Here is a 266054-nt window from a genome sequence, read left to right as displayed (position 1 = left end):
GACATCTTTAGAAATCATAATCGTAACTCTGGCAGTCCGTGTTCGGGGCGCTATCGCAAACAAACGGACGCTTTACGTCGCCCGGCAACCCTTTAATTACGGCTGTAAATTAACTGAATTCTCGATAGAGGGTGATAGTGTCTCAAATGAGAAAATTTACTGCCAAGAGACACTCACAGACACCGATTATGATCCGCATGAAATCCGACCTTCTCCAGAAAACTTGTGTTCTGGCCTCTCGTCTTTGGGCGCGTCTGCATGAGCAATTGACGCGCAAACGGCGGCGAAGAGAGCTCCGCCACCCTCTCTGGGCGGCATTCGGCAATTAAGGGAGGGAAATTGCATCATGTTCATTTGGCTTCCACGTGAAAAAGCGTGTCATGTTATTTGTTTCCAAACACAATAACCTTAATCCGATCATTTAATGAAAAGTCGAGAGCAGTTCTTCCGGACCATTCGAAATTCCACCCACACCCTCGCAGTATTTCACCCCTGCGATCCCGGAAAAGTTGAAAAAACTAGTTGAAGATTGGACGGGAAATTGGGATTAGTATTCAAAGTAGTTTTCGGTATTACAAATTGAATAAAAAATGTTCAGTTTTCCCTTGAAAATTCCAATAAATATTATGTTAAAAAGCATATTTTTTCTATTTTAAAGTAGAAGCCATTCTTCTAATTTTTTTTAATTTTTTAATTCTGTATTCTTAATTTTCAGTTTCATTATTTTCTAATCAAATTGAAATCTTTCATTTCGACATTTTTTAAATTAATATAATAATCACATAATATATGTAAGAGAAACTTTTTATATATTTATTAAAAAAGTAGTAATTTTTAAAAATTATTTCCTCGAGAATTTATCTGCATATTTTCTTACTTGAAGTCATCTCTGCTTTGAATTTACTTTCAATTTTTCTTTAGTCAAATTATACTCTGCAATTGAAGTGAATTGACGAAAAATCAAGTAAAAATTCAATCATTATCAATTGGAACGCAACTCTGCGGAGTCAAGTGTTCGAAAAAGCACATTTTCAATTTGGAACTTGTACCGATGCCACACACTATCAACCCACCGGAAGTGCCATCGAAACCCCAGCAATTCACCGAAACTTTCCCTTTGATATGCGCCACTGGCAATTAGCATGCACGGCAAGTGGCGCCCCGAAGAAAAACACGTGTAATTAAAATACTCTCCGGTGCATGGTTTTAATATTAAAAATAATTGAAACTATTCCACCAATGGCATCGGGACGCCCCGTTATTGTCTGAATATTGTCTGTTTAGTGGATGTAATTTAATTTTATACCGCACGCCAAAACCATTTTAGGTCCCAAAGGTGGAATGAACATTAAGTTATGGGTGTCATTTCGGTGTGAAATTGCCGGCACAGGAGACGACTGGTGATAAGGTGAAATTAAATTATTTGCTTTTTAATTGCGCGCCGCTGATTTCGCCGTGCCAGACTCTCAATTGGCCGCGCATTGCGAAGGGCGCGCGCGAAAGAATAAATCGCCGGGATCAGGCAATATTGTGATTTTATGCTGTGCCGTGAATCTCGATGGCCAGCTCTGGGTGGCGAAATATGACACAATCGCCACAGTGCATTTTAATCTCTCGGCGCTCGCGACTAGACTCTGCTCATCAAACTTTATTGTTGCGATCGTGTCCAATTGCCGGGCGCTGCAGCGCCAAATTGGCGATTTGATGAGTGTGCAGAAGAGATTATTGCCGGCAATGCGTTGAACCAATCAGCAAGCGATTAGGACAACTGCTCCCCGAAGAAATATAACAGAGATTACGGCTCCACGGCGTGATTGGATGTGCCCTGGGAAGTGATGCTCTCGCTCTCGCCCGAGTCCTGCACACAAGCCCAGCCGCCCGCACTCGATCCTCTGCGGTGGCGTCTGGGATGAGGAACAAGGTGAGAAATGGGCCCATTTGAGGACGCTGTCGTACAAGTTGACTGCCTCCGAAATTGGGCACTCGGCTCAGTGCCCAGCGCTTCCCCAAATGGCCGTCATTGTCGTCTCATTTCGCCGCAAACATGAATGCATAGGATGCTGAGCCTGCGGAAGGGATGAAATTTTGCCAGAAATTCTCAGTAGGAACTGTTCAATATTGAGAGAAACTATTAAAAGAAAAAAAAAACCAAGTGTTTTCCTGTGTTTTCTTATAACATCTTTGTAATAAATTGACTTTTTTCCCACCCTAATCAAGCTTCTTCAAGAAATAGCAAACAAGAATTCAAATATTTGAATCAATTTTTCTAATCAGAGTCACTGAAATTTTTAATTAGGAATAACATGAGCAATAAATTTAGCTCACAACCTTAAACTCAATCAAAGATTGCTTTAAATTGTCACATTGTTTCCGAAATGTATCAAATTTTCCATCGCCATGGCGAAATCCTGATTCGACCCTCTCGAAATTGTGCAATGTTGCAATATGAATTGCACAGCCTCGCCACAGATGATCTCCCTGGGCCGGCATGGAGATTTGTGGGTGCATCTGGAAGAAGGGAAGTCGTAAAATGATGGCAAATCCTGTGCAGCAGGTCGTCGCTAAGTGGTGAATGATGATGTTCATATGGCCGGCTCATTCATGTCGCCCTCCTCAAGCTGCTTTGCATTTTACCGGTCAATTAAGCCCCTGATTCATACGGCATGGAATGTTGGCCCGGCCTCGGGCAAATATTGAGCTCTCCGGCATCCGTGTAATATCTCGCACCTGATGGGATTTGATTGATTTGATGAAGACGCCAGTCTCCGGGCCAAATCTCTCCGCAGGCGATGGGCTTAGCATGGAAATCTCGACTGATATAGAATGTGGATGGGCGGCGCTGGTGGGGAGGAATTGCGGGAGTGGAGCTTCGTATTATGTAGTATTTTGTTCTGAGCATAAATTACGTAGCTATAATCCGTTCGCTGCATAAACTAGCTTCCAATTGCCTTTATTATTCCAACAATCCGTAATCCAGTAAATGAAATATGCTTATATGTGTAGCATTTCCACACACAGAAGTGAGCGTGTGGCATGTTTGTGTCTCGCGCCGCGTGTGCTTTTCATACTGCGCCACGGCGAGCTTTCGCCCACATCGCGGGAGCCAAGCTGTTGGCCATATATGAAAAACATTAAATGAAAATCTATGGCCGTAGGCGCTCTTCGAGGCGATCTCACACGTGGGCGCGGTGAAAAGGCGTGAAAAAGCACTCCTCTCGCGCGGTGATTCCCCAATTATCGTGTCCTCCTTCCTGGCCTGTCATTAAAAATTGCCTCTCGCGCCCATTCAATTGCGCCACGCTGTGCCGCGCTCGCAAATGGATGCAATCGCCAAATATACTAGTTTCAATTTAGCAAAATTCCCCCCATTCGCAACCCCTTTTGCGCTCTTTATTGCTGCTGGTTTGTTCAACACGTCCACTCTTTATCGCGGCGATAAAAATGACGAAGAAATCATGCACATGTATCTAACCTCTTGAATCTCGGCGGATTTCTTCCAATTTTGCCATGAGTTAAATTAAATTTGGTCCTTCTTACAGTGTAATTACCTGTTTACGTTAGAGTCTAAACAACAATCTAAATCAAATCACGCTCTAATTCACAAGACACGGCCAAATCATCACAGACTCATAACTCCTATCCAAATTTGTCAATTTTCCTAGCGAAATTGAAGCTGTCACTCTGAACGAAATCGAATGACATCATTTAGAGGCATTCAAGGAGTCACAAACAATTCCATTTGCTCACATTCTCCGTGAAATGTTCATCTGTCCGTCTTAAGGAAGCTGCACTCCGTGATGCAGTCGAGACAGCTCGAGAGCATCTTCTTGGCAAAAGGTACGCAGCTAAGAGGCTCCTCTATCCCGTGTGTGACTTCCTCGCAAGACAAACAGCGCGACGGCGAGTGCTAACTAAGCAGGATGTGTAATGCCAAATAAACCACCCCACCGCCCGCTCGGGTGGCCGGAAACGCCGTGGCGGCTCCGGGGGTTGGGGCGGAGTGTCTTGGAGGCAAGTGTGCGCGACAGAGTGTCGTGTTCGCAAACTGCCACGGATGGAGTGCTGCAGCGGCGAGAAGAGCAGCTGAGAACCCGATAAGACGGGCATAAATTCACTTTTAATTAGAAAATTACCCAAAAATATGCGACTCACGATAATCATATGAATGGAGTGCATATCCGACGAGGAAATTCATGTGCGCTGCGGCTGAAGGGGGTGAATTTTCTTCATTAATACTGATGAGGCGCTCTCTTATTTTTTTTTCTCCGGCGGTCGGGAACTTTTGCGCCCCCGGCCATGCGATTTCTGATCACCCATCGAGGACTCTGTGACTCCTATTTATGGCGCTCACGCCACCCTCCGAGTCCTGGAGAATGTGGAAAGGAGGAGTGAGAGAGAGAGTAAAAGTTTAGCGCATCGCGGCCAAGAATTTATTGTAATTTCTCGGCGATGGTGTTTATTTGAAGAGAATAAATCTGCCAAGATGGGTCGCAAGGGTTGGGGTTTCGCCAGGCAGCAGAGGAGGTGGGGTACAATTAAAATTTGAATTATATCAGTCAGTTATGAATTTTACGGAGCAATAATCACCCCCAACGGTTGCGAGGCGTGTGCTAAATAATTCCACATACAGGAGGAGACGGTTAAGAATGAAAGTTCATACTTAAACCACCCACATCGGTGTACAATTTCCCTCCCAACCGCTCGTGGTGAAGAATGAGAAAGCGCACAGTGCGAGAGAGAGCATAGATATGCACCCTGCGGAACAATTACACGGTTTGGTAATGAATTTATTTCCTTCATATGTGCTCAAAATTATGAGTCCTAATAGTAATTTGTTTTAGTTTACTTTTGACGCCTCTGCCTCTGCTAAATACCATGTAAATTCCGCCCTCGGACGTCTCATGGAATTTAAATAGACTGGGTGTCCACCAGGATAAGACGGGGCGGATGAATTCATCCTCGGCCAGGACAATATCAATATGTCCTGATTTGGCGCAGAGGACAGTCTCTCCAGGACACGTGGATAAGGATCAAAAGAGGGAAGAGAGGAGGCACACTGTTCAATATCAATAAACTTTCATTTAAGTCACTTGTGTGTGGTGGAAAAATCGAAAAATATCGGATGGGTCATTGGCTGAAATCCCACCCATTTGTTACTGCTCGTCCTCTCGCTCGAGGCTCAAAGGAAATTATTGAGGAGGCTCACGAAGTGGACAATCTTGCAGTCCACTTACCGAGGCTGTCACGCGGTGTTATGAATGTATGTTATGGCCAGAAAGTGTACAAAGAAGGTGTTTGAACCACTTTCAATTCCTGACTTACTGTGACTTGCTCAGAAAAATTTGTTGTATTCAGCTTTGGATCTGCGTCTTGCCTTGATTTATTTTTTCTTTTTGTTTTGAACTTCAACTCTGAATATTGCTCGCTGAAAGGGTTTAGAAATCTCCACATCGTGCTGATGATGAGCACTTTTCACTTAATCACAGAGAATAAATCCTGATGAATTCAGTGACAAGTGCTGTTGGGAAATTGGCTGCTTGGCTGACAGATAAAAAGAGGCAAAGGTCGAGAGAGAGGTTGATATGATGAATAATAAATGAAAGACGTGTTGCATGTTATAAATAATTTAGTCGGGCGTGAGTGGTGGTGAAATTTCACGGAAATTCCACTAGAAATGGAAATCCCTCATGTCTTTTGGCATCTCGGAGGCGCTGAAAGGCGAAAGACCTCAGCATTTTCCGAGATCCGCGGCAACTGAAAAGCCATCACATCATGCCGAATTACATGTCTAATTAAAAATGCATGAAACGACTTAACGAAATATCGTTTTGCCACTCTTGCCGACTTTGGTTATGTGCGAAGAGGGCGGGAGTGCTTTGGACCTTTCTCTGTTCTGCTCAAATGCTCCGCACACTGCAGATTCCTGCATCGCTCTGCAACATACACGCGATCCACATTAAAAAGCACATCAAGCCACCCTTTCTGCCTCCGTGTCGCCCTTCATTCCACCCTCTCGCAAGCATCCTCGCTTCACTGCAGAAAATCCACCTCCTTTTCACGTGGGGCTGAAGAGACAAGAGCACAAGGTAAGTCCCTAAAATGGCTCTTGTGTATACAATTTAAGCTCCCACCCATTTGGCAAGGGGTGTTTTGCGCTTCAGATACCATCAACTTTTCCGCAGACTTTCCACCCCGAAAAATGCACAACAACGTGGCACTTTGAGTGCGTTGTTTAAGCGCGCACGCTGGCAAAAGTCTTTGGCAGCGTTTTGATGATTTTGCCCACATAGTGGCTGTAAAGCATGAAAGAAACGACCCGAAGCCACGTCTTGAGCACAAAATACACAAGCGAGGAACCTCACAGAGTCGGGAAACTTTCCGCCCAGAGAGCTCGCAAAGCTTCAAATTAATCCTAGGCTGAGCTTTGGCGCTGGTGAATACAATGGTAAAAAAAGGCCACAAATTCCCATGTCCAGTCATGTCTTCACATTCAATCAATCGCCAATAAATTCAAATGGAAAATCCTCTATCATTTAAATCCTCTTGAATTTCCTCAATAAATTTCTGCTTGCACAGAGCAAAAATATTAATTTCTACCCCGACAGGCACTGGCCCCACTTTTTACACCCTGCACCACCCACTTTTTCACGCGCACGCCACCCCCAGCGACCCCAATGCAATAGTTGTGTCGTTCGATCCATTAAAATGTTAAAAATTTCATATAAATCACTTTATATTTTCGCTCTGTTACCGAATCATTTTCATATCCCGCTCAAATCGTAAAACTGTCAAAATTATTGTAATGAAATATATTCATTTCACCAGTGCAACTGCAACTGGAGAATGCTGGGGGGAAAGGGGGTGGGCCGTGGATCAATTGTTACGTGGTTGGATTGAAAACAGTGGCTGTTAGATTAGCTTTTAGCTTTTTTGGCCCACGATGTGCATTGTTTGCCATGGCAAAGTCACACCGCGTGGATTTCAATGAAATTCCATTGTGGTCCATCGACTGAATAAATTAATATTGCAGTGTTTTGATGGTGAAAAGTTGAGGTGCACTGTTTTGCATCGATTGTTTGCTTATGAAATTTTCATTGAAAATTATGAAAATTGCCTAATCGCTCAAATGCGCAGCACAAATGTGTGAATTGTGCAGTGACTCTTTTCGCACAACTCTTTTTCATTGATCATGCAAATTCGATGGAATATTTTGTGAGTAATGAGATCATGTTGGGAAATTCATATTAATCGCCCTGCGAGAGAGAGAGACTGAAATCAACTTCATAGCACGCAAATGTTTGTGGCCGACAAAGTGATTACAGAAGCGTCACTTAGTTAATCATAAATAATGGTGACTGAATGGAGAACAATTTACCAAACATTCCGCCCATCCCGCAAGAGGCTCGGATGGGAACATGATGTGGCGAATACAGCAGTGTCAATCTGTATCCTTTTCCGAGCGCCTATATCGTGCGCCACATCGTCAAAGCTCCTCAGCCCACCAGTGCTCGCCCAGAGAGACACTCACATTAGAGTCAACAGCTAGAGAGCTTCAGTGTTCCGGCTATAAGTAAAACAAATGACACTTTCCACTCATACATCACTTTTATTGCTGTGTAGTCTTCATTTTCATATTTCATATTTGCATTTGGCCCATCCACCAATAAATCACCATGCGAGCACGGCCAGGAGAACACCCAACTTACTAATTAGGTTATATTTTCCTCTCCTCGCCGGCGATATTCTTCCGCCCCCGCTCCGTGTCACACACTTTCGAGGATTTATCTCCGGGGCTGCATCTGCTCGTATGGCGAGTGACATAAAAATTTTACGCCGTGTCTCCTCAGGTGACGTTGCGGTTCAGGCCACAATCCACCTCAGGAGGAACACACGAAATTCAATTACAATCAATTTTTGGGGAGACATTGAATACCTTTCGGTTGTCCAAGGTGAAAAGCCGCTCGTTCAGGAGATGAAAAATCAAAAGTAAAGAAGTTGTGAGATGTCCCGCCCCTTTGGAAGCTCCGCCCACGAGTCAGAAGAATACACAGGAGAATGAAAATGCACAGCACTAGAGTTAAAAAAAATTCTCCATTTAAACTACTCCAACAATTTCCAATGCAATTAATTGACTTCAGCGGATGCTTCCGGCCAGTAAACTTAAGAGTGATGTTCTTGTAACTGAGCATCGTATCCAGTAGAGATTTGCCGATATTAGATGGGGAATCTGTCGCAGGCGAGGCGAAAGGGGACGAAAAAATGTTTGCCCCATCCTCTTGGATGAGTGTCAAGCCGCACAGTATCCAAATGGTCGCCAGCAAAGAATAATAACGACGGAGCAGCAACAGTGGTTGATCCAATGTACAATTGAGCCCCAACACACACTGAGGATCTCCGGGACTGAACTACTGGGAATATCATCTGCAAAATGTACATTAGAAGGACATCCATTGGATGTAAGAGTGTGCCTCTGTGTGGATATTCGGAGAGTGTCCAGGGTATTGTATAGTGGTCACATATCGTCATGTTTATTGAGAAGGGGAGCATATGTTTATTGCAAGTAATATACAGTAAAGCACGCGAGGCTTTGAAGACCGTCCACCCTTATTTCGTGTATCACAGCTCTCGCTCTCTCGCTCTGCCGGGCAGCAGGACACATTTAGTTGGATGGTTTATGAAGGGTTTAGGAGCGTATTACAGATGCCAACGGCCATCTGACCCTATACTCAAATATATGCGTTGTAATATGAGATTGGGAAAACTCACCTCTTCTTCTTCCATCGCCGAGGGGCGGGGGATGAGCTCTGTCGCTGTATTGAAGTCTCCCTGTCCCTCGGGACTCGTTCACGGGATTGGAGTGAAGAAGCGATGCGGTTGATGATGATGGAAACGCATCTTGATGTGTTTTTAAATCTAAACAGAGACAATCTCGATTTGCCGCCGCTTCCACCCCCTCAGCATTCACCGTGTATCGAGGTTTATTCGTATTTATTCTTCACTGTTTGGGGTGTTGTGTTTTGAAATACACACCAGTGATAGTATCAAGTTTATGACGGTAGTAAGTTAGTAAAAGTGGGGTATCCTCTCCACATAATACAGGCGAAAAGTTGGGTGTAACGTGGCGAATGCACAAACATTATAATTCGGGGATAAAATTAATAAATTCACCGATGTGGGTGTTTTATTGTGTTAAATGATATAAATAACACCCAATGTACAAGTATTTATGTTTATATGAGAGAAAACCAACGGGCGAGTAAATAAATATCAGGAAATTCTGTCCACTCTCATACTTTCCTTCGCGTGCTTTCAACTGTCCCACCCAAAGCCACCCACAAACAAATCCCCGTGAATGTGTATCTTTAGAAAACCACGGAGAATCTACCCAAGTTTCTGGTTTGGCGAGAGAGAGCCTCTGGAATTGCAAACAGAATAAAGAATAAATTTCATTTTATACACACATTCACGAATATCCTTATTCGCCCATTCCCGCACTGTTTGCCTGCACCCCAGCACGAAATATTTATACAATCGTGGAGGATACAAGTTGAGTCGTAAATAAAATTTCCACGGAGGATTGTAAACACTGGTCAGGGTGTTGTGCTCTCAATGAGGTGTCCTCACTCCGGAAGGACATTCTCCGCACTCTCGCTCAAGTTCTCGCTTACAGAAAGCACCTGAACTCCACTGAAGGACACATTATGCAGTAATTCCGCATCAATTCACTGAATCATCCACAAGCAAGATTTCCGATTTATCTGGAATTTGCTGCATGAATTGTAGAGAGATTTTCTTCGCAATGCAGGAAATTCATCCTCTTGAACTGAATTATTATGGACTTAAAAAATTGTATAAGAAACATACAATTAATTTAGAAATATTGTTATACAAAATTACGTTTAAAACTTGCCACAAGTCAGGCAAATCATTTTTATCAACTCCTTACAACTTTTCCGGCCAGGGAGAAAAAAGAGTGGTCGAGTGAGCAAATTCCACGGCGAGGCTCGATAAATACCCACCCTTCTGGGCATCGGCAATCAATTTGACTTCATCCCTCATGAGTTAATTTATTGCAAATTAACATGGAATGTTGTTGTTTTATGCCATCCCACACAGAGTTTTTTGTCCGCCAGAGACTTGAGATGCCTCCGGGTGATATTTTTCCCTTCAATTCTGGCCACCATATTAGATCGGAGATGAACACCTTTTAAATAATTCACACAAAGCTCGGGTAAGGCGCTGCAGAGGTGAGATGCGGTGGTCCCTTTGCCAAAATTATCTCACCTCAATAAATTACGGCAGAAGTGTCTCTTCCGATAAGAAAGTCATCTCGGAAAAAATATAATTATTGAAGTTTTCGCCTCGCTCCACAATTCAACCTACGCTCTAAATCCCTTCGCTCTGGGCTTCCTGGTCGTTGTGTCGCAGTCACTTGACCGTATATCAGGTCTAATACCCACCATTGTTTGCATTAAATTAATCTTTCGGGTCATCTCGGCTCCTTGCTTTGCTGTTGCTTCGCTGCGATGGACCTGAAAGAACGGCCCCATAATTCGCGCATTTATGTTGCTATGTATGAGATTTTTGGGGTGGTTGCCTTTGAGGTGGGATCTCGCATAAACGACTCCGTTGAACTACTCACACATTTCATTCCTCGCTTAGTTCACGGGCGACATCATCCTTTCGCCTTCACAGCCAGGATTTTCCTAAACAATGTCAGACAAAAATGTTCTCATAGAGTTGCAAATTTCCTTTGCAGCTCAGTTCCTTCAGTGGAAGGCTTTGCAGGTGAAAGCGATATACTTTTACTATGGGATGAAATTGTTATTAAAATAAACACTTTCTGAGCACTTTTCACAAATTTCTTACGCTCTATTTCAAGATGATAATTGAACTAGAAATGCAATCAAATTTTGCAATGTATAAACTATGTGATCATGAAGAAATATTCTGAAAACTATAGGGAAAAAACAGCCAGAACTTTTCCTCCTTTCACTTGTGGAGGGTGAAAAGCGCGATGAGAAAGTTTAATATAGAAGAAAGTCCTCAAGGAAGTCGCGCAAATCAGAGAATGCAAATTTTTTCACTTTATCCCACACAATCCACTCACATGTGCAACAAATTGAAAGAATTTGTATTCATATTTTTCCCACCATTTGCGAAAACCACTGTTTTTTTAGTCCTCCTCGAGTGGGATTCCGCCAGGCGTTCATTTCCTGCGGGCGTCCCTCGAGGGGTGGCGGAGAATTTAGGGAGGACATCAAATCAGATGATTCCGCAGCATTTCTTTTGCTTCTCTTCTCTGCTCGCGAATCACTTTCGAAGCGAAGCCATTTATTCTCTCAGGGTTTCCCTCAATTAATATTTAAACTGTGCGGGCGATTGTCTTCGGGTCCGCGGCACGCAAGCATTCCCGGGCATCTTGGGAAATCGTGGTAGGAAATCGTAAAAATGCGGCTGAAACACCCTCGAGACTCCATCTGAGTCTCACGGTAATGGAAGTTTTATTAACACGAAATTATAAGGAATGCATGGAGTGTGAATTTGCAGTCAGGAATCATCTGCCCAGGATTTCTTCGGGAAATGAGGATCTTCTTGACGAAATTGGACCTCTCGATGGCTCTCTGAGCACAAATAAAATATTGCTACGGATAAAATCGAGGATTTCACCCTCAAGCCTCACTTTCCATTTTCCACTGATTTTTTTCTTCCGCCCAAAACGAGGGTGCAGAAAAACGGATGAGAGAGGCTGAGGAGGAATAATGAAAAAAACTATCTTCATCTCTGCATATTTTCTACTGAGCAAGGCGCCCAACACACGAGGAATCATTCCACTTTGCATCGGAATTGGAGGAAGAGTCCCATCCCGGTGGGGATGGGCGTCTAAAAAGATTCCACATATGCATACATAACATTTTGCTTGTATATTTTAGAGTTTCAATTTCCTGAAATTGTGCTCCGGCTCACTTACAAACCGGATGGCATCTTCACCTCAGGAGCATTTTTCGTAATGTGTAATTTATTCAGGGTCGAACGTGTCTTGTGCGGTCATCAAAATTGTGTGTCTCTCTCCAGGACAAGTCCTTAATTATTAATTCCATCTCTTAGGGAGAGATCTCTTCTGGGTATGGATATTCAAATTCCACTCACAGAGATTCCAGCAACAATTTTTCCACCCCTGAATTATGGATAATTTTTCATTGTGCAGAAAGTGCAGGAATTGGAGGGTTGCTTCGCACTCTTGCACCTCCTCAAGTGGGGGAATTCTCTAATTCTGGGAAGCTCCGCAGCACTGTCGTCTATCACACACGAGGAAGATTAACTCCACTTGAGAGTATGATTTTCAATTTCATGGAGCCACACAAGAAATCCAACGGACGCCACAGCAACAAAGTCTCGGCTCAGAGTTGAGATGATGCAGGGGGAAAATATACTAGATAAAGATTTGAGGTGAGAACAGTGCTCAGTATCAATTGTCATGAAAAATCTGGGCCTCTTGATCATCGCATCAGATTTTTATTTGATCATCTTTTACACTTAAATCATCTCTAAGAGAACACTTCTGTCTAAACTGCCTTCTGTAAACCATCCAAGTCTGCTGCTGCAGCTCCGTGGAGCGAGTGAAGTTAACCCCCTTTGAGAAGAAGGAGATATGATTCCCATTATTGAGACCAAGTCGTCAAATCCAGGTGGATGTCTTCCCCTTTGCCTGGAGCATCCCTTCTGCTCTCGAGCGGGTCTGGCGGGGTGTTTGCCGTGCTTCAGCTTCTGGAGTGGTCTGCCGTGCAAAATTCGACAAGAGCACAATGGCCACATCCACCTCTCGGAAATAATCTCAATTCTTGACCATGTCTTGTTGATGCGGCGAAGCGTGCGATAGAGGTTTCCTCCTCTCAGCATCCCGCACTCCCCTAATTTGTAGCTTTATAAATGCTGATAATAGTGAGAGATTCATTCCCAGTCGCCACCAGTCGTCATGCTCTTGCGGCGCTCCTGCACTGGGGCGACTTCTTATTACGTTTATCTCCCACGAGGGTATTGATTCCATCGCAGCTGAGGTGGGGTGTGATGAGCAATTGAATTAGGGGTGGCTCTCTGCACTGAATTCTCATGCTTGAGCCCCTTCTGGTCAGAGTCACTCTCGGAGTTTGATGCTGCACCGTAAAATTCCACTTTGTATGCACACCAGGGTCAATATTTAATCTCTGACAATTTAAAATAAATTTCTGTCCCTGCGACAAGATGGCCTGAGATGAGTCAGTGACTCACGGGTGATACTGAAAGAATGTGACTTGAACGTGAGCCCTGCAGGGTGAAATTCTTTACTGCTCTGTGATTATATAAATTGCAAGGTAGTCTCTTGGCAGCTCGCACAGCACAAATCAATTCATCGGCCAGCCGGAACGTGGTCAAGAGCATCTGCGAATATATCTCTGTCCTCCCTTGCGCTGCAAAGAGCCCAGCAAAAGAAATGGCAAGCATTAAACAATGCTCACTGCCTTTTGCCCCTCTTCTCAAGTCATCTGTTTCTGCAATGGACTCATTTTCAGTTCAAACTTACTGAACTACTAATAAATCCGCGAAAGTTTCACGGAGATAATCAGCAAATAAGAGGCAATTGTAGCTTCCTCTCTTGCAGCAATCGAAATGAATTGAATAACAATTAAAGCCGAGTCCACGAATCGCGAGCATGGAAAAAATGTGCTCAACATAAGCCTTTTATGATCGCATTTTCGATCTCACGTTTTGCAGAATTTAGCGGCATGCGTCATGATGATCGGGCGAGATTGGCTGGGCTCTCTGGTCCTCCGTGGCGACTGAATTGGATTTGAGGAGGGCAATTTAAATAAATGTTCTATATACGCTTGATTGTCTAATAATGATAAATTACGAGGAATGTGAGTCTTTTTGTCATTTCGGAGGCGCGCACAGTAGGAAGAAGAGTCACGAATGTTTGCCGGAGCATTGAATGCATTAAGCATTCCATTTGGATGCCGATGGAGGTGTTCTCGTGGCGAGGAATTCCCTCTGGCCGCCGAGAGATCTCTTGAGGGCCTTCATAGGAGATCATCGTGCGTGCTCAGTGAGACACTGTGCAGTGGCGTAATTTGGTAAATATCGCGCAGTGCAGAAGAGGGGCTTTGCTGCAAAATTGTACCGCTTCTAATCAATCTTTTGGCATGAATGGGTGATGAAGAAAAGGCGCCGAGAGGGGGTTGATAGGGGCTTATCTGGCATCGTGTGTGCGGAGCATTTTAGCCCATGTGCAGCGATTAAACATCTATATGAGAGTCTCAGGTCCATAAATTCTCACACGTGTGTAAATTTTCGGCTAGAGTATTTACTCACCGGTTTCTCGCTGAAAGTTGTTGCCAATTACTTGTATATCTCATAAAATATTCCTGCTTGAATGGTTAATGTGTAAAGTTTATGTTCTCTCGCCTCATCGTTGTCACACACTTTATCCCATGGAAGCCGGAGTCGCCCGCCCTCTCGGCCCGCTTTTACAATCATAATAATAGGAAAACCTCGTGCATAACTCTCGATAACTATATAATTTACTGTTGTTGATATGGCTTTTGACCGCTCCCCCCGCCGTACACACTCTCCGGCCGAGGAGCCTGACCGTTCTTGGGGCGAGGATGTGCCTTCCGCCGTTGCCCATCGATTAAGCCAACACGTCACAATCGCCAGCCATATCGAGACAGTGCTCTGGAGAATGAGAACTGAAGAGCGAGAAAGAGAGAGTTTTGGGTGAGGAAGCCAGTTCGTCTTAACTAAAATCCTGGATTTCCCCAGAAGCGCACACAAATGGCAAGAGACACAAACACCACCAGATAGGAGGCATCCTTTTCATGAGTTCCAGCCAGAGATAAGTTTTGACTTGACTCGGAGACTTTGAGCGGGGGTGAGCTTGTGTGCAAGGGAAGATCAGCCAACTTTATATGCGTTTTCCTCTATAATCGAAAGGATTAGAAGAACATTTATGGATGACTCTTCTGTGTGTGCCTCACACGAGGAATTTTCATTCATTCGCACGGACAATTTAAGCTTCAAACGATGAAGCTAAGGCCCACCCACTTTACACTGTGGAGGGATAATTTATACACGAAGATCTAACAATCAAATTTCCTCATCTAACACTCTTGAGATATTTGTCTGGGTCGCTGTGACTTATTTCCTTGCACTCTGTCCCCAAGGCATTGAGGGATTTCCATTGAAATGCTACAATCCTTTCAGAGTTTACGAAATGTAGGAGATTTCGAATGTGAACGAATTAGATTGATGGCATTCTGTTAATTGTTTTGCGCTTCAGCTTGATTCCACTGCAAATCTGTGACTTACTTCAGTACTTAATTCAATCTTTTGGGTTGTTCTTATATCGTTGATTCACTTGGAGTATTGCTTAAATTTCAAATTCCCAAGAGTGTATATCGTCATTAGGAAAATGTGTTCATGAATTGGGGTAGTTTAACTCGAACACGGTCTGGAGACTTAATGACGAATGCACCATGCAATATGGATTATATTGAGTGTGTGTGGAAGATGATAATTTGCAGTTATAATTCAACAACACCTGCAGACAATTTGCCTTGGTATCTTCACACCAGAGAACAGGAGCGGATCTGGAAGTGGCTGGAAAATTTTCAGTCACTCTAAAAAGGCGTTTTTCGCCAAGCAGATGAACTCTCATTGGAGAGCTCCTTCGAGCGCCTGGGAGAAGAATGTGCGAAGATTTAGGGTGGGATTTGGGAGGAAAGATGGGAAGAATTCCACCCGTGATGACACCCCCTCGTTTACCAAGGCAATAATACCAATTTCCCATTGAACATGTACCGATGGTGAGTCGAAATGGTGTATCCAATTCATACGGATTGAATACAGTGTGTAGAACATAATTTATAGTATTTTGGGTATAATAATAAATTAATCAGTTCCCACCATTCCACACGGCCGTCCCAGTGCAGTTTGCCGATTGAACACAATTGATTTTGATTCAAAGGTGTTCGTATTTATGGCTTACACTCTCTCATTCTCGTTCAATTCACCGATGAGCGCAATAGCCGACAGTTTGTCGAGAGGCGCTCTTGGGGGTGGAATGGCGCTCTCCTGGACTGTTTTTCGGGGTGGCCCACAGAGAATGGGCGGGTGTGGGGTATTAATTAACAAAAACAAGATCACCAATCAAGTGGCTGATTAATGATGTCGTGCTGGATGTAAATCTGCGGCTGGGATCCTACAGGATAAATTGCCCAGGAGTCCATGCCCAAACACACGCAGAGCCATGTCCAGGAGCATTTGCGAGAGAGCACATGAGATCCAGTGCGAGGGCAACAGTTGTGGCGACTGTAAATTGAAATACTTTGGTTATTTATCGATTGAAAAGTGGTGGAAAAATCATAAATTAAGGAAAAATGGCACAACAGAATAGTTATAATCATTGAACATGCACATCAAGCGACCATATTAAATGATAGAGAGAAGCGGACGATGCTCCTCTCTTAACGGCAGCGCTTCCACGCTGCTTTTAATGACTTCCGGGTGTGTTTAATAGACTACAACTCTCTCCCCCCGAATATCCCCTGTCCAGACGCGCGCGTGCAAAAAATCCCGCCACCCACAAATAACGAATTAGGTGGGATTAACCCACTCACTTTAAATTTGAATTACACCCCACAAAAAATTATTGCATCATCGTCATTCCGCCCAGCATCCACTCGATTATGCTGCTGTGTTTTAATTCTGTGCTGCTCCTCAGATGGGGCTAAGTTGGTGCCTCAGCAATTACAGCTGCTGCTGGAGTGCATGCGAATGCTGCTGTCCATGCGGCATTAAGTATTCATATCGAAAAGGCAACAATACAGAACATGAGATCATTACCCATCTCAATCCAATGAAAAGAGGTGTAGCGAGAGCTTGAAGCTGGACAAGAGAAGTATCCCATAAAAGAAAATGGACCAAATGTACTCTACAATATCATCCACACCCACATTTTCTCAATACATCTCCAGAGGGAGGTTCTCTGGCTTTGGGAAATTTTCAGCGGGAGAGGCGAAAATGCAGAAGAATGTTCTGTGGCTCCAAAGATTTCCATGAAAATTTGGAATTTCACAGGTTTTCCCGAGTCCTGCTGGATATTTTTTTTTACACCTAGAAATATTCAGAATCGAGTATTGTAATATCTTATAACTGCTAATTGCTAACTCATGAAAGAGAAAAGGACTCTATTTTGAGCCCCAAACTCCAACAGTCCCAAAGGACAGTGTCTGTACAATGAGATTTCCCCAGAATGCTTCTGTTGATTGGATTTTTTGTGGCTGTCGTGCCAAATAGGCAGATATTCCGTTGACAATTTAAACAATATCCGAATCATGATTTTTGAGAATATGTTTTGGGTGCCGACAAACAGTGGCCGAGCAGGAGGTTTCAATGAAATGGGGTTATTTATAAATTTTCACACAAATTGCAAAATTATCCCCAAAAGCGAGAGAGGGATGAAAGTTCATTTTTCACGGATATCCTGAATGTATAAGAATCGAAATGTAATCATTTTTGCTCGCATCACAATGAGGAGAATCTCATGGAGAAATTCTAGGATTTTCCAGGGCATTTATTTATATTTTCCCTCTGCTTCTCAGCCACACATCTCTCTGGCCACAATAAAACTTTATAGCAAACCCGAGACAGAAAGTGTACCTCAAATCCTCAGTGGCTCTCCTTATCCGTTTTCTCACTATTCATTGCTATAGTGTGCAAAGCAAAAAGACAATGAACTGATAAAATTTGAAATTTTTGTCTCAACCGAGAGAGAGAGAAGAAAGGTCGATTGTTGGATGAAAACGCCTTGGAGAAGCGCAGCCAATTGGAACGCCATAGACAAGAAATTAAGGACCATTATACATTCTTGTGTATATTTAGCTTTTTGGAAAAGACACGAGCCTGGACGGAGGATTTGGTGGGAAAAATGCCCCCCTCGACCCGCTCTGCTCAGTCGCTGTAGTGGGAAAAACAGCACCATAGCTGGCAATTAGTGGATCTAATTAAAGGCAGTAAATTTGGCGTTTAGACTCCAAATGAAACTCCCAAATAAATCTTAATGTTTTTCCACGGGGACCCCCAACGGTCCTCACACTGCCAGAAAAGCTCCACTATCGGCTTTGGATGCTACAAAGAGCAGCGCCAAAGGGGTGAGAATGGCCAGAAACGATGTACAAAACGTGAAAAGTATCGGGAAATGGAAGTATTTAAATATTTTGCAATATTCACATTGGTATTTTGAATTACTATAATCTTTTTTACTGATAAAATCAATTGTTTTCTAAGTAGAAATCTCCAAATTGCTTTTCTTGGCGATGCTAGTGAATTTTGCATTTCACAGAAATAGTTTAGAGCTAAATAGATACTTACTGAAATCTTTTAAAAGCTTGTAATAAGATGTTGAAGTGGTGTACAGATTTTAACCATTTCATCACCCCTTGAATCAAGCAAGGATTAACGTAAAAGCTCCGTCCGTATTTGAGTCTTACTCACCAGAAAATGCTTTAGATATCGAGCGCATGTCACTAATTTGCAATTACTTACAATTTTATGCATTTTCTGGTGCAGAATGCATTCAAGAGATCTGCAAGAAATTTGAATTGATGCCGAAACATGGCTGAAAGAACCACAGCAATTTGTATATGACCGAAAAAGTGCATTTATTGATTACCCATTAGCAAAAGTGCAATTAGCCAATACACTTCTTTCCACTTCGCGGTGAGGAATCTTCTGTGGTGGCGCATAATTTTCCAGCTAATCCAATTTCCGTGAGGCATCTCTGCGTAAGTGAAAAGACAATTTGCAAATTGTATGCAACAAAGAAATGGTAGTTTCTTCATGTTGCCCTCCATGAATAAATTCATACTTACGAGAGAATTTTTTTTTCGGTAATTTCTCGAATGGATTTAGTGATATTTTCTTGTACGAATGGAAAATATGATGGCTTTTTCTGTGCGCCTCCTCGTCTTCACTCTCTTTCTCTGGGCGCGCTGAAAAAAAATTGCGGGGTGTTTCATTCTCATTTCTTTATTGTTTGCATCCCTTAGCCTCGGTGTTACACATCTTCCACGCTTTTTTTTCTCCTGGGCTGTGTGTAGTGAGTTTGTTAAGAGGTGGCCAGAGAGAACATCGAGAGAATCATGCATAAAGGCAGAATAATAAGAATGTTTATTTGGCGCAGAAGTTTTCATTTTTAAAAGTCTCCTCGTTCGTGAAAGTAGCAAATCCAAATTACTTTTAAATTAGAGACTTTTCCCCTGTATGTATTTCCGCACAATTTTTTCCCGGGGTGGCTTTCCTTCGGCCCACCACGAAAACCCACCCTCGCGCTTGTGGCTGCCCATTTTCCGATGAGATTCTTTTTCATCCCTCTCCACCCTCGGAGTGTCCCTCTGTGCTGTCTTCCGCCCCCTGGCCTGGGGTTGGGGTGAGTCTCTGAGGTTCACAACTCTCTCTCTCGGCTGCTCGTGTATGCAAAATAATCCGTGGACACGGGACAGAGGAGTCGCGGGTGTGAGATGATGGTGCGGAAAAAAACATATCTTCACGTTGCCACACTGGAGATGGTGGAGAATGGAAAATGAAACAGTTTTCATTCGAATTCATTCATTGCTGTAAATTCTCTTCTTCGTGCAAATTGCAGAAAATAACTGAATATACAAAATTAAAAGGATATTTAAATTTATATTATGGACAACGATAAATAAGAAACTTTCTCATCTTCCAAACGCATTGGAGAGTTTTTTTTTATCCTCCACTCTCTCTCTGTCTCTCTCCCCCAGGACTTTTTCATCGCACTTCCACCCTGCGACAGATTTCCTCCTCTGGGTGATAATATGATTTTATTGGATATGTTTAATTTTCATCCCCGAGAGAGTGTCCCTGGACGGGGGTCGAAATAATTTGTTTTGCAAAAATTTTAATAATAAACACAAATTGCACGAAAGAGTGGGTGGGAAAAATTACAATAGTCCTTTGGCTGTTTTAATTGAAAATTCGCAGGTTTATTAATTTTTCCGGGCGCGTCTCGATCATGTGCTGAAGTCCTGGGTGGATCCCATGTGTGTCCTTCGCCGCAGGATTTTCCCTTTGGCCATGTGAATGGCGAGGAGTTTGAGACAGCCACAGATAAAATAGATGTGTCTCTTCATACTGTCACAGAGTGTTCCTCCATGGGCGAATAACATAAATAGAATGCCCCCATCCTGCATGGCCAGTTAAACAATTTAGTAGCACGCCCAGAGATGTGAGGCGTCCAAATGAAAACATTCAACACACATGGTGTCTTTATATATGATGGCAAAGTTGTTAAGTACATTTGTTTTTGACCACGGTGTCCTGAGGAGATACCCCATATTATCGGATATATTGGTGTGAAATTGTTGTCCACACAATCCATTTTATTTTCTCGCATCATATATGAAAAACTCACACGGTATTTCTTTCTCTCCGGGGTCACAATTACGAGTATATTAGCTGGACTTCAATATCTCTGCAGACAATAGCCAGCTCTCGCCTTATGAGGCTCCTAATAAGCATTTCTCCTGATGAACTTTCGCCCTGAAGAGAGCAACTCTAGTTTGGGCGTGATATTTAGAATAATAAAATTAAGGCAAAGTGCATTTTAATGACTCCCCAAAAGTCTGACCATCAGCAGAAAGACGCCTCGGCATCTCAGTCTGGAGGAGCCATCATAAAATTGAATTTATGTCCGACATTTCGCATACAATCAACGTGCTGGAAGTGCTGCATGTCCCTGTGAGGAGTGGCACCGGAATGTGCGGGTGAGAGACAGTTATTCAGATGGATATTAGTTGTTCCTGGTTTTTGGGTTTGCTGAAGCAGCTTCTGGAGAACCCGACAATGGATGCTTCACCCCGGGGTTGCACCTCCCTCGCCCGGGGGTATTTTTCTGGCGGGGCGAAAGGAGTTTTCACAAGCGGCAGCTCAGCACATGTCAGCACATGTGGAAAATTGCTTGCCACTTAACGCGCTATCTGTTTATCCTCCATAATTCATAATACCATATTTTATTAACAACACAAACAGCATAGGAGACTACCACACATCGCTATAATGTCTTGCCATCGTGTACCCGGAGATCGTGTGAGAGTGGATGAGTAGCTGGGAGTGAAAATATGAGGAGAGCTGTTTTAACTATTTACCCGTAAAACACTATGAAACGAGCGGAAACCTCTGCTATACACCTAAGACATGCTATTATGAATGAATTACGTCGAATGTGCGAAATAATCAGTGTGTCGTTTCAACCACTTGCAATTTATGGCACTGTTATGCACACACACACACTCGCAATCTCTTAGCCAAGGGGGTGGATTTGGGATGAGGAAAGTATGGCAAAAGATTAGCAACAAAGGGGATTTCGCTACAAAAATCTGTTGATGGGGAATTAAAATATGGAATGTTGACTAATGTAGGAATAATATGAGAATTTCAGGGCACAGATGTCTTCAAACGGCAAAGAATTCTTATTCTATTAAAGGGGTAAGCATGATTTTTGGACGACTTTTGGAGAAAAAATCGTCCGAAAAAATGTGGGTATCTGAAATTGATCGAAAGCTATCAATCACAGTGAAACAAAGGAACATGATGTGGTCAAAATCTCACTCTTTTCTTCACAATCTCTGTGTGTCCTGGAAAAAAGAAAGGCGTTCCAGACGCAAAAGCACTTCAAAAGTGTGACTTTGTGTCTCCGCCGACGAGATGTCGTTACTTGGGGCACTTGTGCAGACAGAACAGCCCCCCACATCCTGAATGTGTTCGGGGGATTCAGTGGAGAGTGGCTCATGGGAATGTGCAGTGATATAGAAGGGGTCTATATGGTGAGTCTATTGATAACATCTGAAAGAAGCACCATCAATATTTCTCGCAGTAGAAGTCCCTCAGTTGAGGAGTGTGCAAAATATAATCTGCAGAGAGTTCCTCCCTCTCGCAGTCTCTCTCTCCACTCATATTAATTAGAATATCGATCAAATATGGTAGATATGATCTTTTACGCCCGACAATGAATATGCAGCACAGTGACGTCGATATCCGATGAATTATGGGCCGCTTAATGATTTACACGGTGAAGTCAGAGAAGAGGCGAGCCAATCAAACATAAATTATTTCTATCGATACACCGTGGCTCCGTGAGACGTCCATCGTCAAAAAACGGTGGAAGCAAGAGAACCCCACCGTTCGGCGGACATGGCGAAAAAATGACCTCTCTCGCTATAAACCACCTTTTCGGGATTGATTCTCTCACCTCGTGATGCTGAGAACGCCGCAGATTTCCTTGAGATTCGCGCCCAGTCATTCGCCTCGAAAGTTGCTGTGTGTCATCACGATTTCCAGTGCGCACAAATATTCGAAGATCCACTGAGATTGTCTATTCCCTTCGCCTTGTCTTCGCCAATAGGGCAAATCTCAGATTGGCATCGAGCTTAGATGTCTCTCCAGTGACCGAAAGCAGTCGGGAAGGCAGGATTCCGCGGCGGAAGATGAATGTGAGTGCACTTGAATCGCAGATTTGCACACTCGCTGTCCTGATGTCTCCTCGTCACGTCCGGTCGCAATAATTATAGAGTGCAATAGAAATCTCCTGAGGGCTGCGCGAGGAATCTGAGAAACTGGAGGGAATGTGAGTGCTCTGGCATTGAATGTAATGCGCGAATCTACTCTTTATCTGATTGTTTGGAAAATAAGTAACAAATGCAAATGAAGTTACAAGCTACCCAGCATCCACATCGCGAATGAAGAGACAAAACGCACCCAGAGTCCTCACAGCAATTGTACTTGGCGGAAGAATGATTTGCCTCTCGCGAGCATTTTCTCTGTTTTCTTTTTATCACTGTGCATGCTGCACAAGAGGGAAAAACTTCCTTGAGCGAATACATCAACATATCGAGTGTGTGGCTCTCTTTGGCCATCATTCGCATTGTGGTGCTGCCCTATTGAATGCAAGAGCAAAATCGATTTTTATTGCCATCCACACTGGGAGTATTTTCCCTCTGATGCCAGTGCTTTTGAAAACTAGCCACAGCATAATTTATTTTATTTTCAAATCGAAATCGTGAAACATTATTCCATTGTGTATCCCTCCGAGTGATACGAATCAAAAAGTCTCCGCATGGCATGAGGAGAAAAAGGGCGGGAACATTCCAACACTCCGCATAGCGAGGATCTCTGTGCCATGGACAATTCCCAAAGATGCCCATGCAAATTGCCATGGATTTTGCCCTGGTGACAAGGCGAATCTCTCCCTTTTTCTCCGACACCCATCGAATCAATCAGCAATTAAAATTCCCACCCAGACGAGCGCCAATAAATCAGAGCCGCGATTCGCCTCCGCGGCCATTCTGAGGCGCACAGAATGATGAAGGAACGCCTCTCGAAGGCATCAATCACAAATTGCGTGTGTGTTTCAATTTCAAGACACACAGGTGAAACGGCTGCACAAGGTGGTAATTAGAACTGGCGTTTCTCCATCCGACTAAATCAGCCATTGCCCACAATCAGTGATAAATTGTCGACTCGATCGATCTGTGCCGTACAATTTGAGCTGTGCATAGCCTTGGCGTGTCCCATTCGCATAATTAATTGGGCGAGGAGCGCTAAGGAAAAAAGCCAGGACTGCGTCATAAATCTATCAAACTCACCGGTCACGGCGTCACTCGAGACAACCCCATCCCGACGACGTGGGGCGGTTCGCCAAGAGCAGTGACTCCGAATAAATTGCGTGGTTTCTCTGGCGATTACTCAGTCATGTATTCTGTGCTGGCTTTGATTGGAAACCAAAATTCACCTCTGATTTTCTCATTTGCCGCCAATTTGATTTTAGCCAGATTCAATGACTGAATAACATCATAAAGCGTCAACTTTTGTGCATAATGTACAAATTTCAATTGCTGAAATTTTTCACTGCAGAACTCGACAAAATATTACAAACTTTCACCTAAGACCGCCAGCTTTAGTGACAAGAAAGCTCTTGGGGGCAAAAAATTCAATTTCACCAGTAGATTTCATCTCAATTTGGGCAGAATAAAGCGTCGTAAATTGCAAAATGGGTCTGTCTGGGTGTATTTAGTAAATTCCTCTGCTTTTTCTGCCGGTCATCTCGGTCGCGTAAATCAAATTTCAATTAAAGCTCTGGTGTATCAACCAATTGCTTTTCTTGTCCAACTCACCTCACTCCGTTTTCTTTACGCCGGCATTTGCGGGGAGAGTCTAGTGCCCCCCGAAATGCTTTTTTGCCCCCGCCACGAAAGGGGTGAAATCATAAAATTGGTGAGTGTGTCTCTCGGTGGGAAATTCCTCGTAGAGATGGTCAGGAAATGGAAATTTATTCGGTCGCATGCGAAGATAAATGACAGAATTAGTTAATTCTTCGTGTTGTGTTGCTTTTTGCACGCTGTCCTCCTGGCACTCTCTTGTGGGCATCTCCTGAGAGTGGGGCCGAGAGAGTGTCTCCGAATCCTTCGCCGCATCCTGGGCGCGCTCTCTCCTATAAATTCTCGACAAGCTGTCCATCTGTCGTTGTCGCGTTGATGCCGGGGCGGCAGATAACCCACCCACACCACGGCGCGCCCCATGGCGCTGTGCCGCCCCCCTCGGGGTGGGACACGAGGAAACGGAACAGACGCCGAAAAGATGTGAGCGTTTACAGCAGAGAAAAGAATAAATTTGTCATAAATCCTTCACTGTGCCGACACATGTCCTAATTTATTGTGAGTAGCATGGCAGCATGGCTCTGGAATACGTTCCAAGCAAGCTCCGTCACTCTTCCGCCCGGCGCGCGGGGGCGAGTGTAAATTGTGAGGGTGCGACGGCGACGAAGAGGGCCATCATGCAAGCAAACCATCCATCGAGTCCGCACAACTTGCTAAGTGATGGTGAGGGACAGAATAAGATAATATTATGTGTCAGTGGCGAGTAAAATATTTCTGTATTCACTCCAGAGCTCAAGCATCCGCACACATTTCACTCAGGGCTAGCTCAATAGAGTGAGAGAGAGAGAGAGCGCGGCAGGGATGAACTGGCTAAGAAGATTGGAGAGCTTTGCGTATTCCATCAGTGCACCGTTTAATTTAAATATTTTAGCGGTTTCCGCAGTCTCGCAAAAAGCATCCCTCTTTAGAAGAACTTCCCGCGCCAGTGCATAAGACGGTCTGTGACAAAGAATCACTTTGCTGATTAATATTTTATATCGACGGGCTGGGCGGTCACGAGGGGAGGCCAAAAGCTGGGCTGAGTGACGCAAAAACCAGGCGCCTCCACAGCCAGTAATTTATTCTCGGGTCGTTTCGCCGAGCTCCCAATTAAAATGACTCAACTTGTGATTCTTGTCATAAATTCAATGAATTATGATTATTTCACTCTCTACATACACTTGGAAATGTTGCTCCTTAGACATAAATATTCCTTCTTTTTTTTCACCCCCGCGCCACCCTGTTTAAACGAGATACACACGCCCGAGAAGGGGGTTGTGCGGAGTTTAATGAAGGAAGTATGGTGAGAATAGAGATTCCCTTTTATTCATCATATTGTGCGGTGAGAGATGGTCTATACACATTCTGCCCTCCGCAGGGTGGTGCAATTTCCATCCCACCCACAGCCAGAGAGCGCCCATAAATGTCACCATGAAATTATAATCATAATTTGTAGCCGTCTTTTTAATATCAAACCATATCAAGGCAACACTCTGTCGGGCGCGTTTCCACCACGCGCACATCACACAAGTCAAGTCAGGAGAGACACCGAAACCAGCCCATTTTCCACCCCCTGCGTAGGCCAATAAACCACCCACGCCATGTGCCGCCACCTTCCGTGTCGCAACACGTCGTATTATGTATGAATGCTGTGCTGCAGATGTACAGGTTGAAGCAAACCGAGTGAGCGGATGATCTCAGGTTATCAGTCGGGTTAAGCGGGTTAAGCTGAAGATCGGGACAGACTTAATAGGGATTTAGCAGGCTGAAGATCATTTCAACTGAGGAAGAAGAGATTTACGGAAAACTGAGCGATCTAATTATAGCAAAAGTTAATTTTTTCTTGTAATTAATAAACAAATCATCAGATAAACCAAGGCAACATCAAAGGCTTTAGAGGCTCTAGAAAAGCGAAGCCATTTTCTTACAACCTCACTTCAAGTGCCTCACCCTGTCGTACTCTTTAGCGTGGTGGTTCTCCAAAAGGCACATTGTTATAATATAATTTATTTTAGTATAACAAGGTGTGGGCGTGTTTTGAGATAAGAAACGTATTTGTTATAACTTAGAACACGGATGATTTTGATGATATTTACAATGGCAGACACTCTTTGCCACCGCCGGGGCAGAATTTTGGCCAGGAGAGGAGAAGCATCTCACTGTAAATCACTGATGAGCTTTCAACTAACACTTGGATGGGTTCATGTGGAAAATTTTCACAATTTCCATCTCCCTTTCCCCCTGCAAAAGCATCCTCGGCTCAGTTTATCTCTTCAGACACAAAGAGGATACATTTTCGGTGTCTTTCATGAGACCCCAAAGCGTCGCACACACAAATTTACGGTAACGACCCATGAAGGAAGAGTTGCAGAAATGTAAAAAGGACCGTGGCTATATTTAAAATTCTAAACAACAGAAATCCATTGCAACATTTTCCACCGGTGAGTGAAGAAAAGTATGTGTGGCGAGAGGAAGAGCATTCATCCATGTCTTTCCCATATAATATTTGTGATTTTGTGCTCCTGCGAAGGGATGCTTTTGTGCGGCCAGACCCATTATCATCTACGCCACAGCGAAACCCCTGCACTCCTCCTGAAAGTGGACACCGTCCGAATTATTTTATGTTCTTCCACCACCAAAGGCTCTTTTTGCCATTTCGCGCCAGAAACCATCAAAGCCGAGGGGTTGAGCACTGCGCCATCTCCACTGCCAAGGGTGCTCTCTCCTCAGCTCTCCTTGGCCCCTCGAATCAAGGTGTAGAACTCCGTGTCGGTCGTCCTTCGGGGGCAGCAGGGGAGGAGAAGGTGAGCTGGATGGAAACGACACTAGAACTATGACCAGAGCGAGGCGCCGAGAGAGAGAGAAAGAGTGAATATCTTCTCACTCTTCTCAAAACGACGACACAACAGTGCACAGAGCGACCCAAAAGAGTTCTTATTATCATTCATATTTATATGTGAGCTTTCCCCACCCCGCTGGCTTGGCATTAAGCTCTAAGGGTGTTTATAAATCAAACATTCGTGACATTTGAATTCTGCGCTCAAGGTTTTTGCCATATAATTTTCACCGCGCTCTCACATACACTCCTCGAGTTGGGGGTGCACAAGAGGGATTAATTTAGGGGTGTCCACCCGTGTTTCGCCCCTGATGGAAGTGCTCTCTGGAACTCGAGAATGTTTGCTGGATTACCCCCTTTTATTATTTGCGCTATTTTTATTATTCTATTTATTTACCTCTCCGCACAGTGCTTTTTATAAAATATATTATGGCGAAAGTATCCAGTGCAAAATTCAACCCCATTTGCACCCCCGAGCACTCTCCACTATTGTCCCAAATGGTCCTCAACCTCGCCTCTGGAATGTCCACGAGACGCACTGTGGGTGCGGCGAAAGGGTGTTTAAACAAAAATGTCGAAAACAATTTTTGATACATGTCTCCACGGTGGATTTATGAAGCACCCACTGGCCGTCTAAGTAGAGAATTCTGTATAATTGCTCAGCCCCAACCCTTTCGGCAGCTCTGCGCTGTTGATTTTTCACTCAAAACACATTAAATATTTTCTCGTGTGTCAAGAAAAGGATTTACTGCATGCACCATTTGGATTTTATTATGATATTCTCTATGCACAATCATCCACCCTCAGTGCTGAAATTGCACAAATTGCGCTCCTCACCAGATTCACACAACACCCACCCCGAAACTCCACAATCATTCCGGCGGATTGCACGGCAATTTTCCTCACAATTAATGGATTAATAGAGAATTGTTTGCTGTGGGCTTCCAACTTCCAAAATTGCCAGATATATTTCACAGATTTCTGCTGTGACAAGACTTTTTCCAGACACTTTTGAATACAAAATTTAAAAAAAAAACAATTACTTTGTCCACTACTTTCTCTGCAAAGTGTGAGAAAAGTTGACTGCAATGGAATTTTGGGCATCCAAAAATGATTTACTCACCCTTATTTGCATTCCAAAATACCTTCCCCTGCCGATTTTCATGTATTTGCCATGATTTGGTTAGTTTTTCTAAGGGGCGAAAAGGGAGTGTAATGCCTCTTCACTGATGGTCTCCCCATTTAAAAACACACCATCAAGACGATAAATTCATTGCTGTGCAATAATTTACAAGGCATTAGAAGGGCTGTAATTTCATAAAATAAAATATCACTGAATTGGTCATTACATTTGCATAAACCGATTGCTAAATGCCGCTTTGTCGTCAATGAAGAAACATAAGCCTCATCTCGCAATTGAGGGTGTGTGCATTATCACAGCCGCGACGCTCTTTCGCGAGGGTTGAGATGGATTCAGAGAACTCCTCTTATCGCTTCTCGTGAGCAATGTATTTCCCCTCTCTCTGTCTCTCAGGGAAAAAAAATACATCCAGGAAGTTGATGCTGAATAATTTTTTCCACTGCAAATTTCAGGTGTACTCCTTGCGAAGAGTCTCTTCACATCCGGACATCCTGTCTCCACAATTTATCCATGATATTTCAGGAATTTATCTTATTTTTATTCCATGCACATTCTTTTTACAGCATTGTTTGCATCTCTATGATGGCAAATACATAGGAAAAAAAAGGAAGGCGCAGTGTTTCGCGGAAAAAAGGTGCGAGGAGGAAAATTATGGCCAGGGAGTCGGGAAAATTTAATTCCATGGAGAACCCCTCTATTTATTGCCACAATTCTCTTCCCTCCGATGGAGACGCCTCGTTGGGTGGTTTGAAGGGAATCTGACTTGGTGCTTTTGATGGGATGAAATGGCACCTTCATCCCCCGCCTCGCATCTTCGGCAGCATTTATTCTGGGTAGCAGTAGTTGTTTTCCTTCCCTCACAACACCAATAAATCGTTCTTTCTCTAAGCCCGAAAACGGGCCATTAATATTCTAATTGCTACGCGTTTGACAGTTTGGTGATAAAGACGAAATTTACGACTATCGAACCGTGCACTTTCTCCTTCAAACTTGAAGAGAGAGAGCGGCAAGGATGGTGATATACCATTTTCTTTTTGTCATATATACGAGCATTTCTATCTCAGAGATTGACTGTTCTCTCTTCTGCCATATTAGATCTCTGATGGAAGCGCTTTTGCCATCCTCAAGGCAATTTACACCATTTCGCAGAAGCACCCACTCGAATTATTGGGAAATGCTTCAGTCATTTTTCCACCCATTTCCGCGCGCTCTTCTGCGGCAAAAAGGCATGAACTCCAGCGAAAGCACACAGAGAAAGGTGAACACCATACCTTTCCCTCACTCCACTCCACCCAAAAAAGCTCACAATGAATCTATTTTATGACGAACTCCATGCACAGTGTGATGGCCAAAGAAATCCTTCAGTGCAGAGGAAAAAGCTGTGACTTTTTCTGCATACAAAGTATCTCGAAGATGAACTCTTTCGTGTGCGTTGCTAATTAATTTCCGGATGAGAATTCGTTCTCTTTCCCTCCTGAGTGAGTAAATCAAATTTTAATTTCCCATCCCCATCGGGAGTGTCGCATTTTTGCATTCGAGGGGTAAATTGTCACCCAATTCCATATCATAAATGTTAATTAAATACACCCCGGGCAGGAGATGTTAGTTTCGCCCGGAGACATTTAGGAGAGGCCTCCATCCATCCTACACTCCTTCGGGCCAGTAAATCACGGTGTATTTTGATGGCGGCGTGTTGGATCGAAGTTTCTCTTCTGCACTGTGTCGACCAACTTTTCATACAAATCATCATATTTTGCAGCATATTCCATCTCACGGAATTTCACCAAAAGGGGCGGACAAGTTGCCGTAAAAGGTGGCATTGTGATGGGGGAAAAGGCGGTAATTTACACTGACATTTCGTGGCAATAATTGATTGCGGCGTGGCAAAAGTATCCAGCAAAATGCCATATGTAGTTATAGTGACAAAGAGTGCGAAAGACAGTGAGGAAATTTCGCGCGATAATCAAAATCCGCGATCGTAATGGAGAGTAATTGATAATTATTATCCAAAAACTGTCTTGAGATTGGTGTCAGAAGTGGGGCGATGATTTCTGCAAATCGCAGCCGAAGAAGTCCGATTTTTCCGCCCCTTGGCCGATCCTGAAAGAATGTCTCAGAGCCTGTGCCGCAGAGTGTGAGTCTGGGTGCGCACTTCATACACAGACGTAGTGAAACCATCAATTCGTGATGCCGTTTCCCATTTTAAGGAATTGAATTATTGTTTAATTTATGGCCCTCCATCTGGCTGGCAAAAATACTATCGCTGCGCTCCTCGAGACTGCGAGTGTATGAGACAGTGTCACACATATGGGTGGATGATGATGAGGATATTTTCGTCGGTCATGGGTTCTCGAGGGAGAGCACAAGCTCGTAGTGTCATTCAGGCGAGATTCTGTCAAATGCTGACTTTCCAACCCGATGATCTATGGCTGACATGTTTCCACGAGAGTCGCCCTTACAACCAATTCAGCTCACTGCTGATGATATATGCGAGAAGTTAGTAGATCCGAAGGCGTCACCTTCCCAAACGACTCTCCGGCAACTTTGTCGACTGTGTGAGGAATAGCTGATGCGAGGGAGAAGCCCCAGAAAAACAAATAAATCAGCAAATACTCAGGCCATGAAAGAAAGTCAACCAATTCCAAATGGACACTCTTGCGAGGGAAAAATCGCCCGCTCGCCATCATGCACAATGATTGAGGACGATGGATGAAATATTTTAATACATCCTCTGTCGGACTCATTTCACCCCCCGGGAACGCAATCTGCAAGGCATCATCAGGATTCACTGTCAATTGGCGATGGGTGGAGATTTATGTGTTTATTTGCCACAATTTCGCCGTCACTTTCACTTGAATGGACTGACGTGGTCCGCGGCGTGGCGGCTCAAAAGTTAAATCCTCGTGTCGCTTTCAACGTCTTCCGCCGCGACATCTCCATAATCGCGATGTCATCACCATTATTCTGTCGTCAGGAGAGACTGCCTGATGAGTTGTTGTTGATGATTAAATGCCGCTCTCGCGCCACTACATCAATTCGCAGGAGGGCAGAGTTGGCACAAAACACTCCAGATGGGAAAGCGCCGGTAGAAAAAGATCGGATTATTTATAGAAAGTATTTTTCTTTTCATGTTCAGATTATGATTTAAATATAAAGCGAAATTAGGAAGCTTGTGAATTTGATTGATATACAAACATTTGCTAAAAGAAGGAATCTTGTTATTTGTGGCTCGTCTTGAGAATCAAGAAGACAATAATCGAAATGAATTAAAGAATAACACGATTGGAATTTTTGCGTCTAAATTCAACCCCTCGTCTCATCTTCAATCTCCTGTCTAAGCCCTGTTCAACTCTGATGCGGATCAATTGTGAAGCCTCCCTCGAGAATGCTTGCTTCGTGGAAGTTGCCAGGCTGATGAAGACGGAGCTTTAGCCGCATGTCTTGCTCCATTTGGGTGAAATTATCGTGAAGAATTGATTGAGTGTATGCGAGCATACGATGATGTCGAAAGATATTCACCCGCCAAGACGTTGACGAGTGAGAAAATCGACCTGACACTCCGTCAAAGATGGAAATTCTCTGGGAAATTCAAACACACACTCGCTCTGGACCACTGGGAATTTGACGAAAAGGCATGCATGCGGTGACAAGAATTCCTGGCATTTTGGGCGCGAGGGAAGGAGGTTGAGACGAGGTGTACTTGTGCCGAAGACGGTAAACAAGCAAAGGCGGGCATTTAAGTAATTGTCTATTTGAACCAATATTAACCCACATTGTGCGCGTTTCACGTTAATGCTTCTCAAAAGCACCTCTCAGCACATGAGAGACCTGTGTTTGATGATCTTGGCTGTGGAGAAAAAGAAGCGTATAAATACAAACGCGGCGTTGTATCAAAATGCCGTGCAGTCAAACTCAGGTATTATTAAGCAGAATAAACATTTACTTTGAACCTCATACGCTAGATAACTTTGAAATTTTCCGGCGCATCTCCAACACATCGCGTGTGACGAAATAATAATTATCTTTTTCCTTATAAATAAATTTGCGGGTTGAAAAATAAGGAGACAAAAAAACCGCTCTTTCGCAAAATTTGCACAGAGATTGTCAACTTCCGACCGGTGAGATGGGAGAGAAGAAAAATGAGGATTTCCACCCCAAAAAAAAGAGAGACGAGGAAAGTTCTCACTGTGTCATCAAAGGCACAGTGTTGCAACAATGGGATAGAATTAATAGAAAGCCATAAATAACAGAAATGTGTGTGTCTCCGTGAATTTATTACATGTGAATAAAAATCAATAAATTGCACATTTTCACAAAATCCAAATCAAACAGAAATAATATCATGCATGAAGATTTCCCATAAATCACTTATTATGGTGTCACATAAAATATCGCCCGAAAATTTTTCGCTTATAACTTGTGCCATATCAGGGAAGTCTCATCGGCTCAGAGTGCCATTAATCGAGATGCCCTGCTGCAAGCGGAGGGATCAACGCATTGTGGCGGAGAGTCAGTCAAAGTCAGTCATAAGCACCGATCCGAATGAATAATGTGTTTTATTGACAAGTCCGCAGGACCCTCATCTTCATCTCGCATTCGCTCCTTGTCAGTGAAATATTGCTCCGAAGGGTTGCACACATTTCAATTGTTGGGATTGTCGTTGTGCCAAAGGAGATAGGGTCCAATTTTCCGCGAAATTACAACTTTGACGCATGTGAAATGGCACAGAGTTGCAATTACCATAAATCGAGATTAAGACCATTCTGGCTGGGGGATTATATTTCACCATGGGGAATTCAGCTCCTCGACTCCATCGCAGGGTGGAAGCGATAAATTTGACAGTTTTGATGCAAGACACATTCAAATTTCAAACATTCCCTCTTCCCAGTGAACACAAACAGCTGAATTCGCGATTAAAATCAGCGGCAATTTAGCTAAAAACGACGTAGAAGATATTATCTTAGGTCTTCATTAGATCACTTACATACTTTTATGCTATTCCTGAAAACTGTGATGAAGAGAAGCTCGTTTATGACAATCTTTCTGCTTTTCTTACTGCGAATTGACCAGGGAAAAGCAATAAATTCAGCAAAACATTCAGCTATAAACAGGGGAAACAAGCTGAATATTTTGCTCAAAATTGTCAAATGTCTAAAATTTAGATTTTATTTAGCTAAAAAAAAACTGTGATCTGTTTTTTTGGGTGATATTCTGCAACGGCCAATTCAAATCTACAATTCAGTCTCGAACGTTGCACTCTGAATTCGGGCGAGTGGTAATAAAATACCCCAAAATCTCTCGCCACAAATCGAGCAGTTTCCCGCGGGGACGCTCCGGAGGGTTCCGCTCAACCTCGAGACTCACCCTGGAAGTTGCCTCAAATAACTCCTCCCGGTGGCATTCTCAATGGATGAATGTGTGTGGAATTAAGCTGCAATAAATCATTACTTTTCTTTTCAGCGCCAGTCGTCTCTCAGGCGTCTCTGTGGCACTGTCTTCACTCCGGACGCACCCTTGGCTCCTCTTCATCCCCCGGCAGACAGAGCGAGAGAGTGAGTGTTAATTTTTAGGAAAATGTGTGCTCGCAGTCTTCCGACCCCGTCACAAGCGCGCCTGGCCATCTCTCTGCGGATATCTGTGTATGTGCATTATTTTAATGTCACTGATAAATCATTTTTATGTTCGTGGTAAATCAAGGAGTGCTGTACACTCCCCAACCCTCGTCATCCCTTGCGCCGCGCCGTCTAATGGCTCAGTTGCAGAAATGCACGGAGAATCTGGAGGATTGCGCCCTGGTCTCTGCATCTCCCTCACTCCACATGTGCAAATGGATATTGTGGGATACATAATTGCATGGCGTCCGCCTTTTTTGCGCCCACCCACACCCCCAGGCAGCGTCCAAATCCACGTGAATTATTGTAGAAAAACACTGTCATGAGAATTTATAGAGTCTTACGCGAATTACTCGCTGTGTCACTCCGACCGCAGCGCAATGCGCCTCTGCAATTCTCTGTCCTCCAGTTGAATCTCAACGGCCGGAAAACCGTCAGCCTGGAGGCATTCAGCATCTTTGGGAAATTCATCGAGCGTCGCGCTGAATAATGATTGAGAATTGAAACAATAAATAAAAACCAGAGGAGAAAAGTCGAGAAGAAACATCTTGGGGAAATTGATGAACTGTGAGAGTTGCTCTGGGTGAGAAATTTCTCCGTTGGATTTGGAGGCGGGGGAGAAGTGCAGCATTTATCACACCTTGTCCAAAATCCAGATGTTTCCAATTGATTCACACGTCATACATTATTTGGCGCCTATTTTTTCTTCATCATATCTTCGGGATGGAGATGTGGAGTCGCCACGTCTTTAGCACTCAATTCATGGAGTCTCGGTGCTCATCTCGCGATGCACTGGCGTTTCTGTTGGGAGGAAGTCGACTGATAATTGTAATCGTCTGCCTGGCGGGGGCTTCGCGAGGAGAGTCACTTGGCTCCACGTCTGGCAATTTATTGGGGCGATTGTTTACGCGCTGCCGAGGTGCCAAGAGATGCCACAACCCTTCGCAGCCACTCTCCCGTGTTTGTTCAGGCGAGGATCCGCGGCGGAGGACGTCGATTTCGCGGCAGGACACCTGCCGATGGACAATCGCGCGGGCGCCTCCATGAGCAGCGCACAGCCGCGTCCGCGGGGGGCGCGCTCGGGAGGCGGGGGCGCGGCCTAATGAGTTGGCAGCTGAGTGGATGGGTAAATAAACAAGTGCAGGAAGGAATCCCCGCACAAATAAGCAACAGCGTGACGGTGAGATGATGGAGGAAAGATGTGTCTACGTCTGTGAAAATCCAAATGCCATTTACAACAAATATTTATGAATATGGCCACAAGACGTGCCACTCATGAATCCCCTCGAAAATTGCCCAGGCAGGCCAGCACAGGGTGTTCGGACTGTTTGCTAATTCTGTGCGCAAAATGTGAGGCAGATTTATTGCCACAAGGAAGAGGAATTTGAGTGAAAATTCAATGAATGTGGCAAAGATTCGAGACCATTTATGCAGCTGCAATATTCAGGAATAAATATTACACTTAAAATATGTAGAATAATGAATATTTACCCTTGTTTTCTCTTGTCTCTCCTTTAATTGTGCCACCCACGGATCAATTGAGTTCGATTTGCCATATTTATTGAGGTCTGATTGACGCCGATCTTTAAAAAACGACAGATTATTGTTCAATTTAATTCAATAAATGCATTTTGTATGACTTTTTGTAACGCTCTGAAAAATTTTGATCCCTTTCTTCATTTTTTATTCATTTGTCACTTGATTGCAAGACCAAAAATCGCTTTTCACACAATTTGGCAATTACACTGCAGCTATGAAATGCAGATTTTCCAGCTGAAAGTTGTGGAAAAAAATTGTGAATTCGTTTGACCTAAAAACGCCAAGATGTGCTTCAATAATTACATTACATAGCGCTGAAAATGGGTCAAAGTTTACTTTTGTCCGCAAATATAGTTTATCTTTTTTCACCTCCCCGGAAAAGTCTGCAGTGAGTAGTAACGCGATTTACCCTGTGCTGTGCTCGGGGTTGTCCTGGAAGGTTTGAGCGAAAACAAGCAGTTTGGCGGGAAAACGAACCACCCCCTCGTCAGAAGGCATGTCTGAGAGGCGAGAGAGTGTGTGTTATAATAAAAAGGTGTAATTTCACAACAATAGCCACCCCGAGTATAATTAATCGGATGATTTACACCACTCTGAGCTATACATTATCCCTTAACTTGTATCTCATCCGAGACGAGGACTTCAGGAGGGCTTATGTGTAATATTCACAGACATTCAACCCCTTTTTTGCGCCCTGCGCAACCCCTGCCGTCAATGCGACCTCGTGTTGATTGCTCTATGATTTTCCCTTTGAATGCTGGCTCCGCGCTAATCCTCAGTGAATTGGAAGTCGTGGTGTTGCATAAATAAATCCGCCTTTTTCCACTGCATCTCACAACATCTCGACGGGCGATGAATTGGCGCTGGGAAGTCACATTGCCAGCCGCGAATGGGAAATTCTCTAATTAGAGAATTTCCTCTTGGCACAGTTTTGCGCGGATACTCGAGGGATGTATTGCCGAAAATTTTCACCCATCAAAATCTCCCACCCCGAAATACACAAGTTGAATGAGAGAGCAAATCTTCTGGACTCACGAAGTTGGCATTAAATAGTGTTCTGCGGACGGAGACACGGGCGGGTTGAGTGGAACAACAACAAATTCAGCATCTCAGGGAGCCATCCCTCATTATGATTTATAACGGGCGGGTTTTGCCCCCAACAAAATTTATACCGTGACGTTTTAAATTGCATATATTTATGCCATGGGTGTTTGCGAGAGTTCGCCGCTGAAAATCGTACTCACGAAAACTACCCAGTTTGAGACAATTCTATAGGCAATTTCGAGACGAAACCCTTTTCCGCCCCCAAATGAAGGCTTTTTTCCTCTCCACGAGTGGGTGGGAAAATTTCCAGGCGATAGCATTAATTTATGTTCAATTTAGCAAAGTTGGTTGTTCTTCATTTTCGCCCAGCGTCACGAGGGACAATCTCCAGAGGAATTCCCACCCACAGGAAACTGATAACAGCTTTAATTATCTCCTCCTGGGAGAGATTCTTCGCGACGGTTCGGGGTGTATTTTTGAAGAGAAGTGTGTGTTTATTTGAATTTATGCATCTTCAACTTTAAGCCACCGAAATGTGGCGAGATGACCGAGTGGCTGTGAAGACACACACACAGACGCCAATGAAGGGTGGGTGGAAAATCCGTGAGATGCATTGGAGGACCATAAATTTTCTCCCATCGAAAGGCAGACGATGAAGAACATCTCGTGGAAATTTCACACAACATTTCTTCATGTATGAATTTGATTCTGCTGCTCTCAAGTGATAACAAATAATCCGTCAATGCCCTTTTTTCTGGCCGCCACGCGATGATTGGCGATTTTTCTTCTCTCGGAAGAGCTGAAGGGGCCAATTTAACCCTTTCCGGATCATAGATGGTTACATTTCTGAGCACAATTCTAACTTATATTCCTCACAATTGTTCTAGATGTTGTTCTGTGTCTTGATTTTGATGGTTTTCAAGGAGATAAGATGCGAAATCTCATGATATTTGATAGATAGATTGTGTATAAATATTCAGAGCGTATGTTGAACGTGTAATTCGTTGATTTTGCTGAGTTTCCCGCGGGCCGCAAAGGGTTAAGAAGCTGTGAAATGTATGAAAAGTGGATTGTAGTCTTTTTTCCTCACTCACCACCCGAGTCCATTGGGCTGAGGCATCAAAGGCCAGGAAGAGCTGGAGTGTCTGAGCCGGCGTTTCAACTCCTTAGCCGCGCTCTCGTGAGGAGTCAATAAAAGTGTGGAAATATAAAACATGCGGATAACACATAAAATTCATGAATTTATCTCGGCACTTTTCACCAAACGGATCCGCCTTTGGTGTTTCATCTCTGCAAATCAGATCGCGGGAAAAGTGAGCGAAAAATCAACATGAATTTCGACCCCAATTAAAATATTATTTAATATCCTGCAATCTTCATACAATTGCGCGTGTGTCTTGTGTAATCCAACGAGGGAGAGAAGATTATTTATTGTGTATTTTGCGCAATGTTGGCTCTCGTGAGCACACATGTACGTTCTGGCGCGCGAGTTAATGTGCCCGTGATTTGTGATCAAATAGTAGCAAATTTCTTCGTAAAACATTCTTTGATGTTTTCTCAGCGAGCAAATTAACACACGATCATATTTTCTACGCCACCCCCCGCCGCCCCACCCACAATCCATCCCACACCGCGAGAGCACACAATTATTCCGCCAAAAAGATAACGCGAGCTCACCTTTGTTTATCGCTGATTAAGATGGAGCAGAATCGCCTCATTTGCTAATCTCCAAAGACGATGCGCGCTATCAGAATTTACCTTGCCATCAAGCACTTGTGGGCAGAAGAATTATCTCAGCGAAAGTGCACACAATTCGCTGGCATTTGGAGCTTCGCGCCGCGCGGAAGGGAAAAAAGCGCGTCACGGCGCAAATTCTAAAATTAATATTTGCTCACGGCGGGTGCTTTTCTCCATTCAGCAGCTATTTGTAATCATAAATTTATGGCTTTCACATACAGAGTGAGAGAATAAAGAAATATTTTATACACTTTACATTGGAATTTGCTACAGTAATTGATAGTTGAGTGTGAGGTGAGGATTCCAAGGCGGACGCAATGAGCAACAATCTCGCTACTCGTATTGCTTATGGCTCCTCTTCAGATGCCTTCGTGCCGAGTCACAAGAGTTTTTTGGCCTTTGATTTCCGCCTGATAAATTTGCCTCACAGCACAAGAAGTTAATCCTCCGGAATTGCGTGGATTTCTAGAATACTTTGATGGTTAATAGACTTGAATGCGGTCAGAATGTTGCAGAGAATCTCATGAAAACTCTGCGATTTTCCAAAAATTCTTCTGACAAAACACAGAAACAAAAGTGCGCTAATGTTATCAGAAAGGTTGATTCTAAAAGGCATTTATTGTTCTCTTTTGTAAATTCAATTCGCTCCTTAATGCGTTTCCAAAACTTTCTCGCGCATTTCAAGGGATTTTCCGTGACCGACAATTTGGTTACATTGATTAGAGAGAAACACCTTTTTCGACTCTCCTAATGGGTCACTTTCGCCATGGTGTTGCAATTGAGGCACTTCTGGATGTGTCACGGATCTATTTGAGGAAATAAGGCATCATTACCCGAAGGCATTTGTGAAGAGACATGCGGAATATGCTTCAGGAGCCGCCATGGACTCTTGAAATATTATTCATGACGTGCGTGATGATCTTGTTGCGTGAATTATGGGAATCATTTGCTGTGCATCGTTGGACTATTTCAAATCTCACTCTCATCATCCGTTTGTCGTGTCATAAATATCGTCCCTGGCTCTCTTTCCCTCCGGAATCCCATCAACTGACACAATTTACTGCATCCAGAATCGAGAGCGGGGAAACACTTAAGATTCCACAGAGTCTCACACCATCTTTTTGAATTATGAACTTTCACACCGAAGACTGGCGCTGGAGAAAGGGCCAAAATCCGAGTCTCTGGCGTGGAAAGCATCGATTTGTCTGTCAATCGCAAGACTCCGACTTTCGGAGTGACCATAAAATCCCGGGCAGAAATATTATGACTGCTGCAACGTGCAATGTAATCTTCCACCTCCTTGGCGAGGGGCAGGAATGCTCCGGAGCCCGAAAATCATAGTCGTAAATTCGTTATCTCCATCTTAATGGCAATGAATTCAAATAGAGAAATAACGCAGAATTACTCTTACCTCATGCCAAGAGCCTGAGTCGCAAACCCCTCGGGTTTGCACGCTCACAGAGTCCAGGAAGAGGGTGACCAAAAGTGAGGCGGAGAGGGCGATCGGGTGATTTATAAGAGTGGCGCGGCGACTGAAAAGTGTAACGGCTGCTTGCCATCGACGTCCATCAAGGATTCAAAGGAAAACTGCAGAGCCTCGAGATGTGAGAAGTATCGAGAAACAGCTAAATTTTTCAACTTTTCTTTTATTTTCACTTAATTTTTCTTGACAGCTTGGCGTATACATAGTGTTCGTATGTGTTTTTTCCTTCCTTCTTTAAGACTTGATTAGCTTTTCACGTTTTTCAATCAACTTAATGCCACCGCGCGCTCTCAATCTGCTCTTCTTCTCCTCCTTTAATGTTACAGCGTTAATTTTATGTCCATTTGAATTATAATTACTTCTTTTTTTAGACTTTTTATGTAATATTTTTTTTCCTTTAATTGTTTCTCCATGATAAATACAAGTAATTTATTACAAGGTATCATCTTTCGTATTATTCTGCCTTTTTTTTACTACAGAATTTTCTCTTGGTTTCTTTTGTATTGTGAAAAACATCGAAAAAATGGAATTTTGCATTTTCAGCTATATAAATAAGAAATAAAAGAAAACAATAAAGAGACCAAACAATGAAGATGGGTTTCTTTTATCTCTGCTCACTAAATATATATTTTCAAAGTTTTTTTTTTACTCGTACTATCTCTGCTTTATCCTTCATCTCTTTTTCTTCTTTAATTTAATAATTGGATTACAAGAAATTAGGGGTAAATGGGGCAGCTTCAGATTGGGGCAGTTTCAGATTTCTTAATTTTCTCAGAGATTTTTACATGAATCAATTCCTGGTCTTCACACAATGTTTGTAGTCCTTAAGGACTACAATTGACGAACATTTGCACAGGATTGCCTTGACTGTTTAGATAAAATAAGTGAAAATTGAAAATCACTCACAAACTAGAATTTTGCTGCCGAATTGATTGCGTGTTTTCTCCATTAAAAAAGCCACAATTCGCGTGAAACACAATCAAAGGTTATTGAGAATTAAGTAGAGATTCTAAATGTGCCCGAACTTTTCCTCCTGATCACGGCCTTTTCAGTGGGTGGTGGAAAATGCACAAACACTGCACACGGGGCAGTTTCGGATCGCCACGGACTGACAACAGCGCGCTCTGACAGTCTGACGCAACATCACGGTCGAAATTTTCTTGTGGCAAATATTGAAGATTTTTCACAAAGTGCCGTTCTGTGCTGCATTGCTTCATCACGTTAAACGACTTCTTAGTGGAAAAGTGAGAAAATACACGCGAAAATCACTGATTTGCACTGATTTGATTTGTGGTGGCACTGAAGTTGCCACCACTCACGCATGGTGGCGTTGCGATGCAGGAAAAATGACGGGCAACTTGCTTTTCGCTCAGAAATTTTGACAGTGCGTGCAAGGGTCCAGAAAAGTCGCGAAAATATTACTTTAAAGGCGATTTTTAGGGAATCAAACAGTGTCAGTGTGTAGAAGAGATTTCAAAGTGATCATTTGTCCGCGATTTTACAATTCCACAATGGAATTTATGGTAAATATCAGTGAAAATCTGAAGCTGCCCCAGAGCAATCCGAAACATCCCCGTGCGGGGCAGTTTCAGATAAATTACAATATTATTTTCATTCTCCTTTAGAGGAAAAACGATCAGTTTTAATGCCCAATGAAAGGCATTTTCTGAAGCTCAATAGACGAGAGTTTATTTGAGCGTTGTGATATTTCAATATATTCAGCCGATTTTTCAAGAAAAAATCCTAAAGTTGGAACAGCATTTTGAATCTGAAGCTGCCCCACTTACCCCTATACGAATTTTTTTTTGTCAATATTACTTAATATTATTAAGTCTCAATATAATAATATATAATTTTATGTAATAAATATTATTGATTTACTCTCTATATTTACTTTTCTCTATTACTATTAATACACTTGCAGTTTTCTTGCTCTCCAGAGACAAGAATATTAATAGCAATTTATGTTTTTTCTGGATTTTCTCACACCGTTTTCTATCTCTTTCCAATTTTTTTTTTATCAATGCTGCATCAGTTAATTGTATTTATATTCAAAAAGACTTCTATTTACACAGTAATTTTATTAAAATGCACGGCCCTTTTTATTTAATATAGAATAATTAAGATTTTCCATGTTCTCTTCACTAAACTTCTTTTCTCGCTTTTTTTCCTTCAACACTATTGCAACTCTTTTTTTTTACTATTTCTTTTGAAAGTTGTTCCGTGATGATTTATCTATATAATTACTAAAAGACTTTTTTTTAAATGCTGTGGGTTTTATCTTGCCTTTAAAGTTGTTTTTTTTTCATTTCATTAAAATTTCTACTCTAGTCAAAAAATTTATATTTAGTACAATCCTTTTTTTCTTAATACCTTTTGGGAAGGTGCGTTTTTTCTCCACACTTCAAGATTCTCGCAAATATATAGACTCTTCTTCTTTAAGTATTACAGATCGTATATCTTACAGAAACGTGTCTGCTTTGTTTTCAACTATTTTATCTTTCTCTCTTTTTTTTTTAGTAATGCTACTATTTCTTAATTGATTGAAACTTTCGGTATACAAATTGCGTAGTATTTCTCCTTCGCCACTATACAATAAAATCACAAAAAATAGTCGGCATGAAAGAAATTTTGAAGAAGTTTTCGGCTTTCTTTCCATTCTAGAAAAGGGCTTTGTTCTCAAATAGGGAGGATTTTCCTGTCAACTTCTCTCTCAGATCCTTTTTTTCTTTTTCATCTCAAAAATTACGTATACAGTGTTACAATTTATCCATAAAATTTCTCTTCTATGTTTCATCATCGTAAATTTTGGCAAATGGTTAAATGTTCGTCAAGGGGAAATTTTGGGGCTGAACTTTCTCCATTTCCTTCCAAAAGGTTATATTCGTATAGCGTCAGTTTGTATGAAGATTCCTCTCTATAGTGACTTGCTTTTCATCGAAAGTGAGTGCCTAATCTCTATATGCAGATTTCTCGACCTACGCGGCTTCTCTTAGTGGTTTAGCCTACATTTAATAGAAAAAGTATGAGGTTTCATCTCTCTAGATGCTACAATTTACACCAGAAGGGCTCATCTTTCGCCTTTTCACTCTCTCACTTTCTTAAACCTGGTGCGATGTGACATCAACACCCACGATCTTGGCTTCCTAACGACAGTTTCGCAAGAGATATGTTGCATCACATGATATTTCTGAGAATATCAGAGGGCTTTTTACACAGGAGGCTTTTTACAACGAGATTCAGATGCTGGGCTTACCTTTCCGGACTCCGGCTGCTCCTTAGGAATGTCATACGTACTTGGACGACAGCTGCTTGGCGAGTTCGGTGTACTTGAGGAATTTGGAATGTGGGCTCTCCTCGAACGCCACGCCGCTCGGCGGCGGGCTCTTCGCCGGCGCCGCGGCGTTGGCGGCCGCCGGGGCGCTTGAGGTGCCCTCGCGCGAGCTGCTCGGCGTCACACCGTTGCCACTGTTGACGGGCGAGCCCTTGGGCGACTGCGACGCCGGCGGAATCTGCTTCTGACTCTTCACGGCGATCGGATCGGGGATGACGTCGTCCTTGACGAAGTGCATCTTGGACAGGTGGTGGCGATAGGCGCCCTTGGAGATGAAGGGTGTATCACAAAAGGCGCACTTCATGATCGAGTCCGATGTCATCACGGCGTCGTTGCAGGCCCAGCTGAAGGCCAAGATGGCGCCCGGAGCTGTGGAACTTGTTGACACGCCAGGATTGTTGGAGGCCAGCGAGGAGTTGCTGGAGGCGGAATTCGTGCGGGAATTTTGATTCGTCTCGGTTTTATCACAAAGCTTCTGCAGTGCTGCCAACGGGTGAGAGCTACCCTTCTTCCCAGACCCCGAACCCTCGCTGGCGGCGGCATTTGACGCGCCGCCGCCGGTCAGGTTGTCGAACATCGAGGACAGAGCACCCAAACTGCCGCCAGTTGTTGCCTTCTTCGACTCACTGGCATTCACTTGCGATCTTGGCGTGGATCTATCACTTCCGGGACTCGCGGCCGGAGTCACCGGCGTGTGCCTGGGACTCGGCATTGGACTAGACAGGGAGCTGGAGCGTAACTTTCCACCCTCGGCATCTTCCGGACTCTTCGCACGAGCGTCCTCGACTTCCTCAGTTTCCTTCTTGATCGCCAATGCTGCGCTAGGCGTGTCTTCTCGCTTCTCCTCATCCTCGGGCTCCCTCTTGATCTTCACTGCGCTCTCGCTGAGATCTTCGGCCTCCTGCTTCTCAGGAGTGTGCCTTGGCGTTGACGACTGCAGTGGCTGATCCACCTTTCTCTCCGGCGTCAGCGAATCCACTCGACTGCTTCCGCGGTCTGAGAACGAGCTTGACTCGCTGCCACTCCTCTCTCTGCGTCCATACACTTGCTGCTGCTGGTAACTCCTGAGCAAGTTCATTGTCTGATGATCTATCAGGGGCTTCGTGTAGTCCACACTCTCGTCGATCCCCAGACGCTTCAGAATGCTAGATCCCAGAGGAGCCGCATTCTGATTAGGGCCTTGGATTCCGCCGCTGTGTCTTGATCGCGTGTCGAAGCTCTTCTCGATCAGCTGCTCAATAGCATTGAGAACGGATGGGGAAGAGGAGGTCTTGTCCTGCGAGCCCTCCTTGGGCGAGGAGAGATCCGCAGCATTGGGAGAGATATGCCTGGAAGCCGGGGACGGGATCTCGTCCCCTATGCTCTTCCTCCCGTCACGACTGCCGGGCGTCAGAGGACTCACGCTCTCTGACGGCGGGAGAATACTGTTGGCACCCGAGAGAGACGGCGGCTTGACCCTGTGAGAGTTCAAAGTCACCCCGCCGACACACTGTCTGATGTGCTCCACAAACAACACCGTGTCGATCTTGTCGCCGCACTTCTCGCACGTTATCCGCCCCGAAGCAGCCTCGCGCATTGTCTTGGACATAATGTTGGTCTCGCCGTTCTTGAAATCGTGCTGTGCCCGCTCCAGCTCTAGCAACTTCCGCACGGGCAGCGACTTTTTCCTCTTCTCGCGCGTCTGTCGTCGCCTGCCGCCGCTCTCCGTGATGGATCGCATGATGTGCTCCTTGTAGTGCGCATTCTTCACCATGTGATTGCTGAGATCCTTGAGCGAGGAGAAGGCCTGATCGCACACCTTGCACGTGAGCACGGCGCTCACGGTGCTGTTGGGTCCGGCGTTCTGATTGGCACTTGAGCTGTTGGCATTCCCTGGTCCCGTCGGCCCCTTGCCGTCCTCGGCGGACTTCCAGGAGATGATCTGCTCCTGCGAGATTATGTTGGTGTAGTGCTGCGTCTGCTGCATGTGACTAGTCATCTCGGCGAGCGAGCGGAAGCTCTGGCCGCACCACATACACTTCAGTATCTGGCGCGTCTGCTCGGCGCCCTTGCCCAGCCACACGTCCTGGCCGCGCACGAGCTTGCGCGGCAGCGGCATTGTCTCCTTGATCAGGAGATTGAGATCCGACGAGGAGGGCTTGCTGGACGAGCTGGAGCCCGACGAGGAGGACGACGTGGGAATCGGAGGATGCGGCTGCGGCTGGGACATGCCACCGGACGGCGGCACATTCACGCCGCAGTGCTTCGTCTCCTTCATGTGAGTGGTCATTGCGGCCAAGGAGGGGAAACTCTGCTTGCACCACACGCACTTCAGCACATCCTTGGCCGAGTCGGCACCCTTGTTGAGCCAGTGCGACTGCCAGGCACTGTGCCTGCCCCCACCCGAACTCCCACCGCTACTCACCGTATTCTCGCGGCTGAGCGCCCCGCCGTGCTGCTTGTAGATGTCCTCACCGCCCAGCCGGCTCAGCTCCGACATCTTCTCCAGCGCCTTCGTGGCGTCTGTCGGCCCGGAGCCCAGCTTTCCCTTCGCGTTGGCCCACTCGGCCGCGGCGGTGTGATTCTTCGGCGAGATGCTGGCGGCCGCCACGGCGGCGGCGAAGTATGGCGTCACGGGCGATGTCCAGGGCGACACCGCGGTCTTGTAGTCAATCGGCCGGGCTTGCTTCCTGCTCGGCATCTGCGGCGAGTGGCTCTCCGCATTCCGCTTCCGGTTGACCGACAAATCCAGCGGCCCGTTGTCAGACTTGTTGCTCAGATTCACAGCATCGCTATCACCGTCGCGCGAGTCGCTCTTCGTGGGGCGCTTCGTGCTGAAGTCCAGCACTGGCGAGTCGCTGTCCAGAGGCAGCGACAGCAGTGGCGGCGAGCCCGCTCTGCCCAGCCCCGCCGTCAGGGAGGAATTGAACAGCAGGCGGTTCTGCTGGGCCGCCGCGGCCGCCACGCCCAGGTAGGCCGCCATGGCGGCGGACTGCGGCGGGAGCAGCGCGGCCGCGGCCGCTGGCGGAAGAGTGGCGGGAAGAGTGATAGCAACGGGACTCGTGGCGTTACTGCCTGCCAAGCCGCGGCCCGAGTAGATGGACTCATCCGAGGGACAGCGACCGCCCACCGAGGAATCCCTGGACAGGCATCGCGGACTGGACAATTCACTGCAAGAGAAGAGCGCAATTAGGACAAAGAGAATCAGCAAAGTTTCCCAAGAAATCCCAACTATAGTGGCGCATTAGAGCGCGGAAATATAGATGGAAATATCTGGTAAGAGTGATGCAATTGCCATTATTAAATCAGCATATTTGGAACTCTCCACAAAGCCACCCCTCTGCAGCCCCGCGAAACTCCCGAAAGCGCTGTTTGTGTGATAATTATTTTAAGTACTGTACCAGATAATTTTAATATGATTTATTTGTCATAATTTGCAGCAATGACTATTTTACGGGTAAAGTCCGAGCCACTGTGCAGAATATAATTTCGCCACTGTGACCCCTCGCTTTTTCCCAGCTGCAGCTGTGTGTGTGTGTGTAATGTAATATAATAAACGCGAGCGAGTAATAAAACAATAACACTAAATCAAGTTGAATTGACAATGACAGAATTATCCAATAACATCTAACTGTGAGCATCGTAAATCAATTCCCATTCAAATATGACTCTGTTATAAAATATTATAAATTTTAATCATAAATTGCACAACACTGAGGACATCATTTCGTGGATTAAACGCCACCCACTGGAGGGGGGTTGGATGGGGGAAGCTGGCGCTTTACCTTGCCGTGAGCGCCTGTCGATAGATTTCCAACATAACAGCCTCGTGAAGCATCATCAGGGGTGAGTTTTCTGCATTTTCTTCCAGATACAGTGATAAATGACTCTTTGCGCCAATTTGGCTCTCACTCACGACACCCCAACAGAGATGGCGCCAAGAGTATCACACACTTCTTGGCGGGCTGATTTTCCGCACCACACTTTCGGATATATCCTTCCTATTTTTCCGCCCAAAGAGCGCACACTAACCCTTCCCAACACGGAAGTCACTCGGAATTCCAATGAGGTCCCTTCGCGAAATCCCCTAATCTGTGCGGGAGAATGTCACTTTTTCGCGCTGCCAGAATCCCGACGGCACTTTTAACCCACGAGCACTGCGGCACAGTCTCAAACACATCCGCGAAAAATTGTGTGAGAGTGGGTGGGAGAAGAAGGTGTCCAACACGAAGACGTTCGCCGTCTGGCTGGTGCTCTCTCTCCGCTCTTTCCCAAACGCCTGTCCACAGATGACTGACTGATGCCGCTGATGCTTCACATTTTCCACAAGACTTGATCGTCAACAGTCTCTCTCTCGTGTGCATCTGTCAGCGGATTGGTCCTGTTGTGCGTGCGCCGAAAAGAGATGCCATCGACAACTACACACATGCAGTCCCTCCGTCTCTCTCGGCCGCCTCGGCAGCGCCTCTCCTCACCTCGTTCGCACACACCAGCGCGCCTCTCGCGAGAGCGCGCCCGAGAGAGCGCGAGAGCCCGAGAGAGGGGATAACGAGAGTTTAACAGTCACCGGAACACGACAGTCAAGTGTATTAACGGGGCTGCGAGAGCCGCTCACCCCTGTGCAACCCTCGGAGGTGATAAAATAAATAACACAGCGAATGATGCGTAAGTACTGTTGCGTACAAGATAACGACACTCGCTGTCAATTTCCACCCTCACGGCGGGAGCTTAAAGCTCGCGAGGGTCGCTCATTTTCCACCGAATTTCATCCCGAGACAATTAAGCCTGACACCGCTTGGCCTCATTCCGTGCCGCTGCCTTTCTGGGCCTTCCGAATAGTGGCAACATCTGGATTTTGCAAAGCTATAGTTTCGGATTTGGGTCCGTGTCTGAAGATTTTCTAACGATGCTCTTCTATGAATATTGTTATAATCGTTATTATAGGGTTTCTAATGCTGAGCTTCCAGTGAGCTTAGCTTAGAATATGATATTGTGTAGATCATAAGTTTAGACGTTTTGAAAGAATAAATAATATGAAACATTTTGGCGGGTTTAATTCACATTTCAGAAGTGCTTTCTATACATATGTTATTCTGAGTTAACCCTCAGAGCTCATGTCAGTTAAACCACCGCAAATTCCTTCGCCGGAAAATCCCTTTCTATCGCCTAACAAATCAGAGCGCGGGGAAAAGTTTTCGATTGCGAGCAGCGCGCGTGATTATCGACAGCAACTGGCGATAGAATTCACGGGAGAAGCGCGAAAGCGCCGTTCTGGAGGAATGCTCTGGGGGCCACTGGTGCCGAGGGGGCGCGCGGGAGGGCGGCTGGGGAGCGGAGTGCTTTTGAAAATGGGCCTTGTCACCATAAATCCACCCGACAATACAATATTCTAATGAGTTATGCCGTCCAAATGGATGATTAACAGATGTGAGATCCGTGCGCAATTTGTAATCCATCCCAGCCATTGAAGAGCACCCCCTCACAGCGCCCACCAAGTGCACAATCGCACAAGGGCGCTTCCCCGCCCCCGGAAGCGCCCGGCGACGAAACACGGTCGGGCGTTTGAGGGACGAGTGACACGAGACGCCTCGGCGGAGATCCTTGGACCACACGTGAATCCGGGGATGAAATGCGAGCGCTGGGTTTGCCGGGGGGTGGCGAGGGTGAGGGGGCGAAGGAGTCGTGTTGCGTGTATTCTGTGGAGCAACTCTCACAAAAGTCTTGTGGATGCCATCAAATTGGGACGTGGCTTCCGAGATACGGCCAAGTGAATATTGCACAGGGGGTCGTTATTTACGTGACATATTTATAAATTACTCGTTATGCAGTTTCCACCCCTGGAAATGGGGCAACATTTTGTGCCCGGGAATGGGTTCAAAGGCGGGCATGTTTGGAAAATTTGGCACATGCGAGCGAGAGAATATGATGAGAAATATCGGATGGAGAATGGTTGCCCATCAAAAATTATGTGAGGGTGATATTTTGAGTGAGAGAGGGAGAGCCTGAGAAGAAGTAAGGGCGGATTCCATGGGAATGGGTTGTGTAAATATAGCACGAGAAAGAGATTTAAGAATCAAATTTGCTTCTTATATTCACCAACTCACCTCGCACTCATACATTTCTCCACTCTTTTCTCTTGTCTCGCCCCTTCCGAGGGCTGCGGCGCCGGGGGTTGTCGAGGGTTGGGCGCTGCCAGAAGGACATTAGGTGGATCATTTACACGTAGCACAGTGTAAAATTATGAAATTATGAATTTTCTCCCCGGGAAAAGACGATTTCCAGGCGGCACTCAATTGAAGGTCTTCATTCTAGGCTTGGTTTAGGGTTGCAACCGGAAGCATTATGGGTGAATAAGGAGCTTTCGTCTATAACATGCCCCGATTCTATAGTGAACTCTGTGCTTTTATTAAAAAAAAAAAGAAGAAGAAAGTTCATCTCTGCGGAGAGCAAGAAAATTTTAATCTCTCTCTGTGCAGGTAAGTTTATTCTCACATGCTTCACAATGCTAATTTTCAGCATAATGTGCTCAATGGAGAAATTTTCCATGCAATTATCGCCCTTCGCAGCTCTCATCGTGTCTCTCGGACTCCCGAAAAGTTCATGGATAAAAATTTCATGTCTCCAAAAGCGCTCGGAATTTAATAAGAAGAATTATCTCAATACTTCGAGGGCGATGAGCTTAGATAAAAAAAAATTTTTAGTTAATAATGCAAGAAGTGTGAAGGGCAAATGAGACGTCTTTGTTCAGTTTGGGGGGATGATGAAACTTTATCACCCCCTCCGAAACGCTCCATTCGTTTTAATGACTGATTGTGTGTGTGTGTTTTGGGTGGGATTGGGTATAATAGCGCTTTATTGACGGCATGAAGGATATAAATCAAGTAATATACCATGTCTCATTATTATTGTTTGCCATATATATGGCCGGGAGAGACATTGAATGGCGTGGCGTGTGCAGAAGGGAGACAGAAATGTGAAGAATATATTGGATGGAATAATATGGCCACTGAAAATGCGTCCGGAGTGAAAGCTTGGGCTGTCCCGCAAAAAGCTCTCCCGCCATGTGAGGGGGTGAGCGAGAGAATTATGTTTTATGACTCTGACCGCGCAAATAATACGAAAATATGGATTATGGAATTTATAGTTTGATGTCCGCGCGTTCCTCAACACCCCTCGTGGCGCGCTTTGGTGGTGGAAAATTTGAGTGCCACCCGAGTGAATTTATGCGATTAAATGTTTAGAAAACTATTCGCGTGTGATTGTTGTTTATGATTCTTTCGCACATCGCCAAACAGCGTGAGCGGCGTTGAGAAAAAAAGCCCGCGAATTCAACTCGTGGAATGTTCCCTCATGATGCACTTTTTGCTGGAGCTCCAGCGCGGATTTTCTCCCGCAAAAACCACCCCGAAAAGTGTCCATCATTTGGTGTATGTTCTCCCTCATTTCACCCTCGTCATCCACCCCACATAATGCATGGTAATGGATTTAGAGAGGGTCCTTTTTCCCTGTCGCGTGATTTTTTTCACTCCTGCACATCCTTCTTCATCATCCTGGCCACACACTCAAAACACCCCCATTCTTCCACCCCCAGCGGCTCGCGGCTGACACTCGGCGGAGAGCAAATGTGCTTGCTCTGAGTTTGCGGTTGATGGAAGCGCACCGCGACGATAAGAGCGGGTGAGTGCAGCAAAAAAGCGCCACCCCGAAACTCTTTGACAGAGTGAGTGAAGAGGCCCCACCGCTTTCACACTGCACCGCGCTGTCGCTAGGGGTGGACAATTGGGGAGCTTTGCGACTAATTCGCGAGCTTCGACTTGCAGCAAAAGCCGACGGCAAAGACTGCGAAGCACTGATTTCCCGGCAAAATAATTGTACTCTACGTTCGAGAAAGAGCTTTTGAATTTCATTTAAAAGTTGTGGCAACAAAAATTTTAGTTGAAACTTATTTAAAACAGGTTTTTCTGGTTGTTTTACAATTTTTTTTAAAATTAGTTTGAATTGTCAGAACAAAGCTACACCTTTTTCAATGTTATTCTCAAATATCGCACTTGAAGTGCGTCCTCACATCCAATACTGCCCTCTATCAACAAGTAGGCCCTTGACGTCCGCAACTCACCTGACGCCAAACCCAAAATCCGGTCCTTTGTCAGCCTCTCGGAAGTGAGCTTCTGTGATTCACACGCGCTGGTATTGTGCAATAAAGTCGCGCGGGGCGCATGAAGTGTGGTGAATTGAATGCAATTGGTTTGGGGTGTGATGCTTGAGAGTGTCATCTGGTTTGCCCACACTTTATGGCGCGCGCGAAAAATATCATGAAAAATTTATATGCCGCCCTCATGACGTTCGCGGTGACGGTCAGGAGTGAATGTTGAACGTGTGAAAGACACGCGGAGTGTTGTCCAATTTAGCGTGAATTGTTGACTTGACATGATATACATAACCGTGGAGAGATGGGGGAAAAGGACTCTCTACTTTGGCTAAATTTTCCGCGCTCTCGCGCTTTTTTTGACACCTGCAATTTGGGTGATTTGCGGGGGATTTGCTGGGGCGATTGAGCGCTTGCGGGGACTTTGGGGTCGGCGAGGGTTGCCGGGAAGGTGCGTCGGAGGGGTGGACAGATGACGTGTCTCATCTCAGCTGTAAATCCTCATCATAGTGATTTAGTGGTGAATATTGTGTCGTCTCACATCATGCTCTGAAGTGGCCCACAGCATGTGGATTCCCGTGCGGGGAATGTTGGATGAGACAGTGACTTGATCGATTGCCTGGCAGTTCTTGAAGAGTGGGCGGGCGGGCGCTGTGTCCCAGGGATGCGTAATTTAATGTATTCACACCAAATGACGGCTATAAATAACTAACTAACCGTGTCTGCTCCTCTGCGGTTTGGTCATCACACACATTGAGGCCGGCCAGTCAACAAATCCTCACCGAAATATCTGCGGCGGGGTGGGATTTTCCACCCACACGCCCTCGTGTGCGATGCATCGCACTTGATTGATGGCTCAATTGATGGATGGACGGATAAATAGCAATGAAATGATCGAACCAACATGATGGAGGAAAAATTGTATTGTCGATTGTCTATTGACAAGAGGAGTTTTATGAAATTAAATTCACTCCCGTTCTTCGTCAATCACTTTTTTGGGCCATTGCGGAAATTTTCATTTCACAATCCTTCCTCTCGTGTTCGCAGATCTGTAGGGTTTTTGGCCTTGAAATTGTAACCCTTAAATTCTCACTGTTCTGCCCGAAAAGTCGTAGGGTTTTAGCCATTATGCGAATGTCTTTAATGCATTTTCCCCTCGGATATGACTAACAGTGCGCTGAGTTATCTTTCTGCCCAATTCATTTTATTATTGCTAATTAACTACACACGGAACGATCGGTATTTTAATGCGCCCCAACCGAAGGTGGGTAAAAAATTGAAGCTCAACAGACAAGCGGTGGCAAAAAGTCGCCGAAACTCATTAACAGTTGATGAGTGGAGCGGAGAATTTGCAGACGTCCCGGGCCATCCCTCAGACATAAATCCCAGCGTTGGGGGTCCATAAATTATTTGCCACAATATATGCTCTGTATAATATAGAGATATCGAAATGTACAATTAATTTCACTTACCGCTCGACACTCGGGTCTTGTATGAGGGTAGCAGGTATGTTGTGCTCGACGTCATCGTGTGAATCAATCAAGTGCGGCGGAGGCTGCGGACTTGTGGGGGTGGTGGAATGATGCGATTCCGGATCTCGGAGCATTGTTGATGATGTTGTTGCTGGAGCACCCTCAAGAGATTGTGTTGATGATGGACTAGCTGACCCAGACGTTAATACATCTTTCTGTTCGGGACTTTCGAGAGCATCATCTCCTTCTTCTGTCGCCGCCACCGAGAAAGAGAGACAGGCAAAGTCACACTTTAGTGGAGGAGTATTATGTAAAATTCCTCTTTTTCTCCCCTTCATTCTTTGTGTTTCCGCAATTTTCCAGCGCGTGGAGAAATGGCGAAACAATTTCCAATTTGAGCCGCAAAAGTGGCGCATAAATTCTGATTAAAATATTGTGTGTCTGCATCAAGAATTTCCACCCTCTTCTGCTGAAGCTTCTCGCGCGCATCAACTATTACGCGTCTCTGGCGATGGTGCAGAAATCCTCCCTGAAGAGTGTGGGAAATCGTCAATCGATCGGACAGTTTCAGCTTTGTTGCCAAAAGCCATCTCAACGTCTCGCAAATACCGCGAATTTTCGCTATAGTTTCTTATCACTGTGACGATTCCTGGAATGCGAAGAGGCGGGGAGAGAGAGAGAGAGAGTGAGAGAGGACCAGGAAAAGAGCCGTCGAGGACGAGACAAAAGGACGCATTTGTCTGTCCATGACGCAGGAAATCGCACTGCGTCAAGTTGTGAAAAGAGGCTTCCTTCTCGCGATCAGATACCGCGCCGTGGCGTCTCTAATTAAAATTATCCCCTCCAGCTAATTATTCCCAACTACATGCCGTCATCCACCTTCTCAGCCATTATCGCGCGCCCTCCCGCCCGCCCTGGAACACGGGGTATGTGTGTGTGAAGTTGAGAGGCACAAAGTCGAGGAAGATTCTTTTCCTCCCGCGCTGCCATTCACTGTCCGATGGGGATGACGGCGAAAAACAAGCCCCGCCAGCACAAAGCGAGTATGATAAAAATTAATTAATAAATTATGTGTCGAGTTCCGTGAAAACATCGGATGATGTCACGGGCAAAAGCTGAAATTGAAGCTCAAAGCCTCAAAAGCTGCGATACAGATCTCTCTCTCTCGTCAGTCGCATCCCTTGAGATTGAACTGCAGAGACACACTTCCTTCTCATTTGTGCCTGCCTTCTCAATTTAAATTTCTAATTAAAATCCATCACCTTCGTGCTTTCTAAGTCACTTTTTAGTCAAGCTGATGACGCCTGTGGCAGGAATATTCGTTTGAGCACAAGACAGCCCACAAAGGCGAACATTCTACCACGTGAGATAAACAATTTTGTGAATGAGATGATTTCCTCACTGCCTTTTGTCTCTACGCTCCTCACGGGGGTGGCGAGGAGCCGCGGAGGAAGCGCAAATTGAATTTAATTTATTGATGTGAGCACGTGGGAGCACTTTTAAGGATGTTTGGGAATTGAAACTGAGAAGAACACTCAGAGAAAGTACTGCAGATTGAGCGTCTAAAGACGAATTTGGTGTGATTAAGCATCCAAATCAATGCGTAATTGCATTAGGTTTTAAGAAGACAGTAACATGAATGTATTTTTGTATTTGTTGTTGTTTCACGTGAATTTCTCTGAGTGAAACAAACCTCTTCAACTTCTTATTGTCTCCTTTTGCACGGAGAGTCAGAGGAAATTCCTCCGTGTCTTTTTGTCCTCTCTCACGGAGGACGAAATCATTGGCAGACATTTGGGTGCAATTTCGCGATTGTCGCATTTTGGGCGATGCCGAAGAAACAAGAGCCAATTTCCAATATTTGATCGTCTTATCAATAAACAGCAAGCTCCCTTCCTCCGCACCAAATGAGTTCGGTGTGTGTTTTCAGATGTCTGTCGCTGACGCTTTCCTTCATCAGCCCTTTTATCTCGCCCTCAGATCCAACCCCGCGTCTCGGCGTCAATGCACAGAACTTTGTGATTTCTGTCCTTCTTTTCTCCTTCTTTTCCTCGCGCAAAATTGCCATGAAATTGTGCAGCGTGTGTAATGAAAGCGGAGGACCCTAATGATGGAAAACACAGAGGACTAATCAAGATCCACCCCGCAAGTCGATCAATTGTCCACCCCTTTCAGCATCCCACCACGATCCCCACTGTCAACGCAAGTCACAACATTATCGGTCGAGTGGGGGTGGAAGTGATTTCGGCGCTGCCTTGGAAGAGCTTCGGAGACACGTTTCTGGGAAATTAGTATTTAAAGTTAATTGAGTTGAAAATTTTAATATATGGAAAAACATCAAATCAGAAACTCAATGGGCGCTCCATTGGTGCCAGTGCGCAATTTCGCCGAGATTGAATATGGCTGAGTGCCATTATATAAATTATCGCGATAAATAGATAAATGCGGAGCGGTGGAGATAAATTCCACTTTCTTCCCAGAGTGAATTGTGTGTGTCCGAGGCGAGAAAACCGTGCATTTATCTCCACCTTGATTCAACCGTGGCCATGAAGGATTTCCTCCCGCGGGAAAACCACCCACTCATCCATCGCCGGGCCATTTGTTTCCGCAAAACACCTAATCTCAATCCTCCGTCTTCCCTGTGCTGCGCTTGCCAAAAATCAGGACACACTGCAGCCGCATGTTGCGGCAGAAAAAGTCCATCAATTGCAACACTGCCATATCGCCGAAGTGAATCGCGGAGGAATGTGTCTTGGAGACAATATTCACGAGAGATATGTTTAATTAAAATTCTTATTTTATTTTTCTCATCTCCTCTTCGCTGCATTCGCCATACATTTGACTTTGCCAGGCTGGAGGGAATTTCATATGGTTGATGCGGTTATTGTCTTGAGTTGAATTGTTTTAAAAAGACTTGAATTATTCTGCATGCAGAAGGGAGAGACGCTCCCCTTCATGTACAAGACGCGAAACAATGGACCACATCCTTGTCACAGCATCTCAAGAGAGCGACAAGAGTCCACGAGCGTCCATATATCTCTGCGTGTCCCGAGGACATCTCACTCGCTGGACTCCCACCCCCTTTCGGGGACACACAGTCATACAATTTGGCTGGGAAAGACATTAGGGGCGAAATTAGAATTGATACGTGCGCTGCTGGATTCTTTTGCACGAGAAGCAATACATCTTTCTCCTGTCCGGGACCACCTTCTCATATGCCCGTAAATAGACACGCGGAGACGAGTGGAATTTCCCCAAGAGCGGGAGGCATTTTGAAGAGTGGTGTGTGTCCCCGTAAATGGTAATTCTGTACTTCACAGCAACTACATGCCATCGGTACAAGCGAATTCTCAATGTTCTCCAGCATGTTTTCCTCACTGAATTTCTCTATGTGTGCGCACACATTTCGACACTTGCACTCAGAGTGCCTCCAAGGAGTGCTCGCCAGGATGCAAAGATGACGATGACCATGATGCTGACGCCAAGGGGCGGGCAATGAGTCGCTCTCTCTCTCTCGCTCCGTCCCGTGGGGACATGCCACGGACGAGAGCGGAGACAATGAACAATAGGTACATAAATCAGTGTAATTAGTTTTCTTTTCGGGATGCAACTGAAATGCAACCAACCAGATCCAGATCATCCGTTGAGATTTGCAACCAATGGAGCCCCACAAAGATCAACTCACGTGGTCAGCGAACGTGCATGAGAAGAGAGAGGAGATGAGGAAGAGCCAAGATCGGCACACAAGTGCTGAACTTGAGGGAATTAGTCTCAGTGCTGGCTGTACTTGTTGATTTCACAGGTCAACCTTTCGTTTTCGAAAGAATCCTCCACTTTCTTCCAAGAATCGCTTGCGAAGAACCCCAAATGTCCCTCGAATTAGGGTCGAAAAAGGGGTTAAACTCCACTAATAATACTATCATCGTAATAATATTCACGATTTCCTCCTCGCACTTTAGCTTCTTTTCGCTCCGTTTTCGTCACACTGATCACGGAAGCTCCTTGAGATGCAGAAACTCCGTGCAGAGAGACGCAAAATGAGGCGAGAAGACTTTCGCTTTGCGATCTTACACACACCCGCATGGCACATCATCTTGGACATAAATAAAGTGCGACGAGGGCATTTAAGCGGAGCTGAAGAAGCCCAAAGTGAAAAAGTGTACGAACGTGGAAAGAAGGAGCAATAATAATACACAACATATTCCATTTTATTCATGCAATCAGGAAAGGAGTGACTACTATTGATGTGCTACGATTTTCATTGGCGTTCAAAACTGGCGATTGACTCTTGTGGAACATAACATTGAAGAGCACTGAATAACGAAGACCGCCTACCGTTCTTCTTCTTCATGATGATTCCCTTATAGCCTTTTTTCTTGCCTCTCTTCTTGCCTTTCTCATCGCCACAAAAGGCCACTCTTGTGTGTATGTATATGGATTGAATGCCCATAAGAGAGATCACACAGCACACGGCAGCAATGCCAATAAGTTGTACATTGCAAAAAATGTGCGCAACATACACACAATTATTTATTTTTAATAGCCCATCCACAGGTTGAGCCGAAGCGAGATGGCGAGAGCGACACGGGCAACAAGACAGGAATTCTTCTTGTGTCGTCTTTGGGAAGAGACGACACAACATGGAATTTTTCAGCAGCACGTTTGTTATAATCGAGTCCTTTTCGCCCAAGTGGCAATTTTCTATGCATCCCACTTCAGATCTATGCAGAATCCGTGCAATTCCAATCACTCGCAGATAATTCCATATTGTGTGTTACACATATTGCTGTCCACCAAAAAGCAAACAATACCCAACAAGATGCCACACAACAATGCAACCGGCTTCTTGCCCACCAGCCAATTACCAATCCACACGATCGCACAATAAAAGTGAGAATTTGCATTTCACGTGGACTCTTTTGTTGCCTCGGGCGCAGCTCACCATCTTCGGCCACTCTCAGCCTCCTCACACCTGAGGCTCAGCTCTGACTGAGGTGTGAAAGCTCAAAAGGAGGTCCAGGAAAAGCCGCTTTCTCACTTCTTTGCCATGAAAATGTGTAGCAGAGAAATGCTCAGCATGCATTCTGCGCCACTCCAAGTCGATTAGCGATTTATTCGGGTGACAAGGGGGAAATAATAGAGCCAAAATCTGTAAACTACTTTCTCTGGCAATTCCAAGACTTCTTGCACTATCTTAGCGTTAACTTCCAAGGAGATTACAAGATTCTGCGAAAGGATTCTGTGAAGGAATTCTGCTACAAATACACTAATAACTTTATTTATTAGGAAATCTCAGAAGTAAAACACTCTTTTAGCTAATAAGAAGATATTAATCAAACTTAAGACGCTGCAATTATTGTTTTATGTAGAAAATAATTATCAAAGCTCTGACAAGTAAATTATAATTAATCTTTCTCGATGGTTCAAAGAATTCCAAGATTGCAGATGGAAACACTTCCACTCCTAATACTGTATTGTACACCGCCTCGGACCATAATATCTGCCCCTTGTGAAGAAGTTGGGAAGGATGCAATAATCGGCAATCTTGTCGGCAATAGATGCAAAAGATACATATTTGCTGCCTTTCGCCGCGAGTGTCGGAGGGAAATTCTCACTCGAATTTCAATTGCTAATTTGATAGTTTTTGATGCAAGAAATGCCCATGTAGACGCCCTAAGACGCTGACTCGCGGCGCGGCCGTCGAATTATTGAATGGTTACATGACTTCAAACCTCGCATTGGTGATTGCCAGCGCGGGCAATATATAAAAAATATTTTCCATAAATACACCATCTGAAGAGTGGTGCGTGCAATTTATGTGTTTATCGAAACAATGCTATCAGAAAGCGAATACTTGGCGCGCGCGATTACCGAGAGAGCGCACAAGGAGGGAATTGCCAGGATGGAAAAGGCTCTCCGCCAAGAATTTCAAGTGTGTGTGAAGAGTGACATGTCACGACTTCACATTGGGACTCGCCTTCGTTCCTTCTTTTTTTTGCCATCTTCGCTCTCTCGCGAGCATTCTGCAGAACGCTGCGAGGAGACCTGCGATGTTGGGACAAAAATGCACATTATGTGCACAATAACATTGCATATATTGCATCTTGATCGAGTGACTTTCATCCTCGAGCCGTGAGTTCGACTCGCAGTGCACAATGGACTGCTTTCTGGGCGCAATCTGCTAATCTCACCCTCAGGAGCTCCTGAAAAATAAGTCACACAGATTATCCCCAGAGTCATTCAACCCCCGCGCGAGCGGACAGATAAATTCTGCAGTCGGTGTAATTAAATGCACAGCAAAAGCTCTGGTCCGATATCTTTTTTCTGGCGACAGAAGCCATCATTCTCGAATGGAGAGTGGCAAAAGATTACAGTTTGCAGACTCTGTCTCCGAGCCACAATAATCATAATAATAATGCTAACAATAACAATAACAGTAAAATATAGTGAAGAAACGATATTTTTGCGATTTTAGTTTGCTCCACTCGTTTTTTCTGCGCCAATGTTTGGCGGTCGCTTAAAATTCCGGCTCTTCTCTGCCATTGAGAAATTGGTATCTCTTGCATGTCTTCATTTTGGCCCCAAAAGCACTTCTTCGCAAGTTATTGCCTCGATAATTTGAATTTTAACTGCCGAATAAGGATGTGAATCTGAGAATTTGGCAAACGCTGACCAGAGTTGCAGCGCAGAGTGTCTGCAAATTATGGCTGAGCCGAAGCGCTGATGATCGCAAATGGCTAAATGACAAGACCTGCACTTGCAGCGAAATCCACCCACAGTGAGTCAGTAGCTGAGTTGCATCATTTATTTTGAACAACCATGTTTATTCCTTCACTAAATTTAACGGCCTTTCAGACGTCAATATTTATTCCATTTAAGCGCCAGAGAAGGCAAGCAATTCATCTCTCACGACTTGTACATTTAACAAACTCTCCACTGCTGATCCAAATAAATCTTCGTCACTTGACACACGCATTTCACACTGGGAAAATCATTTTCATTCCCTCTCCGCAGACTTGTATATAATTTTCCATTCTCCAAATTATAAATACTCCACTGATGCTTCCGATGATTGATAAATTGTCCCTCGTCCGACATTCTGGCCGTCGATCGCAATTTTCCAGAAGGAATTCGCGAGCACGCGCGCGCGAATTTCGCCGCGAGATTGATTCTGGAGCTGTGGCATAAACATTCGCGAGGTGTTTTGACAGGGCGATCCGCGCCACAATTTCAATGATCTCTCATTTACTGAATGTCTCACAGATATTCTCACTCTTGATATTGTTGAACACTCTGGCATTTTTGTTTATACAATAATTCAGTGGAAATAAATCGTTCAAGACGTGGCATTTTTTGCTCCCCATCTTCTTTTCCCGCCAAGAATCAGGCTCGAGCAGTGCTGAGAGTCGAAGAGGTTTAGGAACTTCCAGTGAGTCTTAATGTTCAACTTCCTTAACTCTGCAATTCAAAGAGATCTGATCCCTGTCTCCGCGGAAAAGGGTTACTTGTGAGTCATTGAGAAAAGAAGGGATTAAAATGCCTCCTCGTTGACTCTCACCTCGAGTCTCTGGAGTGATTTTGAGAAAATCTGTGCGCCTCACATTCTCAAGATCACACTTTGAGGCAGACAATATTTTGTTGTGTGCGAGAGGGTGAGGAAAAGGCGCCCAAACCATGTGAGATAACTAATGCTGAATGTTTATTCGAAAATTAATTGTTTATCCCATAAATTGTTATTAGAGAGTGATATATGAAAGACATGACGGCGTTAAGGAAAAAGTAAATAAACCATTTCGCTCAATATAAAATAATTTATTAAATTTACATACTGTGTGACTTTGTAGTTTCAAAATAATGTGACGCTCCTCAGAAACATGTTTTTGCCTCTTGACAAAAGCACAATTAAGGGGTGGAATGTCGAGGGTTTTTTCTCTCTCTCTCTCTCTCTCTGTCTCTGGAACGGAAGTGCCCTGGAGGAAATTTGTGACAATGACATGTCTGGGTTTGATCGATAAATTTGGCGAGCGAGAGAAGTGCAATTTTCGGGGGTACTCGAGTCAGACTAATTTCTAGGGCAATTATGCGCCAAAAAATTGCAACACTTCCGCAGAGAGGCGCAATCTCGAGACAATTTCCTGTATGCTCGCCACGCTCAGAGAAAGGAAAACCGTTTCGCCTGACGATGAGTTTGGCCAACAGCTTCCTCAACAGGTCATGATTAATGATTTGTGCTGAATAATTATATAGATGCATTTGAGTGGAGTGTCAGTTATTAATACACACGTTTATGGTAATTCATTGGAGGACACGACACGATTAAATATCGCGCAAAGACGTAGGAGGAAGTTGAATGATCAGATGCAGTGCTAAGATGAATCCCGCGAGCGCGCGCGCGCGCGAGAGGGAGAAATAATAATAAAGATCGTGAATATACGGCAATTTGCTATCATTAAATTGCAGCCATATTTTTTCCTCGCAGCCACAGCACTTGAATGTGATCATTCACCTGGCCGATCATTGAAATTATGATCTCCACTCATATTTACGATTGAATTACCCGTTCTGCAACTCGCGAGAGCTTCGCAAAAGCACGCGGAGAAATGTGTTAATACCAGTGCATGAAAATGCTATTTTATTTTAAATAGCGCACTCGGGCGGCCGAAGGGGAGAGCTCCCGATGAGGCCAACACCTTGTGCGCCTCTGAGTTTGTTTTGTGGCTACATTGCTTGCCAATTACAGTGATTTATTGCCACAAGAGCGCTGTGAAAAGCTCCGCGAGACGAGACGGAGGGACACTTCAACCCGAAGATCTCCCACATGATCATCCCGGAGTCAAAGTTGGTCGCTTGTCGCCGTCTTGCTCTCTTTCCAAGGGGGAGAGAATATGAGCAGAATCTTAAATCACTCTTTTGAGTCTGTTTTACTTCGAATCCTTCAAACACAAGTGAGCCATGTGAGTAGATTTAGGCCAAAACAGCATTTTCCTCATCTCAAACACCATTCTGGCCACAATAACTCCCCCTTGTCCGCACTCGTGATGGAGTTTTGATTGATATTTCGCTGAATACAAAGCTCTGAGTTTCGAAATCTCAACGGTCGACTTCATGCTGGCAACCTGAGCGTAAAATGGATGATGTGCCACTCTTTTTAGCGTTTCTTGTTCCACCAACATTTTATTGAACACTAGATCGGCTGCATTTGCACAAACTGCCACATTGTTGCTGCGCGGAGTTGTTGTATATGGTATCAAGAACATGATTCAAACTCACTCATTAGTTGTTTTCAATATATCGTATAAATAAAATCGCATTTAGCGCTTCTAATGCGAAGAGCCATCGTGCTTTGGCCGTTTTTCCGCGCGAGGAGGCAAAATTCAAAACATGCTCCGAGATGATCGGATTGTCGTTCTCTCGGCTGTCTTATTGCCTCGGCAGCGCGATGCTCGCTTATGTGTTTATCATTATGAGTGGTGCGGATGGAGAATTTATTGGCGACTGGCGGAGATTGAGGGACTGCTTCGTGGCGCGCGCTGGATCATGGGATGTGATCAATTTTTGCAATAATTAAAAGGAATGGGGGGGATAAAAAGATGGGTGATGCTGCGCGTCCAATGGGCACAGATTATTGGGTGAATGCTTTGAAAAATAATGAGTTTAGCGCAATAATTAATACCAACTGTCCATGAGACGATGGAAAATATTGCCCCGCACTAACCCCATAAATTGCCTTACACCTCTAGGGAAGAAGATTGAAGGCAGAACCAGAGACATAAATCGTCAAAGTATGTGTCTGTTGTCTTTCTCCATCTTGGCCGGCTCTCTCGTGCTCTTTTTTTCGGCATCAAACCATTTTTCGTATTTATTTTACATTTATCACTGCTGCGATGATTCTCTCTCCTCTTTCCCACCGGCTTTTCCCGCCATCATCGATTGGCCCCTGCGAGAACACCTGAGAATCAAGACTGGACAATCTTGATGGCTGAAGGTATTTTTGTTGTGCCTGTTGCTTGATAAATTCCCACCTCTTTCGCCTCGCGATCATCTGCCTTCACAATTTACCTCCGCTTCAGCGTCAAATGATTTATTTGTTAGTGTTCTCAGCGGCGCATTTTTCTCCTCCTCAATATTATTATTATTATTGTTTCTCCCTCTATCTCACCAATATATTAATTTTATTTGTCCGTTTCTTTTCTAATTCTCTCAATCACCTTATATATCGACTCTGTCAGTCTATAATTCTTTCGCTTCCAACCACTCTTCTCGCATTGATTCTGCGGCCAAGATTCGCTTTTCACGAAAAGGAGATACACGCAGAGGAAGCAGCACTTCGTCCAACTTCCACCGTGGATTCGCGAGTCCGCGCATTTCTCCGAGTGCACATTTATACGAAATATTTGCGATTCCATTCCTCTGCGATTTCGCCCCATATCGTCTCAATCATATATCACTGATGAGGAGATTCTTAACTCCAGCGCGCCTTTTTGCAGCCCTCGAGAGTCCGTGGCATAGAAAATGCATTTAATCGCCAATACATATTCATGTTTGGCTCGGGAATCTCGGTGAGCGGGCAAAATATCTGCATCTCGCGGTCCATAGTGCCACCCTTTTGCCTCCACGTCACTCGTGGGGCTGATTTATGGCCCATTGTCTTTCATTTCGGCATATATCTCTCTCTCACTTCGAAAAACTCTTGTAGTACACACATATTTTCGGGGAGACTCGCCTTTTGTAAATAATCCCCAAAAAGCAACGGGTGAGCAACTTTTGTGCAGTTGCGCTGCGATGATGGTGAGTTTGGTGGCTTTTTGCTGAAGGTATTTATGCGCTTCTTTTCTCTTGCACACTATGGCCAACCCTTCACTATTATTCTCATTTGCCCATAAGTTTCCATCTCCCCGATTCGACCGTGAAATTCTCCCGCTTCACTCACACGGACTCTCAATGTGGGATGCAAAGGAGAAGAGACAAACTGCCATCGACACAGTCAGGAAAATAGATTTTTTCTCAGGGAGAAAAATTTGGCAGTAGTTTTAGAAAGAAGAAACAATCTTGAAGTAAAAAACAGCCTTCTTGGAATACTTAAAATAATTTGTATCCAAATTATCTTCAATTGAGATCCTTTAGACGAGAATCATGACTGACTGATTTTGATGATAATTTGGCGCGACAATCAGAAACCCTTGATTTTACGCAAAAATTGACACCAGATGTCACTACTAGGCGCATTTAATCTTGTTAAAATCGCAGTTTTTCATCGAAAATCAATGTAAATTGTTTTTAACCGGCTAGAAAAGTCTTTTTTGTAAGACATTCGCCATTTTCCGAAGCGTGTGCTTTACGAAAATGTGCTCAAAGTTGCTCTTCCTTCCCTCTTTGATAAGAACTCCGAGCTTCTGGTTTATCCGAGTGCACAAATGCCTCTTGCTCGGGTATAAATTCTGTGCGAAGCAAAGTGGATGGCCATTGAAATACCCAACTTCACCCTGTCTTTGGTGCTATTTTGTAAATGTACATAGTCTGTTTTCTGGTCAATTCCAACGAACAAGTGGACGGCCAGATCCACAGGAGATACGATATTGTTTTATATAAATAAAGCTCTTTCTCTCTCTCTCGCCTTCCCTTCAAACGTGAATTATGTCAATACTTAGTAAATATCTGGTGAAGATTTATTCCCCAGATCGATTTTTAACGTATTGATGGCAGAAGAAGGACTCCGTCTGAGGGTATAAATCAGGAGGTGGCTCCAAATTTATTTTCTCCACATCAGTTGGGGAGCAAGTTGGGTGGGAAAAAAGCCAAATGTGGGGCAGATGGACAAAAAAGTGTGGCCACAATCTCAATTGATCTGCTTTCTGACACATTTTCCAAATGCAAATTAATATCCACATCTCTCTTCGGTGGATTTCCACCGAAGATTTCACTCTGCGGACAAGGAGAGTGTATTGGAACACAAAAACCCTTTATAGAATGTTTTATTTCCATTGAAATTCACTCGATAGCATCTTAACATGACTACATGGACATGTCCACTCCTCTGGAGACAGATTTAATTCCACTCTTCTCTGCCCCGTTCGCTCTGCCACACGAGGAATCTGCATGAGATGCTCGATATAAGACATGCTGCAGGAGTTGATCAATATCAATTGAGGCCTTTGGGTGATTATATGGAAATATCGAGGCGGTAAAGTGGGAGATTTTTGAAAGCTCACACAACACTTCAATTGATGAGAATCCACACATACACACACACTCGAGATTGCATCAATATTTCCCCAGCAATAACATGAAAAATGCCCCCGAAGACCATCTTGAATATGTGCGGTGAATTTAGCGGAAATGACGGAGGGTCTGGCGAGGCCGAAGATTTATTTGAGTGCTTCATCCTCCCAGAGTCGATATATTTGTCTCACAGACACAATCCACGATTATCCTTCAAATGAGCCGGCGAGGCGTTTGGGGGCGGGCGGCCAGAAGAATAAATCCTGCCAATATCCTCCTCCAGCTCAGGCGAGAGAGTGGCAATGATGGCCGAGTCTTAGTGCATAAATCCAAACTTGTTGGAGAGTTGAGTGTTCTTAAAAGAAAATTTATTAATCCCAAACTACTAAATGCTCAAACTTGTTCACAAATCTCCCGTGAACGAGGCATGAAATGTTTATTTGCGTCACTGTCGTCCAGGGTCGCCTCTCGAGGCGTAGAAAAGGCACCAAGGAGGAGATGGCATGGCAAATAAGTCTGTTAACCTCTTCCGACACTTCTGCCAATTGTAATTTGTCTAATCCAAGTGCTCTTAGCTTTAAATAACACATGATATTGAAGAGTGACAAAAAATTATGTTAATCAGTCAAAAACAACATTGCGGAAATTAGTTTAGGAAATTTCCAGTTGAAGAATTCACTTAAACGATGAAAGAAATTGAGATTTGTTGGAAAATATCTCCCCCTTGGCGCAGAGGGGACAATTGGCACAAGATCTGCACCACTCACGGTGTGGCAGAGTCACGATATTGCTCTCGATCGAGGGATCTCGGTGGAATGTGCCGAGGAGGAGACAAGTTCCTAATTTATAGCAAGAAGTTGCAAGAGAGCCACACTTGAGATTGGAAACTGCTCAGATTATGCGCTGATGATGTTTCACATGTTTGCACTTTGGGGCGAAATGAGCACCCCTGATCGGACGCGAAAATTAACTTGCAATCCTTGAGGCGCACCCTTGGCAGGACGAAAAATTGTGATGACTTCATCTCAGCCAGTGTGTGGCGAGAATGTGTGGACGGGGAATGAGATGGGAAAAGTTTTTCCTTTTCGCATTTGATATTTTTATCGAAAAGTTTCTACATTCATCCCACACCTTGGTGGCCACCAGTGTCATCATCTTGCTGGGGACGAGACCCCACAAAACGTACAAGATGTTGACTTTAATCACGTTCATCGCAAGATGCTTTTCTTTGGTCAGCATTTAATTAGGAGTCAGTTCAGGGTAGATTGCTTTCGTAAATATACCCAACGTGTGCTTTTCATTGCTGCTGCTGCTATTTCATCTCCGCTCTCCCTGGAGGGGGTGGTGATCTGGACAGTGGGTGGGAGAGTGCTTCAGATGATGTGGAAATGCGCCAAGATAAATTCCTCTCCATGTGGGGGGTTGTCTTTCATCCCTTCAATCGTCTCAATTGGCACTGCCGACAGGGGAAACTTTCTCCCATCTTGTCGCGATGAGAGGAATTTTTGCGCTCCACCGTCAGGGCACAAATGAGAGGTCATTAGTGTGCGCCAGGGTGTGAGGTCAGGGGTCCATCACGCTCGTGCTTTGACGATGTGATCGGCTTCTTTGATGAGCTCCGCCAGACCCAAAGATTTAGTCAGATTCCCCTCGAAGTCAGGCCAGGGGTGGGAATTTAAATCCACCCCGGCGATGCGGAGCTCGAGCATCTGCCTGCGGGGCTAATTCGTATTTATCAAGAGTGGCATCCCTAATTTGTTTCGTCACCACAGCGAATGGAACGGACCCCGACCACCCAGGTTATCCCCATTGTGTCATATCTGCTCGGCACTCTGATGAAACTATTTATTTTGATGACGTTCATTTGTCCTCCCGCCCCCATTCATATTCCAATACATGGCGTCTTCATTGCCGCATGTGCTCTCTCGTCGCCTTTGTCCTCCTTCTTTCCAGCGAAGGAGTCGCAAAACTTCTCTCATCATCAGCACAGTGTCTCAAGACGGACCCAATTTTCGATGGATGGCTGCAAAATTGTTGTCAGTGTTTTATGTCTTCATCCTCTTGTCTCCTTTCGTCATTTGGCGTCCGAGCGAACCTTTCCTGTTTCATCAAACTACTGCCGCTCAACTTCCAACTATTATTGCGCAACACACCCCCTCGGGAGACTTTCCTCCGTCTATCCATCTACTTGCGTATTAGTTTGATGCTCCTGATGAAACATTTCAAACTTTCCTCAGCTCTATTAGAACGTCACAAATGTCACATAAGCTTAATATTGTGGGATTGAATGCTTCATGGCCTCGAGGGATGAGGCGCAGTCCATCTTCGATGGCCAACTTGATGGCTCTTGGGAGGAATGTGGCAGCGAAGAAATGAGTTTTTTCGCTGTTGATCACGCAGTGCTAGAAATGACCCACTTTCCTCCAACTCACACAATTTACACTGGTTGCGAGGGGCGAAATCGGGCTGAGGCCCGATCTCGGGAGTCCCTAATCATCCCACCTTGTGAAGTGGGACAAGGACTTATGAGTGTACTGCAATCCCCTTTGAAACTGGCTAAAATCATTCATGAGCGACTGCGGCTGGTGAGGGAAACTTGAGAACAATTAATTGACAAGCTGTCAGGATGAACCTTCAGACTTATCACTGCAAGATCTGCATTCTGATGCCTCATCATTTGTCACCGGGTGGAATCGAGGGGATGGCTGATGAAGGGTGTGAATCCCATTCGCCCCTTTCACTCAACTTTTGAATAGAGATCATCAGGATTCATGAGCATTTTCCTCCGTAATCTTGACATGCATCAATCATTGTGGGGAGTCTTAATAATAAAATGATGATTTCGTTATCAATTAATTCTCCTGTTCTTGACATACCCCTGCCATTTCGTCATCATTCGCTGTGTGTGTGTGTGTGTGTGTGTGCGTCTGACACCCCAAAAACCACAGAGCGCGGCGGATGGGGTGCACCCTTTTCTGTGGCATTGTTAGACAACAGCATTATATTCTTGTCTCGCCATTTAGCACGTTGCGGAGAATGCAAGGAAGGAAGCAAAATGCCACGGCGGAAAAATTGTGTACGACTGTCTGGTCGTGACGAAAAGCGACTGATTGAAACAACTGATTCAGATGTCACTCACACAGCTTCTCTCTCAATCTCGTCTCTCGGAGCCCTTTTTGTGGCCTCACACTTCTTCGAGAAGCCTTGGGGAAGGATTGCCGTACAAACATATTACATTTTAGCAGACAATAAACTTGTCAATGTCAGGAATTCTGTCACTCATCCTGAGTGTCTCCTCGCCTCTTCACTCATCGTCAAATCGAGCGCTCGCGCCCCAGGTCTGTGGAGTCAGAGGAAATGCGCGGGAAATTGATTGGGACTCACTTAAAACAGCCCTGAGAGGATTGATGGCGGTGGTGAAAGCCAGATGGAATTTCCAGACTGCGAGGCGGAAAAAATTACACACTCTCACATCCACTTACATCCCAAGGAGCTTCCATCGTCTTGTATTCCATCGTCAATTCCCCACATCTTTACATTTTCTCAGGGGTTTGGGTCTCGCCGAGAGAGAGCGAGACTCCCAAGCAAAACGCCAACGAGCTCTTTACAAATGATACCAACTTGTTGAGCGCTTGCCTTCTTCATTCTCTATTCTTTTGCCCCCGCTCCTTCGCCGTTTTTGCGTCTATTTCGTAAACGGATTTTTCTACGGATTTTTTTTTCCACCCACCCTCGCATCACCCTTCAACCTTTGGCCTCCTCTTGGCCCCGAGTGGGGAAAGGGATGAAAAACCTGGCAGAGAAAACACTCCTCGACTTCTCTTGGGGAGACGTTGGCATGTGAGGGTGTTTGCGGAAGTGTGACCTCTGCGCCTGAGGAAGAGGCGAGGGAAAAGGGGTTGAAGAATATACACTCACAGAAGCATCTAAAAACCAACTGCCGCTCACCCCAATGAATATCAAAAGACGCAGCGACTTCTGATTAAGACGGTCAGCTGAGGAAACAGAGTTGAACGCGCTATAGATGAACATAATAGTAATTTTCACTAAATTCGTCCATTCGGATTTTTTTTTGTATTTCCCGATGCAGGGAAAAAATAGAGGACGAGAGATAAATTATTACTTCACAGATAAAACCACACACATGCCATGCTTAACTGCATTTTCACCACCCCCAAATTATCCCTTCATTTGCTTGCGGTTCCCAATAGTTGAGCGCAAAAAAGGTGATTGACAGTGAGAAATTGTTTGCCTTTTTACTGCATTCTGCATTTCAAACCATGAGTGCAACACTACAAAAAATTCCGCGGCACTCGGCGCAAAAAAACACAGTGATAGTAATTGGGTGCATACGAAAAAAGCCACCCCCACAAAGCGTGGTAATATTTAATAATAAATTAGTCATTTTCACCCTGGAGGAGAAAAAACACACCACAATTGTGATGAAATGCATGAATTTTGTATTAATCTTCACTCGATTTTTTTTTCACAGCATCATACTTTCAAGGAGGAATTTCCGCCCTCGCCCTTTTTGCCAAGCTTTTCAGCCAAATGCGAAAGAGTTGTCGCGCATTTGATGCCTTATCGCAATTGCTCATCGGCGTCCAAGTGAGACGTGGTCTCGTGAGAGCACAACAAAAAGAGCCTCTCTGCCAATCCATCTGCTTTTGTGCTGTGATTTCAATCATATCAGATTGACAGTTTGTCAGAAAACTTTTGTGTTTTATAGCGATGGACTCTTTGTCATTTTCTCCCGCGCAAAGATGGCCCATTTGTGTTTTGCCGACAGCCCGTCACGAGTCGGGAAATGTGTATGTATGTTTTAGTCCAAAGGGAAGAAAATTGCGCATCTTTTTCGCAGTAAATTTGTCAATCAGAATCATCAGAATCCCTTGGAATTCAGCACATATAATAGGCTCTATTTTACAATATGATTAGTCAAAATGTTGTAATTCAAGCATTCTTTCCACTGAAATGTCTGGCGAAACGTCTGTTCCACATTGAATCCCATCGAATGCTAACTGAAGTTAGCAAACCTCATCTAAATTGGTGGGAAATCAGATGTAGAATTGAGCGGCGATCGTGTCCCCTTGACGTGAACGTGACACATCTCCACAGCACTCCCATATCGTCCCATTCCGTGTGGCATTTCACAAAAAGGCGCGATGGATGAATTTACACGTGGAAATCACTCATGTCCACTTCAAGTCCATTTTCGACACTAATCATCCATCTATCTTGTATTCCCCGCGCGCGCTCTCTTCGGTCAGACGGGCGAGAGAATAATTGTTTGGTGAGTGAATTGATGGATAAATTGTAAATTGAAGATTAATTGTTTCACCATTGATTTTACCTGGAAAGTTGGTGCTGAGTGAGCAGCACAAGAGGTGAATTAATCAAAAGTGGCTGAACACACCGGACTTTTCATGCTGACAAGACAATACCAACATTAGAGTTATTTTTATTGCCATGACTTGTGGACTTTGAATAAAAATAACAATAAATTGTTGAATTGACGGAATTTCTCTTCTCACTCTGATTGATTGATGGGCGCTCAATGGAAAAACTCGCAACAGCTTCGCTGTGCTTTGTGTGCGGATCAATTAAATATTGGGAAATTAATTTTGCCCAGGGGAAAAAATAGCTTCTGCAAGCAGTTTCTATTTGATGAGCACACACAAGGGATCGAGTTTGTGCGTTGACAATGGACGAGACAAACACTTGATCTGCCCGAGCTGCCTTCAATCGCTTGATGGATTCTGGGTGTCTCGGCGTGGATGGATTTCCAGGTATTGACGCGGCGATTTGACGGTTGATGACCATGTGAGGAGAGGAAAAAACAAGTCCGGCGCGAGGGGAGAGTGAATCGGAAGGCACACAGACAGAAGCCGCACCGAAAACCCATCAACTCGGACAGATATCGAATTACCACCCAGAAATTCATCAAATTCACGCCACAAGACGAAATCCATCCAGACTGACACAAATTCATCATGAAAAGTGCAGCCGGAAGGACTGAGGCCACGGACCTGCCAGGAATGTGTCCTTGGTGTCACATTTCTGGACATTACAATAATTAAAACTGAGAAATTCACTGCCTTTTTCACTGTTTTACACACCATTGTTCGTGTCATATTGAACAGAATACGTTAAATATTCCCTTCATTCTTTTGCTGTGTGATTTTTCCTAAGTGTGGAAAGCGTGGGGGTTGAAGTGACCACAGATCATACATTTCTGCAAATTACAATTGCAAAGCGAGAATAGAGCAGAGCCCAATTGGACGATGTTCTCTTGCATAGATGCAATCGAGGTGTGCGAATGTGATTTGTGTCGTCTGCCCGTCATCATCATCATTATCGCAAAATGATTATGATAATTCCATGTTCGCGCGAGGTCAATTCGGGGCCACCGGCATTAGTCACTCAATATGTAGTGTCCGGAATATTCCCGTGCGGTGTTGCACTCTCCCCAAGCTGGGCGATAGCACAGCGGCCACGAAACCCCCGAAATGTGCGCGCGAGTGTGTGTGTGTGTGTGTAGGGGAGGTGTGGGCAGGGTGGCTGGGGCTTTTGTGAAATCACACCGTGAATCAAAATGCATCGGCTCTGACATCCCTCATGTTTAAATGGATGTAGATTAAACATGATTTGTGGAGTTTTGTGAAATTACCGTACACCATGATGCGGTTTGATAAACATGATTCGTAACAACCAGAGGGCTGTCATCGCGTGACGTCATGAAAATTGTCATCCCTCCAGCGCGCTCCGTGCATTTGCATTCACATGTGGGCAGTCGGAGAGATGTGGCCTGAGCGAGAGCATCATTCATCCATTCAAATGCTTTTCAAAATTATCACCACAGGGAATGGGGTGGCTTTTCAGGGTTGGACGGCGAGAGGGTTTTGGTGGAGGGTGGGCCGGAGAGCGAGAGCAGAGAGGAATGTGCAATTGTGGACGGCAAAAGTTGCGCCCAACCCCATCCCTGTCGGCCAGAGTAATCCGGGGGATGATATATGTGACAATCAACAATTAGGTTTCAACTCTGTCACATGCAGTGAAATGATGCAATTTAAAAAGTCATATTTATTTCCAAATTACTGCAAAATTTTGCAAAATTAGCGCTTTGATTGACTTATTAAATTAAATAATTCAATGTTGACATGGACACAAGGGGATGAGACCAGGCAGATATGCCAATGCCTATGCCATTGTTCCCGAAAATGGGTTGAAAAACTTCTCCATACCCTTGACAACAGAGTTTATAGAGCTGTTTTTGCGCTATATTATGTTTAATTTGGCAATTCCTATTTATTCAGCATTGATGGTAATTGACAAACAGAATATTTTGTCTACATCACTCCCTCGTCCAATCAGGCCGCCCCCGCTCTCCCCTAACCATCTCTCTCGCTCTCTGTGGCTGTTAAAAACTTTTTGATAAACATTCATGTGTGGCAGAATAATTCTTTCCCGTGCTGCACAAATTAATTTCTCTGAATAGACCTAATTAATTTGCCAAATTAATTCGCCGATGTGTGTGGAAAATGATATAATTATTTTTTTACGCCATTCAATACCGATGATGGACATGAGGGCATTTTTTGCACTGCCAACACTTTTGGCAAGAGGATCATTTGAAACACAGTATTTACATAAACTCACTCGCTTGCATTTAAATGTCAGGCTGTTGTTGAAAAAAAAAAGACAGTGACGTGATGGGAAAGCCCTCAACTTTGAGAGGAACATAAATTTTGGTCGTTTCTCTTTTACCTGGAGTGATCTTGCAATTGTGGTGCGCGCGCGCAAATGGCCATCAATAAAAGAGACACTCACCTGGAAAGACAGAAAAAATGGCTATTAAAATGAGGTCAATTGTCGCCGAGGCGATGCTTTATCGGATGAATTATTGACATGGCGGAGTGATAAAATGAGTGATCGGTATAAAATGTGATCCGCGAGGCATCCCTGACATTTGGGATCGCGAAGGGTGTGATTGATTTATCGTCAAAATTTCTGCATTGTATTATTCATTGATTGGTGGATCATCATAAATCAGTGAAATTTATATCATCATTCCATAAATTTTAACACCGAAAACGATCACCGTCAGAGGGACTATATAATCAACCCACACGAAAATCCCAACTGAAGAGCATCATCATCGTCAGTTTTACGATCACTTCCAATTCTTCTGGTGCCTTTTTTGCGCTCTGTGGGCTTTTCACCTCTTTCACCGCCGCGATCGCGCTGCATTAATCCACCCACAAGTCACGGTATGATCGCACTTGATCACCGCGAGCGGACTTCTTAGGAAGCGTCGGGATGCGGAGATTCCTCGGCGCAAGATTGTGGCACAGCGAGAGATTTCTCCGCGCAAATTTTCATTTCTCAATAAATATCCGTCACTTATTAACTTGTTTCCATCTCGCACTGACTTTTATTGGTCATCGCAGCACGAAAGTGATTGCACCAGAGTGAGATCATGGGCCTTTGGCGGGCGCTGCACTCTCTGTGTGTGCCCACTTTGCACTGCAAAAGGACCCTCTCAGTCACATCCGCTTAAAGCATTTCGTCAGGCAACAATCACATCTTGATCTCTATTCATCAGCACGGCGATTTCTATTCATCTAATTTCGCTGTGCGGCTAATTTTAGCGGAGAGCGCGGCTCTTGGAATTTCCATAATTCAGAGACGCGCGCTCTATCTGGTCGCGTTAGAAAAAAAAGGTGCCTTGAATTTTTCTCTCAATATATGATTGCCTTTCCGATTTTATTCCCATCACACACGAAATTGCCATAAATTATCTGTGGTGCTCTTTTTTCCTCACCCCGAGACTATTTTATGAATAAAAATGTCAGAAATCTACCTCCAGAAATCTCTCAGCATCAAACGGATCTGTTGGAAAGTGTGTGCAATTCGCTCTTTTGAATTCGAAACGGAATGAGTGAATGATCTATAGTGACAAGATGTTTTATGAGGCGACTGACTTTGCCGTGTTGCCGGGGCATCTCAGATGCCACTCCATCCACTGAAAATATGGGCATTTTGTGCTCGACTGTGTGTGTGTATAAAAGGATTTATGAAAATGATAATCCCACCGAAACTCCCCCTCGTGAAGGCAGTGTCAGACAGTGTGGTGGAAATTAAACGAATCTCCCAATTCAGCATCTCAATATACAAATAAATAATTTATTTATTAGACTGGAGCGCGATTGAGGCCTGGAGTGGAAAACATATCTCTCTTCTCCAGCTTTTTTGAGAATGTCCATGCGGATTGATTTATTCTAATGACTTTGATTTTGGATTGTTAATTAAAATTGAGCGCCTCTCTTTTGCCGTCTCAAAGTCGAAAATTTATAATACACGTATTGAGAATTATTCATCTCTCGCTGAGGGGAATTCAATAGGCGATGGAAGTAGAGCTCAGCATTCTCTATAACTAATATTTCAAGAAGTAATGTCTGTCTTCATGGGAAGAATGATTTGGGCAAAAAAGGCAGACGCGAGAGCGGAGAAGAAATGTCAAGACGCGAAGAAGCTGATGAGGTTGAATTGAGAGTGTCGCTCTTTTGGGTAATTTATGGTTTTGTTTGTTGGCAACGGAGGTTTTTCATCAAAACGACCAAACAGACGATGGCCAACAGTCAAAAAATTGAATCACCTCTAGACGCGGATTTGCATATCCACAAGTGGCTGATTGATTCTCCTCGCCGCAATATTGCATCCGCAGAATGGACCGATCTCGCCACGTTCGCGCGGACAGGCGACAAAAAGCCGCCCGAGATGAAGTGGATGCATATTTTTGCATTTGAGCATTCCTCGTATATTTAGCACTCCTTTTCGCCCCGGACAGCTCAACAGCGCCAAAGTGGGTGGTTGAGGAGAGTGATGATGTGACAAAAATGACAAATGATACGCTCAACCTTTTGCCACTCTTTTCGCCCGATCTTCCGCGCGTGTCACTCACGGGACGCGGCAGAGGGTGGCCCATAAATTCACCAACAATCACCGCCGGTATTTGGGCCAAGAGTGACACACAAGTGCTGGCAAATTTCATTAGCCCGCGAAAGAGTGCCAAAACACTTCATGATTTGCGGAAATCGTGATTGCTAGTGCGTATCAAAAGGCATCTTTAAGGGCTTTAAATGATGATTCTGAGATTTTTGGAGCGATTCTCAGTCACACAAAAAATGTTAAAGATGTGTTATATTGGTTTAACACGCGCCTTTGCTATTCTGAGTCACACACGTAAGACTCAAAATGGCGATTGTGTAAAAATATTCACGACTTGTGTTATTTGCTATTCTTTTAACACGACTTCCAGAGGTTTTTCTTAAAGAATGTGGAATGTGTTAAGAGCAAATGATTGACAGATCGGAATCTGCAAATATCTTGCTAAAACGGATTAATCTGCAATTGTGGCTCTAATTTTCAAGCATGAACATGAATTATGTTTACAGTAAATTCTTTTTATCACGGATTTACTAGTTCTGAAGTAGAATATTATAAATTTTGATAAATTTCATAATTTTTTTCTCTCCTCCACATCGTGAAATCACTTAAAACTCTAAAACATTGTTTTAGCGAGAATAGCAAGGGCTGTTTTCCTTATTTATTTCGAATGTTAAACTTTTACATGTTTCAAGTATAACATATTTGTGTGTGAACCAGAATTGCTCCATTTATCTCCTTTATCCATTTTTTGTATTCAACAAAAGCACGCTAAACTTGTTGTGTTGAGTTCATCTCATTCCCAGAAGCATTTCCCATCATTTTCATTGCAATTTGCAGAATCCCAACAGTCTCGCGAGGGCCAAATTCCAGGGCACAATCATTAGTTGCGGACCATTTTTCCGGCACCACCGGGGGAAATTCGCAGTTGTCAGAAAAATGGCCCACAAATCTCCCGTGTTGGGCGGATTTAAGACAGAGGCTCCTCTGCAGAGGCGCCAAAAGTACAGGGGTGGACGATTTACTTGATTATTGCTCGGGTCGGCGCACAAGATTTATCGATTGCGCAATAATTACTCTCGTGGAGGAGTGTGCTTCAGTGAAAAACTTCCACATAACACCGCAAATGTATGTAAATCTTCGCAGCTCTCCAGGCTGCCGCACTTGCAGGGCGATCATAAATTTGTCTGGGCGGTGAGGGTTTATCCCAGAGACACTTTCGGGGCGCGCAGTGCAGAATCAGGTGGAAATAAAAGTGCAATCTTCATTCAATGGTGGGTGATTAAATCACATGTCTATTCCTCGTGACTTGTGCCTCTTGGTCTTCGCCTGGGTCCAACACACACTGGGGGTTATTTATAGAGCTCGCCTTGGACACTTTATCACTCTATTGGAAGATGGTCTCGAAAATGTCAAGCCGGGAGAGATTTATTCATGTGGCATTTTTGGGTGTTTTTCTGCAGAATTGTGTCACACCAGAGATTATTCCAATAGCAAAAACGAAAAGACAGTCATGAATCTTGGGGTTTTCGGGAGAAAATCACTCAAAATTTATATTCAGACAATTCCCCAAATGCGATGTCCCATGCGGAATGCCCAATGCCTTGGCCCCATCGCCAGGATTAATGCTTCGGATCGGGGCTTTTTCTCTGCCTAAGCCAGACACGTGTAGGTAAATTACAGTGGATCTCTAGGTGTAATTCTGTTAAAACACCCAACTGAGAATTATTCGAATTTGTCGCTCCAAACGTCAGACTGTAAAATTGACAGTCTGTGGAGTGCATTTAAAAAGAACGACACGACATTTGATGTAATTTACCAACACACGAGCGACGCATGAGTTGGAAGCAGAACGGAATAAAAACATTAACATTTGTCAATTCAATAAATTCACATTGGTAAATGCTTTAAAAACGATAAAATTTTATTATTATGACAGTCGCTGGAAACGAATCAAGTTGAAGTGAGTGGCACAGCTCGAATCCCCACTAAAATTGCACATATCATGAGGTTATGGACCCCTCAAGGGGAGGGGATGGGCGTCAAAGGGTGACATGCAGTGGGAAATCATCAATACGACAGACTCTGGATATTGGCCATTGCGTTGGCAGAATTATATTGGCCGTATCCGTTTTATGAAATGCACCAAAAAAAACTGCTCTCAATGTGACAAATTTCCCATTTTCTCTCCTCGCACAGCATCTGCAGGGACCGTCGAGAGAGAGAGAGAGAGAGAGAGATTCTTGGAAATGTCCCACAATAAGAGCGAGCATAGTTTATAAAATTAATATTATTCAGACTCATGATATCTCCTGGATCATAATTCATGAGATTTGCTCCGTGATGAGCGCGCGCAGCTCTCGCGAGGCCAGACTCTTGAATAGCCATTGCGGATTCCTAATGATTTAACTAATAATTCGTCGACCAGATGACGATGACATTTTTATTTTTATTTATCGAGATGATAAAGTAAACAAATGAGGCGGTCTCCCAATGTCTCTCTCGCAGCCATCGCAAATGCATTCAATTTCCCTCCCATCGACAATAAAGGCGAGTGGAGATGACTTTAATGCCGATGAAGAGGTGGAATTTTCTTGCAATTTTTGCTCTCGGCAAGTCAAATTCGAAATTCGAAAAGAAGGCCAGGAAATAACGGCGGTGAATTAAGTGGTTTCGCGCATCTGCACTTGTGACAAATCATCTGGAAAGGCGTGTGATATTTTTCTTCGTCATGAAAATCGTGGCTCATTAATTATTTATTTATAATATTCCCATGGAATGTCGCGATAATTAATCGTCCCACGAGAGCTCTTCGCAGTCACGATAAATTTCGTGTTTATCCAAAAAAGATACCTCATTGAGAGGGCAAATAAATTTTGTCACTTCTTTTAACTGCGCGGCGTGTCAGTCCAAGTGGGCAAGAGCGGGGAAAATCTGGGCGAAAAAGGTGCGCGACTTTTCCCCGAAAGGGGCGAAAGGGGGTGGGCATGGAGCGTGAAAAACATTAATATGACATACACAAGTTGATTTACACAAATCGTCTCCCTATTTTCTCCGCTGCGACACTTTTTGATGCTCAGCAAGAGGGAAATAGATAAGTTGGGTGCAAAATGATGAAAATAGATGAAAATTAATCTCCACATGATGAACGTGGCTATTTCTAAACTGACACTCAGTCCAAGTGAATTACATCTCGGCGGAGAGACAACACATCACCGTCCGCATGCCGGGATTTATGTAGCCTCACGGCGCATAGGATGTCGACAGTGGATCATCGTGACGCGGTGGGTGGACGAGGGGACAAATTGAAAACAAAAAGACTGAATAAATAAATACATGAAATATGCGCGAGAGCGGAGCTTTGACCGGAGCTATTAATCGACTTCCTACGCGGCACATCTCCTGAGATCACAGTCTCTGAGCGGTGATGAGGAACTGCTGACAGGTGTGGATGTGTCTTCTCCACGCTCTTTGTCTCCGCCTCGTGCGATCATCAGCGCCTCGCCAGAGATGATTTGTACAACAAAAGTGCACTGCGCTCAGGACATCCCGAGATGTGGCAACAAAGGGATGCGAGGCATCACTCACGCCCTGGATGATTGCACATGTCACAAAATGTGACAAACATACGTGACAAATGTGCTGCTCAGCAACTTTTGCTCGTACATCGTAGGCAAATTGGCCATCGGGCTTGGAATTTTGAGATTTGCCCAGCTTGAAGTGGCACAATTTATTTCTGATTTGCCAAATCGTTCATCAAAGTGTCCAGTAAGTCGAATTTCAATGAGGAACTGATAGTAGAAAATGAGGAGAATGGGTTTAACTGGCCCAAAATCGTATTTTTTCGACGGGGGAAAGTGAAACCCAGCAATTCTATGTTCCCACAATTAGACACAATCGCAGCTTAATGGACGATTGAGAATCTACAAGAAGTCGTATCGTCTCGGAGACTCATAGAAACCACATAGTCTCATATAATTCCACATGGCTCGCGAAGCAAGTGCACAATGGTTCGTATGGTTTCTCAGGAGCTCCTCTTAAATTTGTGTTATCGGTGGAAGTGCGTGTGGTCACGTCAGTGTTCTGCTCGGTGCTCTATCTCGCATGGCAGGCGAGCCGGCATGCGATGAGAGGACAGAGAGAGAGAGCTGAAACAAGTCCACTGAACAAGTTGCAAGTCAATCGCAAAATGGCCAAGTTCACGAATTCGCGTTAATTAAATTTATAATACAATCGCGCTTCGGCGTCTTGCAGCTCTGCGTTGATCCTCCGCGTCACAAACTCGATCCACATCTACTTAATTAAAATAATACAATGAGCCGAGGATGCACCTCGGGATAAGTGTGTTTCGCTGGCGAGGGAATCAGTTCGCATGGACGTATCAAAAAAAGCTCTCTCGCCCAGTAAATGAATTTGGAATGCATCTTGCTGGGGCGAGTGCAGTGTTTTAAATTTAATCCCCTTGCGCGAGTGCAGGGAAAGTTTTTCAATAACATTACATCATCTTTAATGTCGCCGTGACGACGACAATGAGCACAGACGGACGCTAAACTCCAACTGGCGCCCTTTTTCACACAAACACAAACACACAGGAAGAGCCAATTAACCCTGCTTTCCAATGCAAATCGCAGATTTATTGGCCAGTTTTGTGGACTTTACAAGTTTTTGAAATTGATAATAAATCGCAAGGATAAGTGGACTTTTTTTTTCCCCCTCTGCATATGGTTGGGAAAATACACGCGAGATAAGCAATCAAAAGCTGAGAGGTTGATATTCTTAACGGGAGCAAGAGAGAATATTGGCACACACCACGAGATTGCTAGGCTGCGATTAGCGCAGCATAGATGGAAATTAATTATTTGACTGGTGTATTTTAATGTTGCGATTTGATTAATCTTATAGGCAGGGAAATTAATTGCAATTATCCACATTATGTGAGATCTCTGATATTGACAACACTCTGTCTTTGTCCAAAAGCCAAACAATACTTCAGCATAAATTGGCCCTTCTCAGCTTCGCTGTCCAATAAACTCTGTGACCCGCGCGGAGGGACAGTGAATTCATCACAGTCATTTTAGTGTCACTTTCCGTGGCAATAAAATCCGTGGAAATCAGCATGTGAATTTCCAGGAATTTCAGCAAAAATGCCAAAAATGCCAGCAAACGTCCTAAATTGCGGAGAAGACATCGCAGGGAGACAATTTAGTGCGATGGAGTCAATAACAAAATAAATTCTGCATTGGAGATGTGCAGAGATGCCCCCACTTCTGGCCACGGCGGGCAAAACAAAAAAAAAAAACCGACACGAAGCGCGGAGTGTGAGAGAAGGGAATTTCAATCCAAGTTCTTGGTGGGTTTCTTTCCTCCTGTCTTTCCGTTTTCGGCGAAGAAGAGATGCAAATTTGCCCAGCGAGTCACCCAAAGCTCGCCTTTTTTGCCCGAGCGCGCGCGCGGAGGGTGAGAAAAGTGCACGACAAATTCCCACAGATTTCCTCTCCTCAGCCATCCACAAATCAATGAAGCAATCGATGCTGATGGACCCTGATTTATGGTGCGCGGCTGCAGCGCGTCCGAAGATTGTCTGACGACCGTCTGACACCATTTCACATTCATTATGTCTTCGAATTGGTGTTCGCACACGGGCGCATCGGATGGAAAGAGCCCCGCTTCTCTGGCTCACAATCATCACTTGTCCTTCACTAATTGATTTTTCTTGTTTTACGGAATTCGGAATTCGGTGAGACGCGACCAAAAAGGCAGCGCGACACAACAAGCCAAGACAAAATGCACATAACGAAAATCGATTTTTTGCCCAGCGCGCGGAATGTCAGAGGCCACAGTATCACCTGAACAGAGCGAGATGAGAGCTCATTACTTGCCAAAGGAAAACCGCGCGCGCGAGAATCTGGGATAAGGAAATTTTATCCGTGAAATTTTCATCATTCACTCTCTCTCTCTCTCCCTGTGGCGGAGGTGGAGAAAATCAGTCAGACTCAGGAGATATCTGTCTGTCTATCCGTTCGTCTGTCACAGCTCGAGGGTGGTTTTGGGTGAAGTCTCCCCAAGAAGCAGCCCTGACAATCGATTGATGGGTGTCGCAATGAGAGGCATCGTCTCCGGCCACCCAAACCCACTCTTCTGCCAAATGGAAAAGCAGAGAGAAACTTTTGTGTACCCTGCGTCTCCACGGCACTCTCAATTTTCTTGACGATCGATTGGGGTGTCACGATAGTCTCTCGGGTGGGCGGAATTCCCAGGAATTCATATTCATCCAGTGTAGGTGCATTGCAGAAGAAAGTGTGGCACAGCAATTAGCACACAAGCATATGGATTGACAATAGAAATTAACCCATTGAAGCTTGAAGGCAATAAAGTGCATACAGAATCAGGTGGAAATTTATTGATCTGATGAGTGATCGACAAATGTGCCAACTGTACATCGAGAAAATCATCTATAGTGACTTATGCACCCTTTACAGCACACAAAAACACCCTTTTTGTCATTACAACTGACATTTGGCTGAAAAAATAGTTCTATAGGTCATGCCAATGTGTTATCCCATGAGGAGTGCAGGGATATTAAAAATTCCTCGTCTCGCCTGTGCTACATGGAAACTCCCCGCCGGTACAATTGGCGATTGTGCAGCTCCCTCGGGGTGGTTTTATCACTTTAAAAGCACCCCGCGATAAAAAGCACCCCTCTTGGGACGCTGATCGAAGCGCGAAAAGCCACTCACAAACTATTGGTGGAGTTTAATGTGTGTATTTGCAGGGAATGAAATCAAATTATAATGTTGAGTGACAGTCTTTAGCGTGCAATAAATTTTCCACTTCATTACCATATAATGCGATTACATGTTTTGTCATAATCATAACTTTGCATTTGTTAATTTTGCAGTGTGTGCAGCCCCCCTAAAATGCGCGCGGGGGCCCCGAAAAGTCTCACACACACACGCGCGGGGGGGGAGGGGGGAAATTATTCGGGCCGGCCGGAAAATTATGAGTGTACCGGAGAGTCTCTCACTTTCCAAACGGGGCGCGCCAGTATAGAAAAACATCATAAATTTATACACAATCACGTTTGTACATTTTCAGTTTGATTATGCCATTTTACCAATTTTCCAACATCCACACTCGCCCTGGTGGCCGGGAAATTATTAGATGACGCACGGTGGGTAGTTTTTCCACCCACCCTCCCGCGCGCGCCCGGGAAATGCAACCCTGCGGAGTATTCAAAGAGAATTGCTCAAAATCGCACAGAGTGTGGTTCATTGTGTTTGTTTGTGCCGATTTACCATTACATTTATTTGTATAAATCATGACGCATCAGCTCTCGCGATTTATGCCCACCTGCCACCCCCAACGCGGGAATTCGGGGCGTTTTTCGATTCTTCGGGATCATAACGGTCGTACGTGTAACGACTAAACCGTCAAATTGCATTGGAATTGCCAACAATGCTGTGTGATTGAAGCCCTCTGAAAATTCTTTAATATCCACCCCTCCAGCAGCGCCAAACATATCAAATGCCCTCGTATCTTTTTATTGCAACAAATTACCGTAAATCAGGAGAATTCTGCCAATTTTCTCTCCGCACTTCAACCGAAGAAAAGTGCCAAGACATGATCTTTCTGAAGGAAGTTGTTGAATTTTATAGGGCTTCTTCTGCGAGAGTGGATGTCGAGGGGATGCGATGTTGTGACATTCTTCCATTGCTTTCCAAATGGCACTCTTTGCGTGTGGCTGCCGAACTCCGAGAGAGAGCGATTGATTGGATAGATTTAGTTATTGAAATTTCTGGCCCCACCAAAAATGAAGCGAAAGTCACCACAGGAAAGGCCAAATGACGGTCTAATTGGGAGTGAAACGTAGTAATTTTCCTGTCAGGACATTTCTCATGGCAGAAGATGTGCGGAAAAACGCCCCAAATCCCGGCTCGTCCGTAGTCGAAAATTTAATAAAGCATTACATAATTGAATTAAACATTTCTCACTCGCTCTCTCCTGGCTTCACAACTTACATCAAAGTCCGCTTCGGGTCTCGGTGGATTTCCCTGGGCGGGAAAATTGTGTCTCCCCGCGAAAAGATGAGAGGGGTTTTGCAAAGGGCCAAGGAAAAATCAATGCAATTCCAATTAATCCTCTGTCTCTTTGATGTCCACTGAGATAATTGAATTGAGGGGTGGGTCGCGAAAGGGGGCGAGCTCTGCGCCCCACGATTTAGTGTGACATTCTAAGGAAGAGATCTGCATGTGACAGACAAAACCTGCACGTCAGCGCCAGAGAATGTCAACTCGTCAGTTGGACGAGAGTTGGTAATCAAAGTGAGGGGGTTGTGCGCCATAATTGCACCCCGAGGCGGAAAAAAATGCGCCCCTCCCCAGTGTCGCCGCTCATAAACTACGTGGAATGTGCGAATAAATTTCTGTCATTACTAATTCCTTACTGCCGCTGTGCCTCTTTTTTTCGGCTGTGCCGCCTTTGCGGGCTCTCGAGAGGTAGAAATTATGATTTCGTCTTGAGGATGCGCCAGAAATAAGCCAGAGAGGAATTATGTATCTACCGGGAGATTTTCAGTTAGTCGCATCACCCCAAGTCATGCTGGAGAAATATGAAATTGTGGTGTGGATGAAATAAAAGGAAGAGAGCGACAATGAAAAAGGAAAATATTGCCTTTCATACAAATGTGCTACTTTTCGCTGGAGCTTCTCCTCGCGTTGGAACTCTTGTCGAATTCACATAATTTTTCCTCACACCTTTTTCTCGTGTGGCACCTATTTTTTCGCCGAATCTCCTCCCGAGAGGTTGAAGGCAGGCGGAGAGGAGAGATAGAGGGTGCACACGGGGATATTTATGAATATTTTCTAAATACGACATGTGAGAGGTTGGGAAGAAAGCACTCTTCATAAATCTCAAAGTAATTACACACATTTCTCTCATGCAGGGGTAAGTATTTCTGATGTGATAAAAAGGGAAAAAATTGCACATATAAATTCCCAAGTGAGAATCAACACATTTTCCACTGAGAGCTCTCCATTCGCACCCCCAAGACTGTACTATCTATTAAATTTCAATTTAATCTTCATGCGCCACAGCGCGGTAAATCACTCTCGCGAATTTTTGCTCCATACGCCTTGCGGAAGCGATGAGACAGAGTGCATCGGAGTCCTTTTCTAATTGCACTAATCATTTAATTTAATTACTCTTGATTCTTAATCAAATTTAAATTGCACCGAGAAAAATATCACCTTCAACATCTCTTTGCATATCATAATCTACTCTGTGTTTAGCGTTGCTTCTTTTGCTTGCTCACATGTGAGACATTTCCTGAAATTTCTGAGTATGTTTAGAAATTCATTCATTCTCACTTCCTCATTTCCAAAACGCGCTTCTCATCTTCAAAGTCTCTCTCTCGCTCTCTCTCTCTCTCTCTCTCTCTCTCTGGACCACACACGCGAAGCCCATCAACTCCGCCACTGGAGCTTTCCTCGAGAGCTTTTTGTGGTATGGGCAAAAGTACTCCAAATGACCACTCTTGGCGTCTTTTCACCCCAGACAAATGGTGATGGGGAGTGAAAAGCAAATCCACCAGCGCGCGATTCTGTCTCAACTGATCGCAGTGTTGTGACATTTTTTCTCCCTGGGAGAAGCTCTCTCGCCCCCCTCCCCAACCATCCCTGAGCTTTAGAAAAAGTTTTTAGTATTCTGAAACAGTTTTCGTCTCGTGATGTGAAAACGCAGATCGATCGGTGTGACAGGAACTTTGTGCTTGTCGAGAAAGTTGTGTGTGACGTGGAAGTCTGTCCCATCAATGCAGTATTGGACGATGGATTTTGTAGTATTGTGTAAAATTTCTGTGGTGTGAAATGCGAAGGGATGACGAGAAGTGGGGGGGGGGGTGGATTGTGAAAGTCGGGATGCGACTCTCTTTGCTCCCCCTCCGTTTTTCCAAGCTATGTAGATGGAAAAATTATAATTTTATCTCTGCACTTCGCTGGAATATTTTTCCCAGCAGTTTAGAAAATGTGGGGTGGGGGGATGACTTTTTCCTACCCCTTTTGTGTATGTTTTATGTCCTGTTGAAAAATATTGTCACTGTGAGAATCCATCTTTCGCACAATAGTTCTCAAGCGATGCATTTTCCCTTGAGAACCACCCTCATGACGAAACTTTTCTCCCCCACCGAAACTTGCTCAAGTTTTAGTTTTTGAGACAAAACGAGACAGATGGGACTGTCAAATTGTGATTGGACACAGTTTCCTTTATTCACTTTTTCACACACATACGCTTCCAGGGATGTACTCTTGAGGGTGAGGGTGGAAAAACTCACACAAGACCCAACAGAAGCTCTCCTTTGAGTGTACTTCTGCAGTCAGAAAGTGTGATAAAATGCTACTTCGTCTCTGAATGTAGCAGTACATCTCTGAATTTCTTGCAAGTGTTTCTCAACTCTGTCACTCATAGTCTGATGGGATGAAGAATCGACTGAAAGGGCTAAAGTTGTGAGTGTTCTGGGGAAGAAAATAGGTTAGAGTGGGTTTGAGGAATTCAATGGGGTCCCCAAAACTTTCGCCTCCCCCACACATTATTTGGGCCGCCCGCTGAATGAAAGAATTATAATTTTAATTAAAATCACTCTCCCACTTGGAACAATGCCTCGGGTTGGGGGGTGGCAAAAAAGAGTCATACAATGCCGCACAAAAATCGATTTCTAATAATGAAGTGAGACTTTCACAATGCACCCGGCGCCTCCATTGCTCAATTGTTCCAAGCAATTTTCCTGCAACACCCATCAGTCTCTCTCTCTTCGCCCCCCCATTTCACCCCACGGACGCTTTTTTCTGCCCTCTTCCGCGCGTCACTCTTCGTCTGTGCAAACTCCTTCGGGCACACACAACCCGATCCGTCAGTTGGTGGCTCTCCAGCATTCTCGGCATGCGGGAGAGGCCACCCCTCGCCACTCCGGCAATCAATACGAAACTGGACGCGCGCCGTCTCGCTCGCACCCGCACGCCTTGGGCGCCGGCGGCGGGGGAGCGGCGGCTCCACGTTGCAGCGCGATGCAGAGAGCCAGAGTGGGTGGTCTTGTGAGTGGCAGCGGAGACAGGCAGGGGAAACTGACGACCTTTCTGTCACACTTTCCAGAGCAGCAGAGAGAGAGAAAATCCTCAAGCCAAGGGGGAGACAAGTCGCGAGTGCGGGACATCCAGTGTCGCTTTAGTGTCTAAAATTAACTTACAATTGAAGTCATTTTTCTGCACTTCGAACAACTGCGCACAATTTTATTATGAGGCTTTTAAGTGACCAAATATGACGAATGCTTTGAGACTGCTCAATTGTTCGCCCCTTGGCGAAGCTTTGGCTCTGCTCCCAACACACTTTCTGAGAGGGTGACAAGCCAACACTTTGCAGCTTGCTGTTCTTCGAAGCATTCGTTACGAGTCGGTTATTCGAGTTTGAATTTCAATTTTGACGTAAAAATCTTCGTCGCGCACAATTTGACCTGCAATCCTGCTAATTACCATTTGTCAATCATCATGAAAATAAACACCCTCTATTTGGGTAGAGGACCTCGTAGTGAATCTCCCTGTCAATCACAGGATGAGAAGTGTGATTTATTTTGTGGCCCAGAATTAATTACGAAACTCAATCATGCTTGCAAGCACTTTTGCGAGGCAAATATATGCTGAATTTTCAGCATATATACAGAGCTTTCTTTCCTCCAGCAGAGAGAATATCTCATCGATACTCTCTGGAGGGTGCTGAGCAACCCCTCCCCACTGAGCCACCCTCTCGACAGTCTCAGCAGTGGCGGGTGGGGTGGTGAAAACTTATGGCATTGATGCACTTTCGGGTTTGATTCTCATCTCACTAATCCTTGGAAATTTATATTTTCCTCAGTGGATATCTTATATAAGGTGTCGGCGAGGAAATCCAAGAAAATACGAGGCGAAAGATAGAGAGTAATTGAGAGAAGAAGCGATTTTGGCTGAATTGTGAGTGATGGAAATCAACAGTGAGATTTATCATTCTTCCCAATGGCGAAAAATTCTTCAAGTCCACTTCAAAACTGACAATTGCGGGGTGAGGAAGTTTCCGTCCACGGAGGGATAATATGAAATTCTAATTCGACATTCTTGCCATCGCAACGCTTGGCGTTTCGTGTGAGGTCAGAGTGCAGACCGAGCTTTGGGGGGTGGAAATCAAATATTGGCCATCAGAGCTCGTTGCCTGAGGAGACAGTGTCACAGTCACATCGGCTCACACACATTTCGGAGTGGCCAAAGGGGTGGCCATATTTGCCAGTCTGTTGTTTATTCCATCTGAAATTTAGTTAGTCTTACAATCCACTGTCCCATCACATTATTTCAGCCACTCACTCCAGAGGTTCGGGCACTTGTCTCGATTTTGGAGGAATTTTTAGGAGATTCTCGAATGACTTCGAGACAGAGTTGAGACGTTGGAGGATTGAAACTATGTTAATAGCGAAAATTGGGCTACAAAACTAAACTCCAAAACTCTTGGCAGAAGTGAGAATTTTGCAATTGTTCAAAAATCCCAAATTAATGCACGCGTAAATAAAAGTTATCACAACTCCTCTTTCATCCATTCTCAAAGGGTGTCAATTGAAATGCATTTCAAACAACATATTGTCGTTTGCTTATCTCGAAATCCCTTTTCTATGTCCATTCAACTCAACTGTGTGGGAATTTTATTTTTTCCCCTTGCTTTGAGCATTTTTTCGCTCTCCCTTGTCTGTCACGGGTGGCCCTTCATTCCTGTGTCAGATGGAGGTTGAGAAAGTGTCCCCAAATCATCCCTCGGCGAGCTCCCCACCCCACCGCATCCTTATCTCCCGCCATGAGATTTGATGCAGCGTGTGTACAGAGAAAGACAATCATCCGGGGAGGACAGAGAGAAAGCGAGTTGATTTGATGAACGCCTGGAATTTAACTCTTGTGTGCTCCACATCCCAGTGAATTGAGATCCGAAAAGCACTTGTGTATAGATGGACAAGCTCTAGAAGCATCTGCCATGCCTTAAAAGTCCCCAGACCGGCGGGGGTGTTCGGGCACCATTCTGCGTCGCGGCGCATCAACCCACTCACTTGTCAGATGTCTCTCTATTGTGTCACCAGTGGACAATGACGCTGGATGAGACTTAATTAAATTTTCTATTGATTTCGTCTCTTTATCTCGACAATTTTCCTCTTTCTTTCCCCATCTTCCTCCGCCCGGCGAGATATCAACACTCTTTTCTCTCCTTTTTTCCTCTGCCCCGATTTTTTAGTCGTCTTCTCTCTCGCCCACTTTCCACGCCACTCTCTCTCTCTCTCTCCCACTCTCGTCAGATGAGACAAGTAGAATTTTCGTGGTGCTTTTTTGCGCCTTCAATCGCATCCATTCTGCTCATAGTGATAATTTTCATTAAAGACACTCAGATCATTTCATTACATCTAATTGGCACTTGACTGAATTAAAAAGTCCTCTGGCTGGAGCTTTCTATGCCAGACATCCTCCGTAATTTGCAGGCTGATTGACACATGAGGCGTGTGTGATGGATTGCGCCTTTTCAATCAAGAGCTGAATTAATCCACTCAATCTTGCCCTGAGCAGGTCTTATAGTCAGATTTCTTGTCCCAACTCTCGCTTTGGCCATTTCCATGGCAGCCAAAACTCCAAGCTATAAATACTGCTCAGAATTAATCGCGTCCGTGTGACAAAATTAGGATGCACTCGGAAGGTTGGCGAAGGAGGTCTATTGTGTATTCAGTGAGACGACTAATCCCAACTCCCGTCCTCAACTTTGCACTATCCTCCTTGACCACATTTGCGGGCGGCTGAGTTTCTGTGTGCATGTGTGTGTGTGTGTGTGTGACTTAAGGAAGTGGAAGAAACTGGGAAGAGAGATGACTTCAGATATGGTGCATGTGAGGGATGCACAGTGCTGTGTCTTGTGTCTGTCTGTCCATCTGTCTCTCGAGATGTCACTTAAAACAATAGAAGTTGAGAGACAAGAAGACGTCCTCAACACACTCCAAAACTAGAGACTCCACAGTTTTATTCCCTCCACCCTCCGGTTTCTTTTGGCATGAGTGAAAGGGTTACTATACTTCTTTGTCTGTCTGTCTGTCTGTCTATCTGCACTGGCTGCTCTCCGGATAGTGTACATACAAATGGACTGATTTCTCTCCGCCGCCCACACGATATTATAGACGTGCCGGGCGAAGAATGAGGCTGAATTGGGGTGGCCTGGGGAGGGTGGGAGGGATGACTATAACTAAGTCGAGGGAAATTGGACTATGTGGACGTGAATGTGACGGAGAGACGCTGCCAAGAGTGCACGAGAGAGCGCGATATGAGGTCACAAGATGAGCCACAATTCCACCCACCGTTTCCTCGACATTTCCCACCATTCTCTCCCCCCCACCCCCAAACCCCACGCCAGAATTCGGGATTGAGACAACTGTCCTATGAATATTTTTCGGTGAGCGCGCGAAAAGTTTCATCAGTTTGAAAATGGAAGTTGATGTTCTCGTTAGTTTCTATTGTCAATCTGGGATGATAATTAAAGGCATATCTCTGAGTCGTATTGGAAAATTTTCCCATTTTGCCAGACAACTTTTCATTTCCACTCTGACAAATAGTGAGTGAGCGACATGGTGACGATGAGGGAGAAACTTTGTCACCTGAGGGTGCATTTTTAATTGAAATTGTGGGCGTATTTGACTGATTTGTAGTTCTCCTGATCAAGAGAGCGTGCAATGAAGCCGCTGAAATTTCCAATGAAAAACAAAAAAAAAAAACTGTGAGTGATTTGTTGTGGATGTTTTCCTCATTCATAAGGGGAGACAATATCTGGGCTGAGTTATTGATCCCGAGCACTTCTGACACTGACGAAATACACAGTGTCCAGCATGTGAGATTCATCATATCCCACACCCGCGCTGTAATATGTGTGAGATGTTTCTTGGGCATGTGAAATGGATCTCTGATTTATGGCGCGGAGGGTGGTTCGTCTTCCTCATGGACTCATGGTTATCCTTAAGAGATTGCCAGGGCAGAGGAGAGGATGCTTCAGCACGCTTTCACCCAATGAATTGTGTGAGTGAGTGTTGAGGAAAAATTGCGAGATTTATGCTCCTCGTCGAAGCGAATATGTTTCCACGGACTTGGCAGCTGGTAAAAAGTGGGTGGTGACGACAGGGTGTGGGTCGGCGACCCCCATCGTCTCCTTGTATGTATCTAACCGTGACACTCCTGCTGAATCAATCATTTCACTCCATGGGGAGAATGTCTTTCCGCCGTGCGATTTCTCGCATGCCTCGAAAATTATAAGCCATATATATAAGCTTAAGACCCATTTCGGTCGTGACAGAAATGCATCACACGTCCCTGCCTCGTTCTGACCGAAGATGCCTGATTGACCAAATCAAACATATCGATCTGCAGCGCTCTCCGCCCGAAGAAATCCATTTTTATACCCAGCACAGAGCGCTGGATATGTGTTTGGAAAGGGGACGAGAGAGAGAGAGAAAGAGATGTGAACAATCGAGTGGAGAACAATGGGGGAGTGTTTTATAGACTTAAGTCATTTACTTAATTTATTTTCCTCCTTCGTATGAAAGTTTCTGATTAAAAGAAAATAGAAAGCCATTTTTTGCTGTGCGAATCGGAGCAAGTACTGAATATTAATTCCATCGCTTTGCCATCCAAATGGATAAATATTCACAGTTGCTGAATTGATTTCTTTCTTTCCTTTTGCCTATGTGTGTCCTATTATTTGTAGACAAGGGCGTAGTCAGGATTTTGGGTGAATTTTGAATACTTTCAAGCCTGAAGCGACATCTCGCGTTGATCTTGACACAAAATCAGGGGTTCATGATCGTCGCGCCAAATTCTGCTACATTTTAAATTGCATGTTTGCCTACTTCCTTGAGCCGAGGACGTTGAGTTTGTCTACGAGTCTTTCTCTTATTTCCAGTGGAGGAAGTGGAGATTGCAAAAATAGTTCATATTGTAGAGTGCGCTCAAAATGCCCTGTGAAGTCCACCATAATATTCGACCATCGCCACCCTGTGGGTGGTGTTCAGTTCGTGACAGACGGACATTTGGAAATGGATCGACAATTCTTCATTCTGCCCTGAGACGTAAACATAGCGTTGAATTTTTCTCGTCTCCCATTGATGGGTGGGTGGCTTTCCGCCAGTCATGCAGAAGCAAGACAGGACGAAATGTGTATAAAAATTCTTCGTCCGCTGCACTCACTGATGAAGTCCTTGGGAGACATTCTTGAGCGCAAATTTTCAAAGATTTCAGGTGATTTCCACGTCTTGGCATTTCCATGTCGCGCGCGCGGTTCGCGAAGGAATGTCTTGCGGGGGTGTTTTTTTGTGCGTTGTGGCATTCTCGGAAGGGATGCTCTGTGATTTTTCAAGGAGAGGAGTGTGAGAGAGAGAAAAAAGGAGGACGGACACGAAGGAGATAATTAAGTATTTTGATCGATTTTGTGACAATCTCCACCAGAATTGAGTGACACTAACGGAAATTGCGAGCAAAAGGATGTGGCCAAGAATAAGAGTGTGACGCGCGAAGATTGGAGATGGACATAATGAGACAAGAATCTCAAAATAGCCTTAGGATGTCATTTGGTGATATAATTAATTCACATGTGATGACGATGATGAAGGTGAAAAGTGGACTCTCAGATGCTGTGGAGATATTCCTGGGCATTCCGGGCGATGGTATGGGAGAAACAAGGCAAAAGGCATGCTGTTGTTGAACTCCATGACACCTGGACACGCAGTGTGGACAGTAAATTGAACTGACATTTTGTGGATTATGAGAAATACACACATACACACACCATATTTATGTCATGGCCACGATAAAGTATACAAATTGCGCATTCATTGCTTGAGGAGGTGATGAGCACTCTGCACAACTCCGGGGATATCAAACATGCATGAAAGTTTGTATGTGATGGAATGAAATGAGGGTGAAAATCTTCAAAGGAAATTTTCCTCTTCCAAATGCATATTGCAGACATCTGATGAATTATACAATTAGCTGGGTGAGCAACAAGCATAGCAGCACAGGAGTTTTGCATAAGACGCCTCATAGCAGCCATTTGATCATCGACTCTGAGTCCTCTTTAGCACTTTTGTTGACTCTTCTCGGCAGGACAATTAAATTCTCCCAAAATCCCCGCTCTTATGCAAGTTTCCTGTGGGATATTTTAAGGACTCTCTGTGATGTTTCAATCTCAGAGATTAGAGAAGGTGGCAAAAAGATAATCATCCACTATCCCAAATCTTCTCCACTCTCTCTCTTTCTCTCATTCCCACGCAGACAGACAACAGCAATTACCGCTGAATTCTCTATAAATAGCCGAAGAAATCGAATAACAAGAAAATTAATTACTCCTAATTAATAATCACAATGTGTCTCTCGCTCTCTTTCGTGGAATCTGCGAAGGGAAAAAGTTGACAAAAGAGACATTTTTCTCGCCTCTAACTTTTCAGATGCGGATCCCCCAAATTAAAGACCATATTTAACTGTCCATCACGACGGTGACAGACAGTGGGTGGCAGAGTGGGTGGCTCAAATGAAAAATGTATAGAAAACACTCTTGCTGCTGCAAAACACATTTTCATGTCTCCCAGTGTGTGGGGCGAAGTGAGAGATGTAGTAAATTAATTGTCCCTGTATCAATCATCCCTGTTGTGCTTCTCACTCTCTATAAATTATGATTGACATTTGTCACCCTTGTTTCCTCGCTCTCTGTCTCAAAAAAAAAATGAACAGACACCCCGTCCATATTTCTCCGGGGGCCACGCAGAAGGCCACCGAGGACAGAGTGGCGTAAACAAGACGCCCAGAGGGTGGGAAAGCATGAAAGGAGAATATATATGCGGTGGTTTTCACTCAAAAGTGAAAAATTTTGAGGTTCTCCCCTCGAGTGACGGTGGATTTTGCAAAGTGGGTCAATTGAAATCATAGACGCATTACACTTCCAGAACAAAAGAATGCATGGCAGGAAAAAAAGTCCACCAAGGGAGAGATATTACAGTCAGAAATGCTGAACAGCTCATAAGGCTCTTAGCAGGAAGTTTCTGCCTGCAGAAGCTAGAAGTGATGTACAGCTGTTGGCCGTACTGTTCTCACCTTGAGTGTCGCACTAAAAGCTCTCAAACCATGAGCATTTTCCTCATCATCCCGCCAGATGCAGTCGCCTCGGCAAAGAGCCCTAAGGTTCTCTTCATTAGCATCCATCACCTGTGGACAGCGCATAGAAAGGGCTTTTGTGTGGCGCAAGCTTCGCAGAAAAAAGCTCCCTTTGAAGTGGCTTTTCCACCCTCGCACACTGACCGGGCGTTGGCCCTAATTTCACGGCGGTTCGTGACACAACTGCTCTCCTTTTCTCGGTTGTGGAAGAGACTCTGCGATTGTATTATTTACGATAATGATATACTTAAACCAGTCAGTCATCTCGAACGGAGTTTATGCGGAGAGATACGGAGGCATGTCTGCGTGGAAATGCATAGGAAAAGCGTGTATTGGAGAGTGGTTGGCGATATGAAGTGAAATTGTGTATATTTGGGGGTGCTTTAGTGGTCTTGCCACGTATCATATTGCGATGAGAATGGGCATGGGTGGGAGTGATGGCGAAATGTAATTTAACCATACACTGGGTGCAAAAAATAACTGAAATCTATATTAGTTTAGTAGCACACATTTCTCCATGGATGGCACTCGTTCGTTCCTTCATCTTCTGCTATGGCACGTATAGATATTTATATTTATTTAGCGTATTTGCCATTCATAAATCGGACATTTTACGATTATTGCCAAAGAACGGCGTCAATCTGGTCTTTTCAGAGATACGTGAAGATGCTCTTTACAATTTTTCTCCATCGCAAGCTCTTCCCTTTCTTTCTCAAACTCATCTCCCATATATAGAGCATCTGAGGAGAGAAAGAAATTGTCCATCAATTTGAGAAACATGCCACCATCTGCACTGCTCAAATATTCTTCCTTCTCCCGGTATTAAATCGTGCGAATTACCATCCAGCATTTCGCAGCATAAGAGAGACCAGATCGCGCAAAAGAGACGTGAATGAACATGAAATTATGAAGAAAACAACTTCTCAGATCTGCAATGGTGGATTTCCTCATGCAAGAAGCTCAACATCCGATATTGATGGAGGTTGCCAGTGAAATAAATTAATTGCAAACCGGACAGCAGAGCTGCTTATGTTTTAATATTGATTGCTGGCCAATGTTTGTCTCTCACAAGAGTGTGCTTTCTGGCACGATCGAGGGGTTTCGCTCTTTCCAATGGTTAATGACGTGGAAAATATATCTTATCTTAGTCAAAGTGATATTTTTCATACTTCTGGTAGAGAATTTCGCGCGAAACATTCAAATTCAGCACATTTTTGCAAAGTATAAAATGTATAAAATAATGAGAATGCTGTGAAACTAGCCTCTAAAGATACTTGAGAGCATTTGGCGATGAAAATCAATCATTTTGCGCAATTGTAGGCCAATTAGTGGGACATGAAAGAGCTGAAATGAGCCCCTCGAGGGCACACAGAAGAGCCAATCTTGCAGCTTTTGCCTCCTTCTTGTGGCCGCAGACAGGAAAGAAGGGACTCATATCAATGATTTCCGTGACTCGAAGACATTCATCAGTTTTGCTGGCGAATGATTATGAGTTTACAACATTTGCCAACTAACACAGAGCGAGAGTCAGTGATGTTTTTCACAGACACGGCTGAAATGTCTTACAAGCACCGTGCCTTGCAAGGGGTAAAAATTTATAAATTGATGCAAATTTTAATCCTCTCCACCCTCAAGCTCTCCTCGCCAGTTCCTCACAATTCTGTGTGCCGTGCATATTTGTCAACAAACTCAACATAAATTCTTGGAATAAATTGTGTGTTTCTGATGGAAGACGATGTATTGTTGATGGGTGGAATGGGGGTGAAGTGTGTAGAGTTGAATTTCCACGGCCCGAGCTTGTGAAATAGTTTTGTGTCGCTTGTACATCAAACGTGATAAACTGTCAAGTACAAAGTGCATTTATTTGAAGCAGACACTGCTTCCTTTTTTTTCCACCCATTTTGCCGCAGGAAATGTTTCAACAGGGGCTGCAGGAATGTCTCTTATTCTCACACTATCAATACACTTCTTCTCTCCTCTCGCACAGTTGATGAACAGTCCCAGTCCATCATCTTCACGGAGAGCGTCGAAATTGCCGAGCATCATCAAGCACGCTCGGATGTGAAGCAGATGAATTTCACATTTGAGGAGTTCTCGGGGAGCATTTTCACCATGATTGTGCTCGAATGCTCCTCATATAATTCAAATACATACATCATCAGTCAAGTAAACCGCCACGCAACACGTTGCTGCAGTTTATCGTACCACCTCCTGGTTGGCTGATGTCAAACATGTAAACCACAGTTTACATTATTATCCTCTTCAAATGCTGCGCCATACACTTTGCCGGGAGCGCCCCCACCCCCGGGCGGCCCCATCTTCCACAGACTCCGCATGGGTTTCTCAACTCTGGCTCTTTACGCCGCACAGAAGACATCGCGGGCCCACCAAGGGGCGAAAATCTAGTGCATTTAGCGCATTTTTTGACTCTACAGCAACTTCTCACGGAGACAATGCAAAAAACTTGCCTAGTAATTCCCCTGCAGAATGCTTGCCGCAATAGTTGAAGTTTGGCGCTGATAAACCCTCTGAGGAATGTGTGAGACACACCGCAAAAGTGTTTTCCTGTGGCGCTTTTCTGGCGGGGAGGGAGAGGGAGAGAAACACCAAAAGGTGGCGAAAAGGAGAAGAAAAGCACCTTGACGCCAAAAGACAAGAAACATTGCACAAGGAAATCACATCCTTGAAGAGTGCCATCATAAAGTTGGGAAGGATGGGAAGTCTTACACTAAATTATGTGGTTTTCAGCACACAATCAGGTGCCGTGTGTATGTAATAAGGTGGAATAAATTATCACTGCCAAGAGAGGAGAGTAATTTTCGGCAGAATTTGCACCACACACAAACACTCCTCAACCAGCCATCAACTTTGGGTCTTAATTGGCCTCCAAATGCACATTGCTATTCGCGCCCGCCAAAAAAATGTCTCGCGCGTCAATTTTGGCACTAAAATCGCAGATAAATATTCAAATTTGAATCACCAACTGTCAATTATGGCAATCAATTGGATATCAAGTTGGGGAAGTCATTGGGAAAAATAGCAAATTGGCTGGTCTTTCAATCAGTGTCCAATTGTGCTTCATGACACTCTCACGAGGCGGCAAAAAAAAGGCGTATTAATCTGCTGTGAAGTTGCAATTCGCTGTGGCGCAATCGATGATAATCTTCCCAGTGTTGTGACAGTGAAAATGGTTGCGGGGAGAGAGAGAGAGAGAGAGATGCAGAAATCCTCGTGACAAAGTGTCGTCTCACAATTTGGTTAAATCGGACACAGAGACATTTTCCGGGAACAGACACTCCTTGGGAGAAGGAGCTCCCCATTTAAAATGTGTGGCACAATTGTCGCAAGATGAAATGAATGCCCTTCCTCACGGAAGACGAGAAGACGAAGGGAGTGGGATGTTAAAAGAGTGACACGAAAACCGCTCAATTGGGAGAGGAAGACACGAGAGACAGTGTGGCAAAGGATGCCAAACAAGTAGTTTTGTATATGATATTGAAATCAAAAGACAACCACAGGGAAGATGGTAAACATTGGCTTTGATGCCTCCTAATATCTCCTCCAGTTCTTCTGGTCGCCTTCTTCTTCCACTCTCTTCCACGCTCCTGAGAGACAATGAGGCCTTCAGGTTCACGGAGAAATCTCACTTCAATGGGGGCAACTTCCTTCATCTGGTCGTCCACTTGTGCCTTCCTCAATGCTAATAATCAGCAAATCAACGACACTCAAAACAGCCCAAGTGTCCAGCAGAAACTTCTGTTGCTGCCTTTGTTCCTTCGTCATCTGCTTCTTCACTCTTTCGCATCACCTGGCGCTTTCACCATGCCTTGGGCACCGACATCTCACTTAACCCTTTGCAGTCCACAAAACTGCACGGAAGATAGAGAAGATGTTTGGCAATTGTGCAGACTGGATTGCTGCCTAAGAAGGTAGAAACTGATAGAGAGAAATACTAGATAAGTTGTCAAATTTTGTCTTATAAGATCGACACAAGTCAGGCCGAGATCTCTTCACAAGAGACTCCAAACGTTTAACTTCAGTTGACTATTAAGCAAAAGACGTTTTGAGGTTAAATTTCGTATTTTATACAAAATTCCCAACACCAAAAATCCCTTTTATAACTTATAGAATGTGAGAAACAGAAATCAGCAGAAGATATTACGAATCATGGCATCTTATTGCTAAGCTTACGAGATTCTTAGCGTTATACCGACTCAATTACCTCCAATTCACCCTTAAAGCGGAACGACTAAACACACATTCGCTCAATTCCTAATGAAGATCTCCACTGACAACACTTTAGTCAATATTTGGCAAGAATTATCGACTTCCGAAGCGTTCATGCCTCCCCGCAAACAGGCTGAAAAGTGTGTTTTATGGGCGGAATCGCATCAACCGTTCCCACCCCTGTTCTGACCTCCCCCAAGCCCCACCGGCCGTGCTGCCGCCGCTGTCGAGTGTGAGTGCTCGGAGAGAAATCAAGTAGTCGTCATAAAAATTTTTACGAGCTTTGCTGTCAGTCAGCACAAGTTGTAAAAAGCTGTGCGGCGCTAGTGCACAATCCCATCAGACCCATCAATCGTGGCTTAAATCGCGTCGCTCCATCCCGAGACATGCGATGGTGAGCACACGTCGAGTGTAAACCTCAGAGCCGGGGAATGTGCCGTAAATATGCGGCAAAATATGCTCAGAACTTCGGTGTGTCTATTAGTTCCCAATAAAAGTGGCCACAGAGCCGGCACACACTTCAAATCGACGGCTTGCCCACGTGAGGATGAGCGCAGGAATCCCGCGAGCAATAAAAACACGCAGTCGGATTTTTATTGCTAATTTATAGTTCAAATAGATGAAACGACTACCAACGACCTTGTCACTAATTGTGATTAATTGGACTCATATTGAGAGCTTTGAAGCTTCTTTTTTGCATTCTCGCCTTATGATCTTCTCAAATTTTCACCCCGCAGCCGCGGTTTTCGCGCTCGCTCTCCTTTCTCGGCGACAGAGGGTCTAACAAGGGGGAAATATTACGGTGCAAAGTGGTTTACAACATCGTAAGTTTGTCTTGAAGATTGAATTTTGTGTTTTCAACGCGTCAGTTTTTGAATTACGTGCATTTTTTTCACTTCTGATTCTATTTTTGACTCAATTACGAGAGATTTAACACAATATTAATAAATTGATTGGTGCAAAACGACTGAAAAATGAATGATGGAAGCCACAAAAAGTGTCACACAGACTCTAGCCAAGTATATCTCCCCCTTTGACGCTTAAATCTGCGATCTGTCTCGCGCTTAAGGCTACTCGAGAGTGAGCACATTGAAGCCCTGTCCAGCGATACCTCAGAATCTGCCCTCACCCTCACATATGTGGCGAATAAATGGCATATCATTTATAAAGTCATAATCGTTATAGCAACTGCGCGGGAAATGGATGTGCTAAGAAGTTTTTTTTTGCGTTTGCGCCATCTTCAAGGACTTGCGCCACCTCGATAAATGAGTGCTTTTAATTTTATTAATTCAACTCCTTTTTCCCATCCGTGCGAATGTCTTTTCTGGTGGCAAGTGATAAATTTTTGCAGCAAGTCAACGCCAGAGGAGCGGATATCGACATAAAATCGAATATTTATTGACAAAATATTAACTGCCTGATTATTCTCTCTCTCTCGCGTACCATTTTTTTTGTCCACCTTTTCCTTCTACCTTCCATCACCATTAAGGCAATTTTTTTCACTCTCCCTCATCTGCTCTTTCGCCTTCTCAATGTTATATTCTTAGAGAGCCTCTTCGTCCACATGAAACCCCGAGTTATTTACAACTCTCTTTGTTTCCCAACACAAATTGACACTCTTTTCATTCACACGCACACACATATTTTCGGGGGACTGATTTATTGATGAGGATGCCATAATGAATAAAAAAAATTTAATTTTTATCGAGAAATTAAAGACACGCAGCTTACAAGATTAAGAGACGAAACGAAACGGTCAAATAAATAAAGGTGTCCATAGTCCATCTGAAAATGAGAATTTTTTCCAGAAAAATGCGCGGCGTGATCAAATATTGACGAGGGATGCCATAAATTACGTCCAACGGATGGGAAATTCAAATATTCTCCTCTAATTTGACACGATATAGAGATGCTCATGGCCTCAGATCTGGGAATCTCTCTCACATAGAGCTCTCCAAATGAATAACTCTGCGGTGAAATGACCGATTACTTGGTCAGATGCGAGCCCATTTCGAGGCACAAATGTGAAATTTAATTAATTAATTATTAATATATCTGGAGCGGGCGGAAAAACTCCCCCTTCTTGGGGCTCTCCATGCACTTTTCCTCCTCCTCGTGGAGATAATGAAAGATAAAATGAATTATCACTCGAGAATCCTCTCAAGACGCATCAATCACACTTTTTGGCTGTGTCTGTGCAATGGTCAAATTCTCTCACCCCTCAAAATCAACCCCAAGCTGTTGGGGAAAATCACCTCGGAGATTTCTCAAACGGCGCGCTCTCTTCGCCGGAAAATCTGCTCAGTGGCAATGGGCGAAATACGGTGAGGATTGGCAGAGAAAGAGGAAAGCAAGAAAGTGCCAGCACTCGGAAAAACGACTTTGGCTTTCATGCACTGCTAGAAAAGCAGAACAGAGTTGAAGTTCTGGCATTTTATTCGCGTGCTTTTTGTTTCCTCAGATACTTCGATTAAAAGAACTAAGAATATGGAATCAACAAATTGCAAACACATAATAATATTTCGCTCTATCAATGCGATTTCCTCTGAGTGCAGGACGGAATGGTGACAAAAAAGAGCGTCAGTGATTTTTCATGGGAGAGATTGAAAAATGTCAGAAGTGATAGTTTCGTGGAAGGAATTTCCATCTGAATGGCATTGAGTAGATAGAAGACTCATTATATCGATCCTTTAACCCTCTCCATCACACAATAAGAGACTCTCCGTGTGCACACAGAGAGTGAAAAGGCACAATCATTGGGACTCTTTCATTGCACTGCTGCTGAAGAAACTTGTTCTTCGCACTTCAAGCAAAGCAATGGATGGGATAAATAAATAAAACGTAAATAAATTGTCGGCTGAATTCAAAATTCATATAAATTTGTTAATATTTTATCGTCTCCCACAGAGTGGGCAGATATAAGGTTGATGGCTAAAGTCACTCTCCGCCAGTGACTCTTCTTCATCGCGTTGATATCTCTTAGCCGTTGTCGCTCTGAACATAAATTACCCAGTCGCATTTTACACTCTATGCCCGGCGACATTTTATGTACATCAAATTATTATTAGTTTTCATCCTCTTTTCTCCATTCATGACGAGAGCGCGCGCGATGCCATCAACCCGCGATTGAGAGATGCTGTTGCAATGGAAACTGCAGGGAAACTCACGGATCATTTTCTCTCCTCCCCTCCGTTTTGGCACACACACACACACACAGGGGGGAAAAGAGAAGGAAAAGAGTGAGAGGAGTCAGAGAAATATACGCCATACCCCAAAGAAATGAGCGATATGCATCGAGACTTGACGATTTATTGCACCTCTCGTGATGCATAAAAAATACTCACCTTTCTTGGCCACTTTTTTTCGGCCGGGCTCTTGAACAATCATAAAAAGGGGGAACAATACAAATTTCATGTGATTTATAGCTTCTTCATTTTTGCTCCGTGTCTCACAGATTCGCACGGCAAGAACGCATGTGAAATCCCCGTAAAATTGCACAATGAGTCGATGAGGGGTTCGCGAGAGTGAGACGGGATTATATGTGTAAATAAGCACCATCATAAATTGTCTTTCATTATTATTAATAAGCGCATTTGCTGAATGAGCCTAGGAATTCAGTACAATCATATGGAGAGGCTTTTCTTGCGCCCTGTGACGCTGAAAAACCGGGCGACCTGAAACTTTCAGGTGAGCGTCAAAGTCAAGCCGTGAAATGCACGAAAGCGCGGATTGAAGTGTGACTGAGGGCAGTGGCACTATCAATGGTATCAACGCCAAAGAACTTGATTCGCGTGACAGATTGTCCATTTGACGGTGCATTTAAATCCTGGCCACACCGGCTCATGCGGCAGAAATTGGCGCGCAAATCGCGAGTGTTCGAGGCATTTATGCCCCATACAGACAAACATGAATATGCTTGAATGTGGCCGAACGAGCATCGAGCGGAAACATAAATCTCCCAAATGGATATTTAGTGTGTAACTGACTTTGACTTGATTCAAAATCCGCGCACATATGCAAAGTGAAATGATTCCATCACTCAGCGTGTGAGAAATTAATGAATCAGACACATATTATAGCTTCATGTTGTGCGTTGTCAGGCGAATTTCAACTCACCATTTTCTTCAGGTTTCAGCCATCGATGATATGAAGGTCGAGGCTGCTGCTTTGAACGCATCTTTGAACCACGACACTAGAAAACCTCAAATTGTGCCTCCTGATGAGTTACCTGAAATGAGAAGACAGAAGTGATGATTAAGAAAGCTGGTCAACATTCATCTCTGTCGCCAGAGACTCAAGCGATTCCACCCAAAACCGCTATCAACCCACAATCTCCGGCTAATTAAAGAATACTGTTGAAGGGGAGTTTTGTCATTTGCCATGAAGACTTCTTTTTGGGGGCACTCAAGAGGGAAGCACGATTACAAATGCGCTCGGCACAGCCAAAGACACAGATAATGCTTTTGACAGAAGAAGCGAAAACGGTCGAAAAACAACGTCAATCGATAGATTTGCTCACTCATATCTTATGAAATAAGATGCTAGATTTAACATTAAGAATATTAGCCATTATAATAAAATAATCTGTCCTCAAATTCTACCTTTACATTGCCGTGAACATTTATTCGTCTCTTTTTATAATTATTATAATATATGTATGAGATTGAGATACGAATAATATGGAGAAAAGAATCAAGAAGAGAAGTGAGATTGAGAATAGCTTCTATTGTGTTGTTCAGCACCAGTTGACAAACCTCAGAATCTCATCTCCATATGAACAACTCAAGCCTCATGCAGACTTATCGTCGCGCAAGGAAACACGAACGACCTCCTTGCATTCCCGCGCTGATTTATGGATTTAATTGATTGTATCATCGCAGAAGGTGAGACAAAATTGCAACATTTCTCTAAAAAATCGTGCTCTCTTGAGGACCATTCGCGATTGAGGCGATAGATAGTCCAATCACAGGCCAACAAATCATCGCGAGAATCAGAGTGATGCCCATAAAAAGTTCCCTCAACTCCTGGCGCCTCATCGCCCCAAAAAGTCTCTCTCTCTCTCCCTGGGATGCGGGCAAATGGCAGGGAAACATGTTTCTTCCATCATAAATTGCTAATACATTTTTTCCGCGTCAAATGAATAAATTTGCCATTTTAATTTGCTTTCATTCCACTCTCCGCAACGAGCAAAGCCCTCTCTTTCCAAACCATACTTTATCGTCATGTTTATTCCGATAAAATAATCATCTTTATTGGCAAAGTGTTTGTTGATCTTTTTCTGCCTTCGCCCATTGACTTGTGTCTCTCAACTTGTCCACAAAGTGCATTTTGGCCGTCTCGCTGGTGGATATTTTCGACAGCAAAGAAATGGCCAGAGTTTGGGCAACTTTCTTGGATTTTGTCCGTGATTATGGCTCTTTTCGCCTTTTCCCAGGCCCGAGGATATTCACATGGCGTTTTCGTTAGGAATATACAAATTGAATGACTGCAAACTTCCACATTTCGACTATTATTATCATCAGCACGAAACATGAGACATTGATATGCGAAATCACTCCCACTGAGAAGCATTCGGTCCATCGATTGAGGATTCTTCTGCAGAAGTGAAGCAGTCAAAAGGGTGTGTCATTTCGAGGAGAAAAGGTTAAAAAAAAATTGTACTTTGTCTGATTGGAATTAATTGAAACAATTCAAGCGATATTTCGTAGTGAAAAGCACACTTTTGCACCGTCAATTTGCTATGTTTTGAATTACTTCCAGCACTTTGTTGCTTACACGCTTGATAATTGCTGAGAGCGACAGCAAAAACGCACCTAATCTCTCAAATTACAACCCTCAGTACATAAGTTTCTGAGCCTTGTGAGATGCTCAGTCCCGAAATGATCACCCTCTCGAGGAGCATCAGCGGAAAGTTTATTCATTTCGACTAGAGCCACTTTGTGAAGCATCTTACGCCATCCAGTGGTGGAGAAAAAATCCCCACCCATTCAGTAAATAATCTAAACTCTCTGCAATATCCAAAAGTTTTCTCCTGTGAGCTTCTGGTCGCGCCTCAGCCACCCTAAGAGCCAGATTTTAGAGAAATATCTCTGCCTCACGCCACGAGAATTCCGCCCAAAGATGCCGAGGAGACGCGGTGGGGCAGAAATGAAGAGAGTCATATAGAAGCACATCACTGAGAATTGTTGACAATATTCCGAAATCAGCAGGATTCAACTTGATTTGCCTTTCAGCCCATAATCCGCCGTGAATTATTGATGAGATGGCGACGACTTGAGAGTATAAGAATTAAATTATAATATTTTCCTTCCAATGAAGATGATGAAGAAGATGAGAAGAAGGCACACGAAAACGGCCACATGAATTGAGTTCCACTCTTACAAACACACCAGCGCGCGGAGGTCTAATTTATGACATCCACAGAAGGGTGGAACGACAATATTTTTCCGTCGAAATATATAAATTCTGAAGCTGTCCTTTCGTGCATACAACCCCCTGTCGCCCCACCCTGCGCGCCCAGAAAAAATCCCTCCCATCTCCTCAAAAGTTAACACTGGGCGAAGAGTGGCCGCATCAGGAGCGGAGGACACATTAGTGGAGCACTGACTGGGCGCTCCTGGGGGTGGGGGACTTTCCGCCCATTCCAGGGCAAAAGTGATTGCTTCAAAAAGCTCGCCTCCACGTCCATTTATATACGGAAGAGGACAAAATTTATAGCACCTTCGAAATAATTACACAGCACATTTCTACATGCACAGAGAGAGACAGTCTTGCCACCCCTTGGCAGTGAGTCATGGGCGAGGGATGCCCACCCTCCCGATGATTAAAAGATTCCTCAGTATTTGAATACACTCACTCTCGTGCCCTCACGTTATGTCCCAGATAAATAAATACAGTTGCCTCCAAAGACGAGCATCAAGAGCAGAAAGCCACGATTTTTAGCTAAATGCGTGAGATTAGTTTTCAGCAGCCCCGAATAGAAAGTTCTAAGTCCTGTTGCACAATAAGCAATTTGAAAGTAAGCTTTTAGTCAATTTTCAGCTTCTTATTCTTAAGCTTTTCTACTTATTTCAGCTTTCTGGAAATGCTCGAGTTCAGCTAAAAGTTTAGTCTTCTTTGCTCGACATTTTTTGGATACTGAATTTCGAATTCCAAATAAACTTTAACGGTCTTCTCACCACTTTCTCCTCCGAACACCTTTTCCCGGGCCTCGAAAACTAGTGCAAAAGTGTTTGTGGCAAAAATTGAATTCTCACTGCGTGAATTTCTATTTCTTTTCACGCACGCCACACAATAATCCTCCCCTGTCGATCATAAATCTCTCATCCGATTCATCAGATTCTTTGTGACTTTCTACCCAACATTCGAGCACTTTTTCGCCAGCGATAGTAAATTTAGGGGATGGTGGAATGGGGATGAAATACGTTTTCGATGGGTGTGAAAGTGTGCTCAAAAGGACACCCTTCGCTATGATGGAAAGTCGGGTGGAACAAAGAGACACATATCGAATCTCTTTCACAAAATTCTGCGAGACTTTTCAGCCAGCGAAGAAAGTCCATTGGGGTGGGGAAAATCGTTGGGAATTAAATTGAAAAATTTACAAGCTTCAATTAAGCCGCTATGTGTTTCTTCCATTATCATTAATAAAAATTTACTCGTTCAATTGGGGTGGCTTAGAGTACAAGATGCTTCGGAATTTAATTTGGTCATTAAATGTCCTGACGAGGGCAAAATCACTGGGGCGCTGCTGTCCATTGAGTCAAGGTGAAAAAATTAAATTTTCCCTACCATTCTGGCGCCTTTTTCTGTGTGTGATTGAGGGGCGCCTTCTCAATCAATCACCGTGGCTGAAATGAGCTCTGGGGGATGGAGGGCATTGGATGTGTTAGGAAAATTGACCGGTAAATTATTGTTTAATTACGCGCCCTGACAATTTATTAAAGTGGCAAAAACAGTCTCTGCTAATTGAATGGCGCGTGTAAAAGAAATATGCTGCGCGCTCAGATGTGATTCATGTGGCCCGAGGGGCGAAGGTACGAGCGCCCAGTGTCGCCCGCCACCCACTGCCGCCCCCCCACGTCCAACCCGGCGAAAGTGCAGGAGACGAGGCGGTGAGGAGAGTGTATAAATGACGTTAGTTCGTTGACGGTAGTTGTATTCGACGGCCCGATGGGAAACGACCAATATTTTACAAGTTTTTGACAAGCTAGATGGCTTTTCCATCTTTGAGCGGACACCCGGGGCTGAGAGTGTGTTCCATATCGGGTCAAGATATGAATTCATGCACATATATACCCACCGTGTATATCATCGTGATATTATGCTATATAAATCATTGTTATGTTATATTATTTATTCTCCCTCAACTCCCTCGCACCGCACTTCGTGCACACAAAGTATCTCCACTAAAGATTCCTCACTTTCGGACGCCTTTGAGACTTTTCGGTCTTCGTTAAGGGGTAAGTAACTGAAAAATGCTAAGTATTTAGGAGTGCTGCAATTTCTTCAGCACTAATCACAAATCAATCTAAGCTTATGAACTCAGAATGCAATTCTTAAAAAGAAATTTCTCGCTACGTTTCAATTATTCTTATTATATTTTAATATGAAAATTGTCATGATTTTTGCATTTGACTCAATACGAAAACAAACTTGGAAAGACACTTATTTATACCCCTTGACTTTGGAGCATTGCCGTGTAGGTTCGCTCGGCAGTCGCCTAATTTATAGTTGGACGCGTCGCGAGACGACACGATGAGGAGTCATTTGTGACTAAACATCAACGATGATGGCATTTCTATTGAGCCTGAAGCAATTTGGAACTGTGAAGTGGAAACATTTTCTTCGACTTTCCATGAAAAATTCAAATATTTCCCTAAGAAACTTTCTCGGTAATTTATTTTGACACTTTTCCCGAAGAAAAAAAACGTGTGTGTGTGTGTGCGTACGAACAGCGCGCAAAGTCACCCAACCTTGCCAAGCGGGAAGCAAACATATGGATAATTGCAAATAAATACTCCTCTTGCGCTCTCTTTCCCTCCATCATTCTTTGTTGATTTTTTATGTGGAGCTCCTCGACAAAAAATCCCAATGAAGACCCCGACGCTCAGGGGTTGGGGAAGAAATAAAACCACCCTTTTAAGATTCAAACATTCGACATTCTTTATGAGGGCGATAAATTTTCCGAGCGATGTATTTCTGCACACACACACACACACACACAGAGCCGACAAATTCACCAGGGGATGAAAACTGCCACCTTCATCACCCCCGCGCGCGCTCCTGCTCATATTCGAGCCCCGGAGGCGAGAAGAGATGGAGAGTCCCTCCTGAGGGACACAAAAGTATGTGTGATGGGTAGTTTCAGTGGCACCGAAACGGGAAAATATATAATGGGTCGCGTCGGATACATTTCTTTAGGAGATATGACACGGAATGAAAGACATGGAAATCGATATACATTTGATATTTTCCATTGTATTTACTCACACCCGCGCCGAGGGGAGTGACGTGGAGTCGTTGAGAGTGAATGAGCTTTTTTCCCAGCGTGTGTGGAGACACTTTTGGCGCGCAGAATGGATGGGAAGCGGAAAGAGGAGACGAATGGCCAGTAACAGTCATGTGGAAAATATGAGCGCGCGATCCACCCGCGAACCCCATTGGACAGCCATCGAGATAGCGCTTGACAGAGCGAAAAGCCCCGCGCGCAAATTGATTGACAAGAAAACATTCATCCTCATTGTTATTCTGCAATTGTGTTTGCATCACCGTGAAATTTCACACATCATCCGCGTGTCTTCCTCGTGATCTCTTCCCTCAGCTGTCCCTCCTTCACTTCCTCCTTTCGTGCAAATCGCAGCAAAAAAAAGCCACGGCTTTTCACACATTTTAATTAACCGCGATTCGGAGGTGAGTTCGTGAGTGTCAGAGAGACGAAAAGTCTATTCATGTCACATGGCGAAGAGTGCCTCTTTTTGAGCCATTTAACCAACAATATATCATCGTGTCTCTCGGGCAGATCGATCAAGCGCCAAGCTTTCATTTTCACATTTATATATGATCATTCAAGTATCAAAAAGACCATTTTATCCGTGTGTGTCTGTCGTGTGAAGAGCATCTTTTCTTCCCACGAACTCGCGACGTCGCACAAAGAGGAGTATTGTATGTCAATGCAAGAGAAATACCACAAATTTTACACACCAAAAGGCCAAATCTCTTCATAAAAATTTATGGTTTTCGCAAAGTGAAGCATTTGCAGGCGCAGAGACATAAAATTCATAACAAATAAGTGCTCAAAAAGTGCCCCAAAATCCCACTGAATTTATAGACACACTCCAGCACTCTGCAGAGTCTCAGCCCTTCGGCCCTTCTTGAGCAATTTCTATGCACAAAGACGATCTCTCTCACTCGAGCATGCCTCACCAACTCGGGACTCTGAATAATTGTTCCTGAAAGCCACCAGATCTTGAACTGCGATACTGAAAATGGTTGTGTATAGAATTACATGATCACCTACTAAAAGTTGCTGAGAAGATGATTGAGAAATTATACTGCCAAATCCCCGCGATTGTCCAGCACACAAGAGAGTCAATCAAGTGTCAAGTAAGACGAGAAGCGCAGCAATTTCGCTCCAGGGTGACGCGAACGCGCGCGCCCAATAAAGTCATCACGCGCATTTTTGGCCTCGCAGAATAGTGCGATAAATCCCAGTGGACGCTATAAATTATCAGGATGACCCCTATTAGAGGGCGCAAAAAACTACCACGCCGCGAGAGGTTTAGCAGGCAAAAAGGCCTAATGAAATGCAGCTCTCGCCACTAAATTGAATAATAATTCTCCGGCCTGAGCAACAGTCTCTAATCTGCTGAAATTATAGGAAAATTCACTCTAATAAATTTAGCGGAGAATTATGGATTTTTTTTTTCACTACTGTCGAGCGACTCTTTTTTGGGGCCACTGATAGTTGGCCTCTTGTTATCCAATTAACTTTTTTCCGCTTGAATTTTCGGGTGGATTTTTTCGCCAACTCAACTGCAAGGGATTTTTTGGGGTGGTCGCAATTGAGAGGAAGAATTAACATCAACTCAAATCACACAAAAGCACCCTTTGACCTTCCCTAAAGCTCTCAGTAAATGAGAAATTGTAATATTGAGGGTTACATTTCTCCCCAATTACCTCGATACCCAGTGTCACCCCTTTTCCGCCCTCTTGGGCGGTTTTTTTTTCTCTGTACTATGCGAGTCAGGATAATACAGGATAATGGAGAGCAGATTGTCAGTGCTCGTGAGGGTGGATTTTCATAAACAAAACGTCTCCCAATTGAAGCTGCAGCGACTAATCTATTTTGCTTTTATCCATGATGATATTTCGTACTTTTATTTTCATCCTCCACTATCATTATTATCATTATCCACCCCCGGAGCCTCTTGGCCGGGTGCGGTGAAAATGGTCATTCACTTTTATAGGGTGGTGTGTCTGCGTCCATCAGCATCCGAGCATCCACTCTTCGGAGGGCGGTAAAAGCCCATAGAAGCTGTCAATTGTTATGGACACGAGACGGAGCGTCCAGGAGCACTTTTCTGTGTTGGGAAAAGGTTAACATAGTTTTATGTTGGGTCTCGATTTATGTCGCTTTCACTCACCCTCTCTCACTCTCTCTCTCTTGCCAACACTCTTCTGTCCATCACCGTGTATTTAGGATTACGCAATCTCACAGAAAGCTCGCGCGTCCATTTAGATCTCTCATCCCTGTCGAACCCCTGACCTCAGCCCGGAGAACACCTTCTCCAGAGAGAGAGAGTGGAGCAAGATGGGGTGAGGGCAAATGTGTGCAGCCATCAACATTTATTACTGCTGTTAACTCTTCGAGCCAAGTTGTTCTCCACCATGACGAAAATAAATATTCCACCCTCATGTGAATCACAGTCCTGCATAAGCGGCGGCTTTTTTGCAATTTATTTAAATTCATTCACCCCCCTTTTGTCGCTTTAGCGGCCATTTAATCACCATTGACGGAAGACAGCATAAAGCGTATGACTTGCAATGTTTCACATTCAATTGCCATTGAAGTTTTAAAGGGTTGCCGAGAGAGAGTCGCAGTGGAAACTTTAGGGGAAAGTGTGTCTATTGCGGCAGCTTAATTCTTCCACAATGGCGAATAAGGTATCTTCGGGCTAAAACTTTGTGGTGCGGAAGAAGAAGCTTTTGGGGATTGCGGAAAAACCTCTGAAACTGGCGTTGAATACAGACAATTGTGGAAAATTTGTACACTTCTTGAATACTTATGCTCTCATTTTTGGCACTGAATCAAGCTCAAACGTAAGCCTTTCAAATTATTCAATTAATTGAATATCACTTTAACCCTTTATTGGAAGTAAAAGCTACAGAAGTAATAATAATATCTCTGCAGAGTTTGCTAAAGAAAACAGTCTGCTGAAGCCCCACTTTCCCCTATAACAACTACAAAAACAAGATCAACAAATAGCTGACCTTCCAGCCCTGAACCCAAACTCGCCCTCCGCCCGCAAATAGTGGAGATTTTGAGTGCAAATGGCAATTTGTGGGAGATTTTCTCCGGAACAATTTTCTATCAGGTCATCATCGTATTATATTAAATAACGTGCGCGTCAATGAATGTGTGTGGTTATTTTTCTACGGTCGGAGTGGGATAAATATTCATGCAAATTTATATCCATAGCATATGTAAAATTGTACACCATTTATATACAAATTTCCCTCTTTCTCCATTTCCGCTTTAAATAAACTCGTGTGCGGGAGAAATTTCGCATATCTGGCAAACATATCGGATTTTTTCCTAACCCAATGTGTGTGCCTTCTTGTGAGGATTGCGGAGTTTGGAAGGAGTTCTGGAGTGGGTTTCCCTATTCTCTCTCGCATCCCCCCCCCCAGTCAAAATAGTGCGATTCTTTGTAGTTTTCCATCTGGCTGTGCATCCGCAAGAGAGCGAGAGAGAGTGAAAGTGGAGAACAAATCCAATAAAAGTAAATCGTTCGCATATGTATGAATTTTCCTGAAAAATACAGACGAGCCTCTTACGCAGAGATGATATTATTTTATTTTATCTATACACTCGACCCGAGGCAATATTGCGTTTCTGTGGACCTCAAGATGGGGTGGGATTCTCAATGGCAGAGGTTGAGCGTCAGCGGTTTACCTGCCGATTTCCTCCTCAGACCCCAAGAGAGGCATAAAGAAAGGCATCACAGGCGAAGGGATGAGGACAGAATGAAGGGGCGGAAAACCACAGAAGCTCGATTTCGCCTTTCCAACTCTTGTATTATTTATCAAAGGATATCACTGAATTCTTCAAGAGCCGCACAGTTGAAGAAAAGCGTACACTTTCTGTCGATATCTTATCGCATTTCAATCTCCCGAATCAGGCGAACACCTGTCCGAAGCACACATTGCAAGTGCAGGTGAATTTTCGGGAGAAATTTCCTGACCTCATTAGCGTGCAGCTCGTGAGCATTCACGATGTCAAAAGTCCACTAATTTGAGGATAATTAAAAAAAAAGCCAAAGGCGAAGAGGAACTTTTCAATCAAGAGCTGAGACTCTTTTGTCAAGTGTCAAATTTGCCACGAAAGAAATCCATTCATCATTAGCCAGTGCCTCAAGTCTGAGGCAGTAAAAAGAGATTGAAATGAAATTATGTCAGGAAAAAATCCGTCATGAAAGACTAACAAAAATATTAGTTTAGCTCTGACGGAGATTTTGTCGACTCTCAATTAATCAATCAATCAATCAGGGGAAGAATCAGCGTCATCATGTCTCAATTTAAGTTGTTGCCCATGGCTTTTGAGCGAAGCCAGCAAAAAACGGCATCTCAACTCAATCTCCTGATCAAACCGAGTCTCCGGAGTCATCATCACGATTTGATTCTTTTGCGCTCACCCAAAGACGACTGAGAGAGAGAGAGAGAGTGTGAGTGCGCCGACTTAAGAAAGAGTTGAGTTTTGACGTGTGATTTCAATCTTATTAAGTATTTGTTATAATCCGGAGAGAGAGGCATTTTTATATACCGCGCGATAAATAATGCAGACCCTTCAACACTTGAGCAAATATCGGGCAAATGCCGAGGAGGATTGTACAGAGAGAGAGAGAGAGAAAAAAAATAGCCAAGAACAGAGAGCGTATGTCTGACAGTTCAATTAATAACAACAAGAAAATTATGTTGCCGATGAAATTTTCTCTCCCCCAGACCGAATTTTTCTCTTTGCCACCACCTTTGCATGTCAGAAATCATTCCCGAGTCTCTCACATAGTTTGGAAATGTTTTGTGATTTCGCTCTGTGACTGTGAATGGATTGAGTGGGAAAAAGACGAGAATCAATACTATAAATAGTGAAGGATTGACAAGACAAATCAATCAAACTGCCTTCGAGCACAGGGTGGAAATTCTTTCACGCGGAAATTTATCTTTGCCACTTCGTCCTTCGGGGCGTGGAGAGCCTTGGTGGAAAATTGCAGGCAATCGAATGGAAAATATACGATGAAGATAGGAGATAATTAGGCGAACAGGGAGAGTCTATTTTGTGCGCGGGCTCATTTTTTTTTTGACCTGTGCGGATTTGTAGCGCCCCTGTAATTGCCATACGAAGCACAGTGGAGAAAAAATAGATTCGAAGGAGGTTTGTGAGGCAAATGACATGGCATATTCGCGGGTTTCCTCCTTCTCCTGTCTTTCTTCGTCGGGATTTTAAATCCCCGAGATTGAGATTGACACGAGTGCCTCGAGATGATGCTCTGAGACGTGTGTCAGATGGAATTCTCAGGCCGAGATGCACACAGTGCGCCCGAAACTTTATGGTCAGAAGGAGATCACAATAGAAGTGAATCCAATTAATGAATGCTGAAAATTGCTGCAAATGCTGAAGCTGGAAATACCATCGCATAAATATTCCCTCGGTGAAGCCCACAATGATTGACGGACATTTAGACAGATTTGATTTGAATTGCATACACACTCTTTGTCATAATTCGCACATGAACAGAATTTGCCACTCCACAGAGTGATTCTCAATGCAAGACACTTTATAATAAGCAACACATTTCCCCAACATAAATATAGCCATCAATTTGTTTATACATGGAGCAGAGCACGACATTCAGCGACTGTTAGACAGATTTGTGATGAAATAGGGACGAAACACTGCATACTAAACATAATTCATGCACTGCAGCGTCTCAGACACTCAAGGGGCGCTCAAGTTCTCTCTGTCACGGTGGAGAGAGAGTGAAAACCGCCCGGCATCATTTTCACCACCCACAGCAAACCCTTCCGCGGCGGATTAAATTGATTTTGAAAATATAATTTTCCATTTCAGCGATCAAAAAGTGAAAGAGGCAAATTTGCCATTGGATTTTCATTGGCCTCATGGCACTCGATCGCATCAAAATTGGACTTGACTTGTGAAAATCCCCCCCTCCGCCGGCGCCCGCGTGGAAATTGACGGGAGATGCTAATGATTTGTCAAGGGGTAAATTAGGGTTAATTAAAAATGGCCCCTTTCCCACCTTTGGCAGCATGTTGGCCCAAAACAGCGCCAAAAGTGGATGGGAATCGAATAAATCACAGCCCGTTTGCCCCCAATTTTCCAAACAATATGACTTTTGACGCGATGCTGGCTGCACATTTCCTTGTCCAGCATCCTTGCCGCCCATTTTGCAGTTGGCATTGAGTCGCGGGAAATTGCAGTGAATGCAATTCACATCCCACATCAACATATTCTGCGGGGATGCGTGATTGTCTCACATAAAGAGTCACACATGATCAATTCATTGTCAATCGCTATTCAACCCCGAGCGATAGATTAGCAGCGAAATTTGAGCCTATTACACACAAAAGCCGAGTTGCCATGATTCTAGATGGAAGATTAGACATTAACTGAGTTATTCTCCCAGTTTTGCTATTCTATTAACCATTACTTTCCAACTCTGACTCGCCGCAGAAAATTATCTGCCATGAAGTTAATGTCGATTGATAGAAATTCAGCCTCCAATAGCATGATTTCTCATCCTCGTGGAAATCCCCAGGTTTTGCACGTGCAAATCTGCCAAGGATGAGCTGAATATTTCTCTCAACTTTCCTTTTTCCGCCACCCTCCCCCCGGAAAAGTGGACCTGAGAGAGTGATCTTGAGGGAGTTTCGAGGGAGCTTCTCTCGCCGAGATTCACTATTGATTTGCATATGCCGCGCTGTGATTTATTGTACATGCCTATAAATCAATTTTAATGGGGTAGTCAGGGTAGTTAGTGGAGCGATGAATCACTGGCAACATTTCCAAGTCTTGTGCGTGCATTTATTGATCAAATATCTCGCACTACTCATCATCACTGGCTAATAAATTGTTGATAATTCCACGCAGAGTCATTAGAGGGGCACGCGTGGTTTCTTTCCTTGCGTCTGCCGAGGGGTGGAGGAAGCCAGTGAAAAATGGGGCTGCTCAGACGCCTTCGAGGTCTACTTCCTCGGACGCTCTGTGGAGTGAGATTCATCAAAAATTCTCCCCATGAGATTTACGAGGGCGATTTTCTCGGGGATTTCCCGGAGACACACAATGTAAATGGCTTGTGACATTCTCTTCACACCAAAACTTGCTAAATGCTCCTTTTTTCCGGGGCGCGCAACACCCCATATATCGACTCTCAATGTCCACTAATGGTATCATTAATTCCCACACTTTGCGCGCGCTTCGAGGAGGAAAAATTGAGTCGAGACTGAGGACAGTGCATAGAAATCCTCTATGAAAATATGTACATGCAGAGGAAAGGACACAATATAAATAAATTTTTAATGGACCACTTTAACCACACGAAAACTTTTCACTCCCCACCATTACCGTGCATCGCTGGAAAAATAGGTGGCTGCAATGATGAACGAGGCTCTGCCCACACCCCCATTATCGCAAATTGCGAGGGTGTGCAGGCTCCCCTCTCCCGCAACCCCGTAAATAATTAAATCCTTTTGGGACTCACTCTGGCGGCAAAAATCATTTCATTCTTCATTGAGGCCTTTGAGAACTCAATCGCACGTCAATCGAAGAAATTTGTGAATATCAAAGCTCGTGTCTCTACCATGAATTGCTCACTCTCGGGCTCTAATTTTCCCACCCAAGCCACCCCGCGCTCACACTGTCGGCGAATGGGCTTGTTTACACGGATGCTTGAGACTTTATGTGGCGCCAATGCTGGGAAATCGCTGGGGTTCGGATGCTCTTTTTGGACGCACTTCTCACACTTGAGACACACGTGGCATGACGATCGAGAATATCAGGTAATGACAGAGATTATTTACAATAGAATTAGCTCTCGTTTGATGGCAATTCCCCGGAAATTTACTTATTGAATTTAGGAGGAAGAAATACAGCGAAATATGACAAGTTATACGTTGTATTTTCTCACTCTTTCTCAATTCACATGCTTGTAATTTTCACGTTGGCGCAATTAAGAAGCGCGCGAAGAGAGATCTTCATCGGACTGGTAGATGGTTTTAATTTATCGCAATATTCTGTTCCAACTCTCATAGCACGACAGTAAATTCTCCATTTTTACTCGCGACGCGAGTGTGGGTGAAGGAGTGAAAATCGGTACCAAAACACACCGCACACACCACCCGATGACAGGTGATCTTGTAATTCCGAGGCGTGGAGCAGAGGAGAGAGATCGCGCTGATCATCGGCAGAAGGGAGGGCGCCTTTGTTAAGTCACCCACCCCAAACCGATATGCTTCAATTTGCCAGCACACTCGCATGTCAAGGGCAGACGATATTGCTCCTTGTTGCGAAAATGCGTTCCGGCTTTGGCGCAAAGCTTGGGAAAACTCCCTCAGACAGTCACACATCACATCAAAGCACCTCCTGCACCCTCTTTCAATACGGCAAAAATCCCTCGGCATGTGTTCTGGGCCCCGGGGTGCCTCACCGCCCTCTCTTGCCTTTTTCACCGTCGCACAAGCCACAAATTATAAAATCGAGTCCCCCGGAAACAATTTCAGCCACTTTTCCAATGCTCTTTTCCCGGTGTTTGCGACACAAATCTACATACACTCACAAGACAGATTTCTCCCATCCATGAACACCTCTCAACCCACCCGTAATTTGCTCGATAAAAATGCTTGTCAGAATTCTCGACGTAAAGCAGGAAGCTTAAGGAATTCTCGTCAAATTTTTTACTCAACCTCCAACCTTTTCTTGTTTTGATCAAATTATTCTCTGCCTCTTTCACTTAAGGGCGCGCACGTCGGGGAGTATCTCATCAGGAAAGGTGACAAGAATGCCAGGACAAAGAGCAACGCCGGAGAGGCGGAAAAAAAGCCCGGAAAAATTGCTGCTGCATTTATCATTTGGACTGAAGGCGGCTGAGGAGCAACAAGAGGCGATTGATTGAGAGCGATGACATGAGGCAGAGTTGATGGAAGAACATCCCCTGCAAGTGCCCGAAAACCTCCCTCTCGATGATGATGACCGGATGGCGGCGACTGAAAAATTGCCACTGACATCTTCCTCCACCCAACTGAATGGTTTGACGAAATCACAGACTTGGCAGTTAAAGATGAATCAGTGAATTCTGGATTTCTCATCTCTTTTCGACTGGATTAGCTGCACCCTTTCTGCAGAGGCTTGATTATTCTAGTCAGTTATTGAATAAATCAAATCATTTAACAAAAATCTTGAAGAAAGGTGCAAGAATAAGATTTCCTTGTTTTTGAAAGGAATGTTGAAACATTTGTCCACGATTTCTATTAAAAATTAAGAGCATTCTAGTGTCAATCGAGGAATGCTCGTAATTCCACGAGTGGACAAAAGCAGTGAGAAATTCCACAATCGAGCCTTCTGCAAGAGTCTCTCCGCGGACACCGCAGGCAGTGAATGTGTCGCCCTTGCCATCGGCACGCCAATCGCACGGAGAGAAAGAGCGCAGAGATCACATGGTTGAAATAATGGAGTCAGAATTGATGTGAATAGTGTCGAAATAATATTCCATAAAATATGTGCCAATAGTAATTTCAATAAAATAAATTGCGCTGGTGTTGCTTCTTCGTCTGTGCGTCTCTTAATGAATTTCCATTAATCTAAAATGTCCATTTTGATGGAAGCGACCTTAATACAGCTGCATGCCTTCGGATGAGATGATTTTCGCCTGCCTGAGTCTCTCCGTCAAAAGTGGAGGAGCGCGCGAACGGCGACTATGCGGCCAGTGACCAACAATTTGCACAATTTTACAATCATTTAATTAATATCAATAAATTTTGCATTGAGAGACGTGCAAGATCGCGTGTGTCGCGATTGCCTTTGAACCTCACGCTGTCACTTGGGTTGATCAGTAAATTTTCGGTTTTAAAACACCCCGCATTTTGTCCCCTCAGCGCGAATGGGTGACTTTTACGAGGCACTGTTTGAGTGGATCACCGCAGATCGATAAATTGGCATTATATTGGTGTGACGCGCAGAGAGAATTATCACATCTCTTAGTGATAATTGATTTTACTCCGATGCAGATTCCTGACTAAATTGAATCTGTCGCCTCTTTGATGATACGCCAGTCGCACGATCGCCCCGGATCGCCGGCCTGTGATCTGCCGGAGGAGAGCGGCTCGAGGGGAGCGTGTGATATGTGCAGGCGATTCAGGAAAACGATTCAATCACTCATAATAACTTGAATATATGTGAGTGACATCTTGAAGAGGATATGCCATCCATCCAGCCAGCCATCCATTTACCATACCACTCTTTCACCTCAGAGGGTGTCGTCTCAGCGCCACCTTTTCGGCCGCGCTCCCCAACTAATTGTCCTCCGCGCGAGATGTATCGCCAGCCATCGATTCGGGTGAGTGGAAAGCGCGCCCCGCCAGCCAAAGACACATTTTCCCGTGCGGGGAAAATCAATGGGGCGAACCACCCTGTGGCGTCTTGGAAGTATTATTGGACGACACGTTATAGTTTCACTCTGTCAAACGAACCGATCACTCATTTCTGACTGACACGTGACAGGCAAAATGGTCAATTCATATGTATAAGCAGAGTGTATATCGAGGAGACTTCATCCAAAGCCACTGAAACTATAAGCCTTATGTATAAATAAAGAACCCCAGTGTAAATAGCCATGGAGTTATTTTGAAATTGAACATTTCAATTAAATTTGTGTCTTGGCCGTCCATCAATCTCGATTCCAGCCATACGAAGAAGTGTCATCCATCTGCCCGTTTGCAATGTGTAAACTGGACAACATAATTTCATGTGAGATGGCACAAGATGGACATCTCCACACTATAAATAATTCCTGGAGAAATGTTGCAAAATTAAATGCACTGTCAGTGAATTTCCGCAATCACTCGTGGGTGGATTTTTCCACACCCTGACAAATTGCTCCATCTCGACTTTGGGGTAGGTTCCACCCCCTGTGGAATGCGCCGCATTCTATCGATGAGCATTGGGGAGATTTTTGGGGGACGTTTAAAAATGCAAAACAAAAACCAGAGTGACTTACAAAGCAAAATTGGAACACGCGACAAAAACACATCAAAATTATCATAAACTCTCTTTAGAGTTAACAAAAGCGACAAGGAATTAAAAGTATTTCATAAAATTCGAGTCTAGACTATCCTAGATCGATGAATAGACAGAAGAATTTGGCGCGACCATCGAAACCCGCAAATTTGTAATGGACAATATTGACACTAGAGGTCTCTCCCAGCGAGAAGCTTTCTGTTTTCAGTTCCTCAGACCTTTTGAACAGTTCGAAGGTGATTATGGTTCTAGAAAAGTCATTTCATATTAGTCAAAAAGTTCTTAGAAACAAGACATGAGTATTTTTCTACCTTTTACCACATTTTCTCCAATCTATCCTCACGTCTAGTTGCTAATCAGTTTTTTTTACCTCTGCTTCCAAACCTGTTAGTGGGCAAAGATTCTAGAAGCATTTAACTAAAATTGCATTTGTAGCACAAAAACATCAATGACTTCATTTGACTTGAACGGAAATCAAACTGGATTCGCGGCAAGGTTGCGCGACTACTCTGTGTGTGGTGTACATTTACCGCTACCGCTCGTTTGCTCATGTCTCGCGATGCCCATCTAATTAGTGTTTTATGAGCTCCACACCGAGACGATCAGCAAGAGATAGTGATTGATTAAAAATTATTGTATCCAGTCATTAAGAGTCACGAGTGGACTTCTTCAACTGTGACACCGGAGATTTCTCAATTGGCGACCGTGTGTTAATCAGTGACGCGCTCTTCAGTGCCACACAAATTCTGGCCTGAGCGCAGCGGACAATCAATCACAATTTACTAGGACGGCCACCCGAAATCTCTCTTCTCGGGATTTACAGCCTCGCCGGACCGTGAAGCATGTGCGTGGCGCTCACACCGCCGAGGCGGCGTAAAAAGCGGGGGGTGGCGCTGGGCGCCAACAAGTGGAATGAATATATTCACACTAGTTGCTGCCTATTTTTTCCCTTCCTTTTCTCCCCATTCACACATCCAAACATGCCATTTTTTCCACACTCGCTCTCTCTCGCTCTCTAGGTGACAAATTATTGTTCACCATTTAAAACAATTTTTCTCCACACTTCCTGGCGCTCTTTTTTCGCTGTGTAGTGTGTTTGGAAAAACAGTGGAAATTCTCACCATTTGGCGACTACGCAACGCACGCAGAAGTGGCGGGAAAGTCTCGTGGTTGCCATCTCCCGACTCACCCCCTCGCGATGAGCACCACAAACACACGATGGAGAATTTAGTTAAAAGAACCCATAAATAACCATGCGCAGATTCACTGTTTTATGCACGAGGGGGAGAGCCTGGAGCATGGTGTGGCGGAATCCGCGGTGTCTGGCCGCATTTTGGCGGCACGCGTGGCAAAGAGTGTTTATGCACTTGTACACCCACTCAGTCACTCGCCGTCCCTTGGCTCACGCACACTTGTCACTCACGGTTCACCCTCGCGTGTGTCAATCGCGTCAATCGGCTGTCAATCGCGAGACCCGCGCGCTCTCGCGTGTGCTCATGCCAGAATCTCTCGCCTCATGCAGAAACGTGGTGATTTGCTCGTCTTCACGATGGGATTGCCCTTGTGCGATTGAAAGAGACTATTTCTGATCCATGCCGCCTTCGTGTCCGACGGAGAATGAAAACTGTTTTCATATTGACAGACTGCTAGCCGCTTATTTTCTCAGGCCAATCCAACCATCCCCGCCACAACAGACTGGGTAGCACTCAGTGTACATCACACACTTCCTTCTCGGCTCGCGAGCGAGAGAGCCTTCACTCACGCAGAGGGGAAGCCGAAGCGAGTCCCTGAGAGACTCCTGCCCCTGCCGAGGCACCCACACACTCGCGCTCGCCCCCCAGTCCGTCCCCTGTCGCCCACGCACACACGCGCACTCACACCGGCGCCACACCAGCGCAGCGACGTCGGGCGCGCGCTGGTGGTGGTGCCACTCGAGAGGGGTTGCCGCTGTGCTGGGGCACCTTCCGGTGCGCAGAAGTGGCAGGAAAACTCACTCCCACCACCGCGCGGGGGCAAAAAGAAAACGGTCAGATCGTAAATTTGAATTACTACGGCACTTTTTGATACTCAGCCATCGATTTTTTCCAGCAAACAGACAACTTTTGAAATTTTCCACGCCAGAAGAAGGTCGTTTCGGGTGCATTCTGTAGCCTCAACTCGGGGAAAATATTGCGAAAAATGGGAAAATGGCGAGTCTTTCAGTGACAAAGAGGGACAAAATGTAATGAGCATTACGTGCAACACAAAGGAAAACTTATAAAGTTAATTTGTTGCTACACGATTGTTCAATCAGGCGATATTTCTATTTTTAAAAACTTTTAAAATAAAGTTTGTATTGTAAATTTAGATTATGATTTTATGGAAGAACGAAAAACACAGTGGAAAATATATTGATAGAAAGTTTTAACGCTATTTTGAAGTGGAATGACTTTTGAAACGTACTTTTGAAGTTATAACAACAAAATGATAGTTAAAAATCTTTAAAAACAAATTTAAAATGATTGAATAATAATATTTTTCAAATTCAAAAATGTAAAAATATGTTTTCAAAATAGTGTTTATATATATTTTATGACAGATTCTTCAAAATAAATATAAATATTTTGAGCAAATTATGCAGTGACCTCAATAATAACATAAAGTCTTCAGACAGGATCGTGAATCTTAAACTTCAAGCCCACAGTCGAACATTTACTTCCTATGTGCATTTCAAGTTCCTCGTTATCTCAAGAGATCAGGCACATCAAGCCTGAAGTTCATGCAGCAAAATGTGCGTGAGAGTTTGTGGGAGTGATGTCAGATGTGATTCCAGTTCAAAATGTTATGATTCCATGCACAGAAGTGATCATCGGGAATTTCGCACAATTCGCGGCATTGTCTTGTGCCTTGCTCACAGTTAGTAACGGTTTTGGGTGCATCTTTGACGACTCTCGCGAGTGTGTTTTCGCTGTAATTATCCTGTCAGGCGGCCGAGATTGAGCGACAGAGATGAGATTAGGTGGGTTTGCGGCCGCGCGATATCAGGAGATTAGGAGAAGTCGGCAATTTGAGGCGCGCACGCGTTCCTGAATCAGTTTTGGCGATGGAAATTAGCTGCGAGTGCAAATTGTTGGCATATCCGACTGAATGCAGTGCGATGAGTGTGCTCTTTGCCATTCCGCACGGCGAGAGACGCGGATGGATGGATTTTATTGTGCTGTTGTTGTTTGAGCATTTATAACAAATCTTCCCATCCGTCCATCATGTGTCTAGGCAGCGGCTGAGGCCCATCACACTCGCCCCAGTCAAACTGCCTGACTTTGATTTGTAAAGTGAAACGCGCTCCTTGACTGACACATTGTCAGATTGGATTTGGATTATGCAGCGCTGCGCGGTGAGGAAAAGATGCAAAAACACCTCGTGAGACAAACACCGTGTGGGGACAAATGGGGCTCCGCGGGCGCCAGGGGGGCGGCGAGGCTGATTGATGCTCGTCTGCATCAGCATATTAGTGGCAATGTATCTGCCCTGTGAGAGGCATCATTTTCACATCTCGCCAATTTACTTCTTGGCACTGATTTCTTCTTCATCGCCGCGCGAGTGGCAACTTCTTCAGCCTCTCTCTATCTCTCTCTCCTCGCCAGCATCACTCCATCACCGAGACAGAGTGACAACGAAATGATAAGCTCGAACTTGTGCATCGTCTGAAATCCCAAATACCCGCCATCCGGAGATTAAGTCTCGCAATTCACTCATGGCCAGCCCCGGAATCTCACCTGCCGCAGAGCGATTCATCCTCATCCAGGGATGGGTGATTGCCGATAACAAAGGGCGGGCAGATGAACTCAAGTGTTTCCCAATCAAAGATGTCGACAGAATCCACAATTTCTCAATTTGAAAGGCACAAAGGCCAGGAATTTCTAATCTCTCATAACCATTTCTACTTCCCTTTCCTCCTCAGCATCAGCTTATCCCATCAAAGCTGAGAAAGAGAACTTCCTGGCCTCGATATTCTATCGAGAACAGAGCGAAGCTTCAGGGAGATCAAAAAAGGCCAGTACGAGAGGAAAAAGATATGAGAGAAATAATAAAGAAGTCATCCCCGAAGCGAAATTGGATGCATTTCTTGAAAATTATATCCAATTGTGTGTCTTTCTCAGTTCCTCCGCCCCCTGCGAGTCGCTCACAAGCATTTTCACAACTTTTCCCAAAGGTGAATCACGATTTTCATGACACAAGACCAAATTGCTCTCGTTTATTGAAGAGGTCAGGCAAGACGACGGAGATTCCAAAATGTTTATTCATATTCCAATATGAAAATTGTGTGTGTGTGTTGCTTAATGTTGGGGGTATTTTGTGAAAACGTACAAATAGAATTTCCTGCAAATGGCATCTTCTATATTCCTCCCACACTCCCGCTTTCAGACTCTGTGTCTTCCACTGTTTAGACATTATGCTCTCGCTCTCTCTCTCTGTGTGGATTTATTAATTCATATGCGCGATCTTTGAGGCATTTAGCACACTTTTCAGCACTGGCGATGCGACAGGAAGAGACGGATTCTGACTTTGCGTTAATTATTGCATTTCTATGACAGCCTTTGAGGCGAGAGAATTTCCCCGGATTCTCGTGCACTAATTGTACCAGATTTCAGTTAGATTTTGGCCATAAAATATATCACGGCCGTTTTGTGAATTTCAATTCATGACCCCGCTTTTGGGCAACTCTTGAGCATACTTTTGAGGCGCGTTTTGTCGAGGAAGCGGTCAAGGTTTGCCGGAGAGTTTGATTTATTCGCTAGTCGCACAGTCCAGCAGCCCAGCAAGATTACGGAGGTGTAATTAATCTCACGGAGCTGTGATTGGAGTGTTTTCTTGGCTCTCATAGAATTCATCACAACAGAATCGTTAAATTTACATGGAAATCTTGTTTTATTGGGATTACTTGTTGTTGTCTTTTCGACGAGTAAGACGAATAAATCAGAATATCAAATAATTAGATCTCTAATTCAAAGATATTTGCAAAATTATGGTAAGAAAATTGTTTTCTTCGTGATTTTTTTGCTTTAACTAATTAATAATTTACATTTTTCCAAAGGATGCTTAAGAATACATCCCAATTTTTCCAAAATTGTTAATAATTATGAAATCAGTGAAAAATCTTGAAGAAAAAAATTAATACTTTCTTATAAAACACAAAAACCTCTTAACAAAATATTCGCTAAGTTTCAAACTCTTCAGCACTCAACTTCAAAGACATGAAAATTTCTGCTCTAATTTGCAAAGTTTAATAAAATTTTCAAATTTCATATTCGATAAAAGTCTCATTTTCCTCAAGAACATTAGAAAGAAACGTGTTCGCTTATTAAATAATTAGTTTTCAGTTGGTTTAAATTTGTTTAATTAGTTCTAAAACTAAGTATTTTCAGTTATGAATGGCAAAATCTCTAAGATATCTTGGAATTTCTCTCCAAAAAAACATTGAATGCTTTTCGCCTCTTCTGACTTTATCCTCTTGTGTTCACTCAGAAAAATTAAATCTTAATTTCCCGTGTCAAAGTGACTCTTTTTGCGGATATTTATGATCGGCCTTCAATCAGGGCTTTCGGAGCGCTTTTCTCATCCATTAAGTGGGCGTCCGAAGGGGAGAAAAAAGGACGAAGAAGGATGATACGTGAAGGCCTTAGGATAATATTGATGGCATAAACTTAAGACAGTGCTACTGACTTGCCTCTGTTTCAATGGAGCAAATTCTTATAGCTGGAAATCCTATATATTCTGCTCTTCTGACATTAACTGCTATCGCGTAGAGTCCTCGAGGATTTATTGACGCACACACACTGCTGAGGATGATGCAGTTGCCGGACGGCGGATCGGGGCGCTGTGCATCCAAGGCGGTGGCAATAAATAGCGGAAGGAAGACGGGATTGCGAGACGGAGTGACTTCAAGGGGTGAAAGACGCGAAATCTATCGGGGCGAAAGTTAAGGAGTTATTCAGATTGGATGCGACGCCCTCGCCTTTGGGGCTGCGCGATCGATGGCGATGAGATAAATGATGTCTGAAATATTTTAAATATTCACGACTCTCCTCAATACACCCGAGTCAGTCGTCTTTTCTTCACTTTTGTCGGAATTGATTGTCTCTCTGGAGAGAGATTCCGTCGTCGTTCGATGAACACGATTCCGAGGGTGGAAATTGCCAGGAATCGGGCGCGCCTCAAACCGCCCTTCAAAAATGCGCTATCATCACAGCAAAATACGAACATGAGAGACGAGCTCTGGGCTGCCGGTGATGTACAGGCATTCACCATCGCTCTCGAGATTCTGTGGAAAGATTTCGATACAGTGCCAGCCACCTCTCGAGGGGGCGGCTGAGCCCTCCACCCAAGTCACCACGAATGGTGGTGTTCCATTTTCAATAAATTTTCGGTAGTCATGGCAACTCTCGCATATATATTTCCTCTCTTTCTCCAGGATACTTGGGCGCTGTGTAGTCGCTGGGAGAGAAATATCCCATCGAAGCGACTCCCTTTTTCTGGCCTGCCACCGGCAAGACAACTTGGCTGGTGGCAACAAAAGAGGCAAGTGAGAGAGAATGTCGTTCATCCCCCCATTGAAATGCGTAAATCTTTCGGCGATAGAATCAAACGTTTTAATGACGTCACATGGCCAATCATGACGAGAATTGTGGGTGGCTGGGAGGCTGCGTTGATGGATGGCTTGGGTGGGTGGGTTTCGCTCCCATCTCGCCCATTTCGCCTCGCGGCGAAGCTCGCATTTTCTCCGGGAGTGTCGGGAATTGCAGGTCTCCTTCAACCCCCTGCGCTGCAGAGGATTGAGTCCAGCATATTCACAATTCCTCTTCTGGCCTCTCGCCTAATCCATCTTTCTCTCGGGCGGGGGCGACTATTCGCTATCTGTGGGGTATTTTATTGGTGCAAAAGTGACCTGAAAGAGGTCACATTTGCATTTCTCGGCAATGCATTTGGGGGAGGGAGTGAAAGGTACAGTTCAAGGAGGAAGCAAACTCTTGGACGTCTTTTGTGTGTACTCTTTTGGAACGATATCGAAGGTTAGAGATATTTTTCCTCCGTCGACACACGATATCAATCTTCTTGTCTCCCTCGCACAAAGCCATTGTCTCACTTCTTGGGCCGTTTTTGTGCGCTATTTGGATCATTCTATCATCAAGTTTGAGATAAACACTCTGCGCGTCTCGCGAATACACTCACGACTATCGAAAACTGTCCCAAATGATTTGTTTAAGGTGAGCGTGAGTGTTTCACGGGAATTTTTCTGCACCTCTTCGCTGCCTCATTTTTCTCCTCGCTCTCTTTGGGCCGCTTTTTTCCTCACTCGAGGGGGAAGCCATTGTTGGACAGTAGAACAATAGCAGGGAGACTCTCATATCATAATCTCCGGCGTCCGTGCACGCAGTCGCTTGCAGTGCTCCAACCTCAGTGTGTGCAGAACAAGAGGGCAAGAAGAGGGCGATAAAGAAGGAGAGAATCTTTCATGGACTGTCGGCCTTAACTGCTCATTTGAATTCATTACTTAGACGCATATGATCTCATTATGAGCCATCCTCCGCCCGCAATTCAGCCACATGATGCCAACAGTAGCCAAATGAGCGATAATTTATGGGCGTGAAGATTGAGTGAAAATTTACACACAATTTTTCGCAGTTCCTCCACACCGAGAACACTATTGGGCCGCATTTTCTCGCATGTGCGCGATGATCTGGGCGCAAAAAAGACTGTTATGAAGTCGTAAATTTGGCCAACAGCGAAATACTATGCACACAATATAAGGAAGTTCACAGAAGACGGAATGCTGTGAATTTTCCCTTGCGATCAACAGCGAGAGTTGGAGTTGCACGCAATCGTCAATGCAACTTGACAAATTTGGGAATTTCCTACAAAATCTCACTGAGGCTTTGCTTCAATGCTCCGACAGAAATCCTCAACGCCCTGTGACGCCATGTAATCGATTGTGTTGAGCAGAAAATCGTCCTGAAGCCCTCCTACAAGCGCGCACGAAGGCATGAAAATCCAAGAACAATACTGCGAAATTGGAGAAAAGTCAGACATTTGCGAACGCCGAGGAGGAATTGAGAACAATAAAAAGGGAGTAGCAATAACAATGCCAAGAGAGTCAAAAAGTATCAAAAAACGAAGAGCGTGTGCTGGATTCCCGAGGGTAATACTGAGAGAGGCCCTGAGAAAAAAGAGACACCTTGACACGAACTCACTGTTCACAGAATCACGTATCTTCATCAAAGGATATAAATTACGCACTGTTCGATTTTTATCCCGCAGCACAATCTCTCGCGAAAAATACCAAAAAGGAGACGACGAGCGCTGGAGTTGTGTGTGGCGAAGAGATAGGAGTCTCGCGGGCACTTAATAGGGTTGCCTGCACGTCTCCAGTGGCATTTCAGGCCGCGCAGGATTGCACCATATGAGAATATGCAAAGAATAACTCAGCTCCCCCTCAACACTTGGCCCCTTTTGACAGTTGATCACTAATTGCGGCACCTCAGACCCTTCCCATGGGCAGCGCAGCCTCCCCAGCAGCGCCCCTTAAGATAACAGAGCCCGATAATTGTGTGCATGCTGGCAATTTTTTGCCATCCAACTTCATTATTCGCATCTCGTCGGACTTTTCCTTCGCAGCGAAGACAACGGAGGAATTCCTCATGTTGGGATGATTGTATCAAATTGATTAGAAGGAGCTTTTGAGGAATTTTTCCCCGTACTCTCCAATACACACAAACCATGATAAGACTTACCCAAGCAGCATTAGTTCAGCAGTTGGTTGCTTTTGCTCAAAATTAGTTCAAAGACATTCTCGACAATCAATTGATTCTTCATCTTCACTCCGTCTGGCTCTGCAGCTTTCGGTTGAGTCTGCAAGAAAAGAATTTGCCCAAATTAATTCCTTTCTCTCGTTCGTTTCGTATCAATTTTATCTCGGGCACGGAATTAATTGAATTTTGAGGTACAAACATTCACCAGTGGGAATTTTGTCTCGAGATAGCAGTTGGTATTCAAATTGGGGAATGAGAAACATTTATGTCTGCAAATCCCGCAAAGAAGTTCCTTTTTAGAATTCAGAGATTTGACAGAAAATCTCAAAAGCTAAGCCTCTTTCTTAGCAATTGTTATAATGTGTAAATTAGCATAAACCAGGCAATATAAGATTTACTTTTGAGATTAGCTATGCACTATTGCCCAGAAGAACGTTCTTTTCTGCGTCATTTTCCAACTCCTGACCAGTTTTCTCTCGCTTCACGCAACATCAGCTGAAAGAAAGTGAACTGAAAGCCCCTGTTTGACTGCCGATAGCATCGCATCCCGACTCTGAGCAGAAATGACTGAAGCTCTCGTGTTAGATTGGAATCCCGAGTCTCGCAATTAAACCGTGCAAATCCACCACAATGTGAATCCAAATGGGACAGCGAGAAACACGAGTCCGCGTGAGGCGAAGAGGTGTGCATGGAATCGAGGAGTTAAACGGCGGCATATGGACTGTTTGCGAGAGTGTCTGGCAAACTAGCTGGGCTAGTTTTCCCACCTAAAAGTATGTGCGGCATTGCATTTTGGCATGTGTAGTATATAAGCAATCCCAAGAGCCATGGACGCTTCGCCATCCATCAGCAACAAGTAGTTTAAGTGCACAAACAGCATGCGGATTCGCAATTCCCACATTACATCTCACCCGAATACACCGCATCTCATGTCTCACCCAGCACTCCCCCCTGCGTGGCCCCCGCATCCCCATTGTTTATGCGAGCGCCCCCTCGTAAATACGGAGCCACGCTGGAGGTGATGATGCCACTGAATATTCGCCTCTCCTTCGCAAACAGCCAAGAGTGATGATGCACGCGACACTAAACACCGGAATGAACACTCAATGGGCGACGCCATCCCACCCACTGGGGCGCCCCAAACACACTCGCTTCCACCCTCACGAAAGTGCGTTGAGCGAAGCATTCCCGGAACTCCACTTTGCGCTAGTCAAGGTGTCCCTTTTGGGGTTTGTGGATGTGAAAGGGCGCTTTTCAGCCACCAAAAGCGTCTCTGTTGGACCCCAAATTCCTCGAAAATGCCACAAAATCATTCGCGACTCGCCCAATGCGCGCATCACAATTATTCCGCGCAATCATCTTACATTCAGCATGATTTTTACACGAATTAATGCGGTTTCAAGGAATTTTTAATTTGCAATTCCTTTATGTAAAATCACGATAAAGCGGTGTATTCAATTTGTCGAATCCTTAGTGAAGTTTGGCTATTTTACCAATGAATTACAAGATTTTATCTGTTCTATAGGAAATTGTTTGACTCTGTTCAGGCAAAAGTTCACAGTCGCCGAAGGCAAAATCGCTCAAAATACATAAATCTGCTGAATAATATGGGATTATTAGCCTAATAAGACTCCTAAAAAAATAAAATAACATTTAATTTATGAGTAAGTTTCAATTTAATGCAACAAACTATTGAAGAAGTTAAAGAAATGCTGCAAGTGAATGTCTGAAATATTCATGAATAAGCAGACAAATTGTAGAGAATATAGTCAAATTATCTCTCTTTTCTTCAAAACTGATTATCGGCCTTTCAACACGGTCAACCAGAAACGCCCCCGGAAACATTCCTTGAGAAACCAACCAAGAAAGCTGGCATTCTAACCATCTTCCGCAGTGTCTTTCGTCTTTTTGCCTTCACAGTTTAGTCACCATTTTCCGGGCGAAAGAGAGGGTTCATGAGGCAAGAGGAAGGGCGCAAAAGCCAGGTGTTTCGGGTCTCATTGCCACGCCAAAGCCACAGCTGAAGAGCATGGTGTTCGTCAATGTCATCCGGCACTGCTGTCCATCATAAATCAATCCCGCCCGCCGTTTTTACGTTATTTATGTGAATTTGGAGAAATTTCTCGCGCTCCAAACCCGCCCCGATGATGGTTATCAGACTCGGAGGAATGCTGTGTGAAGGGAAGAAATTGGATTTTCTGCTGGGGAATAAATTGAGGTGAAGAAATGCCACAAGATGGATGAAATGGACCAAATGTCTATCCTGGGTGATAAACAGCTCTCACACTAATTCGAAATATGAAATGAGAAAAAATAGCTCGAAATCACAGTGTGAGAAAGTCCGTGAAGGCGAATAAATCGATGAATTATTGGACCACATCGCTCTTTCCTCCGCTTCAGTCCAGCTTTCACCGCAAGTGATTAATTGATAAGACAATTTGCGAATAGAAATGAGACTCTCTGGCTCTGCAGCTCCACCACCGCGAGCACTACAGGGGAGTTTTAGGGCCTAATGGCACGTATCGGAATCCTATTAGCGGTCAGCATCCCGATCATATCCTAATTTTCACTCCCGAACCGCAGCCTGGCGTTTGGTTCCAAATCGATGAGCACGCACGGTGAAACCGGGCTCATAAGGACTTTATTGGGCCTGACTTGAGCCGCTTGAGTGGCGGCAAATGACGGAGTTTTCAAAAAAAGCATGTCTGGAAGACACGCACAAAGAGACGAGAAAGGTCCATCATAATAAATTTTCTCATGTCCATAGAGTCAATTTTTCTCTTTCACTTTCTGACGGAGGAAGAAGTAAAAAATCGCCGAGAGGGAAGACTTCCTTGGATCACTGTCAATTGACATGAAAGAGAGAAAGCTAGACAAAGAGCCCAGAGAGACATGCTTTTGCATCACAAAATATCCTGGCAATAAATCAAGAAATATCTAACAGTAAGACTCTCTTTCACTTAATACCAGAAAAAACACATGCTCGGGCGATATTTCAAACATTCAACTTGATTCTCCATACCAAGGAGGTCCTACATGCGTTCCCGGGCGAGGGTGAGAACAGGGAAGGCACTTTCTATTTTGGTTATGCCACTTATGCGCCCCTCCGCAGGCACACGCAAGGAATTCTCCTTCCCCGAATTGAATTACGCAAAAGACGGACACTTCACGCTGTGACAAGTGCCTTTCTGCCGAACTGCAATTGCTCACGACAGAGTTCTGGATTGTTAAGATTGCACTAAGCAGCAGTGAAAAGTCTCGGGAAAAATCAAGGAAATAACGAGCAGAAGTGAATGTGAGGTTTAAAGAATTGAATAGACTTTCTGAACATCATTTTCATCTTCAAGATGTGTTTTTGGCCTTTGATTTGTCTTTTCTTGATCCATTATAATTTATCGGCAATTGCGATTAAAATAATTAACTTTTTTATAGTATTGAGATTCAAATTTGATGACAAAAAACCGCAAAAACCTACCGAGAGATGAGTGCAAAATGAACGAAACTGGCGGAGAAACTCGAAGTTTACAGGAATTTTGATTGAACCTGTAGGAATTTCAATTTGTTTAGTAATCCCGCTCAGTTGCACTTGAAAGCGGCAGTAAAGCTGTGGGGATGTTCTCCATAAAACTCACTCATAAAATTGAAAATGAGTCGCAAAAGTGTAGAAATTCTCCCACGAACATCTCGATTAGATTCCACCCGCAGCACCAGAAGTGGCAAAAACACGGCAGAATACCTGCAGTGATTTCCCTAAATTTCCACCCTCCTCGGCATCAATGTGAATTGACTGTTTATCAATTGGACATTCTTGCTCAGTCTTTTGTCCGGCGCGCATTTCGAGAGAAGATGTGGAAAGAGAGATGAAACATAAAATATTTGATGCACCTTTTTTATTGGCTGCAAAATCGAATTTATTTAGTTTCGCACTGGACTTTTTGTGCATCCATAGGAATAGCATTCACATGTCATTGGGGCAGAATGTCGTAATTTGTCGAATTTATTATTGACGGTGAAGATGGCTCGAAGTGGATGATGACAAAAAGAATATCGCGCGCACAAGGAGACTCCGCGAGGTGGGGAATATAGTTATTTATCTTCAATTATTTCAAATTCACTGATTAACTCCTATAAAAGTCCTCTCTGTCTCACTCCAGCGTGCATTTGAGTGCACCTGTGATGGAATTAATTAAATAAATAAATCCACTTTTAATTCCTCGGCGCACATTTTGCATAAAGTGACGGTGGACGGAGAGCTTTCGGCGGTGGTCAGGTGAAAGACATTCCGTGGCACTTCTTCAATGCAACATATTTGATTTTTAACGGCAATTTTTCGTGAAGTGCCGAGAATTTATGACCGATAAATGTGTACAATTTTTATTCGTGAACATCTCTCTTGTTTTACCATCGCCTTTTTTTTGCCCGTCACATCCGCCAAGTATGGTTTGCATGTTGGGGCTTTTGCAATGCTGGACGGATTGGTGGACAGGCTGATGATCCCACGCGTGTTCCTCTCGTTCACTGACATTCAATCCGATTCCCCGTGTGCGCATTTCGAGTGCATAAAACCGATAAGTTTTATTTACGCGTTTATATATGTGACAATGACAGTTAATTATTATTAAAACACACACACACACGGCGCTCCAAATCGGCGCTATGAAGTGGCATCGCGCGATGGACACATTTGTGGAGCACCCGGACATGACATACAATCGACGGCGCCGTCATGATATGCGACAGGGCCCCCGCGAGGGGGGCGCGCCCGCGAGGCTGCCAGCAAAGTGCTCTCATGTGCAATTGCGCCACCCCCGAAAAGTTGTCTCGTGTCCAAATGATGATGACTCCATGTCGATTTGTACTGGGTCGAAGCGACAGACTCCCAAATGAGTCACTGGCGCTCCATTTAAAATATATCAATCGGACTCTTTCTGCAAGGACATGCATGAAATCGCGCAGCGCACTGGGAATGGCAGGAAGTGGTAAATTATCAGTATAAATCATCATTTTTGGGGCACAATTTCGCTCCCTCCCTCAAAAAAAAAGCATTTGCCGCACAGACTCTGCACTTTACAGTTATCCTGCGTGTGTCCTGTGCCCAACACTTGCAGCATAATTATCTCAGCTCCTCGAGAGTTAAGTCAAATGAGTTTTTGGAAGGCGCGCGAGTGTAATTTTATGGATCACCTCACATATTCCCATGAAGGGAGAGGAGATGTGGCTTAAATGTTGCGCGACGTTGGTTCCTGAATGCAATAAATCAGTTTTTCGGGTATGAATTTTTCGAAACAAGCATATTCGCGTGTCTGAAATTTGATGTATATTTATGCATTTTCAAGCCAATGTTACACACTCACAGCGTTCTCAAACATAAATTTCTGCTTCGGAAACAACTCTCATTCCTCCTTCAGCTCCATTCTTCAACTGAGGCAACACCACAGTGCAATAATCTAAAATATCTACATGAGCACACACATCACACAAGCCCAGAGTCAATCTAACATGTAATTTATATCGTGAAAAGAGTGGAAAAGGCGCAAAATATGCAGCAGCAGAAAAATTAAAAGACTAGAAGAGGAGTTGGATAGAAATTAGCAGGTGGAGGTGCTTCTGATTGGTTTATAACATGTAAATCAAAGAGTGGGGAATATGAATTATGGGCGAGAGACGAGGCGGACAGGGAGAGAGAAAAAAGTGGAGAAAAACATCCTTCGCGGTGGCGGAAAAACTACACCCAAAACGAAAAATCAGCCCTTCTTTGTTGCCATGTTTTTGGCCCACATTTGATTTATTCACATACTATTCATTTCACATGCAATTTCACGTTTCATACTTTTGATTAACAGACGAGATGGCGAAAAAGTGCAAAGGGTTGATTTATGGAGCTGATATCTTCTGCCAGGAATGGCCGAGTCCATCTAAAACCACTTCCTAAATCCGCTGCATCTCCTCTGCAACCCTCTTTTCCACTCTGACGGGATTTGCCACATCAAAATTCTACCCCTCTTTGGACATTTTTATGCTAAATACCCTGCCCGGAGAGTGTGAGTCTGTGTGTTGTCATGTGGGAAAAAGGGGTGACAGTAAACAGGCAAATAGCTACAAATCTTCACGGGATTTTGATCCTCACTTCAGCACTACTTTTCCCCATTCTAAAGTGTCACAGACTGATTTTCTTGCTCTCAAAATTATTGTCTCTCGCAGTGAAAGATTCATCATTTTGCGAGTCCTGTTTGGCAGTAAGCGCTCAAGGAAATCCCGATGTGAGTTTCTTTCCAGTGCCGCCCTCTCTTGACGAGCTTCTGAGCTCAGTCGAACTAATCCAGCCATTCTTTGGCCTCGCGCGCGCGTAATGAATGGCGCAGTTCCGATGGATTAAACCATGAAGCACACAAATAGGTTGGGAGAAAAGTGCACAAAAGTGCTGCATAAATGGATAGCCTAATGAGCTGACGAGGGTGAGTTTGGCCATTCTCGGAGTCTTTACACCATGCATTTCATCCCCCTTTCCGAGTGTCGGAAGAGTGTCCTGCACGCTGCCCACTTATTTATTTATTCATTCATTTATGCAAAGAGGTGTTCATTCGCTTTTTGGTGCTTTAAACAGTGCGCGCACACACACAGGGCACAATGAGCGCGTTCTCTCTCTCGAAAATGTAATGTAATGTCGAGTGATTATGGTAAATTTATTAAATTATAAATCATGTGTTGTCAGTAATTAGCTGGTGCTATTGACGTTTATAGTTTTCCAATAAATGTTTATGCCGGAGTGTGTATATGTTTGGCCACATTTTCTGCTAGGCCGCGGGTTTGGGGCGCATTTTCAGCGGCCCGGGCAAATAGAGTATGGCAAAACCACCCCCTCGAAATTAGACATAATTAGCTCTAATGCGAAAAGCACGCTCCATTTTCCGAGGGTGGCTCTCGATGCGTGGTGTATATTTCAAAAACCGCTCCGGCGCGCCAAACCACCCAAAAATAGAGACAAACTAAAGAGGTTACCTCCAGTGCGGATATAGTTGTGACTGCCATAAATACAGCACCCCTGATTATATGTTTAAATTTAAATTAAATAAAACCGTCATGAATTTGCACATTGTTAGTGATATATGGCAAATTAGGCGCACGGTTTCATTGTCAAAATCGTATCACATGTACTGGCCCTGCATAATGCACTCAATAAAAGCGATAATTTCACTTTATTGCATCAAACTGCGCACCGATGATGCCGCGTTCCCGCAACCCAAAGAGCTGCTGGATTATGAAAGAGCCACCAATTTCAATATTCATGTTCGGCGCGCATGGGAAACACTTTTTCCACACTAAAGATGGATTTTTCACTGCAATTCAGCGCTGAAATAATAAGGCAATTCACGCGTGTGCTTAGGCATTTAACACCTGTCGCCGGTTATTTATTGAGTTAGCTGCTCATTCGCGGGATAATAAAGCGACTTGCTTCATGTGAGATATTCAATATTAATTAGACACCTCAGGAGGGGCCTTTATTCGCAATTATAAAATAGTTTTTACGAGGTTGCGTTTATTCAAAAATTTCTTGCAACAATGTAAGAAGGAGAAATATTGAGTGGAACGAAAAAGTCAAGTATTTCTCTCACTTACGCACTGATGCGCAATCATCAGTATCAAAATCAGTTATTTCATCCAAAAAATGTAACGAAAATTTGACTTTTTCCAGCTTGTTTCTGATCTCAAAGTTCAGATGCTTCATTCGGAATATAATATTCCCCCCCAAAAAAAACTCCAACTACTAAATAAATAAAATAAAAAACCGTTGAAAGTACAAAACCAAACACGCAAAATGACATCGCAATTGGGAATTATTTATGGGGCATTTGTGCAGTTTTTTCCCTGTCGCGCTGGACTTGCTATTTTTTCCACGTACTGTTTTGCACCCCTGTTTTCACATCCAAAAACACCCCCAAACCTACTGTCGTCGTGTGATTTTCTCTTTTGTGGCGATTTTCGCGAGCCGAGGAGAGGAAAAGGTGAGTTTTGGCACACGGCAAAAACGAGTGGACAATTTAAATGATGAGTGCACTTTTTTGCATATCGCGCGCACTGAAAAAAAAGCACTTGCTCCAATCTACAAGTGCGCTCATCTATTTTTTGGCACACCAAATTCCAACCCCGCCTGAGGGATGGGGCGCGATGCCGCCCACTGGCAATAATCATCCAAATTTCCCATTGTGTGATTTATTTGATTTTTAATGGGGCCTCAAAATGTGTCCTCGTTGAACGGCGAAAAGCCACAGAGCCGCATATCACACGTCGCAAGAGAGACAGCGACATGGCGAATGAGACAGCTGATAGTGTGACTTTTTCTGGTGTGACATCACCTTCATCATAATCATCATCGGCTTTTTTTTCTGCCACCGCGCGACCGTCGAAATGGAGGAGGGACGCGCACAGAAAGTGAGACAAACGAAATGGCATCAATATATTTAATGAAACGTATCAGTTTTTGGAAAACATCACATAATTTACAGCGAAACTCACAATAATTCACAGTTAGTAGTTTATTATTAGTGCCTCTCATTCGCTCTTTTCATAATTCCTTTAATACATCCAATTTCGATCTGTTGTTTCGCGGCCACCGTTCAGCGTCTAGCTATATGCATTCGCCGCGACAGGGCGATTCGCACTTTAGGTGCGTGTGTGACGACATTTTCCTACTTTCACTCTATTTTCATATTCGGTGAGACTCTCAGAGATCCCCAAATATGGGGGAAATTAGGAGAATGTCGCCTCTGACCTGATCCTCAAGCAGATTAGTCAAAACAGATGTCAATTTTACGGCCAGATGCATTATCCAAGAATGTTCTCACGCGCAATGTCAAGAACATCGACTACATATCTCAATAGCGAGAACTTATCCCAACTACCGGGTTCAACAGCACCTTCAGACATCGGCTCACGGAGTGAAATTGCTTTCCAAACGGTCCGGGATTATCAATCTGGTCGTAAAAGTCTCTTCTGAGAGTGGCCATTGGGAATCAATATTTGTAAATATGAGAGAAACGTGTATTCAATAATCATATTCGGATTTTTGAATGGGGAATTTATTGGCAGGGAAAGACCAAGGCCAGAGCATCACCTTGGCGGGTCAATAACCAGCCCCATCTCAATCTGCATGGCATAAATTGAGGCCTCTCCGTGGGTCATAAACATCTCAGAATCGTCAGCAATCGCGCGTAAATCACTTATCGCCACAGAAGGAGTCCGGCGAGCTGTAGCCCATTCATGCCCTAACCGTGTCAATTTCCTCGCCATCGCGCACTCCCGCACACAATCACGAGGCCGCGCGTTTGGGAAAGAGAGCGACTTATTTATTTTGAAGATTGAATGATTTATTGTTGTCAGCTTGATACGAAATGTCTTCTCAATTAACGACTCTCGAGCCATATAACACTCCTCAAAAGAATGAGACTGACTCGATGGCATGTTGTGGGTTTTGTTATGAGTGAGCACAACGCATAGCGAGAAACTCGCACAGCTTTAATTTAGTATCTTTCTCGCCTTTCGGAAGCTTCTCAATATAAAATTTCATCCACCAACGAGTGAATATTTCTCAGCGAGATCGCTTATTGAAGGCTCATAATTCTTCTTGAAGTGCTCTCGCCCGGTTTTGTGTGGAGGAGAGAGAGAGCGAGGCCTTTTTTATTTGGACGCAGAGGAATATAGACTTTCGGTGGATTTTGGTGTCCCAGAATGACTTCTTTCCTTCCCAGAAAACCATACAATATTCCACTGACCTTTTCATCAATTCCCCAATGGAATTTCTCAATGGGAATAACGCTTTTTTTACGAGCATTTTTAGCGCATTCCTCAATCACTTTGCGCCTTCTGCTGTTTACAGAACTCCCAGCATTTTTACGATTTGTTAACTTTATGGGCAAAAGGACCTCAAGGGACTCTTCTTCGTTTGATTTCTTAATTCTCCCCATCGGCAATCGCCCACAAAAACCGGCAATTTTATTGACTGATGCCCAATGAATCACTCACAAGTCCGCTGGCATTTTGCAGCCAGTGAAATGGCTTTTGGAAATTGTGGGATTCTGAGCCTCTCTTATCGTGTACTCTCTCACATTTTCTGATGCACGCTCAAGAGCATTTTGAGTGATTCTTTTTTGTCGCTGGCGCGTTGAAAAAGGCGTAAGAAGCGCGATGTTTTGTTCCCGCGTGATGTCCCCGGAATTCACAGCAACATTGAAATGACATGAAATAGCAGCTGAGCTTCATTTATTATCTTTTCATTCATTTTATTTCTACTACACTCGCGATGAAAAATTTAGGATCAAACCCTTTTACTAAATCACACTTTTTGGTTGCGTTTAAGGAGGAAAAATGCCAATTTTGCGAGTGATTTCGAGGAACTAAAGTGCTTCACGATGCATTTTCATTGCAATTATTATCACAAAACCATTTCGTTGCAGAACACAACGCACTAGATGTCACTATTCGATTTGTAACAGCATTTAACGTCCTTTATAGAATGGAATGGGAATTGGAAAAATCACATTGTTGCTAATCTTCTCGCCAGCAGTGTAAAAAATGCTCACTTCTGCGGGCAACTCTTCAATTCAGCCGCCTTTCTCGCGTGCGAAAGACGAGGGAGTGAGTGGTTAAATATTCCTCCTTCGGGCTTCATCATCACCTCAGAGACATGTCACCGCTGCTCGCATCTCACGTTGTCACCGGGAAAACACCTCAGACGAGTGGCTCGAGGGAGGCGCTTTCAGGTGATGACAGGACGACGCGATTTCGCTTTTCCACTGCGTTTCCAATTGAGCGGTCGCGCGAGGACACGATGATGAAAATGTGCGCCTTAGAGGCGTTATTGGAAAGCAACTCATAATAATAATTTCCTCATTGAAATGGCCACCATTAAATGTGACTGTGTGTCGCGTGGAGCGTTATAACTTACTTCGCGACTCCTCATTTTATCGGTGGTTCTCAAAGTTGACTGCCCACGCGAGCAAATTAACGTCCACGAAACGCATCAGGAGGGTGTGCTTGGCTCTGATACTTTGTCTTTTCTGCACAATTCACAAATTACAACCCATGAAAATCAAATGAAGTGCTCAATTTACAATTTTGCACACTTCACAGATATTCTAATCTTCACTTTCACGCCAACAACTCTGGGAAATTGACGATTTCGCCGCGATTGTGTATTTCCACATGGTCAAACGGTGTTTATATTCAAATCACTTGACGCGCGCAGGTAATAAGTGAAAGACGGGCCAGATTTTTTGATGGATCGTGTCACTGGGATTTCTCAAGAGGCGCGCATTTGCATAAGACTCCCATTGACGGATCTGAGCGACAGGTGAAATCTCTCAGAGGTTTATCAGCATCGGAAGGCATCTGTTACGACATCGGCCAAATCAAAGGCGAGACAGTTTTTGAATTAATTGTAACCTCTGCAAATCATTTTGGAGACATGTTAAAATGCCACATTTTTGGGAGAAACACTAAGAGAGCGGAATAATGAATAGACAATTTCCTCAGTAAATCAATTTGGGTGGAGAGGAAATCGGAATTGGGCATTTTAATGGCTGATTGACAATCCGGTTTTATCATTTTCCCAAAATTGTGTTGCTGTTGATCTCAAAAACTGATTTTCTTATTTTGTCAAAACTCCCCCCAAAACACTCGAGAAAAAAAATTATCTAACACACAGTTGTTGCTAAATTATCTTATTGAGAGCGCCACATATAAATCAATTTCGAAATAAAACTTTTCAAAAACATCTTCTCGTCATGTTTCTAAATATTCCGCAAAAATATATGATTTTTTAATGATGATGAATCACACCCCTAAAGACACACATGTAACCCAAAATCGCAGCCCATTTTCACCACTTCCGAATGTGTTGGCAGAAAAAGAAAAATCTCGCACCGAAATAATCCTGAGTAGCCTAGAAATAGAATCACAACAAAAGACTTTTGCCAAAAATACCCGAGACACATCTCACTTTCAACACGTTGCGACCATTTCAAAACATCCATTCAGGAAAACATGTATTTTCCTCAGTGGTGTTGGGACTTTTTCAAGTGTCTGTCCATGGGAGAAATACTATTTTATCATTATTATTATGAATTGTGACAAAAACTAATTTTAATGAGGCTTCAGATCACTTAGAATATATTTAGTGTCTAACATTCCAATTGTCAGTTTGATTTCAGGACTAATAAATTCAAAAAAATCTCTCTCTAATGACTTCCTAAAACATTTCTGTTTTTTTTTAAAGAAAGGCTCTTGTGAAGATAAGAAAGCCTAGATTATAATATGATAAGTAACAGTGTAAAATGTTTAAGACATCCAGGGAAATGGGAGGAAAAAGCATGTTTTCTGCACTGTCGAAGAGCTCAAAATGTACACAAATTCAGTCACACTATCTCCCCCTTGACTTTTCTCAATGTGTGGAGATTTTTCAAGTGTATCCATATCACGATCCGATGCAGATTGGACGCGAGAGAGAAAATTCCTCGACTCTCAACTGGTTTTGGGATGACATCTGCAAAGTGGTCTGGTTGATTTTGTGTGCGCCATATAAGTCAAAATGGATGCCATTCGGTCACAGCGCGCGCTTATCCACCCCTCGGCCATCAATTCCCATTTGCCCGGGAGATGAAAGAGAGCGAGGGGATCAGCCACTTCCAGGCCATCATCTTGTGACAGGCAGTCACAATCGAGGCCGTTTCTCTGGGCGATGAAGACGAAATTCATCGCGCGACTCCAAACATGATCGAAATGCAGAATGTCATTGGCTGGGCTTCGGCTCTTGTTCACTGCTTTTTTGCTCTCCCACTGGATACAAAGCCTCTCCCATCACTCTTCTCCGTCCACCATGTCTGGGCCTTCGGCCACCGAGGTCCACGCTCGGCGTGTCAGTGTCTTGAGAAGCCCGCAACTCATGCATCCTCACCATAAATAAAGATTCCTCTCCGCGTTGTCGTTTTTTACCATCTTATTCCCATAAGAGATATATATACTTCATATTGTATCTCACATTAATGCAACCATCGCCGATTGCCAGAGTTGAATTCCACGGCAACCATCAGCGGAGCAGCCAACAGAATGAATGCTGAATTTATGATTGATTGCTCATCATTTTTCATTCTTAATGAAAAAGCACCCCGCTGATCAACTATTCAAAATGGCGAACAATGTATATATTATTCCTTATGTGCCTGTTCGCCTCGGACTGTGTTTGTGAGAGACTGTCTATGTACCATTTGACAGGGTGTTTTTATCCCTCTTTTTTATCCACCCCGAGGAAGAGATGAATAAAAGGGAGGGAACTCGAACTCTTCGTGCTCTCCTCATCCGTATCCCGGCAACACAGAATCCTTTTCGCCCTTCCATTCGCGCCAACAAGTTCCCAGATGATGTTTCCAGTCCAAGTGCAATGGAAACTCTGCCGGGCACAAGACTGGGCATGTTATTCATATTCTTTTTTACCTCGCTGCAGAGATAAAAATTGAGATATTGTGGGAGAGAGAAGCCACAGAAAAATATTAGATAATTTATCCAAAAACAACCAAATCCTCTTTTTGGTGAATTGAGATGTTTCGAAAATGTCGGTTGGAGTCTTCTAGCACCAAGACTTCACACTTATAGTATTCAAACTCGAACGTGTTTCAAGAATTCATTATGAATTTCACAGTAACTGAGGTTTAAAATAAATTTAATACGGAAATTGACTAAATATTATCCCAGATATAAATTTACGACTAAAAACTATATGGAAACATTAAGATTCTCTTCACAGGTTCGATTTATTCACATTCAATGAATGTCAATTATAGAAAAATCTATCATTTTGTAAGGAATTCCTTATTAAAATTATTTGTAGCCATTTTCTTACTTGAGAGCCTTGAAAGCCACAATTTTAGCTCAATAGTGAGTGAATATAAATTCAAATCTTTGATTTTGCTGTCAATAAGATAATCTCTCAAAAATATTCAAGATCTTAGCATATAAACTTACCAATTAGTATCGTTTTAAGAACTGTAACGAAGAATTCTATCTGACTTCAATAGAATTTAGAGAATAAACTCTGAAAACGTGTTTTCCCTTAACGAAAGAACACTTTTTTGAACAAAATTTGTTTTATCAGATTTGTTAAAAGTTAATAAATAATATTTCGGTCAAAATAGACGATTTTTCTGGAATAAATAAGGAAAATCTCACATTCTTTTACACCTGATCTCGTGCAACTCAGACGCGACTTCTTTCATATGATTTTATACCTGGTGCAACTCTTTTCTTTCATTAAGTTTCAAACAGTCCTGTATTTCAAAAATCGTCTCAAAATACACTTAAATTTCAATCAAATTGATAATGGTTCACTCTTGAATCCCATTCACAGTGAATCTCCAGAGGCTTATCAATGCGTTCTGACCCGAAACTCTTGAGCGCGTATGAGAAAAATTGTTCCTGTGCGATGGCTCTAAAGTGAGTCTTAAATGAGCCATCAGACAGAAATGAAACAAATACTCATTTAACAAATTAAAAGCAACCTAATCCTCATTTATCAAAGACACGACTTTTTTGATGATTTCTTCTATAAATACAAATACTTGATTCTCTCCTCCGAAACTTTTTCACGCCGTATTTTTAGACGCCTTTTCGCTTCTTCTAGCCATGTTTATGGCATCCGAACAGGTTGACTTCCAATGATGAAGGTTTGAAATTATAAAAGATGATTTTTTTGTTGAGGCGCGTCCATTTCTTCATTCTTATGGCTGATATATTGAAAATCGACTAGGACATTTTTCATCTCTTATGGGTGAGAAAAACTGGTTTCTTTCTCTCCAAGTCTTGCGCGTCTTTTGTGTGATTTAAGAAAACTCAGCAGAGATACCCATAAATCCGTCTTCTTCTCACTCTTCAGTCGCGACTATCTCACTTCTGGCCTCTCTGGATGTTCGATCGGCGGCGATTGATTGGTTTTGCCGGGGATTTTCCTTCGCCAGCAAAGATGGACTCTCTATTGGGACTTTTTAAACATAACTCAAATGGCCGCACAGGGCGGGAGAGGTCGTCGAGGGCTGGGGTGGAATGCCATGGGGCGACTCCACTAGCCATATTATAATGAAAAATTCTTCAGTACAACCCTTGTCACCGTCACATTGAAAGCGACACCAGACACACATTTTACGTCTACTTAATAGAATTTTATAGAGTAAGGCACACACACCACTTCTGGTTGGGTGATGGTTTCCTGAATGCCATCATGATGTAGCCATCAGAGAGAGAAGGCAAAGCAAGAACCCAAAAGAGACCCGTCACCAGCATATCAAGTCCTACACACACGCACCGAGGGGACACGGAAATTTATGTCCTCAGCCGGCAAAGCAATGGCCTCCTTATATATTTATTGCGCATATCATTAAAAATGTTGCCCTCTCGCAACATATACATCACGCGGGGGCTGAGGGGGTGGACCCATGTTCGCCCGCACCCGCTTGCCATGTTGGACACTATGCGCTGGAGATTCACACCCTCATTCTGCCAGGGTGGCAAGACACACGAGGTGTTTAACAAGGAGTTTTGCAGATAGACTCGAGTTTAGACCGCAAAAAAAAGCACGTTCACTGATTAAACACGCTCAATATGTGCTAAACTATTGACCACTGCTAGAGAGCGGACAGGCGGCAACATGAAGAGGAGGTAGACCATGAAAAATGGATTTTCATTACGTCCCAATCTGGTGAGACTATTAAAAACAATTTGCCAAATATGTTGCGCGCACAGTGGTTGCAAAAAAGGCCTCGGAACACCATCAACCAAAACCACCCCGAAACCTCATGGGGGGTGGGGGAGTATTTCCCAAACAAATTGATCCCCGATATCAAAACGGATTTTTCACACACACAACTCTTAAATCGTCAAACAAGCTCGCTAATCAATTATCACTCTCTGCCGAATGCCATAGGCAATTGTAAAATAAAAGGGAAGGCAGGCTGTCAATTACGGAATGATGCAACAATTTATCTCTGTCGATTGCAAAACTATGCAAATCCCTGACTCACATCAAAGTAGTCTCTCACTTTAGAAAATATTCAAATGACTTTTATAGCAAAAACTCACTTTGTGCTATGATTAATGCTGAGACACTATCAAAAACCAACCATAAACTTCTGATTGCTGTGGATGTTGCGGATGTTGCGTTGGATGAACCACTGAGAATTTCGCGAAGATGTTCTCAAAATTCACTGGTAAGTATTTCTTTTTCTCTCTTCTAAGTATATTTCAACTACACTTCTGCTGAACGTATACGGAATTTAGCATTTTTGGACACAGAGAAGCTTTCAGCATTATCACAAGAAGAATTGGTTCACATTGGATTTTTGCACAAGTTACAATTGGCAATTAACACAATCCGTGACGTCATAGAGTACAACGTGCTCTTAAGTAACACCAATAGGAGCAATTTGCAAGATGTGAGGTCACTGCATGTCACTAAGTATACATAGAAGCCCGAAAGAGCCACACGCACTCGGAATACTTGGCCTGGCCAAGCGCTTACGGAAATGTGGATGCGGATTTGATGCAATTTGTCATATCCAGAGGAGCGACCACTTTGTCGGAACCTTCATGCACCACTGCACCTGAGGCTTCGGGAATCCGGGGGCAGCGGTAGTCGATTGATACGGAGGACGTTTTGGCTACGACCAAGATGGGATTGGTAAAAAAAGGAATTGAAAATGCGCGCGACACTTTGCATGTGTCCAATAAGTTTCAAAATCGCTGACTGACTAACCACGGCTGGGAGAAGCTCTCCACATGAGCACAGCCAGACTACACATTTAGCGTCGTGTGATCACACGACTACATCGCTCGAGAGTGATGCAAATATTCATCCATCGGCTGCAAGAGCGCAAAGTCATCAGCAAGGGTGTGTTGGTGCGACCCCACACACTCACGAAACTTGTGGAGCACTCACACTGAGGCGCGCAAGCCGTACGAACGAACGCCTCCCAGAGAACACACTCTCATACGTGGGATCCAATGTTTTCCCCCTCAGGCCAAGACAACATGATGTCCAGTGCTCCCGAAATGCTGGACAAGTGCCGAAAAATGGCATGAAAAGATAGCTAAGGACGGCACTGATGGCGCAGGCAAACAACAAGTGCTACGGCCCCATTGCTGCGCCGTTCCCCAATACAAAACAAAAAAGACGACCACCATCGTGAGTACATGTGGGTTCTTCGCGTATTCTCTCTCAGCGCGGCTGAGAGATGTCAGGCTTTTGTGTCATATTGACAGATAGGAGGAGCGACAGCGACGGGTCCACCCCTCTTCATTACCGTTCGGTACATTTTCGTGCGGCACTCGCCATAAATCGCCCTAATCGCTCGATTAACACACAAGATACACTCTCTCTCTCGCTCTCTCATTCTCCTCACTACACACAACCGAGCGGCCCGTGTGTTGGTCCCCGCATTCTATGGTTGACAGAAGTGCCTCGTGAAACAGTTGGGGTAAATTTTTCAAAATACTCCGATCCCCGCGGACACTTGGTCAGTGCCATCTTCTACTTTTCCTTCTAACCGTATTGTCCACCTCGTCAATTGAGGGGCCATCTGACAGCTCCCCAGCACCTCCAAATTCCCCATCAGAGGCCTTTTCGTCCCTGGACGCCATTCGGCGCGCCATAAATGGGAATCTTATGAAAGAGTGATACAAAAACACTCAATAAGTCAAGATGTGGGCAAGTTGCAGCGGGACCAGTACGAGCAGGCAGAAAACATTGATTATTCATTTATAGGGGTACATAACCCCACTTTTTGTCGCGTCACCTCGTCTTCAGCGACTCGGCGCACACACACACGCGTCGCCTGTACGTCACACCACCACTGGCGAACGTGGCGACGAGCGGATTCAGAACACACAACTACTGTGACGCGCGCCGAGCCAGAAATGTCAATCTATCAGTCATTTTGAGAGCGACAGACGGCAGCGAATGCGCGCACTGTAGCACCGCCCTAAGGATAGGTGTGGCCTACTTATAGTTCTTCTTCTCACAGCCATCATACCCAACAGTGATAGCTTCACTCAAATAATTGACATGGATTATTTATTAATATTATGGCGACGACTTTTAAAATATCACTCGAGACGATTCTTGTCTGGCTTTTGTTCGACTCGCCACACAATTCTATTTCTCAATCGATTTACGAATCCCAAATCAACTCCGTCAAAGCACTCCTTTTTAACTTTCTCCATCATCTTCTATGCGCTGCTCATTTTCCATCCCCAATTTTCTTGGATCCGAGCGCTTCTCTCCACTGCAACGATATTTCTGAATGTCAGAGAATTTCTTCAAGCTCGGCGTTTGGTCGTCTTTTTTACTCGCGCGGGGCTCTTTTTTTTCGAAACACTTACAACCACACCAACAAAGGCACACCCATACCACTCAGCGTAACCCAACTACACTGCTAAAAACTCGTTTGCTCACTCTTTTTTCATCGCTCCACGACTTGTCGTGTCTGTTTTCTCGTTCACCATCTAATTCAGAGTGTTGTCATTGATAAATTTTCTCACGACAGTGAGAAACACCGTGACTGATGAGAAATTCAATTGCGATTGGCGAGCAAATCACACTCATGAGGGTTTGGGAACCTAGATCTCAGTTGGAGTCACTAATTTTAATAAATTGTCTCGCAATTCAACATTCACAATGTTGCCTATGAGACAAGTAACTAATAGGGTCTTATATGTCTCTTATAAGAGACATAAGTTTCTCCGTTTGAACTGCATTTTTAGCCTTATGGTATAGTGTATTATAAGTAGATATAACATCCTAAGTGATATATGTGTACCCGTATTTAGAAGAAAAAAAAAAATGCCTGGATGCAGATTTTTAACTATTTTAAATCACTCATTTTTTGTTGTTGTGTAATTCCTGAAATATTAGGAATTCAGTGTGTGATTTAGTAAGTGCCCTAACTAACCGAAAACCTAGCTTTTCAGCAAATAACAGGCTATGAATCAGTCTGATCCAGCAGGGCTACAGAACACACAGCAAACATGTTGATGTAGCCTTCTTGCTTTCCCATTACCAGATCCAAAACCTATAGGATAGTGCAATAAATTGGGCAAGGATACATCATGAGTGTATTAACTATAATCGAAACTCTCCTAGTATTATATTAATAAATTTTGTGCTGGGTGCTGGGAAATTTTGAGGCTGCATACATACATGCACGGGGCGAAATGAGCATTATGGTTCGGTAAATCATAATTAAATTACCATTTTACTTCCAGTGTTTTCAAATCATGGGGCATGGTTGTTTTGTAAATTATATAAACGCCGCAATTGCTAAGATATATTGGCACGGCATATGTTTGTGAATGGGTTAGTGTGTATTATAAATTTAACACACAAGGTGTAAGGGAATGAATGGGACTTGCAAGCGCTGCACTTCCCTGGCGTTCTTGATGATGATGACCATTTAAGTTGGACACCACTGTGGTCAAGACGTGTAGGCAAGCTAGAAAAAAAGGGCGGTGCACAAATCCTACAACCCCGAGACTGGCACAATTGTGCGGTTTGCTGAGTGAAAAATCCTCATTTGATATATACGCCACGGAAAAATACCTATTTCAATATGATTTAAAATTTCTCTTTTGCCTTTTATTATTTATCGGCCATTAACAGCATCGCTCGTTTATTGGAATAATTAATGGTTATTTTAGGATAAAATGTCGCCCCTGTATAAATACCACCATCTCACTCTGGCTGTATCTGTAGCATAGGCCAACCCCCCCTGGTGGGTGAGGCCACCCTCTCATCCTCGCCACCCAGTGCAAAAACTCACACAAAGACATACAGCAACCAACCTCTGCGATGCTATAAACATAATTCTATCGGATGGCAGTCCGGGGGTGGTTTTCCGAGGAGCACCATCATTTGGCTGTGTGTTGGTGCCTTTTCTGAATAAATATATATTTTGTAAATTGCCGTACCAGGCATAGACATAAGAGGGTTGAAAATTTCACCAGCGCGGGGTTGGGGGAGTGAAAACAGACACAGAAGCCGCATAATATATAATTTTGTCATTTATTTCAAACTCCCATCCGCCAAGGGGTGGCGGGTAATTTTGCAGAAGGTTTTTAACTCGGCCCGCGATAGCACCACTCCCCCCTAGAAGCTTCGGCATTCTTTTTTGCCGGGACCGAAAGAAGGGTCTCCTGGGGTAAGAGGGAGTTTGTCGCCATGAAAGACAGGGTCCGCACAGCGCCCTATCACACGCGGGTCAGGGCCAGAGCGAACCTGAGGAGGCGAGAAAAAAGAGCTGAGGGAGCGAAGTGAATCGAGACAGAAATGTTATTATGGAGAAATCATCAAGTGTGCTGTATCAAGCCAGATACATACTATTGAGCATTGGACAGCTAAGAATGATTTATCTACGGAGTGTCATACCTAAATATAATTTATGTGATTGAACAGAAATACCACAGAAGTTGAGGAGGGAGAGAACCAGAGTATAACCAAATCGACTCCCCAATTCAGCTTTTTTTTTCTCAGGCAAACCTCTCCATTTGGCTGGATGTGAGCTGCGTCCGAGCGAAGCCAATCGCGCGAGGGAAAAAGAGTGGAAGAAGAATTGCATTCCATCATGTGACACCGCGAGATCCATCTGCAGTGTGAGACTGGACGCGGGTTTGGCGCACAAGATTACCAATGATTCGCGAGCATCATCCATTCCTCTTCGCCGCACGACCACAGATGCCTTATATAGGGCATTGTATTAGCCTCTCGCTCGACTTTTCGGGAACACATACACGCCATCCCCTCGATCCCGCCCGGTTTTTGTCCGCCGCGCGCTCTATCACTACCCCCGAGACAGAGGGTAAAGGCGAAGTGAAAGCCAGCTATGCTGTGATGTACATGGCACAATAGCATATAGAAAGTCTCGGAGGAAGAAGTATGAAAAAAGGAGAAGCAGAGAGAATCAAACAAAAGTGCTCAGTGAGCTGAATGTGCGCTCAAAATTTTTTGACAGATTTATTACATTCAGCCTGTCTTAAGTTTGAATTATGTCTGGAAATAGACGAAATATTCTATTTACCCCTCATGCACACCAGCACACCATCATGGGTGATGATGATGAGAGAAAGAAGTCATTTATACACTGTTATTTCTTCCCGGGAATTCACCCTCGGACTACCAGTGGCTAGATTTCGCGATCTGCAGCCGGCCGAGCAGGTTTCCTTGTCGCGCGGCGATCTTCATTCGCCTAATCGCGACACGATCGCCATTATCACGCATTTTGATGGAGACCCGAAGAAGCAAGGCGACGTTTTAATGTATCTTGATTTGTGTTTGAGATAGACTCAATGTGAGTATAATTAGCCATTAAAGACGTGAAAATGTACTAATTTACCCGATTTTGATCTCACAATTTTTTTTTACCTTTGCAAAACCCTCTCTATTTGCTCAATGAACGTGTGTGTGCTGAGATGAGGATGCCATTTAGACTTGATGATGGTGGCAAGAGTGAGAGATAACCAATAAGAGACTCCAATTACATGTGATGCAGAGATGTGTGTTGATCTGTGTTACATTGACACACAATGATGAAATTTTGGCACTTTTAAAACTGTAGAAATACAAAGGAAAACCCATCTTATTTTCGCAGTAAAGATCCACTAAAATGTTAAACTAAAATACGAATAAAGTCAAAAATTATAGCTTTTGATCTATGGTTAATCATTGTCTAAGCTTTACAACGTAAAATCACACAAAATTGACCTTTTTTCTTTGTCTTTTCTTGAGAATACTTTGCATAACATTAGCCAGTTTGGACCTAAGCGAGACGCTGTTCAATTTGCTATTGTGCCGCAAAATTTTGCTCAAAATGTTGCCAAGGCAAAGAAATACCTTCAAAAATTCATCCAGGCAAATCATGTAAATTCCACAATTCACTCGCTCTTTGGTGAATTGAAGTGGAAATTCTCATAAAGTTCCACATAGAAGCGAATTCTCCCTTTGAATATCTCGTCCAATTTCCATGAAAACTCCACAAGTTGCGTCAATACCCGTCAATGGCGGAGACTCGAGATGTTTGTCTGATGCTTCTTGCATAATTTCGAGTCGGGAGGCTAAAGTGGAATCCCGGCGAGAGATTTTTGGACGATGAGAAAGAGTGGCTGAAGAAAGGCGGCAATAAATAAAATATTTTATACGATTTCTCGTGGAGGATGAGGAAGATATCACGCTCACCGGGACGTGAAGGGACACGGCTGAAAAAATGTCTTACTTCGAGGCATCAGAAATGAAATTGTTCCTTCTCCCTGGCAATCATCCGACAGACAGAGGATGAGAGTGTGCGGAGACGAAGGAATTGACTGACTTTTCTCCGGCTATATCGAACAGTGTGGCGCTCGTGACAAAAGGCGAGAGGAGAGAAAAGGAGCTGTGGCGTTGGCCCGAGTGAAATGGCAAGACAGGACCCGAGAGATGAGATGAGATGAAGTGGGAAGTGGCGGGACTGCAGAGATAACCGTTAAGGTGCGTAATAGCGTACGTCGCCAAGTCAGCCAGCGCATCCAACATCGATTAGACATAACGTGTCACAAGAAAGACATTCCCAAAGCTTATTCGAGGTGATTTATGAAATAAAAAGAATAAATAAGTAATTGTGCTCCGAGCTGAGCCACAGGGACGAGCGATACGTCGCCCACGAGGGTGGATTCTTGGGATGGCTTGCATGGAAAAAAGGGTGTCTCTCTCACACTAATTTTCCCTCCAGAGCCACTGTCTCTCGGGGAGAGACACTGCGAGAAATATCTGACGATTCGACTTGATGTTTGAGATGCAATAACATGAGCAAACGGCAGATGGGATGTCTTTTAGCGAGAGGGTGGGAGGTGACCAACACTCAGAAATAAGGGGAAGAATTCAGGGGATTTTTCAGCCCTGATCGACTACTATTTTAGTGTTAAATTACATCTATTATTCATTATTCCCATATCTTATCATGTTTACATTCTTATCGCAATTTAATTTGTCGATTTCATCACTGGAAATTTGCATCTTTTCCATTCACCTAATTAGAGTCGTATATATTCACCCGAAATCAGTACATAAACAAGCCAGACTTGTGATTGTTCTGAGTGTAGGCCGAATGAATTTATAAAGCAAATAGAACACGATGGCGTTCGATCAGGGGAGTGAAAGAAGCATTTAACGAAATTGATTCTATTCAAATTCAAATTATGACACAGTCTTTTCTGCCCCCATTCAAATTCCTCCACCAGAAGCTTTATTCCTTTCCCCCCCCCTTCTGCCGAAGGAGCTCCACTTTTTCTCGTCTCTAATGGGCGCACGCAAAGAAAAACAGCTCCCCAGCTTTGCTCGCGATTGCCTGGGGAGTTGATTTGGGGATGTGGATTGGGAGCGAGAGCGAAGAATGTGAAAATCCCATGTTGGAATCTCCTGGAAAGTCTTTTCAATCAATTTTTACAGCCACATCTCTTTTGGGTGCCACGAAATTCACACGAAAGCTAATAAACACAAGCTTAAAATCCCCTCTAAAAGCATGCCTTTCAGGCATTCGGGGGGGCGAAAAAAAGAGTTCAAAACGCCATCCACACAGTGCTGGGGATGCGCCCAAAGGGGTGGGAAATGGGCGGCAGAGAGAGAGAGAGGCATTGAAAATGATTTTCCATTTGTTTTCACACGTCAAATCCATTGTTATATTTTCCACATAAAACACTGTAGATTGCACACATTCACCATACATATAAATTCCGGAATGTGATTCTCTCACTTGGATCCCAACATATAAATATAATATTCAAGTATTCACCATACAACATAATCCCTTAGGACAATCGTATAACGCGGCTGCCATCTCTGGAGCTCGTTTGGGCCAAAACTAAAATCCGTATTTTGATGAATGGCCAAAGTTGTGTCTAATTGTTGGAATAAATTCTGTTTGATATATCACCATTATATGTTATTAAGGGAAATCACATATATCATACACACTGGCCACTAGCGGTGCTTATATCTTGGTGGAGAGGAAAATGGCACACACGAAAGCGGGGAGATATTGAGAAAATGAAGAAGGAACTCGGGGAGTTTAGCTCTCAGCCCCTTATGAATATCTGATATTCATTTATGCTCTGCCACCCCACATTAAATCGCCCCCGACTCGAAGTCCTCTGGCGAGCCTCGACTCTCCCCCGCAATTCACCTTCCTGACCCGATCCCACAATTATTCCAGCGCACTGCGACTTCCCCACTTCGCTATTTACCACTTCTTTCCGATGTCACCTCAAAAGCACAGTGTTCCCCGCTCGGAGATAATCTGATAATCATTAGTCTTGACTTTGATTTTATCACAAACACAGGCACATATTACTCAGCTTGTATTTATGCAAAAATTTACATAGCAACCTTTTTTCAGTTAGCTGTTCAAAAGCTATTCTCGCTAATAAGAATCTGAGCATTATTTGAGCGTTGAACTTACTTTGCTTATTCTTTCAAATGTTCAGATTTTTAAGGACTATTGTAATAAAATCTTTGCAATATTCTGTGCCAAGAAGTCATAATACTAAAGTCTCAAAGGCTAATATAAAGTATCCAACGATTCTTCTCTGTGCAACCAAATTGATAATCCGTTAATGTTTAGACGAATTTTTCCATTCAATTTTAGTGAGGCTTCCGCATTAAATGAAAGCCAATTAAATTATTTGCCGATTCTTTGGAGGAACTTGACTATCAAATTTCCCTAAAGGACGCGCCTGAATTGTCCAAGTGCTAACGCGCTGAGCATTTTCGCTCCAGCTGGCGAGGGTTAAAAACCCTTTCTGCATCCGGAGCGTGGGGAAAAATCGCTCTGCTGTAAAGTGAATTTAGATGACATCCCACACTAAATATTTAAATTGGTCTTTATGTATGTCACACACACTTTCCTCTCGTCTTGGGGCTCCGGCACTTGCGTGCTGCCCGCGGGCGGAAGGCCGGTGGGTGGCGGATAATTTACTGGAGACAGTTGACACTTCGATGTCGGTGGTTTATGGCACGACGCCTTTCAAGATAGGGGTGATTTGCGTCCGTTTTTTCTGCCGCTCGGCCAGGATGAATGGACGAAGATGTCCATTGTGCGATTGCGGTGGGGGAGGGAAAAGGTATCGCCTCTTCGCACTCTGCCAATAATTCTCCCGCCCGCCGAGAACCACCCCAAAAGCGAGAGATTGAGGCTTCGGAATTTCATGTTTTGTCACTACGTTTTTTCCTTCAATTCACTGCTTGATCGAATTTCTCACCAGATTTATGGCATTTGCGATTAATTGTTTGTGAAAAATCTATTATTTATCACCTCGACTTTTCTTTCTCGCAACATTTTCACACCATCGCCATTTTCCCTTGGTTTGACTTTTTGTCGATACAGATAATAAGAGAGTTTTGCATTTTTCCTGCGTTTTTGGCTCAGAAAGAAGTTCACATGCGGGAGAAGCGGAAAAATGGGCAGAAGAATTAATGATTGCGGAGGGAAAAATCAGAGGAAAACGAGATGAAATTGCAGTGAATCACACACACACACACACAGGGCGAAATTCTCCTCCGGCACACGAGGTGTGAGTTCAGCCGCAGCAGTGAAAAATACCAAATAAAACTTATTTATTGCTCGAAAATGTAATTATAGAGGAATTTTTGTTGTTTCAACCACGAGAAGCGACTCTGATTTATTCTTCAATCAGTTCCTGGACGCTTTTCCTCTCGCTTCCAATTTTTCCTGCTTTTGCTGTGCCGTTTCCGGACCCAAATTGCCATTTTTCCTCGCTCTTTCGAGCCACCGTGAGCTTTGAAGCTCTTTCTGTGGGTGCATTAATTAAAAATATTCAAGGATTTTCCCGCCAAAAATCAATTTAGCTGTAAAAAGTCGTGATTTAATCGGATTCCAAGAATTTTCCCGTCCACCAGAGGTTCGGAATGTTCTTTCATCGACCACCTGAGTGTGCCTAATTAATTAATATGAGTGATAAATAAGCTGACAAGGGAGATTGAGATATATCAGCTGCGCGAGAAAGAGATTCCCGCCATTCCCGATAAATAAATCGATGAAATATGGCAAAGCCACCCTTTAAACAGCCGAATTTTATTCACTCCTCACCTGGTCGGTGACATTCTGGACACAAGAGTCTGACCTATTCGCGAGAGTGCCAATAAATTCCCATTAATATCATTGTATTTTATGAAAATCTCATCTCAGTGGGAGAGCAAAATGCGCCGATGAAAGAGAGGAAATTATTTCGAGGCAAAAACGATGGCCAAAAATGGAGAGATGATGATGGAAAGGATGGAAAGGCATCGCGAGTACTCTAGACCATTATTATTTTACTGCACTTTAATTTACCTCGTTAATAAATTCTCCAACTTTTGCGCGCCTGATTGAAACTCAATCCAAGACTAGCGATTTTTTTTCTCGTGCGACATCGAATATAGATTGCATCGCAGCTGAAGATCTTTCGGCAGAAAGATAAGATGTGCGATGTGTTTTTCGGGACAAAAAGGAATTTTTGAGCAACGACCAATTATAATTGCACTTGATGCAGAGAGGTGAATGTCCTCCGAATCTTCCTCCTCATCTTCCATTCCAGCATCTCTGCACGCGATCTCTTCAGGCTAATTGGGAATTTTGGCAGGTTCTGCAAGATTAAGACACGAACAAGGGAGGGAAATTTTGTGTTGAGACCATTGAGACTCACTGGAAGTGCGTGAAGTATTGGAAAATGTCTAAAAGTGCCACTTTTCAAGAATCTTGTGCGTCGCTCTCACACTTAACTGCATGGAAAAACTAAAGTATAAGACTTTTATTAAAGAAATACTCTTTATAGACTTGTATAATATTGCAGAATGGACGGGAATTTGAAAATTCAGGGAAAACGTTCGACTGTCGTCACTTCTGCTCCTCAGCATTTTCGTCACGTTCCATTGTTCCTGCGCTCCTTTCTCTTGACCCACAGAAAATTTAATTAAACATGTTAAATTAATTAATCAAAATGCACCGTACATCACTTTTCCTCACACCCGAACCGTCCGGACGCCGAGACGCGGGTCAGGCGATCCTGGCTGGAAATTCAATTTGTCCCTTCTGCAGATTGCTCCGCGTGCGTCGCACTTCACGTGCTCAGAAGGACTGCGACTTCTGGAGATTTCAACGTCTTAAGATTGTAACTCTTCTAATTTTCTATCCACACAAGAGCTCAAAAGATGAGAAGATTAAGTCCAGAGGTAGACAAGAAGAAATGGCCAGAGATGAGGATCTGGTTCAGCACTGATAAATGGCGCCTTTTTTCGCATCCTCGAGAGCCTGCAAGTGCACAGAAGGAATTATATACAGAGTATTAATAATAGCTCATGAAATGCTCTCACCTTTTTGCAGTTCTTAAGCGCCAACAATCTCTGTCACTCTTTGATAATTGCCCAGGATTCTTGGCTCCAAGTTGCTAGAGAGCAATTCTGCAGATGGTTCTAATTACACTGGAAATTTCTGACCAGCCTTCTGGAATCGACGAATTCATGAAGTTGTTCTTCATAAGTGCTTGCAAAGGTCTTTGATGTTCTGCTGCGAAACAGCCGCCGAATCCCAGTCGCGTGGGAAGATAGCAATAGCAGCTGATGACCATCTTGGGATGCCCGGCTTCAGTACGTTCAAGATTCTTGACACTCCAGCGTATGCATCGCCCAAACGAAGCAAATAATCCATATTCTGATGTATGGAGACTTCATTTATACCACTCATTGAACTTTTAGGGGTGATTTTCACGGGAAACAACTGAAAATGCGATGGAAATGCAAGCCAAAAAATACCTTCCATAAACAACACAATTTGTCAATAATTGTGGAACGTGAATCCACATCAGTGTTCACCAGCAGATGGCGCATTATCGCTTTTGCGCCAGATTTTGACAGTTTATTGTGAAATTCGCAAATTCCCACAATTTTTTTAATTTACCCCGGAAAATGGCTAGTTCAGAGCTGAATTTCAACAACACGTACGAGAGAATAGTGGTGCTGGTGGACATGGATTGTTTCTACTGCCAAGTGGAGGAGAAACTCAATCCCGAACTCAGAGGAAAGCCAATGGCGGTGGTTCAGTATAATAACTGGATGGGAGGCGGGTGAGAATCTCAAATTTATCAGCTAAAAGATAAGAATTTTTTCTACTTTTTGTGGTGCTTTTCTCCCCAGCATCATTGCGGTGAACTATCCGGCGAGAGCGAGAGGTGTCACACGCCACATGCGCGGCGACGAGGCTCGGAAGCACTGTCCGGAGATTGAGCTCGTCCGGGTGCCTGCAGTGCGAGGGAAGGCGGATCTCACGAAGTACCGCGAGGCTGGGAAGGATGTGGCTCGAGTGTTGCAATCCTTCACGGCCAATTTGGAGCGGGCGAGCGTGGATGAGGCGTATCTGGACATCAGCAGCAACGTGCTGGAGAGAATGAAGGAGATGGACAAAAGAGAGTACTTCATAAAGCCTGAGAATGTTACCAACACCTTCGCCGTGGGGCACAAATCCTTTGGGGAATTCGTCAAGAGTCTCTCCGCCAGGATGTCTACTGGCGAGGACTCTGAAAGTGAAGAAATGGAGGATTTCCGGGCGGCAAATGCTTCTTGTCGCTCTGAAGAGCAGGATGTTAAGAGGAGAAACGAGCTGAAGCTCTTGGTGGCAGCCACAATAGTGAATGACATCCGACGGGAGGTGAAGGAGGTCACGGGCTACGAGTGCTCTGCTGGGCTGGCGCACAATAAGATTCTGGCTAAGTTGGTGGCGGGATTGAACAAGCCCAACAAGCAGACGATCATCAGCATCGACGCCGTGCAGACGCTTTTCGAGCAGATGCCCATCCTGAAGGTCAGAGGCCTGGGCGGGAAGTTCGGCGAGATTGTGTGCCAGAAGCTGAACGTGAAGTTCATGGGAGATCTGCTGGAGTTCTCGGAGAGCGAGCTCCGGAAGGCGTTCAACGACAAGGACGGCACGTGGCTGTACTATCTGGCCAGAGGAGTGGATCTGGAGCCCGTGGTGACGCGTCTGATCTCTAAGAGCATCGGCTGCTGCAAGAAGTTCCCAGGAAAGGGCGCGATAACGGGCGTGAAGACGCTCACGCATTGGCTCACGGAATTGGCTGCAGAAGTCGTGGATCGCCTGGAGAAGGATCAAGAGGAGAACAGCCGCCGAGGGAAGCTCCTGACGGTGAGCTACACGCAAGCCATTGGCGGAGAGGACATCGCCAGCTCCCGGAGTGTGCAATTGGACGTGTACGATGCTCAGAAGATGGCTGAAGACGCATTCGAGGTGATGAAGAAGAACACAGATGTATTTTACCAGGTGGAGAATCCGTCAAAGGTCAACAATCCAATCAAATTGCTGGGATTGAGCGTGAGTAAGTTCGAGAAGAATCCCCTGCCGAAGAAGAATATCATCCAGGAGATATTCAAGAAGCAGGAAAGCAAGAAAAATGATGAGGAAAAGGGGTTCTTTCAGCAGTTTGTGAGTGAAGAGACAGCGGAAGAAAAGAGTCCTCAGCCCTCAACGTCGAAGATCGAAGAGAAAACACCCGAGAAGAACGATTCGGGGAACAGCGATGGGTTTTTCAGTGAACTCTTGGAAAAGGAGGCGAAGAGCTTCTTGGAAAATTCACCGCAAGCTTCAACATCTGCCCAAAAGACTCCAGAAAGCAAGTCTGAGGCGATCTACGAAGCTTCCACGCCGGAGTACAAGAAGACCTACGCGGAATTCGCAAAGCCGCAACTGCCGGATGAATTCATGACCGTTTGCGAGAAGTGCAACATGCGGATTTCTCAGTTTGAGGCGGAATCTCACGCTGACTTCCACTTTGCGCTGCAGCTGAGTCAGGAGCAGAGAACGGAATTCCGCCAGAAGGTGAAAGACAAGTTGACGTCTTCGCAGCCCGCAGCCAAGAAGATGCGAGTGACCAAGACAGCTCCTGCTGTGCCAACAATGAAGACATTCCTCAGCAGTGTTGAGGTCAAGAGCGAAGGCAGAGCCACTGAACAGTGTCCGAAGTGCGGAATTCAGGTGCCTCTCGAGGAGTCTGTCAGTCACTCAGATTACCACATGGCGAAAGAGTTGCAGATGCAGATGAACAAACACGAGACGACTTCTCAGTCTTCCCAGAAACCGACTCAAGCATCCCAGAAGGGTAAAGGGAAGAAATCCGCAGCGAAAGAGCCCAAAATGCACAGCATTTCCAGCTACTTTTCAAACAAATCGTGATTGACAAATGCTTTTCTTTTAAAATTAATAAATTTCTCATAGAGTAATCAAAATATTCTTCTCTTTTCTCACTTTTGCGCTCCTCAGATTGTCCCTGAAAACTCCCAGTCGGCCGTCTTGTCCCGAGACTCCGCCTCCATGTCGCACTCCATGACGAGGCGCGCCAGATCTTTGGCGTCGTAGCCGATCAACTGCTTCAAATCACACACAAATTTGTAGACGAATCTGCAAGGAAAATATTCAATTTGAATCAGTCGATTCGGATCAGTTCTTGAGGGTTCTCACCTCCTCCCGTGCACCTTTGAGATCATGTCGCCGTCGTAATAGTAGCGCAGCGCCCTGGACAGCTTCTCGTAATTCATCGTGGGCTTGTTCTTGCGCTCTCCCCAGAGTTGCGCCACTCTTTCCGGGTCACTCAGCTTGAACTCGCCATTTCCGCCGACCCACTGAATGATCCTACGATGCTCGATGTCTGTGAGGATCTCCAGCAGGAACTGCCACAGCTGGATTTGGCCGTTGTTGCCGCTGCGGTTGCCACAGAAGATCGGTTCCATCCGGATGTTGTCCAGGCACACGCGATTGCTGGCCTTCGCGGGCGACGCGGCCTTGGGTGGCTTGTTGGCGCTCTCCGTGGGCAAGACACCTTCGCCGGGTGACTTCTGCACCACCGCCACGTACTTGCACTTGCGCAGCAGCTCCAGGTGCGTCCAGAAGAGGTCTCCAGGGTCGTTGGGAACCTTCTTCTTGAACTCCGGCAGTTCGATATTGCACAGATCCTTGCCGCTGATGCACCAGTCCGACAGCTTGATCTGCGTGAGGTTGAACTGACGCACGGCCCACTGCAGCCAGTGGCGCACCTGCGCCGTCGTCCAGTCCCTGGGATTGTCCGGGATCTGCAGGCGCGCCTGATCGCGCTTGAACTGATTGTCAATCGCCCACTGATCGCTGAACTTCTTCTGCGCCGCCGGCGCGCTGTCCTCATTGTCGCTCATCTCCTCCGCGTTCTCCCGCGGACTCTTCGGCGTGGCGCTCTTGGAGTTCTCCAGGATGTCGTCCGTGGGCTTCAGCACGTCGATGATGTTGATCTTGTTGCTGCTCGTCAGCACCTGAACGTTGATCTGCACCAGGCCTTCGCCCTGCACGCACTGGTCCACCAGATTCTTGTGCCCCTCCAGCATTTGCGCATCCTGCAGCCAGAACTGGAAGTACTTCAGACTCTGTCCCAATCTCTCCTCCAGCAGCGATCGCAGCTTGTTCAGCGGCTCCCGGATGTCCATGTGCAGGATGATGATGTCGTCTGTGTCGTCCACGGCGGGCTCCTCGCGGTTGTACTCGAAGAACGGCGCCCCCGAGATCAAGTCGATGTTCTCAATTGTGACTGCGAGATCAAAACAAAGGCGCTGATAAGAGTTTTCCGGCGCCCGTGGCGCGATTGCTTCTCACCCAAGTCATTTTCCTGATCGTACGCCATGCCGTCCTGCGATGTGTGGTCATCAGAGACGTCTTCTTCCACTTTTATCTGTGTTTTATTGAATGTTTTCAGCAGATTCATTTAACCTCTTTGCGATGTGCTTCACGGCTGTCAAACCATGTTTTACACTGTGAAGAATCATCGAAAAACTACACGGAAAAAGCCTCTTCGTCCAAATCAAGGGGAAAAGAATATTTCATGGAATTTCAGATTCTTTAACTATAATAAATGGTTTATTGTGGCAAAGTACCGAAAAATAAGCAGCATTATTTCAATTCCTTGAAGAAGAGAATTGCGATGTGAAAGTGAGAGCTAAAATCTCTTCGGCCGCCAAAATTTGCCGCCTCGCACTTGACGAAAAACTCCACGATTGACGTTCGTCGTGGAGGGGAAATCCGATTGATGGGGAATAGAGAGTCGACCAGTCGATCGGCCGTGCAAAAGTCGTCAGTGTTCTGAAAAGTGCTCAAGAAACAAGTTGCAAGTAAGACGAGCGCCAAGAATTCACACTACAGCAGAGTCTGGAAGCGGAGAAAGCCTACCAAACCACTGAGTAAGTGAATGGCACGGCCGAGGTGTGAGATTTAGAGGTAGAAAGTCCGAGGGAGTTTCCCATGGACACAGCAATTTCACTCAATTCTCCGCGACATTACGCAACGTGCAACTTTTACTTTTGGCACACAATCATTTCTACAGCGTCGTGAGTCGCGTGACACGAGATTTTCGCGACCTGCTGGTGTTTTTCACACCTGTCCCCGCCCCCGCGCGAGCCCTTGTCGAAAAAGGGCCTGAGTTTTCTGGTCGAAAAGTGGGCGAAGGGGAGGGGATGACACTTGTTGAAATTCCCGCGCGAAGGCGATGTTTTTTGGAGAGGCGCGCGTGAGTGCGGATTTCAATCGCAGAAATTCCACGCAAGAATGATGTAAAATTTGGAAATCGCTGGTGAAAGAGATGGGCGAGGTGTCGAGGCAAATCACGGGCAGCTGTGTGTTGGATGACAAGCCTTGGAACGATGAATAAATATCCAGTTTTGCCCGGTTGCTGACAATCCAAGTGTTGAATAAATCATTGTATCGTCAAGACAAATAGCAAATCAAATAACACAGTTTTTCTCTGTACACTTCGCACAAGCTGTAATTATTTGCCAGTCACCGCGCGCCGTTGCCTATTAATTCCCAGAGGCAATTGTGCGGCGCAGAGTGAATATTCCAGAAAAAGTAGTAATTTCGGCCTTATCGTCGTTTCTCGCCAGGTCACTCAGCAAATCCCTCTCGAGTTATCAAGCAGTCAAAATACGCGGCGAGCAGTGTTGAGAAGATGCCTTGCCCGTTCCTCAGTAACTTCAATGCCAGTTTCTTGCGCAACAACGCCTCGCTGCTGCTCAAGACGTACGGCCATCACTGTCCGGTGCTGACCAACACGCTGGAGGGCAGCATTGCGCCGCAGGCGAAGCGCGGCTTCAGCTTCCTGAGCAAGAAGCCGCAGGAGCCCGAGACGCCGGCCAGGAAGTGCCCCTTCCTGTCCACCGCCACCACGTCCAAGCTGGTGACGGAGGTGCGCGAGGACATCCAGGACATTCCATCCACGCGACCATTCCACTACGAGCAGTTCTTCGCCGAGCAGATAATGCGCAAGAAGCGCGACCACTCGTACCGCGTCTTCAAGAAGGTCAACCGCCTGGCGGAACAGGGGAAATTCCCGCGCGCCGTGGAGTATTCCTGGGGTGAGTGATTCCTTCTTCTCTGCACACCTGGAATTCCCATTTGCATCGCGATTTGAATTTGGTGTCAAACATGCGATATTTCAAGGATTTTCTTATATCACTGCTTCACTGACTTTCAAGGGGGAAACAGTATCGGAAGTGGTGTACAATTAAGCGGAAATATGTATTGGAAAGTGTTGAAAAACTTACAATATTTGTCTTGAATCGAAAATGCATGTTAAAAAATATTGCCAAAAAGTTAGAAATTCATCTGCAAAAGAATTCTTTTCAAAATTGCTTAAGATTTTGAATTAAAAATTTAATATTGTACAGATTTTAGTCAATTATCTCTCTCTTGACAATAGCAAAGAGTAAAAAGAAGAGAAATTAACCCATCGCGCGTTACCTTGTTTGCCATGTCTGTGACGTGAATTTCCTGCGAAAAACCTCATTTTTCTGTCGTGTTGCAAAGAAAACAAGCTTAGCACGCATAAATCAAAGTCACGAGTCGAGAAGAAGTTATGATAATGAAAGAATAATGTTTTTAAGTCACCTGCAATACTTAAAAGTCGGTTTTTGGGGCTTTATTTGTCATGTTGTTTACCGTTTAGACTTCATAAAGAAATTTATTTCCTATTAAAATAATATAATAAAATGATCAAAAACATTTTCTTTACACCACAGAAACTTCCGGAAATGTAGAGAAAAACTGCATTTTGTTTCTTATTGTGTGGAAACCACAAATATTTTTATTTGTGCGGCAATGAATAGCCCAAAAAAACTCACTAGACTGACTTTTAGCAGGTTTTCTGCAACATTCATCACTGCTTGGCTTTTACACAGTTCCCTTATCTAATTGGTGACCACTTATCGACTGTTTCATCATGAATTGACGGTTTTCTCTCGGTTTTTGATTACACAGAAAAACGCTTTCTCTCTTGATTGCGTTTCAATAATTGATGAAATTAATATCTAATTGAGCGCAGATCGATGGCAATTGGGTGTAAAAATAGATGAATTCTTGTTCCAGGCGAGCGTCCCATCACCGTTTGGTGCTCCAACGACTATCTGGGCATGTCGTGTCATCCGGAAGTGAAGGCGGCCGTGCGCAAGGCTCTGGAGGAGCACGGAGCCGGCGCCGGCGGCACGAGGAACATCTCTGGGAATTCGCTCTATCACGAGCGCCTGGAGAAGCGCCTGGCGCAGCTGCACAACAAGGAGTCGGCGCTGCTCTTCTCCTCGTGCTTCGTGGCCAACGACTCGACGCTGTTCACGCTGTCACGCCTCCTGCCGGGCTGTCACATCTTCTCGGACGCCGGCAACCACGCGTCGATGATCCAGGGCATCCGCAACAGCCAAGTGCCGAAGCACATCTTCCGCCACAACGACCCGAACCATCTCAGAGAGATGCTGCAGCAGGTGGACAAGGGTCAGTCTGCTGCTCACGCTTTCACGCTTTCTTATGAATCTTTTTGATCTTCAATAGGTTCTTAATTTCCCGGCAATATTCCCTTTGGTTTTAACGCAACCTACTTTGCAGGCGTGCCGAAAGTCGTGGCTTTCGAGACGGTGCACTCGATGACGGGCGCCGTGTGTCCGCTGGAGGAGTTGTGCGACACGGCGCACGAGTTTGGCGCCTACACGTTCATCGACGAGGTGCACGCGGTCGGGCTGTACGGGCAGCACGGCGCGGGCATTGGCGAGAGGGACAATCAGCTGCACAACATGGACATCATTTCCGGGACGCTGGGAAAAGCCTTCGGCAACATTGGCGGCTACATAGGTGAGTTAATGCTGCAAGAATGTCGCAATCACGGCTGCGTGCCGCGATAACATTGAGTAGATTGAATTCAATGTCTCGCTATCGCGAACTTGGTGAATCTCACCAATCGGTCAGGTTCAATTGAGGGGTTAATTAATTACGTAATGAAATTATTAATAATTGCTCGGCGACCTTTAAGTCTGTGGCAGAAAATTGGAGTTGCAAGGAAATCAACAAAAGTCACTTCAACGGAGAAATTCTGATAAGAATCACCATGAAAAATGGTGTAAATGTTAACTTTTCAACGCTGACTGTGTTTTACACTAGAATTTTCATGATATTTTACATTAAAAGCCATAAATTGAATTAGTAATTGAAAAAAATAAATCACATTTGACCCACATTTTGAAGCTCTAAATGCGATAAACACTAAGATGATCTCAAGATTTCACATTAGCTCGATCGTGAAGATGACATCTTTAGAAAGTGGAAATCTTGTGTGAAATAGTTTCTACTTAGGCTTTAAATTCTCTTCTATCATCTAAAATTTCCGGAAAAGTGATGTAAAAACTGTAAATGAGCTTGTCTGTAAGCAATAAGTGATTTGACGTCATTTTTCTTATTATTCTAGCGTGGAGAATCACGTAATTCTGTTTTCATACGCAATTAAAACTCAGGGAAGATTTTCTAGTTCATTTTACAGACTAACTTGAACTTGAGAATCTCATTTTAATGGCTTTACGAGCCAGAAAGATGCTTCAAACAGAACATAAACAAGAATAAAGTATTCTTAATAAGAAACTGCCCTCCAAATGCATAAGTACTCACTCTTCCTGATGATTAAATCATATTCAAGTCCATTTCATTTACCGGAATATAAGGTAGAAGAAAATCCGTTGAAGAAAAAGTTTAAATGCCACTTGAAATGTGTTAAACTCCAATATTATGTTCGTGCTGTAAAGGATGAACGCCTAATATGAAATGTCTCTTTGCAGCCGGCTCCGCTAATCTCGTGGACATGATCCGCTCATACGCGGCGGGCTTCATCTTCACCACGTCTCTCCCACCGACTGTGCTGGCGGGCGCGCTGAAGGCCGTGGAGATCCTCTCGTCGAGTGAGGGGCGCGAGCTGCGGCGCCGCCACCAGACCAACGTGCAGTACCTGCGCCAGCTGCTGCGGCGCGAGGGCTTCCCGGTGGAGCCCACGCCCAGCCACATCATCGCCATTCGCGTCGGCGACCCGCTCAAGTGCAACCAGGTGTCGGATCTGCTGATCCGCGAGTTCGGCCAGTACGTGCAGGCCATCAACTATCCCACGGTGGCGCGTGGCGAGGAGAAGCTGCGTCTGGCGCCGACGCCCTATCACACGCCCGAGATGATGGACGGCCTGGTGGCGAACATGAAGGCCGTGTGGCAGCAGCTGGACATGAATCTCCGCCGCGAGTCGGTGTGCAACACTTGCCAGAAGCCTGTGCTGCTGGACAGCCTGAGAGCCGTGAAGTGCGGCCCGGAGATTCTCTGTCAGATTCCCAATTGTCCGCAAATCGCCCTGGCGGCGGCCTAAATCTCCTCGTCGAAGAAAGTGAAATATCACTGCTTCGCGCAGCTCGTCTTCAACTTTCTCTTTTCTCTCGTGGTTTAGGTGATAACACAGTTCAACTGTGCTCTGCTAGGTTGATGTTCGAACAATGTTCTGTGCTGTAATGGGAATAAATGTTTTAACCATGTGAAAAGCCCCTTTTACTGGTTTCTCATCATTTGAATTGAAACATCGCCGCTCGGCGACGATTCGGCGACTTTCGCTCAGTTTTCTATATTTCGCGATCGGCTGTCAAACGTGGGTGAAAAAAGTTCGCAGAGAGTCGAGATAAAAGTGAGTTTTCACGTGGAAAAAGGGCAATTTGGCTGAAAAATCGTGCTGGATATTCACTGTAGGCACACCACGGAGGTAATTTGTGTGGAAATACGGTGGAATTTGGTGGAGAAAGTGGGGAAAATGAGTGTTATCAGTTTTGACAAGTTGTCTCTCGCAATTTCTGTTTTTCTCTCTTTTTCCGCCAATTCCTTTGTCCCGTCCGCTTGCTGTGCCTCCAGCGGACGGGGCTGCTAGCTGGCCAGCGCCTGGGCTAGTGCTCTGCGGCCACGAGAGCGGAACAAAGGGGATTGCCAAGTGGGGAGTCCCTCTTAAAGCCAATTGCGAGTGATTCAGCTGCTCGCTTATCGGGCGACCAGCAAAAACTCCCATTTACCGCTGTCTCTCTCACTTGCAGAATGCTGTTATGAGATTCTTCTGGACAGAGAGAGAATCCACGTGAAATCCTCAAGAGAATTCGTCCCCACCCGGAAATGACGGCCATGAAGGAGAACGTCGACCTGGAGTGCTTCCTCGTGACGAAGCACTCGTGGAAGGGCAAGTACAAGCGCATCCTGGGCGTCGGCTCCACCGGAGTGTCCACCTACAACCCGGACAAGTTCGACCTGACCAATCGCTGGCCGTACGGCGACGTGGTGAGCGTGGTGCCCAACAAGACGGGCAACATCCACGAGTTCCAGCTGACGGTGCGCAAGGAGAAGAAGCTGGACACCATCAAGCTGTCGTCGGAGTTCCGCAACGACATCCTCACGTCCATCCTGCGCTTCCACAAGGAGTTCGCCGAGAAGATGAAGCCCGTGCAGAAGTACCAGGCCTACAAGCACCACTGGTCGGGCATCAATCTGCCCATCGTGCTGGAAGTCACGCCGTACTCCCTGGACCAGCTCGATCCGGCCACGGAGACCGTCATGGCGAGCTACTGCTACAAAGACATCGAGGGCATCATCGGTGAGTTGGAGGAAGTTGGGCAGAAACATATTTTACGAGAGTAATTAAACTGTGTGGCTTATGAAGCTACGCAGATGACGACTTGAACTGCTTCCTTGTGCGCTGTGTTGAGAAAATGTGCGATAAAAGGCGTGGGAAATTAAGCAGCAGCGCGTTATCAATTGCATAATTGTATCAAAAACACTTGAAGATAACAGACTAAAAAACAATGCTTCAATCAATGATTGTGTTGAAGGTGCTTAATTGTGATTTTTCGGACAGAAATTGATGATATGACGCCGTTTTCCGTGCGTTTCACAGTCGAATGCTTCCTAAAGAGACTCCAAAACTGACTTCTCTCGATGCATACTCAATACTTCTTCGCGTTGTTTACAAAACAAGCGTTTGGCTCAGAGACGAAAGGGAGCAATAAACTCGGAAAAGAGGCGTTTTGAGTGCAATGTAGTTGCTTTTCATATCAATAACTACTGATTAGGCAACTTTTGATAGTCTGTTTGTGCGCTTTGTGCCTATAAATAGTCAAGTAGAGCGTATTGATGAGCTTCTTAGTGACTTCCTAATGATCCTTTGCAGGCATCCAGGACTACGATGGTGGCATTGTCGTGGCGTGCGGCGGTTTCAGTCGTCTGCATCTGTTCAAGGCGCTGAATCATCATGAAATCGTGCAGAACATCGTGCAGTGCTCATCGCAGTTCCTCGCCTTTGACATTAAAGTGCTCAAGAGTCAAATCACGATGGAGAGATTCGAGCGAGAGCGCTTCGGGACGTACTCTGCTGATCACTGTCAGACGTCCATGTCGGAGTTCCTCGTGCAGAAGATCACGCCGCGACACTCTGAGCAGACGAGACGCACGCTGTGCCTCACGGAGACGACGATTCTCGAGAGGGACCCGCAAACGTACACGATCTGCACGCTGAGACCGCTCACGGAGATCTTTGCGCTGGTGCGCGATCGTGAGAACATCCAGATGTTCTGCATTGAGTACAGAAACGGTCTCGTGCGAACGTATCTGACGAACGACAGGGATTCGTTGCTTGCGACGCTTCTGGATGCGGTGCGGTCGTGTGGGAATCAGGATGTTCACGTGAGGATCTCGAAGACGCCGCGAGGAAAGCGCGTGGGACCGCTGAATTGTCCGGTGGATGAGGAGACGGAGAGTCATCTTATGCGATTCGTGATCAATAATATTCAGAACTCGGCGAAACGCATGGAGATTCTGGAGAGATTCAATGCCAACATTCCCTATTCCGGGCTGAATTACAGCGTGACGCAGGACAGTTTGTTTGCCGAGAACAAGGAGCGCCTGATTGTGCAGGCGCTTCAGGCGCTGAGTCAGAAAGAAGTTGATGGAGCGGCGCAAATGACGAACTTGGAAGTGGAGGCGACTTTTCACGCCATGCGGCGTCTGCTGGCCAGCAAAGTGGGATTCGCCTCGTTTACAAACTTGCCGGGATTCCGTGAGGCGATCGGCGTGAGAGTTGTGTCGTCGCTGAGGCGAAATGATCTGGCCGTGACTTATGCTGCCATTGATATGATCAATTCCCTGATGCACTCCATGAATGCGGACTTTGACCTGAAGCAGGAGCAGCTGAACAAGTTCTCGCTGCTGTCGTCGAAGAGCTTCCTCGAGAGCTTGCTAGAAATGTGGACAGGACACGCGAATCTTGGCAGCGGAGCTCTGGTGCTGTCGGCAATGCTGGACTTCCTCACATTCGCCCTGTGTGTGCCATACAGCGAGACTACAGACGGGAAGCAGTTTGACATTCTGTTGGAAATGGTGGCGTCGCGCGGAAGATCTCTCTTCAGGCTCTTCCAGCATCCCTCCTTGGCCATTGTGAAGGGCGCTGGATTGGTGCTGCGGTCGCTGATTGAAGAGGGAGGCCCGCAAGTGGCCAACCAAATGCAGACTCTCGCCCTGGACGAAGCGGCGCTCTGTCGACATCTCCTGATAGCGCTGTACACGTCCAGCAATGACACCACGATGGCCACGCATCGACAGCTCTCGCGGCACTTAGTGGGACTCTGGATCACGGACAATGACGACGCCATGCAGCTGCTGCAGAGAATCTTCCCAGCGGGATTGCTGATGTTCCTGGAGAGTGAAGATGAGGTGCCGAAGACGGACGTTGAGGAGGACAAGTTGAACTTCAGGGACAACCTGAAGTTGGCGATTCAGCACTCCAACAAGGGCGCGCGGAGTGTGATTGAGAAGCATCTGGAGGGAATCAAGCACTGGGGCCTTAATCTGATCGATCGCCAGGAGAAGGTGAAGCAAGCGATGAAGAACAGGCCAATTGTGCTGCGCAACAGGCGACAGAAGAAGAAGGCGACTGAGAGTGTGATGAATCTGCCGCTGTTCTTCTTCCAGTTCCAGCAGAATCACACGATGCCCAACTTGATCTGGAATCACAAGACGCGCGAGGAGTTGCGAGCGGCGCTGGAGAATGAGTTGAGGCAGTTCTCCAATGATAAGGATCTGTCAGGGAGTTTGCTGGTGGCGTGGAATTACGAGGAGTTCGAGGTGCAGTATCAGTGCTTGGCGGATGAGATTAAGATTGGGGATTACTACATACGATTGATTCTGGAGAGGGACGATTGGCCGCAGAATCTCGTCACGGATCCTGTGGAGCTGTTCAATGCGCTGTACAGGAGAGTTTTGTGTCGGAACCGCGTGAATGACGACCAGCTGACGGTGACGTCGCTCCAGGCGCTGGCCAAAGTGTACAGGCGGTATCACGAGGAGATTGGCTTCTTCAGCGACATGCCCTACATTCTCCAGATGCTGGACAGATGCTTGTCGCCGGCGCTGAGAGACGCTCTGCTCAATCTAGTGCGTAATCTCGTGCTGAACAAGGCGAACTGTCGACCGCTCACGGATCACGTGAACTGTCTGGTGGATTTGATCACGCTGGCGCATTTGCATCGCGGCCGGGCGCTGCCCAACACCAAGACTAACGTCATCGAGGCGGGACCGAACATGACGTGCTACGAGGAGAAGGATTGGTACTACAATGTGGAGAAGGAGGGCGAGAAGCCCGAGAGATGCGGACCCGTGACGTTCAGCGACCTGAAGGAGTTGTGGAAGAAGGGCGCACTCAATCCGCGCACGCGATGCTGGGCCATTGGCATGGACGGATGGCGGTCTCTGCAGCAGATTCCACAGCTGAAGTGGTGTCTGATGGCCAAGGGAACGGCGCTGTACAACGAAACTGAGCTGGCCTCGCTTGTTCTGGACATTTTGATCAAGTGCACGAGTTTCTTCCCGAGTCGCGCTCGTGATGGTGCTGCTGTTCTGATTCCTGGACCAAAACTGTCCAGGAAACTGTCGGAATTCATCTGTTTGCCGCATATTGTCCAAGTTTGCCTGACACACGATCCGGGATTGCTTGAGAGAGTCGCCACACTTCTCTGTCAGATCATGGAGGACAATCCGGAGATGCCGAAGGTTTATCTCACGGGCGTGTTTTACTTCATGCTGATGTACACGGGCAGCAACATCCTCCCGATCGCGAGATTCCTCAAGATGACACACATGAGACAGGCGTTCCGCGGCGAGGAAACTTCCCAGTCTGGCATCATGCATCGCAGCATCCTGGGCCAACTGCTGCCTGAGGCGATGGTGTGCTTCCTGGAGAATCACAGTGCGGAGAAGTTCGCTGAGATCTTCCTTGGGGAGTTTGACACGCCGGAAGCCATCTGGAATTCGGAGATGAGGCGACTCTTGATTGAGAAGATCTCCGCACACATTGCAGACTTCACGCCGCGGCTGAAAGGACACACAATGGCGAGATATCCTTATCTGGCGATACCGATAATCAGCTATCCACAGCTGGAGAATGAGCTCTTCTGCCACATCTTCTACCTGAGGCATCTGTGTGACACTATCAAGTTCCCCAATTGGCCGATTCCGGATCCTGTGCAGCTGCTGAAGCACACATTGATTGCCTGGCGCAATGAAGTGGAGAAGAAACCGCCACAAATGACGGTTCAGCAAGCGTACGAAGATCTGGGAATTGACCTCACGAAGACGCCTAATCCGGAGGAATCGCAGGTGAGTGAAAACTTTATAATTAGAGCAAATGATTTAATTCGATAGTTAAAAATTCATTTGCTGAGTTTGATGCAAACTAAGGCGATTAATCTATTTATAATCGTCTTAGAGTTCTCTCAATTTTGTGCTTACAAGTTGATTGTCAGTCATGAAACATAATTATCAACTTTGGAATTGTGGTTTGCAATCCTCTTAAAGTTCCCATTCAATTTACACTTGCAGATTCGGAAGAGTTACTATCGACTGGCACAGCTGTATCATCCGGACAAGAACCCGAAAGGACGTGATATCTTCGTGAGAGTGAATCAAGCTTATGAGTTCCTGTGCGCGCGAACTGCAATGACGGACGGACCGAGTCCCAGCAATATTGTCCTGATTCTTCGCACGCAATCGATTCTCTTCGACCGATACGCCGAGGAATTGCGGCCGTACAAGTACGCCGGCTATCCGCAGCTCATCAAGACGATCAGGCTGGAGACGAAGGACGAGCAGCTCTTCTCCAAATCTGTGCCGCTGCTCAGTGCGGCCGCTGAGCTGTGCTATCACACAGTCCACTGCTCGGCGCTGAATGCTGAAGAGCTGAGGCGAGAGGAGGGCATCGAAGCGCTGCTGGAAGCCTACTCGCGGTGCGTGTCCATCATGGGTGCGGATTCGAAGCCGGAGTCGCTGCACTATCAGGTCATATCGAACATCACGATGTGCTTCGAGGTGGCGTGCAACTTTGAGAACTGCAAGAAGAAGATCCTGGAACTGCCGCAACTGGTCGTGGACGTGTGCAGAGTGGTGTACTTCAAGCACACCTTGTCTGTGGGCTTGGTGACGAGTCTGGCGGCGAATAATCTCGATCTGCAATCGCAACTGGTGAAGAATGGCGTGATGTGGTCACTGTTGCTCTTCATGTTCGACTATGATTACACGCTGGACGAGAGCGGCGTGGCTACGGATGAGAAGTCGAACAACCAGAAAGTGGCGAATAATCTGGCGAAGATGTCAATTCTGGCGTGTGCTTCGCTAGCTGGCTACGAGATGACGAATCTGGCGAAGCCCAAACTGTCTACATCTTCTCCGCCTCCGGTTCAGCCAAAGACTTCAGCGGCGAGTCAGGCGAACTCGAATTACCAGGGTGGCACGAATCTCGCTCTGCGCAACACGTACAACACCCAGGCGAGGAATCTCGTGCAGAGTGAAAAGAAGGGCAACTTCAAGTCGTACGTGGAGGGCGAGGAGGCGGTGGCCGAGGAGGCGCTGCCGGAGGAGGAGAAGAAGGTCGAGACGGCGAAGGAGGAACAGCAGAAATATGCGATAAATGGGTCGCCGGAGAATGTGGTGGTGAAGAAGATACTCGATAGACTCGTGACGCCGTTCGTGGCTAATAAGTTCTCCAGTGATCCGGCTGCGGATGTGCTGAAGATGCTGACGTCAAACACGAGGAATCCCTACCTGATTTGGGACAATGGCACTCGGGCGCAATTGATTGATTTCCTCGAGTATCAGAGAACAACGAGCTCCAAAGAACAATATGACGATGTTACGGATATCTATGCCATTGTCGAGGGATTCACCTTTGATGCTCACAAGTGAGTAGAAGCCATTTATATTAATTAGAGTTGTCAGAGGAAAGGCTCAATTAGGAGATTGTTTCACCTGGTCTGGGGTTTCCTCTCGGATTTCAAACTTTGGCAGTGAATGCATTGAATGGCTGGATTGATTCTTGATACGGTTGTTTAATGTTAAATGATGGGGTTGAAGTTATCAACCCGGAGAGTCTCAGAAATACCTCGAATAATAGACATATTTAGTATACTATTTGCGTAAGAAATATTCAAAGGGGCGAAGTGCTGAAACATTCACAATATTCCAATATTTATATCTATGCTTTGAATTTCTTTGGATAATCTTACTAAGAAAAATCAATCTTTATCGTATTCTAGTCCAGCAATTTAAAGTCCAAATGACATGCTGAAACATCAATCTCTCCCTTAAAATAATACAGTTCTTCACTGTTGATTTAAGTGGAAGGGAAGTGAAATTAGTCAATCAGAAGCGGAATTGATGAGAATATTCAACTGCATAATGAATGAATATTGAAAAAACATATTTTTTGCTCTTCAACAGAGACGAGCTTGTTATTGGAGGAATCTTCATTAGAATCTACATCGATATGCCAACATTTCCCATCATCAATCCCAAAACTTTTGTGATTGATTTGCTGGAGTTCCTGAAGCAAGGCTACAATTTTCTGCTCGGCCAGCGCTCGCGACAGCCTCTGACGCCAGCCCAGCTGATGACCTCCACTGTGCCGCTGCGGCCGATGAGGGTGGGCCAGAAGAAGATGCCGGAGATTGACGGCGTGCTGTCGGAGTATGCAAAGTCGCGGACGAAGAATTCGCTGGCCGAAGAACAACAACAGACGGCGAAGTATGACTTTGCGGCGGATCCTAATGCGATTGAGCACATTGTGATGGTGCTGAAGGCACTGATTGCAGTGATCAAGAGCAATCCCAATGTGGAGATTCAGTGCATTGGACACTTTGAGATGCTCTTTGGCTTCTTGTCGCGCAATCTCTGCGATCGCGATGGTGTTATCAAGCCGCTGGCGTTGGAGATTGTGTCGCTGGTGTCGAGAAACAAGGAGTGTGTTAGCGATATTGCCGCTTGTGAGATTCTGGGACAATTCCTGGTGGCTCTGAAGGACAGGGATTTGGCGGAGGTGCAGGTGAGAGTGCTGGAGACGCTGAGTGGCCTGATAAATGTGCAGCAAATGGTGAAGGAGGCGCAGATGAAGGGCAGCGTGATCTACTTGCTTGATCTCTTCTGCAACTCTCGCCATCCGAACATCCGCGAAGCGAGCGCTGAGATTCTCTCCAAGCTCACAGCGGATAAATTGAGTGGACCGAAAGTGAGGATTTCCGTGTGCAAATTCTTGCCGGCTGTTTTCCTGGATGCCATGATTGACTCGCCACCGATTTCTGTGCAAATGTACGAATCAACGCACGAACATCCCGAGTTGATATGGAATGACAAGACGCGCGAGAGGGTCAGTGATGCCGTGACGGACATGGCGAATAGCTTCTATGTGCAGCAGAAAGACAATCCGAAGCTTCTGTGGAAGGATCCGGAGATCCTGCAGGACATCGTGACGAGCGAATTGGTCGTCTCTGGTGTCTATTTGCGGCTGTTCGTGGCCAATCCGGGATGGACGCTGCGCAAACCCAAGCAATTCCTCTCCGACTTGCTGGACTTTGTGGTGGAGAACATCAGCAAGAGTGGCGGCGAGGTGATTAATATCAATTAAGCGTGTGTCAGTGTCATGTGTTATTTTTCTCTCGTGTCTTGCAGAAGCAGAAAGATGTGCTGGACGTGTCGACAACGGCTCTTGTCTCCCTCCTGAATGCTCAACCAAACCTGGCCGATGCCATTCCCGTTCTCGGCCACATTCCCAAATTCTTTCGTCAATTGTCAGTTCAACCGAAGAGTGCTTTAACTGTTCTGCATCAATTATCACTTTCCGATGTGAGTATATTTCCTGCTTTTTCTCCTCTTTGATTATGATGCGATATTTCATGGATTCCTGAGAGCATCTCATGCAATAGTTATACTTTTGACTTTGCAATTCTATTTTTATGAATGAATTTCCGTGGCGCTTGACAGTCTTCCTTGCGATAGGAAACTCTGTGCATCCCAAGCAATTTATCTGTTTGAAATTGGTTGCAATTGGGTGGCTTGTGTGGGAGTTACTGAGGGAGTTTTGCAAAAGTTCTTCCACAGAAATGCATCGGAAATGAGAAGAGGAAATTTAATATCTAGTAATGATAGCACATAAGTGGTAAACGTGTTTCTCGGTGAATTTTATTGGCAATCAACTCTAAAAATAAGTGAAGAACTTGCCAATTTAAACATTAACTTTCTTCAATAGAGTTTGTTAAGTTGTCTCTGTTCGTTGGAAAATGATGTAATTTCACACAGAATATCAATGTAACCTTTGATGAGGTGTTGGGGATTTTTACTCTTGATTCCAACGCTTAAGTGGACTCTGAATGTCATAGCGATTCACCCTCTGTGATAATGAGAACTGGCGGCAAAGCTTGTGTGAATGTGACATGTGTTTATGTGCATTCGCATCCATTTATGCCCTTTCAGATCTGCGTGGCTGCCATTGCACAGACGGAGTGCATTGAATCGCTGAAGAAGTGCATGGAGAATAACAGGGAACTCACGGCGACGACGTGCGAGACGCTGAGTCGAATGTTCAAGTGTCAGCACGATTCGCTCATCAGGCAATCGCTGGAGTGCAAATTGATTCCGTATCTGTTGAATCTTCTCACCACACGCCTCGAGTTGGGCGACAATCCGGCGATGGTGAAGGCGCAGATTGTGGCGGCGTTGAAAGCCATGACCAATAATCTCAACTATGGCGATCGCGTGAATGAGATTCTCAACGCGAGTCCCATTTGGGCGGAGTTCAGGGATCAGAAGCACGATCTCTTCATCACAGACACCAACATTCGCGGATATTTGACGGGTGAGTCTTATTTTCTCTTAATTTTGCGGTTTTATTTCAATGGACTTCTCGATATAGGAGTAAATTCAACGGCTGGATACCTGACGCAGGGTCCGAGCAAGAATGTTGAAGTACTTACTTCACCGCCGCCCATCGATCGCGATGATCCTCTAGCCAGGAATTCTGTTGAGTAGCGAGTATACAAGGAGTGACGGAAATATGTATGAAATCTTAAGTAGTTTTTTGCACAGACAGTGTGTGTATGTTTGGTATTCCACCGCAATACCAATTATGTAAAATTATGTGATATACTTGCATAGATATTTTATACAAGAAAAAACGGGAGAGAAAGTGAAGAAAATAACACCCCAAAAAAAGAAGAAGTCTTCATGATCAGGAGGAAGAGGTGGAAATGTGACAGTTTTCCGCTCTTCCACTGTTGATCATATGGAGAGGAAAAAAAGAGAGTTGATTTAGGACATGAAACTATCAAAGAAACAAACAAATTTATCAATAACTTTCTAATTATTTTTTCATACACATGTTAAGTGTGAGATGATTAGCATGTAAAATTTGCTAAATGATTTACAGAAGAGATAAAAAGAAAAAATTCAAGTATTAGATGAAAGAGTGAATTGAGAATTTTATTCTTGATTTGACTTTTCAGTAAATTAGCTGAAAAGTCACAATCAAGACTAGAATTTTTGCAGAGAAAAAAAAAACATTCATTTTGCTAATAAGAATAAAACACACTATAAATTGAATTGAGAGACTTTCTTTGGTGCCGTCTTTTCTGAAGAGGACACAGTGATGATATTTCTTTTCTGTTCGCTTTGATAGAAATACTGAATGCGCTGCATTTTGTACTTCCTTTTCAATAACCCTAATTGAAAGTGCTTCTTCATTCATACAAGAATTCTTCTGTGGTCTTCTGCAGACCAAAATGCTGAAACGAAAAGCAAACGTGATAATTGAATGGTTTCCCATTGTTATTATCTATTCTAACAACACGCAATTTGCAGAGAGAATTGAAAATTAGTTCATCTGCTAATGTTTTGTCTATTAAGAGCACTATTAAAGCTTCTATGGGGGTTGAAAACTAAATGCGGTTAGTCCTTTTGAGATGTTGAGAGTTGAATGAGGCAGAATTACGAATAGCAGACTGGAAATCGTATTCATTTTTGTACATTTGATTCGTACATAATTTTGAAATTTATCGCTCTAGTGAATTTTCACACGTTTCTTTTAACACTCTAAACATAATAATGGGTTCACGCAATGCGTAAAGTCAATAAACTAATTTCGCGTGGAAAAGTGTTCGCTGAGACTTGAGTGAATAAAATGAAAAGTTGGTTAAAAATTAGAAACTGTGAGAGATATAATTAGAAGAAGTCAATCAAAGAACATCGAAAACCGTCAAAAGAAAGCTCTTAATAAGGTAAGTCTGCTAATATAAAGAGAACCGTGATTTTTGGTATGTATTTTCCGAATTTTGTTAAAGAATTTTCTCTCTATGGCGTGCAGAATATCAGAACCAAGCGAACAATTTCACGTCCCACTTGAGAATAAAACTAAATCCCCGGGATTCAAATATTTTCAAATGGAAATCTCCTTTTGTCTATGTAAATTTGTTCAATCATTCACTGATTTTTTAATCTCCTAAGCTTGATGACATTAAGAGTTGCTGTGGCATTAAGCTCTCTTGCGCCAATGTTCGACAAGCACACGCTAAGCTTTGCTAGTTTCCCTGCAATTTGCATCACAGCATCGCTCCAGCTTTCATTCATTGCCATTTGCCGATCATGCGTCGTGTGAGCGCTTTCGTCCCTCCGTTGAGACCTGTTGTGCGGCGAATTGTTGGTGTAGGTTGAGGAAGAAGCGTCACAAGTGTTGGAGAAGTGACTGAGCGAGAGCGAGAAAAAGGCTGAGCTTTAAGCTCTGCCTTCACTCAGTCGAGCGGCAGCAGTTTAATCGGTCACCAGTTGAAATCCGACCTCTGTGCGTGCTGGTTTAGAGTGTCAAGTGCGCGTCTTGAGAGGGTGAAGAGCACAGAAGATTCAGGATTACTCTCGTGTGGTTGTGATAGAAGAGTGTTTAGTGAGTTCTTTAGTAAAAGTACATAAATTCTGCAAACTTACCCAATTATCTGTTTAACTACAATTACACACGAAGATTGTGCGACTTTCAGTGAAGTGACTTGGCGTATTTCAAGAGAAAACGGAAGGAGGAAACTGAAAAATTTTGCACAGTGCCAAAGCCTGTTGAAGTGTGTTGCGAAAGTGTGCGCTGAGGAGGAAGAATCAGACACAAATTTCCAACAAGTCCTTAAAGACCTCATTCAAGTGAGAAAACACAAGCATCGCAAGGAAGAAGACTCGAAGAAAGGGACTTTTTTGTTGGGACTCGAAAAAGGAGAATTGAAGAGAGGAAACCTTTCGAGGCACACATCAAGCCAAGAAGTTTCCAAGGAGAACATTAATATCTGGTAAGTAAATAAGAGAAAAAATCCTCATTATGCGTGGTTTATTTTTCCGACTGAGAGAAAAGCTAAAGAATACGTAAAAAATGCCTTTTTCAGGAGTTGGAATGCTTAATCTGAAAGAATTCAGATATTCTTTTGATCTCCATATTAGAAAATGATCTGAATTAAGTACTCGTGAAATTACTTTTCAAGAGCAAAGATCGAGCCTCTTCTCCTTCCATTTTTGTCCGAGAATTCAATTTCTGAACTTGTACCAAGTGGAGAAATTCCATCGTCTAGAATATAAGTGTATTAGAATTGCAGTAATTGAATTGATTGGAAGTGAAGTGGAGCGAATTTAGCTTATAAATTGAATCCTTTTATGATTTTAATTGAAATTATAAATTTACACACCTGCATGTTCTAAAGCAATGTGGTGAAAATAAAGAAAGCGGGGCAAAGAAAGGGAAAGTGTAGAAGAAAAGAAGTTTCCATTGATTGGCACACCTTTTATGTGCACGATTTCTGTTGTTGATCCACAAACAATCCCTTCAGAGTCTGTCACTAAAATAGCAAATCGGAAATATGTATTTGAATGGGTGGAACAACACCCCTTGATGTATGTGTGTTCTTCCGCAAACAAACCACAAGTTTTGTGCTCATCTGCTGGTGAAAAGCATGAAAATTCAACAGTTGATTTCCGATGGGATGCTCCAAAAATGTCGTGCCTAAAGCAGATATTCAATTCATTCCATTTCTGTGCATAATTCAATTTTAATAATAAAGCGTTCAATGAATGCTCGGTTTTTTTTGATAAGTATGAAAAGATATATTTCATAAAAACGGCTGTAATAATTTAACATAAATTATTCAATGAAATATTTGGAAAACATGCCAACAAAATATTATTCACGCGTTAATAAAAATATTTTGCCATGTTTTACAATAATTTACAAATTTTATCACTTCAATGCTTTGAAAAACACTATAAAATCTCCCACTATTGATTTTTCAGTCAATTTAAAATGGAAATTTTCAATTTTATGTCATTTAACATAAATTTACTTCACTTTTAGGGATTTTTTGTCGGTCAACACTTTTCAGTTATCTTCAGAGAATTATTATTAAATCACTACGTGATTTATATGCATTTCGTGTGCACGTTTTTATCCGTAAAATATATTAAATCCGTGATGTTTCGATATGAAACCCAATCAAATTTTCAGTACATCAGAGAAAAACATTATATTGATGGAAATAGAATGTTGGAAAATGTAATTATAAACAAATTCTCTGGAAAAAAGTTTTTTATACTTATGCAAACTTCAATTAAAAAGAATAAAGTTTATTTTAGAGATTCTATTGAAAATGTCACACTGTTTTGCTGATTGAAACGCTGTTCCTAATTCTTGTTTTTGATCATTCATCGAAGTGACAGAGAAACCCACTTAATTAATACCTTTGAAAGACAGGCTAGACAGGAAGGAACAAATGAGAAATCAATATTTCGTCGCTTCCTGAGCACACCAATTTTCTTAGCTAGAGATTTTACGCGCAATCTTGGCGAGGTAGAGAAAATGCGGTGGGCGAATTTTGATTGGGAATCCATCTGAAGTCTGCATAAGTCTCTGAAGGATCAAATATTTTCTGTCACCGCAATTTTGGGTGAACTTTCGAGACGCTGCGGTAAAAATAGGCACAGAGCAGGGATTTTCCTGGGTTTTTCCAGTGAAAGGAATGTGTCTCTTTCAATATTCATCAATTTCATTGGATTTGTGCGTGCCTGCGGAGTTGAGGCCAATTTATCACATTAATTTGCCCCTCTTTCTTCGCCTGCCGCCAGTCTAGAAGCAACAGATGGGCGGCTGAGCGCTGTTCGTGGACAGATTTGACTGAATCGCACGCTCGCCATGCAAATCGTCGTGGTGAAGTACATCCAGATCTTCTGCCTCACCGTCTTCGTGACCAACAACATCAACTGCGATCAGCTGCTGCTGCAGAACGCCAGCGAGGACCGGAAGCTCTACTCCGCCGTGTCGTGCACGGCCAAGTGCCTGGACGACGACCCGACGAAGGTAAGCAAAGCGCCTTTTATAGCTTTCGCCCGCGGCAATTTGCGCTCGATTGTGCTTTCGCGCTTTGATGTCGTGGAATAATGTAAATACTTTAAAACGTTATGTACCTCGAGAGATGGTAAAAGAGGATTATTTGAACACGTGTTGAGACTACTTGTTTCACGAGAATAGACTGTGAAATCCCTCTTAAGCTCCGCCATCCGCTTAAGAGTCCCAAAACAATACATTCAATGCAAATTGAAACAATGGCAAACAACTTGAAAATGAGAACGCCGATTAACCAAAGATTATGATTTGTGTTAGAGATACAATATGTAGTTAATTAGCGACTCGAGCTTAAAAACTGCATAAGAATATATTCTGTTATGAAGCGATTTGCTCTCAGAATCTAGAGCTCTTTCATTGGTTCTCAAGAGAAAGAAATTAAATCCAACATTGAAGAAATATCGGCTCAGAAATTGAACTTTTACTCTGAAAAACAAATCTCAGAATTCAAATTTCCAACTTTCATCGAGTGAAAAGCTGATTAATATCAAATGAAAGGCAATTTATTTGTCGATTACGAAGATGTGCCAAAGTTGTTAAGATGATTAATAAGCTCCGCCGTTTCAAAAGCTCCGCCTTTTTGTCTATTTCTCAATGTTTTTTCGTTTGAAATTGTACAAGGATTTTCGCAGAAAAATATGTCAACTTTAAAGGAGCCTTAAAGAGTGCCTAAACGCAGCAACAAGTGCTTCAGGATTGGCAAACACTGCGGCTTCTGCAACGGATATTTCCTCCTTCGTGACAGTTGGGTGGTGTGAGTCTTTCTGTTGTTGGACGGAAAACGACAAAAAAAGAAATAGAGGTTGAATTTTAGTAGGTATTCCGTTGATATAAGAAAATTAAATTATTCCCTGGCACTGTCGAGTGTTGGGTGAAATTTAAATTGGAAATCAATTTCCACACCAGAATAATCCAAGGCGATTAGCAAGAGAGACATGGATATGGGGAGAAACAACAAAACTCGCAATACGCGAGAGACCAATATCATTGAGCCAAAATGGTAATTCCACCAATAAACATATTTCCCCCTGTGTGACGATATTTTTCACCTTCTGTCCAACACTTGGTGACACATTCGTGGAAATTCAGCGCCTTTCTTCTCGCACATTTCTCACCTGTGATGCCAAAGATTCGCAGAACGTCTGCGATTTGCACTCAGTTTTTAGGTAATTCTTTCACAAGCACGAAATTCAAATACTACACAGCAATCTGCCACTCAGCATCCTCTAAAGCTCCGCGAGCAAAAGCTGTCTGTGCCTCAAGTCACGTTTCAGCGGTACTTCTCTGCCCAGCGCGCAGACAAACGATTCGCGGTGCTGTTCTTCTGCTTGTTTGTCATCAAAACCAATCTGAGCTCCCAGGCAAACAGAGATTTTCCCTCCGGGCGCCCAGAGTTTATTGTCCTCAATGAAGGACGGAATAATTGAGTGAAAAATCTATTCGTATCATATTCATACATCTAATATTTCTGCTTCATCGAAAATATTTCATGTGAAAGAGATTTTGTAGTAATTGAATTTTGTATTCATTTCTCTTGTATTTGCTGAATTGATATTCATGCATACGTTGAGTGGATAGTTTTGAAATGCATACAAAAATGTATCATTTAATCAAATATACATTTAAATTCAACGAGAAATTAATTTCAATTGAGTATTTTCTAGGTAAAGTTTGTTCACTAAAGTATATTTGTTAGAAATTTTATAATGAATGTTTGTTTTTGGCACGTGTAAGTTATTGAAGAACCAATTCAACAAATTTTTCTAAATCTCTTTACTTTTCATATTCACTTGCTGAATATTGTATGAAATTCCTTTTTATAACAGACATTTAAACATAATTTTATACAAAAGGTACTTCGTTTTGAAATGATTTCGAATGTAGAGATTAAATGTATCACTTAAGCTTGCTGTTATCCTTTGCGAATTTAATTTTTGGTTAATTAATTAATTAATTTCCTCCAGCAAAATATAATTCCTCTTCCTATCAACCAACAATCCTTTGTATTTTAATTTCCGCTCTCATGATTTCCTCAATTTTCATTACACCGAGTGCAGCTTGTGTAAATGTAACATTTCATAAATCCTTGCGTCAGTTTAATGTATTTCTGTCTTTGAGTGGCGCTTATTTGAAGAGAAAACCCTGTGAGTGCAAATTCATTTCAGAAATTATGCTATTAGAATATCCATTGCGTTCGTGATCACGTTTCAACCCTGGAAAATAGCGTTGACCATCTAAACTCAATTCTTTGAAGCTGCTAAAGTCCAGCAAATAAAATGATATTTAATCATTTCTATTTGTTCCCCTTATTATTGTTTAGTGGTTAAATTTTCAGAAAGATAAATAGAGACTCGATAGTTTCTGTTTTGGAATGTTGATTTCCAAGTCTTTGAGTTAAAGCAGCTCTTTGAAATGCATCTGAATTACTTCTCTGCTATTTAATGCACAATATCACATTCCTCTTCATTTCATCAACAACAATTACTAAACTATTTATTACAATATCACAGAACTTCTTCTTGTTTTACATGAACAAACAATTAACACGAGACTCAACAACTTCCACAATGAGACCCTTCAAAATACAACCCTTTCATGGCACAAGAATTTCTGAGGAGAAAATCGGAAGCAATTTTTTTATTTGAATTAATTTATTATTAGAACTTGCACCGGAACTTTTTGAGATCATGTTTTCAGGAAAAATCCCAGGCAATATTGAACATTTTGCAGAGAAAAGTGTGTGTCCTTTTTGCGCAATTAACTTACTATTCCTTGCAGTTAAAGTAATTCAAGTGGATTCTAAGGAAATAATAATAAAGATTATAATTAATAATGTAATAAATATGAATTATAACAAAAAATATTATACTTCAATGGACTTACACGACCCAATCGTTGCTAATGGGTTAAGGCACATATCTTATATTTACTTTTACAAGGTAAATCTCTCCCATTCAATCTCAGAGGCACAATTTGGGTTTCTGTGGCAAGAAAGGTATACAAAATTCCTTTAACTTTTCGCTTATACAGCTTAATTGGGAAGTTAATTGATAAAATTCCTTCTCGTAGAAGAGAAAACCATCTTGTGGAAGAGCTATTATTAGCTTATGTAGGCAGTTTTTCAATTATAAACATTGGGAAAAAGGCGCTTCAGCAGATATCCTTTGCAGAATCTGTCGCTGTGCTACAAGAAGTGCGGCTCCGGCGGCGACACGGGCGGCGGCCGGCCGATAAATGCCAGTGACACATTCGGCGTGCGGCTGCTCTGTCGCGACGACACCAGCCTAACCCTGGAGGTGGTCAGTGAATCCGCAGAGGAAGAGGAAGCAGTCCAGACGGCCGATTCTAATCGCCGGGCGCGTGGCATGGACTTCTGGTCGACCTCTTCTAATGGCACGGCGAGGAAAACACTTGGAAATTCAGCGCGGAGGTCAAGGTTTCGCCCTTGCGACTCTTGCCTCTACCTCGTGAAAATCAAAGAGGCCAGCGATCTGTCGTACAATGAGAGGACAGTGTACTTGGTAAGTGTGAAATATGCGTGAGATTGATGATGTTTGGTAACATTTTAATCTCTACATTATGTCTTACATAGATAAAATGCTTTCCTTCAAAATCGTACAAGTGATATTTCTTTCATGTAGCTCTGTGCGTTTTGCCATAACATTTTTTTCATTAAAAATTTCCAAGAAATTTTCCATTCACATTTCAACAAAATAAATACATAATTTTAATACACTTTTGCCTCATTTAAATACTGAGGAAAATACTGTCTGGGAAAATAACAATTTCAGATATTCGGCTTCTTTAAGTTCTGCTTCGAATGCCAACAACTTTTTAAAACACATTATTCCTTTTCAGTTTCTTGGTGAAAAGCACAGATTCTACCCCGTTTCTTCATATTATTTACTTTAAAATACATTTTTTTATCATCTTACGCCGCAACACAGTAATGATTGAGTGAATTTACTTGTGCATGAATTAGGGATGATAATATAAGGATATTGAGTGTCAGAAAATTGATTTATGGTGCAAAATGGGTTGAGTTAGATAGGAATTTTCCGCATAAATTCCCTTGTCTGTTCTCTTTACCATCCACTTCATTAACTTGCCAAATTGGGCAAGTTTATTCACTGCGCGTTACCGCGTTTTAATCCTTAATTAATCTGTTGAATTCTTGTGAAGAAGATTAGGAAAATACCTTGTGTTTTTGTTAACCGCTTCGCTTTTTTACACGAAGGGTTTTCAATTTTATTGATTTCCAGTTGAATGCATTGAATACTACTTTATTAATCACGTGTGTACATTCATAGAATTCCTAATGAATGTGCTCTATACAGCGTGGGCACTAATTATAGGTCCACTGCAGGTATCCGGGGTGTAGGTAGTCTGGGGCAAAATCAAAAATATCAAATATGGCGTTTGATTGCCTATCCATAGCCAAAACAAAACCCCCAATATGAGGCCCCTCCGCCGGATCCTAGGGATTCTAGGGAACTTTATCACTTTCTGGGCTGGCACTAATTATAGGTCCACTTGGGAATTTTCACTATATCTCAACGAAAAAAAATCGGAAAATTCTGAAAATCATAAGGATCCTTCATTTTGAGCCCAGAAACCATTTACCGTCGCCGCACCCCGCCCCGGTCCTCCTTGGACCCCACTGTTAAAGGTCTTTGCCTGGCATAACATGATCACCCAATATGGCTCCTCCGCATTGGGGCGGGGGGCCCAATGGCCACAAACTCCTTCATAGGGCTTGATTGAAGCCTCTTGAGCATAATTGGGCTATCTGACCCCGATACCCTTTCTGAATCCTGGCCTTAAGCACTTCTTCCAGGGTCTTTTTCTGCTTCTAAGAGCCCAAACCACCCCAACCCCCGGACCACCCCCAATGAAATGGGGCGAAAAGTTCTTAGGACACTTCTAGGAAACCCGTGGACCCTAGATCCGGGGATGGGTAGCGCCTCGGAGGGGGCGCCACACCGTGGAATGAGACCCAGTCGAAAACCACCTAAAATTGTATGGTTTTTCATTGAATTTCAACTGGCTCTCATTCCACGTTAGGGCGCTCCCTCCGAGGCACTTCCCGTCCCCGGATCTAGGGTCCACGGGTTTCCTAGAAGTGTCCTAAGAACTTTTCGCCCCATTTCATTGGGGGTGGTCCGGGGGTTGGGGTGGTTTGGGCCCGAAGAAGCAGAAAAAGACCCTAGAAGAAGTGCTTAAGGCCAGGATTCAGAAAGGGTATCGGCGCCAGAAATCCCAATTATGCTCAAGAGGCTTCAATCAAGCCCTACGAAGGAGTTTGTGGCCATTGGGCCCCCCGCCCCAATGCGGAGGACCCATATTGGGCAATCACGTAGTACTAGGCAAAGACCTTAAACAGTGGGGTCCACGGAGGACCGAGGCGGGGTGTGGCGACGGTAAATGGTTTCTGGACTCAAAATGAAGGATCCTTATGATTTTCAGAATTTTCCGATTTTTTTTCACTGAGATATAGTGAAAATTCCCAAGTGGACCTATAATTAGTGCCAGCCCAGAAAGTGATAAAGTTCCCTAGAATCCCTAGGATCCGGCGGAGGGGCCTCATATTGGGGGTTTTGTTTTGGCTATGGATAGGCAATCAAACGCCATATTTGATATTTTTGATTTTGCCCCAGACTACCTACACCCCGGATACCTGCAGTGGACCTATAATTAGTGCCCACGCTGTAGTAAATTGAAAGCCTTGCGTAATACTACAATTTCATTCAGGCCAATTAATTGAGGTGGATTTAACAGGAGAGTTATGTGAAATGTTTCTTCTAATTACAATGTGTTCTGCTCTCTAATCAGTCCAACAGCTCAATCATCGAAATTCGCAATTTGGAGCCCAACAAGAGCTACAATGTTTCCGGCACGGTCATCAACAAATTCCACGAATACGCGTTCATTGGGAAGGTGTACAAGTTCAACACTCTGAAGCAGAATCACAAACCCTTGGAGATTAACACCACCACTTTGGACACTTACACACTGCAGCCGCAGAACGACTTCCTGGACGCCGTGGTGCAGTGGAAGCCGACCGAGGACTTCATTTGCCACTACGAAATCATGTGGTATTTCTCAGACGAGGGCGTCTTCTACATCAAAAGGAAGGACATCAACCAGACAGATCCGCACTACAGATTCACGCTGCCAAACATCGGCTTCGGCTCTGAGCTGAGTGTGTCAATTCGCGCCTTGAATCTCAAGAATTCGTCTCAAGATCGCTCCCACAAGTGGATTACCAGAAAAGTGCCCACGTGTCTGGATTGGTTCGACAACAGCACTGAAGCGTGCGGTAAAGCTTTTACACAGATTTAAGGGGGAGATAGAAGCGTTTAAACATTTGCAAGCAATTTCTACATGGAAAAGTCAACCCTAATCATGCTTTTAATGCCTGAGTCTGTTTGATATAAAACTGAAATTGCCACTTTTTGAGGACAATAAAATTCAGAATTAACAAATACAAATATGGTTTTAAAATAGCGCTTTATTGGTGGACTTCAGACAAAATAAGATTATAATAACGTGTGTAATGTGCACACAGTTGAAGAAGTCTAGAAAGTGCAGGAAAATGTTTCAGATGCACTGCTAAAGTCCTTGAATGGCAAATGGTTAGACATCAGGGAAGTGTTGTGCAGATAACCGCATTATTTCCTCTCTGCATTAATTGTTAAGTGAATTCTGTGTAATGATGTTGCACATTTCTCTGTTTATCCTCCCCAAAATAGCGCCTCCCGAGCCGAGGAATATTGGCAGTCAGGAGGAATTGGTGGAAAATCACGTGTACAACATCAATGTGACCTGGGATCGTCCGTTCCTGTCGCCAGACTTCTACATTGTCAACATTTCAGATCTCTTCGACAATACATCGCTCAGCGGATCCCTCAATGTGTCCGGAGTGAGTGGATGTTATGCTCATTTATCCCATTTTACAAAGAGAATTTTATGCAATTTAGTTTTCATTATACTATGACAATTCATAAATGCCAAGGGCATGTAAAATGTGATACATTCCCAAGAATTTACATAAACGAATGAACTTGAAATTTTCAGAAAAGATTTAAAACTCGGCTAATTGCATTTTCCACAGAGGACAAAAGTTTCGAAATTGCAATATGGATATGCGAAAAAGCACTAAAACTCTCTCTTTCGCTGTCTCTGCTCTATGGTCTCTATAGTGGTAAATCCGGAAAACTATGGATCAAAGAGCATTTTAATTAAACAATAATCCAACAAGAGGAATTGCAGGTTAATAAGATTGCATTTCGCTGTGAATATTTACTCATCAACTCAATTCAATAGATCATTATTAGTGTGATGAACACTTAAATCAGAGTCAAACACACTCCTTTGTGCCAGAATTTAGGTATAGACATTGTAGACTTGATTATAGACATCGATTACAACTTCAGGTTGGGATTAAATGCGCTGATTATATTACAACGTGATTGACAGTGTTAATTAATATATTGTATTGATTATAGCGTATTATCACTTGAGTTTGTTAAGACATGAACTCTTTACATATATAAATATATATATATATATATATATATATATATATATATATATGTATTTACATATCTACGTTTAATTAATTCGGCCACTTCCTGTTATATGATTGACTTTTGAAAGTTCCTTCTCTTTCGACTCGACATTAAAGGGATATTTAGAAGAATAAATAAACCTTTTGCCTGCGGAATGTTTCAGCTTTCAATTTAATACCGAAATAATCGAGTTTTGAAGGTCTCGTGAAATACATTTTCAGGACAGCACGTGGGCATTCTTTCCCGCCATTCGCATCGTGGGCGTTCAGTACGGAATTACGGTTATTGCGCGGTCCGCTGGAGGATTCTCCACAGCCAAGGGCAGTAAATTCTTTGACAAGAATTTGCGCGTATCGGACAGTTTGGGCATCTTCGGCATCCTGCTGCTCACTCTAACGCCCATTCTCTTCATAACTGTGGCTGGCGTGGTGTTTGTGGTGCTCTTCCACCGGCGGGCAAAGTTGAGGCGCATCGAGAAGCGCCGGAGGTACTTTGAGGTGAGGAAGAGAGAGAGCGAGGATATTCCCTGTCATGATTGCTGTTCCTGGTTGTTGCAGGAACTCGAGCAGAAGGCGCCCATCGATCCGAATTCCAACTTTGATATCAAGCACAGCATGTTTGGCAGCGCAATTAACATCGACACAATTGACTCGGACTCAATGATGCTGGCCAGCGATGAGCTGGAGGTCAGGATGGATCAGGTGACGATTCTTGGGGAGCTTGGAGAGGGAGCTTTTGCTCTGGTGCGCAAAGGAGTGGTGAAAATGGATGACGGCACTGAAAAGCTGGTCGCCGTGAAGATGCTTAAGAGTGAGTGGAATCAATGCTCTTACCAAGAATCGAATTGATATCTATTTCCTGCATTGCTTCCTTCACACAGAGAGTCCGAATTCCGAGGAGATCAAGGAGTTCAAACAGGAAATTGAGGTGATGAAGTCTGTGGGATTTCATAAGAACATTGTTGGTCTCCTGGGACACTGCACAAAGGACATTCATCGAATGATGCTGCTCACAGAGTTCTGCAGCAAAGGAAACCTCCTCAACTATCTGAGGTAAATGAATATGAATCATATCAGCTTATGATTGACATCAAACGCCTTTCCAATTCTTCATATGATCCGCAAAGCGCTTATTTCACATTACCAACATTAAAACTATTAAAAATTCAATCAAAACTGGCGCACAACGCAATGAGAAAGTATTTAGGAGCGGATTTTAGCCATATTATCTTCCACTTGGAGCATTTTATTTCCCGTAATTCAAATAAATTATTTAGTATTAATAGTTCTTGGAAAGAGCTTCTCATTTTGTGCCTTTGTTAGTCTTTTAGAGATAACGTTTGAAGCAAGATTGAAGAATATTTCATGAATTGCAGAGGAATATCTCAATCTCTTCCTCCTTTTACTAACAAACTAAGTACATAATTTGAGACTTATTTGCTCTATGCACAAGTGTATTTACAAAATACGAAACGTTGCACTTGATGCAGAAAGATTTGTGAATTTAAATTAAATTCTTTAGCAAATAAAGACATTTTTTATATTTAGATCACATACTTCTGTTTGTGTTGCTCGTCGCAATTCGAAGCACGAGAGTGAATTGAATCTTCCCCCCTGAATTTCGCCTCTTTCTCCACCTTCTGTGGCAACATAAAACATGGAGCAAACACTTTTTTCCATTATTCCTCTTTGCGCAGCAGAAAAACATCCTTTGCGATGCCTGAACAATTGTTACAAGACGCAATTTGTTGATCAAGAATCATTCTATTTTCGTTGCCTAGCGAAAAGAGCGCGTGTATTTAGTATTGATACACTTGAGAGAAAAAAAGTATCGAGTGGGATTGTGAGCAACTCTCTTCCTCTTCACTGGGCACGAAAGTTCTCATGTTCCTCGTCAATGGAATTTTGTCTGTATATTCGCAGACTTGAGTGGCTTCACTTGACACAAATGCACCAGGAAGTGGCGCGGCAGGAGAGGAATTCCCCTAGTCTGACGCCAGCGCTGGAGAAGCAGAAGTGTCCGGAGAGCATCTTCAATTTCGACACTTCATTGGGCGACAAGAGGTTCCGAAACTACAAGAGTCTCGAGGGTACGGAGCACTATGACCAGATTTCGCCACAGGACAAGAAGTCCTGCACGAACGCCTGTCGCTGCCTCGTGGAGATCGTGCAGCCCATCGAGGCGGACGCCAATCTCAATGACCTCAGCACGTCGAGTCTGCGGAAGTGCACCATCAAGATCACGGATTGCGATTGCACGGCGCCCAGGATTCCCAACGCCGTGGAGAACCGCAGCTACAACGGCGTCCTGGCCAACGGGACGCTCCTGTCGCCGTCCCGAAGGCACTCGCAGGACGACGCCGATGGCAAGTGCCTCACGAAGAGGGATTTGCTGCACTTTGCGCGTCAAGTGGCCGTTGGAATGGTAAGTGTCCATCGATATGCTGAATTGCGATTATCAGGGATTTATTGGCTTTGCGAAATAGAATATGCAGATGGGTTTATTATATCCGAAATATTTGAAGCGCAATAGCGTCGAGGTTGCCTTAACGCCACATTTGCCACACTAATTAATTGGAATTTATTTCAACATTAAATTGTGTATTCATTAACAAGTTTGATATGCGGTTTTCGGGTTGAAAGTCAAAGAAATTTCAAGCAAAATTAATTAGATTGCAATTAGAGGCAATGTGAAGACTGGGAAAATTTTTTTTTGTACAAAATCATAGGCAAGTTAGTAAGGGAAAATCATACATTTTCCCACTGTAAATTTTTATAATTAATTTCGATGTAAAATTGGCATAATAATATTCATTAAAAAGTTTCATATGAAGTTTGGGTTGAAAGGGTTGAATGTATAAACGGAAATTCGCAAATTAATTATAGATTGTAATTAGAGGTAACATGGAAAAACATTAAGAATAACCTGTATATTAATTTTCACTCTCGAAATCGGTATTTTCCACTATATTATAGGCTAGTTGGTCAGGAAAAATGAGGAATAATATTAAAACTCTGCAAACGCATATAGTTCACTTTGTGTTTTTCATGTGGAAATGCAATTTCCGCCCTTTTCTGTACCATTTCCAATTAGTTTCCGAACGTGGAAGAAGATTTTTTAGTGGGTGGACGTTGTCGCAATTGTGTTACCATAACGGCAACGGGAAGTTACCACATTTCCTCATTTTGTAATTATTTTGAATAATTCAGTGTTTTTTTATTGGATAATTGAAGTAAATCGAAAGCAAATTGATGTGGGAAAAGTGCATTTAATCATTTGCAAAGGTGTTTTTCACAGAGAAATTTAATCGAGAGGAGATCTTGAGGATTGACTCAAAGAGAATAAATGACATACTTGGTTGCAAGAAAAGCTCTTTAAGTTTCACAAGCATTGATTATTCCTCAGGCGCCATTCGTCTACTCTTCTCAACCTCAATAACGAGATAATTCCTTTTGTTCATATTTCTAAAAAAAAAATCTAGAGTTGTTGCCAACTTATTAACTTATCAGTCGCGATTTATATAATAACTTAATCCTAGCCTATCGTTGGCCTCGCTAATGAATTCCTGATTCTCTTCCTCCGCCAGGATGCCTTAATTAGCTGTGTGCATTCGCATCGATTGCAAGCACAAATGATTTGATTAATTACTTAATCACTTCTCAATGAACGTTTCAGATTTTTTTTACATTATTTTCATCATGAGCAAAAGCAGCAAAAAGCAAGGACTTTAATTAAAAAGAATTTTCTAGGAAATTCTGGATTGAGAATGAATTCCCAATTCTTGTCAGTGTTTAAAGGATTTTTTTTTCTAATTAATTACCTTACTTACTTACGCTATGATTATCGAAATTAGCCAAATTCATTTCATTGCCACAATTACAGTTCAAATTTCATGCAGAATACTTACGCCGAATGACAAGCAATTTCGCATGTCAATAAAAATGAAATTTGCCCAATTTCCATTGCAGGAATTCTTGGCATGCAATAAGGTCGTTCATCGCGATTTGGCTGCCCGGAATGTGCTGGTGTGCGAGGATAACGTGGTGAAAATCTCTGATTTCGGGTCAGTGAAGCATTGCGATGTGTTCGAATGGCATCTCTTATTGATTTCCGGCAAATTCTCCGCATTTCAGCCTCAGCAGGGACGTCTATCAGGAGAACATGTACAAGAAGGTGGGGAACGGGAAGCTGCCCATTAAGTGGCTCGCCCTCGAATCGCTCACGCACCAGGTGTACACAAGTCAGAGCGACGTGTGAGTTTTCCCCACAATTTGGCGCGCTTCAGTGTTTTTCAGAGACTGTTTTTGCAGGTGGTCCTACGGCGTGCTGCTGTACGAAATCCTCACGCTTGGCGGAAATCCCTACCCTTCCGTGCCCACGAATCGCCTGCTGACCCTCCTGAAGTCCGGCTACCGGATGGAGAGGCCCGGAAATTGCGGACCGCAGCTTTACGAGCTCATGTTGTCCTGCTGGAAGATAAATCCTCACGACAGACCCAGCTTCAGCGACATTGTCGCGAAGGTTAATGACTTGCACCAAGATTTGCCGGAAAATGAACCCATCAATCCTGATAATTTACGCGAATCGAAGTAAGCAAGTTCTCTTAAGTCCAAATTCTTATTGAATTGCAAAAGAACCCGCGATTTCAGGGAGAACTTTAACCTTTCTGCTCAGACAATTAAGAAACTAGAAGAATGAAACACAAAAGAGAAGAAACAATATGAAGAAGAAAGAACTTAAGACATTTCTTTTAAGATAAGAGATAAGAAATTTGCTCTGTTTTCCTGCAGGGAGAAGTCCAGCACTGGGGAATCCTACTTGAAGCCCTTATAGTATTACTCGTATCGCTGTTACGACCTGGAATCAACAGATTGATCCAAATATTCCCTTCCCGCACTTTGAGAGGAAGCGAGTATTAACATTTGAGTGAGCAAATCGAGCACTTATGGAAGAATTCATCTCTGGAATTTCTTGTGTTCTTCTTCTGCTCTTTCAGGAATCATTTTAAAAGTGAAATTGGCTGTTTTCCGTGTGACTTGTGAGATATGTATTCCGGCGAGAGCTTCAGGTTTCAGTAGACTTCCTCCCGGATATTTTAAGGATGATTTTTTGTACAATAAATAAAACTTAGAGAATCATTCCGTTTGTGAATGCCAATCTTATCTAGAGAAACATTTTATCAATAAAAAATAGTGAGAAAAATTGTATTCGCCTTCCTGTGTTCTACTTGTGTTTCCCGGCCGGAGGAATGGATCTGCAAAGGGGGGAAATACGTGAGAGTTTCCTTCCGGAAGGGCTTTGGAGGCAAACTCACCTCGTCACTCCCATGTTCGCGTTGATGTAGTGATACGCTACGACCAGGAGGAACAGGAAAACGCCCAGGACGTTGGAGAAGATGGCCAATTGCACGTCTGTGATCATTTTGGAGGCGCCTGAGCTGTGAAATGAGAGGAATTTCAGTGAGATTTGGACATTTTCCGAGATAAACAAAGTGACACGTCACACATTGAAGGTTATCTTATAATCTATTCAATTTTCCGCTTTATTGCGCACAGTTTGATCTCTTTGATTACTGCATGTCGTTTCTCACCTCTTCTACCGCGGAATGTAGCGTAATTTAGTCAGAACTTCACTGAATTACTGTGGCTTTTCTGCGAAAAACACCCACAAAAACACACACCGGCAAGCGAGTTGTCCAGCAAAACATAGAAAATCATCGACTGCTCGCCTCGAGGCTGATTTCTCCGCCACGCGGCGCTGACTGTCGCGATCATCGATTTTTCATCGCAGAGGCAAGAAGAAGAAGAAGTGCTTTGGAAAATGGCCTCAAGTGCGGATATTTTCAAACAGACAAATTGGGAAAGAAGTGGCAAAAGCGAATTGTAATTGACCTCAGTTCTACTGTAGAATGTTGCTAAGTATCCGCCGGCCGCGGCGGCGGCGAGAGAGTGCGGCGGGGAGGAGAGATTCGAAGGAGAGACGGCGATTCCGTGAACGCGAAGCCCCCCAACAAAGCACGCCATGCCGTGTGTCGTCAGCAGAGCCTCCAGGCGGGCGGTGGGGCTCACCCGTGCCCATCCGGTTGGCCGACGCGTGCCCTCCTGTGAACCACTCCGATCCGGGTCGCTCTCGTCCTGGCGGCTGGCGAGCCTCCATGCGGTCTCACCCCATTCTCTGTTTCCCTGTCTCTTTGCAGCTTGAGACAATGCAAGAAGGCATTGAAAGATAGCCAGAGCCCACTGTTTACCAAGGCCGACCGCAAGACCAGCATCAGCCATGCCGTCTACGAGCTGCTGTCGCACGGCGTCCGCGGGCAGCTGCGGAAGGACTCCGTGCTGAGCGCCCTCAGCGAGCTGGCGGTGAGTATAGCGCGCTTCCGCCTGGGGGAAGAGAGTCTGACTGTGTTTCCGGCTTGCAGTACCTCCACTCAGACATGCCATCGATTATCTTGGACGTCATCGGCGTGGTGGACGCGGAGACGAGCGCCAGCGGCGGGGATTCGTCGCAGGAGGAGCGTCAGACGTTCTGCACTATCGTGAAGGCCACTGAGAAGTTCCTGTCGGAGAAGCTGCTCAAGGAGCGCCTGGAGATCGACACACTGCAGGAAGTGGGCACGGTGAAGAACAGGAACTTCTACACAAAGTTCATCAAAGTCAAGACCAAGCTTTAGTGAGTAGAGCTGAGGAAGGGATCAAGGCAGATTGCTAAGGTTTCTCTTCTGCAGCTACAAACAGCGCCGCTTCAACCTATTCCGGGAGGAGAGCGAGGGCTACGCGAAACTGATCACGGAGCTGAACAAGGAGATGTCAGACACGGTGACAGTGCAGAGCATGCTAGAGATTATCAAGTCTCTCATCGGCTGCTTCAATTCCGACCCAAACCGCGTGCTCGACATCATTCTGGAGTCGTTTGAGACGCGTCCGGATCAGGACAGGCTCTTCATTCCGCTCCTGCAGGCGTACATGCCGGACGGGCAGATCATCTGCGAGGTGTTGGGCTACAAGTACAGTCACTACGCTGACATCGGGACGCCGGAGTCGCTGTACAAAGTCACGGCGATTCTGCTGCAGAACAGTGTGATATCACTGGACGAGATCTACTCTTGGGTGAGTGTCTGCTGCGCTTCCCGCGACGCTCCAGGGGCTGATGAGGTGTTTTCTTGCAGTTGAGTCCCTCGGACAAGACCATCATCACGGACTGGGAGACGGAGATGAGCAATGCCAAAGAGTTCGTGAGGAAGCTGAACATCGTGTCGACAAACAAGGATAAGGAGCCGGAGAGCGAGCCGGAGAAGGACGTGCCTCAGGACAAGTACAGCAACAACCAGAAGTTTGGGCTGTGCGAGGCGCTCCTGGGCGTCGGCGACTGGATCACGGCGCAGCAGCTGATCAAGAAACTGCCGGAACAGTGCGTGATTGTGCACGAACCGATCGCCAAGGCGCTTTGCAGCCTTGTGCACGCCATCATTGAGCCCGTGTACAGTGCAAAGTGCGCCAAGGCGTACATCAAGAGGAGAGTCATCCCGCCGCACGCCAGTCGCCTGGCGCCGCCACAAGTCACGACGTTCCCGAAGCTGCGCGTGCACGCCTTTCCCATGTTCATCGCCCTCGGGCCGTCGCTTCACTACGACCCGGTGCTGCTGTACAAGCTCGTGCGCCTCATGAAGGCCATCCTGGCGGACGCCGGCGTGGATGCCTCGCAGACGCCAGCGGCCGGGAGCGAAACTGAGCTGCTGTATCACGACATTCTCTCCCTGCTGGACGCCGCCGTGCTGCCGGCGCTGTCCTACCTGGACTGCAACTGCTGCGTGGCCGAGGAGATCTGGACGGTGGTGAAGTTCTTCCCCTACCAGAATCGCTTCAGCCTGTACGGTCGCTGGAAGAACGAGACGTACTTATCGCAGCCGAAGCTGATCCAGAAGCGCGGCGCGGCGCAGAAGCAGATCAAGGCACTGATGAAGAGGGTGAGCAAGGAGAATATCAAGCCGGTGGGGCGTCTGATAGGCAAACTGAGTCACTGCTCGCCAGGATTCCTCTTTGACTATGTAAGTGGTCTGAAAATCTAATGTTCTGATTAATGGTGATTTTCTACTTGATTTTGGGTTTCCTTCCAGATCCTGCTGCAAATCCAGATCTACGACAACCTCATTGGGCCCGTCGTGGACTCGCTCAAGTATCTGACGTCGCTGTCGTACGACGTGCTGGGCTACTGTCTGGTGGAGGCGCTGGCGCAGGCGGATCGCGACAGGTTCAAGCACGACGGCACGTCGCTGTCCATGTGGCTGCAGAGCCTGGCGAGCTTCTGCGGCGCCATTTACAAAAAGTACAACATCGAGCTGAGCGGACTGCTGCAGTACGTGGCGAACCAGCTGAAGGCGCACAAGAGCCTGGATCTGCTGATCCTGAAGGAGGTGGTGCAGAAGATGGCGGGCATTGAGGCGGCCGAGGAGATGACCAACGACCAGCTCAGCGCCATGTGCGGCGGCGAACAGCTGCGCGGCGAGGCGGGCTACTTCAGCCAGGTGCGCAACACGAAGAAGTCGTCGCAGCGACTGAAGGAGGCTCTGGCCAGCAATGATCTCAGCGTGGCGCTGTGTCTGCTGATGGCGCAGCAGAAGCACTGCGTGATCTATCGCGAGACGGCGCACAGCCACCTGAAGCTGGTGGGGAAGCTGTACGACCAGTGCCAGGACACGCTGGTGCAGTTCGGCACTTTCCTCGGCTCCACGTACACCGTGGAGGAGTACATGGAGCGTCTGCCGTCGATCCACAGCATGCTGCAGGAGTATCACATCCACTCCGACGTGGCATTCTTCCTGGCGCGTCCGATGTTCTCCCACCAAATCAATGTGAGTCTCCGCGTGAATTCTCTCTGCTTATCTTGCCACAATTGTGCGGCTGCTATTATGCTTCTGTGTGCTTGAACATAATTTTAATTGAGCGCAACTGCGAAGGTCTTCTCCGCACTTTGCTGGGGAATTTCACGTCAGGGACGTTTTGTGGATGAACAGAGTTGAGATGAGTGGAATTTTCTAGATGACACTCAATGTTTTTCATCTTTATTATTAAGAGTAATTTTGCAGTAAATTTTCACAAGTGATAACATTAGATAGAAAATGAAGATAATTTCAATGAATTTTAACGCCAAAAATCATTCATTCACTTCTCAACTCCGTTCGTGAAGTTCTTTGGAGAAAACATTTCCTCAATTGCCAACAAAATATCCAACAATTGTAATTCAAGCAACTTATCTCTGCTTCATGTTCAGTTTTTCTGTTTGTTTGTTTTGCTTAGTAGCGCTTCAAATGCATGAGTTTTTGTTAATGTTCATGTGATTTTCCTACAATTGATATTCCAGTCACATTCTCACTTATTTCTTCCGTCTCTTGCAGCAAAAGTACGACCAGCTGAGGAAGGCCGATCCCAATGCGAAGAAACTCACGACGTCACAGAAGTTGGGCAAGTACTTGGACGCCACGGCGTCCGTGATGGTGCCGATTGTGGAGTCCGTGCGGCCGCTCCACCCGCCCAAGGTGTGGGAGGACGTCAGTCCGCAGTTCCTGGTGACTTTTTGGTCGCTGAGCATGTACGATTTGCAAGTGCCGGCCGAGAGTTACCAGAAAGAGATTGGCAAGCTGAAGCAGCTGTCGAGTCAAGTGATGGAATCGAAGGAGATGGTGAGTGTCTTGCGACATGTTTCAAGCGTTAGGCAGGATATTTTAGCAAATTTAGAGATTCTAAAGGTGATTTTGAAGCAAGAGAATGAATTCTTTGAGTAAAAGCCAAGATATCATGAGAAATCTTCTGAAAATCCTTTGTAGAACTTTTCATTAAAGTAATAATCGATCAAATAGCTTCTGAAGTAGACAATTTAAAAATTAAATACACCATTTATGGCTCTAATGTTTCAAAATTGATCATTTTATTGATTGTAATTTCAGTTAAATCATAAGAATGCGTGTATTAAAATGTTATTTGACCTAGAAAAGCATTCTAAAGACGCTGGACACTAAATTAGTGGTGATAATTTGCGGTGGCAAATGTATTTTCTCGATGATTTGATAAATGCTGTGAAGAATGGCAGAGTCTCATGTGTGGTTTGTCTTGCAGAACGCGTCGAAGGGGAAGAAGGAGCAGGAGAGGTACTTGGCGCTAATTGACAAGCTGCAGGATGAGCGCAAGAAGCAGCAAGAACATGTGGACAAGACGATGCATCGCCTGTCGCAGGAGAAGGACTCGTGGTTTCTGTCGCGAAGCGTCAAGTCGGCGAAGAATGAGACCATAACGCAATTCCTGCAGCTCTGCCTCTTTCCGCGCTGCACCTTCACGGCTCTGGATGCCATCTTCTGCGCCAAATTCGTCCACACAATTCACAGTCTGAAAACTGCCAATTTTTCCACGCTTCTCTGCTATGACAGAGTGAGTTGGTTTTTCTCTATTTCTCTGTCTGTTTGAATTCTTTGGCGTTTTATTGATTCACCTGGATTACTTGCAGATCTTCTGTGACATCACGAACTCGGTGACTTCTTGCACGGAGAATGAGGCAACGCGCTATGGGCGATTTCTCTGCGCCATGCTGGAGACGGTGATGCGTTGGCATGCCGATCAGGCGGTGTTTAACAAGGAGTGCGCCAACTTTCCCGGCTTTGTCACGAAATTCCGCGTGAGCAATCAGTTCAGCGAGGCCAACGATCACGTTGGATATGAGAATTATCGGCATGTGTGTCACAAGTGGCACTACAAGATCACCAAAGCGATGGTGTTTTGTCTGGACTCGAAGGATTACATGCAGATTCGCAACTCTCTCATCATCCTCATGAAGATCCTGCCGCATTTCCCGGTGCTGACGAAGCTGGCGCAGATCATTGAGAAGAAGGTGGAGAAGGTGAAGGACGAGGAGAAGAACCAGCGCCAGGACCTGTACATCCTGGCGGCCAGCTATATTGGCCAGCTGAAGGCGAAGGCCAGCCAGATGATCAGGGAGAGCGACTTCCACCAGGTGGCCGATAAGCCGGTCAAGGAGGCGCCCGCTGAGAAAGTCGTGAACGGAGACTCGAAGGCTGGTGAGTTGAAGTGCTTCATTTCTCCATTTCCGCCACTTTGCGGATTGCTTGTGAGATTTGCCAACAAGCTGAAAGCATTCTCATTTCTATCAATCAGGCGCTGAGAGTGCTTCTCATTTGATTAATTGCATCTTCTCAGATCTCAGTGTAGTTCTCATGAATTGTGCAGAAGATGCTTTTGTGGATTGTTCGAGGATAAAGAGTGCACTTCATATTTTCACCAACAATTGTCGGAAGGATGTTTGGGAATTTCTTGTATAAAGACAAACATTGTGTGACTCATTTCGAAGTAACTCAATTAATCATGCAAAATACGTACAAATTCGTGAAATGAAGTTGAAATCTCACTATAATGCGCTTAAAATGAATCCTTTTTTTTCTGTGCGGGCATTTTTAAATACTATTATCAATTCGGATTCCATTAACAACAGTATTTGGGTACTTTGTTGCGTTGTAATTAATTAACGAAAATCACCATTGCTATGTGTGGGGTTTATCAAACAATGGGTTTTATTTAATCTTCTCTCTGAACCTTTTCACACGACATTTTTGGCAATTTGCTTCAAATCTGAGTGGAAAGTTTCTGTATTATTCAGCAAATTGTGATGATTTTTAAGCGTAAATCAATTCTGTAGAAATTGAATGGAAATTGCAATATTATTTACTCTGCAGAAGAGTGAAAGACGAGAATCTTTTTATTGTGCCAATCACAATAATAGCGAGTGGATGCTCTTCAGTGGCTAATTTATTTTGCTGGCAAAGCTATCGTCATGTTTGATTTGTGAGACAAATTGACGCTGAATGCATTTCTCCTTTCTTTGTGGCTGTTGCAGAGAAAAAGGAGGTGAAGGAGCGCGTGGAGAAGAGCAGCAGCAAGACGTCGTCGGCGGCCAAGGCGTCGTCCAACCAGGTGGCGCCGGCGCCTGCGGCTGAGAAGGTGGAGAAGGAGTCCGTGGCGACGCCAGTGCTGGCGAAGAAGGAGGCGCGCGAGTCTAACAGGACGGCGGCGTCGAAGGAGAAGACACCGAAGGAGATCCGACGGGAGGAGCGGCAGCGCGAGAAGCGCGAGGAGGCCAAGAGCCGCAAGAGGGACAAGGAGAAGCGCCGCGAGCGCAAGGTGCCGTCGCCGTCGTACTATGACGCGCCCGTGGAGCGCTACTACGCGGGCGATCACTATGAGCACGAGCGCGACCGCGATCGCGATCTCAGCTCCGTGTCGAACTCGAGCAACGGGTCGACGCACAGGCACAGCCAGGAGCCGGCGGAGCAGGAGGGCGGCGGCAGAGGAGGTAGGCGGGCGGCTGAGTATTCGGGTGCGTCGCCAGATGATGAGTATTTTCACGTTACAGACTCCAAGAGGCGTAAAATGGACGTGAGCTCGAGGGTCAGTATCGTGGAGCACTCGAAACGGTCTTGGCGATGATATTTCACAAATTGATGTTTTTGTGATAATTTCACGCACACATTCGCGTGTGCATCTTTCCTCTCGCTCTTGTCTCTCAACCTCCTTCTCTGCCGGATCCTCTCGCCAGCGTGAGTGGCGCGAAGGTGGCAAATTGGGGGAGGGTGGAAAAGGCGGGAAAAGAAGTGTGTAGATGAACAAATTGAACATTGAGAGAATTAATAAAATTTTAAGAGTAGACCTGAAGTGATTTTTCCGGCACATCGATTGAATTGCACCGCGACGCTCGGGGGCGGGCGGCCAGGACTCTGATGTGGGCAAATATTGATTTGCGCGTTCAATTAGTGCGAGGTGGGTTGTGAAAATGTTATTTTTCCAGCTGCAAACAGCAAACAATGGCAGTGCTTATCATAATGATTAAACATTGAAGTGTGTAAAAAGCAAATGTGGCATGAAGCGCGCACCCCCAAAAACTACCCCCGTGGGGCGGAAGGCACGAGAGGGGCAATTAACAGTGTGGCTAAAATGTGATGCGACAAAGTGGACGTGAAATCGGTGAATTATTAATGCTGAAAGTGACAAATTTTAGCGCTGTGCAACTGAATTTCGCCTTCAACAAGCGTAAGCATATTTATTTAGGTGCCAAATTCATGATTATTTTTCATCGGTTCATCGGAAATTATTATTCATTTCACGCATGTTCTTAGATAGAACTTTATTTGTTATTTATTGAGTTCAAACTTGGAGTGCATTAAATAAATGTTTGAATGCCATTCAATGCATAGTTTCTTTCTTCTGCAATTGAGGGGTTCGAAAGGAAAATCCCTGTTGACTTGGAGACATTTTAGACGCTCCAAGGACTGAATTAAAGGATGGAATAGATAGTAGTGATATGCATTGCATTTAGAGTGAGACACAGTGTAAAATCTCCAGTGGAGGGAACGACTTTTTGCACCTTTTCTCACTGGTGAACTCAAAAATGGGGGGGTTGAAAGAGCGCCAACGAAGGTGAGCTCTTCATACATATGAGAAGGAATGTGTGCAACAAAAGAGTGAGTTTTTCGGGGCCAGTATTTTTACAAAGTGTTTTCTGTCGCCGTTTTTTATTTGTCGACCAACAACGGCAAAAGGGGAGCAAAGCGAGCGCCAACAAAGGGCAGGAGAGTGAAATGGATTGTGCAGAGAGATGCGATGATGACTCTAAAACTCATGTGTGGCACTAAATTATTGCTGGGCACAATGTAAAATTGGTCACAGTTGAGTGCAAATGAGACGAATTGTGTTGCAATACAAATTAAAATATATGTAAATGACGCGCGGTTCGCGAACACAGGGATTTTTCTTTTTCCATTGGCAATTGTTGCCCAAAAAATCCGCTTCGAGAGAGAGAGAAGCCATCAAGAAGAATCTCTCCATCACACCACACAAAACATCCGAATGTCAATGAACTTTTTTGCATGGTGGGATGCATTTGCCCCCGAATTCGTGGAGCGACAACAAGATAGCAGTAAAGTGTATAGGGAAGAAGGGAAAAAAAAATTGGCATGCATTTTTGGGTGAATAAAAATGAGGAATTTGAGCTGTGAAGAGATACAGTAAAACTGAACAATGCATCGCAGCAGAAAAATTAACCACAACCGTGTTGTTGAGCGCAAAAAATCGAATCATTTATTAAGGTGGTGGCCAGACAAAAGGCAGCCCAGCTCAGCTCCTCTTTCAGCTGCCATCCAGCGCACTCACGGTTTTTCTTCGCCGCAAATGAGGTGATCTCGGTGAAAAATGGCCCAAGACGGACACGGAGCGACAGTCATGTGAACTGTGCACTTGGCGGGAAGGAAATTCGACTCCAAATCAATTTATTGTGCAAATTGAAGACTCTTTACCGTGAAGATGGCATTTCCTGTTGCGCGAAAAAGACCCATTTTCGCGTGTGTCATTTGAGAGAAAGTGTGCCGAAGATGAGTCATGGGACAATTTCTGGACGTAAAAGACAGATTAATTAGCAATTATAACATTCAGTCCGCAGACTTTAACCGTTGTTAAACAACAATTGTTCATTTCTTTGGAGAAAATTGACAGAAAAGAGGAGAAATCTCGTCATCTCTCAGCGAAATTCAGTTCTAAATAAATTTAAATAAAAATCTTATGCAAATGATCACTGAAAAGGACGCTGAATGCATATTAATCGCTAAAAGCTGCAACATTGCTTGAAAACTTCTCACTCAGTGACCTGAATTAATTATTCAGGATGTTCAAACTTCCAGAAGACAAAATATGTTTTCAAGGATTAAAAAAAAAATCCCGGGAAAATAAGAAAAGCTTAAACAAACTGTGCAAATATTTTATTCTTGTCAATTTTATGACATGACAACTTACACTGTGCAACACTTTTCTGCCCTTTTTTTGAGGTGTGGATTTTCTGATTCCTTGAGTCATCAGCTTTTCAACGGTACCTTCCTTTTTTCTCTAGACCCTCAAGTTTTCCTTTTAGAGCCTATTTTCCATTTTCCCCTATTTTCACCCACTTTGCCGCACTTATGTGCTCATATCTCGCTCAATTTTCCACGGATTTTCCTCAAATTAGGCTCAAACGATAGCTATTGAAATTACCTACTACTTTGTAAAACATTGTGAGTGTTTTAGATCACTCCTTGTTGGTCAAAAATGAACTTTTGTGAACCACTAGGTAAAAAATTCACCGGGTTTTTACCACTTTTTTCTAAATATCTCCGAAACGAAGAAACTTTTATGTTGGATTATTTTTCCTATGTGTAGAGCACTTCAGGGGATGCATTTCCTCCATACATGCCGAAGTGATATTTCTTTTCTATCTGCCGGAAAAACGAGGTTTTTCCTCGACAAATTTTGCTTTTTTATGCTACGCGCACCCGCTAAAAAACTGAAAGAAGGTATATTTTGCTGTTTACGCACTCATTTAGGTAATGATAATGCTTAGATATTAAAACAAAAGAGAAAAAAGGCCAATATCTCGACTTTTTAGCTATTTTACGTGAATTTTTTGTGTTTTTTATGGACTTGTTGTCATTAAGACCAAAAAAATACCTAAAATAGCTAAAAAGTCGAGATATTGGCCTTTTTTCTCTTTTGTTTTAATATCTAAGCATTATCATTACCTAAATGAGTGCGTAAACAGCAAAATGTACCTTCTTTCAGTTTTTTAGCGGGTGCGCGTAGCATAAAAAAGCAAAATTTGTCGAGGAAAAACCTCGTTTTTCCGGCAGATAGAAAAGAAATATCACTTCGGCATGTATGGAGGAAATGCATCCCCTGAAGTGCTCTACACATAGGAAAAATAATCCAACATAAAAGTTTCTTCGTTTCGGAGATATTTAGAAAAAAGTGGTAAAAAACCCGGTGAATTTTTTACCTAGTGGTTCACAAAAGTTCATTTTTGACCAACAAGGAGTGATCTAAAACACTCACAATGTTTTACAAAGTAGTAGGTAATTTCAATAGCTATCGTTTGAGCCTAATTTGAGGAAAATCCGTGGAAAATTGAGCGAGATATGAGCACATAAGTGCGGCAAAGTGGGTGAAAATAGGGGAAAATGGAAAATAGGCTCTAAAAGGAAAACTTGAGGGTCTAGAGAAAAAAGGAAGGTACCGTTGAAAAGCTGATGACTCAAGGAATCAGAAAATCCACACCCCAAAAAAAGGGCAGAAAAAAGTGTCATTTTTGTTGCCTAGTGTTATTGAGTGAGAGTGTAGAGAATTGTGCAGTAGGAAAAGGCAACTTTTGTTACATTGACAAACATCATGAGATTGATGTCGTAAATTCCAGCTGCTTGGAATCCGAAAGGCCTCTGAGACATCATCATCATCATCAGGACGATTTGCTTATCTCTCTTGCCGAATTCATGCCACTTTGTCAAGTACAATTCAGTGAAGATCTCTTCGGTTTTGCTGAAAACAAACTGTCCGAAGAAGCAAAATCCGCTGAATTGGAAGAAAACAGTCAAAATCATTGGATAAACGAAAAAGACGTCCTGAGCTCTGCCCAAAATGTAGAACATAAGAACGAGCATGCTGAAACTTGTTCCAAATTGCGCAATAAATGCATAGTAGAAAACGTTGCTGAACGTCTGAAGGTTCTCAATGATTTTCCAGTGAGAAATGTTCAGCAGCACGAGAAAGTTCTCTTCATTTTCCAGCACAGAAGGATCATCCAAGTGTCTGATGCAATCGAGAAGGATGTTGAGCGATGGAATGAAGTACATCGCGACTGTGATTATGAAGATATCTGAGAAAATGAAAGAAACTGTGCCAAAGATCATCATAATGGATTGAATGCTGTGTCTGGCTAAGAAGTTGCCCCAAGAGTTGTCCGGTTCCAGAATGATTGCGAAGATCATCGTGTCCGTGGCGATTACGTAGAGAATCATCACTCCAACTGGACCAAGATAGAGCGTCAAGAGCACTCTGAAAACGAGCAGGAGTTGCAATATTTCGCTATTATTAGTAATATTAACATTAGCGTCATACTTCAAGGTGATTTTCACATATTTCAGAATCCTGCTCAGATGAAGAGCAGCTGAAGATTTCACGATATCACAAGCCAGAGGCGAATGAAGAGATTTAATCCAGTCGAAGATTCTCTCCAATTCCTCCTTGTTCGCGGTGAAAGCGCAAAGCTTCGTCAGGACGAGAATAAGACCGTTGACGAAAATGTGGGAAATGAACAAAGTATGCAAATCACTTTCAGACGTCAAGAGAAACAAAATGCTGCTCAAAATGATCGTCGATTGAATTCCCAGAGTGACAAATTCGCCGTCTTCTCGAATCCTCTGCCACGGGATGAAGGAGAAGAAGATGATTCGCCTTAATTTCTTATACACTTCCTCCAAAGCAAGGAATTCCGCGAAACACTCAACAAGACCGCTCATTTTGAAGGCTGAGAGGGAACTGAAGTGATTTTCTATTCTTAGTTACATACATATGTAATGCAGGTTCTTGGGAATTTTTATTCAGCTCGCAAGTGTTGAAAATCTTCCATCGATTTTTCAATTTTATCCTTGCAGAAATGGGGATTTTGCAGAGGTTTTTTTTTCACACGGTATTACGCAAGAGGAGGAGTTTTCGCACTGAAATTGCCACTGAAGTTCTTTGGCAATATTCTGGATCTATTGCATCATAAAAGCAGTTTAAAAACTAACGCTTATCGCACTAAATAAAATGCTTGCAACTTGTATCAATGCTTTTCTGTGCAACTTCAGTCCCTAATTAACCTTCAAGTGGTGTAATTAAGCTAATTTATTAACGAAAATACTACTAGAAGTTCATTTGATAAAGGGCATTAAATTAAATTGACATGCTTCAGAAAAATCCCTTAAAATTACAGCCCCAAAGCTTGTAGTTTTACAAATTTTCGCGTGGGTTTTACGGATGCATAGATGAAACGAATCATTTGTTTTCGAGTGCGAGATGAATGTCTGAGAAAATCCACCTGCAGGTGAAAACCGAAGCGAGAAACCTCAATGGAAGTGCTCCGTAAAGAGTGTCTGCATGCAGAGGGATCCAGTGATTATCCTCAGTATCCGGATTCCGCTTCGTGCATGAGGTTTTCCGGGCGGAGCGCCATGTGAAATGAATTTTGGGGGTTTTGCCGCCACCAGAAAGTGCTGCAGCATTATGAATTCATCATTACACTCATCGGATTATGAGCTCGGCGAATTGCAGCGAAGCAATGAGGTTTAAGTTTTGAATTTGTACAGCCCCAAATGCTTTTTGTGCACTTCTCGGCGTGTCAAATTTCGGGGTGCAGAACAACAGGTACACATTCGGGAACACGGAGAGCGCGGTGCATGTTTTATTTGGCGTAGTCGCTGCGGGAGAGTGTCCAGGACATTCCCTGGCGGTCCATTGAGTTAAATGGTTTTATGTTTCACGGTGAATAAATTATTGAACGGCGGATAATTTACAGCATCGAAAATTGAAAATGACCCACCACAATCACTATCCTTGGCGCGCTTTTCCGTTGAACACGCGCGCGGGACGGGAGAATTGCTAAAATTCCACTCTCAATGCCAATCTCGCTGATTACGTGGCGCAAGACGGACGGGGAGCGGGTGAAAAAATGACTTTGATGGGAATTACATGGGGTGAAATTGTGTTCGACATGCAAGTGTGCAAATTACCAAACGGAGGAAAAGAGGAATCCAGCAGTTGGAAAAAGAGATGCAATCATGTTGTGTTTGTCGAGAGGAATTTTCTGCATTCCGGCTCACCTTTGCAGCGCCAAATGCCAGTCCTTGGCTCTGTGTCCTCCCGACGCTTCGCGGGGAGCGAAGAGAATTCCTCCGAGAGCTGAATTGCATCCACCCAAGGATTGAGCTTTCGCCTCCGCTCGCGATGAGAGCCACAGAGCTGCAGCGGAGCGCTTTTCTCAATTTTTCTCAGCACACTTTTTCTATAAAGACTGTCTGAACTCAATTTCCGGAATATTATCCCCCAGAAAGAGATTTCTAAGACATTTTTCTCCGTTGTTTCCTTATTTTTATCGAGTTTTCTCACCAGCTTCTCATACGATGGAGGAAAAATCATGAAAATTATGGCGAATTGTTCACCATTTTATTATTATTATCGTCGCTTAAACGCTACTTTTGTCACCATTCGAGAAAACACTTGTGAATACAACTGAAATTCATTTCGAGACTAAGTAGGCGTGGCATTCGAGTGGGCGTGACTTCCAAAGTTTTCTGTTTGACCACTGCAACGTATTGTTATGCAAACTTTAGTATAACATGCAATTTTAGAATATTTAAAGCTGGAATAGTGAGAAAATATATGATTTTGTGTTCTTCCTCTTGATTAGTGTAATCTGTGACTTTGGTAGCTAAATCTTCTTGTCAAATCGCTGAGACACTTGGGATCTACATCTAATTATTCAGCTCTTCAAATTGACTAAAGCACGCGTTATCAAGTGAGGCCAAATAAGGCGCAGAGTTGTTTATCCATCCAATCAAGCGTGGGGCTTTTCTCAGAATTCGCTACTCGAGGAGGCGCCCAAGGATAGTGAAGAGCTTGAGCGCTGAATTCACAATACGCAAAAAGCCACCCCGCCCGCGCTCAAATGCTATTTTTATGGGATGTTCGTGAAAGGAATTAATTCGCTGTGACTTTTACTGCTGCGGCCATAAAAAACTTTAGTGTTGATTAATAGTTTTCGTCTCTGTCGCGAGAGGGTTGGCTTTAAAAGTAGGCGAGCGCGGGAGTGATTTTAGTGGATTAGAAATAACTCTGGTGGCCTCTTCATCGTGGCCTGGAGTGTATTCGGTTGAGAAATGATCCGCTGGCACGAAAGCTCGCGCAACAGCGTCGGCCTCGCCGGCTCACAGTGTCATTGGGGGGGTGAGAAAGCTCCCCCGATTGGCAAGGGTGGCCTCCGTAAGTGTGTCTGCCGATCCAGTACATGCTGTACTTGCATGGAAAATGTATGGGGAATTTTTCATGGATGGAAAATTCAATGTCGAACTCTTCGACATTGTTTTCATTTCACTCGCGCGCCCCTTTCCCCCCGGGAATTCCGACTGCAGCTCTCGTGAAAAATGTATGAATTCTGTTGCTCGTTAAAAGTTTTTGGCGCGCGGGCTTGAAATGGCGAAAGCGGCTCACATACAATAACCAAAGAGAGAATCTATTAAAGCTAATTAATGTTGCCGGCTTTGAGCATCTCCTGCTCGTATATTTTCGTCCGCATTTGCAGACGCCGTGTTGCTTTTCTCCCCCCCCCCCCCCCACTTTGATGAGCTTTTACCATTCGCAAGTTCGCAATGGCAAAAGTCAATTGCGGAACGTGACAAGGGAATTCACACGCAAAGGGATTTGAATGTACACAATTCATGTGAAAATTACACATCTTGACTGATTTACTCTATAATTTGCTCATTTTCCACTCTTCCTGAGCCAGCAAAGTTGTGCATTTTCCAGGCTCTTGCCCACATTGGTGAAGCTCTGCACAGAATGTCTAACTTTTCCCGAGGTTGGAGCAATCGAGGGGATATGGCATTGAAATGGGAATAAAAGTTTACCTCTCATTACAATGAAGGGAGGTGAAATATAGAGGAAAAGTGGAAGTGGTTTAGCAATACACCGGATACAAAGTGGCTGGGATTTTTTCTCCCGATCAGCCCTTCCTCTTCCCACCCCTTCTGGTAACCGGGATTAAACTATTTCTCAACTAGATTTTCGATCCAATGAACACAAGGTAAACTTGCTCTTCCTCAGCTCTTTTGTGTGTTCACTTTTCCACTTCATCCCCATATTGGAGCTTTTTTTTCCCACCCCCTCGCGTGCCCTCGGGACTCCACTGCTGGTGGTTTCGACGTTTTTCCTCTTCTTTTTTTCCCACCCGCGCGCGCGCCATTCCCGGGTTTTTGCCCGTGAAGCACATATTCAATTCTCAAAAGGTTTTCCCTCCGCATCCTTAAAACTTTAATCTTATTACAAGATAGAGTTTCCGATGTCGGCAACTCTCGCAAGATTGGCGATTTTTACAGATTCTCCCCGGATTCTCATTAATGGAAAACTTTTCAAGTGATTCTTCATGCTCTCACTCGTGATTTTGCACCCTTCGCTTTGCACTTTGTTCCGACTTTCACCTTTCACAAACGCACCCCGTGAAAAGGGGTGAAAGTAACGCACCTTTCGACCCCTCCGAGACAATCTTACTCGCCATTGCGGCCCCTCGCGAAGGACCAGAAACAGGATCCCGCGGTGCAAAAAGTGGAACTATTTGAATGAATTACTCCGGCCGTTGATTCTATTGCGCGTCTCATCGAAGAATCACCCTCCAGAGGCACTCGAGTGACTCTCGAGCGGCGGCAGGGGATTTATATCGGTGGAACCAATAAAAAATAAACCTCAAGATGTGTCCCTGCCGCCATTCCTTGTCGCGCTAACGAAGAGCGCAGGAATTGAGCCTCCGGAGGAAGTTTTTGCATAACATTCCTCCTGCAAAATGTACTTTTATGGCGCAGCAAGGGGCATTCACACGGGTGGCGGTGTACTCAAGCGAAAGTGTATTGTGGAGAGTTACTGTTTCTCTCACTAATAGACGCCTCAAGAGAGTACTTGGAAATTCCTATTGCGTTCCTGTAACGATACATTTACAAGGGATTTTCACGTGTATTTCTTATTAAAATCAGAGATGCAAAGAAAATAAACTTTGTAACATAAAGTTCCCGACTTTAATGTTGAAAACGACAATATCACTGGACATTTTCCCACATTAACTGAGTTGTGACTCTATTTATTGCCTAAATACACTTGGTTCGACAGATTTAATGTACATTTTGTCACCTCTGCGATGTGCCTTGGCACAAAATACTCACCCCCAAAAATTCCTGTCTCGAGCGCAGAATATAGACAAAAAAAATGCATAAATCTCCTTCACGTTGTATCCCTGTTCTCGGTGTCCCCCAATCCATCTCCCTCAGCGAGGGTGGAAAACACGAGGAAATCTGCCTCGAATTCGGTGGTTTTGGGCTGTTGCTTCGACGGAGATGCCATAAAAATTCGAGCCTCCGTGGCACAAATGCGCAATTTCGCAAAATTGTCATTGTTTATTTGCTCCTGAGCCTCACCATGGGAGGTGTCAGGCATTTTTCCTGCATCATCATTGTGTTTATGGCGTAATGAAAACGAGGGAGAGAGTCGCTTCTGCTGCGGAATGCGCCTGGAAAATCCACCTACACTTGTGCTCTTGGCTACATTTTTTGCACTTCTTGCTCTTTCCCAGAGTCTGGAGAGTGTGTGTGCAGAAAAATTGCACTTGAAGCAAAATTGGAATTACAAATGCTGATTTGCATAGTGAAGCCTTTGAATTTCTCTCTCTCTCTCGATGTCTCGAGACGGGGAAATTACAGTTGTGACAATATGTGAAATATATCCTTGGCAAGCGATGGCAAATGAAATGGTTGGTATTTTCTTTAAAACCCCCCACAATTCTCTCTTCATTTCCCATCAGCCATATTCAGTTAATTTCACCACGAAATACCTTTCCCCGACTCACGAGGGGATTCTTTCAGGGCTCTGTAGAGAACATGTTGAATTGAAATTCATCAGCTCGAGTCCATTGCTCTCGTCGCGCTTTTCAGACTTGTGCATACGGAATTCTCCACCTTTTCCTCTCCTTTCCCCCTCAACAAAAGGGAGCGGAGATTTTTCATATTTTCCGCCCACCATTCAGAGAGACACATTCCTTTATATCTGTCGAGCGCACCACACATAAAAGCTAATTAATTAGGAAGAATTTTATTTAAGTGAATAAAAACGTCGCTCTGTCCTCGACTCACGGAGTTTTTATGTGGTTGCTGGGAAAATTGTGCATAGCACATCATTTGGTGGCTTTTATTCACCCTTGGGAAGGGGTTGAATTTCATCAAGAGTGTCTACAGACACTTTGGGCTGCTCAGTCACAACTTTCGGGTGACGATTTTATTAAAATTCTCAAGGAAAATTTTAACAACTCCACCAATAAAATATATATTATGTATTTTTATGGCTTTCCTCTGGCGATGGTGGTTCTTCCCACCCCCACCCACCGCCTGTCAAAGGGTGGGTGGCAAGAGAGAAAGCCAGGGCATCAAAATGTTTAGCTGGAAACCGTAAAAAAGTTCCTTGTTGTATAGTAAGGGAATATGAATGCAGACGGAGATTGTGAGCTTTCGCATGAAATTTCCACCCTTGCTCGCCGAGGGATGATGTGTGTATCTGGGATGCAATAAAATAAAGTATTATTAAATACGAGTGTGAGGCAGCAAGTGAAAGAATTTGCTGTGTATTGCGTCGTTTCCATTCAAATCATGTGCTCCAAACTTGCAGCAGATTTCCCGGGGTCTGGAGGACACTCTCGGCCGAAGGGTGCGGGGCTGCATTTACCATGGATGAGATTACAAAACTCTCCCAATGTACGTGGAATGCCAAGGATGTGGATTTGTTGTCGCTTTATCCAGACGGTATCAATTTTCTCACTCAAGAGACTCCTCTTCCCGCTTGTTTTCCCGCCCTTCTGTCCCTGGATGCTCTCTGGGATATTAGGAATATCCTTCTCCCGCTGGATATCTCAATTTTGTCGTTAATTCAAAAACGAGCCAGCGCGAGGACAATTCAACGCCGAAGGGTGAGTTGTGGAATTTTGCTGTGATATTGCAGACATTTATCAGGGATGGTTTTCCATGATGAAATTAGGAGAGAATCGGATTCCCCATTTGCACAATGCGCCATGTTTTCTGGAGGGAAATTGCGGAGAAATTTGCGAAATATTTGCAAATAGGGATGAGCATTGAATTGCAGCCCTTAATGGAATTCACATTAAAATCATTGTGCGAATATTCTTGCGTTCAGTGCGGTGTTAAGAATTGATTAGGAGACTTTGGCAGTATCAGCAACTCTTTCCCAGACTCATGGCAATTGCTTTCCTCTGGTGCTCAGCCAAATCCTTTTCCACTCGCAGCGTTTCCCGGTCGGAGAATCGTGTGAGACGCAAAAGCGACAGCGGCCAAAGCCCAGAAAGCTCCTCGGTGGCTTTATTGAAAGTTTGAGTGATTTATGCAGAAAGTGAAGCAGCCATTTGTGGGCCAAGGTTTTGCACCGTGTGGATTTGACACTGAAACGAGGACTCGTGGGCGAAAGGGAGAGCTGAGGAATGCTGAGGGAGAGCACTAAGTCGGAGCACAAAGAATGTCGCGTTTCAGGGGCGAACACAGCGTTGGACACAAAAAATGCATTAAAATAATTGAATTGACGCAGCGCTGGGCAGGGCGGCCAGAAGGCCGTAAAAAGTGAGCAGAAAAAAGCCACGAAAATCAACCACCAAATACTTCACACCCCTCGGAAAATCGGGAGTGGAAACCTCGCCAATGCATGACAGCAAAGGGAGAAACTCTGGCTGAAATTATGTACAATGCTTTTTTAATATTGCTTTCATGATTTGATTTGGCTGGAGATTTTTAAAAACAGACCCCAAATAAACCACAGCGATTAAGGGTTGATTCTTGCGAGGAAAACAACACGTACTTGTGTCGCGCTGTACACCACTGGGGGCCACAGTTTGCCGCCCTTGGGCGAGAGCATATCAGGGATTCACATGGACAAGTCGTGTCCGTCGTAAAGCGTGGAATCAAAATAAATTAAACAGCATTAATTGGATCCTTCCGCTGTCGTTATCGTGGACGCGGACGGAGATTGTAAGGAGAGCGACTCGATGCAGGCGATAGCAGTAAAAGCTTTCGGCGGAAAATTGCGAAAATCCCTCCCGCCATGCAATCTCTTCGGCGGCGGGTATAAATATTTGTGTACGACGGCACACCAGAATTTTGATAGTCCACCCGCAGCTCCTCAGACAAAGCGGATGACGGGCGGATCATGGGAGAGCTCTCGCCCAGAACGCACAGAGGAAGACAATTTTTGGCGCAAGGAATCAATTTTCAGATTAGCATATTTCATGATTCGTGACGGGATTGTCAAAGACGCCGAGCATTTACATTGTTGCCAATGGCAGATGGGGTTGAAATAATGATGAGAGGAGTTACTGCAAAAACAACAGCTTTGCGCACATCTCTTTCTCGCCCAACCCACGAAAAAAGCTCGGGAGGAAAACTTTCCATCTCTCCATGCATATGACAATGACAATCGGATCAACATGATTCTATTTTATTTTGTCCCCCGCATTTCGCCCCATCGGAAGACGCAGAAGGGCGAGGGTGGGAAAGGGACTTTGGGAGTTATTGAGAGACTGAATAATACATTATGCGGAAAATTCGGTTGGGTGTTTTCGTTTGTAGCAGCTCAAAGACTGTTATCCGGCATGAGATGGTGAATTTCAGAAATAAACCATGATTATCAACATGTTCAACAGAATATTGTTGTCAAACATTGCACAGCGAATGTATGTAATCAACGGTTAGGTTGCAAAATTGCGAAATTGCTTCTGTCAACTCCTTCAACATTAATGGCTTTTCCTGCGAAAAGGGAAGAAAATGACTAGAATTGCGAGGCAGAAATTAGACTTGTAGAATCTCTAACAAGTCACAAATTGCAGAGGAGCATCAAAATTCTCAAAAGCTTATGCAAAACTTGCTAGTTATGTGTTCAAAATGACGGTTTAATCATTGTAATCAAGATTTCGCGTGAAGCTCGAAATGACTTGAAGGCTCGCCTCGTGAAATCGATAAATTTATAGACTCTGACTCTAATCCAAAGAATAAAAATCCAGCCAAGCAGAGCGAGTGCTTCTCCACATTTAATATTCACATGCTCAACTTTTGTTGGTTATTATCAAATATGTATTTCCTTGCATTTTACTGTCCATTCGGCGTTTGTAAAAACCCACAAATTTAAATTATGGCGCTGGCTTTAGCGCAGCCAAATGATTTATTATCGGTTTTACGAGAACATCAAGTGTTAATTGATAGAACATTGCGTTTCTCAGAGTGATATGGAAATCCGCGGGACAGCTTCTTTCACGCTCCGCTGAGAAGAATATATAAACTTTCTCTCAGCTCTCTGGCCATAGATAAAATTCAAATTATTCACCCTCGCCAGCGGTAATTTCTCACTGTCCAGAACACGTCACAAAGTCTAAACGCGCGGAGAGCGTTTGAGAATTTTGGCCAGCAGAACAATTCCACGCACAGCCGAAAAAGCGGCCCAGAAGCGGGACAAATTAAAACAGTGCGCGGCCTCTTATCTCGGGACCCTAATCAGGAATTTAACACCTCTTAGCACCCGCGAGAGGAGCCGCGCGAGATTAATTTCAATTTGAAATACGCCGACAAATCAACGCATAACAAATTCACCACTCCTCGGCGCAGATCTCGCATTTCAACGTCAGATTCCCGGCTATGTCGGACAAGAGAACAACTTTCCGGGCATTTCTCCGCTGGTGGAGAACAATTGCCGCCGCGTTTTGGAGATTCAAAGGCACTTCCATGACCGCGGAAAAAAATTATATTCCCGACAAATTCTCTTTTTCCCCTCCATCTCACCTCCGCCACGTGAATTAATTTCGAAATTTACGCACTTCTAATTTTAAATAATGGACCAACATTTATTTTACTAATTGAGACGAGAAGTGAGAGCGCCAGTATTGTGCTTGATGGTTTTTGGATGTTATTTCTTCATTCTTTCCAACACCAAAGTGATATTTCTCGTGCAGCATCGCCGCTTTCCGCAGTATTAACCAAACACACGCGGTTACAATCTTAGAAGCGTTTCCAGAGGGAGAGCCTTCGCCCGAATCTGACACGCTGAAAATCTGCCACGCATTTTTTCACCATATAGACACATGTTTAGGACGCGGGGCTGGTAAGTGGGAGTTTGAAGACCCAAATCAAGAGTTTCTTCTAATTGAACGACTTTGACTTCCCATTGTTAAGGAGAATACCGAATTTCCTGATCTGCAATGGCACAAAAAGTGCTCACAAAACTTTGTACTTCATTTCTCATATTGATGCGCCCCCAGAGAGATTTCCCACTCAACGGCAAATAGTAGGAAAATATCGCTGTAATGCTTCACGTTTGAGTGCAATGGACAGAGCACCTTTTAATTACTTTATCTCACTCGCCGACCTCAAAGGCGTCCAAATGATGCCCGCGGAGGGGCGAAATTGGTGTTCACGGAATAGTAATGGCAATTTTCAGCCACAGACTCGCAGTGCGAGCTGGATTTCACGGGCCTTCATGTGGGGATTTAGTGAAGAAATTACCCAGCCACAAGAGGGAATAATGTGGCTTTATGCTAATTTTATTGCTCATTAATATACCGAATTGGACGATAGTTTGTATGTTAAGATTCTTTGCAATAAGTACTTCACCATGTGAGACACAAATAGCCAAAGAAGTTACAAAATAAAATCTCCACGGAACACATTCCACGTTGTGCGCCATGTGAGAAATGCTTGAGGAATTATTAAGGCAAAATGTTATAAATTTTGAGCAAATATTTACATTTTCCATTGAGTACGTTAAACTCTGCCGTCTCACACTTTGCTCTCTATTATTTATCGCCAAAATTGTTCATGGAGCGAGAGCGAGAGCGGCAATGGAGAGGAATTTAGACGATGATGACGATTGTGCTCTTAAGCACGAGGTCAAAGACATTTTTGCCATCAGGCGATAAGATGATAAGGAAACAATTCATGTAACACCTAGAGCGAGAATGTGAGAGTGCGAATGAGCATATAAATCAAAGGGCGGACATTCTCGAGTACAAATTTCACCTGGAATTTTCTCTGCATGAACCGCTTCCTCTCTCGGCGGTGTTGATAAGCGTAGTCAAAAGACGTGATTTGTGGACAAGCTCCTCTTGTCACGATTCTCACGGAATTCTGGGTCACTCGCGCGCGCGATTTATGAGTGAATCCGAGGCTATCCGCCAAATCGTCTGACGTCATCACTCTTAGGGGTGAAAAATCACTCAATAATTGACAGGCTCTGATCCTCTATTCCTTGGCGCGCAATTCCTCTGACGGGAAGTGCCTCAGCGAACATTGAGGCAGAAAAGAAGTATTGCGCGACAAATTGGAAATTGCCACTGAAGCATCTTTTTGTCGGCAAATGCCAATTTTCTTGCTGTGGCGCATCACATAAATTCCGAATGAGTGTGGCAACTTCATCCCCTCAATGTCACTCGTTGCACCCTCTCCTCAATCCCTCAATTGTCAACTGCATATAAACACCCTTCAGTGCGCGGAGTCCCACTCACGGGGCGCCCTTGCCTGGGATTTCGGCTGTTCGACCCTCGATTTGGTGGAAAAAATTGCGAGGGGTTGCACAGTCGCTATGGCACTGCTATCATCCGCTTTTCATGTCTCTGCTGGAAGAGGGGCGAATTAGAATCCATCGTGCGATATGCACAGGCAAACGGGTAGGAAATATTTGAGTGCGAGAGAGCAATTTAGAGAAAATCTCAGCGGAATGAATTGGAAATTTCATTACAATCGAAAATCATCTTAGAATGGTAATAAAGTGACTTTGAGAATTGATTCATTCGTCTCATTATTCCGTGGATAGAAGAGCACACAATTCAATTTGCTCCATCGCTGAGAGACTGTATGATCCTCCAATTTATTTCGTGTATGTCGGGTTAAGTGCGTCTCGCGATGAGGTTTCATCTATTGATTTTCCTCCCGTCTATCAAATTCAAACCGTCAATGGAATGAAACTGCGGGGAGATAAATTACATCAAACAAGATTAATAGGACATGATTTTTTGAATGACAACCTGCAGAAAGAAAATGCATCGAGGCTTATTGATTCACTTCCCTTTCATCTCCGTCTTCTTTGGCATGTCTTGTGAGACTGCGTCTTTTAATTTTCTGGAATTTATTCCATGTCATTTCTTTGCTCCCTTCATTCACCCTGCGTCAAACACACGGCGGAAGAGCTTCAATTCGGTGAAAGCCCCTGTGATGGAGATGCAATATCTTAAGTAACTATATTGATGTGATTACGAGGAAGACATGAGGACATTGTAATGAAATTGCAATGAGAAACCAATGCAATTTCAGAATATAACTGATTTTTTATTCAGAGTTTAAGAAGTTTGTTGTTCCTCCTTGGAATGTATTTTTCTCATAACTCTGTTTGGCTGTTGCCTTGAAAGTGCACAGAGTGGAAGTTTAAACAATCCCAGCGTTCGTGGAAATGCATTTTGCATGGGGGGAATGAATGGTGCGGGATTAAAATTAAAGGAAAACAAGGGGTGGTATGAGCTTTTCAATTTCCGTTCAAATTGAGTTGCAAAAGATGCGCACATACAAATATAACATTCTCCATCCCTGCAGGGACTTTTTTGTAGAATAAATTATCTTATCGTACACTCGCCTCCTCATACATTCCAAATGCACTCCACTCTCTCTCTGGCTGTTTTTCTTGCTCGTCCAACTACAAAATACATAAATTCTGTGTGCGGGATCTCAATGGGGAGATCTCCCTGCGGGAAGGAAAAATCTCCTGCGCTCACTCCCACTCCTCTGGCTCTCTGCATGTGGATTAAGATATCAGAACTTCGATTTTTCTATGCCAATATAAGACTTTTGCCACAATGTTGGGAATTTGTCCTTTCATGTGATCAAAGGCGAGGGAGTTGAGTGTGTTTCTCAATTTTCTCTCGCAGAAAGGCGGAAAATATCCTATATATGAGATTGAACATGAAACAATGTTACTGCACGAAATGTTGCCAGAGTTGAAGAGTGGATGAGAAATTAGAACGAAAAATACCTGAGAGAAGGAGCATTTGTTATTTCACTCTTGAAGAATAATATTCGCTCTGTGTTTTAACACGTGATTTTGATTTATCTCAGTGGCGAAAAAAAATCCCTTCTTCTCTCGCCTGGTGCTGAAAAATCACATGAAAGTCGTGGCATTGAGTGAAAAATTCTGTGAAAGGATCACCCTCTGGCGAGGGGTGGTCCTCATGATGGACTGTAGGCGAAAACCCTCGCAGTTTATATGCAATTCACTGCACAATTCTGTCCATCATCCTCACATGAAGCTCTCTCTCTCCTTTGTACCGAGCTCTCGGGGGGTGATTTTCAATAATGGAATTGAATTTAGAGATCAGTCCTCAAAGGAAATCTCATTGGGTTTATTTATTTTCCGAAGCACTCACACACACAGAGCGAGAGGGAAAATTGAAAGGCTTCCGTCAGAGATTTTTGCAACAACATTAAATGATTAAAAGAATGAAAAGCGTGTAATTTCGCTCTGTGGATTTTTTTTGTTCAGCTCGTCACCTCAATTGTGTGAAGCAACAGCAATTTCTTAATGGCAAAGCCACTGCAAACCGCATGCATTTGGGTTAACAATTTCCTTTCCGCCTGATCTTTGGGGCATGTCGAGATGTGTTCGACCCCCGGACGAAACACGTGAAACACTTGTAAGTCTTTTGAGAGTGGCACGTAAAGAAAAAAAAACGTTCACGTGTTTTAAATTTATCAAAAAGAGAAGCCCAAAAAAGCATCCCGCGCCTTATCTCAACAATCGGCAAAGGTATATTCTTCCTATACAGCACTCCACGTGCTTTTTTGTCCGCACGTCTGCTTGGCGGAGAAGCCGGGGAATTTTAATAAAAAGTTCATTAATTTCGGGGGAAACATCCCAGAAATATTAATTATTTATGCATTTACAATTTTTCATCGCGATGACGATACAATACGAGCTGTCGAGCAGTGTTTCCAAGTAGTGAATAATCTTGGGATTATTTTAGTGAAAAATTTGTAATAAATACTCGCACTTCGCCGCTCACCCCCAAACATCGCTCATGTGCCACTCAAACGGAATTGTTTAATGTAATTAACATTTTTGACGATGCTGCCTCGCGATAGAGCAACATATTAACTCCCATAAGTTGTTGATATTTCAGACTCTTGTAGCGCTGCGAGTAAATGCTTTTGGAGGCACAATGAATCGCCTCTTTTTTTCCTTGCCTCTCTTCTGATGGTGCTTTTTTGCCTTCGCGCCGAGAGTGATTTTTCTTATAGATTAGATGAGGAGAATAACTATTAAAATCTATGGTAATCCACGGGCGAGAGAGAGGGAGAGGGGGGTGAATATTAAAGTCAGTGCCGCAGAGCAAAAAATGCCAACATGTGTTGCACACTCACACACTGGGTGTCAAATGGGAAGAATAGAATTTTTCAAATACACATTTTAATATCATTTTCATTTTCATAAAAACCACTTATGTCTTATTAGCATACAGAATTGTTACTCGCTGAATATGAAATACAAAAGATATGGCGAGAGAAAAAACTGTTGGGAGGAAAATAGCGCCACAGGCGAAGCCGCAAACAGTGGAAGTCAGCAGGAGGGATCCATTTGTGGCACAATCCGCAATCATTGCTTGGCAGAGGATATTTTGAATTTGTCTGAAACTCCTTTTTAATTTTAATTGCTCGCTCGGAGTGTCGTTTGCGCAGAGTTTAACAAATTATTTCATGCGTGTTATTTGTTGTTTTTTTTTTGTCTACAATAACTTGAACTTACTTCTAAGATGAAATGGAGATTCTTAATCTCCATTTCTGGGGTGTTTGGAAATGATAAAATATATTGAATAATTACATTGCATAAACTTCTGTTTCAATAAATTGAGGCATTTCTTAACTAGTTTTGCTTAAAAAATCATTTATTACTTTTTATAGGTTATGTTATTAGTTTTAATCAGATTCATGTGATCAAGTAACTCTCTAAATCACTAAATTTGTGTTTAATCTGAGGATATTTCTCTTTTTCTTGGCAGATTTGAGCATTGTTAGAAAACAACTTCATATTATGGTTAAGAAATAGCTTAAGTGTAAATCTTAACCTCATAAAAATTTAATTTCAGGCTAGAAGAATGATTTTTAGTTTACTTACGGCACATTCAACTTAAGTATCTAGTAGAAACATGCAAAAATTCACTACATTTGTTATTCCAGGTTTATAAAAATCTAAATTAGTCCAAAAGAGATTTTTTAAGTCGAATTTGTAACCTCACAATTTGGTCAGAATTATTCAAAGCTTTTTCAGTCAGAATTGAGTGTGAGAAGCAGTTGAGGGAGTTTAAAAAGCGATGGAAAATGTCTTGAAAAACGCTCAGAAGTGTCTGAAATGTTGAAAATTCTGCACAAAGGCTAAGGAAATGTCAAGAAGTTGATATTTAGTTGTTTCATGCTTTTTTAGGTTCGGATTTTTCGAGTTTTGTCGCTTAATCTCTACCTGAATTTAATCAGAAGTAAGCTACAGATGTGAAAACGGTGAAAACACGAAGGAAGTCTGTGAAAAATGGTAATAATTCGAGTGACAAATTAATTTGTGAATGGGTCACAAATGACGCAGTCGCCGCGAAAGGGCGAAACCGGTAAAACATGTTGGTCAGATTGCACACAGAACCATTTCTTCTGCATGTGCTATAAGCTAACCCTCGTTGACTCCGCGAGATCAGCCGTCAAACACTCACCGTGCCATTAAAGAGAGGGTTTTTTTCTGTCCCTAAAACGTGCAGGACGCTGATGAAAACAAACGAATAAAAAAAATCCCTTCCATATTTTTCATCCGGCACAAAAGGGGGAGGAAATTAGAAAAATCGCTCTGGGTATTGCCACATAATTCCCATGACTGCACTTTCGGTCAACCGTTTTGAGTGAATTAATATGCAAAATATACGGTTTAGGAAAAATTGCTCTGCATTTCTGCCTCATGTTTGATTTTTTCTCACATGGCGAAGTGGCAACGCGATATGGGGAAGGCGCAATATTCCCCCTGTTGCCGGGGCGCCCCTATATGTTCTGTGTGCAGAAAGGTAAATATCGCACCTGTGCGTGCATCGAGGTATTCCGCAGTGAGCAGTAATTAAAATATCGACTCTGGCGGATTCCCATGGTCAAGATGCGCGGGGAGAAAAAGTGGTCAGGGTTGGGTGTAGAATGTCGTCGGCTAAGAGATTTCCGGCGGAAGAAGAAGAAATTCCAGCGGCGGGAAGAGCTCAAATGCCGAGTGATATCAAACATGATGTCGAATGGGGAAGAATTTCAATTTCAATTATCACGAGGAGGAATTTTTCGGCGCGTCCCCGCGATTGACACAGTGAGAGCAGGTGAGGGACTTGCTCGGCATTCCGCTGGATGTTTGAATAAATTTCCCATTCTATCAGCGCACATGTTGGGGCCCGTGAAAGAGGAGCACTTCGGGGGCTTCGCATTCGGGCGCGTATCAATCGAAAGGGAGCCACATTGAGGAGCGAAAGATGATGCGTGCGAGGGCTCTGATGGGGCGATGAAGCCCTCAAACTCTTTCGGCTTTCACACGGAGCGGAAATATGTGGTGTGGAATTCATGAATTGATAAACCTCACGTTCGCTGACAGGGAAATTGCAGTGTATTTGCATCTTTATCGCTTTCCACTTGTGCTCCTCCTTTGCACAATCCAGAAGAAATCACATGGAGAAAATTGGGAAATCTTCACTGTGAGATTCTGAGCAGCCCAGAGACTTTAATTCTCAATTGTGTGCGAAGGAGATTCAACAATGCTGATAACTCCCCACAAATTCCAATTCCAATTGAAATGGATGATGAATGATATTTTCCAGTGTTTTACATTCAACTACTAAGTAGATGACCAGTGTTAATTCCTTCCAGAGTAATTGTTTTAATGCTTTTTTCACATTTTCAATTACATCAAATCGCCCTGAATTAACCTGTCTTATTTTTCACACTGTATCATTTATAACTTCTTGCCCAGGGAACGTGGAATTGGCTCATTTCAGTGCAATTATTCCTCATTTTCTCACCGTGAATCCTTCTCCCTCCTCAACTGCCCGGGCAATTGAATAAAACTCCGTGTGAAATAAATATAATTGAGTCACATCGTGAATCGACGAATGGGGGAAAAAGAGAGCGAATTTGAGTGATCTGCAAAAACCTTTCGCCGGCTTTTTGCTCCCCCTTCATCGCGAAAATGGGGAGGTCGCGATGTAAAAAAGGCAATCATAAGATTGAAAGCTTCTGTCTGTGTAATTACCATGGTCAAATCCATCCTTGAGATTCGATTGAGAATTTAAAACCATAACGATCAGAAATTCCGAGAAGGAAAGGGTGCGATTGAGAGGGGCGAATGGATTGACATTTTAATTTACGCCTGTCTCATAGAGATAGTGACACGTTTTACCTAACTCTCTATTGATTTTCCCCTTTAAGGACGTTTCCATGGAATTCGTGGGCACTTTCATATTCAAGCGGTGTTCTCGTGGCCACAATCTTGAGATAACTTTTTTTTTCCACCCTCATCTGCACAGCTTAGAGGGTAATCTTTAGAGCGAGTCAATTAGGGGTGAAAATTGTACGCCTGGAAAGCATTGTTTGAAATTTTCCCTCAATAATTAGTCGTTTGCTATCGACAGAATTCAATCATCGACTCTGCCTTCGTGTCAGGATCACGCAGACTCCTCGACAGGCCGTGTGCGAAGGGTGAAAATTCACCCCCGCAAGTGTTTATATGAAACAGTTGCACGTAAAAGGAGTACTAAGTGTAATGAGACACTCATTCATCCACTTTTACGACGAAGAAATTGTTATTTATGCTCGTCGGGAGGCGAAGGGGTGGCAAATTGGGGGCGCTCTGGGGGGAGGAAATAGAGACGATATACTTGAAGTGCTCATTCAGTTGTCAGGTGATGTATAAATTTAACAAACTTCTTCTCATTATGTCAAAAACATCATGCAACCATCCGTTAAGTAAGAACGCAATTTCTGTCATGAAAATACAAGCCAAAAATTCGTATAAAACACGCAGCCCTTCAATTGAGGGGTTGTTTCCTCGAGTGCTCTCCCTCGTCCCTCTGCCTACCCTCAGCCTCTCTCTCCCGCCTCACGGCTGTAAAGTGTCCTCTCCAGCGTGGAGATTTCTGCCTCAGCTCCTCAAGGATCTCCTCCAAGGAGGGCGATCAATCCACTCTCGCAAGTACTTCGACTCGAGGGTTCTCTCAGCTCTGGAGGAAGGCGCAAAATACAAATTTACCTGTTCACCCGTAATGAAGCTTTTGAAATAGATTCTGAGAGTTGAATTTTATTCATTTGCAATCATGAACAATCGTAATCTGACTTTTAGGTGACGTTTTCTTACCCTAAACTAGTTTTATTAGATAGAGCCACAAAGAAAACAGCGAAAAAATACGTTTCTATGATTAAGAAAGGCGAAATTATCATTTATTTGAAGAAATTAATACATTTCAGCGGAATAATAAGCGCAAAAACATGAAAAATTATCTCTTATCAAATTATTTTTACTAAAGTTTACATTATTGTGAAGAAATATTTCAGTATTTCTCACCGAATTAAAATATTTCCGACCAAAAAGAAATTTCATACAATATTTACGAGGAACTGAATCTCTTAGACAATCCTGCAAATAGACACTATTCACCTCAATGAATGCCCCCTTGTTGGCTTTCTCTGTGTGTGAATTTAATCTGTGTGAATTTTCATGATGCCGTTAGGGTTCGCCTGCAAAAGTGGCAGGAAATGAAAAGCAGAGAGGAAATCATTCACAATTCCTACTTTCCCACTGATTCTCAATACGTAGATTTATAGAAATTACACCCTGTTTATCGCAGAGTGTGAGAGCGCAGATGAATGGAAGGGAGACTCGAGGACCCTCGTCGGCAGCGGGGTGATATCATTCCTCCCCCTCGCCCTCGGTGCAATATATTCCGCGCGGAGTGTCGAGAGAGCATTTCATTTGACTTTTACATGGGACATAATCAGCTGATTCCTCTTCTCAGCTGGCTCTCATTTGGCCTTCCATCAGCATCGGCGCTGGTGTTGTGCATACAAAGCAGGGCGGAAGGGATCGATTTCTGGGATGTATGGCACTATCCTGCGGGATCCCTTGGCGCAGGGGAGTGTGTTGTGGGGGGCCAAATGCGCCCATTGAAAGCCATTTGGGTCGGTGATTTAGCCCTTGTGGGGCGTCATCGGCACATAATGTGACGATGCCGGAGAAAACATAAATAATGGAGAAGAGGAAGGCAACATAGAACGCCCTGTACGACCAGCTGTTTATCTCGATATTCCAGTTTGGCTCTTTTTGCTCCTCTCTCTCTCGCCATCTCTTATGAGATCAACTGCGATGCTCGAGGCTGTTTTGTTGATTTGACTGGCCTACGATGGCTGGTTTGCTCGGCTCTCGGCTGCACATAAGAGGCACGTTTACATGGGCTCTCAAGTACATAAGCGATGAACTTCGTGCTGGTGAGACCTTCTTTAGACACTCTTGTTTATTTGGTTTCTCTCTCGCGCGCGATCGTGGCGATCGAGGCACTCTGCAGCCACGTTTGCTATGGAGAATTATGCTCCAGAAGAGCCGTGAGCAAGCTCAATCTGCACTTCCTCCAGCTGCCCGTCACGACAGCGCGGAGAACCCTTCCCAGGAGTGCCAATTGAGGGCCGCAATCGCGAGATCATCCCCTGCAGCCGAGACGAGCACTGAGATTAGGCGTACTTAAGCAATTAAATGAGTCTTATAAATTTTCACGATCGCTCGCCTTATCGACTGGCTTCCTCAAACTCGCCACTTTTCACACTCATACAGAAAAGTCCGCTTCGCGAGGCCTGAATATGATAAGAGCTTTTTAGAATTAACAACTGTGTCGTTATGTTAATCAGAAATCGTATTTCTTCGCGCGCATTTGCCTCTGAGAGATCTTTCAATCAAGCTGGACTTCTTAAGATAATTGCTGGCTTTTAGTTTGCAGAGCGCGATGAAAGAGAGATCAGAAAAGTCCATTTGCGCGACGGGAGAAAAAATCACCTAATTTCTAGGCAGAGAGAGAGAAAGATCGCCGAGTTGGCCTTTTATAGTTGCAGATTTTGACTAGAGTTTTATGCTCAATGGTAGACCATAAATTTCCCAACACAGAAACCACAAAAAAAGATCACCCGAAAACAGATCATCTCGGCTTTCTCCCTTCTCTGCGATTTTTGGCCTCTGAGTCCGTCTCTTTTGGGTAATTTTCTTCGCCAGAGGAGCCCAAAAAAACACGGTCAAATTGAAATTTTATCACCAACATCTGCTGAGGCTCTTTCAAAGTAAGAACTACGCACACATATCGTGAGATCTCGAGTGACCTGCAGAAGACAGTCAACTGTGTGACCTTATCATGCGTGGCTCCAGAGGAAAAGCCCTCCTTATTGGCATAAATCTCAATTTGGGCCGCCGTCGTGCGAGGCAACAAAAGGAAAATTATAAATTTGCATATCGCCGTTGTTTGGGATTTTTTCCGCCCCGTGGGTGGGCTCGTGTCCCCGTCAATCCCGCCAGCTTGTGCTTAAGTGGTTGGCGCGTTGGTGCTGGAAATAAAATCGCGAATGGGGAGACTATTAAGGAAATTTTGGCTCTACGGCTGGCATAAATAATGCCGCAGAGGAAAAAACAGCCCCATGGTGCGAGGGTGGAAATTTCTGGGTTTTATGCATCAACACAAACGCCAGGAGGGAGGATGCGAGGCGACAGATGACACCGTGCAGTCCCAGGACCGGAGGGAAGTCATCCCCGAAAGGGAGTGACGAGAGGAACTAATAAATTAGAATGCTCTCTGGCATTCCTTCGATATGGGGAATTTTTCTACAAAATTCCCTACAATCACGCGCTGTTGTGTCAATTTCGGAGGTGTCAAATCGACTCCGCCAGGTAGAGAAGACAGACCGCAACTTGGCAACGTCTGTCGACAGTTTGGAGTTCCAGGAAATTGAACAACTAATCCGTGCATGATATTCGAATAGGAATTAATTGGAATTCACTGTCATCCTCGGTGATCTTCCTGTGATTTCGGAGGTCCTGGGAAGAGAGCGAGGTTTCTGGTGAAAAATGGGCTGGGTTTTTTGTCGAATCCACACAGCTCCAGACGACCATTGAACTGGAACTCATCATCATCATCATTTTCATGAGAGTGCATCTCTTGTTTGGGATTTCTCGTCTCCACATCTTCTCGGTGCCCTTCTCTCGTGCCTCCTCCGAGACACTGGAGAGCAAAGAGCACAAAAAATCCCACCACGATTACATAAAATTGGGTATATAGCCAGCGAAAAGAGCACGAAGTTCAAAACAGTGCGATTGCACTACGGCTATAGTTGCGTGCAAAACATTTCGCTTTGAGTTTGGCTTTCAACAATTCTCAGTTGGCTCTTGAGTTGCGCACTTTTCAAAGGTGGAAAATCCCAACTATATTCCGAGACATACAAGGGAAAACTTACTGAAATTCCCTTTCAGGAACCACATGAAATGCTTCAGAGCTTTCAGTTGGAAATTCGAATTTGAAGCGAAATTTCCTTGCTTAAGCTTTGAAAATGACACTCAGAAGCTCTGTTCAGCTTATTTTTGGATCAAAATGAGTGTAATTTTGACTTTCTGCTCGAAAATAAGCAACTGGGGAAGTATTTCTTCAGTCGAGACACTTGTGGCGCTCACTGTATTCGCCTGAAGAGGCAGTACTCAATGCTCAGGTCTGTGTTCTTGAGTGTCTTGCTGAAAAATCTTCTCCAGAGTGCGCTCTAGGCTGGCGATGGGAGGCACAGGGGGACTCCGCGGCGCCCCCCGTCCTGACGGAGTCGCAGGACGCATTTGTCCCAGGACAAAACGCCGAATGGCGCTGAGATGAGGAAAGGTTGGAAGAGGCGCAGAGTGGAAAAATTATGAACACGAAAATATCTGCCTCCTCTCCCATTCCTTCAATTAATATCACCATTGAAATTCAATATACATCCGTAATTTTATAGTTTCATGATGTATTCGACGTTTTCTGCCTCGGCTCTCTTTTTGCTCCTCGTCATTCTTTTGGGTCTCTCCGGGGCTTTTTTCCACAGCCAACGTCTTCGGATGGAAGCAGAGAGAAGGAGGATAAAAAATACACGATGAGGGCTCTTTTGTGCATCCCCCAGCATGAGTTCACTTCACAATTTACAATCCACATTGTCTTATTTCCATCGGAATGGAGCCAATGCAATGATGTATGGCCAGATGTATACAAATGTGCATGGTTGTACACGCTGAATTTATCGGGAGAGCGAGAGTCTCGAGTGTATATTATTATTATTTTTCCATTATTGTTTGAGGAGTTCGTGGTGGCTTTTTTATGCCCTTCCCTGCCATCATCTCCTATTTTTGCGCCAAGGTTCTCTCGTGGGCCGTGTGCAGATTATCGGGCGGCGCATTGAGGAAGAGAGTGTGGGAGAGAGATTCGCAAAATGATGGACTCTTGATAATTTTCACCTCTTCCAACCGTGCGCCTCCGGCCGCAATCAAGATATAGACATTCTATGCAGATGCATTTCAATAGGAGATCCCCCACGATAAGAGACCGCACGATTAAAATTTTCCACCTTTTCATCGCAATAATACTACATAATGATCCTCATTTGCCTCTCCAACTCGCACTGACGCGCGAGAGAGAGTCTTATCGCAGCGAGGCGCATCAGCATTTTCTTTTCGCCAAGAATGGACACATTCGAGCACTGTGACCAGCCGTTAATCCTCCCCAGGATCGCGCACCAGTGATCGCATTTTAATGCTAAAACAGCCACACATGTGTACATTTTTCGAGAGCCCCTGATGGGCGAACGTGACTTTTGCCGGCGATGCACTTCGCCGTAAATTGTCGGCTTATTGGCGTTAAATGCGATTAAATGTTCTCCACCTAGGCCTTTGTACTTGAGGAGTCAATTACAAATTCCCGGGAAGGGCATTCAAAAATCACCACAATAGCTTATTATTCATATTCTCTCTTGTATCTCCTTCACTCGGAATTAGGTGAAATATCGCGGCTGGAGAAGGCAAACAATGCGCGGGGACATTTGAGGCTGAAGATTAGGTCTGATACGGTAAACAGAAGATGAATACTTACATGTGAAGCTGTGTCCAAGACTAAGAAATCATAAGTGAGTGTGAGATTGTCGTTTGGACGTAGCGCGAAGAGGCATCAATTTGGGAACTTCACGGCAAAAGTCTCATGTGTCTGCAGAACATTCTAAAAGAATCTTACGTGATTGCTTTCGGCTTGCTTTACGGGGCATGCATTGCGCTTGTGAGAGGCTCTAATCAGATATGAAATGAAATCTGAAACGCTATTAATTAATACTTATTTATTAATTGTACTTTAATGGGGATCCCTTTTGTGAAATTACAAATGATTTATGATGATGCAGCTCAAGTAACACCGCGTCTATCGCCCAGATCAATCTCGCATTCGAGGGGGCTTTCCAATCATCTCACGATTGAAAAGTTATGGCGATCATTCATCAATCGGGCAGATCGTAAAATTCTCAGTGGAAATTCTGGGGCTCTTTTGCTTCTCCCCTCGCGCGAGGAATTAAAATGAATTTTATAGTGTGCGATCGTAAAAAGTGTGGCAAGAAGTGCACCTGAGCCTCGATGTCTTGCATTTCTCACCTGACACAGTGTGTGTTTTTGCACTGGCGCAATAGTAATTGGCGAGGTGGTTTTTCGGTGTGCAGAATAGACAAGAAACCGCATGTGAAACGTCCAAGCTTGCCACCAGTGTTGGGCGAAAATTGATGGGTGACTTTTACAACCACGATACTTTCCCTCTTCCTCCTCCCCCCCCCCCCAAAAAAAAAAAACGTGGGGCGAAGCTCAGGTGACGACGTCACAGACACTCCGCTCTGTATGGGTAAATATAAAATTCCCTTAACAAGACGATGATATGATAATAAAAGTGTTTGCCGAGGGAGAAAATTTCTTATTACAACAAATATGAACACATAAAACAGAGAATTATTGTATAAGGAATTTCAGAGACAGGTTTTCATCGTCTGGAACTGAGTAAAATGCCACTTCAGACGGTTTATTTTAAAAGGGATCAAGTGTGTAAATAGACGATTCCTCTTTCATGGAGTTTCTCTCCCATCATCGTGTTCATTTTAACCCTGTCTTGTCGATCCGCTCCCCGCAACCCCGCGCCCCGGCTGCCTGTTGAGTAAACAAGATGGATTATAAGGTGGATGAGTGAAAAAAAAGGAGAGTCGAAGGCTGAATTTTATCCCTCGGCCTGGACACTGTGTCCCATTTATTATCTCGCCCAATATGTCAGTGGCAGACCCTGAGAAGGTGCACCCAGATATCATCAGGAGACGACAACATCCACCCCCCGAAGCCATACTCAAAATCCACTTATTACATTCACACAGAGTTACTTCATTTCACATGAAATGTTTACGAAATGACATTTTCATAAATTATCCTCCGGAGCTTAGTTTTGCTGCCGTAAAAGTTTTCCGAGTGTAAATTATATTTCGTATTACCACGGGTAGTTTTCTATTCTGCCCACCCCTCGAGTGCCTGTGAGAAAAAAAAATCCACCTCCGCCGGCACGAAGCAGTCTGCTCCGGAGTTTTGGGGCCAAGAAGAAGGGGGGAAACTTTCAGTTCACTTTTGCACTCCAACTAAATGCGACAAGTATTATTGTAAGGGAAAAGTGAGGAGTTATATTTGCTCTGAATTGGATATGCAGCATGGACAAGGTTTGGGCGAAGTGACGAGTGAGTGGTACACCACAGAAGAATGTACAGCGAAACCTCAAGAGCACTTCAGAAGGAGCAGAGAAAACCTCAACGTCCAGCAGAAGATTGAAGTGTGTTGGTGTGGAGAAGGAAGAAGAATAATGATAGTCAGATTCTGTAGTGAGCAAAGTGACTTTGCTTAATTATTTCCACTCTGGAGAATGAAGAAAAGTAAAAGATTGTGAAATATTTGTGGATTTTTCGCTCAAAAATCCCACTTTTTATCCCTATTTTGTCATCTTTCACCGAAACGAACGAGAACAACTGCGATAAAAAACACTCTTCGCAATTCGTGCAATAAATTTCACTGCGAAATCTGTACACTACGAATCCTTATTTGCACACTCCTTGTCGTCATATGAGAAAATCCTCTTGATCTCATAAACGCAGTGGAGGAAGAATAGCGCGCCATAGATACTCTTAACGCAAGAAATCCACCTCCTTTCTCTCCCAAGGTCCTGGGACGCTTCATGTGCGGGAAAAACTGCAGAATCCGTCTGCTGAGCCATTCATGAATTGTTGCAAGTCTGGGTCTTGATAAAAATGAAAGGAGAAGCGCAATTCATAATTTTCCATGTGCTTCGGTCGGGACAAAAATGTGCTATTTCTCAGCCACTAAGAATTTCCAGGGTTGCAGGAAAATCCCCCTCGGGGTCCACCGGAAGAATTTCCACTCAGAGTTGGTGGCATTGTAGATTTCAGGCGTGTTCGATTTTGGCTCTTTTCCTGCGCCTGTCGTCATTGCAAGCGGATTAGGAGTCTCAATTTCTGCACAAGGCCCAGAAGCTAAGCCGAGGAGAGTTTATTGATAGGCATGGAGGAAAAAATCCCTCCACAGCAGGAAGTGGAAGGTGAGTCTTTTGTCGGAGAAATCGCCTTATCATCCATCTGTTATCGCATTCACTGCAACTCTGCCCTCGATGCAGTCCTTGGGCAGTTGGCAATTGTGGTCGGAAGGATGACGGGGAAAAAGTGAGTGCGACAGAATCCCCTGCTGGCATCAGGAGAGAGAAAAAAAGCCAGACCACAATTCATAGGGAATTGACTGCAAAAATGTCTGCAAACCCCTCCTCGTGACCTGTGTGTGTGTGTGTCTCTTTTGGCCGGAGACCGGAAAATATTCTTGAAACAGAGCCTCTCAAATTGACCACTCTTCAATTTGCTCATTCTTGTGTGCACTAATTTGCCAGCACTTTGCCACTTCCTCCTGCCAACTCCAATCTCAATTTCATGCCTCCATCCTTGACGTTGTGCTGGCAAAAAGTGCGTGATTGATTTTTTTGCGCTTCTCTGGAGAAAATTGAACTGCAAGAAATTCGATCCCAATTTAATTCACCGCGTCTCCTCGCCGGTGAAGTCATACAAGATGCATATAAATCGTTCAACATCAATTGACGGCAGTGCAATTGTGCAACAGCAGGTAAATGCAGAAGGGAAATCTGATGAAATGCATTTCAGGGAGTGGTACATTTAAATGTCTCTCGCTCCCATTGAAAGTGGCTGGTGAGACAAACTCCGTCCGTGAAGAATACGGGAAAAAACAGTCCCTCTCTAGAGACACATTAGAGCTGAGGAGGATGGAATGAATGGCGTGGAGGAAAAAATATACGGGAATATTTTCAATAGTCTCGCCCCTGAATGCCTACAGTGCCAAGGAGAAAGTTAGGTACGACAAATGGCTCATATTTCGACTAAAGATCAGCAGAAAGAAGAATTACTTGCAAGTTACTACTCGAACTTGATATTTTACTTTACGTTGTATTAGAAATCTTGCAAGTTTATATTGATTATGACGATGTTTTATAGTTAAATAGACTCATTACACACTTCAAATGTTTACTTCATCCACATATTTCACATTGCATTTCCCTATTGTGGGATTACGGGGAAAAGGAACAAACAATTTCGATCCTGCGCAACCCCTTGAAGCATCATTATTAAATAATAACTCTTGCATACTTGAATCTCTTTTTTAATTCCGTATCTCAATGGTTGTTGTGCATGTTTGAAGGGTGATTTTTAATATAATGAACCTACAGATATTTCGCAATTGCTGTCGCTTCATATCTCTGCAGCTGCATCGTCTATTCAGAGCAAAACCCTCCCTGCGTCTAAATTCATTCCCCTGAGTGTTGGTAAATGAAAATTGTCGAGAGGAATTTTTGGTTTGTTGCCTCAAAATTATGTACAATTTTTGTGTTTGTTGAATAAATAAATTTGGGAAGTCGGTGAGGCATCCACAATGGCTGAGGATCCGAGGGAGGGCACCCATGCCCAAGGAGCCGTCCCAATACGGGCGAGGAGACGAAAAAAACTACCTCTCTAGTATTTATTCATGCCTGATTTGGAGTAAAAGGTGGTTGTTTGGTGGTTCAGCATCCAATGTGAATTTCTGTGTGTGCGGAATCTATTTAAATGCCAAACAGGTAGGACTAACACGTGAGGATGTGTGTTGGCTTGAAATATTATCATCCCTTTAAATTTTTCCACCTCTTCCCACCTCGTGGCGTGATTCCCTTGGAAATGCCTTCCAATGGCTTCAGCACAGTGGAAAATTTATTCAGTGCGGAGGAAATTTTCAGTGTGGCGATCATTTTGCTTCCCATTCATTTGCCTCTTCTTCTGGGCTTCATCGAGATGGAATTTCCTGTGTGTGTGCGCGCCCTCAAATCCCTGACATTGAGACACCCTCCCCGTCCGCAGTAAACATCCTCCGTCGCAGAGATTCTGTGATTTTCCACCACGCTTCTGCCGTCTCTGATGCATTGAGATGAGTGAGGAATTCGTGATGGCAGGTACTTTAAAGATTTTTTCTGCTTCGCCCTCCTCAGGATTTCATCCCAATTTGGAGATGCGCTCCTCCTCTTCGTCTCCACAGGCGAAGGAGGCAAATATGAGACGTTTTTCGGGTGTTGATTTCAGGTACATAACTTGAGAAATCCTCGAGGGTCGAGATTGTCTCTCAATCCATCTGGTTTCGCTCCTTTTTCTCTCTCTCTATCTCGATTTTTGAGCAGTTTATTGGAGAGTTTCAGCTGAAAAACTCATGATCTTTTGACCTTTTATCCGCCTGACGTCATCACAGCTGGTGTTAAAGGTGAAGAATGGACGAAATTTTCGCACCTTCCGGCCAAAATTGGGCCAGAGTCGCTCTCGGGAGAGGAATTTGGTGTGTTTGTGCACAATAATTCCACACGACGTGTCCCATAATGAATCTCCATGGATGTCCCAGCAGAGGCACGGTGGAGAATTCATAATTAAAAAGGCATATGCGAAGAAGCACACGAAATATTTATGCCCGAAGAAGAGCCACGCTTGAGAGAGTGCGAAGAAGAAATCTGTGGGCCATATTGAAATTGTATACGGCCTGAGGGAGCCTCCGGGGGAATTTGTTACGCAAATGGTGTGTCTCTGGAGTGGCAGGGCTCGCCTGGCCATTAGTAATATTTGGGTATGGGGGTTGGCGGAGTGAGGGGTGAGGCAGCGGCGGAAAACAACCGCAAGGACGGATGATGATGAGAGGTAAATGGGCAAATAAACCCACACCATCTTCGCAGGACCATGGAAACTCTTCAATCTCTGTGAGCTGAAAAACTACCTGCGAGTCGCAGAGTGTTGAACTGAAAAACTCACCCCCGCAGGCGCTGAGAAATGGTGTTGGTCCCCTCATTATAATAATGCGTGTATTATATTTTTCGGGTTTAGCCCATGCCAAACAACTTTGTTACAATTCACGTTCGGGGAGTATTAAAATGTTTGAGTGACTTTTTCCTTGATTAATTGTTTTTACGGTTTTGGGAGTCGCCTCAGAAATCTCCTCCAGCCGCCCTCAAATACACTTCTAAACACACGCCGGATGGTTGTACATGTGCTGCAAACGATTCGCCCTGACGCAGCACAATTTGGCAGTTGCTTTATTTGAGAATTATTCACTCTTGCCGCCACCCTCTCGCGCGTTCATCTTCAACTTTCCATCCGGTGCATTTCTCCTCGGCCAGGGGATGTTTTATGTCGTGGCGATATTCCATGAGGAGCCCTCGAAAATCACCAGCAATTAAAAGAAGAAATGAAGCCATAAACTTTGCCGGAGAGTTTCTAAACATTAAACTTTATTGGGGGACATTCCTGTTGACGACTCAACAAGGTGGAGTAATTAAAAGTGTGTCAAAAATTTTTAGAAGGATATCAAATTTACGGCGGTCGGGGGAGATAATTAAAAGGAGGAGTTCTGAAAAATTAAAAATACTCTCGTCTCTGAGATATGGAGCCGCACATCGGAGCGGCTCATCTTTATCTCTGCGCTGCTTTATGTTGCGTAATATTTACGCCTAAATGATTAAATCTCGCAGTACATAGTAAAGGTAGTTTAAATATTTAGATATGCGCAAAGGCTATTTGGAGATTGTTACGAGATAGACAAGTATTTACATATATCAAATCAGACGAGGGGTGAAATACATATCCACATAGCACACAATGTTCTTCGTGAAGTGATTTTTTGCATGATTTCTAAGCTCTCCGGAATGATGTTTTTTCCTGACGATCTGCATAATTGTAGCAACATTTCAGCGGTGAACTTTCTCAGATCTCCGCTGAGCTGTACACCATTTCTCAGCAGAGTTTCCCTCCCTTGGATAAATTCTAATTCAATATTTAACAAAAAAGACACGACCAAAATATATTCATCTTAGATATTCATCCAATTTTCGCCACAAAAGCAAAACTTTCTAGTATGAATAATAGAATTTGCCTCCGAAGCATTGGCATAATTGAAAATATGGAAAAGTTCCGCACGCTGAAGAATGGGGAGTATTGTGGCTTGGCGAAAATGTATTGGGAGAATGTTGCAGATGCACCCCGTAAATGCGATAAAACTAAATCAATTTGGCACTTTTTAAACAAATTACACAAAACTTCTTTTCACCACGCTCAAATACGGAGGAATCTATCTTGGCAATGAGATGGAAATTCCGCAAAGTCTGGTAGCAGATGCAAATCCTGGCAAGGTGCATCCCGATGCCGTCATAAATTTGGACTTTGGCAACTCTGGTGTGTTTGGGGTGGTCAAAGGAAAATTAACGTGGTCCCGTCGTGGATTTATTGGCCAGCGGAGCTCCCATGAATTTCCTCCCCAGTGTTTGCCCACGGGATTTCCAGGCTGTTGTGCAAAATTGCAGCCGCGTCCCGGCGTCTTGTGGCGGCTTCGCCACCCTCGCGGTGGCCACAAATCAAATGCGTGCGAACCCGGTTCCGGGGCTAATGTGTTCTGTAAATACACAACAGGGACACATTGTGGGTGATAAATGAATTTTGAATTCTGACTTTTTGCCCACGCTGTGCGCCACTCTGGCTGTGTGAGCCCTCAGGCAAATTTGTACGACCCGGACAGAATACACAAGGGTGATTTTCCGCCCTGGAACACCCTTTGACTCCGCCAGAGTTTGTTTGCGCTGTGCATGGAAATATGTATTCGATGTGGAGAATCATGATCAGACTTCCTCGCCCGCCACATCTTCCTCACACTCTCTGGGCCCCAAAGAACGCTGCACTGTCGATTCAAGATGATCCCATGCGAAAGGGAGAGGAAAAAAAGTGTTGAAATTCATCGTCGAGAGGCAGAAGGAAAAAAGTCAGCTGTCTCATGGTTGTGTGCATTTTGGGAGATGACTTTTTTGCCGCCGCCTTTCGAGGGATAAACAGACTCAGTTGGATGATGGACAGGAAAAAGTCCCCTGCTGAGTGCAATGTACACTTTTTGCCGCTGCCCCAGCTCCTGGTAGTACACACAGAACCGTATCGCTAAAATAAATGACCAATCCGGAGTACAAAAAGCATTTTTCCACTTCTCCTATTCAGTCACACATTATTTACGCAACACGCAATCATCTCATTAATGCTGGCCGTTTCATAAATGTAACTTTAATTGCTTATTAATGCATTTCTGCGTCACACATGTGTAATTATATGTGTACAATGTGTGTACAACACTGTTCCGTCTCTATTCAGCTTAATCTTACAATATCGGGGCATGTCTTGCAGTCTGCAGCGGCACCTTCAGACGGTCAGACCTCTCTCTCTCTTCCTCTCACTCTCTTGGCAGTGGGAAGTCTGTCTTTTGGGCAAAATCTCGGGATGAACTCCATGTAATTCTGTTTATGAATTTTTCACTGAAAATACAAAGAATAATCTCGCAATAAAATATTTATGAAGATGCTTCGTTCTATGGCATTTCTATATGCGCAGGAAAGTGTTTGGATGCACTCGAAAGTTCCGAGTTGAAAAAACACAGCTTGAGGAAGAAAGTAACTTCGTTAGTTTCCAGATTATCCTTGTTCTTGTATTTTCTGGTGAATTATCTTCCATTGTTGTTCTTCTCCCGATATTCTTCCTTAGTTTTTGGTTCCTTTCCTTCTGTTTTCTAAGATCATCGAAATATGCTTCGAAACAATGAATCTTAATTTTCATTTCGCTCAACATCTAGAGTGCGATAAATTTACTTCTTCATTACAATATTTAGATATATGAAAAGTTGTGTCAAGAATACACAACAGCAACTTCACTCAGAGCTCTCAAACTGAAGTTTTTCTCTTTCAACTCTGCTTCCATCCCTTTGCACTGGGGATTTTCCAAGAGTGAAGCTGTATAAATTCAACAATTTCGAAGGAAAAGCGAGAGTCATTCTTGGATAACATAGCATTTGGGTGGTGGGCGAGAGGGAGAGAGAGGAAATTTCACAAGGATGACTTCTTCTCTGGCCCGAGATTTTCATTCTGAAGCCACTCATGACGCTCAATGACCTCATTTTTTCCCCATCTGAAGATGACTCTCGATCTGGGAGGAGACAGAATTCTGTGCTGCGGAATGAATTGATTTGTGTGAAAATCGCTTGACATTTTTACGACATATCGGCAAGTTAATTAGCTACGGTTGCTCTCTGGAGTGTCAGAGAATAGTGTGCCACTTGAGATTCTTCTGCTCTGTCAACGAAAATCCATCGGCCTCTTATCGCAGAGCGCGCCTGACCAGGGCGAAATCTCAGTGAATATAAAACATTATCGTGTTTGATTTATTTGGGCCATTGAGGAGCATCTTTTCTTCCTCTCAATGACATCGAGATTGGACGCAGATATTCGCCTCGTTCGCCGAATGTGAACATGGTCAAAAGTGTCATATAAAAGCTTTACGGCTGCCGTGAGTACATTTATTGTTACCTTCCCTTCCGCAAATCCACCCTCCGGGCCACTGCGGAGCCACATCACTTTGGGGTGGCCCTAATGAATGTGCGCCTCGACCGAGGAAAAGGGATACCGAAATGGCCGACAATATCTTGTGATCATTTGCCATGTCCTGAAATGCTGGGCAGTAAAAGTGTGTCCAGAAGCGGGGTGATTTAATTCAACCGTTTATGCCACTTTTATGCATTATCCGATAAAATCTGCTGATTCTCCCTTTCGGGGGTGGCTGAGGGCGCACATGTGACTCTCGTCTGTCGATTGGCCGGAATTACTGCGATGCTCTCGCTCTCGCTCTGTCTCGAAGACCTCACCAGATTAGGAAGATGGTGTGTGCGATCGAAAAGTTACGGATTTACTTATATTCAAATTTGGATAATATATTCTTAGAATTTCGCCTTCCAACCCTCCGGCATCTCGTGAAACTTCCTGTCTGCCTTCCCACACAATTCCCGGGAATTTTAACGACTCCCGTCTGGCTGAGATGTGCTCCAGTGCAACAACACAGCAATTTTCATCTCCTGCAACGCTCCATTTGCCTCATCAGCCCCTGACAAATTCCCTCAGTCCGGCAGGAGGATTTTTGTGTGTCTGCACGTAAAATCACCCGCCACTTTATTGTTTCCCTTCCTGCACAATGCCTGGCCAAAAGGTGCCTGCGAGGCACGAGTCAGCTGATCCTGAAATTGATCAATGGACACTGACAGTGTGTTTGTGCAATTTCTGGGAATTTCTTCCACACTCACTTTAATTACCATTCCCCGAATGGCACTCCAGAGCAGCTCGAATTTGTGTTATCTGCCAGTGATGATTAATTACGTGAATAACTGCTGGGGGTAGTGATGTTTGAAGGGTCGATTTTCAGCAGTTTTTTCTCTGTTATTCAACAAATTGATAGGTGAAATTTGTCAATTTGTGAGAAAATTGTACGGTGTACTGTGATAAAGTGTGTAAAATTACAATGTTTACAACCATTTGAGGTTATGTTGCATGTAATTTATTCTGGTGTGAGGTTAATTCTCAATCTGATCAGGTTTAATTGCACTGGAAAGTCTCTCGGCAAGCATTAGACGAGCAATTTTCGCAGGTTTTCCTATCGAATCCCATAAAGAGAATTAATGGGTGAGCGTAATTAAAGTAATAAATTGTATAGAAAGGGTCTGCGTAGAAATCACATGTCGTTCCATTGGTCTCGCTGCGAGATTTGTGCCGGAGTGCGAGAGCCTGAGAATGGGCTCTCTTCTCGTAATGTGTATATGTCGCCCAGAACCACGGGATGTTGGAGAGAATTGGAGACGATGAAGGCCTGAAAAAGAAGTGGATGCAGAGAGGAAAAAAGGAGGAATACCTCTCCGAGAATATATAAATGGTTGTGTTGTGTTAACAGATTAAAAAGCGAGTCGGGTGAGCAGCATTAAATGGCAGCTGCTGCACTGTTGGTCTTTTGTAACGTGTAATCGTGCCATTATCAATAAATTCTGTGCAGATATTGTCACTGATAGTGCGGCCAGAATGGCGACACAGGCAAGAGAGCGCGCTATTCAGCATTTAACCATGGGCGAAGACACACGGGGCGCACATCTCCCCGCGCCGGAACATCGCGAAAATTCATGCATGTGTGCACACTTCCTCCCCATATGGCCTCTCCTAATCCCCCATGCTCAGCCATCCACTCGCACCCAAAACGAGCAATTACACACAATTTATTGCACTACAATCGCCATCTCAGCCAAAACAGTAGCGCTTTTTCTCGTGTCCACCGCATCTGAGCAGTCATTCCAATTAGCAGTTACGCAAATGTAAATTTCAGATAGTAACCAAATCCAGCCCCCGCCGCGCCACCTGGCCATCAAGTGGACACACACCGGCAAATTGCTGTGGCGGCCAAAAGAGTCATTGAAGCATTTTCCGGGCAGGAGTGCTTTTATGGGCGCCCATCGCGGAAAAAACCGTCACATCTTCTGCCCACCCTTTGGAGGGAGGATTTTCCACGGCAGATTTGCAAGCACTTCTCTGCAGAGCGAAATGTTATTTTTTAAATTACTCCATTTAGTTTTTTTCCAAACCCCGCACGGAGGATAAAGCGAAGGGTTGAGCGCAAAGGCTCTACTTGAGAGTATTGTGCAATTGAAAAGTGGGCTTTTAGCAGTAGTAATTTTCAACCTTATATATTTGTGTGAACGATGAGTGCTGCGGATGAAGACTTAATCTGCCTTTGCATAGTCTCTCTATGGCTCTCAGTGCATGCTTTTAAATCATCCACTATGTGCATGAGAATCCTGGGGAGGGGAGAGAAATCATTAAGAAGAATTCGCCCAGACAGAGAAGAATCGGTTGAATTTTTCTCATATATATGATTTTTAAAGAATTCAACGATAATTGCATTGACGCTAAAAAAAACACCGTCATTTGCACTCTTTTGTGTGTTGAGAAAAAATGATTTCCTTGAGATAAATTGCACACAGAGCAAAATCGGTGCGATGCCTCAGGAAGGCGCGCGAAACAGGATTAATCTGCAGTGATTAAGATTAAAGTGCGATGGCAAAAAATTCTACCCAGCAATAAAGTACAATTAAGTAAATTCCACTGCTAGTCACTCATTGACGTGCGATCTCGCGGAGTGTTCTCCAGCTGCAAGTCACTTTGCAGCCATTCAACTTTCTCGCGAGAGAGCTGCGGGTGATAAGATAAGGCATAAATCTCAGGAAGTCTCATTAGGCTTTTTCGGGGCGCTCTTTTCTTTTTGCCGACTCGCGCAAGATTGAATTTGCGCATCACAAGAGCGCGGCGCTCGGCTTCAAAGTGTCCCGCGAAGAGTGATAAAACTACACGTTGGGATTCTAACATGAGAGCAAACAAGATAAAGAATTGGGTGGTGAGATGATGAAAAAGTTGTTTAATCTCTCCATGGCCCATTGGCTCTGTGGGAAGGCGAGGAAATGCCATGGGCTCGGGAATGTATGGGATTAATTTCGAGAGAAAACCCCCCGTCAACAGATCATATTTGGGTGCAGATGGAATTCTCAAGAGGTCCCATTTCTCCCAGTGCGATGGAGATTTGTGACATAATTAGATAAACAGTATCATTGAAATACCAAAACGGGGGGCGAGAATGCGCCTCTAATTCAAGACTTGTGTTCAACATCGTGGCCCAAGAGAAAGGCTCGCAAGTGGCGCGCAATTAAATTCCCATCGGAAGGGAGAGCGCAGATAAGGCATGCGGGGACATCGCGGAAGACAATTGGGGCCTCCAAAAAGGGCCTTAGACATGAAATTCCCGGACATGTTTGGCCGCGTGTGATTGAAATTGCGCATTCACTGGGCGAAAAGCGGGGAGAGAAAAGGAGTTGAAAGGCGCGACAACACGCTAAAAATTTCCCTACACGACTGCCATGTTGGCTGTGGTGTGTTGGGAAATAACTTATGGGCCGCAACACCTGGGACAGGTGAAGAACCCAAGAAAGGTTAATTTGTAATAAACACGGTGCTCATGGAGGAGTGTGAGACTCAACTCTTTGGGTGACTTTCCGTTGCAATTTCACCCAGGAGAGAGATATTCACTGGTCGTGCCAATGCTCTCTCTCACTTGGCTAATTCAAATTGATTTTGCGCCCAGACAAAAGTCCCAAAAACCAGCGCGCGTATTTAATTATTACCGTCAAATTGGTGGAGCAATTTTTCAGCGTCAGAGATTTCTTACTCAGCCCAAATTATGGGTTCCTTTCCTCCAGGGGGATCATTTAAAATTTAGTATTTTCCTCACGTTATTTATCGTATGCCTTCCCGTCAATAAAAATCCCAGTAAAGTGGGAATAAATGCGGCCTTCGAGGGACCTCCGAGGAGATTACTTTTGAGAGCCCATTGCGAGTATTAAAATATGTTTGCCAGATATGTTTATTAGCAAAAAAAACAGTGTAGGGGAAAGTGGGATTTACTTGGACTGACTGGAAAGAGTAGAATTGTTTCAGTGAAGGAGTCCGAAGAACAAATTCACCTCTCAGAGAGACTGAGAATTTGTGCCAAAATCTCAAAGACGCCCTGCGAGATTATGTAATTAAAATATTGCACCTCAACCCCTCAGCAGAGGGACAATTTAGCAAAGTTGAGGGAATTTTTCCCCGAAGCTGAGTCGCACATGGAGTGGTATCTTGGAGCCTTCGTCACTACAGCTTCTGCCATCGTCTTTTTCGGATGTACAGCCATCCAACTGACTGCTGTATTTCATCAACTTTGCATGAAATCCGCTCTCCATTCATTCGGAATAATAAATATGTAGCAAGAGTGAAACATCTCGTGTGGCAACAGCGGTCTGAGTTCCATCTTCGTTGATATGCAAATTTTAATGTTCATTTGACTTTCAACTTTTGTGAATACATTTTAAATGCAAAAAGGACGCCGCATCCCTTTTATTTTAATACACCCAACCACTCATAATGCTCCGCAGCTAAAAACACTCTCCAAAACTCTGCAATTCCTTCTCCGCGCGACAATTTTTCCCACCCACATTTTCAGCATTCTCCCGGTGGCAATTTTTCACGAGAGCGCCACCCCAAGTATTTGTTGCTATTTTTTAATTGAAAATTTTTACTTCTTCCCCCGGAGTTTCGCCGTCGCGAATTTACCTGCGCGCGGCATTCGCGACACAGAATGTTGACTATGTAATTTAGCTGATAACGATTGTGCGCTGAAGACGAGAAACTTTTTGTTGTTGTTGTCGAAAAGGAGAAATATCGAGAAATAAAGGTGTACCAGACACAAAATGCACCTGCTCACATTTTTTTTCTCCTCTTGCCACGGTCGCTCTTGCTATCATTATTTTATACCCAGATATATGTATATGTGCGCAGCATTTCTTCGAGCGTCCGACAATAATTTACAATATTGATGCATGGGAAGAGCGCGGCCGAGAAGAGGAGAAAGGAAGGCGCACAGATGCAGCATTTTTCTGGCCAGTCATCCTCTATCGCACAAGAGACCTCTCTTGTCCTCCGCGAAGTCCCACACTGTGATTTCTTTTGAGCTCCAGAGCGCCCGCGAGAGGCAATTTTCTGCAAGACATTTGAATTTACAGTCAGCGTGACGAGAATTAGAAAAACATATTCCAGGGGGGTTCTAATTAAGTAGCATGATTGTGACAAAACTATATGGATAGGGGAGAGCCAGGCACTTGAGGAAATATACTTCCAAATCTGCTCCAAAAATTTCTCTGTATTGGAGACCCGGAGAAGAAAGATTTACGCAGCATTTACTCGATGAAGACGCAGCAGCGAAATCAGTAGAAAAGACACCCCAAGAAACGCTCAAGGGAAGCAAGTTAAAGTCAAATGCCGGAAAGTTGGCGAAAACGACCGCAAAGCTGCCGCAATATGCAAAAGACCCTGTGCGCGTCTCCTGATTAATCCCCCGAAAAATTGATGAAAATCTCCGAGAGGCGAAGGAGTGTAATCTCTTCAGACACTGTCTCATGCATGATGGCAATAAAGTTTCCCAATGCTCAAGTGACAGAAGCCATAACATTGTATGGCGAAACTGCGAAAAATATTAAAATTATATCTCTCCCCAAAGTTTATTTTATCTAATAAACAATTCCAGACTTTATGAACGGCGAATAAATTTCCGCGCCGCGCGCGCGGGGGTGAACAACATATCTTCGCGCGAAGCCCCCGAAGTCGGTTGGGTTTTTGAAAATATAGTTGCTATGTCAAGTCAAAGTTATGTTATTAAACTTTATTATAGATCCACGCCAGAGCAGCTACTGTTGCGGCAATTGCAGCATTATGAGGTGTCTGTGTGTGTTCGGGGAGTCTCGCCTGGGATGTGTGCTGCATTTGCCTTCGCCCAGCATCTCTTTGGGCGCCCCAGCGTGTCTTGTATATTATCAGAGGAGAGTGGCTCTCTCACGAGATAATGACAGCTAAATCTAATAAATACTGACTTGCCGATAAATAAAATACCAATTACAGTGCCTCGTAAATTTTCCAACTCTCCAAATGTATCGCTTCGGAGGCGCACTGATGCCAGTCTTCTTGGGCGCAAGAAAAAGGCGCGCTTCGTGGTGAGAATCCATCTGGAGAGGAGGGCAGAGTCTCTTCTTGGATGCAATATGACTCGTAAAACTCCAAGTTGCCAACTTCAATTTGCCTGCATTGCATTATGCATTTCACCATCTCGAGCCCTCCCCCTGGGCCTGCCTTCCCTCAGCCCACAGCCAAGGGAGAGTCAGTGGGCTGGCGAAGAGTACACCTCAACGCAGAATATAATTACTGCGAAGGCAGCGAGAAAGAAACTCTTCACTATAAGCGAGATATGTCTAAAGTATTTACGACTTTCAAAGGTGTTTTCTTAGGTGTATTTTTGTGAAAGAAGTTTGGATTTTCAAGTCAAAAACAAATGGGTAAATCTTTTAAATTCAAAACCTTAACTCCGAATGCCTTATATCGCTTCGAATGAACAATTGTGCAATTCTTTGTCAAATTTCTAACATTTTTCAACTGCTACAATTCACATTCGACTCCTTTTTATGAGTTTAAAACCCTCAAAATACTCAAATATCTATTTAAAGCGAAAATGTGCATAAATTTCACTACAATTCTCTCTCTTTTGTACACCACTTAAATCACTTGTCTTCCTCTGTCAGTAGATATTCAACAAAAGCGTTTGTGATGTTGAAAAAACAATTAATTGGCCACTCAATTACTGCTTCATTTTTTTGTCTCACAACACCAAAGCAGCCACCCTCAAGTGGAGGAACTTTAATTTATTTATAATAGCCACTTTTGGACACAATTCTCCATGGTTTTTCCTCGCCAACATCCCAGTAACTCCGATTGCGATAAGACTTGTATTTATGAATTTGAGCTTTTTGCCCCGCACCGAGAAAACTTTGGCACGGAAATACTATTTATTCCCACAAATGAACTTTAAATTAGTTACATGGAAAATGCCGTGGCGCTCTGGCGTGGAAATGTATACCATGAAAAATCCCCGAACGCGAGGGGTGGCGCGGTGAAAAAAGCGCCACACAATTCTAATGAATAATTCATCAATTTTCCTTTGAGTTATGCTGAAAGTGTGTGGAGTTTTCCTGCGCCTCCCGGAGTTTAATCACTCAGGGATTTTCCGGCGACGGATTTCAACTTCTCTGGGAGTTTATTGAAAAGCATTAAAGTGCCTAAATGACACGTCAATCCAAAGTATGAAGTGTTGCGCCGTTCGCGCGAGAGAGAATGAATGGCTGTTATATTTATTGTTCGATTTGGATGGAAAATTGTTGAGCTGTTGAGTGGAGTTCTAGGAAATTCACGGCTCTTAATTGCAATTTGGTGTGGAAGAGGGCAAAAGAGTCCCTTCCGGAAGAGGGAAGAGAACGAGAGAATATCAACAATGGGAGAAATGCTAGAGTGCTCGTTTTGGCCTCGATTGTCAGTGTGACACCCATATTTTCACAGTGCATTGCATTTATTATTTATATTTAATGCAGCTCCGTATGAAGATATATTTCCGTGGAAAATACTGTGTTAGTCTATTTTGACGTGAAATTTATAGTCGGTAGGTTGTCACATTTAATAAATGTTTTAAATTGTCGCACAGTCGCTCATGGCACAGGAACTCGGCTCCGCGACAAAACCCATCGCCGCAGATGTTGGCGCTCAGGGCAGAGTGAGATGTGATAAGGCGATAGCGGGAGCCGAGGGAGGATGGCGATCTGCAGCGACTTCTTGCAGCGCCCAAGAAGCAGTTATTGCCACTTTGTTGCCTCACTTACAGCATCTCTCTCCGTGCCTTTATGTGCAGATTGTATAACCGTACAGTCGCAGATAAGAAGCGCGATTAGGCCAGCTCCCATTGTCGCTCCACTCCCAATGTAATCGCATAATGAAAGAGCTGTCGTCTATCATTACATGCAACCATTCCCTGATTATCGCACAGAAGCAAGGGCGTAGCGAAGCCGCGGAAACCTTGGAGCTTGTTTAATAATTTCTCAAGAGGTTCGCCGAACGGAAATTTTTTTAAAAACAGGCGATATTGTTGGAACAAATTGATGAGCATTTTGAGTTTTCCGCGCTCTTACCAATTCGTTCTCTTCAATTAGAATTCTACTAGCTTAAAAATGCTCAAAAGAATTTGAAAGCTCCGGAAGTTTACTTCCAGCAGCTTTTAGATGTAAAACTACTCGAGAATGCGTTAAAAAAGTTACTTCAAAGTTGAAAATCATCCTAATAAAAATATTTTTAAACCACAAAACGTTTTTTTAGTTGATGCGTGACTTTAGAATTCAATCTTCTGTTTTCATTCAAGACCAGAATTAATCCTATTTGATTAGAGATAATTTTCTACGGGATTATTTCTGGTTTCTGGGATTGTCGCAATCATTCAACTAAGTAGGCTACTTTGAAAAAGCGGCCAAGAGTGTGTTCTAATCCAGTTTAGGCAGTGAGATTGACGATTGTCATTCTAAGAAATCAACACAGTCAAGTTACTCCATTTTCTTCAATTCCTCGAGCGCTCAATGCCGTTCTGCGAGCTTGCCTACGCCCATGCACGGAGGAGCGCCTGTCTGGAGGTTCTGGGATTGCGAGCCTCCTCCAGAATGGATTTATCTTCGGGCTGCGAGAGAGCGGCTCGAATGGAGGTCAAGCGGGCGCTTTTTTTGGTGCCTCAATGGGTGATTCAATTAATGAAATATTAATATTCGCCCGAAGCAGAACGTGATTGCGTGTTTTTTTCTGGCCACCACACATTTTCTCAGGTGTCAAATTTCAGCACAAGTCATTAATTCTCGAGTGCGGGGTGATAACAAGGAAGTCTCACCAATTACTCCATCAAATCCCGTCCAGTTTGTCGGACGGCGAGAAAAAGCTCCGTCCTCGGTGAAAGAGGCGTCCATTGCGACCTCGACAGAGTCCCAGCGGAGTAATTAAGAATAAAACTAATTTAATAAATGATTGTTCCACACAATACCCATAGACACGAGGAAAAAATATGTGGAAGACAGGCGCTCTCTCGCTCTCGCCTAATTAAGAAACTCCATCTGAAGATGAAGAATTGGAAAAATGCAGGCGGCACAATTAACAGCATTTAGCATTAGATTGTGTATAGTTGGAGTATTGAGGAGCACAAGGCAAGAAAAAGTACACACAATTTATCTGACAGTAAATATAACTTATTGGCCTTCGGGTGTCTCGATTCACAGATCTCCTCGCTCCGCTAAATAATTAATTTCATTTCTGCATTTTATATATGGACATTTGCGTGTCATGGACTGTAAATCAATTTGTATGGGAAACACCATGAGGAAGCCACTATATGGCTTTCAGAGAAATTCATTTGCCGCTCTCGGAGTATACAATTCAAGTGACTCAACTGACGTTTTAGGGGCAATTCTTTGATTTTTTCTTATAGAGAATTTCTCATTTGTCTGCAAGGCACTTTGACCTTTTCGCATGCGGAATATGACTTGAGATCATCCTTTGAAATTGCACGAAGTCAGAGAGAAAATTCCACGAAGATTTTTGCCTGACACGGAGAATTTCCATTGATCCTCGCGTGCGGCAGAAAGAGACGATCACGAGCGATGCATCATGGTGAAAAAAAAGCGGAATATGATGAAAAATGTTCGTTGATCCCACCAGTTGTTATTGCTCGCATTTTCTTCGCACAATATGGAAATGCAGTGTGTGTGTGTGTATTTTTAGCGAAGGAAGATCAAAGCAGATTTACGATTTGTCATTTTCGGTCCTTGTCTTCCCTGCCCGCGGCTCCTCGTCATCTGGCTTCTTGAGATTCATAATTTAATAACACTTTGCGGTCTGGCGGGGAAGAAGGCGAGGCATCAAGGAGCGAAGTCGATGACTGCGGGAGTCTCTCTTTCTCTCTCTTGGTGACATTTCTCCTTGCGTCAACTTCCCTCGGCACTCGAAAGTTGGCTTGTCTCCTCAACTGTCGAGTCGTCCCATTCATTGTTGCAATTAAAAATAATTTATTTAACCGCAAAACTTATATTCACATCCATCATGGATGCGGAGAAAAAGCGCGCGCGCGATGTGAAATGGAAACTGGTAGCTCTGCTTTTGGCGACAGCGGAGCCGCGCTCCTGAGGTCAATGGGTTCCTGTGACCGTCCTTGAATGCCGGCTCCTCTTGCAAATCCTAGACATTTGCCGGCAATTAGTGAGACACAACTTCATCGCGGAGATGCATTTAATTCCAAATATTTACACCGCGCTCACGATGTTTACTTGCGCGCCGGAATAATTTGACATTCTCGCCGGCACGCAATGCCCATGGAAAATGAGACAGTCATGCTTGATTGGGAGGCGCAAACTCGAGGAGATTCGTCAAAGAGATGCAAAATCGAGATGCCTCTTCAAGAGCATCGCCTTGCAGCCAAGTTTAAATACACTGAGAGAGAAAGTATTTAAAAATCTACAGCAACTATAAGTGACAAATCGTCTAATCAGTGATTCAGTGAACAAATTTCAGCTGCGCTTCTCACATTTTAAAGCACCGAAAGTGATGTTTGATCGGCAATAAAAATTCTAATCGGCGATTTTACACAAGACCATCGAAAAAGTAATTCTAATTGCTCATCGACGGCCTCCGCGGAATACAAATCAGCCCCTCGTCGACCTGGACCCGCGACGAGGGATGCAGAGAAGATGAGCGTGTGAGAGAGAGAGAGAAGAGGCAAAGGTGGTGGCTTCACTTTATGGCTTTTCATTTTAATTTCTGAGAAACCACACCGAGACCAGACATCCACCATTTCCGTTTTATTCAAATTTAATTATAGTTGGAAAAATACACAGCGCGTCACCCTCCGCCCGCCCCCACGGCCAATGAGACAATTCTTTGAACGGTTTTTCGCGGAGTCGCGCACTGCGGACAGCGCTCATGTCCATTAAGCCTGGATGGCTGGAGATCTCGTGGGCAAAAAATCACAATCAAATTAGCAATTTAAATTTCTCACATAGTATATTGTGGGTATTAATGTGTACAAATGTGTATACATAATGCGTTACAAAAGGGGGGAAGAGAGGAGAGAGAGAGCAGAAAAAACGGCTAAAAACATTCAATTTGCGTATGATTAAATAATTGTTTTTTCTCCACTCGTCGAGCATTCTGAATGCTCTCCTCTGGAGACGCCAATTGTGGCGAGGCTTGTCTCAACTGTTGGGCAAAAGAGCTGCTATTACCGTCAATTTGGACGATGAGATGCCAAGAGATGAGCGATCCCACCTCAGGACTGCGACTTTCCGTGCTTTGCATAATTGGAAAATTCCTAATTTCCTCCGCGCGCGGAATTATCTATCTGACCTGGCCATCGGTCTGGGCCAAGTGAGCAATCAAGCGGCAATTATCGCGGTGTCCAATTGAGACCGCGCTCAAAAATCACGGTGCATGTGGGCTGATAAGGAAATTAAGAGGTTTTCACCTCAGGAATTATTGCATGTCTACAAATTAAATTATCATGTTGAATATGTAAATTTCTGCGCGCGCTGCTTCGCCCAATTGTGCGAAAGGGAGCGTCAAAAAGAGAGAATCCAAGATAAGCATCAGTGCAAAATTGCTGTAAATCCCACCAAAATGGTCAGAAGAGAGGGTGTTGGGAAAAAGTGCACCGACGCTCCCGCCATAAACCTCTCGAAAACCCCGAAAGGCGAGACAGGGGATGTTATTTAGGTTCAACATGTGAAACCGGAAAGCGGGTGAAATCCTTTTAACTGCATGGCGCCATTGGGAGGTCATTTAGTTGTTTGTTTGTGGGTCTCATATCCTTTCTAGAATTTCATTTCACTCCATATCTCGGCTGTTGAAAAAAGCCAAGAGAGCTGCATGGGTAAAAATTCCCCCTCGCTCGTGAATGCTGCCAAAAGAACACCATCTGCAGCGGAGTTTTGGCTCTGCGGTGCGACTCTTGAGTCAAATTGTGCATATTTATATGAAAATTCACCGAAAGAGCATATTGATGAGGCACAGCAATGCGAATTTGTCAGTGGAAACACTCAAGCTTAGTATGAATTTGCAAGAATATATATTAATTAACACGCAAACAAGTGCGAAAAGTAACCCTTTTGCGGCCCCCTAACAATTAACAAGTCAACACAAAATATGAAAATTATTTCTTGTGAATTTCTGTCACATTCACTGCAATTACTGTACTTACTGGAGCTTCAATTAAAACAACAATTGATTGACATGCTTTGAAAGGCTAGGTTTTAAGGCACAAATTGATTGAAACACATTTTCTGGGTGAGTCAAATGAAAATACCTTTCCACATTGTGAACTGCGAAGTTTGTTTTTCTAACCTCATTATACAAAATTATTAAATGAAAACATCAAAGAATACATAACATTAAGATAGTTTCGCTAAGACTGAATAGAAGAAGTTTTCCATCCAGTCATTCTTGCCACTTGGGTACATTTTTTAATTTCTCAATTTAATTTTCCAAAAAAAAAAAAATTACACGATTAAAGCATTAGGGCCGTGGTCTTATCTATGAGAAAAGCTCTCAGCTTTATCTTGTAGAACCCACTCAATTCACTGGGCGAGTGAATTTCTCTGTGAATTCCGGTGAAATTGACATTAGGCAAATTATACTTTAATTGCACCTTTTCCCCTTCTCCTCAATCATTTCCCCCGAGCAATGGCCCGGCTGCTAATACTCCATGTCCCGCAATTACATTTAATTGATTGACGCACATTGTGAATAGAATAATAAGCAATTTTGGAGCTTGTGTCTTATTTATTCATCAAAGAGAATCTTGGCTATGCTCTAGGTGCCCATTAGGAACTATGCCACATGAGAAATCATCATAAATCGGGGATGGGGCACTTCTCCCATGGAAGCCGAGCGCGCGAGAAGAGAGTGGAAGAGGAGGGAAAAAAACTGAGGAAAATCGTGATGATGCTAAAACACTGCAATTACATTGAAATTATGTGTTGGTTTTCTTATTTAGACGGTTTTTTTCGGGCCATCCACCAGCTCGTCTTGAATGTCGAGAGAGGCATGGTTTCTCCAAGGGGGAGATAATGGGCTGAGGCACAACAGCGCCTCAACTCCTTGAGCTGCTGCACACTTTCTCACCACTTATTCTAATTATATCGGATTTCAGACTAAAAGAATAGATCTTATTGTCTTGTCTCGAGTTAAATTGATGCGTTGGGATGGATTTTAGTCACTAAATTTGTCTCAAATTGATTGGAAAACCCTGAAAATTGTCGAGAAGAAATTAAAAGTCAAATAATTGAAAAGTGAGACAAATTAACATAGTCCAAATGTGCATGTTAATTATTCAATTTTCGCACGTGTAAATATGCAGAATTGTAGGTATTTAAATGTGTAGATTTTCACACATTTCCATCTGCGATGCGCATAAATACAAATGCAATTCATAAATAATTAAATGATAAGCATTGGATAACTTCATGAGCATTTTTCCACGCATTTTTTTTACATTTGCGATTGTCACAATGAACATAATCAATTCACATATTAGAGAATGTAAAAACTACGCATTCGCATGTGAAAGATCGGGTGATTTACATAGCTGGACATTTGAAATGTGCAGAAATCTCAAGGAAATTTTAGTCAAACTGTTCACCACACTTTCGTTCACGATATCTCCCCCTTGGCGGCTTCCCAATTCGGGTGTGTGTGGGTTTATGAGAGGGGCAGTGCGTCTAGAACGTCGAAATGGTGTGTCTCGGCGTGGAAATTGTTCAAGAGAGGTGGTTGTTGGATGCTCCCAAGGTGTGGCCTTTCCTGTGCCATCCATCGTTGTACTTATTTATGCGCCGTGTATCTCTTGTGTCATTTCTATTCAAAATAATGCCCAAGCGATCCGCTGAATTCTTCCTTCTTTTTTTTTCTATCCACGACTCCATGTCTTCTGTCTCAGAACGAGTGGAATAATAAGACAGTGCACGGGGAAAAAGAGATGAAGTAAACAATTATCTGTCTGTCATAATTGTACTTTATTCCAAATTTCCAGAGGCCCTCCATTCACTGTGCTGAAATTATTCAATGAACGCGAGGGTTATGGCTGTTCGGGAAGTTCATAAATTTAGAAAATTTCACTGAGATTTACGAGATTTTGCCAGTCCCTCATTCATCGTGATGATGAGACATGAAAATGGGGAGAGTGAGAGCTTTCAAAAAGTAAGATATTTTGAGAGACAGGGACTCTTTGGTATTAGTTTGCATAATTTATTCTTCCTATTGTCACTCAAGGTACCATAAAATGCTTAAGAGAAATTTGTAGGCCGTTTCCCAGAAGTGGTCGTAAAAATATCAAATTAGTGTGTGTTTGCCTTGCTTTTTGCACAAATGTCCGTTGACACAAATTCAAATTGATTACTGGCAGTGCAACAAAATCCTCACTTTCTCCATATCGAACCATCAGTCACCCTTTTCCCATCCGCCTTTTCGTGCATCGTCAATGACTTTTCAATTAAGACCAATTTCTGTCTATTTGCTCCTTTTTCCTCTGCCCCCGAAAAAAAATGTCTCAAATTAATTTTGATCAAATGAAATATGTGTCCCGGACGCAATCTTCTGTCAGCGTGGCCACAGAATAGGTCTACATCGAAGAGTGTGACCTCCTAATTAGACAGTCCACGATGATGAGGAGTAATATCGAATTACGCGCGCGAGGGAATATGACATTGAAATTTAATGGATCACTTGGGCGGATGATAGAGGTGAAAGGCTCCTTGGACACACACAAGCGGCAGAAAGAGGAAATTAATCACAACAAAAAGTCTTCCTCGCTTCGCTGGAAATCCTCTCCCTGTGATTGTCGAGCAATTATGTACACACCAAAAGGCAGTTGGTGGATGTTGCACTATATAGGAGGGAATTTATGTGTTTTTTTTCCTACCACTGAACACATTGGTGGGACGCAGAGGGTTCATTCATTCACTACTTTCACATGGAAGCAAGGCTAAAGAGCGGAAATGAAGGGCCGCAACGATTTACAGAAGATCGCAGCGAAGGTCTGTTTTGGTCGATGTTGAGACTGAAACAGGACTAAAGTGTAGGTTTAAACTAGGGGATTGCAAGAAGTCAAATTTGTATGGGACTCGATGAACCGTAGAGGTTATGTTTTCAACGGCTTTTCATGGCAGATTTTGGAAATTTTTGCCTTTGCAGTGCAAATTGGATCCTCAAATCCTATCCGGATCGCTTAAATAAACAACTAGGGAATATTTGCTATCTTTTGAATACGATAAATGGCCTCAAAGAGTTGCTCAAATTGATATCAAAATTTCGACTTGATAAGAATTGACGCAAGACTTGGTTCTTGGTCCGGGAAAACAAGGATAGCAAGAATCAAAAGGTCGCTCTTCAGTAACAATTATCGTAAACGCTATGAGAAATACTGGAAAAGCCTTTGTTCTAGAGAAAAATTGAGGAAAGTAGATTTTCTTTCCGGAACCACGAACAGTGGCAAAGTTAGGCATCTGTTCGAGTGTTTTTCATTACAGATTTTAAGCAGAGAAATTCAAGATTCTTGTGTTTTAAAGCATTAAGAGATAATAAATAAATATTTCCGGGTGTTTATTGTCCTTTATGAGACCGAAAACATCGTCAAATCGATTGATATATCGAGGAATCAAATTTTGGTCAAGAAATTTGAACGTCTTACAATCCTTCTAGTTCCAATTTCTTCTAGAAATTTAATTCAAAGGATCGTTTAAAGTACTTATTTTTACACCTGAAATTTTTGGAGATTAGCTGGAGTTTTTCTGATTTATCAATAATTAAATAAAAACTTGAAGTCTGTTTTCCTAAAAAGCGGGCATGCACTCAATAACCACCCTGGTGGAAATGATTGCGTAGAGAGTGAACATTTGGTGAATGAGGAGCTGCGATGAAGGGCGAACACTTCTGGGATGTCGAGGCGCAGGGGAACCGGTTGAAGTTCCAGGGAGAGAGCCCTTCACACTGTAAAACTTGTGTCGAAATTCGATACGAGCAGCGCATTTTGAGCTTCATTAGGTATTAAACACACAATAACGCTGGCAATAAATTGACTCTGTGCGGAGAAAAATTCTTTCCAATGCCATCCTCTTCCCAAAAAAAAAATGTGCCCGAAGGGTGGCTTCAGCTTTCTTCTATTTACACAATTGGGATTTATGTGGCACTTTTTCAAATAATTCCATGCCCATATTTTCTATAATCACTTCTTCAGATGCTCACTCTCCCGATGGCAATTTGTACAGCGACCGACCAATTGTTTCCTCTTAATAATGGATTCAAATAAATAATTTAGGCTCTCTCTCGCGTCAACTTAAATGGCGCGGGATATTTAAAATTACAATTCTTTGACCCACATCGCCGAGAGATGGGCGAATTCATGCGCTTGTCGTGCCCGCGATGCCCCTCTGTTGGGTGTTGATTGGGTGAGGAGGAAAGAATTTACACAAATATTAAAAAATGCAAACATATGTTCGACGAGAGCGCTTCCAGCTTGCCATCGCAATTCATTTGAGCCTCGGAGGGTCGACGGATGACGCTGTCGGCTGAGGTCAGAGCAATTTCGGGTGAAAGCAGCAGCAGCTGAAGCCATCGGCTTAGAAATTAAATAATCCCACACTGAGCATCGCCGACTGGATTCTCCTAACAGGCGCGACACTCTTTCCGCGGGTGGCAATCTCTTATTAACATTGCCATCGGTATTTCTTCATAAAGTCATCTTCCTCCTGCCTTGAGTCTCTCTCTCTCTTTCTCTCTCGCCACCCCGAAAATGCCGCGCGCCATATAGAATAAATCGCGAACTGGGGAGCAATCTTTCTTTCGCATCCTCATCTTTTGCCATGATATTTTCTTACTTCCTCACTCTATCTTTGCCCCTTTCTTCCGCTCCCTATAAATACAGCGTGCGAGCAAGTTGGGAAAAGGAGAGGAATGTAATAAATGGGTGACAAGTTTAAGCTGTGAAATCTATTGGGAAATTTCCACGCCCGTGGGGTGGATGTTTTTGTCCCATTGAAAAATGGTCTCCGCTCCCAATGATGGAAAATTCATCTCTCATGCGATTGGCATTTAGTACCATCTCACTAAATTTTTTAATATCATTCAGGCGTGATCTGCTTTTTACGAGGCCCGCACGATGAACCCCAACCGTGGGGGTGTTCCGTGAGGCGTGTATTTTTAATCCACAATATTACCTGATTCATGTGTTGAGTGCACGTGATAAAAAGTTTTATCATCATCCACAGCCACCTCCACACAGTGTTTCTGGGCGCAGAGCGCGCCACCCGCCGAACAGTTTTCTGGGAATGAAATTGGGAAAAAAAATGTGTGGATTTGTTTTCCACCCACACCCTGGGTGTTTTTCCGCCAGGAGAAAGTTAATGGCTTTCTCGAGAGGCTCGACCAGATATAAAAGCCGAAGGAGGGCTGAAAAAAGTGCTCCTGGCACGTCAAATACAGTGGAAAAAGTACACATAAAATGCTCCAAATGTCTACATTTTATTGGTTTAACATGAATGCGTAATAAATACATCAATTGGAGATTTATGTACGGCCCATTCATACATATCAATGCACATAACACTTCCTTTTGATGTGCCACGAGCGTCGTCCAGGATTTTTATCGTCCTGCTTGACCGTTGCAGCGCATTCGAACGCGCGCGCTCCTCGCTCAGGAGCCTGAATTTGCAAGTTGAGGAGCGTTTTAGAATTTGCATGATATTGCCGGAAAGCGGAGTCAATTGGAGCTTGAATTGTGGGATCGTGTGATCCTCTTCAGGCAACTTCTTGAGCACTTAATCCCATCCAACGATGTCCAAATCCCTCAACCCTGGGCGAGCTTAAGCACTCTGGCTGCTAGTTTCCGTGTCTGCGATTAGAGAGAGAGCCAATATTTTGAATTTTATCTTAATCTCATGAGATATGTGGCGGTGGTGAATATTCAGCGAGGGGCGTTCGTGGGCGGAGTGGCAGTTAAAGTGGAGCATGATTAAAGTTTGATGGAGGAGACAAGCAATAAAATTGTTTGTTTGATTAATTAGACGATACATGCGAGTGTGATAAACAAACATTTGACAAATTGATTCATTTCCGAGAAGTTTGCCATCGCAGAAGCAGACAACTAATCATCCTCGCCCCAGAATATCGATTTCGTGAGGGGGGTTTCTTTTTTTTCGCCTTTCGCCGGGGGCGGGAAAAAAGCGCCACGGAGGGAGAGTGCAAATCATGTCTCGCCACAGAGTGTTCTGTCATTCAGGATCCATTGAAGCAGAAGTTACGACTTGTCCACTCTTGGGTAATTTCCTCAGACTGGACACGAAAAGCGGGAGATGTGCGAGGTGACTCGAAAGACTTTTACGAGAAGGAGTGTCTGCATTTTTTCCCCAGCACAGATACGCTTTTATAGTTCATTTTTTGATGCTTCAATTTTTTACGACTTATCAAATGGGTCAGTCGAGATAAAAGATGATATTCCGCACGCGAAATTGATTGTCTAGAAGGGGAGATTTGCCTTTATTGGCGGTGGAATAGGCAGGATTATGGGGCCAATTCGCACTGATGGCGGCCGGGAAAAAGGAAGAAAATATGCTTCTGGACAACATAACAGTCCATCGTATTATCTAACCAGTTTCTGCTTTGAATTGTGTGTGTGTGTGTGTGTGTGGTAACCTGAGGAGTCAGCAATACTCAGCATAGCGGAGAGCCGGGCGATTTCGGAGAGTCTTCCACGGGAAAGTCGAAAAGTTTCTCTACACCGTCCAAAATGGCCCCATTCTGCCCTAATCCTTTGATAAATGCTAAAGATCAGCAAAAACAGAATTCAATTGATGAGCAAGGATAGCCTTAAACTCCACCAATTAATTGCCGATACATCTTCCGAGTCTTTTTGTCCAAATTGGCAACATTTGCATTATTCATCGGAGATGAAAGATAATATTCTGCATTCAATTCATATCGCTTACTTGCCCAGTTGGATTAACCCCGACATTTGCGCGTCTCAAGAGAGGTTTATCCTTGTGGGCTTTGTTCTACTCAAGGGGGAGATAGTATGGTCAGAAGTGCTCAGCAGAAGTATATAAGAAGTGGAAGTGTTCAGAAACTTTCGATATTCCTTTCAAATCATTCAGATACTTTGGATTACCTTTGATTTTCACTCACAAACAAATGTAATAATAATATTTTTAGGTTATGTGATGAATCATGGACAGATTTTTTTAATATTTCGCATTCACATGTCATAAATGTGTCAGAAATACAGCAAATTGTATTTTACTTGGACATAACCTCAAAATAGTCATTTAAACTTCGAAAATGTTCATTTAGAAAAGCAGTTTCGAGTTGAAAACGCCCAAACTGAGTTTTTGAAGATCTCTTAGTTATATTTTGAGGTTATGGTTCGGAAAGGATGTCGAAAATGCGTTTTTCAAGCCGATTCTTGCAGAAACATCGAATGGAAAGAGTCTGGAAGTGAGTGTGCAAGTGGTGTACAGATCTAAGGCATACTATCACCCCCTTGGCTCTACTGCGACTACTAAATGCGAGCGCGAGTGCAGAGTGATCAGTTGCGTCGGACCCCCGCCGGAGAGCTGTTGCGGATGATGATGATGGCCGAAAAATAGAGTGCAGAGGCACAAAAGTGACGCCAAAGTGAGCAACAGCGAAGGAGACTCCACGGCTGGCTGGTTGACCGTTCTGCATTCATTGTGCATGCACATTGTGTGCTTCTGTACAGCTTGCGGTCATTCTACATGATACGAAATTACTGTGAAAAGTCCATGGAGAGAGAAGCGAAAAAAGAGCGTATATATAAAATAAATTATAGCGACAATAATAGCTACTAATTAAGTTCACATATGGGCATGCAGAAGTAGTTTCCAGTTCGTATCTATACACAATTCTTCTCTGCGTTAGCATACACAGCTCAGGCCGGGAATAATACCAGTGCAATTAACATAAAAGTGCTTTTAATACATTCAGTTTAGCTAGCCAATTAAAATTCGCACCATAAATATCATGATCGTGTCTCGATCATACATTTATTTCACGCAAAAATATTAACACTCTATTTTAGTGCTTTTCCCCCTTTCGGACCCGTTTTCTCTGTTCCTCAATATTCTCATGCAAATCTTCCCAGCGCGCGATGAGGAACACGGCCACATAAAATTCACCTCGCCAGAGAGATGTCTCAATTGACCATCCTCCTCTCGGGAAGCGCGTCTCCACATGCTAATATGCCACCATTTGCGAATCCTCAGCCACTCAACTCGGAGAAGAGACATGAGCGCTGTGCCACAGCAATTTTCTCCCGCCGCGAATTCACCGTCAATTTAACGATAATTAAGAACAGTACCAGAAAATTAGTGAATTATATTTTTTCAAGGCACAAAGCCATCAGAATGAAAAAAATCCATCAGTCGAGTGGATACCTGTGAGTCACTTCTGCAGCCATTATCTGGGTAAATTGCCAATGAGAGAGATTTTTTTACACCATTTAGCACGAAAAACAGATTTAAGGTTGCTATTAAGTATAGAAGTTGTGAAATATGTCTTTGAGAGAGATCATTAAATATTCAGTATGGAAAGTACTCTCTCGCTTTCAAATAATTGAATCCGCCGCCGACTGAACTTGGCTAATTTGTGAACTAATTGAGATTTTATTCCCTAATAAGGCATCTTCAACAATGTGGAATTTTTGATTATAGCCATTAAACGTCCATAAATGAACGTTGAGAATTTCTGATGATCATCTTAAATTGCACTCTTACAAACTTCATTCGTATAATACAAAATTTGACATCTTATCTCATAAGATATGAACGGAATGTGTCATAGTGCCGCACATATAAAAGTTCGTCACCTAAAGTTGTGATCTCTTCTTGTTATTATCTCTTCTCATTAAACTCAAATCAGTCAAAAGTCTCCTCACAAGACTCATCTTCACTTCCTTGACATAATCATGGGATTTGTGCCCTGAGTGTGTGTGTGTGAAAAAAATCCCCCAGGAGCAATTGCATTACGGCAAACCGTGAAGAAATATTAATTCAAGAGACTTCTTAATTGGATTAAGGTATTCTCTCAGCCGGCAGGGACTTCTGCCTCAAAAGTGAGTGCATGCTGAAGATGAGGGAGAGATAGAAAGGTGTTTGATTGATTGATAAATATGGACAAATCCTTTTAATAATTCCTTTCACGAACATCAGCCCAGAAGAAAATTCACTCTCTGGGCTTTCAAAATGAATTTTATGTGTTTCGTGTCGTTTTTTTCCCCGTCCCTCTCGCACACCCTGCATCTGGATGGGAGAGAGAGAGAGACTCGGGGAGTTTCTCAGAGATAAAATCTTTGAGATTTTTTACTCGAGGCCTGCCTGTGGCAGCTCGAGAAAAAAGTGCGTCTCAGAATACATATGCCGTTGATGGAAAAAAATTCATCCATCACCATCACGGGAATTATTCGAGAGATGCAGGACTCTCTGTGTGTGCTTGATGCGCACAAAAAGTCGATTGTCCTGGCGGAGCTCGCATTCTTCCACGGCAGGTACTGGCGAAGACGTTTTTGTGTCGATCTCGCCTCTGCATCTTGCGGCCACCCCTCGAGGTGAGGCCCGCAGAATTACGCAGAAAGCCAGCATAAGGGTGTCACATTTGTACCAATAAATAAATTTGACGGTACATTTCATCCCCTATCCCCCACCGACCTGACAGATTGCCTATTGGCAGCGCAATTTCTGCTTACGACTCACTATTCTTCGCAGCAACGGATATTGCGCCGAGAGCACTTGAGGCACATTCGGCAAATATGTTGTGTGTGTGTGTCTTGAGATTAAAATCCGGGATGCAATTCACAACAATTGTCACACACGAAGGGGACGCGCGCCCATGCAAATTGGGGGTGGCAAATCCGGCCTCAATATTCGCCTCAGCGCCAGGAGAAAAAAAAAGAAAGAATGTCAAGGGGCAAATTTGCAATTTTTCAGCAAAATTTCACCACGCAGTCGTTTTAAATTTCACCCTCGTCATTAGAGACTGTTTGTCTCATTAATTCCATTGCACGCGACTTGAGCGTCTCTTCCATCTCATCAGAGATATCAAGTCGAGGGGTGGTTTCCTGAAGAATCCTCCACAGCGGCGGTGCTTGAGGATTCTTCCGCCCTCTCATGGGCAGACCGACCCCATTGAGGCTGTGTGGAGTGGATTCCATTGTCATTGGTAACAAATTTATCAGACCCTTCTCTCGCCTCTCGATTTATCGGGGCCCCTTGAGAATTTATTTTATTTTTCTCTAAAAATTGAATTATACGCAACTTCTCGTCAGTGTCAGCAGTTCGTGTGCCCACATCCGAAATCACCTCAAATGGAGTGTTTGGGAGTCTCCTCTCATCCCTCCGGATTTGGGGACCATCGTGAAGAATAGACAAATTCCATGGGATTTTTTCTCCTCGGGCTCTCTCTCTCTTTCTCTCGCTCGCTCTCGATTATCACAGACACCCATACAAATGGAATATCATGAAATACGTCTGGGATTTATTTTATTCTGACCTCATCCTTGATTGCTTCACCATCTTCGCTCGTCTCTCAGGCCACCTTTTGTTGGATCCATCAAGAAATCAACGAGCCAGACTACATTTTCCCTGTGCTGTGAATGTCTTTAGCACATTTGTGAGATTCTCGGCCCTATTCATGGGCGTCTGAGGGCAGTTAAATTACCGAAAACTTACTCGAAAAATTCACAGTTGAGTTCTATGTCAAGTGGTGGGAAATTAGCGAGAAAGTGCTAAATTTTCAGCTCAATTCTGCTGATATGTTGGCCATCACATCGCGAGGACTGGCGATTGCAGAAATGATTAGTTAAGTGCGTGGCTTTTATTTCGAAATGATAAATTTTACAGAGAATTGTGCTCAAAATTGCCTTTGTGTGCATCAAAGCTCATTGTCTGCTAGCCTGAGAATTAATCTAAAAATTGAATCTAGTTGATCTGGGCGAGTCTCAATGCAACGATGAAAACTTCACGTGAAAGCATCATCAGCGTCAAGCCAAAACTACTTGGAATGGCCTCTCTATCTCTCTCTGCATGGTTAAAATTTGTTCCTTCTCGCCACTTATGTTCGGGAACGATTTGATTGAAATTAAATTCAAATTATAAGTTAGCTCGACGCGCAGACCCATGACTCATGTTTCTCGATTCACTATCTATGATTCTCCTCGGCGCGCTATTTCAGCAACAAAACTCCGCGGCTGGGGCACGTTCAAATGCCCCAGCTAAGAGGCACTTGGGAGGTGGAAAAAAAATTACATTTAAATACATGAAATTAGCGTTACATAAAAAATTAAGAGATTTACACAAGATATGCACTCCCAGACCATTTTTGTTATATAGAAAAATGCCTGTGCCGAGGCAATTCAGTAATGATATTGATGTGTATCTCTTTTTTCACACTAATTATGCATTAAATGGAAATTTCTGCTGCTGCTGGACTTTTTTACCTGGGCAAGAACAGCACAAACACATTTCAGAGACTGTGGCACCTCTGAACAATGCAAATAGTGGAAAATATCACGCGATTTCTGATACCATTGCGCGCACTTTTGCGCGAGAATTGCTCTCCTAGGGCGCGCGAGCACTGATAACGCCACGCATTTCGTCATGACGAGCCTCCAGTTCTCGCCTTATATCTTGAGGAATTGGGAATTATTCACCAGCACTTCCAGGAAACTTCGGATCAAGAGTCCACTCTATTCACCTCTTATCAGGCACACTTTTGCTTTCCAGCTGATAATGGTTTGTCTTTCGAATGTCGCGCTCATTCTGGATATCCAAAGGCGCATCAAGGTCAATTTGGATGTGACCCAATTAAAGACAAGTCTTAAATATCTCACAAACCTCACAAGCACCAAAAGTGATGTCTAGCAAATTAAAACAGTACTTTAACTGTCGAAAACAAGGTAAAATTTGACCTCATATTTAAATATCTACCCACTAAAATGCCTGTGTAATTGTTTCCGCGAAAAATGGCAATAATTGCTGGGTAATTTTTATTCCATTCATATCATCTGGACAAAAGCTATGTTGGGTGGAAAAAGATCATGAGTGCAGTGAAACTTTTCTCCCAAAATGCAATGCAAATGCACTCTGGCTTATTACTATGATTACTCCTCGTCGGCTATTTCACTGCCGCGGAACGCTTCAGTAACTTTTTCATTGGGCTTAAGTGGTACTTTCTCTCCTGGCAAAAAAAAGAGAGGCATAGAGTTTTTGCTACAAACAGAATATAAAAGAATTCTGTATCGTCTGGATGGTGGAGTGTTTGTTGTTTTGGCGTTGAGGGGAATGAAAAAAAAGAGCGCGCGAGAGTTTTGTGTTTGAGTATGAAAGAAGTGAGAGATGAAAAATTCAACAAATGAGACATCAAATTTCCTGTGTTTTCATTTACCAACACTGGCGAGAGCGACAGGAGAGAGGTTTGGTTATAGGAAACATACACAGCGAGGAAAAAAAAGCGACCATCCAACAAACATCCCCACATTAATTATTATTAGCCAGCGCAGAATTCCCAGTAAAAACTAATTGGGTGGTGTGTTTTGCTGCGCGACTCCTTCTTTCGCAATTCATACTTCTTCGCTCTGTGATAAGATTTATTTGACTTTCTTCTCATGAAAAAATATTTATCACTTGCAGTCGCGCATTTGCCTACGCCTGTCTGTCTTTAATCATCCGCCGCTCGATTTATACATCGTGTCTAATTTTCATTTTTATTCGCCAAAAGAAAAAAATTTGTGGTTTTGCATCTTGATACAAACACACTGCATAAATCAATTGCGCCCATAAATTATCCGCCTAACTGACTGATGGTGAAAAATATATGAGAAGATGTGGAAAAATTACATGGGAAAAATAGAGGAATTGTGCAACTTTGACGCTGCATCGCGGTGCCACTTTCTTTGCGGTCAGGTCCATGGCGATGCCCTTGAGACACTCTCGTCTCTCAGAGAAAATGCTCAGAGAAGTGCCCAGATTTATGGGCGAGACGATTGAGGATTCAGGACAGTCAGGAGTGATTCACTCTTCCCAGAGGGATTTTCATGAAAATAATTCAATTCCCAATTTCTGCCACTCATTGTCAACGAGCTGAAAGTGGATAAAACATCAAAGGAATCAATACTGTGATGATGAACAGTATTTACACAAAAATGTGCAAAATGACAAAAACACAAGCATATAAATTTGATATTTAATAGGATGTGCTTAATTAATTTATGACAGGAAATCATTGATTGATGTGCAATCATTTTTTTTTAATAAAAACGTGTGTGTTTTCCAAGTATTATTATCATTGCATCCGAAAAAATAAAAAAATAATCCTTTTTATATAAAATACATAAAATCAGGCTTTAATGAAAAATGCTTAAAATATGTTATATTCGTTTAACGTACGTCTTTGCTATTCTGAGTATATTCATCACTTGTGTTAAAAATTTTACCACTTGTGTTATTTGCTATTCTTTTAACACAACTTCCAGATGTTATTTTAAAGAATGTGGAATGTGTCAAGAGCAAATGAGTGACAGATCGAAATCTGCAAATATCTTGCAAAAATAGATCAATCTGCAATTGCGGCTCTAATTTTCAAGCATGATCATGAATTGTGATTACATTAAATTCTTTTTATAACAGATTTACTAGTTTTGAAATTGAATATTAATAATTTTGACAAATTTCACAATTTTTCGTCTCTTAAACATTGTGGAATTGCTTTAAATTCTAAAACATTGTTTTAGCGAAAATAGCAAGGGCGGTTTTTCCTTATTCATTTCGAATGTTAAACTTTTCCGTGTTTGAAGTTTAACATGTCTGTAAGCAAACTAATACATAAGTTTTAATTTATTCTGTAAGCTGAGTGACTATTTTTTGAGAAATCTGTCGCGCTGTGCGACTTCCAGCGAAGTAAATCGGAGCCGAAAAGAATCCGACCAATATTCACCCAAAAGCCGCCCAATGGAGGCAAATAAAGTGTGAATTACATCATCTGAGAACAGTGAACAGTCGAAATTCTCAGTGCTTTTTGTCAGTCACCCCGCAAAGAATTAATATGAGCCAATGTATCATTTTTCGCGGCGGGAGTGGGAAGGCCGGCAAAAAGCGGCGACACATGCGTTCTTTAGCCTCCACAAAAGCCAGGAGCAGACAAAAAGTCTCCGCGGAACACCTTCGCGACAATGCACACGGAGTGAGTTCCCACAGATCGAGAGCGCGAGCAGTGATTGCATTAAAGACAATCATCAGTGGCTCTCGATAGTGTGTAATTTGGTGTTGGGATTGTGGGGCGAATAAAAGCTCAAATGGTTGGCATAAAACCATCAGCATTGGATCAGAGAGCAGCACTGGGGATATTTAGCTGGCGAGCGAGAACTGTGGAGAGCATTTGTATCTCACTTTGTGTGCTATTTCGTACAAATACACTTTGATGTGCCGCACCCTTTTTTATCGCTTTATTGCTGTTGATTTCATAAAATATAGATTTTTATTTTATTCATCGCGTCTCGACCGCGCTCCTTCCTTCTCCTCGAAACTTCTTCACCGTGACTCACATTGACTTGCACTATTTTATTATTATATTCTCTCTCTTCCCCAAGCCTCGATGTGTACAAAATGCACTCCACAATCGTACGCGATCGTGGCTGTAAAATCTCACTGGCGGTGCTGCACACACAGCTTTTTGGGAGGGTGAAAAGAATGAAATGTTGGCAAAGAAAAGTCACTCTCTTGATCGAGTCACTCTATGGCAATCATCACCGCATGAAAATTCAGCATTCGATCGGCGATCGTGCGCTGTTGTGATGCATAATAAAAATAAAAGCCCGCGTGTGTGGATGTGTGGCAGTGTTGAGCGATATAAAGTATGGTATTTTATACAAAAGAAGGCGAAGAGACCGAAAAAAGGCGAAAAGGAAAAATTGTGAGGCATTAAAATGCATTTCGCGATCGCAGATCAAACGGAAATAATATGTTGATCTTTTATAAAGTGCACACACAACATATATTGAAAAACACACATGGCTCTCGCGATGCGGTTTCGCGATCGGAGCATTTGACATTTCATTGATTGCACTGTGTGCACACATGAGAGAATTATTGACTTTTCTGCAATTACCGGGATTTGCAAATGCATATTTATCACGCAGACCACTTTTCTAGGCTCATGCCCAAAATCATATGCACATGATCTCATATTTCCTGCACGATCGCATCCCAATAGAGAAATTCTTTCTAGGGAAATCACACATTTTTCCCGTATGCCAGGGGAAAAGCGTGGAATACCAATGAAGCGACTCTGTTTTCCATTTTGCGTTCCAAAATTCTCCCCTGGCTTTCAGTCCCGATCGTCAATCGGTTATCTGAATCATACGAATAACTCTATCAGAAATGTAATCTCATTCCGTGATTGTGTATTAGATTTCCACCCTATTATCAAATAAAACAAGACAATTCAGCTGTTAATGCCACACTCAGGAAATCATGGCACAGTATAGCTAACAAGTTCTTAGAATTCGCTGTCATGACTATTGCATTTAAATACAAACAGAGCGACTCTGTGCACTGATGACTCTCCATTCTGTGTCGCGCTTCAAATTTTCCACAAAAAGAGGCAGAAAGAGCGAAGATTACAGAACCACGAGGAGTGGCAGAGATGAAAAAGATGTGGATGGCGCGGCGTGTAAATATTTAAAGTGAATTTTCAAATATGAACATATATATATTCGTTTAATTGTGACTCACCAATTTTCCGTGACAGTGTTTATCAGTGGAATTGCGGCCCAATTTGAATGTATGATTTATTTGATGGTGTGTTCCAAGGGGGAGATAATATGCCTTAAATCTGTTCACCACTTCTAAAACACTTCCAAATTTGCCTGACACTTCTAGAACATGAATTTTGTAGTCTGTTTTCACATTAATTCGCAAATTATAATAAATCTCTTGAGGTTTAATTTGTTATTTCTATCAAAATCGACTTTAAACCGCTGTTTTTGGACATCTTTCCGATCATAACCTCAAAAATATAATTAGAAGATCTTCAAAAACTCTGTTCTAAAGCTTTCCAGGTCACAAAAATCTCTTATGATTTGCCAATGATCTTAAAATTCTTTATTCACAGTCAAAATTGTTGAGAAAGTTGTATAAATGGACATTTTCCAAGTCAAAAAGGATCAAAAAGTCACTTTTAATTGCGAATTATTCACTAAATTTGTCCTTAATTTTTTACATAACCTAGAAAAAAGATTATTACGTTTGTTTCTGCGTGAAAATCGATGAAAATTCAGAGATTCTGGATGATTAGTCAGGAAAAGAAGCAGGTAGGAATGGAAGATTGCAGGTTTTTCAACACTTCCACTCCTTAAGTACTTCTGCTGAGCTGTACACCATTTCTGACTGTATTATCTCCCCCTTGGTGTGTTTATTTATTTTCTCTGCATTTACCAGCCAATCTTCTCGGAAAATGCACGCATATTCCATAAATGGCACGGTGAAACCCAGCGCTAATTAGGGGAGCTTTTCCAGGAAGGGCGCAGCCAATTTCCAGGGATGCGCGCGGATGTACATTGATTGGACAAAGGGTGAAATGAGTGATATAATTGGAGGCCTTGGCGGATGATGAAATTAACCCAAAAACACTGTCCCTATGCACAATTGACATAGTCAGCGCAGCACAACTGCTCTCTCTCTCTCTCTCGCTCTTAATCTAGAATCAATATTTATTTAAACTGATTTTTTCTGTTCATTGATTTTATTGTACATTTTCTGTGTAAATACATTTATGAGGCTACGCGTGATGAATGGATCCATTTGTGCCACGAGAGTTTCCAACGTCGCACCACAATTTCGTCTATCGATTGGGTAAACATTTCATTAAATATTTAATTCGCATTTGTGCAATTTTCCTCTTTTCGCTTGCATTCCAGCAAAAGAGGGGTTTCTGCCGTTGAGATTAAGTCCACCCACTTGTGAATGATGCACTCCATCATTTTGCCATATAGTGCTCCCTCTTTATCCCTCTAATTGTGACTGTTGCTCGGACCTCGCGGGCATTCGCGTCGTGCTGTCCAGGAATCAACGCAGCGCGCATTCCTGGGCAGTGGAAGACGGAAATACAAACAGCCGAGAGGCGCTTCTTCATTAATTTTGCAGCACAATTTTATTGCCACCTCCTCGCGAGTGAGACGGTCTCTTAATTGTTTCAACTCTTGATCAGCTTCATTGGGGATTTATTTTGCTGGGTGCAAAATTGCGAGGCTTGAGTGTATTTTTGATCGTGCGGTTTTTTTTTTTAATGTCACGGCTTTCAGCAAAAATATCTGCACTCAATACTTCTCAGAGTTCAAAGACTCTTCTGCTGAGGCGAAACTTCCTGAAAGTCCCAAGAATCTCCATTGAAAGATTGATTCTGACTGATGCCCACCTCCGCACATTCTGCACGATGGACAGCGTGTGCAATTATCTGCTTAATGATGCTCCGTGCAGGAGATGCACTTGACAGAGTTAAAATATTTACCAGGGGAAGAGAGCATCCAGGAAAGCGGATTTTCCAGGAATACTCAGTTTCTTTGGTCTGCACTGGAAATTCACAAGTGTTTCCTCCAAACGCTCTTCTAATAATTACTTTAATCCCCATTTAATGAGCTATTTTGAGCTCCTCCTGAAGTTCAGCGGTGGAAATGAGTTTCGCCACTATGGAGATTTATCTGAGGAAATAGTGGTGAAGTATCCTTATCAGCGCCTCTCGAAATTACCCCACCAATTGCGATGAGGATTCTGCTGAAGAATTGCTCCAGAGCCTTCCAGAAAGCGCTCTTTGTGACCCTCCCGAGGCAGCGAGGAATTCTTTTTTCTTAATAATTTAAATACGCACTCTGCTCCACACTTGACAGATGATGTTTGTGTGTGTGTGTGTGTGCCCTTTTTTCCTCCGGCAGAAAAAGAGAGCGCATAAAAATCCCACCAACATAATTCCAAACATATGTTTCGCCTGGTGAGACGAATGTTGCGCAAGATTTTATTTGAGAAAAATTGATATTCTCAAGATTACTCCACACTTTGAGTTATTTCGCGTAATGACAGCTTTCGAAAAACACCATCAGCATTAGAGGCACTCAATGGCATTTCGCGGGCCATTCAGCTTCGTGCGGCCAGAGAGTGTGGCCAGGAGTCCTGACACGGATTCATCGCAAGGACGCTGGGCAGACGCAGAAATTCCTGGGGCCAAAGGTGTCGCGGTTCGTGCTTGGCGGATATTAGGACACCCTCAATGCCAGGACAGACATTCGTGTGGTGGCGGAGAAAAGAGTTCGTGGGTCAGCTTTTTACGAGCATCACGAAAACATATCGAAACATGGGGCCTTGTGACAGATTATGGGACTTTGTCTCGCGAAACGCGGATTAATTTATATCGCACCGTACAATCCCTCGCGCAGAACACTACTTTCGCGTTTGTTTTATTCCTCAGACACTGTCACCACCCACTGAGGGTGGCTTTGGCGCTCGCACGAGTCGAATTAGTCGCAGCTTTTAAATTGTGGCGCTTTGGGTAAAAATAAAGAGGTGTTTTTATGGTGACTGCAATCAAATTCGCTGAGTATTTGGCAACAATCTTGCAAGACTTTCGCTGCTCCTTCTGAGTGTTCCAAATGCAATATGGATATTGAATATAGGAAAAAAATAGGTCGAAAGTTTCTCTTTCGCAAATTAGAGTGAAGGGTTAAATTCCCTCATGAATGAGTTAATAAGGTTGGCACCTTTCTTCTGAGAAACCGAACAATTTCTGAGGTGGTCTGAATAACTTAAGAAAATCCATCTGTCGCCCATATCTTTTGATCCACTCATGAGGAGAGATCTCTTCGGACACCTTTCGAATCGCCCATCTGCGTGCCGTTGAAGATTTTTCAATGAAACACACACTCATTTTCTCAACTGCTTCAACTGTTGTGTGGTTGAATAGAAGAACTCTCCCATCGAGTGGTGTGTGAATATGGGCAAAAGGCAGAGAACATAATTGCAATATATCGAGAGCAATAATTAGCCGTGAAGGAGTCGTGGATGCCCGTGGAGAAAATTGGAGGTGTGTGTGACGATGGAGGAGAAAAAGTGGTGTATTATTACATTCTTGACTTTACGCACTATCAACATTGTGGAATTTCCTCTGATAAACGGCCCCAAAAATGCTCCGCAGAAAATTCTTTCGCCTCTAATGGAAGGGAGTCACCGCAAAGGTCTTTCTTTTATTATTAATACACCTAATACACCTTTTTCACAAGGGGGCGAAGGGAGCCCGCACGTCTCTCTCTCCCTTCGTTTTCTTTGACCCTTCGGCCAAGGGGCAGATATTATGGTCGAAAGTGATGTACAACACTAAAATATACAGAATATTTGCATTGCACAAGCTTCTGTTGCAACAAATTGAGGCATTTTAAAATCACTCTGCCTAGAAAAATCTATTTTATCGCTATTTCTAGATTACGTACAGTGCTAAAGAACATTTATTTTAGGTTATGCGATTGATTTAAAACTGATTCTAGAGACAAAATAACCCTCAAAACTGTCTAATTTGTGTTTAAACTAGGAATTGAGCATTTGCGCTTGAAAAAAAATACTCCAGATTGGTGAAGACTGTCAGAAAACAGCTTTAAAGTCAACCATAACCTCAAAAATGTCTGAAAGAATTCTCTTTGCTTAGTTTTTTTTTTGCGATTTCTGCTCTAAAGTGGCAAATTCAAACTCATTATTTAGTAAAAACATCGTGATATTCGCCATATTTACTCATTTCAAGACTTGAAGTATTTTTTAAGTCGAATTCATAACTTCACAATTTGGTCAGAATGTTTTAAGAGCATTTTCCGAAGATTTAACTAGAAAATCAAGATAGAAATTGTTCATGAACAAATCCTGAGTCATTAAAATTATTTTTTACGAAGAACTTAAAATTCTTGAAAGGGAAAAACCTCGATTTAAATTCAAAAGCAGTTGAAGGAGTCGAAAAAGCGATGGAAAATGCCTTTTGAGGCGTCC

At 43.9% G+C, this 266054-nt stretch overlaps 8 protein-coding genes across 12 annotated transcripts; 5 read left to right on the top strand and 3 right to left on the bottom strand.

Annotated features, from left to right (window-relative positions):
- Positions 1-41436: 41436 nt before the first annotated feature.
- On the bottom strand, positions 41437-143128 carry LOC132257863 (protein tiptop-like). 4 transcript variants are annotated; one of them, XM_059754906.1, is made up of 6 exons: positions 142622-143128; positions 126485-126602; positions 101306-101417; positions 52572-52821; positions 42897-46123; positions 41437-42830 (listed from the first exon to the last, which is right to left on the bottom strand). In XM_059754906.1, the coding sequence occupies exons 3-5, from the start codon at positions 101364-101366 to the stop codon at positions 42928-42930; spliced, it is 3507 nt and encodes a 1168-aa protein (XP_059610889.1). In that variant the 5' UTR covers positions 101367-101417; positions 126485-126602; positions 142622-143128; the 3' UTR covers positions 41437-42830; positions 42897-42927. The 4 variants fall into 4 exon arrangements, with proteins under 4 accessions (XP_059610889.1, XP_059610887.1, XP_059610888.1 ...); XM_059754904.1 differs by having other exon boundaries at positions 41437-46123; XM_059754905.1 differs by lacking the exons at positions 126485-126602; positions 142622-143128 and adding an exon at positions 118838-118917 and having other exon boundaries at positions 41437-46123.
- Positions 143129-154513: 11385 nt separating this feature from the next.
- LOC132257335 (DNA polymerase eta) lies at positions 154514-156792 on the top strand. Its single transcript, XM_059754196.1, has 2 exons — positions 154514-154675; positions 154746-156792. The coding sequence occupies exons 1-2, from the start codon at positions 154518-154520 to the stop codon at positions 156790-156792; spliced, it is 2205 nt and encodes a 734-aa protein (XP_059610179.1). The 5' UTR covers positions 154514-154517.
- LOC132257336 (DNA-binding protein Ets97D) lies at positions 156778-158382 on the bottom strand. Its single transcript, XM_059754197.1, has 3 exons — positions 158236-158382; positions 157078-158170; positions 156778-157017 (listed from the first exon to the last, which is right to left on the bottom strand). The coding sequence occupies exons 1-3, from the start codon at positions 158342-158344 to the stop codon at positions 156876-156878; spliced, it is 1344 nt and encodes a 447-aa protein (XP_059610180.1). The 5' UTR covers positions 158345-158382; the 3' UTR covers positions 156778-156875.
- Positions 158383-158590: 208 nt separating this feature from the next.
- On the top strand, positions 158591-163460 carry LOC132257384 (5-aminolevulinate synthase, erythroid-specific, mitochondrial). The gene is made up of 5 exons (XM_059754250.1): positions 158591-158816; positions 159516-159986; positions 160996-161394; positions 161506-161748; positions 162723-163460. Exons 2-5 carry the CDS (start codon positions 159581-159583, stop codon positions 163289-163291), a joined length of 1617 nt encoding a protein of 538 aa, XP_059610233.1. The 5' UTR covers positions 158591-158816; positions 159516-159580; the 3' UTR covers positions 163292-163460.
- A 98-nt stretch (positions 163461-163558) lies between these two features.
- LOC132257732 (dnaJ homolog subfamily C member 13) lies at positions 163559-173865 on the top strand. Its single transcript, XM_059754756.1, has 8 exons — positions 163559-163675; positions 163998-164548; positions 165122-168600; positions 168823-170177; positions 170716-171877; positions 171940-172113; positions 172741-173122; positions 173180-173865. The coding sequence occupies exons 2-8, from the start codon at positions 164074-164076 to the stop codon at positions 173293-173295; spliced, it is 7143 nt and encodes a 2380-aa protein (XP_059610739.1). The 5' UTR covers positions 163559-163675; positions 163998-164073; the 3' UTR covers positions 173296-173865.
- Positions 173866-177472: 3607 nt separating this feature from the next.
- LOC132258526 (tyrosine-protein kinase receptor torso) lies at positions 177473-190158 on the top strand. Its single transcript, XM_059755857.1, has 11 exons — positions 177473-177637; positions 180853-181203; positions 183515-184022; positions 184435-184604; positions 185475-185750; positions 185811-186063; positions 186134-186305; positions 187176-187677; positions 189222-189316; positions 189387-189506; positions 189564-190158. Exons 1-11 carry the CDS (start codon positions 177473-177475, stop codon positions 189844-189846), a joined length of 2895 nt encoding a protein of 964 aa, XP_059611840.1. The 3' UTR covers positions 189847-190158.
- A 118-nt stretch (positions 190159-190276) lies between these two features.
- LOC132257477 (dolichyl-diphosphooligosaccharide--protein glycosyltransferase subunit 4) lies at positions 190277-190972 on the bottom strand. The gene is made up of 3 exons (XM_059754392.1): positions 190844-190972; positions 190568-190690; positions 190277-190507 (listed from the first exon to the last, which is right to left on the bottom strand). The coding sequence occupies exons 2-3, from the start codon at positions 190672-190674 to the stop codon at positions 190477-190479; spliced, it is 138 nt and encodes a 45-aa protein (XP_059610375.1). The 5' UTR covers positions 190675-190690; positions 190844-190972; the 3' UTR covers positions 190277-190476.
- Positions 190973-191057: 85 nt separating this feature from the next.
- LOC132257766 (THO complex subunit 2) lies at positions 191058-197957 on the top strand. Of its 2 annotated transcripts, XM_059754796.1 has the most exons (11): positions 191058-191135; positions 191450-191612; positions 191672-191922; positions 191978-192359; positions 192419-193297; positions 193367-194101; positions 194645-194929; positions 195363-195671; positions 195748-196315; positions 197149-197604; positions 197665-197957. In XM_059754796.1, the coding sequence occupies exons 1-11, from the start codon at positions 191074-191076 to the stop codon at positions 197736-197738; spliced, it is 4164 nt and encodes a 1387-aa protein (XP_059610779.1). In that variant the 5' UTR covers positions 191058-191073; the 3' UTR covers positions 197739-197957. The 2 variants fall into 2 exon arrangements, with proteins under 2 accessions (XP_059610779.1, XP_059610778.1); XM_059754795.1 differs by having other exon boundaries at positions 197149-197957.
- The last annotated feature ends 68097 nt before the right edge of the window (positions 197958-266054 follow it).

Source organism: Phlebotomus argentipes, unplaced genomic scaffold (assembly GCF_947086385.1).
Source record: "Phlebotomus argentipes unplaced genomic scaffold, Phlebotomus argentipes genome assembly scaffold_4, whole genome shotgun sequence".
NCBI lineage: Eukaryota > Metazoa > Arthropoda > Insecta > Diptera > Psychodidae > Phlebotomus > Phlebotomus argentipes.
The sequence above is the reverse complement of the archived record's forward strand: the minus strand, read 5'-3'. Positions and strand labels throughout refer to the sequence as shown.

Excerpts from the sequence above, each read along its gene's own strand:
- LOC132257863 (XM_059754904.1), bottom strand. The coding sequence starts at position 101,366 with ATGCGTTCAAAGCAGCAGCCTCGACCTTCATATCATCGATGGCTGAAA. Across the intron at positions 52,822-101,305 it reads GCTGAAACCTGAAGAAAATG|AAGAAGGAGATGATGCTCTC; the intron begins GTGAGTTGAAAT and ends TGGCGGCGACAG. Across the intron at positions 46,124-52,571 it reads CAAGACCCGAGTGTCGAGCG|TGAATTGTCCAGTCCGCGAT; the intron begins GTAAGTGAAATT and ends CTTCTCTTGCAG.
- LOC132257335 (XM_059754196.1), top strand. The coding sequence starts at position 154,518 with ATGGCTAGTTCAGAGCTGAATTTCAACAACACGTACGAGAGAATAGTG. Across the intron at positions 154,676-154,745 it reads AATAACTGGATGGGAGGCGG|CATCATTGCGGTGAACTATC; the intron begins GTGAGAATCTCA and ends TTTTCTCCCCAG.
- LOC132257336 (XM_059754197.1), bottom strand. The coding sequence starts at position 158,344 with ATGAATCTGCTGAAAACATTCAATAAAACACAGATAAAAGTGGAAGAA. Across the intron at positions 158,171-158,235 it reads CGATCAGGAAAATGACTTGG|TCACAATTGAGAACATCGAC; the intron begins GTGAGAAGCAAT and ends TTGATCTCGCAG. Across the intron at positions 157,018-157,077 it reads TCAAAGGTGCACGGGAGGAG|ATTCGTCTACAAATTTGTGT; the intron begins GTGAGAACCCTC and ends TTTTCCTTGCAG.
- LOC132257384 (XM_059754250.1), top strand. The coding sequence starts at position 159,581 with ATGCCTTGCCCGTTCCTCAGTAACTTCAATGCCAGTTTCTTGCGCAAC. Across the intron at positions 159,987-160,995 it reads CGCCGTGGAGTATTCCTGGG|GCGAGCGTCCCATCACCGTT; the intron begins GTGAGTGATTCC and ends TTCTTGTTCCAG. Across the intron at positions 161,395-161,505 it reads GCTGCAGCAGGTGGACAAGG|GCGTGCCGAAAGTCGTGGCT; the intron begins GTCAGTCTGCTG and ends CCTACTTTGCAG.
- LOC132257732 (XM_059754756.1), top strand. The coding sequence starts at position 164,074 with ATGACGGCCATGAAGGAGAACGTCGACCTGGAGTGCTTCCTCGTGACG. Across the intron at positions 164,549-165,121 it reads AGACATCGAGGGCATCATCG|GCATCCAGGACTACGATGGT; the intron begins GTGAGTTGGAGG and ends GATCCTTTGCAG. Across the intron at positions 170,178-170,715 it reads TTCACCTTTGATGCTCACAA|AGACGAGCTTGTTATTGGAG; the intron begins GTGAGTAGAAGC and ends GCTCTTCAACAG.
- LOC132258526 (XM_059755857.1), top strand. The coding sequence starts at position 177,473 with ATGCAAATCGTCGTGGTGAAGTACATCCAGATCTTCTGCCTCACCGTC. Across the intron at positions 186,064-186,133 it reads CGCCGTGAAGATGCTTAAGA|AGAGTCCGAATTCCGAGGAG; the intron begins GTGAGTGGAATC and ends TCCTTCACACAG. Across the intron at positions 189,507-189,563 it reads TACACAAGTCAGAGCGACGT|GTGGTCCTACGGCGTGCTGC; the intron begins GTGAGTTTTCCC and ends CTGTTTTTGCAG.
- LOC132257477 (XM_059754392.1), bottom strand. The coding sequence starts at position 190,674 with ATGATCACAGACGTGCAATTGGCCATCTTCTCCAACGTCCTGGGCGTT. Across the intron at positions 190,508-190,567 it reads GCGAACATGGGAGTGACGAG|ATCCATTCCTCCGGCCGGGA; the intron begins GTGAGTTTGCCT and ends CCCCCTTTGCAG.
- LOC132257766 (XM_059754795.1), top strand. The coding sequence starts at position 191,074 with ATGGCCTCAAGTGCGGATATTTTCAAACAGACAAATTGGGAAAGAAGT. Across the intron at positions 191,923-191,977 it reads AAAGTCAAGACCAAGCTTTA|CTACAAACAGCGCCGCTTCA; the intron begins GTGAGTAGAGCT and ends TCTCTTCTGCAG. Across the intron at positions 195,672-195,747 it reads CGCTTCTCTGCTATGACAGA|ATCTTCTGTGACATCACGAA; the intron begins GTGAGTTGGTTT and ends GATTACTTGCAG.